Consider the following 288358-nt stretch of genomic DNA (forward strand, 5'->3'; position numbering starts at 1 on the left):
AATGAAAGATAGGTCTATGGCATATCGTAGTAGGGATGGAGTTTGAGAAATGAAGTTGCTACTTTGTGTAAATGACATGGTTTAGGTTGCAGGCTTTTAAGACATTAAATCAATATGATTTTTCTCTGCATTCTTAGTTAAGATTAAGAGTGTGTGCTAACAACTCCTTGCTGTACAGTGCGTATATAGTAATTAGATGAATTGTTTGCAGTCGGGATGGAGTTACACCAGCAGGTGGACCAATTCGTATTCTTTAGTGTTGACGGGTGCTGCTGTGTATCACCGCTACTGGCAGCACGTGTACACCTACCAGTCTCCATCAGGCCTTCTTTCCACTGTAAAAACAACCTCAAACTGTGATGATATTCTCATGAACTTTTTGGTTTCTGCTATCACAAGACGACCGCCCATCAAGCTCACCCAGCGTAAACAGTATAAGGATAATGTTTCAGAAGCAAGGTATGCACATGTTGTTTGTTGTACTAATAGGAATTTATATTAGTCTCGTACAGTTACTGAATTCTAAAAGAAGTAATTTTATGTGCATCTAATGTAGATATAATATAAGCTACATAGTACTTGATATTAAAGATTTGAATGATGTTAGGCATTAAGTATGTACAGATTGTAGGTTGGCTGATTCTTTCCTCCTGTTTGTGCATATGTAGAGGAACATTTTTGTAAATTTCTCTTGCAGTACTACTCTGGCTGCTTCATGTGCCCGGGATTATTCCTTTGACAAAATGTTGCCCTCTATCCCTCTGTCACACCTTTCTGCATGTTCAGGTCCCAAACTTTTAATGTTTCTTTCACTCCAATCTTCCAGCTTCTCAGTTTTACCCTTTTCCTAGTTCCTTCCACTTCCAACACGTAAGTCCTTTCAATTATGTCATAGATAAAAACATAATTAAATAAATGTCCTCCACTCTGACTTTTAAATCCCATATATTCAGCATTACAGAGTATGCTTCCCAAAAACTGGGAGTGATGTTTGTATACATTTCATGATTGTGTTTCTTATGACCAGGTATTTCATGTCAATTGACAAGGGTTTTAGTCGCCCAAGTGTGGAATACTGCTCACACATTTTGGATGGCTCATTATGGTATCAAAAGCCTTCCATCTCGATAATTCAACTGGCATTAACTCTCTTCAATCTTCCCTTTCCATATTGCAGTGTTGCTACTTTCTCTCTTTTCTATGGATATTATTTTAGCCTTTGCTCTTGTGGTCTTCATGTTTCCCTCCCCAAAGTTTTGAAACTGACACACATTTAGCCACAGCTTCCCTCAGTTTGTGTTGAATCTAGCCACTTAAGGATTGGCTGTTAAGGTCTGTCTATCTATATCTCAGACACTTGTTATGATTGGAACCCTCTCAGAGGGGTGGCCATGGCAACAGAATCTCTAACTAAAGAACTCCAGTAATGCTCCTACGCCTGTAGTGCCTCACCCTTAACAGGCCACTGGCAGAGGGCAAGTCTAGTGCAGTGTTTGCAGAGGCTTTACCTAATGTTCCTAAAGACTACTTCTGTATAATATTTTTACCTAGTGCTTCTGCCTAAATGTTCCTACCCCTTACTACTACCTATTGCTCATGCCATTTTGCCAAAAGGTAGGGTTAGTGCATAATGCTCACCGCAGGAAAATCTAGAGTTACAAAGTATGAGCTGCATGAATTAAGTGTTGTCAATTGTTACATATGAAAAGGAGGGATTGTATGTTTGTGGACAGAATGCCAGTAGTCCATATATTAGTGAGGCAGAGAGAAAAGACAACTAAAGTGCTGGCTCATTAAGCAAATATCACTAACCTTCCTGATACCCAGGAGGGTAGTACTGGTAACATACCAGCCTGGTCATTGGCTGCCTACCAGCTACTTACTACTGGCTGTTAAGATACTTCCTTTTTCTCTCAAATGTCTGTGTATTTCTCTTCCACTCTTCACATAACCTTTCTTCAGGAGTCTGGTTTACAAGCACCTGTGGAGCCCTGACTAATGTCAGCTTTATTTTCTATAATTTTTTCTTTTACCTGAGTTTGTGTTTTGCCCATTCCATATTAGTCTCTGTGAAAGGAAATGAATGTCTGAAATACTTATGTTGTCAGTTGGTAATGAGTAATTTTTTTGCAAGAGTTGAAGCTATGTATAATTAAGTTTCACCAGTATTTTGCCTTTTTGTATTTCAGGTGGATATGGACAGACCCCAGTCATTTCCACCAGCGGAGTGTGTGCTTAAACACATTTGTCTCGCTGATGGGTCACATGCCTCTCCGGCATTCTAACCTTCGCCTAGACCCTGTGCTTTTTAAAGATAAAGTATCAATGCAGAGGAAAAAATATCGGCAGATTGAAAAGATAGGTAGCTAACGACAGCTTACTTTTAGGTTTAATAAGCAATTAGTTTTTGGTGGTTATTTTGTTTTAACGGAGTTATTTTCACATTAAGGGTATTTCATGGGAATATAAGTAAAATAGACAAATCTTAGATTGCCTTCATCATCATTCATACCGACAACAAACAGACAGCAGTTAAACTGGGCCTTTACTTCATATTGTCTTTGCTTTGTGCATAAGTTCTAAACTAAGTTTCCATGAATTTATAGTTCACAAGTGACTTAATACATAAATTTTTTGTGCATTTCATTATTTTCCCATTAAGAAAATTATTGATACCAGTTCATAAAATAACTGGTGCATCATAAAATTAATTTGCTCTTTAAAAGAGTCATAGTCCAATTAATTTTGGATGTAATTGCAAATTCGTCTGCAACTATCAATAGTATAGAATATATCAAATGTGAGATATACTTGTATGTGTAAAATATATTGTTTTATACAAAAGAAAATACTGGTTTACATAGAATTGATTCATCATTTGGGGACAGTATAGGGATTTTCAAGCATTTCCCATGAATTGGTATTGAAATTGCATATGCTTTAGAATCATGTGTTGATCAAATTGTACAAGTCTACAAATGTAGTTCAGTGTGCAAGAGGTGTTCCAATATGTCCCAAATGATGGGTGAAGCAAGTCATTATTTATGGTGCCATTTGTTATAGCTGTGTATGTTTATAAGGCAGTCGTAGCTTATTTAAGTTTTCCCTCAGTCAGGAAGTTATGCTCAAAGATTCTTTTTATATTGTAGTCCCCTGATGAGGAACTAGAGTAGAATGATATATGGTTTGGTGAAAGATGGTAGTATTCCTTATACTTTCTGGGTGGCTTCCAGAGACCCTCTTCCTCACTATTAAACTTTAAAGCCAATGTTGTTCCCTGTCCAACACCAAACCAAATTAACATTTATGGTGTGGGAGTGTTGTGAGTTGCTGTTTTACTGCAGTCATTCCAAAGTTCCTGTAAACTCATAGATTAAGGGCTGGATGTAGGAGATAAGTTGGAGTCCAGTACTGCAGTACACACACTCTGTTCTGATCTCTTAAGTGACATAAAATGCTATTATACTTTATTTAAAAGCTAACAGTTTAAATCTGTTCACACATAATTTAATATGTCAAGTTTTCTTGGACATGAGTACATCATCACAAGCCCTAGATCGTTATTCAGTAGTGTGTGTGTTCTGATGATGTATATGAAGCTACGTTGATGCAGATACAAAAATTTGACATTTTGAATTCGTGCTATCTCAGGTGTCTGGAGAAAACATTGATTACATAATCCTAGCTTAGTATGAATAGACAATCTTGCAATATTGGAGTTTTGTGTAATATGTAGAAAGTTCATGGAGAGACTTCTGAATGTAATTCAAAAATCCAATGCTGTACAAGAAGTCAGAGAACTTCCTGAAACACAGTTTTGTGTACTAAATACTCATTTCTTGTCCAAAATTATAGTGGTGCTTCTCTATGTATATAGCCATATGAATGGCAGCATGAATGTAATTTGTATAAATGATTTGATTGAGGGTATTTGATTGTAAATTATGCTACAGTTTTAACTTTGTACAGTCATTCTTGAAAATTTCATATAGCATGTCGTAGGATGTGTGGGTTTGTCATACAGTTGGCACTTCTCATATTTCTCTTGAAGTTTTTAGGAGTGGAGTTAACTTGCACAGTTATTGGGTGAACAGTGTTTAATGTAATTAGATGCCATTGGTTGATATATAGCAGGTCCTTGCTTAACATTATGATTCTGTTCCTGAAAACTGTCACATTTACTTAAACATTAACTGAAGTTGAACCCACATGAGAAAATGAGTTAGGTTCATGGACCCTCAAGGACTCCCTCAGAAGAGCTGATATTTTCACTTGCACTTCACTAATGCACTTCCAGAAACACAGAAGTATTATGTAAATTACTTGACCCTACCAGTTATGGATGAAATGGTTAAGATGCCTGTTTATCCTACTAAGTAACCAGTTAACCTACCTTTGACAAAGAGCAGCTGGGCACATATTTTTTAACCCCTTTGATATAAGAAAATATTCTCTATCCTAGAAATGAGGAAATTCAAGATTAATAGAAAGGGGTGTGGTTATTAAAATATCAAAGATTGTTGATAGGATATAGAAAGCAGATTTAGGAATAGGTTTGGCTCAGGCTTATCAGAATAATCATGAGAATTCTGCAATATACCCATGCAGGACATTCCCTTTAAGGCTCAGTCCTCTGTTCTTAATGCTACCTCGCTACTGAGGGAAATAGTAAATGTGTATTTGAAAGTTTATTTTTTCTTAAACTATTATTCTATTTGATCACCGTTTCCTGTGTCAACAAGGTAGCTCCAGGAAATGGACAAATGGCCCATCCACCCGTATACACACACTACCTCACTAATGCGGGAAATGGTGAATAGTAGTAAAAAAAAAAAAAAAAAAAATTCAATGTCATATGTATATCTTCTTCCATACTATTCGCCATTTCCTGCATTAGCGAGGTAGCATTAAGAACAGAGGACTGGGCCTTAGAGGGAATATCCTCACCTGACCCCCTTCTCTGTTCCTTCTTTTGGAAAATTAAAAAAAACGAGAGGGAAGGATTTCCAGCCCCCCGCTCCCTTCCCTTTTAGTCGCCTTCTACGACACGCAGGGAATACGTGGGAAGTACTCTCTCTCCCCTATCCCCAGGGATAATGTCATATGTATATATATATATGTATATATATATGTATATATATATATATGTATATAAATGTGTGTTTTCTGACAATACCTCGCTGATGTGGGAAAAGGCAATCAAGTATAATAAAAGAAAATAAGAATAAATCATTAAGTAGATTGTTTTAAGTTAATTTTTTGTCATACTTTGAATATTAGTGTTTCTTTTGTTAGATACTTTAGTGCTTTTGGCCATTGACAAAAATGAAATAGCACGGCATCGTTAAGTGAGGATCTGTTGTATTTGAAACAAGAATAATATTTTCTTAATTTTGTATAACTTTACTCTTATGTTAATGTGATGGATTATAACCACATATTTAAATGATTGGACCATAAAATTCAGTGACAAAACTGTTTGGGCAATGTGCTTAGTGTATTGAAAATTGTGGAACAGCAAGACACACACCTGTAAACTGTTTAAAATCTAGGCTCTGATTATTCCATGTGATATGTTTTGTGACCTGACTGGACAATCTCAAAACTATTATGATTGCTAGCTTCTATGTAATATAAGAAGTGTCCTAAGCAAAACATTAATTAAAAGGGCACTTTATTTTGTAAAGGAAGAGTTCATTGCCTGTGAAGCATCATGATACATATTTCATTAAATATATTTGCACACTGATAAAACTCATAAAATCTGCTGCAGCAAAGTTTGAAATCTGTTGGTAATTGTCCTTATTGTTACATGTTTAATATATGGAAAGGTCAGTTTTAAGTGAACACCTCAAGACTGAATTTTGATTTTTTTTTACTCTGATGACATTGGCTGATTTTTAAGAATGTTACATGATGAGGGAAGTATGAATGTATTTTTGTTTAGTAGTTTTTAAAGTTTTTCAAATACTCCTTTAAAATATATTTTCAGTGATATTGACCACACTATTTGGAAATCTTGGGTGTATTTTTATAGCTAGAATACTTGTAAATATTGTACAGTTTATATTATTGTATAGTCCACACAGCACTTTAGGAATAATTTTTGGAGCAAATGTATAAAGTGATTTATTGCTAATTGTTTAGATTACAGCAAGTAAATGTATTTAAATATAATTTTTTATGTACATAAATTTTACCATGCCACATCTCTGCTGTGACACCAGGACTCAGGTTACGATGGGGCTACATTCCTGGACCCCTTTCTCAACTCGATCATAACTCAAATGTCCATACCAGTTTTGTGGGGGAGGGGGGTTGTATTTCTGACCAAAAATATTCTCAATCTAAATCATGGGTATGGACTGTAATGTACCTGTAGTGGCTTAATTTCTGTATACAGTACCACACTCTCATGATGTTATTTAGTGAAAACTTGCCAAAAAAGTTGCTGTACTGGAACATAATGATGAGGACTTTAGATGTTGTTAGAGGGGAATGGGGTGGAGTTAAGGGTTACGTAAAGGAAAAGGGAGGGATGCAGTTTTTCATCACCCCCTGAATTATTTTGATTCAAGGATTTTGCCATTTCTCTTAATTCAGACTATATTCTGTAATTACCATATTGTGTTTATAAGGATATATATATATATATATATATATATATATATATATATATATTATGAATATAAAGAGAAGGAATGAGTGAGACCCACACTTTATTTGTAGAAAATAGTCTAAGACATTGATAATCTTGTCACTCATACAAATTCACCATTTCCCATGTTGAGATAGCTTCAGGCAAAGACAAAGAGCCACCTTTGCTCAATTTCCCATTTTATTGAGATAGTGCCAGAAAAAGACAAAGATCCACATTTGCTCACATTGTGTTGAAAAAATAAAGGTATATATTTATTATCTTCTAATATGTTGCAAGTCAAGATATAGTTTGAAATGTTGAACAGTACTCCAATTCTTGATTGACGTATGTCTAAAGTGTTGCAACTCAGTCCTGGTGTACAGCATTTTTACTAGTTTGTTTTATCATTGATTAAATACAGCATGGGACAAGTATAAGTGGAAGCAGCTGCAGAATAATTATCTGAAATTTTGTTACAAGTATGTTTCCACTTTAAAAAAGGGAGACTGGTGCTTAGACTATCTATATATGTACTAAGTAATTCTGTTGGATGGGAAAATTTGTATAGTGGTGCATATTTCTGATATTTTAACTCTTACAGCAATGTTTAAGTTAAAAAAAAAAAAAATGCACATGAGGAAGAAAGATCTGGATTAAAATGTATTGATTTCAGGCTGTAAATTGTTATTGTGACAGACCACTTGGCAGGAAGAAAATTGGGTTTACAAGCAGACAGATGTAAAAGTGATGAGGCACTGCAAAATATGATTCATAGGCAGTTGCAAATTATGGATATTTGTATATGAAGTAGGCAAAAAAAATGGTAATAGCACTTATGTAACTAGCTAACAGAAAGAATAAGACAGGTTAATACTGAGACTGCTCGATTGGCACTTTATTTTGGAGCTTTCTCAAATGGTTTAGGTTTGATTTTTTTTTTTTTTTTTTTTTTTTTCCAAAAGAAGGAACAGAGAAGAGGGCCAGGTGAGGATATTCCCTCAAATACCCAGTCCTCTGTTCTTAACGCTACCTCACTATCGTGGGAAATGGCGAATAATATGAAAGAAAAATATGTGATGTGTAATAAGTTTGGAAATTGAAGATATGTGATGTGTAATAAGTTTGGAAATTGAATATTTAGACTTTGACAAAATTTAATTATTTTGCAGGATCCTTTCTGCTTAGGATTCAGAAAATGGTTTCTTTATATGCCTTTAAATTATGGAAAAATTTGAGATTAGTATACCTTTTGTCTGTTTTATTGATTATACTTCGTCGCTGTCTCCCTCATTAGCGAGGTCTTGCAAGGAAATGGACGAAAGAATGGCCCAACCCACCCACATATGTATATACATGCACATCCACACGCACATATACATACATATACATTTCAACATATACCTATATATACATACACAGACATGTACATATATTACATAAATACACATGTACACAATTCATACTTGCTGCCTTTATTCATTTCTGTTGCCACCCCTTCACGCTCGAAATGAGACACACAAGCACACCACGCATGCGAGGTAGTGCTAGGAAAAGACAACAAAGGCCACATTCGATGACACTTGGTCTCAAGCTGTCATTTATGATGCACTGAAACCAAAGCTCCCTATCCATATCCAGGCCCCACAAAACTTTCCATGATTTACCCCAGACGCTTCACATTCACTGGTTCAATCCATTGACATTATGTCGACCCCGGTATACCACATCGTTTCAATTCACTCTATTCCTTGCATACCTTTCACACACCTGCATGTTCAGGCTCCAATCACTCAAAATTTTTTTCACTCCATCCCTCCACCCCCAATTTGGTCTCCCACTTCTCCTCGTTCCCTACACCTCTGACACGTGCATCCTTTTTGTCAATCTTTTCTCACTCGTGACCAAACCATTTCAATACACCCTCTTCTGCTCTCTCAACTACTATTTTTATTACCACACATCTCTTACTATCTCATTACCTACTCGATCAAAGCACCTCACACCACATTGTCCTCAAACATCTCATTTTCAGCACATGCACCCTCCTCCACACAACCCTATCTATAGCCCATGCCTCACAGCCATATAACATTGTTGGAACCACTATTCCTTCAAACATACCCATTTTTGCTTTCCTAGATAATGTTCTCGCCTTGCACACATTCTTCAACGCTCCCAGAACCTTCGCCACCTCCCCCACCCTGTGCCTCGCTTCTGCTTCCATGGTTTCAACCACTGCCAAATCCACTCCCAGATATCTAAAACACTTCACTTCCTCCAGTTTTTCTTCATTCAGACTTGCCTCCCAATGACTTGTCCCTCATCCCTACTGTACCTAATAACCTTGCTCTTATTCACATTTACTCTCTGCTTTCTTCTTTTACACACTTTACCAAACTGTCACCAGCTTCTGCAGTTTCTCGCCTGAATCGGCCGCCAGCGCTGTATCATCAGTGAACAACAACTGACTCGCTTCCCAAGTTCTCTCATCCACAACAGACTGCATACTTGCCCCTCTCTCCAAAACTCTTGCATTTGCCTCCCTAACAGCCCCTTCCATTAACAGATTAAACAACCATATATATGTATATATATATATATATATATATATATATATATATAATTTTTTTTTTTTTTTTTTTTTTTTATACTTTGCCGCTGTCTCCCGCGTTTGCGAGGTAGCGCAAGGAAACACACGAAAGAAATGGCCCAACCCGCCCCCATACACATGTCTATACATACGTCCACACACGCAAATATACGTACCTACACAGCTTTCCATGGTTTACCCCAGACGCTTCACGTACCCTGATTCAATTCACTGACAGCACGCCAACCCCAGTATACCACATCGATCCAATTCACTCTATTCCTTGCCCTCCTTTCACCCTCCTGCATGTTCAGGCCCCGATCACACAAAATCTTTTTCACTCCATCTTTCCACCTCCAATTTGGTCTCCCACTTCTCCTCATTCCCTCCACCTCCGACACATATATCCTCTTGGTCAATCTTTCCTCACTCATTCTCTCCATGTGCCCAAACCATTTCAAAACACCCTCTTCTGCTCTCTCAACCACGCTCTTTTTATTTCCACACATCTCTTACCGATACGTTACTTGCTCGATCAAACCACCTCACACCACACATTGTCCTCAAACATCTCATTTCCAGCACATCCATCCTCCTGCGCACAACTCTATCCATAGCCCACGCCTCGCAACCATACAACATTGTTGGAACCAATATATATATATATATATATATATCTTTCTTTTTCTTTCGTACTATTCACCATTTCCCACATTAGCGAGGTAGCGTTAAGAACAGAGGACTGGGCCTTTGAGGAAATATCCTCACCTGGCCCCCTTCTCTGTTCCTTCTTTTGGAAAATTAAAAGAAAATGAAAGGGGAGGATTTCCAGCCCCCCGCTCCCTTCCCTTTTAGTCGCCTTCTGCGACACGCAGGGAATACGTGGGAAGTATTCTTTCTCCCCTATCCCCAGGGATATATATATATATATATATATATGTATATATATATATATATATCCCTGGGGATAGGGGAGAAAGAATACTTCCCACGTATTCCCTGCGTGTCGCAGAAGGCGACTAAAAGGGAAGGGAGCTGTAATATATATTTCTTAGCCGGTTTCCCACGTTAGCAAGTTATCGCAAGGAAACAGAAGAAAGAATGGCCCAAACCGCCAAATATACATGTATATACATAAATGCCCACACATACACATCTATAACTATACATTTCAATGTATACATGCATATACATGACGTATGCACATGTACATATTCATACTTGCTGCCTTTATCCATTCCCACCGCCACCCTGCCTCGCATGAAAAACATGGGCTATAGATAGGGTTGTGCGGAGGGGGGTGGATGTGTTGGAAATGAGATGTTTGAGGACAATATGTGGTGCGAGGTGGTTTGATCGTGTAAGTAATGAAAGATTAAGAGATGTGTGGTTATAAAAACTGTGGTTGAGAGAGCAGAAGAGGGTGTATTGAAATGGTTTGGTCACATGGAGAGAATGAGTGAAGAAACTTTGACAAAAAGGTGGAGGGAACGAAGAGAAGTGGGAGACCAAATAGGAGGTGGAAGGATGGAATGAAAAAGATTTTGGGATTGGGGCCTGAACATGCAGGAAGGTGAAAGTCATGTAAGGAATAGAGTGAATTGGAACAATGTGGGATACCGGGGTCGACGTGCTGTCAGTGGATTGAACCAGGGCATGTGAAGCATCTGGGATAAACCATGGAAAGTTTTGTGGGGCCTGGATGTGGAAAGAGAACTGTGGTTTTGGTGCATTACACATGACAGCTAGAGACTGAGTGTGAACGAATGTGGCCCTTGTTGTCTTTCCCTAGCACTACCTCACACGCACATGGGGGAGGGGGGGGTGTCATTTCATGTGGGGTGGGAGTGGGAATGGATGAAGGCAGCATGTATGATTATGTACACGTGTATATATGTATATGTCTGTGTATGTATACGTTGAAATGTATAGGTATGTATATGTGCGTGTGTGGGCATTTATGTATATACATGTATATGTGGTGGGTTGGGCCATTCTTTTGCCCGTTTCCTTGCGCTATCTTGTTAATGAGGGAGACAGCATCAAAGTATAATATACATAAAATATATGTATGTATATTCCTTTGTCCCCCCTTGGACTTGTAGGAGTATATTTGATCGCTCAAAATTGTGATCCTCTCCAATATATATATGTATCTTGAGATTTTTTTCTTTGGGAACTTCCTCAAGAGGGTGGCCACAGCAAAAGTCTCCATAACTGTTGAATTCCATTGCTGCTTAGCATTTAGTGCCTCACCCTTAGAGGGCAACTCTAGTACAATATTTCAGAGGCTGCAGCCTAATGTTCCTACCAAGCACTACAATTCCTGCCTAATGTTCCAAACTCCTACTAAACTCCAGCTAAACTTTTGGAAAATAAAAAAAATTTTTGGAATGTAAGATTCAGAAAGAGTGCTCTTCCATGAGGTCTGTTAGGAGTAAATTTATGTTCATGGACTTCCGTGGTGTTTTTTTTTTTTTTTTTGTCACATGGAGAGAATGACTGAGGAAAGATTGACCAAGAGGATATGTGTGTCAGAGGTGGAGGGAACGAGGAGAAGTGGGAGACCAAATTGGAGGTGGAAGAATGGATTGAAAAAGATTTTGAGTGATCGGGGCCTGAACATACAGGAGGGTGAAAGGCGTGCAAGGAATAGAGTGAATTGGAACGATGTGGTATACTGGGGTCAATGTGCTGTCATTGGATTGAATCAGGGCATGTGAAGTATCTGGGGTGGGTCCCGAATGTGGAAAGGAGGCTGTGGTTTTGATGCATTACAACTCTATCCATAGCCCATGCCTTGCAACCATGTAACATTGTTGGAACCACTATTCCTTCAAACATACCCATTTTTGCTTTCCGAGATAATGTTCTTGACTTCCAAACATTCTTCAAGGCTCCTAAAATTTTTGCCCCCTCCCCCACCCTATGATTATATATTGGATGTTAATGTGCTGAGAGGTGCAACTGGAGGGATGTCTGATCATTATCTTGTGGAGGCTAAGGTGAAGATTTGTATGGGTTTTCAGAAAAAAAGAGTGACTGTTGGGGTGAAGAGGGTGGTGAGAGTAAGTGAGCTTGGGAAGGAGACTTGTGTGAGGAAGTACCAGGAGAGACTGAGTACAGAATGGAAAAAGGTGAGAACAATGGAAGTAAGGGGAGTGGGGGAGGAATGGGATGTATTTAGGGAATCGGTGATGGATTGCGCAAAAGATGTTTGTGGCATGAGAAGAGTGGGAGGTGGGTTGATTAGAAAGGGTAGTGAGTGGTGGGATGAAGAAGTAAGAGTATTAGTGAAAGAGAAGAGAGAGGCATTTCGACGATTTTTGCAGGGAAAAAATGCAGTTGAGTGGGAGACGTATAAAAGAAAGAGACAGGAGGTCAAGAGAAAGGTGCAAGAGGTGAAAAAAAGGGCAAATGAGAGTTGGGGTGAGAGAGTATCATTAAATTTTAGGGAGAATAAAAAGATGTTCTGGAAGGAGGTAAATAAAGTGCGTAAGACAAGGGAGCAAATGGGAACTTCAGTGAAGGGCGCAAATGGGGAGGTGATAACAAGTAGTGGTGATGTGAGAAGGAGATGGAGTGAGTATTTTGAAGGTTTGTTGAATGTGTTTGATGATAGAGTGGCAGATATAGGGTGTTTTGGTCGAGGTGGTGTGCAAAGTGAGAGGGTTAGGGAAAATGATTTGGTAAACAGAGAAGAGGTAGTAAAAGCTTTGCGGAAGATGAAAGCCGGCAAGGCAGCAGGTTTGGATGGTATTGCAGTGGAATTTATTAAAAAAGGGGGTGACTGTATTGTTGACTGGTTGGTAAGGTTATTTAATGTATGTATGACTCACGGTGAGGTGCCTGAGGATTGGTGGAATGCGTGCATAGTGCCATTGTACAAAGGCAAAGGGGATAAGAGTGAGTGCTCAAATTACAGAGGTATAAGTTTGTTGAGTATTCCTGGTAAATTATATGGGAGGGTATTGATTGAGAGGGTGAAAGCATGTACAGAGCATCAGATTGGGGAAGAGCAGTGTGGTTTCAGAAGTGGTAGAGGATGTGTGGATCAGGTGTTTGCTTTGAAGAATGTATGTGAGAAATACTTAGAAAAGCAAATGGATTTGTATGTAGCATTTATGGATCTGGAGAAGGCATATGATAGAGTTGATAGAGATGCTCTGTGGAAGGTATTAAGAATATATGGTGTGGGAGGAAAGTTGTTAGAAGCAGTGAAAAGTTTTTATCGAGGATGTAAGGCATGTGTACGTGTAGGAAGAGAGGAAAGTGATTGGTTCTCAGTGAATGTAGGTTTGCGGCAGGGGTGTGTGATGTCTCCATGGTTGTTTAATTTGTTTATGGATGGGGTTGTTAGGGAGGTGAATGCAAGAGTTTTGGAAAGAGGGGCAAGTATGAAGTCTGTTGGGGATGAGAGAGCTTGGGAAGTGAGTCAGTTGTTGTTCGCTGATGATACAGCGCTGGTGGCTGATTCATGTGAGAAACTGCAGAAGCTGGTGACTGAGTTTGGTAAAGTGTGTGAAAGAAGAAAGTTAAGAGTAAATGTGAATAAGAGCAAGGTTATTAGGTACAGTAGGGTTGAGGGTCAAGTCAATTGGGAGGTGAGTTTGAATGGAGAAAAACTGGAGGAAGTGAAGTGTTTTAGATATCTGGGAGTGGATCTGGCAGCGGATGGAAGCGGAAGTGGATCATAGGGTGGGGGAGGGGGCGAAAATTCTGGGAGCCTTGAAGAATGTGTGGAAGTCGAGAACATTATCTCGGAAAGCAAAAATGAGTATGTTTGAAGGAATAGTGGTTCCAACAATGTTGTATGGTTGCGAGGCGTGGGCTATGGATAGAGTTGTGCGCAGGAGGATGGATGTGCTGGAAATGAGATGTTTGAGGACAATGTGTGGTGTGAGGTGGTTTGATCGAGTAAGTAACGTAAGGGTAAGAGAGATGTGTGGAAATAAAAAGAGCGTGGTTGAGAGAGCAGAAGAGGGTGTTTTGAAATGGTTTGGGCACATGGAGAGAATGAGTGAGGAAAGATTGACCAAGAGGATATATGTGTCGGAGGTGGAGGGAACGAGGAGAAGAGGGAGACCAAATTGGAGGTGGAAAGATGGAGTGAAAAAGATTTTGTGTGATCGGGGCCTGAACATGCAGGAGGGTGAAAGGAGGGTAAGGAATAGAGTGAATTGGATCGATGTGGTATACCGGGGTGACGTGCTGTCAGTGGATTGAATCGGGGCATGTGAAGCGTCTGGGGTAAACCATGGAAAGCCGTGTAGGTATGTATATTTGCGTGTGTGGACGTATGTATATACATGTGTATGGGGGTGGGTTGGGCCATTTCTTTCGTCTGTTTCCTTGCGCTACCTCGCAAACGCGGGAGACAGAAAAAAAAAAAAAATATATAATCAGTTACTCATACATACACACTTAAATATTCATATTCCCTTACCTCCATCCATTCCTGGTGCCACCCCACCCCACAGGAAACAGCATTGCCACTCCATGTCACCAAGGTAGCGGCAGGAAAATGAACAATAAAGGCTACAATCATGCACACTCGGTCTTTAGCTGTCATGTGTAATGCACTGAATTCACAACTCCCTATCCAAATGCAGGCCCCAGAGACCTTTCCAAGGTTTACCTCAGATGTTTCGCATGCCCTGATTAGAGACTTGGTTGTCCGTGCTGTCTCGCCTGAATTTAAAAAAATAGAGTTGGTAAGGTTAGGAGTATTGATTTAAAGAATTTACACTTGTAGCACGGTTAATGAAGAAACACATTGCTAGAGTTGCTATTTTCTAGTGTACTGTTAAGGATAAGGCATTGAAAGGCAAAGAAGCAAAATTGCAGTTCACCATTTATTGAGACCTGCCATGGCCACCCCTTTGAAGGCATTACAGGTAGATTAATGGAGGAGACAGCTGAAAAAGTACTAGTGCTTTTAGTAAGTGGTGAGCAAAAGAAATTTTTTTTTCTTATACAAGTCTTGGCAAAATGATTTATGTAAGGTGGCTTTAGAAAGTACACAAACTTCATGTTTCTGGAATGGAAATTTTTCAGAGGGTGATTTTTTTTTTTTTTTAGTTCTGAATTGAAATAACTATCATCTTTACAGATATGATTACAAAAGAATGTACTGCAAAGATGTTTCATAATTTGTTAAATGCTTATTGATATTTGTATTTTTGTGAATGTAATGTTTTGTTTAGCAGTTGATTTTTGCATAATAGGGTTTTGTTTTTAAATTCAAATTAATGCTCTGTGATTGGTTGCCTGTTTCCTCGTAAACTTTATGGATTATGGTATGTACAAATGTAATTTTTTTTTTTATGTAACTTTTTTCCCACTTTTGCAAGGCAGTGCTAGGAACAGATGAAGAAAGGCCACATTCACTCAAAACCATTTTCTGGCTGTAATGTGTAATACACCAAAACCCCTTTCTTTCCACAACCAGGCAACACAGATCTTTCCGTGGTATCCTCTGGCTGTTTCATATACCCTGGTTCAGTGCATTGATGGCACTTTGATCCCTGTATACCAAAATGCTTCCAATCACTCTCCCCCATGCATACCTTTCATACATGCTGACAACCCAGTCATTGAATATATTTTTCACTCCATCCTTCCATCTACCCCTAAATATCTTGCATTCCTTATCCACTACCCTGTCTTTGTTTACTTGAGATCACACTTTGCCACTCTACACTCATTGTCTCCTTGTACTTCACAGTAATAGTGATCAAGTGGGAGCCTGGGGCTGGAAATCCTCCCTTCTAGTTTTAACTTTTCCAAAAGAAGGAAAAGGGGGGCCAAGTGAGGACTTTCCATCTAAGGCTCAGTCCTCTGATCTTAATGTTACCATACTAAGGTGTGGTAGCACCAGGAATAGATGAAGGCAAACAAGGATGAATATGTACACATTTATATGTTATGTATGTGTAAGGGTGTTTTTTTAATTTTCCAGAAGAAGGAACAGAGAAGGGGGCCAGATGAGGATATATATATATATATATATATATATATATATATATATATATATATATATATATATATTTCTTTTTTTCTTTCAAACTATTCGCCATTTCCCGCGTTAGCGAGGTAGCGTTAAGAACAGAGAACTGGGCCATTGAGGGAATATCCTCACCTGGCCCCCTTCTCCGTTCCTTCTTTTGGAAAATTAAAAAAAAAAATTGAGAGGGGAGGATTTCCAGCCCCCCGCTCCCTTCCCTTTTAGTCGCCTTCTACGACATGCAGGGAATACGTGGGAAGTATTCTTTCTCCCCTATCCCCAGGGATAATATATATATATATATATATATATATATATATATATATATATATATATATATATATATATATATATTTTTTTCATAATATTCGCCATTTCCCGCGATAGCGAGGTAGCGTTAAGAACAGAGGACTGGGCCTTTGAGGGAATATCCTCACCTGGCCCTCTTCTCTGTTCCTTCTTTTGGAAAATTAAAAAAAAAAGAGAGGGGAGGATTTCCAGCCCCCCGCTCCCTTCCCTTTTAGTCGCCTTCTACGACACGCAGGGAATACGTGGGAAGTATTCTTTCTCCCCTATCCCCAGGGAAAATATATATATATATATATATATATATATATATATATATATGTATATATATATATACACACACGTCTACACACGCAAATATACATACCTATACATCTCAACATATACATACACACACAGACATATACATGTATACACATGTGCATAATTCATACTGTCTGCCCTTATTCATTCCCGTTGCCACCCCACCACACATGAAATGAAAACCCCCTCCCCCCCACGTGTGCACGAGGTAGCGCTAGGAAAAGACAACAAAGCCCACATTTGTTCACACTCAGTCTCTAGCTGTCATGTATAATGCTCCGAAACCACAGCTCCCTTTCCACATCCAGGCTCCACAAAACTTTCCATGGTTTACCCCAGATGCTTCACATGCCCTGGTTCAATCTATTGACAGTATGTCGACCCCGGTATACCACATCGTTCCAATTCCCTCTATTCCTTGCACACCTTTCACCCTCCTGCATGTTCAGGCCCCGATCATTCAAAATCCTTTTCACTCCATCTTTCCACCTCCAATTTGGTCTCCCGCTTCTCGTTCCCTCCACCTCTGACACATATATCCTCTTTGTCAGTCTTTCCTCACTCATTCTCTCGCTTATGTGACCAAACCATTTCAAAATACCCTCTTCTGCTCTCTCAACAACACTTTTTATTACCACACATCTCTCTTACCCTATTATTACTTACTCGATCAAACCACCTCACACCACATATTGTCCTCAAACATCTCATTTCCAGCACATCCACCCTCCTCTGCACAACTCTATCTATAGCCTATGCCTTGCAACCATATAACATTGTTGGAACCACTATTCATTCACACATAACCATTTTTGCTTTCCAAGGTAACGCTTTCGACTTCCACACGTTTTTCAACGCTCCCAGAACTTTTGTACCCTCCCCCACCCTATGATTCTCTTCTGCTTCCATGGTTCCATCTGTTGCCAAATCCACTCCCAGATATCTAAAACACTTCACTTCCTCCAGTTTTTCTCCATTCACACTTGCCTCCCAATTGACTTGTCCCTCAATCCTGCTGTACCTAATAACCTAATAAATACTCTCAGCTTTCTTCTTTCTCACACTTTTCCAAACTGTCACCAGCTTCTGCAGTTTCTCACTCGAATCAGCCACCAGCGCTGTATCTACAGCGAACAACAACTGACTCACTTCCCAAGCCCTCTCATCCACAACAGACTGCATATTTACCCCTCTTTCCAAAACTTTTGCATTCACCTCCCTAACAACCCCGTCCATAAACAAAGTAAACAACCATGGAGACATCACGCACCCCTGCCACAAACCAACATTGACTGAGAACCAATCGCTTTCCTCTCTTCCTACACGTACATATGCCTTACATCCTCGATAAAACCTTTTCACTGCTTCTAACTTGCCTCCCACACCATATATTATTAATACCTTCCACAGAGCATCTCTATCAAATGCCTTCTCCAGATCCATAAATGCTACAAGCAAATCCATTTACTTTTCTAAGTATTTCTCACATACATTTTTCAAAGCAAACACCTGATCCACACATCCTCTACCACTTCTGAAACCACACTGCTCTTCCCCAATCTGATGCTCTGCACATGCCTTCATACTCTCAATCATTACCCTCCCATATAATTTCCCAGGAATACTCAACAAACATACCTCTGTAATTTGAGTACTCACTCTTATCCCCTTTGTACAATGGCACTATGCAAGCATTCCGCCAGTCCTCGGGCACCTCATCATGAATCATACATACATTATAATAATGATATTTTTTTTTTTTTTTTTTTGCCGCTGTCTCCCGCATTTGCGAGGTAGCGCAAGGAAACAGACTAAAGAAATGGCCCAACCCACCCCCATACACATGTATATACATACCTACACAGCTTTCCATGGTTTACCCCAGACGCTTCACATGCCCTGATTCAATCCACTGACAGCACGTCAACCCCGGTATACCACATCGATCCAATTCACTCTATTCCTTGCCCTCCTTTCACCCTCCTGCATGTTCAGGCCCTGATCACACAAAATCTTTTTCACTCCATCTTTCCACCTCCAATTTGGTCTCCCACTTCTCCTCGTTCCCTCCACCTCCGACACATATATCCTCTTGGTCAATCTTTCCTCACTCATTCTCTCCATGTGCCCAAACCATTTCAAAACACCCTCTTCTACTCTCTCAACCACGCTCTTTTTATTTCCACACATCTCTCTTACCCTTACGTTACTTACTCGATCAAACCACCTCACACCACACATTGTCCTCAAACATCTCATTTCCAGCACATCCATCCTCCTGCGCACAACTCTATCCATAGCCCACGCCTCGCAACCATACAACATTGTTGGAACCACTATTCCTTCAAACATACCCATTTTTGCTTTCCGAGATAATGTTCTCGACTTCCACACATTCTTCAATGCTCCCAGGATTTTCACCCCCTCCCCCACCCTATGATCCACTTCTGCTTCCATGGTTCCATCCGCTGCCAGATCCACTCCCAGATATCTAAAACACTTTACTTCCTCCAGTTTTTCTTCATTCAAACTTACCTCCCAATTGACTTGACCCTCAACCCTTATTCACATTTACTCTTAACTTTCCTCTTTCACACACTTTACCAAACTCAGTCACCAGCTTCTGCAGTTTCTCAAATGAATCACCCACCAGCGCTGTATCATCAGCGAACAACTGACTCGCTTCCCAAGCTCTCTCATCCCCAACAGACTTCATACTTGCCCCTCTTTCCAAAACTCTTGCATTCACCTCCCTAACAACCTCATCCATAAACAAATTAAACAACCATGGAGACATCACACACCCCTGCCGCAAACCTACATTCACTGAGAACCAATCACTTTCCTCTCTTCCTACACGTGCACATGCCTTACATCCTCAATAATAACTTTTCACTGCTTCTAACAACTTGCCTCCCACACCATATATTCTTAATACCTTCCACAGAGCATCTTTATCAACTATATCATATGCCATCTCCAGATCCATAAATGCTACATACAAATCCATTTGCTTTTCTAAGTATTTCTCACATACATTCTTCAAAGCAAACACCTGATCCACACATCCTCTACCACTTCTGAAACCACACTGCTCTTCCCCAATCTGATGCACTGTACATGCCTTCACCCTCTCAATCAATACCCTCCCATATAATTTACCAGGAATACTCAAAAAACTTATACCTCTGTAATTTGAGCACTTAATCGGTTTTCCACATCAGTGAGGTAGCACCAGGAAACAAAGAATGACCCACCCATATATATACCTTTTTTTTTTTTTTTTTTTTTTTTTTTTTTTTTTTTTTTTTTGCTGTCTCCCGCATTTGCAAGGTAGCGCAAGGAAACAGACGAAAGAAATGGCCCAACCCACCCAAATACACATGTATATACATACGTCCACACACGCAAATATACATACCTACACAGCTTTCCATGGTTTACCCCAGACGCTTCACATGCCCCGATTCAATCCACTGACAGCACGTCAACCCCGGTATACCACATCGCTCCAATTCACTCTATTCCTTGCCCTCCTTTCACCCTCCTGCATGTTCAGGCCCCGATCACACAAAATCTTTTTCACTCCATCTTTCCACCTCCAATTTGGTCTCCCTCTTCTCCTCGTTCCCTCCACCTCCGACACATATATCCTCTTGGTCAATCTTTCGTCACTCATTCTCTCCATGTGCCCAAACCATTTCAAAACACCCTCTTTTGCTCTCTCAACCATGCTCTTTTTATTTCCACACATCTCTCTTACCCTTACGTTACTTACTCGATCAAACCACCTCACACCACACATTGTCCTCAAACATCTCATTTCCAGCACATCCATCCTCCTGCGCACAACTCTCTCCATAGCCCACGCCTCGCAACCATACAACATTGTTGGAACCACTATTCCTTCAAACATACCCATTTTTGCTTTCCGAGATAATGTTCTCGACTTCCACACATTCTTCAAGGCTCCCAGAATTTTCGCCCCCTCCCCCACCCTATGATCCACTTCCGCTTCCATGGTTCCATCCGCTGCCAGATCCACTCCCAGATATCTAAAACACTTCACTTCCTCCAGTTTTTCTCCATTCAAACTCGCCTCCCAATTGACTTGACCCTCAACCCTACTGTACCTAATAACCCTGCTCTTATTCACATTTACTCTTAACTTTCTTCTTGCACACACTTTACCAAACTCAGTTACCAGCTTCTGCAGTTTCTCGCATGAATCAGCCACCAGCGCTGTATCATCAGCGAACAACAACTGACTCACTTCCCAAGCTCTCTCATCCCCAACAGACTTCATACTTGCCCGTCTTTCCAAAACTCTTGCATTCACCTCCCTAACAACCCCATCCATAAACAAATTAAACAACCATGGAGACATCACACACCCCTGCCGCAAACCTACATTCACTGAGAACCAATCACTTTCCTCTCTTCCTACACGTACACATGCCTTACATCCTCGATAAAGAACTTTTCACTGCTTCTAACAACTTGCCTCCCACACCATATATTCTTAATACCTTCCACAGAGCATCTCTATCAACTCTATCATATGCCTTCTCCAGATCCATAAATGCTACATACAAATCCATTTGCTTTTCTAAGTATTTCTCACATACATTCTTCAAAGCAAACACCTGATCCACACATCCTCTTCCATATATATATATATATATATATATATATATATATATATATATATATATATATATATATATATACACATGTGTTCATATTTTCTTGCCTTCTTCCATTCCTGGCACTACCCTGCCCCACAGGAAACAAGCATCACTAGCCCCTGCTTCAGCAAGGTAGTGCAAGGAAAAGACAAAAAGAGGCCTCATTCGTTCACACTTGGTCTCTAGTTGTCATGTGATTCACCAAAACGACAGCTCCACAGACCTTTCCATGGTTTACCCTAGACATTTCACATGTTGGATGTGGAAAGGGACAGCTAGACTCTCACTGTGAACGAAAGTGGCCTTTGTTGTCTTTTCCTAGTGCTACCTTGCATGCACGCGGGGGGAAGGGAAGTGCCATTTCATGTGTGGCGGCGGGAATGGATGAAGGCAGCACATCTAGGCCCTGCAAAACTTAACATGGTTTACCACAGACATTTCACATGCCCTGGTTATTCCAATTCACTCTATTCCTTGCACGCCTTTCACCCTCCTGCATGGTCAGGCCCCCGATTGCTTGACATATTTTTCACTTCATCCTTCCACCTCCAATTTGGTCTCCTACTTCTCCTCATTCCCTCCTCCTCTGACACATATATCCTCTTTGTCAATCTTTCCTCGCTCCATCCTTCCACCTCCAATTTGGTCTCCCACTTCTCGTTCCCTCCTCCTCTGACACATATATCCTTTTTGTCATGGAGTGAGTAATTCTCTTCATGTGACCAAACCTCGTTTCCAATACATCCACCCTCCTCTGCACGACCCTATCAACTCTTATAACATTGTTGGAACCACTATTCCTTCAAACATACCCATTTTTGCTCCTAGATAACGTTCTCGCCTTCCACACATTCTTCAAGGCTCCCAGAATTTTCGCCCCCTCCCCCACCCTATGATTCACTTCTGCTTCCATGGTTCCATCCGCTGGTAAATCCACTCCCAGACTTACCTCCCAGTTAACTTGTCCCTCAACCCAACTGAACCTTGCTGTTATTCACATTTACTCTTTACCAAACTCAGTCACCAGCTTCTGCAGTTTCCCACCCAAATTAACACCATTGCTGTATCATCAGCGAACAACAACTGACTCGATTCCCAAGCTCTCTCATCCACAACAGACTACATACTTGCCCCTCTCTCCAAAACTCTCGCATTCACATCCCTAACCACCCCATCCATAAACAAATTAAACAACCATGGAGACATCACACACCCCTGCCGCAAACCTACATTCACTGGGAAGCAGTCACATTCCTCTCTTCCTACTCGTACACATGCCTTACATCGATAAAAAAAATTTCACTGCTTCTAGCAACTTGCCTCCTACAACATATACTCTTAATATGTATATATCAACTCTATCATATGCCTTCTCCAGATTCATAAATGATACATACAAATCCATCTGTTTTTCTAAGAATTTCTTGCATACATTCTCCATAGAAAACACCTGACCCACACAACCTCTACCATGTCTGAAACCACACTGCTCTTCCCCAATCTGATGCTCTGTACATGCCTTCACCCTCTCAGTCAATACCCTCCCATATAATTTCCCAGGAATACTCAACAAACTTATACCTCTGTAATTTGAGCACTCACCTTTGTCCCCTTTGCCTTTGTCCAGTGGCACTATGCAAGCATTCCGCCAATCCTCAGGCACTTCACCATGATCCATACATACTTTGAATACCTCACCAACCAGTCAACAACACAGTCACCACCTTTTTTAAAGAAATCCACAGCAATACCATCCGAACCCGCCGCCTTGCTGGCTTTCATCTTCTGCAAAGCTTTCCCTTCCTCTTCTCTTATCAAACCTTTCTTCACATACCACCTCGAGCAAAATGCCCTATATCTGCCACTCCCATCATCAAACACATTCAACAAACCTTCAAAATACTCACTCCATCTCCTCACTTCACCACTACCTATTATTACCTCTCCATTAGCCCCCTTCACCGATGTTCCCATTTGTTCTGTTGTCTTACGCTTTTTATTTACCTCTTTTCAAAACATCTTTTTATTCTCCCTAAAATTTAATGACACTCTCCCCAACTTTCATTTGCCCTCTTTTTCACCTCTTGTACCTTTCCCTTGACCTCCTGCCTCTTTTATACAGCTCCCAGTCATTTGCACTATTTCCCTGCAAAAATCGTCCAAATGCCTTTCTCCTCTTTCACTAACAATCTTGCTTCTTCATACCACCACTCACTACCCTTTCTAATCAGTCCACCTTTCTCATACTTTGCACAAGCCATCACTGCTTCCCTAAATACATCCCTTGCATCCTTTTCTCTCGCCTTTTTCCTTTCTGTACACAATCTCTCCTGGTACTTCTGCACACAAGTCTCCTTCCCAAGCTCACTAAGTTACTCTCACCACTCTCTTCACCCCAACATTCTTCTTTTCTTAAAATGTCTACAAACCTTCGCCTCCACAGGATAATGATCAGACATCCCTCCAGTTGCACCTCTCTGCACATTCATATCCAAAAGTCTCTTTCATGTGCTTATCAATTAACATGTAATCCAATAATGCGCTTTGGCCGTCTATCCTATGTATACTTGTGTATCTCTCTCTACCAAGTATTCCCAATTACCAGTCCTTTTTCAGCGCACAAATCTACAAGCTCTTCATTTACGTTTACCACACTGAACACATGTACACTCTGAACTGCCACATTATTCATCTTTGCATTCAAATCACCCATCACTATAACCCAGTCTCGTGCATCAAAGACTGCTAACAAACTCGCTCTTGCTTCCAAAACACTTGCTTCATGATCTTTCTTCTCGTGCCTCCATTCACTTTCGGTTTTAACCATATCAATCTAGAGTTTACTCTCTTACACTATCACAGACTCCCACCACTCCAGCTCTTCCCCTCTCACTAGCCCCTGACTTTACTCCCAAGACATTTCCAATCCACTCTTCCCATTTACTCTTGAGCTTTGTTTCACTCGCTCGGAGCCAAAACATCTAGGTACCTTTTCTCGAAGACACTACATATCTCTCCATTTTTTTTTCTCGTCTTAATTTCCCCTTATAGAAAGTTTTATATATATATATATATTATTTTTTTTTTTTTTTATTATACTTTGTCGCTGTCTCCCGCGTTTGCGAGGTAGCGCAAGGAAACAGACGAAAGAAATGGCCCAACCCCCCCCCCCCCCATACACATGTATATACATACGTCCACACACGCAAATATACATACCTACACGGCTTTCCATGGTTTACCCCAGACTCTTCACATGCCCTGATTCAATCCACTGACAGCACATCAACCCCGGTATACCACTTCGCTCCAATTCACTCTATTCCTTGCCCTCCTTTCACCCTCCTGCATGTTCAGGCCCCGATCACACACAGTCTTTTTCACTCCATCTTTCCACCTCCAATTTGGTCTCCCTCTTCTCCTCGTTCCCTCCACCTCCGACACATAGATCCTCTTGGTCAATCTTTCCTCACTCATTCTCTCCATGTGCCCAAACCATTTCAAAATACCCTCTTCTGCTCTCTCAACCACGCTTTTTTTATTTCCACACATCTCTCTTACCCTTACGTTACTTACTCGATCAAACCACCTCGCACCACACATTGTCCTCAAACATCTCATTTCCAACACATCCATCCTCCTGCGCACAACTCTATCCGTAGCCCACGCCTCGCAACCATACAACATTGTTGGAACCACTATTCCTTCAAACATACCCATTTTTGCTTTCCGAGATAATGTTCTCGACTTCCACACATTCTTCAAGGCTCCCAGAATTTTCGCCCCCTCCCCCACCCTATGATCCACATCCGCTTCCATGGTTCCACCCGCTGCCAGATCCACTCCCAGATATCTAAAACACTTCACTTCCTCCAGTTTTTCTCCATTCAAACTCGCCTCCCAATTGACTTGACCCTCAACCCTACTGTACCTAATAACCTTGCTCTTATTCCCATTTACTCTTAACTTTCTTCTTTCACACACTTTACCAAACTCAGTCACCAGCTTCTGCAGTTTCTCACATGAATCAGCCACCAGCGCTGTATCATCAGCGAACAACAACTGACTCACTTCCCAAGCTCTCTCATCCACAACAGACTTCATACTTGCCCCTCTTTCCAAAGCTCTTGCATTCACCTCCCTAACAACCCCATCCATAAACAAATTAAACAACAATGGGGACATCACACACCCCTGCCGCAAACCTACATTCACTGAGAACCAATCACTTTCCTCTCTTCCTACACATACACATGCCTTACATCCTCGATAAAAACTTTTCACTGCTTCTAACAACTTGCCTCCCACACCATATATTCTTACTACCTTCCACAGAGCATCTCTATCAACTCTATCATATGCCTTCTCCAGATCCATAAATGCTACATACAAATCCATTTGCTTTTCTAAGTATATATATATATATATATATATATATATATATATATATATATATATATATATATATATTATACAGATGGGAAAATAAACGCACTTTTATAAATATTTATTTATTATGTAGTAGTTTACATAAATGTGAACATTCGAATTATATAATTAACAGCGGCAAAGCAATATATATATATATATATATATATATATATATATATATATATATATATATATATATATATATATATATATATATATACTGGAATATACATGTATATACTGGTATATATGCTTGTATATACACGGATGTACTGGTATATACACTTATATACTCGTATATATGCTTGTATATAGACGTATATACTGGTATATACACGTATATAATGGTATATATGCATGTGTATACTGGTATATATACTGGTAAATATGCTTATATATACTGGTATATACACGTAAATACTGGTATATACACGTATAAACTGGTATATACTGGTATATATACGTATATACTGGTATATATATGCTTGTATATACACGTACATACTGGTATATATGCATGTATATACTGATAGACGCGTATATACTGGTAAATATGCTTGTATATACTGGTATATACACTATGTTTGTATATACTGGTATAGGTATATACACATACTAGTGTATATGCATGTATATACTGGTAAATATGCTTGTATGTACTGGTATATACTTGTATATACACACGTATTTACTGGTATATACACGTAAACTAGTATATACTGGTATATACACGTATATACGGGTATATACACGTATATAATGGTATATATGCATGTGTATACTGGTATATACACGTATATACTGGTAAATATGCTTGTATATGCACACGTATATACTGGTATATACACGTACATGCTGGTATATACACGTATAAACTGGTATATACACGTATATATGCATGTATATACTGGTATATATGCTTGTCTAGACACGTATTTACTGGTATATATGCTTGTCTAGACACGTATATACTGGTATATATGCATGTATATACTGATATATACACATATACTGGTATATATGCATGTATATACTGATATATACAAGTATATACTGGTAAATATGCTTGTATATACTGGTATATACACGTATATACTGGTATATACACGTATATACTGGTATATACACATATACTGGTATATGCACGTATATACTGGTATACACACGTATATACTGGTATATATGCATGTACATACTGGTATATATGCTTATATATACACCTATATACTGGTATATATGCATGTATATACCAGTATATATGCATGTATATACCAGTATATATTCATGTATATACACGTATATACTGGTGTATATATCGTATATACTAGTATATATATGCATGTATATACTGGTATATACACGTATATTCTGGTATATACTAGTAAATATGCTTGTATATACTGGTATATACACGTATATGCTGGTATATACCCGGTATATACTGGGAAATATGCTTATATATACACGTATATACTGATATTTACACACGTATATACTGTTATATACACGTATAAACTGGTATATACACGTATATACTGGTATATATGCATGTATATACTGGTATATACACGTATAAACAGGAATATACTGGTATATACACTATACAAACGTATATACTGGTATATATGCATGTATATACTGGTATATATGCTTGTATATACACATACTAGTATATACTGGTAAATATGCTTGTATATACTGTTATACACGTATATACTGGTATATACACATGTATATACTGTTAATATGCTTGTATATACTGATATATACACGTATATACTGGTATATTCACGTATAAACGAATATAGATATATACAGTGGTATATATGCATGTATTTATTGGTATATATACTTGTATATACTGGTATATACACGTATATATGCATGTATATAATGGTATATACACTATATACTGGTAAATATGCTTGTATATACACGTATATACTGATATTTAAACATTTACTGGTATATACACGTATAAACTGGTATATACTGATATATACACATATACTGGTATATACCTGTATATACTGGTATATATCTGTATACACTAGTATATATGCATGTATATACTGGTATATACCTGTATACACTAGTATATATGCATGTATATACTGGTATATATGCTTGTATATACACGTGTATCCTGTTACTGGTATTTACACGTATATAAGCATTATACTGGTATATATGCATGTATATACACATATACTAGTAAATATGCTTGTATATACTGGTATTACACATGTATATAATGGTATATACACATGTATATACACGTATATACTGGAATATATGCATGTATATATTGGTATATAAGCTTGTATATACTGGTATAGACATATATGCATGTATATACTGGTATATATGCTTGTATATACACGTATATACTGGTATATGCATGTATATACACGTATATACTGGTATGTACACGTATATACTGGTAAATATGCTTGTATATACTGGTACACGTATATACTGGTACATACACATATATACTGGTATATACACTGGTATATACTGGACTATACACGTATATACTGGTATATATGCATGTATATACTGGTATATACACGTATATCCTGGTATATACACGTATTTATGCATGTATATACTAGTTTAAACGCATATACTGGTAAATATACACGTATATACACACGTATATACTGGTATATATGCGTGTATATACACGTATATACTGGTATATATACACGTATATATGCATGTATATATTGGTATATACATGTAAATATGATTGTATATACTGGTATATACACGTATATAGTGGTATATACAAACTTATAAACTGGTATATACACACGTATATAATGGTATATATGCATTTATATACTGGTATGTACACGTACATACTGGTACACACGTATATACTGGTATATACTGGAATATATGCTTGTATATATTGGTATATACACGTATATCCTGGTATATACAAGTATGCATGTATATACTGGTATAAACACGTATATACTGGTAAATATACACGTATATACTGGTATATATACATTTATATATTGATATATACACATGTATATACTAGTATATACACATGTATATACTGGTATATACACATATACTGCTATATACACGAATATACTGGTATATACACATACTGGTGTATATCCATGTACATACTTGTATATATGCTTGTATATACACGTATATACGGGTATATACACATGTATGTATATACTGGTATATACATGTATATACTGGTATATACATGTATATGCACGTATATACTGGTATATACTGGTATATACACATACTGGTGTATATGCATGTATATAGTGATATATACACGCATATACGGGTATATAAACATATATGTATGTATATACTGGTATATACACGTATATACTGGTATACACGTACATACTAGTATATACATGTATCTACTGGTAAATATGCTTATATGTACTGGTATATACACGTATGTACTGGTATATACACGTATATACTGGTATATACACATGTATATACTGGTAAATATGCTTGTATAGACTGGTATATACACGTATAAATTGGTATATACGCGTATATAGTGGTATATACACGTATAAAGTGGTATATACTGGTATATACACATATGCTGGTTTATACACGTATATACTGGTATAAATACACGTATATATGCATGTATATATTGTTATATACATGTAAATATGCTTGTATATACTGGTATATACAACTATATAATGGTATATACACGTATAAACTGGTATATACACACATATACTGGTATATACACGTATATAATGGTATATATTCATGTATATACTGGTGAATATGCTTGTATATACTGGTATATACACGTGTATACTGGTATATACACGTATAAACTGGTATATATACGTATATACTGGTATATACACGTATATACTGGTATATATGCATGTATATACTGGTATATATGCTTGTATATACAAGTATATATGCTTGTATACACACGTATATACTGGTATATAAGCATGTATATACCCGTATATTTTGTATGTATATACTGGTAAATATGCTTGTATATCCTGGTATATACTGATAAATATGCTTATATACTGGTATAGGTATATACACATATACTGGTGTATATGCATGTATATACTGGTGTATATGCTTGTATATACACGCATATACGGGTATATAAATATATATGTATGTATATACTGGTATATACACTTATATACTGGTATACACACGTATATACTGGTATATAAATGTATATGCTTGTATGTACTGGTATATACACGTATATACTGGTATATACACATGTATATACTCATACATGTATATACTGGTAAATATGTTTGTATATGCTGGTATATACACGTATAAACTGGTGTATGCACGTATATAGTGGTATAAACTGGGTATGCTGGTATATACACGTATATACTGGTATATACACGTATATATGCATGTATATGTTGGTATATACATGTAAATATGCTTGTATGTACTGGTATATACACGTATATAATGGTATATACACACGTATAAACTTGTATATACACGTATATACTGGTATATCAATATGCTGGTATACACGTATATACTGGTATAAATACGTATATATGCATGTATATATGTATATACACATATAAATATGCTTGTATATATGTATATACAACTATATAATGGTATATACTAACTGTATATAAATGGTTATCATGTATATACAAATATCACGTATATACATGTAATATATTTGTATATTCAGGGATAATATACTGGTTGAATATCTTTATATACTGGTATATATGCATGTATATACTGGTATATACATAGCATAATAACTGGTATATCATACGTATATACTGGTATATACACGTATAAACTGGTATATATGCATGTATATATATGCTTGTATATAAGCTATGGTATATACAAGTATATATATACTTGTATACACACGTATATACTGGTATATAACATGTATATACCGTATATCTTGTATGTATGTATATACATATATACTGAATATGTTGTATATACTGGTATATACTATAAATATCGTATATACTGGTATATACAGGTATATACACATATACTGGTCTATATCATGTAATATACTTGTATATACTTGATAAGTATAAGCATATACTGGTATATAACATATATATGTATAAGTATAACTGGTAATACACTTATACTGGTATATAAACGTATATACTGTATATATGATGTATATAATGTAAATATGCTTGTATTACTGGTATATACACGTATATACTGGTATATACACAGTATATATGTATATACATGTATATACTGGTAATATCCTGTATACTGGTATATACACGTATATAAATGCTATACACGTATATATGGTATATATGGATGCTGTATATACACGTATATACTGGTATATATCATGTATATACATGTATTATGCTTGTATATACATTAATAGCTGTATGTACTAGTATATACACGGTATATAATGGCATATACACGTATAAACTTGTATATACACGTATATACTGGTATATATATATACGTATATACTGGTATATACACTGATAAATATACTTGTATATACTGGTATATACATACTGATGAATATGCTTGTATATACTGGAATATACACACGTATATACTGTTATATATGCTTGTATATACTGGAATATACACGTATATACTGGTATATATGCATGTATATACTGGTATATACGCTTGTATATGCTGGTATATATGCTTGTATATACCAATATATATGCATGTATATACCAGTATATATGCATGTATATAATGGATATATATGCATGTATATACTAATATATGCACGTATATACATGTAAATATGCTGGTATATTCAAGGTATATACACGTATATACTGGCATATACACGTATATACTGGTATATATACGTATATATGCATGTATATACTGGTATATACACATATGCATACATATACTGGTATATCATGTATATACACGTATAAACTTGTATATATGCATATATATGTATATAATGGATATATATGCATGTATATACTAATATATGCACGTATATACATGTAAATATGCTGGTATATTCAAGGTATATACACGTATATACTGGCATATACACGTATATACTGGTATATATACGTATATATGCATGTATATACTGGTATATACACATGCATACATATACTGGTATATCATGTATATACTGGTATATACACGTATAAACTTGTATATATGCATGTATATACTGGTATATATGCTTGTATATACACGCATATACTGGTATATACACGTATATACCCGGTATACTGGTATACACACGTATATACTGGTATATACATGTATATACTCGTAAATATGCTTGTATGTACTGGTATATACACGTATATACTGATTCATATGGTTGTATATACTGGTATATATACACACGTATATACTGGTATATACACACGTATATATGCATGTATATATTGGTCTATACATGTAAATATGCTTGTATATACTGGTACATACACGTATATAATTGCATATACTGGTTTATACACGTATATAATGGTATATACACACGTATAAACTGGTATATACTGGTATGTAAACGTATATAATAGTATATATGCATGTATATAATGGTAAATATGCTTGTATATACTGGTATACACGTATAAACTGGTATATACACACGTATATAGTGGTATATACACGTATATACTGGTATATACACGTATAAACTGGTGTATACACGTATATACTGCATATACACGTATATACTGGTATATATGCATGTATATACACGTATATACTAGTATATATGCATGTATATACAGATATCTATGCTTGTATATACATATATACTGGTATATACAAGTATATACCCGGTATATACTGGCATATACACGTATATACTGGTATATATGCATGTATAAACTGGTATATATGCTTGTATATACTGGTATATACATATATACTGATAAATATGCTTGTATATACACATATACTGGTATATATGCATGTATATACTGGTATATATGCATGTATATACTGGTATATATGCTTTTATATACTGGTATATATGCTTGTATATACCAATATATATGCATATATGTACTGGTATATATATGCATGTATATACTGGTATATGTATGAATGTATATACACGTATATACATATATATATATACACGTACATATATACTTGTATATACCAGTATTTATGCATGTATATACTGGTATATATATGTATATACTGGTATATGCACGTATATACATGTAAATATGCTGGTATATACATATACCGGTATATACTGCCATATACACGTATATACTGGTATATATGCATGTATAAACTGGTATATATGCTTGTATATACTGGTATATACAAGCATATATACCAGTATATACAAGCATATATACTAGTATATACACGTATATACTGATATATATGCTTGTATATACTAGTATATATGTATGTACTGGTATATATATGAATGTATATGCTGGTATATGCACGTATATACTGGGAAATATGCTTGTATATACCAGTATATATGCATGTTTATACTGGTATATATATGAATGTATATACTGGTGTATATGCTTGTATATATCAGTGTATATGCATGTATATACTGGTATTTACGTATATACTGGTATATGCCCATATATATACCAGTATATATGCATGTATATACTGGTATATTTATATGAATGTATATACTGGTATATGCACGTATATACATGTAAATATGCTATATACATATATACTGATATATACCCGGTATATACTGGCATATACACGTATATACTGGTATATAGTCATGTATATACTGGTATATACATGTATATACTGGTAAAAATGCTTGTATATACTGGTATATACACGTATATACTGGTATATGCACGTATATACTGATATATACACGTATATACTGGTATATATACACGTATAAACTGGTATATAAACGTATATACACATTGGTATATATGCATTTATATACTGGTATATATGCTTGTATATACATGTATATACTGGTATATATGCATGTACATACAGGTATATATGCTTGTATATACACATACTGGTATATATGTGTATATGGTATATCCACGTATATATGTATATAATGGTATGTACTGGTATATACACGTATATACTGGTATATACACGTATATACTGGTAAATATGCTTGTATATACTGGTATATACACGTATGTACTGGTATATGCACGTATATACTGATATATACACGTATATACTGGTATATATACGTATAAACTGGTATATAAACTTATATACACACTGGTATATATGCATCTATATACTGGTATATATGCTTGTATATACACGTATATACTGGTATATCATGTATATACAGGTATATATGCTTGTATATACACGTACTGGTATATATGTGTATATAATGGTATATCCACGTATATATGTATATAATGGTATATACACGTATATACTGGTATATACACGTATATACCGGTAAATATGCTTCTATATACTGGTATATGCACGTATATACTGATATATACACGTATATACTGGTATATATACACGTATAAACTGGTATATAAACATATATACACACTGGTATATATGCATCTATATACTGGTTTATATGCTTGTATATACACGTATATACTGGTATATATGCATGTATATACAGGTATATATGCTTGTATATACAAATACTGGTATATATGTGTATATAATGGTATATCCACGTATATATGTATATAATGGTATATACTGGTATTTACACGTATATACTGGTATATACACGTATATACTGGTAAATATGCTTGTATATACTGGTATATCCACGTATAAACTGGTATATATACGTATATGCTGGTAAATATGCTTGTATATACCAGTATATATATGCGTATATATACTGGTGTATGCACGTATATACTGGTATATATGCTTGTATATACCAGTATATATGATATATGCTGGTATATGCCCGTATATACCTGTATATATGCTTGTATATACCAGTATATATGCATGTATATACTGGTATATATGAATGTATATACTGGTATATATGAATGTATATACTTGTATATGCACGTATATACATGTAAATATACTAGTATATACATACATACTGGTATATACACGTATATACCCGTTGTATACTGGCATATACACGTATATACTGGTATATATGCATGTATAATCTGGTATATATGCTTGTATATACTGGTATATACACATATACTGATAAATATGCTTGTATATTCTGGTATATATGCTTGTATATACAAGTATATACTGGTATACATGCTTGTATATACTGATATATATGCTTGTATATACCAGTATATATGTATGTACTGGTATATATGAATGTATATACTGGTATATGCACGTATATACTGGTAAATATGCTTGTATATATCAGTATATATGCATGTTTATACTGGTATATATATGAATGTATATACTGGTATATGCACGTATATACTGGTATATATGCCTGTATATACCAGTGTATATGCATGTATATACTGGTATATATATGTATATACTAGTATATGCACGTATATATACCTGTATCTATACATGTATATACTGATATATATATGAATGTATATACTGGTATATGCACGTATATACATGTAAATATGCTAGTATATACATATATACTGGTATATACACGTATATACTGGCATGTACACGTATATACTAGTATATAGTCATGTATATACTGGAATATACATGTATATACTGGTAAATATGCTTGTATATATTGGTATATACACGTATATACTAGTATATGCACGTATATACTGATATATACACGTATATACTGGTATATATACACGTATAAACTGGTATATAAACGTATATACACTTATACATGCATGTATATACACACATGCATGTATATACTGGTATATATGCTTGTATATACACGTATATATGCATGTATATACAGGTATATATGCTTGTATATACACTGGTATATACACGTATATGTGTATATAATAGTATATACATGTATGTGTATATAATGGTATATATGCTTGTATATACACACTGGTATATACACGTATATATGTGTATATAATAGTATATACATGTATATATGTGTATGTAATGGTATATACACGTATATTTGTGTAATGGTATATACACGTATATGCTGGTATATATGCATATATTGGTATATATTTTTGTATATACACGTATATGCTGGTATATATGCATGTATATACACGTATATACTGGTATATATGCAGGTATATACTGGTATATATATATGTATATACTGGTAAATATGCTTGTATATACCAGTATATCGTATATATACTGGTATATGCACGTATATACTGGTATATATGCTTGTATATACCAGTATATATGATATATACTGGTATATGCACGTTTATACTGGTATATATGCTTGTATATACCAGTATATATGCATGTATATACTGGTATATATGAATGTATATACTGGTATATGCACGTATATACATGTAAATATGCTAGTATATACATATATACTGGTATATACACGTAAATACCCGGTATATATATACTGGCATATACACGTATATACTGGTATATATGCATGTATAAAATGGTATATATGTATATACTGGTATATATGCATGTATATATTGGTATACATGCTCGTATATACTGGTATATATGCATGTATATACTGGTATATATGCATGTATATACTGGTATATATGCATGTATATACTGGTATATATGCATGTATATACGCGTATATACTGATATATATGTATATATTGGTAAATATGCTTGTATATACCAGTATATGCGTATATATACTGGTATATGCACGTATATACTGGTATATATGCTTTTATATACACACTGGTATATACACGTATATATGTGTATATAATGGTATATACACGTATGTGTATATAATGGTATATACACGTATATACTGGTATATATGCTTGTATATACCCGTATATGCTGGTATATATGCATGTATATGTTGGTATACATGCTTGTATATACACGTATATACTGGTATATATGCATGTATATACACGTATGTATTGGTATATATGCATGTATATACGCGTATATACTGGTATATATGTATATACTGGTAAATATGCTTGTATATACTGGTATAGATGCTTGTATATACCAGTATATATACTGGTATATGCACGTATATACTAGTATATATGCTTATATATACCAGTATATATGCATGTATATACTAGTATATATGAATGTATATATTGGTATATGCACGTATATACATGTACATATGCTAGTATATACATATATACTGGTATATACACGTATATACCCGGTATATACTGGCATATACAGGTATATACTGGTATATATGCATGAATAAAAGGTATATATGCTTGTATATACTGGTATATATGCACGTATAATACTCGTATATGCAAGTATATACTGGTATATACACGTATATACCCGGTATATACTGGCATATACTGGTATATACACGTATATACTGATATATACACGTATATACTGGTATATATGCACGTATAATACTCGTATATGCAAGTATATACTGGTATATACACGTATATACTGGTATATGCACGTATATACTGATATATACACCTATATACTGGTATATATACACGTATAAACTGGTATATAAACGTATATACACACTGGTATGCATGTATATACTGGTATATCTTGTATATACACGTATATACTGGTATATATGCATGTATATATAGGTATATATGCTTGTATATACACACACTGGTATATACACGTATATGTGTATATAATGGTATATACACGTATGTGTATATAATGGTATGTACATGTATATATGTGTATATAATGGTATATACACGTATATACTGGTATATATGTACACGTATATACTGGTATATATGCTTGTATATATTGGTATATACACGTATGTACTGGTATATATGCATGTATATACACGTATATACTGGTATATATGCTTGTATATACACATATACTGGTATATATGCATGTATATATTGGTATACATGCTCGTATAAATTGGTATATATGCATGTATATACTGGTATATATGCATGTACATACTTGTATGTACTGGTATATATATATATGTATATACTGGTAAATATGCTTGTATATACCAGTATATGCGTATATACTGGTATATGCACGTATATACTGGTATATATGCTTTATATACCAGTATATATCATATATACTGGTATATGCACGTATATATACATGTAGATATGCTAGTATATACATATATACTGGTATATACACGTATATACCCGGTATATACTGGCATATATACTGGTATACATGCATGTATATACTGGTATATATGCTTGTATATACTGGTATATATTCATATATACTAGTATATACACGTATATACTGGTATATATGCACGTATAATACTCGTATATGCAAGTATATACTGGTATATACACGTATATACTGGTATATGCACGTATATACTGATATATACACGTATATACTGGTATATATACACGTATAAACTGGTATATAAACGTATATACACACTAGTATACATGCTTGTATATACTGGTATATATGCTTGTATATACTGGTATATATGCATGTATATACAGGTATATATGCTTGTATATACACATACTGGTATATACACGTATATGTGTATATAATGGTATATACACGTATATATGTGTATATAATGGTATATACACGTATATAATAGTATATACACATATACTGGTATATATGCTTGTATATACTGGTATATACACGTATGTACTGGTATATATATGCATGTATATATTGGTATACATGCTCGTATATACTGGTATAGATGCATGTATATACGCGTATATAATGGTATATATGAGTATACTGGTAAATATGCTTGTATATACCAGTATATACGTATATATACTGGTATATGCACGTATATACTGGTATATATGCTTTTATTTACCAGTATATATGATATATACTGGTATATGCACGTATATACATGTAGATAAGCTAGTATATACATATATACTGGTATATACGTATATGCTTGTATATACTGGTATATATGCATATATACTGGTATATACACATATATAGTGGTATATATGCACGTATAAAACTCGTATATGCAAGTATATACTGGTATATACACGTATATACTGGTATATATGCTTGTATATACTGGTATATACACGTATATACCCGGTATATACTGGCATATACACGTATATACTGGTATATATGCATATATACTCGTATATACACTTATATACTGGTATATACACGTATATATTGGTATATATGCACGTATATACTGGTATATACACGTATATACTGATATAAATGCATGTATATATTGGTATATATGTTCGTATATACTGGTATATATGCATGTATATACTGGTATATATGCATGTATATACACGTATATACTGGTATATATGCATGTATATACTGGTATATATATGTATATACTGGTAAATATGCTTGTATATACCAGTATATGCGTATATATACTGGTATATGCACGTATATACTGGTATATATGCTTGTATATACCAGTATATATACTGGTATATGCACGTATATACTGGTATATATGCTTGTATATACCAGTATATATGCATGTATATACTGGTATATACACGTATATACTGGCATATACACGTATATACTGGTATATATGCTGGTATGTATGATATACTGGTATATATGCTTGTATATACTGGTATATATGCATATATACTGGTATATGCTTGTATATACTGGTATATATACGTATATACTGGTATATATGCACGTATAATACTCGTATATGCAAAGTATATATTGGTATATACTGGTATATATGCATGTATATACTGGTATATATGCTTGTATATACTGGTATATATGCATATATACTGGTATATATGCTTGTATATACTGGTATATACTGGTATATATGCACGTATAATACTCGTATATGCAAAGTATATATTGGTATATACACGTATATACTGGTATATATGCTTGTATATACTGGTATATATGCTTGTATATACTGGTATATATGCTTGTATATACTGATATATATATGCCTGTATATACTGATATATATATGCATGTATACTGGTATATATGCTTGTATATACTGGTATATACACGTATATACTGGTATATATGCACGTATAATACTCATGCAAAGTATATACACGTATATACTGGTATATATGCTTGTATATACTGGTATATATGCTTGTATATACTGGTATATATGCATATATACTAGTATATATGCTTGTATATACTGGTATATACACGTATATACTGGTATATATGCACGTATAATACTCGTATATGTAAGTATATATTGGTATATATGCTTGTATATACTGGTATATATGCATATATACTGGTATATATGCTTGTATATACTGGTATATACACGTATATAGTGGTATATATGCATGTGTATACTGGTATATATGCTTGTATATACTGGTATATATGCATATATACTGGTATATATGCATATATACTGGTATATATGCATATATACTGGTATATATGCTTGTATATACTGGTATATACACGTATATACTGGTATATATGCACGTATAATACTCATATGCAAAGTATATACACGTATATACTGGTATATATGCTTGTATATACTGGTATATATGCTTGTATATGCTGGTATAAATGCTTGTATATACTGGTATATACACGTATATACTGGTATATATGCACGTATAATACTCGTATATGCAAAGTATATACACGTATATACTGGTATATATGCTTGTATATACTGGTATATATGCTTGTATATACTGGTATATATGCATATATACTAGTATATATGCTTGTATATACTGGTATATACACGTATATACTGGTATATATGCACGTATAATACTCGTATATGCAAAGTATATATTGTATATACTTGTATATACTGGTATATATGCATGTATATACTGGTATATATGCTTGTATTTACTGGTATATACACGTATATAGTGTATATTATGCATGTGTATACTGGTATATATGCTTGTATATACTGGTATATATGCATATATACTGGTATATATGCATATATACTGGTATAATATGCATATACTGGTATATATGCTTGTATATACTGGTATATACACGTAATACTGGTATATGTGCACGTATAATACTCATATGCAAAGTATATACACGTATATACTGGTTACTATGCTTGTATATACTGGTATATATGCTTGTATATGCTGGTATAAATGCTTGTATATACTGGTATATACACGTATATACTGGTATATATGCAGTATAATACTCGTATATGCAAAGTATATACACGTATATACTGGTATATATGCTTGTACTATATTGGTATATATGCTTGTATATACTGGTATATATGCATATATACTGGTATATATGCTTGTATATAACTGGTTATATACACGTATATATGGTATATATGCACGTATAATACTCGTATATGCAAATGTATATACACGATATATACTGGTATATATGCTTGTATATATGGTATATATCTTGAAAGTATATACAGTATATACTGGTATATATGCTTGTATACGTATAATGACAGTTATACTGTAATATGCAGTATATACTGTATATAGTATATATGGAACATATAACGGTATATAACTAATACTGGTAAAAATAATCAGTAATACATATATACTGGTATATGCTATAACTGGTAATATGCTTTATATACTGGTATATACAATATACTGGTATAAGCCGTATAATACGTATATGCAAATATATACACGTATATACTGGTATATATGCTTGTATATAGTATAAGCTTGTATATACTGTAATGAATACTGTATAATGCTGTATAACACGTATATATGTATATATACTATATAATCTATATACTGGTATATATGCATATACTGGTAAAGCTGAATAGTTATTACGTATAATGCACGAACTCGATATCAAGTATATTGGTATCACATTACTGGAATACATGTATATATTGCTGTTTATAATGTTTTGTTATCATATAACTGTAATGTTATACGTAATACTGTTATTGCACGTATAATACTCATGCAAAGTATATACCGTATATACGGTAATGCTTGTATAACTGTATACTATAGTATTATTGATCTGTATATACACGACTGGTAATAGCTATACGTATAGCAAGTAAATTATACTAATACGTATTATTATCTGTATATATGATAACTGCTATATACTGGATATATGCATATATACTGGTATATATGTATATACTGGTAATGCAGTATAACTGGTAAATATATAGCACGTATAATACTCGTATTGCAAAGTATATACACGTATATACTGGTATATATGCTTGTATATACTGGTATATATGTTGTATATACTGGTATATATGCTTATATACTGTATATGCTTGTATATATGGTATACTACTGTATATATCAACGTATAATACTGTATAATAAATATTATATGGTAATATATCACGTAATATATGGTATATATATGATGTATATACTGGTATAATATGATATGTATTAACTGGTATATATGCTTGTTATATACTGGTATATATGCATATATACTGGTATATATGCTGTATATACTGGTATATCAGTATATACTGGTATATATGCACGTATATACTGGAGTATATACACGTATATGGTATATATGCTGTATATACTGGTATAATGCTTGTATATACTGGTATATAACAAGCATATACTGGTATATATGCTTGTATTAATGGTATATACACGTATATACTGAGTATATGCACGTATAATACTCGTATATGCAAAGTATATATTGGTATACCGTATATACTGGTATATATGCATGTTATATACTGGTATATATGCTTGTATATACTGGTATATATGCATTATATACTGGTATATATGCATATATACTGGTATATATGCTTGTATATACTGGTATATACACGTATATACTGGTATATATGCACGTATAATACTCGTGCAAAGTATATACACGTATATACTGGTATACATACTTGTGTATACCAGTATATACACTATGTACTGGTATATGCACAGGTATATACACATGTATATACTTGTATATATATGCTTGTATATACACGTATATACTGGTATATATGCATTATGTACTGGTATATACACATACTGGTATATACTCACGTATATAGTTATATATGCTTGTCCATATTCTGGTAATATACACATGTATATGTTTAAATACTATTATATACACTGGTATATTCACGTATATACTGGTATATATGTATATACTGGCATATACTGATATATATATATATATATATATATATATATATATATATATATATACTGGTATATACACGTAAATACTTGTATATACTCATATGCACAGGTATATACACGTATATATGCATGTATATACTGGTATATATGCACGTATATACTTGTATATATGCATGTATATACTGGTATATACACGTATATACTGGTATATACACATTTGTATATATGCATGTATATACTCATATATGGTTATATATACTAGTATATGCACGTATATACTGGTATATATGCATTTTGTACTGGTATATACACATACTGGTATATACTCACGTATATAGTTATATATGCTTGTCCATATACTGTATATACATGTACTTGTATATACGTTTATATACTGGTATATTCACACGTATATACACACTGGTATATATGCTTGCATATATTGACATACTGGTATAAACTAGTATATGCCAGTATATACTGGTATATACACGTATGTACTGGTATATACACACGTATATAGCAGTATATACTGATATATATGCTTGTATATACAAACTGGTATACACGTAAATAGTTGTATATACATACTATTATGTAAACAAGTATATACTGGTATATATGCTTGTATATACACGTACATACTGATATATATACTAGTTTATACACGTATATATGCATGTCTACTGGTATATACACGTATATACTGCTATATATGCATGTATATACTAGTATATACATATGTTCTGGTATATACACGTATATACTGATATATACACACGTATATACTAGTATATGCACACTGGTATATACCAGCATATATTCTAGTATATGCTGGTATGTACACGTATATACCAGTACATAGTGGTATACACATGTATATACTGGTGTATACACGTATATACTGGTATATACCGTTATAACGTATATATTGGTATATATGTATGTATATACTGGTATATACATATATGTTGGTATAAACACGTACATACTGGTATATATGCATGTATATACTGGGATATACATATATATTGGTATATACACATCCTGATATATACACGTATATGTTGGTATATACACGTATATACTGGTATATATGCATGTATATACGTTTATACGTGTATATATATCATACTTGTATGAATATATATGCTGGTATATGTGAATACTGGTATATACTGATATATACTAATATACTAATATATATATATATATATATATATATATATATATATATATATATATATATATATAATGCATATATAGATATATATACATATACGTATATACTAGTATATATGCATGTATATACTGGAATATACATATACTGGTATACACATGTATATACTGGTGTCTATACACTTATATACTGGTATATACACGTGTATACACTTATATACTGGAATATACACAGGAATATATATACTATTTCCGTAGTTTAAAAAAATTGTCATGGGAAAATTTCAATTTTTGAAATTTGTCTGACTACTACTGTAGAGTTTTCAAAAGTGGATTGTGATCGTGATGGAAAAACTTCATTTTCTGAAATATGGCTGACTATTCCCGTAGAGTTTCGGAAATTGGATTGTCATCCTCTTGGAAATTTTCAAACATTAAAAGATTTCACGACGATGGCAATCGATTTCTTTAAACTCTTCGGGAATAGTCAGAAATATTTCAAAAAATGAAATTTTTCCATCATGACAATCCCTTTTCTAAATTTAGCTCTACCGGAATAGACAGCCATATTTCAAAAATAAATTTTCATGATGACAGTCCATTTTTTTTAAAACTCTTCGGGAATAGTCAGCCATATTACAAAATTGAAAATTTTTAAGACAATCCATTTTTGAAAACTACGGGAATACTCAGCCATATATACACATATATATTCAAATATATACATTGTGTATATATATATATATATATATATATATATATATATATAATCCCTGGGGATAGGGGAGAAAGAATACTTCCCACGTATTCCCTGCGTATATTAGGCGACTAAAAGGGATGGGGGGGGGGGGGCCCTGGAAATCCTCCCCCTTTTTTTTTTTTCCCAAAATAACGAACAGAGAAGGGGGCCAGGTGAGGATATTCCCTCAAAGGTCCAGTCCTCTGTTCTTAACGCTACCTTGCTTATGCGGGAAATGGCGAAGTTTGAATATATATATATATATATATATATATATATATATATATATATATATATATATATATATATTATTATTATTTTTTTTTTTTTTTGCTTTGTCGCTCTCTCCCGCGTTTGCGAGGTAGCGCAAGGAAACACACGAAAGAAATGGCCCAACCCACCCCCATACACATGTATATACATACGTCCACACACGCAAATATACATACCTACACAGCTTTCCATGGTTTACCCCAGACGCTTCACATGCCTTGATTCAATCCACTGACAGCACGTCAACCCCGGTATACCACATCGCTCCATTTCACTCTACTCCTTGCCCTCCTTTCACCCTCCTGCATGTTCAGGCCCCGATCACACAAAATCTTTTTCACTCCATCTTTCCACCTCCAATTTGGTCTCCCTCTTCTCCTCGTTCCCTCCACCTCCGACACATATATCCTCTTGGTCAATCTTTCCTCACTCATTCTCTCCATGTGCCCAAACCATTTCAAAACACCCTCTTCTGCTCTCTCAACCACGCTCTTTTTATTTCCACACATCCCTCTTACCCTTACGTTACTTACTCGATCAAACCACCTCACACCACACATTGTCCTTAAACATCTCATTTCCAGCACATCCATCCTCCTGCGCACAACTCTATCCATAGCCCACGCCTCGCAACCATACAACATTGTTGGAACCACTATTCCTTCAAACATACCCATTTTTGCTTTCCGAGATAATGTTCTCGACTAACACACATTCTTCAAGGCTCCCAGAATTTTTGCCCCCTCCCCCACCCTATGATCCACTTCCGCTTCCATGGTTCCATCCGCTGCCAGATCCACTCCCAGATATCTAAAACACTTCACTTCCTCCAGTTTTTCTCCATTCAAACTCACCTCCCAATTGAATTGACCCTCAACCCTACCGTACCTAATAACCTTGCTCTTATTCACATTTACTCTTAACTTTCTTCTTTCACACACTTTACCAAACTCAGTCACCAGCTTCTGCAGTTTCTCACATGAATCAGCCACCAGCGCTGTATCATCAGGGAACAACAACTGACTCACTTCCCAAGCTCTCTCATCCCCAACAGACTTCATACTTGCCCCTCTTTCCAAAACTCTTGCATTCACCTCCCTAACAACCCCATCCATAAAGAAATTAAACAACCATGGAGACATCACACACCCCTGCCGCAAACCTACATTCATTGAGAACCAATCACTTTCCTCTCTTCCTACACGTACACATGCCTTACATCCTCGATAAAAACTTTTCACTGCTTCTAACAACTTGCCTCCCACACCATATATTCTTAATACCTTCCACAGAGCATCTCTATCAACTCTATCATACGCCTTCTCCAGATCCATAAATGCTACATACAAATCCATTTGCTTTTCTAAGTATTTCTCATACATTCTTCAAAGCAAACACCTGATCCATACATCCTCTACCACTTCTGAAACCACACTGCTCTTCCCCAATCTGCTCTGTACATGCCTTCACCCTCTCAATCAATACCCTCCCATATAATTTACCAGGAATACTCAACAAACTTATACCTCTGTAATTTGAGCACTCACTCTTATCCCCTTTGCCTTTGTACAAAGGCACTATGCACGCATTCCGCCAATCCTCAGGCACCTCACCATGAGTCATACATACATTAAATAACCTTACCAACCAGTCAATAATACAGTCACCCCCTTTTTTAATAAATTCCACTGCAATACCATCCAAACCTGCTGCCTTGCCGGCTTTCATCTTCCGCAAAGCTTTTACTACCTCTTCTCTGTTTACCAAATCATTTTCCCTAACCCTCTCACTTTGCACACCACCTCGACCAAAACACCCTATATCTGCAACTCTACCATCAAACACATTCAACAAACCTTCAAAATACTCACTCCATCTCCTTCTCACATCACCACTACTTGTTATCACCTCCCCATTTGCGCCCTTCACTGAAGTTCCCATTTGCTCCCTTGTCTTACGCACTTTATTTACCTCCTTCCAGAACATCTTTTTATTCTCCCTAAAATTTAATGATACCTTCTCACCCCAACTCTCATTTGCCTTTTTTTTTCACCTCTTGCACCTTTCTCTTGACCTCCTGTCTCTTTCTTTTATACATTTCCCACTCAATTGCATTTTTTCCCTGCAAAAATCGTCGAAATGCCTCTCTCTTCTCTTTCACTAATACTCTTACTTCTTCATCCCACCACTCACTACCCTTTCTAATCAACCCACCTCCCACTCTTCTCATGCCACAGGCATCTTTTGCGAAATCCATCACTGATTCCCTAAATACATCCCATTCCTCCCCCACACACTATTCACCATTTCCCGCATTAGCGAGGTAGCGTTAAGAACAGAGGACTGGACCTTTGAGGGAATATCCTCACCTGGCCACCTTCTCTGTTCCCTCTTTTGGAAAATTAAAAAAAAAAAAAGCAAGAGGGGAGGGTTTCCAGCCCCCCTCTCCCTTCCCTTTTAGTCGCCTTCTACGACACGCAGGGAATACGTGGGAAGTATTCTTTCTCCCATATATATATATATATATATATATATATATATATATATATATATATATATATATATTGAAGATTGAATTCTATTTTCTATAGTATTTATATTACTACAAAGGGATGTGTTTTCTAGGAAATTCTTAAGTCATATTTCTTGGAAGACAAATTATTTTGGATTCCTGAACGTGGTGAAATTCTTCTTATTGTGACGGTGCTGACGACTGGTAGTATATGGCTGAATCTTCCTCTTCACATGTGATATCAGGTTATCTTCAAAATGCTTGATGAAGTTAGAGGAAGCGTCGAGTTTCATCCACTTGTGCCCAGCTCGACTCCACCGGCATTTTCACACAGGGTGTAATGTAAAGAATACACACTCAGAAAAGCCAAAGCCAGAACTCGTGGTATCCTCTACACTTCTCCTTGAAGTATCATTTACAAATTTTTTGTTTGCTCTGCTGCAACGAATGTTAATGACTGTGGAATATATGAACATAATATTGAAGCACTATCCCACTGAACTGGAAAATACAGTTTTTGTTTTTTACTAATATATTGATTGCTAGAGTATACAGTTTGGGGGAGGAGGAAAACAAGGATACATTACACAACTGGAGGAATGCCACACCCAACACAATATGTATACATCTTCACAAAACTCTTCCTTTATTCTTGACCAGGTCACTTTGAATAGACAAGTCTCTCCCAATAAAACACACACACACACACAAAAAAAATCTAGGCATCAAAAATGGCACGTACACGGCCTCGACTCTCCATACCAACCACAAACATTCAACATAACGAAACAAAAATCCTCTCAATGCAATTCCGATTCGTTGTGCTCGGCCCTCTGTTCCATACGCCAAACCACTATAACAAACCAACCCCAAAGCAGAAATAAAACTCGTCCTTGCCTCTCGCTAAGGTATCCTTAAGTCACAAAACGTGTTCACCGAAATAACCAGATAAATATGAATACATACTCTTATCTTACACACTGGATATAATTAAAATTTTAAATACCATTATATGTGTGTGGATTGGGAACTGTGGTTTTGGTGCATTACACTGAACAGACTGTGAAAGCATGTGGCCTTTATGTTTTTCTGGCTCAACCTCGCTGAAGCAGGGGTTAGCGGTGCTATCTCCTGTGGGGGCGGGCAAGCGCCAGAAATGAATGAAGGCAAGCACACACCTTATATATATATATATATATATATATATATATATATATATATATATATATATATATATATATATATATACATAAACCTGGTATTTCCAAGCACCAGTCTTTTTTCAGCACACAGATCCACAATCACTTTACCATTTCCATTTACAACACTGAATACCCCATGTGCACCAATTATAAACACTGTCCAATTATTCACCGCATTTAAATCACCCATCACTAATACTCTGTCCCGTGCATCAAAGCTGCTGACACACTCCCAAAACACTTGCCTTACGATCTTTCTTCTCAAGACTAGGTGCATAGGCATCATCCACTTTCAGCTCTACCCATATCATTCTAGAATTTACTCTTTCACTATCTCACACTCCCACAACTCCTGCTTCAGGGGTAGTGCTACTCCTTAACCCTTGTTTCGCCAACCCCTGACTTTACCCAAAACAATTGCCTTACGATCTTATGACTAGGTGCATAAGCATCATCCACTTTCAGTTCAACCCATATCAGTCTAGATTTTACTTTCTTTCACCATCACACACTCCCACAACTCCTGCTTCTGGGGTAGTGCTACTCCTTAACCCTTGTTTCGCCAACCCCTGACTTTACCTCCCAAGACTTTTCCAAACCAGTTTTCTTTACTGAAAGATACTTCCTCTCTTCTCATCTTGGTTACATTCAGACATCCAAATCCAAACCTTCAAGGAGGATGAGCACTCCCCACTTGACTCCTGTTTTCCCTTTTAGAAATTGAAAATATAAGGAGGGGAGGTCTTTCAGCTCCCGTCCCCTATAGTCACCTAGTACACGTGGGGAATATATGGCAAGTATTCTTTCTCCCGTCCCCAGGGATATATATATATATATATATATATATATATATATATATATATATATATATATATATATATATATATATATATTGCATTGCAGTTTCCCCGCGTCAGCGAGGTAGCGCCAAGAAAGCTGAAGAAAAAATGGCCCATCCACTCATTCATATATATATATATATATATATATATATATGTGTGTGTGTGTGTGTGTGTCACTCAGTACGTGTACGCCCATCTGAATTTATATTCCCATGAATAAAGTGCCACGCTTCACTTTCAGCACTCTGGACACCACCTAACGCCAGCATTACTAGCACCCATTCAACAAAATCCATATTCAAAGTTGTAACTTGTACAATGAATACTTAATCCAAACTTATCCTATGATCAGCCCATAATGACTTCACCACACTTCTTGACACATGGTCCCACCCAGTAGACATGGTTGGCTTCCTGAGCACTGCAGAAGCCCCATGGAAGTGGTTCCTGGGACAGGAAGACATATGTATAAAGGAAAAAATAGTATTAGCCTGAATTCATCATGGTTCATGTTCACTTGCAGTGCATTGCCTCAACATTTTCGTATTTTTCTAAGTTATGGGGACGTTATTTTCCGAAACACAATGCGAATAGTTTGATATTAATGTAGCATAATAGTTCTCAAGAAATTGCGTGAGTGGAAATTTGAATGATGATAATTTGCATGGGAATGTCTTTTAGAGAGGTAATGGTGGTTTACTTTTTGTACATATTTTGTACCCAAAGCTTGTACAGGTGCATTCCTCAGCAATAAACAAATGTGGATTCTTTTTTTTTTGTTTTTCCTTGAATCTCTAAAACTCCATAATTAGTTATGTATCTATTATAGCCTAGCTTTGAGTTGCCAGAATAAAAGTAGCCTACCTATCTAATGTACCTACCATTTTGCCAAAGGAAAGGCATATACATGTATGTACAGCAAGTGCCAGTGTATGAAGGCAAAGGGAACAAACTATAGAGGTACAAGTTTGTCGAGTATACCTAGGAGAACGGGAAGACTAAGTTGCAACTGGAAAAATAGAGGGAAAAAGATTTGGAGTAACAGTGTCTGAACATGCGGGTGAAAGGCATGCATGGGATAGAGTGAATTGGAACAATGTGATATACAGAGGTCATTACGTGCTGCCAATGGACTGTAAGTGAAGTGTCCAGGATAAATCATGGAAAGGTCTGTACGGAGATGTGGTATTGGTACACTGCACATGACAGCTAGAAAATGGATGTGGCCTTTGTTCCTAGCGATTGCTAATGCAAGACACCAAACACGAATGAAATTTTATTTCTTTCAAGTACACTAGGCCCTTCCCAACTCTATGTAACTAACCACCAATCTGACAGCTAGAGGATGAATACGAGTGGATGTGGCCTTTCTTTGTTCCTGGCCCCTGCTAATGCAGGACACTGAACAAGTGAAAATTTGTTTTCTTTCTTTCAATTGCACTAGACTCCTTCCAACTCCATAAATAACCACCAATCCCCATGTAGAAATAAAAAGCTTACCTCTTCCTAGCATGTCTGTGACCTATACTCACAGATCTCCCACTCCCAACGAAAATAACACTGACAAAACATATACATGCCGAAATAACTTGTCAAGCACTAAACAAATGTCCTCCCAAATCAAACTCCACTCCACTAAAGATATACCTAAACATACATCCAATTCCTCGTGCATGGCAATATACAAAACCAGCTGTCACTAACATCCTTACAATCGAATTCATTAACTATTCAGCAAATATTACACTGTAGTTGTCCATCCCACACAAAAGCTACTTGTTCTTACTTCCATTTACTTTCAAAACCTTCACCTATGGGAATTTGTAAAGAAGCCAACCTTTCTAACTCCTGTTACTAGGACAACAAATGTATCAGCATAGGAAACCTATCAAACTATTCTATTCCATGGTTCAGCAGTACATATCTTACTATAATTCTTTACCATAAAAACATCATACTCTTAACCATCCAGTTTCTTTTGTACATAAATCCAAAGTATTTATGGACATTGTATTAAAAAAAAAAAAATACCCACCAATACATATTTCATGTATTCTTTCACCACTTCCATTTTCACATGTTAATACTCACTGAATCATTCTTAAGCCATTTCTAAACCCTCCACTCATGCCACTGATTAAAATGTATCCACTTCCTTATAGAATACTTCTAGGAAGTATTCTTGACCTTTTCTTTACCACTAGATTACACATACTGTATTCTGCCAGCCCAAAGTTACAACTTCCTCACGCAACTTCAGTCATATGCAGCCAATTAACCCTAATTTCACACTCATCACTCCATCAGTCCAATGTTGTACCCTCCCTTAATCTTGACTTGTCTCTCTATATCACTATTAGTGCAATGTTCTATCATTCCTTAACCTTGACCAGTCTATTTATTTTTCTGATGCCTATTCCCGCCATGGACTCCCTCACTGGAGTGGCCACAGCAAAAGTCTCCCATAACTGGTGTACTCCGGTGCTGCTTCTTAACCTTCAGTGCCTCATCATGAACAGGCCACTAACACAATGTTTGAATTGCACACATGCAACACATCAAAATTACCCTGACAAACTTCCAATCTCTTAAAGTCGTCCAAAATAAAAAATTTTTACATTCCATTCAATCATATAAATCCATACATCTTGAAAATATAATCTCAAATTAAACGACATGAAAGACAAATTACTAAGAGTTTAAAATGGACATTCATTAAAAATGAAAAACCTTAACAAAAATGGTGACAAACTATGATCAAAACAATTAAATTAAATGAAAGAAGCTTTTGACAAAAACATAGTTACTACAACTGAATAAATTAGAACGTGCAAGTTCAGACAAAATTAATTACAATTCACATAGGTAATTCTGATTACATTTGTCTCAGGATGTGCAATGGAGGTTTGGGTAACCAACGTTTTGTAAGGATACTAAAGCACTTCCCAATATGGATCTGAAAATTAAATTAAATGACCATAACTTAATCAGTGGTCAGAGACTGAAGTAGGACATTAATACTTCACCAAATTGTAGATGCATCTGCATTAGTAAAAATAGACATGGAAGCACAGGCAAGAAGTATTCTTACTCCACTTAGTAAATGCAAACAAATTTCTCAAGTTCTATAACATTAAAAAAAGATAATCAGTAAAACTAGGAAAAGAAACATACAAGTGAATAATACATTAAATGAATAAAATATAAAACAATCATACAAATGTGTGTAAAAATCATTTGCAAGAAGTTACAGTTTAGGATGGTTGATATCTTTCACAACCACTTATCCACAAGGCCCCAAAAGGCCTTTCCATGGTTTCCCCAGCTGCTTCATACATTCTAGTCCAGTTCACCAATAGCAAATTCAACCCCTGTATACTACATGGCTCCAATTCATTCTACTAATGATAATTCTTCGCTCCAATTTTCCATCTACCTATTCAGCTATCTTGACCATGTTCTTATTACCATAACTCTCTCATATCCCGTCTTCCTCAAGCAACCCTCCTCACTTCACATGGTGTTCTAGAACATTTAATTTCCGGCACAACTACACTTTTTGTTCACCATCACATGACTGAACCACTGTGGCACACCCTGTGCTTACTGCAACTATCTATATCTCTAATGCCTATTCCCACCTGGAACTCCTTCCAGTGAGTGGCAATAGAAATAGTCTCCATAACTAAGTGAACTCCAGTGCTGCATCTCAGCCTGACATTACTACTGACTATTTCAATCTAATGTCGAAACCAACCACTACCTAACGTTTCTACTGCTACATCTCTCTTACAGCGTCATTTCATAACATGAACAGTCAACCTCACAACAGCTATTGTCAAACATTTTCATTATCAACTCAATACTTTCTTTTGCATTCAAGGCCTATCTAGCGATATCTCTGACGCCTGTTCCCAAATGGAACTCCCTCAAGGGGGTGGCCATGGTAATAGAGTTTCCATAACTCATGAACTCCAGTACCGTATCTTAGCCTTTAGTGCCTCACCATTAACAAGCCTCCAGCTGAGAAGTATGTCTAGTGCAAAGTTCCAAATGAACTACTACCTAATGCTCCTACCTAGCACTTCTACCCAATGTTTCTGCCAAATTATTCCTACCTACTACTTCTGTCAAATGCTCCTAACATTGTCAAAATGCAGGGTGAGCACCTAGCGCTCGATGTAGGAAAATCTGGTCATGAAGAAAGAGGAGTGCGAGTCAAGTGTTGTCAAGTGTTATGTATGACAACGATAGATTGTACGTGTGTGGACAGAATGCCAGAAGTCCACGTGTGGGTGAGGCAGAAAGAAAAAGACAGCTACCCAGGTCAGAGGAGTGCAACTTGACAACCACTGAAGTGCTGGCTCACTATGCAGCTGTCAATAACCCTCCTGATACCCAGGCGGGTAGTACTGGTAACATACCTCCCTGTTCATTGGCTGCCTACCAACTACTACCTTCAGTAATTAACGAATTAATACTTCCTACGAAATCCCATTTCAGGTTAGCTTCCCCTAAACCTGTTTTAAGATATTACTAATGATATATACTCTTCCATAACCTATCTTTCTAACTAACAGATGCATTACAAAAACAGTATATATGAATCATAAAATCTGTTAGAATTATGGCATCATATAAAAATAAATAATTTTGATTCAAAATACCCTGTACAGAATGCTGCCAAATTTTTCCCTGCAAGTTATCATACCGAAACTTTACAAACAGAAACTGTCGTAGAACTGTTTCACAAGATTTTCTTGATGTTCAGTATTGTATTTCAATTAATATTAATGTATATACCCCACACTTTTCCTTTGGTCAAAAAATTAAGATACCAACCCAATCACAGTAACTGGTACATATATGGTCTTAGAAAACAGGCTTCACTGCAGCAGGTACATACTATATGGTTTCAGTAATCAAAACTCCTGGACAAGAGCTTGGTAGACGAATATTATTGACAGGACTTATTGGCATCATTATTAATATTCCTATAAGACATGGTCATTTTTTCAAAATGTATGGATTGCTGTACTCAATCATGGTAGAAAGGGTAGTACAACAAAAGCAGGCTGCTGTCACTCCATCTTGACCCCACTTATTAAGCCTTGGATCAACTAGGAATATTAAGATTAGATGAATGTCCATATAGTGATGATGGGAGGTAGAGAGAATCTAGGGGCGAGGGTGCATGTGAACCACGCACATTGCCATCAAAACTCAAGATGGTGTGCGAGTATTGGGGATGGAGTAAGCAGCTATATGCATGAGGCACGAAAGCTCAAAAAGATTATCATAATACACTTCCTTAAACTCAGAAATAGCATATGCTTGTTTAAAGGATTTTTTTGAAGTTTATTGACACACACCAGAAAAGATTGTGGAGGTAGTAAATAGATATTACCAGTATCTTCGGGAAACATTTGCTCAATTTTCACCTTGCTGCAAACTGGCCAGCAGAACTAACACAAAACAAGGATGATACATATCTTTCTGTGTGTAATGATTCTCATATATCTCGTACAAAGAAACAATGAATGTCTACTTTACAATGGATGATATGTACATACAAGATGAAGATTCTTTTAAAGCTAATGCCACGTGACACTTCAACTCCTGGGAATTATTCACCTTGTTAATAAAAAAAACTTTTTAAAATGATTAGTTGCAGAAAATCCAGCTAATTCTTGAACATAAAAAATTCCAAAGTCCATGCCTACTCAAGATTTATGAACAAGTGAGAGTTTAGTGTTGTGCAGAGGGTGTTTGGCATTTGCTCTCCTAAACACAACACTCATGTTCGAATGCATAAACTGAGTATCTTGAACATTACTTTTGGCATGAACACATATGTAAACACAGCTATTACTAAACTTTCACAAAACAATCAGGAGTTAAAGCAAAATATCCTGCTACAACAAATGCCAGGCAATACAAACAGACTGTGTAAGCTTGAAAATACACACATATTGACAGCAAAATCCAGGAAAGTCCTACAATGCCGCAATCAGAAGAGAGTATGCTTTTTACTTCAAATATCAGGGAGTGGATTTAACAGTCGATGGAACTACTGAAGCCCAAGCGAGTCAAGGTGGAGGAGGGGGACAAGGTTCTGGGAGCGTTGAAGAATGTGTGGAAGGCGAGAACGTTATCTCGGAGAAAAAATGGATATGTTTGAAGGAATAGTGGTTCCAACAGTTTTATATGGTTGCAAGGCATGGGGTATAGATAGGGTTGTGCAGAGAAGGGAGAATGTGTTGGAAATGAGATGCTTGAGGACAATATGTGGCATGAGGTGGATTGATCGAGTAAGTAATGAAAGGGTAAGGGAGATGCGTGGTAATAAAAAGTGTGGTTGAGAGAGCAGAAGAGGGTGTTTTGAAATGGTTTGGTCACATGGAGAGAATGAGTGAAGAATGATTGACAAGGAGGATATACATGTCAGAGGTGGAGGGAACAAGGAGAAGTGGGAAACAAAATCAGAGGTGGAAGGATGGAGTGAAAAAGATTGAGGAATTAGAGCCTGAACATACAGAAGGGTGAAAGGTGTGCAAGGAATGGAGTGAATTGGAACGATGTGGGATAATGGGGTCGACATGCTGTTAATGGATTGAACCAGGACATGTGAAGCTTCTGGAGTAAACCATGGAAAGTTTTGTGGGGCCTGGATTTGGAAAGGGAGCTATGATTTTCTGTTCATTACACATGACAGCTAGAGACTGAGTGTGAGGAATGTGGCCTTTCTTGTCTTTTCCTAGTGCTACCTCGCACATGCACTGGGGAGGGGGGGTTGCCATTTCATGTGTGGCTGGGTGGCAACGGGAATGGATAAAGTCATCATGTATGAATATGTACGTGTATAAATGTATATGTGTATATATGTATGTATACATTGAAAGGTATAGGTAAGTGCATGTGCGCGCCTTTATGTATAGGTTGGGCCATTCTTTCAACAGTTTCCTTGCGCTACCTCACGAGACAGCGACAGCATATTTTTTTTCTTTTTAATACTTTGTCGTTGTCTCCGGCGTAGGCGATGTAGCGCAAGGAAATAGATGAAAGAATAGCCCAATCCACCCACATACATAAACACTCACACATGCACATATACATAACTATACATTTCCACAGACATATAGATATATATACACAAGTACATACATATACTTGCTGCCTTCATCCATTCCCGTCGCCACCATGCCACACAAAATGGCACTCCCTCCCCCTGCGCGCATGCAAAGTAGCACTAAGACAACACTCCCTCCTTCTGCGTGCATGCGAGGTAGCGCATGGAAAAGACAACAAAGTCCACATTTGTTCATACAGTCTCTCATGTGTAATGCACCGAAACCACAGCTCCCTTTTCACATCCTTACCCCAAAAAACTTTCTATGGTTTTCCCCAGACACTTCAAATGCCCTGGTTCAATCCATTGACAGCACGTCGACCCCAGTATACCACATTGTTCCAATTCACTCTACTCCTTGCACACCTTTCACCCTCCTGTATGTTCAGGCCCTCATCGCTTAAAATCTTTTTCATGCCATCCTTCCACTTCCAATTTGGTTCCCACTTCTCGTTCCCTCCACCTCTGACACATTGTCAATCTTCCCTCACTCATTCTCTCCAACATGACCAAACCATTTCAATACACCCTCTCCTGCTCTCTCAACCATACCCTTTTTATTACCACACATCTCTCGTACCCTTTCATTACTTACTCGATCAAACACCTCACACCACATACTGTCCTTAAACGTCTCATTTCCAACACATCCACCCTCCTCCGCACAACCATATCTATAGCCCATGCCTCGCAACCATATAACATTGCTGGAACCACTATTCTTTCAAACATACCCATTTTTGCTCTCCGAGATAACGTTCTCACCTTCCAAACATTCTTCAACGCTCCCAGAATCTTCGCCCCCTCCCCCACTATGACTCACTTCTGCTTCCATCCCCTGCTAAATCTACTCCCAGATATCTAAAACACTTCATAAAACACTTCACTTCCTTCAGTTTTTCTCCATTCAAACTTACCTCCCAATTGACTTGTCCCTCAACCCTACTGAACCTAATAACATTGCCCTTATTCACATTTACTCTGTTTTCTTCTTTCACACTTTACCAAACTCAGTCACCAGCTTCTGCAGTTTCTCACGCAAATCAGCCACCAGTGCTGTATCATCAGCAAACAACAACTGACTCACTTCTCAAGCCCTCTCATCCACAACAGTGGCCAGAGACTGAAGTAGGACATTAATACTTTACCAAAGGGTAGATGCATCTGCATTAGTAAAAATAGACATGGAAGCACAGGTTAGAAGTATTCTTACTCCACTTAGTAAATGCAAACAAATTTCTCAAGTTTTATAACATTAAAAAGATTATCAGTAAAACTAGGAAAAGAAACATACAAAAGTGAATAATACATTAAATGAATATAAAAACAATAATACATTAAATGAATAAAATATAAAACAATCATACAAATATGTGTCAAAATCATTTGCAAGAGGTTATAGTTTAGGATGGTTGATATCTTTCACAACCCCTTATCCACAACAAGGCCCCAAAAGGCCTTTCCATGGTTTCCCCAGCTGCTTCATACATTCTAGTCCAGTTTGCCAATAGCACATTCAACCCCTGTATACTACATGGCTCCAATTCATTCTAATCATGATAATTCTTCACTAATTTTCCATCTACCTATTCAGCCATCTTATTACCATAACTCTCATATCCTGTCTTCCTCAAGCAACTCTCCTCACATCACATAGTGTTCTAGAACATTTAACTTCCAGCACAACTACACTTTTTGTTGATCTTCTACACATGACTGAACCATTGTGGCACACCATGTGCTTACTGCAACTATCTACACTTCTAATGCCTATTCCCACCTGGAACTCTTTCCAGTGAGTGGCCATAGCAACAGTCACCATAACTAAGTGAACTCAAGTGCTGCTTCTCAGCCTGACATTACTACTGACTACTTCTACCTAATGTCCAAACCAACCACTACCTAACGTTTCTACTGCTACATCTCTTACAGTGTCATTTCATAACATGAACAATCAACCTCACAACATAGCTATTGTCAAACATTCATTATCAACCCAACCACCCATTACTTTCTTTTGCATTCAAGGCCTATCTAGCGATATCTCTGACACCTGTTCCCAAATGGAACTCCCTCAAGGGGATGGCCATAGTAATAGAGTTTCCATAACTCATGAACTCCAATACCGCTTCTAAGCCTTTAGTACCTCACCCTTAACAAGCCTCTGGCAGAGAGGAAAGTCTAGTGCAAAGTTCCAAATGAACTACTACCAAATGCTCCTACCTAGCACTTCTACCCAATGTTTCTACCTAATGCTCTTGCCAAATTATTCCTACATACTACTACTGTCAAATGCTCCTAACATTTTGTCAAAATGCAGGGTGAGCACCTAGTGCTCAATGTAGGAAAATCTGGTCATGAAGAGAGGTGTGCGAGTCAAGTGTTATGCATGACGACGATAGATTGTATGTTTGTCGACAGAATGCCAGAAGTCCACGTGGGTGAGGCAGAAAGAAAAAGACAGCTACTCAGGTCAGAGGAGTACAACTTGACAACCACTGAAGTGCTGGCTCACTATGCAGCTGTCAATAATCCTCCTGATACCCAGGCGGGTAGTACTGGTAATATACCTCCCTGTTCATTGGCTGCCTACCAACTACTACCTTCAGTAATTGTCCCTGATTGGCACTCTCGGTTAGACTGTGCTTACTGCAACTATCTATATCTCTAATGCCTATTCCCACTTGGAACTCCTTCCAGTGAGTGGCCATAGCAATAGTCTCCATAATTAGTGAACTCAAGTGCTGCTTCTCAGCCTGACATTACTACTGACTACTTCTACCTAATGTCCAAACCAACCACTACCTAACGTTTCTACTGCTACATCTCTTACAGTGTCATTTCATAACATGAACAATCAACCTCACAACATAGCTGTTGTCAAACATTCATTATCAACCCAACCACCCATTACTTTCTTTTGCATTCAAGGCCTATCTAGCGATATCTCTGACACCTGTTCCCAAATGGAACTCCCTCAAGGGGGTGGCCATGGTAATAGAGTTTCCATAACTCATGAACTCCAATACCGCTTCTCAGCCTTTAGTGCCTCACCCTTAACAAGCCTCTGGCAGAGAGGCAAGTCTAGAGCAAAGTTCCAAATGAACTACTTCTACCAAATGCTCCTACCTAGCACTTCTACCCAATGTTTCTACCTAATGCTCCTGCCAAATTATTCCTACCTACTACTTCTGTCAAATGCTACTAACATTTGTCAAAATGCAGGGTGAGCACCTAGTGCTCAATGTAGGAAAATCTGGTCATAAAGAAAGGGGTGTGCGAGTCAAGTGTTATGTATGACAACGACAGATTGTATGTTTGTGGACAGAATGCCAGAAGTCCACATGTGAGTGAGGCAGAAAGAAAAAGAGCTACCCAGGTCAGAGGAGTGCAACTTGACAACCACTGAAGTTTTAGCTCACTACGCTGCTGTCAATAACCCTCCCGATACCCAGGCGGGTAGTACTGGTAATATACCTCCCTGTTCAGTGGCTGCCTACCAACTACTACCTTCAGTAATTAACGAGTTAATACTTCCTACGAAATCCCATTTCAGGGTAGCTTCCCTTAAACCTGTTTTAAGATATTACTAATGATATATACTCTTCCCTAACCCATCTTTCTGACTAACATGCATTACAAAAACAGTACTATATATGAATCATAAAATCTGTTAGAATTATGGCATCATATACAAACAAATGATTTTGATTCAAAATACCCTGTACAGAATGTTGCCAAATTTTTTCCTGTAAGTTATCATACCGAAACTTTGAAAACAGTAACTGTCGTACAACTGTTTCACAAGATTTTCTCGATGTTCGGTATTGCATTTCAATTTAATATCAATGTATATACCCCACACTTTTCCTTTGGTCATAAAATTAAGATACCAACCCATTCACAGTAACTGGTACATATATGGTCTCAGAAAACTGAGGCTTCACTGCAGTAGGTACATACTTTATGGTTTCAGTATTTAAAACTCCTGGACAGGAGCTTAGCAGACATATTATTGACAGAAGGACTTACTGGCATCATTATTAATATTCCTACAAGACATGGTCATTTTTTCAAAATGTATGGGTATGTGTACTCACAATCATGGTAGAAAGGGCAATACAACAAAAGCAGGCTGCTGTCACTCCATCTTGACCCCTTATTAAGCTTACAGCCTTGGATCAACTGGGAATATTAATAAGATTAGATGAATGTCCATATAGTGATGATGGGAGGTAAAGAGAAACTAGGGGTGAGGGTACACATGATCCACGCACACTGCCATCAAAACTCAAGATGGCGTGCGAGTATTGGGGATGGAGTAGGCAGCTGTATACATGGGGCAGGAAAGTTCAAAGAGACTATTATAATACACTTCCTTAAATTCAGAAATAGCATATGCTTGTTTAAAGGACTTTTTTGAAGTTTACTAACACACATCAGAAAAGATTGTGGAGGTACTAAATAGATATTATCAGTATCTTCGGGAAACATTTGCTCAATTTTCATCTTGCTGCAAACTGGCTAGTGAAACTAACACAAAACAAGGATGAGATACATATCTTTCTATGTGTAATGATTCTCATATATCTCATACAAAGAAACAATGAATGACTACTTTACAATGGATGATATGTACATACAAGATGAAGATTCTTTCAAAGATAATGCCTAGTGACCACTTCAACTCCTATGAGTTATTCACCTTGTTAATAAGAAAAACTTTTTAAAATGCAGTTGCAGAAAATGAAGCCAATTCTTGAACATTACACTAAAAATTCCAAGGTCCATGCCTACTCAAGATCTATGAACAAGTGAGAGTTTACTGTTGTGCAGTGGGTGTTTGGCATATATTCTCCTAAACACAACACTCATGTTCAAATGCATAAACAGTATATTGAACATTACTTTTGGCATGAACACACATGTAAATACAGCTATTACTAAACATTCAAAAAACAATCAGAAGTGAAAGCAAAATATCCTGCTACAACAGATGCTTAGCGATACAAACAGACTGCGTAAGCTTGAAAATATACACATGTTGACAGCAAAATGGACAGCCAAATCCAGGCAAGTCCTACAATGCCGCCATCAGAAGAGAGTACGCTTTTTACTTCAAATATCAGGGAGTGGATTTAACAGTGGATGGAACTACGGAAGCAGAAGCGAGTCACGGTGGAGGAGGGGACCAAGGTTCTGAGGGCGTTGAAGAATGTGTGGGAGGCGAGAACATTATCTCGAAGAGCAAAAATGGGTACGTTTGAAGGAATAGTGGTTCCAACAGTGTTATATGGCTGCGAGGCATGGGGTATAGATAGGGTTGTGTGGAGGAGGGAGAATGTGTTGAAAATGAGATGTTTGAGGACAATATGTGGCATGAGGTGGTTTAAGTAAGTAATGAAAGGGTAAGGGAGATGTGTGGTAATAAAAAGAGTGTGGTTGAGAGAGCAGAAGAGAGTGTTTCGAAATGGTTTGGTCACATGGAGAGAATGAGTGAAGAGATTGACAAGGAGGATATACGTGTCAGAGGTGGAGGGAACGAGGAGAAGTGGGAAACAAAATTGGAGGTGGAAGGATGGAATGAAAAAGATTTTAAGCGATCAAGGCCTGAACATACAGGAGGGCGAAAGGTGTGCAAGGAATAGAGTGAATTGGAATGATGTGGCCTTTGTTGTCTTTTCCTAGGGCTACCTAGCACATGCACTGGGGAAGGGGGGTTGCCATTTCATGTGTGGCTGGGTAGCAATGGTAAAGGGTAAAGTCATCACATATGGGTATGTATGTGTATATATGTACATGTCTGTGTATATATGTATGTATACATTGAAATGTACAGATAAGTGCATGTGCAGGCCTTTATGTATGTATGTGTGTATAGGTTGGGCCATTCTTTCAACCATTTCCTTGCGCTACCTCACGAGACAAAGTATAATATTTTTTTCTTTTAATACTTTGTCGCTGTCTCCGACGTAAGGAAGGCAGCGCAAAGAAACGTATGAAAGAATGGCCCAATCCACCCACATACATATGTATATACATAAACACTCACACACACATACATACCTATACGTTTCCACAGACAGATAGATATATATACACAAGTACATACATATACTTGCTGCCTTCATCCATTCCCGTTGTCACCACACCACACATGATATGGCACTCGCTCCCCCTGTGCACATGTGAGGTAGCGCTAGGGAAAGACAACAAAGGCCACATTTGTTCACACTCAGCTTGTCATGTGTCATGCACCAAAACCACAGCTCCCTTTTCACATCCAAACCCCAAAAAACTTTCCTCCATGGTTTACCCCAGACGTTTCACATGCCCTGGTTCAATCCATTGACAGCATGTCAACCCCAGTATACCACATTGTCCCAATTCACTATTCCTTGCACACCTTTCACCCTCCTGTATGTTCAGGCCCTAATCACTCAATCTTTTTCACTCCATCCTTCCACCTCCAATTTGGCTCCCACTTCTCGTTCCCTCCATCTTTGACACATATGTTCTCTGTCAATCTTTCCTCACTCATTCTCTCCATGTGACCAAACCATTTCGAAACACACTCTTCTGCTCTCTCAACCACACGCTTTTTATTACCACACATCTCCCTTACCCTTTCATTACTTACTCAATCAAACCACCTCACACCATATATTGTCCTCAAACATTTTACTTACAATACATCCACTGTCCTCCGCAAAACCATATAACATTGTTGGAAGCACATTTTTGCTGTCCGAGATAACGCTCTCACCTTCCACATACTCTTCAACGCTGGCAGAACCTTCGCCGCCTCCCCCAACCTGTGACTCACTTCCACCCGCTACTAAATCCACTCCCCGACATCTAAAATACTTCATAAAACACTTCACTTCCTCCAGTTTTCTCCATTCAAACTTACCTCCCAATTGATTTGTCCCTCAACCCTACTGAACCTAATAACCTTCTCTTATTCACATTCACTCTCAGCTTTCTTCTTTCATACTTTACCAAACTCAGTTACCAGCTTCTGCTGTTTCTCACCCGAATCAGCCACCAGCGCAGTATCATCAGCGAACAACAACTGACTTCCCAAGCCCTCTCATCCACAAGAGACTGCATACTTGCCCCTCTCCAAAACTCTTGCATTCACCTCCCTAACAACCCCATCCATAAACAAATTAAACAACCATGGAGACATGATGCACCCCTGCCACACACCGACATTCACTGGGAACCAATCACTTTCTGCTCTTCCTACTCACACATATGCCTTACATCCTTGATAAAAACTTTTCACTGCTTCTAGTAACCTACCTCCCACACCATATACTCTTAATACCTTCCACAGAGCATCTATCAACTCTATCATATGCATTCTACAGATCTAAAAATGCTACATACAAATCCATCTGTTTTTCTAAGTATTTCTCACATACATTCATAGCAAACACCTGATCCACACATCCTCTAGCACTTCTGAGACCACACTGCTTTTCCCCAATCTGATGCTCTGTACATGCCTTCCTCTCAATCAGTACCCTCCCATATAATTTCCCAGGAATACTCAACAAATTTATACCTCTGTAATTTGAACACATCTTTAAACCCTTTGCCTTTATACAATGGCACAATGCATGCATTCTGCCAATCTTCAGGGACTTCATCGTGAACCATACATACATTTAATTTCTCACCAACCGGTCAACAACACAGTCACCCCTTTTTTTTTTTTTAATAAATTCCACTGCAATACCATCCAAACCTGCTGCCCTGGTAGCTTTCATCTCCCACAAAGCTTTTACTACCTCTGTTTATCAAACCATTCTCCCCGACTCTCACTTCGCACACCACCTTGACACTATCATCAAACTCATTCAACAAACCTTGAAAATACTCACTCCATCTCCTCACTTCACCACTACCTGTTATTACCTCCCCATTAGCCCTCTTCAGTAATGTTCCCATTTGTTCTCTTGTCTTATGCACTTTCTTTACCTCCTTCCATAAATCTTTTTATTCTCCCTGAAATTTAATGATACTCTCAACCTAACTCTCATATGCCCTTTTTTTCACCTCTTGCACCTCTCTCTTGACCTCCTGCCTCTTTCTTTATACATCTCCCAGTCATTTGCACTATTTCCCTGCAAAAATCATCCAAATGGCTCTCTCTTCTCTTTCACTAACATTCTTACTTCTTCATCCCACCACTCACTACCCTTTCTAATCTGCCCACCTCCCACCTTTCTCATGCCACAGGCATCTTTTGGGCAAGCCATCACTGCTTCCCTAAATACATCCCATTCCTCCCCCACTTCCCTTACATTATTTGCTCTTACCTTTTTCCATTCTGCACTCAATCTCTCCTGGTACTTCCTCACACAAGCCTTCTTTCCAAGCTCACGTACTCTCGCCACTCTCTTCACCCCAACATTTTATTTTCTGAAAACCTCTATAAATATTCATAATTACCAACACATAGGGGGATAGGCCATAAAATTAACCAGCAACAATGAATGGGTTAATAAATGAGTACTTTCTGCAATCAAAATACATAAAATGCTGAACTTTATGAATCAACTACAAAAGCAACTGTTGTGGTGTTTGCGTATCGGTTGCCTGTCCATGCAAATGCGTTTAATGACATAAGACTGTTTATTCAGTCATATACCGAGTAAGTTCTATCAATGAGTGTGAAGCCATTTCTATATCTTTGGTGATAATGTTTAGTGTATATGAGCAACAAAACAGCATGTATAAGAAAATGTTCAGAACATTCAAGAACCCATATATAACATTGTCAGGCTAAGGTAAATGCGACTTCGTTAAAAGTAGCTTCACTTACAGTATCAGTTTACAAGAGTGTACATAAATTTATCAAGGAGCTACAGTATATTTTCATGTACGACAATAAATAATTTGCTTGTTCTGTCTTGCATACACCACTACTATCATTTTTCTGTATTTTCCAAATCAAATCTTATTCTCTTTCATATTTAGAAACTTCATTTAACCATCATCATCAAAGGCCATCAAATGGAGAGTCCACTACATATCCAATTTGCAATTATATTCACATTAATGAGTAATTATATGTCAATACCACAAGGAGTTTTAGAATATCATCAGTTAAAGTTATGATTTTTATTGAACTTACATTACATAAATATTCAAATCAAGTAACATCATACTGCAAGAAGTTTTCACCTCAGTATTCCCTCATTCTTCCACAATGACAAAAAGAAAACTATCTAAAACTTCCCTTTAACAGCATACAAACTACCTACTGTACATCATATATACACAAACTGGATTAAAAAACAATGTTTGTTGTGAAGTAAAATCCATTCATGTACAAACTCCTCTACTATTTTAAATTAGCAATATACAAATGGCTTCGAAAATTATTCACGCCTTTTACAAGGTGCAAAACAGACATCAGTGTTACCTCTCCACATAGTTGGCAGCCTAAGAATGCTAGTATTGTGGTTAGAACAATGCTTATGTTTACGCCATCTCATGTTAGCACTACTTCCATATTCTTATATTCACTTTGGTACATTATATAAAAATGCACTTAAAGCCAGAAAAATACAGTGTAATAAATAGACAACAGAGTAAATGAATATAGCTAATAACACATACAACACAATACAAACTTCTGGAAAAATACAGTGTAATACACAACAGAAACTGAATACTGCAAATAGCACAGATAATACTAAAACTGTAATCTTCTTGTATCTCCCGATCACTTCTTCCTCCATTTCATGAAAAGCCCTTGGTGATTACCTGAAGTCATTATCAAGTGAAAATCAAAATCACTTAAAAATGCACTTTTCAAATTACTCATGTTTTCAAATTACTCATGTTCTGAGTTAAATAAATGATTGCGTTAAAGTGCAAGTATCTGTCCCCATGTTCATGCTAAAACAAAATCCAACGCTAATCTTAGCTGTCTGAAGACGATATGCCAAACACATAATCCAATCATCCGGTTTCTGATGCCTCTCTCACACAACTAAAAATCTGCCCGAATGAAAAGTATCAATGTCAAGAAAACTCAGAACATCAAAATGAAAAACTGATTACCACATACTGTCCCATGATGAGAGTTGCTATGTGTGATGAGAACAACAATCCTCAAAATGCAAAAGTATCTACTTTATCAGTAACAGCTTCAATATCATAAGTGAATAACATGAATGTTTTATACTAACAATGCTAGACAAATATTTATATAAAATATGGCATAATCTTAAACAGGAATCCTCACACAAACCATATCAAAAGATGACCAGGATGCAAAAGTGAAATATAAAATATCTAACAACTGTCATACCATAAACTATTCCTGAGAGTTGAACTGAATGCTCTAAAATTCTAATTCTACTTCAGCAATACCCTAATGAACACTCAATATGCATTCCTGGAGAAAAAGCTTTCAACAACGCAGTTTTCAATGGGGTAAACATAACCTATGAGATATGGAGACAAGTTCATGACAATGCCTTTTCATACTTACGAGTACTTCCCTTTTCACCACAAAAGTGATACTTTTTCTCATCATCTTTGGAGTATTTCCAGCACTATCACTTGAAAAAAAATGTCCATACATTACAGCTATAAATAATTTACAAACATCTTTAAAATGGTCAACAAAAGTGAGAAATCACACATTCATGTGTACTTTTAAAGTGAAGAGGCTAAGCTAAGAAGTGATTGGCCCAGAGTGCTCTACATACGGAGCTCATCAACAACCAAGTAAATGTAAACAAAAATGGTGGATATTACCAGTTCATCTAAATTCGTAGTTCTTCACTACATTTTAGAATTACAACAAAGCAAAGACCTCTATGGTAAATAGGCTTAACACTAGAGTTTTGCTGTGATCTGCAAATCTCATCTGCTTGAATTTGTACAATTCATTCTGCATCACTAGCAATCTTACCTATTCAGCATCTTATGCCATGTCACAAAGCACACATCATTGTTTTTTCATCAAATACATCGAAAATGCAATCACTTGGCATCTAACAGCCTTTACATGATGCATATCTAGTTGCTGACCCTAGTGGGTTGAATCTGGTCTCCATAGCTACCAACTGCATGACTTATTCCCTAATCACTGCAAGCCAGTTTCAATCCATGCAACATAGCAGGGATGCTGATCTTTTTTTTTTTTTTTTTTTTTTTTTTTTTTTGCTTCCAGGGATTACAAAATGACAACAGGTTAAAAAGACAGTTACTGCATGTGCAACCATCAGCTGAACAAAAAGGGGTCTGCTCTCCGAGAGTGGGTTGCAAGCAGAATAGGAGCCATGGGACCCTTAGTGACACATTCTATATAATAAACCTACGAAAAGTTTAATTACATAGAAAGCCTATACCTATACTGCGAATCGGTTTTCAATGGGCCAGCTCTCAAGGAAATATTCCTTTACTTACAATCTGTGCAATTTCCCAGTTTGACTTGCTCCACAATGCACTTTTATGAATGACTGATGTTGCTGTATTCATCAAAACTATAAATTTTAATGATTTCCTATGTTACCTATAAACTTATCTCTGGGGAAAGGGAGAAAGAATACTCCCCATGTGTTCTGTATGTATCACTGAAGGTGACTAAAAGGGATGGGAATGGAAGCTGGAAATCCTCTCATCGTGTTTTTAATTTCCAAAAGAGGGAATAGAGAATGGGGCTACACGAGTTTTTTTCCCTTTAAGGCTTAGCATCTGTTTTTGAAGCTACCTCACTAATGCAATAAAAGGCAAATACGTATGGTGGATGGGTTGGGGGGACCTGTTCCAGATACTGTATGATAATCTTGACCGCATTTTGGTTATGCAGACAATGACAAAATTATGACAAAAGGACAAATATACTGCAGAACAGTACTAGGGTGATTAAAGGTACCTTACACCACCACAGTAAACCTGGGTTAAGGATTGTCTACATTAGTATCAAACTACTGTTTACGACTATTACCAATTTAAATGTCTTGAACACGGCAAATACATACAACCAAACACTACAAGTATACCATGCAACTTCTAGTCCATTAGTCCAACAGCTTGGAGGACCAGGCTATTATACATGTAATTTCTTATATCTAAGTATTTTTGATGGAAAATATATCATGAACTACAAATACAAACTAAGTATTCTACTGCAACACATTCTTCAAACAGGTATCTATGTATAAATTACAAGGGGTCTTACGCCATCCTCTAAATACTAATCTACGCAAACTTTTATTGAAATCACATCAAATTTATATCAATTAGTGGTATTGCAATGATACAGTATATAATTGTAAATAATGGACAGGCTGCAAGGTGTGGCAGTAAGGCAATTACCATGGAGAATACTTGAAACAGTTTTGCTTAAACAAATCCGAGGGGTTATGACAACCAAAGGAACAAACTCAATGTGAATTTTTAAAGTAAGGCACATTACAAGGCTTTTCACTATCAGATTCAATTCATTAATCAAACATAAACATCCCATATTAAAAAATACAAAACCAAATCGACACATGCATACGTACATATCAAGCATGTGCATGCATACATGAAAGGAAACAATCAATTATGTCACTACAAATACGGTAAAGTTAGCCAGCTCATAGTAACCACAAGAGACATTGGAGCAAAAGGACATACCATGATGATTTGTAAGACAACTGCTCGGGAAATGTGAAGAAAAATGTCTTCACAAACAGTTATATACGTGTAATAAACTATGCAAAGATAAAGTGAATAGCCCCATGAATATACAGCTCCCCACCCATTTGCAAATATGAGGCTACAAACATTTATGTGTAATTACAATGACATATCCATACTCTTTCAACAGTGGAACATGAGTTTGATAACTGGGGGTGATATCTGCACTAGAAAAGGACCATGCTGAATCTACAATGGGACTGGTGAAAAAGTTGTAAAACAAAATATAGTAATTACCATCTGGAAACAAATGATATGGAAAGTATGGTCTTCCTTTTGCTGTAATTTTATTTATGTTCAGTCATAACATGTAATATCAACAAGGTCCCTTTTTGGTATATACCTCAGCACAGGGCTAGAAAAATTTTCCTTTAAAAGTGCATGTATATAGAATTTCTAAATGTACATTTCATTTAGGACTGGAGGTCAAAATACTTTCTCTACTATTTTTGGCATATACAGTGGGTTGCAAGCTGTTTATTATAAGAGAAATATTACTTGTAGACAAAAAAATCACAGACACACTGTAGAAAATAACAATTATGTATAAATACAAGGGTGTCTTGAAATAGTTTGCACAAATGGTGGGGATGAGTAAGGACAGGATGAACAAGAGTGCATAAAATGTCAAAAGTGGCAAGAACAAGGAAAAGATGGAAAACAAGGATGAGGGAAAAGGATGGAGTGAAAACTGCTTTAAAGATTTGGGGCCAGAATATACAGGAGGGTGCAAGGAATACAAGGAAAAGATCAGATATGAAACACATGGGATATGGGGAATAAAGTGCTCTTAGTGGGTTGAACCAGGGCATTTCAAGTGGTTGGGAGACCATGGAAAGGTCTTTGAAGCCTGGGTGTGGATAGGAGGATCTGGTTTCATTGCATTATACATGACAACTAGCATGCGGACGTCAGAAAATAATGCCATTTTTTCTTCTGTTCCTGGTGCTATCTCAGTGAAACAGGAAACGTATGATAGGGATTGTTTAGAAGATAGGACCTAATGAGCGAGAAACTCCCAACCTGTAAAGTAACATCAAGTGATTTGAAAAAAAGAGACACCTGCTAAACCTAATAACCATGCTTTTACTCACATTTACTACCAACTTCCTCTTTTCACACCCTTTACCAAACTCAGTCACCAGCTCATGTATTTTCTCACTTGAATCTGCCATCAGTACTATGTTATCAGTAAACGGCAACTGACTTGATTCTCGGGCCTCTTTATCCCATAGGGACTGCATACTTACCCATATCTCCCTTGTCCCTTGCATTTACCTAACAAAACCACCCCCATTCATAAGCAAATCAAACAGCTATAGATAGTGACATCACATAACTCTGCTGCTGACCAACTGTCCCTAGAACCAGCCACTCTCCATTCTTCCTGTTCATATACACATTTCTCACAGCTTCTAGTGGTCTTCCTGCCACACCATATCTTCATACAACCTTCCACAAGGAATGTCTATCAACCCTAGCATATGCTTTCTCCAGATCTAGAAAATTATGCAGTGTGATAGCATAGAAATATAATGTTTATAAAGCAAAAACACAAACAAAACAATGTATTAGCCCTCTCTTATGACAAGCTTTCATCACAGGTACTCATAAAAAGGCTGGCACCATGGAATCAATAGACAGTCAACTCTTTAAAATGACCAAAGTCATGATATCAAATATTCAAATATGTTACATGAATTTTAAATGGGTTACTGAGGGGGGGGGGGGGATGTAGATTCCCAAGAGAGGTAACCAACAGCTATGAACAGTGATCCATGTGCAAATCTGCATCACTCATCTGGTCATCAGTTAATAAAAGGCTTCATAATATCTTAGCCTTCTTGGTCAAAGATGGTTAATTTTCCTAACTTTTCCAGGACATTTTCCTTCTTATTCTAATTTTCAGGGGATTTTTTTCCATTTTCCGTGTTCAGTGGAGACACTGAGCAAGGCTTGAGAAAGCATTTGTAATGACTGAAGGAGGGGGCATGACTGTGTGAAAGAACTCCCTTGTCCTTCAGAAGGTTCACTTGTGAGCAGCCTGTTTAGAAGGGTTAGGGTGGACTTTTACTGAAAACAGATTAAATTGCTGGTCAAGGATGAGATAACAATGGATGTAAAAATGTCAAATATACTAAAATATTACCATAATATGGAGAGAATGAGCAAGGAAAGATTGACAAAGAGGATATGTGTGCGAGAGGTGGAGGGAATGAGAAGTGAGAGACCAAATTGGAGGTGGAAGGACCATGAAAAAAATTTTGAGCGATCAGGACTTGAACATACAGGAGGGTGAAAGACATGCAAGGAAAAGCGTGAATCGGAACGACGTGGTATACTGGAGTCAACGTGCTGTCAATGGATTGAACCAGGCCATGTGAAGCATCTGGGGTAAACCATGGAAATTTTATGAGGCCTGGATGTGAAAAGGGAGCTGTGGTTTCAGTGCATTACACATGACGGCTAGAGACTGTGTGAACGAATGTGGCCTTTGTTGTCTTTTCCTAATGCTACCTCGCACGGGGAGAGGGGATGCCATTTCATGTGTGGCGGGGTGGCAACAGGAATGGATGAAGGCAGCAAGTATGAATATGTACATGTGTATATATCTATATGTCTATGAATATGCATGTATACATTAAAATGTATAGGTATGTATATGTGCACATGTGGGCATTTATGTATATACATGTGTATGAGGGTGGGTTGGGCCATTCTTTCGTCTGTTTCCTTGCGCTACCTCAATAATGCAAGAGACAGCGACAAAGTATAAAATAAAATAATTACCTTCGTCATCTTCATATTCTGTAATCCTCGTCTTTCATACTAATGGTCCTACAGGTTTAAGGATCTGTATACAAAAATACTTTTTACATAAAATGCTGCTTGTTGTCACTATGATTATCATTTGAATGAGGTAACACAAAGTACAAAGACTGAAATGAAAAACTACATACTGCCTACATATTCCTTGGGTGTTGTAGGAGGCAACTAAGAGGGGCTGGAGCAGATAGCAGGACACCCTCCCTTGATGCATTGCTTTCTAAAACATGAAACAGAGCAAAAAGCCAAGCGAGGAATTTCCCCTCTAAGGCTCTGTCATCAGTTCTTGACGCTACCTTACTAAAGCAGGAAATGGGAAATGTGTAAGTGGGGGAGGGGAGATATATTAAGTATAGTAGGGATGAGGGACAAATCAATTGGGAGGCAAGTTTGAATGGAGAAAAACTGGAGGAAAAGAAGTGTTTTAGATATCTGGGAGTGGATTTGGCATTGGATGGAACCATGGAAGCGGAAGTGAATCATAGGGTGGGGGAGGGGGCAAAAGTTTTGGGAGTGTTGAAAAATGTGTGGAAGTCAAGAATGTTATGTTGGAAAGCAAAAATGGGTATGTTTGAAGGAATAGTGGTTCCAACAATTTTATATGGTTGTGGGGCATGGGCTAAAGACAGAGTTGTGTGGAGGAGGGTGGATGTGTTGGAAACGTGATGTTTGAGGACAATATGTGGTGTGAGGTGGTTTGATCGAGTAAAAAAAGGGTGAGAGATGTGTGGTAATAAAGAGAGTGGTTGTGAGAGCAGAAGAGGGTGTTTTGAAATGGTTTGGTCACATGGAGAGAATGGGTATGTATATATATATATATATATATATATACATACATACATAAAAAGAGTGCGGTTGAAAGAGCAGAAGGTGTATTGAAATGGTTTGGACACATGCAGAGAATGAGAGGAAAGACTGCCAAAGAGGATATACGTGTCAGAGGTGAAGGGAACAAGGGGAAGCAGTAGACCAAACTTGTGGTGGAAGGACTGAATGAAAAAGATTTTGAGTAATCGTGGCCTAACATACAGAAGGGTTAGAGGCATGCAAAGAATAGATTGACTCAGAACGATGTGGTATACCAGGGTCAATGTGCTGTCAATGGAATGAACCAGGGGATGTGAAGCACCATTTCCCATGTTAACAAGGTGGCGTTAAGAACACAGGACTGAGCCTAAGAGGGAATATCCTGAATTGGCCTCCTTCTCTATTCCCCATTTTGGAAAACTTAAAAATGGGAGGGAAGGATTTCCAGCCCCACACTCCCTCCCCTTTTAGTCGCCTCCTGTGACATCTGCAAGATGCAACAAGATGCAAAAATTCTTCATAAAGAAAAAACAAACTTCTGGTTTTCTATCCACACTGTCAAAAAATTAATGAAATTATAGCTAAACTGCAAGAAAATGTAACAGTTATGGCTAACAAAAAGCAACGCTCTCAGCACCTACCATTGGTTTCTCATTGTGACCTTTACCACTACTTTAGACTTTTTTGACGAACCACAATTACTATTTCACTATCTACAGTGCAAGTATAAACATTTTTATTCAGCCTGGAATAAGATCCCTGTAAAAAGTTATGGCTTGAATTACTTTTTTCTATGACATTCTAAATCTTTGTGTGTTTGTTTACCATATTTCACACTTCAACTACATACATGTGGCAACTTGGACAAGTATCATGAAAAGTACTTCAACACGAGTTAAGAGAGAAAACATATTATAGGATCTATTTACTACTGGATGAAACTGATAATGAGATGATGTGATGGTTATGAAGGAAAGTCCACCTATATTGTTAAAGATTACACCTAATCCTTAAACAAATGTTATAAGACTTTATTTTCAAAGTAGTCATGTGATTATGTAAAACTTCTGAATCAAATAATCATTTTCAGGAATATTTTCAATAATTTCCTACCTTCACATTCTAACTGGACACTGACAATTCACTTTACTCCAACTGGGGATCTTCTTCTTCTTCAGGAGTTTCTTCCTCTGGTGGTCGAGTCCATTTTATCAGGGTTTCAGGTGAACGGAAAAGGAAGACCAACTTGGCAAAGAGATCTTCCTCTAACTCTAATTCACTGCTCTCCCGCACCAAGTAAATGTCCATACAAAGCTGTTAAGAAAATTTGTCAGTTAATGTTTAGGCATATTATAACAATGTTCGATATAATTACAAAACTATATTTACTGCACAATCAGTACCAATCAGACTGGTATCATACCCCCAAAGTGAGAGAATTTGATATTGGGTGGGCAGGAGGTGTATCTATATCTCTGATGCCTGTTCCCACCAGGAACTCCCTCAAGGGAGTGGCCACAACAATGGAGTCTCGATAACTAGTGAGCTCCAATGCCACTTTTTAGCCATTAGTGCCTCACCCTTAACATGCCACTGGCAAAGGGCAACTCTCGCACAGTGTTTGCAGAGGCTCCTACTTAATGTTCCTACTGACTAATTCTAGCTAATGCTCCTGCCTAAAGGTCCTACCTACTACTACCTAATGCTCACACCTGTCTAGATGTTCCTAACCACTGCTCGCTATTGTATGTCATAACTGGTTTGACTTGCCTGCAAGATGCGGTCAACATTTGGTAAATCATCAAACATTATTTTCAATGCAGAGCCTGCAAAGTAGCCTCGAAGCATCTTGCCAGCCAACAGCACAAGCGTTGTATACATCCCTACAATCCTTGAACAAAGAAAAAATATATAAATATGTGATTTAAGAAAATATGCAATACATACATACAGCTCCCTATCCATATCCAGGCCCCACAGACCTTTCCATGGTTTACCCCAGATGCTTCACATGCTCTGGTTCAGTCCAATGACGGCACATTGACCTGGGTATACCACATCATTTCAATTCACTATTCTTTGCACACCTCTCACCCTCTAGTATGTTCAGGTCCTGATCACTCAATCTTTTTCACTCCATCCTTCCACCTCCAATTTGGTCTACCCCTTCTTGTCCCCACCACCTTTGACACATACATCCACTTTGTCAATCTTTCCTCACTTATTCTCTCCATATGTCCAAACCATTTCAACACACCCTCTTCTGCTCTCTCAACACACTTCTTATTTCCACACATCTCTCTTACCCTTTCATTACTTACTCCATCAAACCATCTTACACTACATACTGTCCTCAAACATTTCATTTCCTTCAATTAAAGAAGATATACCCATCTCTCCTCAATCATAGCAATTTCATTTTTTGACTCCAATATCCTTAAGATGTCAACTTATCATGTTTTGCTAAACTTCAACAAATGCTTCCATCAAGAGTTAAGATGACCTGATGTATACTAAGAGGAAACTGTGGGATTCAGTGTATCCCTGAATATCATTATATTCTTTTTAATGAAAATGATATTACCAGACCTTGGTTCAGAATCCCTCTAATATCTTATAGTCCTTCATGCCACATAGAAGTATCATTCTATCAGTGAACTCTGACATATAATGGAATTTCCAAAATGATCAGATGAAAATGTGCTAGGTATCTAATGCTTAAACATCAGAATCTCTCAATGAAAATGCAATGTTTCATAATAAAATGCGTTCCACCAGTATCTTAAAATGTGGGAAAACACTGTCTACCTGCTTTTTACAATTACCACTGGGACACGCTTTCATAGTTATGACATACTGATTCACAAGTGGTCTTTACCATAATGGTCTAATATGGCACCTAAAGATAATTGTTTAAGAAAATTCTCTAATCCTGGCTGGCCATGGAGATTTATGCATCAAATGTCTGAACTGATTTACCAACAGATGACTGTCTGTATATCATTGAAGAAAAATGGAATAAACATAGGTAGAGGTAAAAACTGATAAATTACCCGCCACCAGAGATGAAACTGAGACCCTTGGGGAATGCCTTGTCACTAAATGTGTATATGGTAAGGAAGTGACACTGTCTTCCTCGTGGTAACCAATTGAAGTAGTCATCTCCACAGTCTTCTTGCACCTCCCACCACTCTTGTCTTGATGAAAGTAGCTCAAATCCATCAGATTGCAATGTAAACTTAAGATCCACAAAACCTTTCTTTTTATCTGTTCAACAAGGAAAAAATATATTAGAATGAAGTGTTCACTAATCTGGAGATGAAAATTCCATGTTTTATTACAAAAGAATAAGTCGAGAAGTTGGCAAAGCAAAATAAAAAAAAAAAATATTTACAATTGCTGATGCTAAGGTATCCTAACCTTCAAGTTGAGTGACATACTCAGCATGACCTTTATTGGTGACTTTAAGAAATTTTGGGAACAGACGTGGGATGAGGAAAGGGTTCTCATTCAATTCCCCCTCTAAAATGCGCACCAACTTTTCACGGATGGGATTCCGTGTCGTGCCTGTAGGGGAAAATGAAAATCATATATAATTAATGATCCTAATCAGGATCACTTGATTAAGTAATGACAATGTAGCCAAAGGTTATAGCAAGGCTAATGACTATGATAAAAATGATAAAAGACGAAACATGTTTTATCATCCCAAAGACACTCTCCAAGCTTTAAATGGTTAACTGAAGATGTTAGCACAAGGCTCTGTTTCTCCCAGCTCTTTAAAAGAAAACCCCAGGCTCCCACTTTCAGCCAGCTCTTTTTAAAAGAAAACATCACATGGAAGGCTCTCCACAAAATGGATTATCACCAATTATTGCATACTTGCGGTTAAAACTTAATAAATTCAAATTGCTATCAATCTGACTAGTCCAATAAAGGATGGCAGGTTATTTCATCAATTATCTAATGAAGTACACACCTTAAGGATTGGTTGTTCATGAATATCAATGCATTACTGAATTCAGGGAGCAGTCATAAAAATCACCTACCTTCCTGCGACATTCTAGTTATAGTTTCAGTCAGTCCCATCAATCTAGCTACATATCTGCCACCTATTCCCTTTAGGAACTCCCTCAAGGGGGTAACCACAGCAAAACAGTCTCCATAACAGGTGAACTCCAGTGCCCCTTCTTGGGCCTTAGTGCCTAACCCTTAACATGCCACTGGTAGATGGCAACTAGTGGTGTTTTCTGAGGCTTATACTAATGTTCCTATCAACTAAATCTACCCGTTGTTCCCACCTCATGTTCCCAACTACTACTACTGCCTGATGCTGTCTAAAATTCCTACCAGCTACTTTCTATCTATTGCTCCTACAGTTTGCCAAAAAGCAGAACTAGTGCATAGCTTTCACTGCAGAAAAACTTAAGGTTAGGAAGAATGAGTTGTGCAAATTAACTGTAGTCAAGCATCATATGAAAAAAAAGGAGAGATTGTATGCTTAAGAACAAACCGCTAATGGTCCATGTGCGAGAGGGGCAGAAATAAAGACACCTACCTGGGTCAAAGTAGTGAAACTTAACAACCACTGAAGTGCTGGCTCATTATGCAACCATCACTAACCCTCCTAGTATGAAGGTGGGCAGTACCAGTAATTTTTCCCCCCTAGTCAGTGGCTGGATACCAACTACTACCTACCTCTATCAGTTCTTTATTACTCAATTTCAATTTCTTTCCAAGTTTGGTTCTCTTGCTCTCTCTGGCATTTTCTTTCATTAATCCCTTGACTGAAGTTACTAATATTTCGTGTACCCCAGTCAGCACTGTTCAATATATTAAATATATTTTTTGTCCCATTTGAAAGAGCTTTCTGGAATGAATGACACACAATATTGCAAAAACAATAACTTTGCAAGATGTGAAATGTTTTGGCTGGAACTATGTCACCTGTGCAATGTACACTTTTCTCATATCACTTATACCTCACAACCCAGTTGTCAATTTCAAAACATACATTTCATTATGTATATATACAAATCTACATACATTAGCTATATACATCTTTTTTCTATCGTCTTAGAAGTGCAAAAACTATGATCTATCCTCCAAGGTTTTGTCATAGCTCTGGGCCAGCTGAATACAAAAAAATATGGGCACAGGGTATGGATATATTATTCAAATTGCCAGCAACAGTTTTCAAACACTAAGTTATTCAGTGTACTTAAGATTTTCATATGCAGCATACCCTCATGCAAGTGTCATACATGCCCTGTATTGCATACAACTTATGAGAAGTTGATGGATAAATAACACAGTCTTTATTATCCACAGTTCCTTTTGTAAGTTTTCTTCTTCCCAGTCTCCTTGCAGAGTCTTTATACTTAAAGAATTCCTTTTGCAAATTTTCTTCTTCCCAGTCTCCTTGCAATGTGCTACCACAGCTTCCTTGTTTGGGGCTTGTGCTATCTGGGTTAGAGGGAGATGTGGTAATCATTCCCTAACGCATTACCCTAATTGGTTATATTCCGCTCAGAAATATCTGATATCTATTACAGTCAGTGGTGTAACTGGAATGGAGAGGCAGAAGGGCACTGAGCATGGAGGAGAGGATGTTGTCATAATTTCTCCATTCACCTCAACTTCTAAGTAGGAAAAAATGGTTGACTGAGTACTGCTTTATCTGAATGGCTTAAAATCTTGTATCAGTTTTTGGTATCCTAAGTAAGTTGTTTCACTTCTAGACTGCTATTGTTACCAGGATTATCTTGGTAATTTTCATCTGAAGATGCTAAGACAACACTCAGCAATATCAGTGGAGTCACAGCTCCCATAATCTAAGGCAGCTATCATTATAGCAAAACTCATCTAGGTTCATTACATGTTCACACACCAATTCAGCCTCAGTTCTATTAGTGGCCTTATTCACTCCAATGGGAGTAACAACATAATTTAAATCGAGGGATAAAGATATCCCACAACACTCAACACATCTGACAAGTTCAAAACAGTTTTACAAATATTTTAGATTTTCAGGTTCATTTAATCCCACCAAAATGGAGAGTAATTCATTGTACTATTATCATCACCATTATCATCATACTTAATCACTGTTTCCCACATCAGCGAGGTAGCATCAGGAAACAGACAAAGAATGGCCCAAACATGCACATATACATACATACAAAAATTTACTTTATTATACTTTGTTGCTGTCTCCCGCGTTAGCAAGGTAGCATAAGGAAATAGACGAAAGAATGGCCCAACACACCCACATACACATATATATAAATACACATCCACACACACACATACATACCTATATATTTCAACGTATACATATATATACCTACACACACACAAACATACACATGTACACGTCCACACACGCACATATACATACCTATACATTTCAATGTATACATATGTATCCCTACACAAACATACATATAAACACATGTACATAATTCATACTTGCTGCCCTTAGTCATTCCCTTCGCCACCCCGCCACACATGAAATAACAACCCTCTCCCCTTGCACGCGCACTAGGTAGCACTAGAAAAGACAGCAAAGGCCACATTCGTTTACACTCGGTCTCTGTCATGTATAATGTACCAAAACCACAGCTCCCTTTCCACATCCAGGCCCCAAAAAACTTTCCATGGTTTACTCCAGACGCTTCACATGCCCTGGTTCAATCCACTTACAGCACGTCGACCCAGGTATACCACATCGTTCCAATTCATTCTATTCCTTGAATACCTTTCACCCTCCTGCATGTTTAGGCTCCAATCGCTCAAAATCTTTTTTTACTCCATCCTTCCACCTCCAATTCGGTCTCCCACTTCTCCTCGCTCCCTCCACCTCTGACACATATATCCTGTCAATCTTTCCTCACTCATTCACTCCATGAGACCAAACCATTTCAATACACCCTCTTCTGTTCTCTCAACCACACTCTTTTTATTACCACACATCTCTCTTACCCTTTCAATACTTAATTGATCACCTCACACCACATATTGTCCTCAAACATCTCATTTCCAACAAATCCAACGTCCTCCGCACAACCCTATCTATAGCCCACGTCTCGCAACCATACAACATTGATGGAACCACTATTCCTTCAAACATACCCATTTTTGCCTTCCAAGATAATGTTCTCACCTTCCACACATTCTTCAACGCTCCCAGAACCTTTGCCCCTCCCCCACCCTATGACTCACTTCTGCTTTAAGCTTACCTAAAAGCTTTTTCAGTCCCTGTATTACCTACAACTCAAATGACAATACACCACTCAAATCTATGTTCAAGGATTCTTCTTGAGGCTGAATACCTTTATAAGCTTCAAGGCTGACTTCAGTCTGATCTTTACATTCTGCAGCCACATCAGGAGAATTGGACACACGCTTTACATTCCAGCTAACCTTCAACCGGATGGTATGATTACTCTGGAGGTCTTCAATCAATCTTCTCTGCAAAGAGACACTTCAGCAATAACTTTTAACTAGTATATGCAACAAGGATCATAAAGAACCAATGGATATGCTGTAAAAATGCACACTGCTATAAAACTTCACAAGACAATGCTTTGCAATTACCTTTACAAAGTGGGGCAGGGTGGCACCAGGAATGGATAATGGCAAGCATGTATGATTTTTTTTTTTTTTTTTTTTTTTTTTGTCGCTGTCTCCCGCGTTTGCGAGGTAGCGCAAGGAAACACACGAAAGAAATGGCCCAACCCACCCCCATACACATGTATATACATACGTCCACACACGCAAATATACATACCTACACAGCTTTCCATGGTTTACCCCAGACGCTTCACATGCCTTGATTCAATCCACTGACAGCACGTCAACCCCGGTATACCACATCGCTTCAATTCACTCTATTCCTTGCCCTCCTTTCACCCTCCTGCATGTTCAGGCCCCGATCACACAAAATCTTTTTACTCCATCTTTCCACCTCCAATTTGGTCTCCCTCTTCTCCTCGTTCCCTCCACCTCCGACACATATATCCTCTTGGTCAATCTTTCCTCACTCATTCTCTCCATGTGACCAAACCATTTCAAAACACCCTCTTCTGCTCCCTCAACCACGCTCTTTTTATTTCCACACATCTCTCTTACCCTTACGTTACTTACTCGATCAAACCACCTCACACCACACATTGTCCTCAAACATCTCATTTCCAGCACATCCATCCTCCTGCGCACAACTCTATCCATAGTCCACGCCTCGCAACCATACAACATTGTTGGAACCACTATTCCTTCAAACATACCCATTTTTGCTTTCCGAGATAATGTTCTCGACTTCTACACATTCTTCAAGGCTCCCAGAATTTTCGCCCCCTCCCCCACCCTATGATCCACTTCCGCTTCCATGTTTCCATCCGCTGCCAGATCCACTCCCAGATATCTAAAACACTTCACTTCCTCCAGTTTTTCTCCATTCAAACTCACCTCCCAATTGACTTGACCCTCAACCCTACTGTACCTAATAACCTTGCTCTTATTCACATTTACTCTTAACTTTCTTCTTTCACACACTTTACCAAACTCAGTCACCAGCTTCTGCAGTTTCTCACATGAATCAGCCACCAGCGCTGTATCATCAGCGAACAACAACTGACTCACTTCCCAAGCTCTCTCATCCCCAACAGACTTCATCCTTGCCCCTCTTTCCAAAACATGAGTATATATGTCTATGTATGTATATGTGCACGTATGTGCATTTATCTATATGCATGTATATACAAATACACTTGTACATACTCATGCTTGTTCATCTTCATCTGTTCCCGGCACTACCCCACCCCACAGGAAACAGTACAAATGCATGAAGGAATAGAAAAACAATCATGTATACATTCTCTTCTCTTTCTCCACACCTGATCACTGCCCCCTGCATCAGTGGGGTGGTGCCAGAAAATAGGCAAAGAAAGGCCACATTCACCATTCTTCGTCTGTTCCCTGGCACAGCCTCTCTGACGCAAGGGTTGGGATGCTGTTTCCTGTGGGTGGGGTGTTGCAGGTGAAGGTGGGCAAGTAAATGTGAATAAAAAGCAGGGTTATTAGGTTCAGTAGGGTTGAAAGACAAGTTAATTGGGATGCAAGTTTGAATGGAGAAAAATTGGAGGAAGTGAAGAGTTTTAGATATCTGGGAGTGGACTTAGCAGCAGATAGAAACTTTATCCATTCCCAGAACTACCCTGCCTACAGGAAAAAGCATTGCTACCCCTGCTTCAACTAAGCATGGGGATGGATTTCTTTTAAATATGGTTCTCCGTTCTAACTTAAAAGTGTAATAATGATGTATGAACTCATGTGAAAATCATTTTTGCATGATCATTTTTTTATGAGTCATTTACATTAAACTGTAACATCCACTATTGTTCTTTTCCTTTGAAGTAAACCAGCAGTGCTTCTTCCTTTTGTTACAGAACCACTAGTACAATATGTTCTTTATGCAACAGAACAAATAAAAATATAAATGTAAGTAGTAAACATGTGCATGATTACCTATTTGTATGTTTTACACTACTGAGGGTCCCACTGACCTCTTTCTCAACTACAGAATCCCCAGAATTTTGTTTTTCATATCCACAACTACTTGAATTAGCCTGCTCAATTTATTCACTACACTGCTACTTCAGCTGTATGTCCTAAAATCTTCAACTTAGAGTTTTTCAGTTTTCTTCATCTTCTACATAAAACATTATGCGAAAGCAGTCTTTATCATCATCATCATCCACTAACAGCTCCAAAAACCTAAGCTGCCCCTTTCTAGGAAGGCTATACTCTTTCCCCCTCAACTTTTTCCTTCCTTATTTCTGCTTGTCTTTTATATTTCATCTATCTGTCTACATCACCGATCCCTGTTCCCTCCTGCAACTCCCTCAAGGGAGTGGCCACAGGAACAGAGTTTCCATGACTAATACACCAAAGTGCAGCTTCTTATCCTTTTCTGCCTCACCCTTAACAGGCCAATGGCAGAGAGCAACTCCAGTGCAGTGCCTGCAAAAGCTACCTAATGTTCCTACTAACTACTACTACCCCCAAAGTGTGTACCTAAGCTTTTAGGAAATACTAAATGTGATTTTACTCAAGTTCAGCTTGTCTCAATTTCTGTAACATCTACCTGTGGTCTGATTTCCTAAAAAATATCTTTTGAAGTCCAGTTCCTATACACAAACTGCTTGTCCATCTACATTCAAGCAAACCAATTAAAATTCTATTTTCCAACTGAGTTATCCTTTTCTCATCCAAAGACAGTGCCAGTACCTGTTTTGAAAACATTTCCCTTGCTTTAAACAAGTTTGTTATCAATGTAATCACCAAACAATTTCGTTTCATCCATCTAAAATCTGATAAGTACAAGGTGTAGTTGGATTAGAAAGCACACACATTTAGGTCCTAAAATAATCAGTATTAAAAATTTTCAAGTTATAAAAGCAAGCACATACACAGATCTAAACTTTACATCAAAATAAGTTAATCTAAAATATTTTATAAATTTAATCACGCAAGGTAAGCCCTAAATCTTTCTATAAAGGCATTCTCTAATATGGACACTATTCTATCTATGTTTCAACTTTTTTTTTCAAGTACTCTCAGTTACTCAATCATTTAATCCCCAAGCACTGCCAACTGGGGAAAAATGCTACTATATAAATTTATCAAAGAAATCATGCTGACCTGGGCAGGTGGGGAGATTCCCCAAATAGCAGTAGAGTTACCAGTAAGCTGTGCCACAACAACATCTTGAAAGTCATAATTGCTTAAGAAAGTCTGTGCTTGACGGTCAGCCCGATAATGATAGTTGAAGGAGTCCCAGTCCTTTTGAGTGAACCTGTATAATAATGTACAATAAGAGAAAAAGCAATTCAAGCAATCCTCAACATGAAAATTATATCCATTATACTTAACCGCTGTCTCCCACGTTAGCGAGGCAGCACAAGGAAACAGACGAGGAATGGCCCAACCTACCCACATACACATGTATAAAAATATCTAATAAAATAATCCAACATTAAGTATTTCATCTTTGTGTTAACACTAACAATCTCTGGTTAAACTCCTGTGTCTACAGCATCAAACTTTTCTGTTTCATGATCATTCTTGGGATGATGGATGTATCATTACCCAAATTCAAACAGGTCACAGTGAGAGATGCAGCAAGTTGAACATCTATACTTAAGTTTCTGCAATTCTGGCACAACACATACATATGTACTCATCATGTCAGGAAAAATAACCCCTTAATCTGTCCCTAAACAGAATCTCTTCATTCAATTTTCACTTCAAAGACTATCAGAAACTCTCTACTCCATGACAACTGCAACATACACGCCTTTTCTACGGTAAAGCAACTTCATAAAAGACTCTCTTTAAATAAAATTGATGCACTTCACTTATTCACATATAAAAATTGATAACATTTTTCACTTATTCATACTATTAAGCTATCCTTTTCTTCACAACCTTTCCAAAGAATACATTGATATATTTTTCATGTGTGTGTGTGTAGATATAGTATGTTCTATCCTGTTTTCCCATCACCAAGTACTTTCCTAAAATGCACATCATGCCAAATATTCAATAAAATCAACTGGAATGTATACCATATTTTTCTTTTTACAACCATTAACTAACATGCACAAACAATTGCCCCTACTTCTGGAAGAAAAGATTTAGTCATGAGGCAGTGCCAGTATATGGTGCTATCTGCATCAACCATATCACTGCATTACCTCTTTAGAGCTAGCTGCCCAATGCACATGAAAAAAATCCATTCTTTTTCCCCTTACAGAATATATCTGCATCACATAATATTGAAGAAAATATAAAAAACAGTAGTATATTTTCCTCTATACCATACTTTTAAAGGGGAGAGCAGAATGGACAGGAGAGGGCTCATCAGTGGCACAAGTTCTCGCTATTCATATGCACGAATCCTCACTATTGATGTGATTGGATTGATAGAGATGCTTTAGTGGAAGGTCTTAAGATTATATGTTGTGGGAGGTAAGCTTCTAGAAGCAGTGAGAAGTTTTTACCAAGGATATAAGACATGTGTACAAGTAGGAAGAGAAGAGAGTGATAGGTTCCTAGTAAAGGTCGGTCTACGGCAGAGGTGTGTGATGTTGCCATGGATGATTGATCTATTTATGGATGGGATAGTTAGGGAGGTAAATGCGAGAGTTTTGGAGAGAGGTGAGAGTCTGCAGTCTGTTTGGATGAGAGGGCCTGGGAAGCGAGTATGTTGTTGTTCACCAATGATACAGGTTTGGTGGCTGATTCGAGTGAGAAACGGTTTGGAAAAGTGTGCTAAAGGAGAAAGTCAAGAATAAATGTTAATAAAAGCAATGTTATTACGTTGAAGGACAAGTTAACTGGGATACAAGTTTCAATGGAGAAAGATTGGAGGAAGTGAAATGTTTTAGATATCTGGGAGTGGACTTAGCAGCGAATGGAATCCCAGAAGTGGAAACAAGTCACAGGGTGGGGGAAGGGGCAAGGGTTCTGTAAGTGATGAAGAATGTGAGGAAGGAGAGAACATTATTTTGGAGAGCAAAAATGGGTATGCTAGAGGGATTAGTGGTTCCAACAATATTATATGGTTGCAAGGCATGGGCTATAGATAAGGTTGTATGGAGGATGTGTTGGAAATTAAAGGTCTGAGGACAATATGTGGTGTAAGGTGGTTTAAGTAAGCAATGAAAGGGTGAGAGAGAAGTGAGGAAATAAAAAGTGTGGATGCGAGAGCAGAAGAGGGTGTTTTGAATGGTTTAGATATATGGAAAAAATGACTGAAGAAAGATTAACACAGATGATATGCGTGTCGGAGGTGAAGGGAACAAGGAGAAGCGGGAGACAAACGAAGTGGAAGGATGGAGTGAAAAAGATTTTGTGCAATTGGGCCCTGAAGATACAGGAGGGTGAGAGGTATACAAGGAATAGGGTGAACTGGAACAATGTGGTATACCAAGGTTGATGTGCATACGTATACTTATTCACATATCTTTTTTTTCAGGTTTTAAGGTGTGATTTCACACATCCCATACCTATCACTTACAAGATTTATATTCTATAAATATTTTTACATTTCATACATCATGTAAATATTTACATAACTTAGAATAGTAGTTACAAAAATGAAAAAATAACCTTATTTTCATGAAAGTTTCTTTTACTGTAAAGGTGTCAGGCATAGTTGCTGCATGAATCTGCTTCCTACAAGACATATTTTCCATGTGTTGTTGATTCCACCAACTACTATACTATGGATAAGAAGTGGAATCAAATAACCTAGGGAGTCAAAATGAGTTACAAAATGCTAAAGCCACAATTGTGACACTGAACAGCATCCTATGTTGCAGATCACAAACTTTAAAATGTTGCTATTTTCTGCCAGAGAACAGTCAAATTTGAGTTCACCTTGTACCATCTGTGAATACCTGCCTTCTCTTCCCTTAAATGTTTCTGCACTCGCTCCATGCAGTCATTCATTTCTCTGGCAAGACATTACTTAGTCCCTACAACTTTTATGCTGGGCTCTTAAATATAGTTTGGTGCCATTTTGATACTTTTAAAGGTATTTATGAATGTTTAACTGTTCTTTCTACCACAATGTGATTCTTCAGTCCTAGGTCATTTTCTTTGCTCCCTCCTATTTGCTGCTACAGATAAATCAACATACACCTTTCCCCTTTCTAAGAGCAGCTACTATTTATGCTTTTCACGAGAACCTACATGCTCTCATCCCTCAATTTTGCCTATTAAGTGTATGAATTCTATATCCAATTTCAATCCTAAATATGTGTTGTTGGTTACCAAATGGCAATTTTGAATTTTGCCTCATACATCCAATGAATATTCTTTTCATTAGCTTTCTATTCTTCAAAGTCAAAAAGCCTTTCCCATACTTGCTAGCAACAGTAGTATTCCTCCAAGGTTGATATACTGAACCCCTGAGAAGGCAGGGTCTAGCTGAAGAATCATAATACATGTCACAATACATTACTCTCTGAAGAACAGGGTCAACCGAAGTTAATGTTAAAGGAAGGAAAAAAAGATATGACTGGCAAGTTTGAAAAAATTGGCTAATCTGTTAGAAAAAACTTCATTTTACATGATTTTTATGATGCTAATATCTGGGTAAGTTAAATGCATGCATGAGTGACTACTTGTCATGCATAGAAATGGGTCATAAAAGGGGGAGAAAACACAGAACCCTTACTTCCATTTAAATTACTTTTTGTGTAATGATGTAAATCATACCACCCCATTCCTTACCCATGTAGAAAACACAATTATTGTATCCTCAGAATAATTCATGGTGCAACCTTAATCTGGCTTTGATTATTATAAGAGGCCTACATATAAAAAAATTCCTAACCTTCCCTACCCTGTGACGAATAATCTTTTAGTTAATTCCCATAATCTGTCCCTTGATGCCTGAAGGCAATCATCTTTAACTTGTAATCCATTTAATACTAATCTGCTCAACAATGTATTCATATACTGTGCTGCAAAATATGAGAGTAAACTAAAAATGAGTAATGTCTAAAATTGTGGAAAAAGTAAATTAGAAGCACCTGTAAAGAGACTGCTGCTGGGCTGTCATACGAAAGATTGGTTGGTAGGCCCCAATAGTAATTTGGACTGTGACATCGTATGGTGGGTTTGGCTGACCAACAGTATTGCTGAGTGCAAACAAGACCAATGGAAACCATATTATGGCAATGACACCAAATAGTGCACAGCCACCCATGCCATACTTGATTATCTTCCGTTTACTCTCCCCACGGCCTTGTGGATACTCAATTTCTGCTCGACGTTCACACTGAACAAAACAGGAAATATTGTAAAAACAATCTTATAGCTAAGAAATCTATTGTACAGACGTTATATCTCTTTATTAGTAGCAATAATATTTATCAATATGAGGAGTCTTGGATCAAAGAATTAAGAGGAACAATATTCCAATTTGAAAAAAATACTTTTAAAAAATTATGAATATGGAACAGTAAGTATGGATTCTGAGATTACATGTAGAAATTCAAAGACAAATCAAAGCAAACCTTAATTTGGAAGATGTGAGAGAAAATATCTTCCATTTTAACCCAGTCACTTAAGCTCATGCTGGTATCTGTCCATATCCAGTCCATCAGTGTCCGTAGTTCAAATAGGAATGGCACAGTCATGAACCTGTACATGGGTTACAAGTATGTTCTTAAACAGAAAAAAGGAATATCTCTTATACAAAAAATAATCTATACACATTATGAGCTATGGGATACTACAGTTTATCAACATACAATACAAATTCATTAAGAAATCATGAATGTAAAAAGATATACATTTGACACATTTGTTAATTTTTCCCAACATGTAAACCCTACATATAAATGAAATCCAAGGGAGTGGCAACTTCCACTGTAAAGATTTTTTTTTTTTTTTTTTTTTTTTTGCTGCTTTGTTGCTGTCTCCCGCGTTTGCAAGGTAGCGCAAGGAAACTGTAAAGATATACAAGATAATTCTTGACTGGTAACCCTTGTACCTCCCTATATATCTATCTGTATCTCTGATGCCCATTCTCCCTGGGAACTCCTACAAAGGGGTGGCCACAGCATGAGAATTTTTTCCATAACAGGAGAACTCCAGGCTGCTGCTTAGCTTTCAGTGCTTCATCTTTAACAGGCAATTGGCAGAGGGCAAATTTAGCACGTTGTTTCCAGAGGCTTCTACCTAATGTTCCAACAAACTATTTCTACCTAATGCTCCCACCTAATGTTCCTACTTCCCTACTACTTCTACCTTACATTTCTACCTAATACTCTTACTTATAACTTGAAAACCACTTAAGTGCTGGCTCAATACACAGCCATCACTAACCCTCACTATACCCAGGTGGGTAGTACCGGTTATATACTTCCCTTATTGGTGGTTGTTTACCAACTAGTCCCTACTTGTACTTCCTTGTTTGGAGCAAATATGATATCTTTTTCCTTTCCAGTCTTTACTGTATAGTAAAGACTTATCTAAAAATCAATCTGCCTTACTTTGCTACTATTTGTGTTGGATACATTCAGTACACATTGTTCTCTCCTAGACCTATACCATACAAGCAACATTATGAAGGCCTAGTACTCCATCAATAGCATTAATTACATGTACATAATGATTTCACTTTGTACTGTTCTTCTTGCCAAACATGAAGCATCAATTACTCAGCTGCTGTACCCCCTTGTGTCTGTGTAAATTCTGATTATGCTTAAATGTGTGTTTTAAGGACATCAATTTTCCATGACATTATTTCTAGTATTAATGTTCACACAGATTAGAAACTATTCAAAGTTGTAATTCTCAGGGATTTCTGAAGTGCTTACAGTCGAAAAGAGAAGAGATTCACGTAGTTAAACTGTTTGCAGAGGAAGTTTCCTAGGATTCTGGTTGGGTAACCACAGCGGATCTGGTAAGCAGACAGAAGCAAGTTGAAACACTTCACCATGTACCAGATCTGTGGTGGCCGTTTAGCATTGAATTCCCTAGAAAATGAAATAAAAACTTGTAAAGATTATTACTGTTAATACAGATTTTTATCCCTAAAATATAATGGAACACAATTTGTCGATGAAAATTTGTGCAAACAAAAACTACCAAACATACTTATGAATAAACATACCTACATACGGAAACTCATGGTGAGGTGCCTGAGGATTGGCGGAATGGGTGCATAGTGCCATTGTACAAAGGCAAAGGGGATAAGAGTGAGTGCTCAAATTACAGAGGTATAAGTTTGTTGAGTATTCCTGGTAAATTATATGGGAGGGTATTGATTGAGAGGGTGAAGGCATGTACAGAGCATCAGATTGGGGAAGAGCAGTGTGGTTTCAGAAGTGGTAGAGGATGTGTGGATCAGGTGTTTGCTTTGAAGAATGTATGTGAGAAATACTTAGAAAAGCAAATGGATTTGTATGTAGCATTTATGGATCTGGAGAAGGCATATGATAGAGTTGATAGAGATGCTCTGTGGAAGGTATTAAGAATATATGGTGTGGGAGGCAAGTTGTTAGAAGCAGTGAAAAGTTTTTATCGAGGATGTAAGGCATGTGTACGTGTAGGAAGAGAGGAAAGTGATTGGTTCTCAGTGAATGTAGGTTTGCGGCAGGGGTGTGTGATGTCTCCATGGTTGTTTAATTTGTTTATGGATGGGGTTGTAAGGGAGGTAAATGCAAGAGTCCTGGAAAGAGGGGCAAGTATGAAGTCTGTTGGGGATGAGAGAGCTTGGGAAGTGAGTCAGTTGTTGTTCGCTGATGATACAGCGCTGGTGGCTGATTCATGTGAGAAACTGCAGAAGCTGGTGACTGAGTTTGGTAAAGTGTGTGGAAGAAGAAAGTTGAGAGTAAATGTGAATAAGAGCAAGGTTATTAGGTACAGTAGGGGTGAGGGTCAAGTCAATTGGGAGGTGAGTTTGAATGGAGAAAAACTGGAGGAAGTGAAGTGTTTTAGATATCTGGGAGTGGATCTGTCAGCGGATGGAACCATGGAAGCGGAAGTGGATCATAGGGTGGGGGAGGGGGCGAAAATTTTGGGAGCCTTGAAAAATGTGTGGAAGTCGAGAACATTATCTCGGAAAGCAAAAATGGGTATGTTTGAGGGAATAGTGGTTCCAACAATGTTGTATGGTTGCGAGGCGTGGGCTATGGATAGAGATGTGCGCAGGAGGATGGATGTGCTGGAAATGAGATGTTTGAGGACAATGTGTGGTGTGAGGTGGTTTGATCGAGTAAGTAACGTAAGGGTAAGGGAGATGTGTGGAAATAAAAAGAGCGTGGTTGAGAGAGCAGAAGAGGGTGTTTTGAAATGGTTTGGGCACATGGAGAGAATGAGTGAGGAGAGATTGACCAAGAGGATATATGTGTCGGAGGTGGAGGGAACGAGGAGAAGAGGGAGACCAAATTGGAGGTGGAAAGATGGAGTGAAAAAGATTTTGTGTGATCGGGGCCTGAACATGCAGGAGGGTGAAAGGAGGGCAAGGAATAGAGTGAATTGGAGTCATGTGGTATACAGGGGTTGACGTGCTGTCAGTGGATTGAATCAAGGCATGTGAAGCGTCTGGGGTAAACCATGGAAAGCTGTGTAGGTATGTATATTTGCGTGTGTGGACGTGTGTATGTACATGTGTATGAACGGAAACTTGTAACATGCACCCATGACCTTAGTATATCTATGCATATCTCAGATGCTTTTTTTTTCTCATAACTGCCCTACAGAAGGTTGAGAAGCAGGGTGAATAGTCCCCTAAAGAAACATAACCAAATACATTACATTCCTATCAAACCTTCCAGGATCGTCTTCTAAATACAGTCCCTTATATCCTTTCAGTATGCCAACTGTCTTCCTCTCACTCTTATTTCCTTCTTCCTTGCTCCTGTATGTTTTTTCAACCAATTTATCATCCTTCATCCTCGTTACATAACCTAAGCACTTCCAAGATTTCTCTTACCTAACTCTGTGATGTGAGGTCTTATGTTTTTTCATTTTTCTGACATCCTACATGTGTACATATCAAGCATTTCATATCTCATGACATCCGCTAATGCCACAAGCATCCCTCAAAAATTATCACCACTATATAACCCTAGCATCTTCTTACTGGGCTTCTTCAGCTTCAATGCTGCATTACATTAATAAGCAGGAAATAATGGACTCCTGAGTGAGAAAATCCTCAGAGAGACTGTACTCTCGTCAACAATGATGACATCACTGGATCTTGAATCTTGTTGAACGTCTTTCTAAAGGCAAAATACATAGAAATACTTTATGGGAAAGGAAGGGATATGACCACCTTGGATCCAAAACAGTTCAAACAACAGATTGTGCTTGTGCAGATATCTGGGCCATGCCAGCACAACAGCATGGCGAGTTCCACAAATGTGGAACACTGAACTATTGACATTGTTCCGATATCCCGAGTTATATCAAATCTATTTCTTGCATGTTTACATAATTTTTCTCTTGTCCCTTGATTTTACCACAGGAAGCAGAACAACTTGTTACTTGCAACTTTGGAGTATGTCTATCGCAAAATCCTGTGGATATCAATGTCTACTAACTTTTAACACTCAACCTTAATTCTCACCATTTTTCCATCTCCAATCTTCAAATTGTTCCTACTATAATTATATTTCCAATATTCTGTTACCCTTGTGGTGCAATTCTATCATACCACATCTACTTTTACTTCAACTTTATAGTATACTTATTTCAGAAAACTTATCAGTATTGCTCCATTAAGTTTTCAAGTTATCTAATAAAAATTCAGCATGGCAAAGGTGCTTCTTTACCTTTCTGTAACTGCAGGCAAAATGAAGAACATCCAAATGTGTATCCCAAATGTAAGTGCCACCTGTAATGCAAGCAGATATTAATAAAGAAGTACTTTCCTCACCTCTCATCTCAATACAAGTCAACGATAAACATCTTTTATGCAATTCCAATTATATGGGAAAAAATATCAGCAAAATATGTACAAATATAAAAGCACTTGGCATTCACATCTCCATCTAAGAAAACGAGAGTACAGGTTGAGCACCCCTTATCCGAAATGCCTGGGACCAGAAGTGTTTTGGACTTGATTTTTTTGGATTTTGGAATATTTGCATTTACATAATATCAGTTGTTGTTCGCTGATGATACAGCGCTGGTGGCTGATTCATGTGAGAAACTGCAGAAGCTGGTGACTGAGTTTGGAAAAGTGTGTGGAAGAAGAAAGTTAAGAGTAAATGTGAATAAGAGCAAGGTTATTAGGTACAGTAGGGTTGAGGGTCAAGTCAATTGGGAGGTGAGTTTGAAAGGAGAAAAACTGGAGGAAGTGAAGTGTTTTAGATATCTGGGAGTGGATCTGGCAGTGGATGGAAACATGGAAGCGGAAGTGGATCATAGGGTGGGGGAAGGGGCGAAAATCCTGGGGGCCTTGAAGAATGTGTGGAAGTCGAGAACATTATCTCGGAAAGCAAAAATGGGTATGTTTGAAGGAATAGTGGTTCCAACAATGTTGTATGGTTGCGAGGCATGGGCTATGGATAGAGTTGTGCGCAGGAGGATGGATGTGCTGGAAATGAGATGTTTGAGGACAATGTGTGGTGTGAGGTGGTTTGATCGAGTGAGTAACGTAAGGGTAAGAGAGATGTGTGGAAATAAAAAGAGCGTGGTTGAGAGAGCAGAAGAGGGTGTTTTGAAGTGGTTTGGGCACATGGAGAGGATGAGTGAGGAAAGATTGACCAAGAGGATATATGTGTCGGAGGTGGAGGGAACAAGGAGGAGAGGGAGACCAAATTGGAGGTGGAAAGATGGAGTGAAAAAGATTTTGTGTGATCGGGGCCTGAACATGCAGGAGGGTGAAAGGAGGGCAAGGAATAGAGTGAATTGGAGCGATGTGGTATACCGGTGTTGACGTGCTGTCAGTGGATTGAAGCAGGGCATGTGAAGCGTCTGGGGTAAACCATGGAAAGCTGTGTAGGTATGTATATTTGCGTGTGTGGACGTATGTATATACATGTGTATGGGGGGGGGGCCATTTCTTTCGTCTGTTTCCTTGCGCTACCTCGCAAACGCGGGAGACAGCGACAGTATATATAAAAAAAAAAAAAAAAAAAATATCTTGCAGATGGGACCAAAGTCTAAAAACAAAATCAATATACACATAGCCTGAAGGCAATTTATACAATATTCTCAATAATTTTGTACACAAAATAAAATTTGTGTAACAACCATCAGAAATTTAAGGTGTCAACCTCAGCCACTTATGTGGTCATTTTGTTGTTGTTTGGCATCACCTTCATTTCTAACTCTCAATTTATATACTACTGATAAGCAATCATTTTCTTACACTTAGTCACACAAGTACTGACAAGTAAAAAAGTATACGAAATACCATTAATACAATGAAAAAACGTGTTAGGTGTGGAATTTTCCACTTGTAACATGTCGCTCAAAAAGTTTTGTAATTTGGAGCATTTTGGATTTTCAGATTTGGGATGCTCAACCTGTATGACCATCCTTCTTACCTGAAAGATTAGCTTGCCTAAAATGAACTTCCTAAGAAAAAGGGCTCGATCCACAATGATGAGACCAAACTGCAGGATAAGCATCACAAGGAAGGGAATGGGAACTCTATTATCTTCAAGATAGGCACTTACTCCACCATCACCTTGCTGTGTCTGCAATCCCACATTGCAGGAAATTAAAATAAATTCTTTATTGACAACTATCAAGCTGTACCGTCTTTAAATTCGCTATTAATGTAGAGAGAATATTCCATCAAATCTTTATGTCCTAAGTAAAATGGTAATACTGCCTGAAGTTCTTATGATGTACAATATAGTGTAACCTAACCATTCCAATGTACATGATAAACTTTGAAGCTCAGGCTTTCTTTCTTTGTACAGATTATGAAAAAAATAATCAGACTAATATCATATGCTGGCAAGGTAGGCTCAAGTTAGCTGCGAACACATTCAAAACAATGAAAATAAATACTGCATTACGAATCAACCAGTTAAATTTCAACACAATGATTAATGTTTCTGATCAAGGTATTAAAACAAAGAAGGTAAAGCAAATTGAAATTGCAATGTAACAATTCATAAATACTACAAGCTCAGGTACAGTACTTGGGAGTTATGATTAGCCAAAATGTTAGTGGAAAAGCTGATGAGATTAAGGTGATTCCAAGAAAAATTGAAGTTCACTGAAAATTCTTTTGCATGATTAAAACAAGTTTTCAGTGCACAAGGAGCTTGCATGATTAAGCATGATATATCGATGGGACAGGATAATCGAACACTGAAAAGTAAGGATGCTCAGTATAGTTGAAATTATCATATATGAAGATGTAGAAAAGGATAAGCAATGTAAATAGATCAATATAAAGATGCACAAACAAGTTTATTACAACTATATTTCCATGTAGAATGCATGGCTGATGTGGAGCTGCTCAAGAAGATATATATGGCAGGATAGTTGAGGGCACAAAGAGAAGAGACGAGGCCACAAAAGTTATTGAAAGACCGAGTCAAGTGATTAAAGTTTTAAGTACTTCATATGAAGATGCCAGATGATAAATACATTTCAACACCATCTATACCCACATTCCTCCTCTGGAATGTCTCTCTCCAATATACCAAATTCTCTTTTCTTACTTAACTCTACTTCATCTTGAGACTTCTATTCCAACATGATCCACAACTTGTTTCTTACAATACTCTCTCCTCTTACAAAACTTCATTCTAGTATTCTCAGAGAGCTGTCTAACACACATTTTCACTCCTTGTACACACTATCTATTTTGCACTATGACAACTCCTTCCAGCATTGTTTATCATTTTATATATCCTTTCAACTGTTTCCAAAGATGCACTATGTTTTCCTTTAATTATATATACGCCACCCTTTTAACACATCCAGTCACAGTTTTATTTTTTCGATTCTTTGCCCTCCATTCGCCTTCATTTTCTGGAAAACATAGCTTCTCCTTTAAAACTCTCTAACCTACCAACGTTCTTATATTCACTTTCCAACACACTGTACCTCTTTCCATAAATTATACATGCATACTAGAAACCTCCCTGGCAGCCTCTAACAATGTAGACTTCAAAACTGCTTCCACATCATCTCAACTTGGCCCCATATTTCAGATCCTCTTAGCTTTACTAGAAACATCTGTTGGGCAAGATTCACAGTTTCATTCCTCAACTTTTTTATTCGTAATTCTCATCTTTTCTTTCATATTCAAAGTCCTACATCTCCTACATCAGAGATAATCTTTATATTACTACCATGTGATATATCTCCTCCAATAACTCTCTAAATCATATATCATGCACACAACATATACTGTATTCCTTCTACCAAAAACAAAATCAAGCTCTTGACCACCCAGTGTCTGCACAATATGCATTTGTGTATTTTCAAAATTTCAAACACCAGTAACAGTTATTAACTATGTTTAATCATGGATACCAAAAATGCTTTTATATGACTTTTTTAATTCAAAGTTTAAAAGTTCATCAAAATATAAACTATTCTTAGGGACCCTATTCCGTACTCTGTGACAAATCTGCAAACTGTTGGTTAACCTTTAGTGTAATTCATAAAAACATACCACATGTGTTTATACATCTTAAATGTAATGGATAAGACTACCATTTTGACCTATCAGCTATGGCATATCACTGCCCATTTCTGGAGATAAATGTGGTTTGTCAGTTGTTTGTGTTCTACATATGATGAAACAAGAGTAAACATGTACAGCAATCTATGTAATTCATGTAATCACAAACAGGATTCTTCACCCAGAGCTGAAAAAAAAAAAAAAAAAAAATACAAACTTCATAACTGGCTCCATAATGAAATTACCAGCCAACCTGACTATCACCCTTCTAAGCTACCACACATCAAAAAATATCTTATTTGTATGCTGTCATTTAGCATGTAACTGAATAATGCACAATGACTCAGGACCCCACTCACCCATACAAACTTTTGTGTGCACTTTTTTTTTTTAAACTAAATACTTCTAACCACCATTCCTTTCTCTGCATACATAATGGACTCTCTTCCATTGTCATTTACACTAAGGACTCCACCCACTCACACTCACATTATATCCTCAAATGCTGCATCACCCACTCTAAAATTTAAATCCCTGAACACTAAGATTCATTCTCTTGCATCAAAACTGCTGAAGCACTCATGCACCTCCTCCAAGAGGCACTCTTTTTCTTCACTCCACTCACTACCAGATAAATAAGCAGCAGTCCCCACCTCTTGCTATCAACTATTCATCCTAACCCAATGATCCTAAATTTGTTTCCTTATACTTTCAAACACTACCAAAGCTCCTCTTTCATTTTAAGTGCCACCCCTTCCCCTCTCACTAACCCCAAAAAACATTACCAAGTCAATCTTTTCCCTTCTATACAACATACATTTCACCGAGCCAAAACATCCGGGTTCCTCTCATCAAACAACACCTTTGCTTCCCTTTCATCCGGTTACATCTATACAAACACAGACAAACTAGCCTTAGACTTTGGGGAAAAGTCCTTGCTTGGCTCTTTCTTTCGTTCCTGTTTTTGGAAAGTGCAAATACAAGAGGGGAGGGTTTCTAGCTTCCAACACCTACACATCAAATATATCTGTAGAATTCTTATTTTCCCTGTCCCCATGATTACAGGAAACAAGAAAAACATATATAATACCATCCACGTAGAATCTGGTGAACATCATGTTGCCATTTTCTCAGCAGTGAAAGAAAATCATATCCATCAGGAAAGGCTGCATAAGACAGACACCAGAACAGAAAGCAAGGGACAAAATGTTGCATGCAACTGAAAAATAATCAAAATCTTCAAAAGCATTTGATGTGGCATACAAACAATTGACATGCATGATGTACTATTCCTAAGCATGGGAAACCCAAAATGTGAAGATGTTTAATGCTACTGATTGTTTCAGAATTAAGCATTAATGTGAAATCTATAGGGTAATATGTCTTTTACTGCAAACTGTTTTGACCAGCCTGAGCCTCCCTGCCTTGTCATAGTCATAAGTTAGACGACTGACTATCTTATGCTGAAAAGAACAAAATGTCTGTACATGTAAAAATAAAGCGTAATATATTTTCATGGTACGAAATTTTTTTTTGCATCATTTAGAAATTCCAACAGAATAAGCACTGAAACTTACACCAAAAGCTGAGAATCCAAATATAAGTACGAAGAAGTTAAAGAAATCACAGAAAAACATGTAGGCATAGACATCCACCGAGACCTGAGACTCTTGATGAAGGAGAGCACCCAGAAAAGAATGAACCTTATCCACAAGCCGGTGGGCCCTGGGGATGAAGAAAAAAAAAGCATTGGACTGGTTATGAGCAAGTGAATATATGTAGAAATATTCATTTATCTATTATACATAATTGCAGTTTCCTCCTTCAGTGAGGTAGTACCAGGAAACAGACGAAGAATGGCCCATCCACTCATACACATGTATAAACACCCACATACACAACATGCATAACATACATATAAGCAGACATTACATACATACACATGTACGCATTCATACTTGCTTGCTTTCATGCATTCCAGTCACTGCCCCACCCCACAGGAAAACGGCATTGCTATCCTGCTTCAGCGAGGCAGCGCCAAGAATACAGACAAAAAGGCCAGGTTAGTTCACTCTCAGTCTCTAGCTGTCATGCATAATTCACTGAAACCACAGCTCCCTTTCCACATCCACACTGCACAGGCCTTTCCATAGTTTACCCAAGATGCTTCACATGCCCTGGTACAGTCCACTGACAACACGTCAACCCCGGTATACCACATCATTCCAATTCACTAATCCTTGCACGTTTAGGCCCCAATTGCTCAATCTTTTTCACTCCATCCTTCCACCTCCAATTTGGTCTCCCGCTTCTTGTTCCCTCCACCTCTGACGCATATATTCTCTTTGTCAATCTGTCCTCACTCATGTAGAAATATACAAAAATACAATTCTCCAGTATCATCTATATGAATTCAACATTTCATAAGACCCTTCATAGAGCAACTTCCACTGAGGACACTGCACACTTCTGCAGGGAAGCAGGGATAAGGCTGTCTTCTTCCATAGTAAAAATGGTGACCAAAAATAATGCAAATGGATGCAAACTGCATTTGTTTACTAAAGCTGGCATTTCATATTTTTCTTGATCTATAAAAGTTACTCATTTCCCATATCAGCATGGCAGTGCCTGGAACAAAGAAATGGTCTCATTCACCACGTCAACTCTCTAGGTGTCACATATCCAGGAACCACAAAACTTTGTGGTTTGCCTCGACTGCTTCAATGCCATGGCTGAGCCACAAGACAGTGCATCATCCCCTGTAAACTACATGGCTCCAGCTCACTCTATCCCTTGCACACCTCACACCCTCAAGCATATTTACGTTCTGAGCCTTCATTTACCCCTTTTCATCATCTTTCCACTTTTCACGTGTATACTCAGTCATATTTTCTTCACTTGTAATCTCCAAATGTCCAAAACATTTCAGCACAACCTCTTCAGCTCTCTCATACATTATCCTCTTACTACCACAACTTTGTGTGTATTCATTCAGATTATTCCACATGTCTATTACTATCCAAAAAAAAGGTTTTCCTTATATCCTTCCCAACTCATGCCAATCTATTGTTATGCCATCTGTTGCAACAATACATTTCAAAGAACTGGTCTATGTTAAGATCACAGGGACCCCAGGATTATTTGAAGGAAGTCCTCACGTCTCATCCATCCTCCTTTTCTCAATGCAATTAGTTCAAGTTCTCTCCTCTCCCTGTACTTCATCTCTTACCTCTGAAACCATTCATCACAAATCAAAGGATTTTCTAGCAGTTATGCATTCCTTTGTTAGTAGAAAGAAAATCCAACTTCATATTTCTGAAATGCAATCTAGGCAGTGAACCTGTTAACATTATAGAGCAGCTGATGGAATACAACTGAAAACGCAACAGATCATGCAAATAAACTGTTGATAGCTTTACTTCACATAACAGATACAGAGAACTTTAGATCAAAGGAAAGAAGGCCTACGACAGAAATAAAGAAAAACAAGGAAGAAGTTATGGATATACAATAGATCACACACACACACTGGAAATTACAGACAATAGATATACAAGAAAAAGAAAAGCCCTGAGAACTGTGCATGTGCACAATGGAGGATGTAACATCAGAGAGAGTGGCTATTCTGTTAATACATCTAGAGAGAAAATCTAATCTACCTAAACTGTATATCAATACAAAAAAAAGAAAATTTTTCAGAGGCTTATGTTCCACAGCAGAGAGAGAGAATACCTGTATAGACTTTCAATGCACAACTAATAATATATATCAGAAAGACACTAGTGTATACAACACCTTAACAGTCTTCCTGGGGTAGACAAACAAGCTGACAATACATATTATTTTTGAAGTTAGCAGTCAAAACAGATTAGAAAAAATTACTTAAATCCACGTAAGAAATGAACTACAGGTTGTAAATACTTCACGTTAGCACAGATATCCACAAAATGAACATGGTAATATTGGATCAGTATATTGAATATCACAAGGAACAAGGTTCTATCAAATCTACAAAAACCCATTTTTTAAACAATGATAGTCTCAACCTCTAAATTCTGATGATTATGCAATGTTTAGCACATCTCTACAAAGACTATCATTATATAATACAACTATATGGAAAAAGTTATTGCAAATTGTTTCAAAGAAAAAGGGGATAAAGATAAACTGTCCAGACAGCACAGAGCTTACTAATCTATGTCTCTGATACCCATGTCCTCCAGGAACTCCCAAACCACAGCAAGTGTGTCTACAGTTATCCGTCCTCACATGCCTCCCTAAAATCCACCGTTCCACACATTCTTCCACCAACTCTCTCTCTCCAGTACTCTTTCACTCTGTTTTCTCATGTCACAGGTGGTCTTAATCTCCCACCAAACCCTTTAATTGTCCTATCATACACTCCCCATCTTGCATTCTTCCCACATGCCCAAACCATCTCAAAGACTTCACACAGACTCCACCACTCCAAAATTCATATCCCTTGTGTCCCTTTGCATTCCCTACCATATATTTCTCATTCTACCTAGTCATACCACGTGCTCCACAGCCTGGATTCCTGACCTCTGCGACTCATTCCATGTCCTGGCTACATAGGTCAAGGTCAGGAGAACTATGCTGTCTTAATCCTATCTTTACTTTCATACTTACACCAATACCCTTCCTAATTCTATTAAGGGAACCAATGCCCAAACCATCTCAAAGACTTCACACAGACTCCACCACTCCAAAATTCATATCCCTTGTGTCCCTTTGCATTCCCTACCATATATTTCTCATTCTACCTAGTCATACCACGTGCTCCACAGCCTGGATTCCTGACCTCTGCGACTCATTCCATGTCCTGGCTACATAGGTCAAGGTCAGGAGAACTATGCTGTCTTAATCCTATCTTTACTTTCATACACCAATACCCTTCCTAATTCTATTAAGGGAACCAATGACTCTTCTACCCTCTACAGCTCTCTCCCTTTCATATCTTTCCATATCACCTAACTCATCCAAGATAGCTTCCAAATACTAAAATTGTCAACTTTTCCAGTCTTTCTAACCCACTACACTTTCTTCTCTCATTCTGTAGACTTTACAAAATCTGTTTCTTTTCTAACACAAATACCTTATTCACATTTACCTTCACTGCACATGCTTACATACATCATAAAACATGCAAACTGTAACTCTTTTTCACTCACCAAGCAACACAATATCTTCCATAAGCAGGACTGTCACTAGCCACCATACCTCACCACCACAATCCATCTCTGCTCCCCCAATCCCTAGTTTTGCTTTCATCTCTCATCACTCCGTCTATTATATGTTAAGACACAATGACATCACACTGCCCTGCCTCACACCCACTTGAATACTGACACTTTCCCTCATCTCTCCATCCACACCTATAAACGCATTTGTTACTCTACAGAAGGCTTTTATGCCATCCAACAGTTGTCCCCCTACCTTATATATCCTTAACAAATCCCATACTGCATTCCACTCAACTCTGTCATATGCGTTCTCCAAAGCTATAAAAGCTCCATATAGCTTCAAATCTTTTGCCAGATATTTTTCCAAAGGAGCTTACACTAAAAGAAAAACAACCTATTTCTTCAACAAACAATGATACCACTATTTCTCAGCTTGCAATGGGGCTAAATATCTGAATACCCTGTTGTACAATAAGGCATCATAACTCGAGTAAATGAAGCTTGTTACAAAATAGTGGATACGTTCCTGAGCAAAACATTTATTCCAATCTAACTCAACCATGAAAAAAATATATATATTCACATTTCATATGATATTTACCAAATTCTTTCATATCAGACAAATACTTCAAGTAACAGACATCTTCCCGTTCTATGCAAAAACCTTGAAATAGTGTTTCCCCGCACATGCTAGAAGTATTTCTGAAAAATCTCCAGTGGAGTCTTGCAGACAAGAAAATCGACCCACACCATAAAACATGACAAATACAGGACTGCTGTGAATATCTTTGAACACTAACTATGAGGAATGTCAAAGCCAAATGTTTGCACTGTGGCAAACATATCAGCTAGATTTAGCCTTCACTAGACATACTAAGTACTGAAGCAGTATGATTACAATCTCTGAAAATGTTTCAAAAACTCACCCTCCTTTAGCTAGTTTAGGAAGCTGCTGGATGTTTTCTTTTACCTCCTCCATATCAGGCTTTTGAAAATCTTTAAGAGCCTGAAGATTACATGCAGCACAAGTGACGTGGACAGAGTCTGATGCTGCCGATTGTGTCACGTGTGTACAGTGAGAGGTTATTGACAGAGCTCTCTCATCAAATGAAACACGTGATCCTTCTGACAAGTGTCGGCGATGTTCAGGTCGCACCACTAGTGATGAAGTCCGAGCAGTGACTGGTGCTGCTGCTCCTCCCCCACCTGGTATCTGGGAAACCAGCGAGGAGTGACGGGCATGGTACTGGTATGGTGACCAAGTTCTCCTGTAGTCTACTTCACTACCAGATCTTTGACAGGATGCCCTGGATACATCTGTAGCAGTCTGGCCATCCTCTGACAACTGTTGGTAATGCTGAGGTGTTGATTCTGGGAGAGGTTCTGATGCTCGAGACATTAAGGAATCATCATTTGTATTTAAAAGAAGAGAGCTTTCCTGTTCCTGCCATGTTAATGAACTATCTTTCAATGTGGTTGGTAAAGAACTGTCTCTGGTATGTGAAAGCAGAGATGTGTCTTTGGTGTTAGAGAAAAAGGAGCTGTCTTTTGTATTTGATGTTAACGAAATATCTTTGAAATCTTTAGAAGTCAGTGAACTATCCTTAGTATCTCGAGAATTTAGAGAGCTTTCCCTAGTGTCTTTTGATAAGAGTGAAGTATCTTTGGTATATGAAAGAGTGGATCCATCTCCTGACTGTGAAAAATGAGAACCATCTTCCTTTGGTGTGGGTGCTGAAGTAGTAGATTCAGCAGGCTTTCTTAGTGGCTGTACAGATGACGAAGTGCGGCTGTGCGTAAATGATGATGGAGAGGAGGTAGGAGATGGAGACGAGCGGGCTGTAGCAGATGGACTTACATCAGAGGTCTCCTTCCAAAGCCCTAGACTCTTCAGCATGAACCTGTGAATTAAGTTAGAGGTTAACAGGTTTGAATATCAGCAATGACAGGAGGGGAAAAACTAATACTGAGGATTTTTTCTATCCCTTTGAACATACTTATTTCAATCACTGTCCTGATGCATCCTCCCTGAGGCATGTTGAATCTTAATCTATGCAGGAGCACGTTCTAGGTCAATAATACTCTCATGCACAAACAACCAAATGAAAATTTAATACAGATACAACCAAGCAGAAAAATCTTAAATGATCATTTGTGAAAAATATGAAATTCAAGCAATGCTAAAAATTAAGAACTACAGTTTTCACAAAAGAGCAAGAATGACCTTGCTGTCTCATACTTGCCAAAAATGGTTAAGAATCTGATATAAATACATAATCAAGCACAGCTTCAACTTTTGGTGCATGTATAAATGTATACATGGATGTACAATCTGGTTCCACCTTTAATCTGAGCCACGGTTCAATCCAGTAAAACTTGGAAATCAAAGCCGATTAAGGTCTGGCATATATAAGCATATAGTATTAATTGAAAACATAAAAGTGAAGATCCTACAAATGAAAACTCTGAATTTCTCTATTTTGGTCTCAAAAGAGTTAATGCAACACCAATTCAATGGATATGGTCTAAAAGGAAATACAGTTTTGGAATAAATAAATTATCAAAGTATCTATCCAAATACTGCAACATTTATAATACATAACTCACTCAACATGAGGATCTAAAGAATGAACAATTTCACAATCTAAATGATGGCATGTAACAAAGAACTGGTGCAATCTTGTTTGGAAACTCAGAAGTATCCATGATGTTGCATTCTGTTTGGGTAATGTGCCAGTCAGGTCTGCGCTATGAGGGGTGACTGCCGACATTTTGTAGGCTACCTCCTCCTTTCACAGTAGCTACATCATCAATAAGCATACTTACTGACCCAGAGATCCAGCCTGACCCAGATGTGACACATTAGTGCAATTATCAATATAAGGTGGTGGGGAAGAAAATACTGCTACCCATATCCATATGACATTACCATACATATCAACACATACTAAATAGCAAAGATCCCTACCATGATCTTTCCATCAAATTTCAATATGAAAGCAGTATTATTCATGTAAATTCCAATGATCCAATATCCAATTCTTATTCTCACCTGTGGAAAAAGACAACAAGCAAAAGGGCAAGATCATAGACAGCATAACGTTCCTTCTTCTCCACACCAGTAATACGGGGGGCCCAGAATGGAGCATTGAGCCGCTCCACCTGGTTCCATGGGAAAAAGTCAAACTGGAACAGGTATTTGATCACCACTATCACCTGCAAATGAAAAGTATATGTAAAATCTCACACACACATATGTATGTTGTAAAAGGCCACTAAAAGGGGAGGGAGTGGGGGCTGGAAATTCTCCCCTCCAGTTTTTACTTTTCTAAAATAGGGAGGGAGCGGGAAACAGCAATTATGTATAATGAATTAAAAAATATATAAAGGCGAGCGTTCAAACTACAGAGGTATAAGTTTGTTGAGAATTCTTGGGAAATTATATGGGAGGGTATTGACTGAGAGGGTGAAGGAATGTACAGAGCATCAGATTGGGGAAGAGCAGAGTGGTTTCAAAATCGGTAGAGGGTATGTGGATCAGGTGTTTGCTTTGAAGAATATGTGTGAGAAATACTTAGAAAAACAGATGGATTTGTATGTAGCAGTTATGGAACTGGAGATGGCATATGACAGGGTTGATAGAGATGCTTTGTCAAAGGTTTTAAGAGTATATGGTGTGGGAGGAAGTGAAGCGTTTTAGATATTTGGGAGTGGATTTAGCAGCGGATGGAACCATGGTAGCAGAAGCAAGTCACAGGGTGGGGGAGGGGGGCAAAGGATTTGGGAGCATAAAGAAGGTGCGGAAGGCAGGAAAGTTGTTTTGGAGCAAAAATTGGCATGTTTGAAGGAACAGTGGTTCCAACAATGTTATATGGTTGCGAGGCTTGGGCTATAGATAGGGTTGTGCGGAGGAGGGTGGATGCATTGAAAACGAGATGTTTGAGGACAATATGTGGTGTGAGGTGGTCTGATCGAATAAGTAATAATAGGGTAAGAGAGATGAGTGGTAATAAAAAGTGTGGTTGAGAGAGCAGAAGAGGGTGTATTGAAATGGTTTGGTCACATGGAGAGAATGAATGAGTAAATATTGACAAAGAGGATATATGTGTTAGAGGTGAAGGGAACAAGAAGAGGAAGCCCAAATTGGAGGTGGAATGATGGAGTGAAAGAGATTTCGAGACCTGAAGATACAGGAGAGTGAAATGCCCGCAAGGAATAGAGTGAATTGGAACGATGTGGTATACGGGGGTTGACTTGTTGTCAACGGAAAGAACCAGGGCATGTGAAGCATCTGGGGTAAACCATGGAAAGTTTTGTGGGGCCTGGATGTGGAAAGGGAGCTGTGGTTTCGGTGCATTACACATGACAGCTAGAGACCGAGTGTGAACGAATGTGGCCTTTGTTGTCTTTTCCTAGCATTACCTCTCACGTGCGCAGGGGGAGGGGGGGGTGCCATTTCATGTGTGACAGGGTATAAACAGGAATGGATGAGGGTAACAAGTATGAATAAGTACATGTGTTTATATGTATATGTCTATGTAAATGTATGTATACTTTGAAATGTATAGGTAAGTGTGTGTGGGCCTGTATGTATATACATGTGTATGTGGGTGGGTTGGGCAATTCTTTCGTCTGGTTCCTTGCGCTACCTCATTAACACGGTTGACAGCAACAAAGTATAAATAAATAAATATGGTGTGGGAGGTAAGTTGCTAGATGCTGTAACCAGTTTTCACCAAGGATGTAAAGAACATGTGTGAGTAGGAAGAGCGGAGAGTGATTGGTTTGTCGCAGGGGTGTATGTTGTCCCCATGGTCATTTGTTTATGGATAGGGTGGTTAGGGAGGTATTTGTTAAGAGTTTTGGAGGGAGGGGCGAGTATGCAGTCTGTTGGGGATGAGAGGGCCTGGGAAACGAGTCAGTTGTTGGTTGCCGATGATACAGCTCTCGTGGCAGATTCATGCGAGAAACTACAGAAGTTGGTGACTGAGTTTGGAAAAGTGTGTGAAAGTTGAAAGACGGGAGTAAATGAACATGTTCTTATTTGCTTGCCTTCATCCATTCCCGCCCCACAGGAAACAGCATCGCTACCCCCCATACTTCAGGTAGGTAGCGCCAGGAAGACAGACAAAAAGGCCATATTCGTTCACACTCAGTCTCTAGCTGTCATGTGTAACGCATTGAAACCACAGTTCCCTATCCCCATCGAGGTCCCACAGACCTTTCCATGCCCTGGTTCAGTTCATCGCTCCCAGAACCTTCAACCGTTCCCTCAACCTGCGACTCGCTTCCGATTCCATGGTTCCACTTGCTTCTAAGTCAACTCCCAGATATCCAAAACACTTAACTTCAATTTTTTTCTCCATTCAAACTTACATCTCAGTTAACTTGTCCCTCAATTTGTATATTTTTTTTCATATATATTCATCATTTCCCACCTAAGGGGAGAAAATCCTCACTTGGCACCCTTCTCTGTTCCTTCTTTTGGAAAAGTAAAAACTGGAGGGGAGGATTTCCAGCCTCCCATTCACTCCCCTTTTAGTCACCTTTTACGACACACAGGAAATATGTGAAAGTATTCTTTCTCTCCTATCCCTGGGGATGGGATATATACATATATCTATACGTATAAATGGAAAGGTCTGAAGAGCTGTGGTTTCAGTGCATTACACATGACAGCTTGTGTATCACTGTTAGCCGATGTGGCCTTTCTACATCCATTTCCTGGTGCTACCTCACTATTGCAGGAAACAGTGATCAAGTATTAAAAGAAAGAAATGAAGCAGGGGGTAGTGATGCTGTTTCCTGTGGGGCAGGGTAGCACCAGGAATGGAGGGCAAGCATGAGTATGTCCGTGGAGCAATGTCACGTAAAAAAGTCGGCAAAATCATTCAAGACCGCACTTAAGGGGGAGAAATTTGAGTGTTAACCTCCACATGGGAGTGGGGAAATTCACTTAATGAATTAGAAAGAACAAAGAAGAAGCAACTGCATCAGTGTGGAAGCCTACATTCACTTTAACATATTAAAAATAGGTCAAGGAAGTGTGAAAGTGGACCACGGGCCATGAGCACTTGATACACCCAAGTAAATTTAAATGGTTAAAAATAATAAACCACGAAAAAGGTAAAGTACCATACCATATACAGAATTATAAAATTTACTCAACCAAACAGTAATATGACTATCTGGGAGAGGAAAACACTTGCAAATACCTCAGTATAGGCTATGATGGTGATCCAGAAGGCCTTGGTAGGTCGTGGGACACTGAGGGATCCCCAAAGGAACACCAAAAAGGGCAAAGGCAGAGATAATACACTTGCTGACTTTATTTGGTTGACAAAGATCATTATGTAGCAGACCAGCTCTGATCGAGAGAGCATGGCATACCTGGAGAAGAGAGATTGAATGTACTCAGTTCACATGATTTCCTGATGAAGTAATACGAAACATTCCTACTATTGAGAGAAACATCATATATGGTTAAGCTGAAAAGCTATGTATACAACAACAAAAAAATTATATTCCAAGCAGAATGCCATTTGAAGATTCACAAATAATTTTTATCCCCATTTTACTTTTTCTTTTTCTTACCCATGAGTTGTTAAAACCATGAAACAATCAACTTGAAACCCAACCCAGCCACTACAAACATTCTGTGCACACAGAACAACTAAATCGATAAAGCTATGTCCATATTGTGGATGAGAAAAACTTGCCTAGGCAAACTGTGCTTTAAGCCAACCATTCTTTATTATTGCCATCGCCCCCATTGTGAGTGTTGCAGAGGGATAAAATCATTTTCAATAATCTAAATACCATCAGAGTTGCAATAACTGCTCATTAAGGGTACTGGATGCTGTATAACCCTTTGGGGAGTATCATTTACTCAAATAAGTAACTGATGGGGCATATCATTAACTCAATTAACTGATGGGGACAATTAATGTATAATCAACGTGGTTCAAACACTACCAAAACAATGCATGTAAAACAAATTAGTCATCTGGAAAAGTGCAGTTAGTAAATGGCTTTATGCAAGGGTCTTGGATAGGAGCAGGTATGTAGTCTGTGGGTGGTGGGCATGGGAGGTGTGTCTGTAAATGCTTTCTTGACATGGTGCTGGTAAAAGATTCAAGCGAGATACTGCAGAAGCTGGTTTCTGAGTTTTGGAGTGTGTATGAGAGGAAAATTTAGGAGCACATAAATAAAGAACTGCTCTTCCCCAATCTGATGCTCTGTACATGTCTTCACCCTCTCAAAAAAACATCCTCCCATATAGTTTCCCAGGAATACTCAACAAACTTGTACCTCTAATTTGAGCACTCACCTTTATGCCCTTTGCCTTTGTACAATGGCACTATGCATGCATTCTGCCAATCCTCAGGCATCTCACCCTGAGTTGTACATACATTAAGTATCCTTACCAACCAGTCAAAAACAATAGTCACCCCCTTTCTTAATACATTCGAGTGTAATACCATCCAAACCCGCTGCCTTGCCAGCTTTCATGTACGCGAGAAATACTTGGAAAAGCAAATGGATTTGTATGTAGCACTTATGGATCTGGAGAAGGCATATGATAAGTGTTGATAGAGATGGTCTGTGGAAGGCATTAAGAATATATGGTGTGGGAAGCAAGTTGTTAGAAGCAGTGAAAAGTTTTTATTGAGGATGTAAGGCAAGTGTACGTGTAGGAAGAGAGGAAAGTGATTGGTTTTCAGTGAATGTCGGTTTGCGGCAGGTGCATGATGTCTCCATGGTTGTTTAATTTGTTTATGGAAGGGGTTTTTAGGGAGATGAATGCAAGAGTTTTGAAGAGAGGGGCAAGTATGCAGTCTGTTGTGGATGAGAGAGCTTGAGAAGCGAGTCATTTGTTGTTTGCTGATGATACAGCGCTGATAGCCGATTCAGGTGAGAAACTGCAGAAGCTGGTGACTGAGTATGGTAAAGGGAGTGAAAGAAGAAATCCGAGAGTAAATGTGAATAAGAGCAAGGTTATCAGGTACAGTAGGATTGAGGGACAAGTCAATTGGGAGGAAAGTTTGAACGGAGAAAAACTGGAGGAAGTGAAGTGTTTTAGATATCTGGGAGTGGATTTGGCAGCAGATGGAACCATGGATGTGGAAGTGAATCACAGGATGAGGGAGGGGGCAAAAGTTCTGGGAGCGTTGGAAAATGTGTGGAAAGCAAAAATGGGTACGTTTGAAGGAATAGTGGTTCCAACAATGCCATATGGCTGCGAGGCATAGTTTATAGATAGAGTTGTTGGAGGACAGTGGATGAGTTGGAAATGAGGTGTTTGAGGACAATAAGTGGTGTGAGGTGGTTTGAGTGAGTAATGAAAGGTTAAGAGAGATGTGTGGTAATAAAATGAGTGTGGTTGAGAGAGCAGAAGAGGGTGTTTTGAAATGGTTTGGTCACATGGAGAGAATGAGTGAGGAAAGATTGACAAGGAGGACATACGTGTCAGAGGTGGAGGGAACAAGGAGAAGTGGGAGACCAAATTGGAGGTAGAAATATGGAGTGAAAAAGATTTTGAGAGATCAGGACCTGAACATGCAGGAGGGTGAAAGGCGTACAAGGAACAGAGTGAATTGGAACGATGTGGTATACCAAGGTCGACGGGCTGTCAATGAATTGAACCAGGGCATGTGAAGCGTCTGGGGTAAACCATGGAAAGTTTTGTGGGGCCTGGATGTGGTAAGGGAGCTGTGGTTTCAGTGCATTACACATAACAGCTAGAGACAGTGTGAACGAATGTGGCCATTGTTGTCTTTTCCTAAAGCTACCTCACACGCATGCGGGGGGAAGGGGTTGTCATTTCATGTGTGGAGGGGTGGCGACGGGAATGAATAAAGGCAGCGGACACCTTATGTATATGTGCGTGTGTGGACGTGTATGTATATACATGTTTATGTGGGTGGGTTGGGCCATTCTTTTGTCTTGTTTCCTTGCGCTACCTTGCTAATGTGGGAGACAGCGACAAAGTATAATAAATAAATAAAGCAAGGGTCTTAAATTTAGCAGTGGAGAGAGAAACACGAGCAGGAGTGAGAATCTGAATGGAGATAAACTGGAAGAATCACAATGTTTTAGATAATACGTTATGCAAATGGCAGCAGAAGTGATCCAGGGGGTATAGGGTGGATAAGGGGGTTTAGGGTTCTGAGCAAACTGAAGGCATGTGTGGAAAGACCATTGTGTGAATTCAAAAAGGGGATGTTTGGAGGTACAGTAGTCCCATACGCGTTTTATGGACGAAGAAAAAATAAGTTAATTATTGGGCGAATCACTTGGATATAAATTGTTTGAGTTCAATATGTGGTGTGAGGAGGGTTGATCAAATAGGAAATGATGGGGTAAGACAGAGGCGTGATTATAAATGAAGTATGTATGATGGGAGAATAGGGAGTGCTAAATTGGTCTGAGCATATAAAAGGTGATAATTAAAGAGGGAATACACATCAGAAGTAAGGTTACAAAGAAATGGGAGACACCAAGGAGGTAGACAGATTGAGAGAAAGAAGCAGGAGGGTATGTGGCATCCATGTGACTGATCAAACTGGAGCAATCTGGTATACAGAGGGCAACATGCTATAAATATGCCAAACATAGGCATCTGATGGGGTTAAGGGAAACCATGAAAAAGTCTGAGACCTGGTTGTCGATATGGGGCTCTAATTTCGGGTGAATTATACAAAACAAGTGGATGAATGTTAACGAGGTCATCCTCTCTGTTCCTGGTGCTATCTTGCTATCAAGGGAAAAGTTAAAAAAATACAGCTAAATATATGGTTTTATATTTCAAATACAACCTTTAAATCATCAAGATACAGCATGCATAAACAGTAGTTGAAACACTGACCAGATGGCAATTATCAGTTTGACTATGGGAGGCTGTTCTTTCTTGAAGTCCTTCTCTGCACCATCCGGGAGGTCCACAAAATCCACACTGGTAACAAACAAATATTTGCACATATATTTCATGCTGATAAAACTTCTGTTTTGTGTGTATGTGTGAGTGAGAGTGTGTGAGACTAAAATACTGGAAATATATGGAAAGTATACAAGGAATGGATGAAGGCAAGCAAGTACAAATATGTACATGTGTATATATGTGTGAATGTACATGTACATATATATGTTGATACGTATATGTATGTGTGTGTGTAAAGGCATTTACATATGTGTGTATACAAGCGGATGGGCCATTCTTTCTTCGTCCGTTTCCTGGTGCTACCTCGCTGACATGGAAAGTGTTGATCAAGTATGATAAAAATAATACTAGCATAACAGAAAATAAAGCTGCTTAAACATATAAATTGGTTAGTTAATCTATAATTATGGGCTATTATAGATCACTAATATCTATCTATCTGTATCTATGATGCTCATTCCCTTTTGGAACTCCCTCAAGAGGGTAACCATGGCAAAAAAGTCTCCCCTTAACAGGTGAAGTCCAGTGCTGCTGCTTGTTCTTTCAGTGCCTCACCCTTAGCAGGCCACTGGTAGGGGGCAACTCTAGCTTAGCGTTTCCAAAGGCTCATTCCTAATGTTCCTACTGAATTCTTCTACCTTATATTCCTATCGAATTCTTCCTTATGTTCTTACTGAATTCTTCTACCTTGTTTCTATTGTATTTTTCTGCCTTATGTTACTATTGACTCCTTTTACCTAATGTTCGAACCTACTACTTCTACCTAATGCTCCCACCTGAATGTTCCTATCCACTACTTCTTGCTAGTGCTTTGGTCTAACGTTCCTACCTACTACTGCTATCAATTGCCCCTACCATTTTGCTGAAAGGCTGGGCTAGCACACTGTGTTCACTTTAGGAAAATCTAAAGTTATGAAGAAACAATTGAGAGTTAAGTGTTTTCAAGTTTTAAGTGTGACAAAGAGCGACGGTACATCTGTGGACAGAATGCCAGCAGTCTATGTGTCGGCGAGGCAGAAAGAAAAGATAGTTACGTGGGTCAGAAAAATGCAGCTATCACTAACCCTCCTGATACTCAGGTGGGTAGTACTGGTAATATACCTCCCTTATCAGTGGCTGCCTACCAAATACTAGCTACACTATACTTACTAATGATGTATCAAAGACAAAGAAATGTCAGCATGAGTTTTGTTCAATGAATGAATAAACAAAGTAAAAGATGAGAATAAATATAAAGTGAAAACACAAACCTACATGTGAAATTTCTGCAACAGGGAAATTGAAAACCAAAAATGAGTGAGGCACGATAAAAGGATGTTTCAAGCCTAAACTCACCTGTCGTCAGTCTTGTCCTCACTAGCCTTTTCTACACGTATCTCGAGGGGCTCCTGGCCACTGTAAAAGGAAATTTGCACATCAATGACCACTGAAGGAATCCTTTAAAAAAAATTCCCCTAAAGTTAAAGGAGTTTCCCTTGCCTGCTGTAGATTCCACCCGACTCAGCCCTCATCACTGAACAGGGAAAAACAGTTAGGTAAAAGACCTCACATATAACTACGGCTGAACCAAACACAAAGGTTACTTATTTAGCTAATCAACTATGATGATCTAAGAAGGACTGGGTATGAAATTTTTTTTCTAACATTACACACAATGATGAAGTGATATATGCAAACTACCATTAATATCAGTTTGATCCAGAGATAAAAGAGATGATTATAAACTACAAGTACTAAGCTCTGTTATACATGTAAAAATGAAAAAAGCTCTTATAAATAATTTTGGTAAAAACCCTGTATGACCATCATAATACCACAAGCAAATCTCCAGTATGTAAACGACAAATTTGTACAGTAACAAATCCACTGACGATTATACCCACAACTGATTAATCATATATCCAAAATACTAAGTCTTTCCCAAACTTTCTCATCTAAGATCCATAAAATAGACAAAAATCTTTCCCTTACCCATGTGGAGTGATTGGAAGGTCTGACCAGTCCTTACTCTGTGGGCGAGGATGAGGAGTTCCTCCTGGCATAATTCTGAACCCTTCTGTTTCCTGTGTAAATCAGTACCAATTAAATAATAGTGATCTTTTAATAAAAGTATGCAATACATTCAGCATGATTTATGTATGAACAATAATATCATCAGTAAATGCTCCATGCTTGTCAGCACATCTGTTCATCCAAGCAGATCAAGAAAACATCTTCTAAATACTTTTAGTCTCTTCTTTTCCACAGACAGACAGCTGGCAACATAACGATAGTCTTTGGAAAGTCTGTTTAGCTGCTGTGTTGCTGAAATCATGAAGGACTCCAGCAATTCCCATCCAAACTTGACCCAGTGCACCACCTTCCGCAGAACTGATGCCAATCCTAGAACCATCATCAAAATCAGTTTTCCACATTCTGAACTAGAATAAAGTCAGAATACTAGTACACTAGATATTGTTGCAATGGTATGATAAAGAAAACACAAATAAAACGTTCAATATTGGTGTAAATACCCTACTTTATCAAAATATAATTGAGGTATGATAAAAGAAAAAAATTTATTTCTAATACTCCTACAATGAAAATAAATTTTTCACTCCTGTAATCAAGATCCATCTTTATCATAAATGTTCAGACCCCATCCATATTTCTCTTACCGCACTTTTCATCACTCATAATAATACACATAATATACATCAAAAAGGCAAACTTCAAACCCATGAAAATTAAATATGAAAGGCTTCCAAACATTAAGTGCCATGCATTTTGGATGGTCAGATTACAATGAATATCTAAACTAGGGTCTACAACCATTTAAAATCTTAAATATAGGGAGGGACCTCCACAGAATTCATACCTTGTGGTTCTGCAGGCTCTATCTCCGAGTAGTCATGGGCAGTGGAATCATCAGCTAAGTAACCTCCATCTAGCTGGGGAAGTGGGGGCAGAGGTGGAAGAGTGGAAGGTGGAGGAGGCCTCCCAGAGGTTAGAGGAGACCTGAAATGACAATCATTAAATTATAAAAAACAGATTCCTAAGAAGTGTAAGATGGTAATTATCTTACTTTTCAGCTGCCAACAATTTTCTTTAAGATTTACTTAATTGCATTACCTTGCTAAATCAGGAGACTGCAAACAGAGAGAGAGAGAGAGAGAGAGAGAGAGAGAGAATGATGATGCATTACAATCACAAGAAAAAGTAACATTCTTGCACAGGAAACCATGTTCAGGTCTCAAGGTATAACGTTAAATTTCCTGGCAAGATTAAAGTGTCTTTTGCTGAAAGTTGCAGGAATCATGAAAAAGATTGTGGAGTGATGGCAAACAGCTAATACTTGACTAACCTTTGTGGAGGGGGTGACAGTGGTAATGGCGGTGGTGAATGAGGAACTGCTGGAGGTGAGCGTGGACGGGGGTGAATTCTTACACTTCTGGAAGTTGTGCGTGAAGTTCGCGATGCCTGGAAAATTGCAGCAAACACTGAGCAGCTCCCCATGAAGAATCAGTGGTCAATATATGCATAAGAGAGTATGGCAAAGTGATTTGGAAGAATAAATATGATACTTACAGTATCTGTAAATACAGGAAAATACCTGGCTCATTTGGATCAAAAATAAATCTTGCATATCTAGAACAAGGAGCTGATCATAAGCACATCTAACTGTGCCAACACACCATGGATACTTGGGATCGGCCAGAAAATGTACGATGGACTGGTCTTCGGACAAAGGAAGACCTACGCGACGCTGCATCTGACTCTGACAAACGGGCAATTTTTGCCTCCTCTGCAGCTTCTACAATGTCTGTCTTCAGTGCTGAACTCAACAGCTGATAGCCCAAAACAAATAAATATGGAGTAAGATCAGTTAGTTTAGTTAGTGTCATCAAAACATATGTAGCCTTGTAAAATTGGTAGGCAAAACTGTGTGTGTTAAAACTTTTATCATACTCAAGAAAAAAACGTACTTATTACACTAATAGTGGCTCGAGTTTCACAGAACAAAAACTAAAGAAGCAAATTTCAAACGCAACTAAACACATCAAGCATACATACAAAATTAAAGGTGCATAGGATAGCTATCTACCTCTGACACAGTCATCCCCTGAGTCGTGTCATCCTGGGGAGGCTCCTCAGGAATCTCTAGTGGAGCCAAGCCCTCATAGTCACCATAATCCTCAAACATGTAATAGTCACCGGAGCGAATGGCTGGAGATAGCAACAATTTGTCAGTAACATCTAATGGCTCAAAAACACTGGTGGCAAAGTGCTAGGGCTATCACACTGCCCGACTATATCATTTGTAGCTTCATGATTTTTCTATTCATCTTTATCAAATAAACATTATATAATCAATATCTAATAATTAGTTCTGAATGCACTAATTGTTATCAAGTGAAAAAGTAAGATATTTGTCAGAAGTTTGTGTGTTCAAGTAGCCATCTGACAGCATACTATCATCTCATACTAAAACAGAAATAATCCATATCAATAAATAACTGGCATAGTATGACAAAATTTGTTGTGCTGTAGTCTGATGAAATGAACACACACTGACAGAATGGTAATACTTAAAAACTTGTCCACTAGTATTTCAGTATCAAACTAATAGTGTTTTGGTATAAAGGATCAAATTTTGATTAGAATAGCTATCTCTGCTCTATAGCATTCAGTGTAACCTTTCTTCGTAAGAACATTGAGGACTCTGAATTTTTTTTTTTAAGACATCAGTCAGTTCTGAGTTATCCTACAGAGAGTGAAAGACTGAACCAACAAGCGTAATTACACCAAAATAATTATGTTTGGAACATCAAACCACTTTTAATCAAACTGTATGCAATCATGTAATTCACTACATCTCCAGATGAACCACTAAAGTACAAAGAAAAAAAAAAAAAACTTCTCAATGCCTTAAGTTACAGATATGGTAGAAAATATTCCTCAGGCAAAATTGAGATACAGCATTATGTCAAAACTGACGTAGCCCTTAAACCTAAGGCAAAGGTGGTGTATTACAGAGTGCCTCATCTAGATCAACTGATGGGGACAAGAGATGCCCAAGGCTTCCTTACTCCATAATTATGTATATTCCTCATTTCCCCTTCAAGCTATGGCATCTGGGGGATGTTGCAGGAAACCATTAACTGCAGATGAAATAAAGAAGTATCTGCTTCATAACAATGAAGACTTATGATCCAGATGCTAATCTACATGAGGACAACATAAGTGGATCCAATATTGAAGTGGATTTTTGTTGCATTTTCATCCAAAAGAAAAACTAACACAGTACAAAGACCCAACATTGTCAACACTAACACCGAAGTTACATACACCCTTGCTCTCCACATGGGATTGGGACATAGGTCTACCATTAAATCTGGAGATATCTGATCATACTATCAGCACTGAAGTTCAAGCAAACAGAAGAATCAAGACTGGCAGTCATGAATAGGGCTTCATATACGAGTATGTATATATGTGTGGTGATGAGATGGAGTGAGTATTCTGAGGGTTTGTTGAATGTGTTTGATGACAGAGTGGCAGATACAGGGTCTTTTGGTCAAGGTGGTGCACAAAGTGAGAGGGTTAGGGAAAATGATTTGGTTAACAGAGAAGAGGTAGTAAAAGCTTTGCGGAAGATGAAAGCCAGCGGGTTTGGATGGTATTGTAGTGGAATTTATTAAAAAAGGGGGTGACAGTATTGTTGACTGGTTGGTAAGGTTATTTAATGTATGTATGATCCATGGTGAGATGCCTGAGGATTGGCGGAATGCTTGCATAGTGCCATTGTACAAATGCAAAGGAGATAAAGGCAAGTGCTCAAATTAGAGAAGATTTGTATGGGTTTTCAGAAAAGAGTGAATGTTGGGGTGAAGAGGGTGGTGAGAGTAAGTGAGCTTGGGAGGGAGACTTGTGTGAGGAAGTACCAGGAGAGACTGAGTACAGGTTGGAAAAAGGTGAGAACAATGGAAGTAAGGGGAGTGGGGGAGGAATGGGATGCATTTAGGGAATCAGTGATGGATTGCGCAAAAGATGCTTGTGGCATGAGAAGAGTGGGAGGTGGGTTGATTAGAAAGGGTAGCGAGTGGTGGGATGAAGAAGTAAGATTATTAGTGAAAGAGAAGAGAGAGGCATTTGGACGATTTTTGCAGAGAAAAAATGCAATCGAGTGGGAGATGTATAAAAGAAAAAGACAGGAGGTCAAGAGATAGGTGCAAGAGGTGAAAAGAGGGCAAATGAGAGTTGGGGTGAAAGAGTATCATTAAATTTTAGGGAGAATAAAAAGATGTTCTGGAAGGAGGTAAATAAAGTGCGTAAGACAAGGGAGCAAATGGGAACTTCAGTGAAGGGCGCAAGTGGGGAGGTGATAAGTAGTGATGATGTGAGAAGGAGATGGAGTGAGTATTTTGAAGGTTTGTTAAATGTGTTTGATGACAGAGTGGCAGATATAGGGTGTTTTGGTCGAGGTGGTGTGCAAAGTGAGAGGGTTAGGGAAAATGATTTGGTAAACAGAGAAGAGGTAGTAAAAGCTTTGCGGAAGATGAAAGCCGGCAAGGCAGCAGGTTTGGATGGTATTGCAGTGGAATTTATCAAAAAAGGGGTTGACTGTATTATTGACTGGTTGGTAAGGTTATTTAATGTATGCATGACTCATGGTGAGGTGCCTGAGGATTGGCGGAATGCATGCATAGTGCCATTGTACAAAGGCAAAGGGGATAAGAGTGAGTGCTCAAATTTCAGAGGCATAAGTTTGTTTAGTATTCCTGGTAAATTATATGGGAGGGTATTGATTGAGAGGGTGAAGGCATGTACAGAGCATCAGATTGGGGAAGAGCAGTGTGGTTTCAGAAGTGGTAGAGGATGTGTGGATCAGGTGTTTGCTTTGAAGAATGTATGTGAGAAATACTCCAGAAAAGCAAATGGATTTGTATGTAGCATTTATGGATCTGGAGAAGGCATATGATAAGAGTTGATAGAGATGCTCTGTGGAAGGTATTAAGAATATATGATGTGGGAGGCATGTTGTTAGAAGCAGTGAAAAGTTTTTATCGAGGATGTAAGGCATGTGTACGTGTAGGAAGAGAGGAAAGTGATTGGTTCTCAGCGAATGTAGGTTTGCGGCAGGGGTGCGTGATGTCTCCATGGTTGTTTAATTTGTTTATGGATGGGATTGTTAGGGAGGTGAATGCAAGAGTTTTGGAAAGGGGCAAGTATGCAGTCTGTTGCAGATGAGAGAGCTTGGGAAGTGAGTCAGTTGTTGTTCGCTGATGATACAGCGCTGGTGGCTGATTCGGGTGAGAAACTGCAGAAGCAGGCGACTGAGTATGGTAAAGTGTGTAAAATAAGAAAGAGTAAATGTGAATAAGAGCAAGGTTATTAGGTACAGTAGGGTTGAGGGGCAAGTCAATTGGGAGGTAAGTTTGAATGGGGAAAAACTGGAGGAAGTAAAGTGTTTTAGATATCTGGGAGTGGATGGAACCATGGAAGCGGAAGTGAATCATAGGGTGAAGGAGGGGGCAAAAGTTCTGGGAGCACTGAAGAATGTGTGGAAGTCGAGAACGTTATCCTGGAAAGCAAAAATGGGTACGTTTGAAGGAATACTGGTTCCAACAATGATATATGGTTGTGAGGCGTGGGCTATAGATAGAGTTGTGTGGAGGAGGACGGATGTGCCGGAAATGAGATGTTTGAGGACATTATGTGGCGCGAGGTGGTTCGATCGATTAAGAAATGAAAGGGTAAGAGATGTGTGGTAATAAAAAGAGTGTGATTGAGAGAGAAGAGGGTGTTTTGAAATGGTTTGTTCACGGAGAGAATGAGTAAGGAAAGATTAACAATGAGGATATATGTGTCAGAGGTGGAGGGAACAAGAAGACCGAGACCAAATTGGAGGTGGAAAGTTGGAGTGAAAAAGATTTTGAGTGACTGGGGCCTGAACATGCAGGAGGGTGAAAGGCATGCAAGGAATAGTGTGAATTGGAATGATGTGGTATACCGGGGTCGTTGTGCTGTCAATGGATTGAACCAGGGCATGTGAAGCGTCTGGGGTAAACCATGGAAAGTTCTGTGGGGCCTGGATGTGGAAAGGGAGCTGTGGTTTCGGTGCATTATACATGACAGCTAGAGGCCGAGCATGAACGAATGTGACCTTTGCTGTCTTTTCCTAGCGCTACCTCAAGTAAGTAATGAAAGGGTGAGATTTTTATTTTCACATTCACCACTTCCTGCATTAGCGAGGCAGCATTAAGAACATATATCTATGGACTGAGCCTTCGATAAAATCCTTACTTAGCCCCCTTCTCTGTTCCCTCTTTTGTTAAAGTAAAAACTGGAGAGGTGTGGAAATAAAAAGGGTCAGAGGTGGAGGGAACAAGGAGAAGCAGTTGACCTTGTCGAAGGTGGAAGGATGGAGTGAAAAAGATTTTGAGCGATTGGGGCCTGAACATACAGGAGGGTGAAAGGCATACAAATAATAAGAGTGAATTGGAACGATGTGGTATACTGGGGTCAACAGGTCATCAATGGACTGAACCAGGGCATGAAGTGTCTAGGGTAAACCATGGAGAGGTCTATGGGGCCTGGATGTGGATAGGAAGCTGTGATTTCAGTACATTACATATAACAGCTAGAGACAGAGTGAGCGAATGTGGCCTTTTTGTCTGTATTCCTGGGGCTACCTCACTGAAGCAGAGGATAGCTATACTGTTTTCCTGTGGGGCAGGGTAGCGACAGGAATGGATGAGGGCAAGCAAGTATGAATATGTACGTGTATGTATGAAATGTCCGTGTATGTGTATGTATATGTGCATATGTGGGCATTTATGTATACATATGTGCGAGTGGACTGGCCATTCTTTGTTTCCTGGTGCTACCTCACTTACACAGGAAAGAGCGATGATCTATAATAAAAAATATCTATATTCATGTGAATATTTGTGTACTAGAGAAGATGGGTTCTTCTTTGTTTCCTGGCACTACCTTCTTAACGTAGGAAATGGCTATCCAATATGAACACAGTAAACACGAGTGTTCTTTAATAAGTAAGGAGATAAAATATAGCTGACCCTATGCCGACCATATCACTTCCCTAACACAGGCTGTCATTCCCCCGAGAGAATCCACATGAAAATAAACCAGATGTCCCGCCATAAAATTGCACACTCCCATTGCATGCCCTCCCAAACACAGTCTCCCATTACCCACTCACAGAGAAACCTGAATAAAATGCACCTAGATGGAAGAATAATAACCAAATGATACAAAACAGAGGTATACCTAAAAGCTGTAAAGATGGAAAAACTGCAATCCAAATGGTACTTGCTAGATCACATAACAGGTAAAAATAAGAGAATGGAAGTGAAGTGCTAATCACTCTTTGGTGGCACTGGTTTTGCAAAGAGAGTATCCCTGGGGATACCAAACAGGTTAACTATGGTGGTTTGAGAAGTCTAAGAGCAAGATGTCTGTCTTAGAAACAGACAGTGGGGTAATTCACCTAACGTAAAGGGAAACAGGGTCCTATTACCTTTGTCAGAGCCAGGGTCTCTCATGATCACGTTCACCACAGAAAACCCATTCGGAAGAATGCAGGCATACTAAATAATTCACTTCCTCCTGAAATTTTATTATGTATTGTAGATGTACTTCAACTGACTAACTCTCAAAGGAATACTAATTCTGATTTCATTCCTTCTTTATACCTATATCAAACTGGTACAAAGTGGACAAGCTTTTTCCAATACAGTTACAAACAATACACTACATTTAACAGTTGATAAAAAAGCAGAAAAACTCAGGAGCTAGACATCACACACACACAAATTTTTACATACACACACACTAACACACATATATATATACAGTACATATTATATACAAAGAAAATTTTGACATACAATTCAAAGTTAACATATGTGGAGATGTAACCTTGCATACACAAGAATAGTCTCCACATTTAAACATACATAAAGGAAAATTTTGAAGACACACAACTAACAAACATTATGAGAAAGAAGTTGCAACATGAGATCCAGGAGATTCTGTAATGTCAAGTGAATAATGAAATCAAATTTGTATGTACAAAAGAAAAACATGAGTTATACATCAGTGCATTACAAAAAATCAGAAAGAGGAAAATTATATTTCTATTAGCACTCTTTAGTATCCCTTACCTGCTGCTGATATGATACTCTGAGTTTAAAATATGAAGTACAAACCTATTTAAAAAATCTTATGTTAACATTCCTTGCAGACTTCTCAGCAATACTGGATGTTCATAATTACCTCCATGATCAGCTTACTATAGCAGTAACTCCAACAACTGGAATCAAATCTACCTAACTTAAAAATACACATGCTTTGTCAAACTGCTCATCTAATCAATTGTTAAGCAAACATTTCAGTGAAGATTTCTTGTCTTTTCCTCTACCACACAAAACAAGGCAATTCCTGCATTTATAAAATTATATGTATTTGAAATGTACTTCCTCATATCAAATGCATAAATACATTGCTGTATTACACACCAAAGAGAAATAGAGCTAGAGTATATTGCTGTTGTCATATGCAATATGCCCTATGATAGTAGCAGGCTTATTATAGAGGAGTACAAAACAGTGGCCTTATCCAATGGTAAGAGCATAAACTCGGACAACATTCATATCAATGACCGTCTAAGATGGAAGGTGTTGCAAGACAATGGACACCAGGCAAGACTATCATGCACAAAACCATGAGGAAACTGCAAGATAAGGATTAGGATGGCAAAAGGATGCCAGTACAATTCCATAGGTATATATTGAAACTTCTCCAAATCATAGTTTAACTGACAATCAGGCTCTTGCCTCGTCTAGAGTGACCTTTCAACTGCAGCTGGATGAGGAAGCTTTTGTGGAGGGATGTATTACTGCCTAAATGATGATTTGCAAGGCTTACAGCAGTTGGAGGAAGTTGACAGTATCTCAGTTGGAGGAAGTTGACAGTATCTCAACTGCAATAGACCATTAGAATGTTTGGTCCATATTCTGCTTAAGGAAGCCTGCAATTCGTATGAAGTAAACACTGATAAAGCCCGTAATCAAAAGATGTACTTTTCAAACACCTCCAGCATGTTGGTAACATGCAACAGTAATTTCATGTGACATGGAAGCGAGGAGCTGTGACTGCATACGCACAGCCTAAACAAGACAAAAAATAGCACTTGGTCATATCTTCCTTTTCTGTGAGCATGATCATTTCCAAATACACCCAAAAGTCCACCAAGTCAGGCTGCTTCAATCCTTTTTCTTAAACATGGCTCACATGAACTACAGAAGTAGGTATGTAATGCTTCCTCTGTCCTTGTACATTACCTATAATGAATGGTGGCCTTCACATGAAGCAGCACTCACTCACTGCAAGAGTATCGTATATCCACAACCACTAGCAGTGGTGCTTGAAGGAAGATTAAGCCATCAGATGCCCATTCTCCCTTCAAATCACTTAAGGCATTAAACATACTCATCCCCAATTCAGCATCAAAGTTGCCTTACTCCATAGGGATACAGGTAATTTTCAACCACATTTACAAATAACCCATGAAGGGAAGAGGAAGCATTGCCAACCAAGTGAATGAGTATGCTTCATCAATACAATATACAAGAGTATACACCTTGGCCTATGCAAGATAACTTCTTTTGAAGTGATTTGAAAAGACAAACAGTACTTGTACAATAAGAAAATCGGCCCAACACACAGATGTCCAAGTGAGAAGTTTCCTCTTCACACCTACATTCAAAGAGTATGGTGAAGAGGAAGAAAATAAGTCGTTTGAAGAAATAATGGTTCATGATAAAAGTATGAACTGATGAAAACCAAGTATCTCGCCAACATACACAAGGGTAGTCCTTTCAAGCTCAAAGGTTATGTACACACAAGATTCCATTTTCCTTACGATATAAAAATAACATGAACCATTATCTTAAGCTTAGATGGGGGAATTCTTTCTATTTCTATCTACCTAATTATCTTCAATTCCATTCTCATTCAAAGTGGGAGGATTGAGAGCACATTATGTACATAACTGCCAACAACTGCTGACAAAAAGACTGTGCCACAGGGAAAGGGTGGCATGTGACATTCACCAAGTAAACCTACTTGTTCCAAAAGGCTGTTACTTTCTACTGCCAGGCATATTGCAAAGACGACTCTTGGGTTTTAGCTACATCCTTCAGTATTGAACTGTCAACCTCTGACTTTCTCCAAAACCATTTACTCAGCTAGCACTTTGTACTCTTATAAATAACCAGCCAATGAACTTTTTTGAACCTTATTCTTTCAACACCACCACTCAATTTTCTGTGTACCCGTTTGTATGGCCCCAGGTCTATGCTCCTCTCCATCAGTCTTCATGTTCTATGTCTGTTCTGCTGACAAAATAGTTCCTCATAAAATCTTCCTGCCCACTACTATAAACAGATTTTGGGAATGTTTTAGTCCTTTCCTCTAACTGAACAGCTGCCAATACTGCTCCACCTGCATCTCCCTGCCCACTATTGTCAGTAGATTCTGTATGTGCTTTGGCAAGAGACTAAGTGTGAATGAATGTGGCCTTTTTTGTCCATTTTCCTGGCACTACTTCACTGAAGCAGGTGCCTCGCCATGCCGTTTACTCTGGGGTGGGGTAGTGCTGGGATTGGATGAAGGCAAGCAAGTATGAATATGTGCATGTGTATATATGTATATGCATGTATAAGTATGCGTATGGGTGTTTACGTATATATATGGTTATGTGGGGCCATTCCTCGTCTGTTTCCTTGCGTTACCTCACTGACACAAGAGACAGTGATTAAGTAAAATAAACAAATACATATATATGAAGGGATTGGCCATTCTTCGTCCGTTTCCTGATAATACCTCGCTGACACCAGAAATGACGATCAAGTATAATGAAACAAAAATACACTATATCCATCTTTACCTCTGATGCCTGTTCCCTCCTGGAACTCCCTTAAGGGGGTAGCCACAGCAACACCTTAAAGAGGTGGTCACAGCAACAGTCTCCATAAATAGTGAATTTCTGAGCAGCAGCTTAGCTTTAAGTTCCTCATCCTTTACAGGCCACTGGCAAAGAGCAACACTAGTGCAGAATTGGCAGAGACTCGTACTAAATGATCCTACCAACTACTTCAACCTAATGCTCCTGCCTAAGTATTCCTACCTCCTACTTCTCTCTAATACTCCTAACATTTTGCCAAGAGGCAGGGTGGCACATGGTGCCCACCACAGGAAAATCTAGAACTATGAAGAATTTGTGCAAGTTAAGTATCAAGTGTTGTGTGTTAGATGATTATATGTTTGTGGACAGAATGGCTAAAGTCCACAGATGGATGAGGCAGAAACAAAAGACAGCTACCTAGGTCATACAAGGCAACCTGACAACCAATGAAGTGCTTACTTACTATGCAACTGTCAATGACCCTCCCAATACTCAGGCAGGTAGTTATATACTATATGCTATCCTTAAACAATGTCTATAATTCATCGATGAAAGAAAGTGTTTTCATATTCGTTTGTTTGGGCGTTAGCCAATTCACATCAAGAAATGGTTTGTGTGGTGGTCATCAGGAAAATTAAATGATGCAGACAATAAAGAAAAGGGCTTTCAGCATACTCATTGCCTTTCATGATTTTCTTTTAATCTAATTACAGAAAAGAATCTAAGCAAACTGACAAGGTGGATTTTTTGAAACTGCTGTAAATTACCCAATGGTAGAAGAAATGTTTGTTACTTAACTTTCAGATACAGTAACAGCAATCTAAATAATCTATCCATCATAAAGTTGATAAACGTAAAGATGAGAAGCACAGCAAGATGTCTGTATCTGATTATCATCTAGAAATTCATTCAAATACATACCATGAGCAGTTAAACTTTCTGCTAAATGGGAGATTCCTAGTCAGGTGTGCAAAATCATTAAAGATTTTTAACTTATGTACAAAGAGGTAAGTTGTACTCAAACATGATTTTAAAACAATTAAAGACATATCTATCAACATTATACAAAAAGTAATTCAAGGAACTGACAAAACACAGACAACACAATTTTTGGCCGAGATGAAGGGCTGGAAAGTACAAAGTACTGTGATCCTAATGAATGATAATGTATTGCTAGTAGATTTACAGACAATTTACATGAACAGTAGTAAAGATATAATCAAGAATTACCACACAGAAAATGTAGAGTGCAATTTGCAGGTTACACAAGATTACTATGACACGAGTGCAAAAGATGGCTTTTTATTTGCATTCTGTATCATTCTAATTGTAAGGTATTAGGATGTTTTAACATGCTAAAACAATGTAAGAGTTGGCTGAGGACATTACAGGTATGGTGGGACATGGCCGGCGATGTAGTGGAGACGGAGGGGCGATGGTACGTCAGGTGCTCTCGCAGCCAAGGGGGACCAATGTCGTGGGTGGCAGGGGCAGAAGCTCGGGTAGGGGCATGACGGTCCCGGACAGCAGGGTAAGGGGGAGGGGAGAAGAAGGGAAAAGATTCCTCTGAGGGAGATGTGATGGGTTGGTGCGAGAAGTGTGGGGTGGTCAGAGAGAGCCGCGCAGGTTCCAGGTAGCCATCCAGGGAGAAGGTCATGTTAGCTGAGGACGGGGTGGGTGCCCCTGGGGTAGCACTCAGGGCGAGGGGTCGGGGGGACGACAACCCATGCACGTCATCCACACCTGCGGAGGGGGGCAGGGGAGGGGGCGAGGTCATCTCCAAAGGTAGGGGACTACTGACATTGGAAAACTGTTCCGAGGTGTTGGCTGTAACAAGGATAAATATGGGCATTAGATACATGCACTACTAATACCACATCTTCAGATGGAAGACTGATGCACGAGTGAGCATGCATGCTTGTGTCAAGGGCACACAAAAACATCAACTACTGATCAAACAAAATGTTTGTAACATTACCAATCACAGGCAATATAAAAGCCTAAGCTCCAACTATACAGGCAAAGTGAGGAGACCAAAATATTTAGGCCATTATAAAATAAATTCCTCATCATCTTGACGAGTCCAACAGTCTTAAATGCTGGGAAATAACTTTGTTCATGCAGTTCTTCACTTTGTTCAAAACAAAGCATGTTGACATATGCAATGGCCATGTGATCCATCACCAATGAGGTAACTATCATTTCCAAGTTGAACATGAAGCTCATAAGATAGCACATGTACAGGTGGCACAAACTTTAGCAATCAAATGGTTCAACACTGAAGACAAAGCATGACATGATAATCATAACTGATCAAAACAAACAAGACATTTGTAAACTGATCATACTGTTATTACCAAGGTATAAAATATATCGTTACCCAAGACAAAAAATAAATAGTTACTGGAGGTCACAGATTAGGACAAGAAAACCTATATATTACTGAATAATCTTGAACTGACAAATGAGTGTGCATCACAGGCAAAATAAAAGATCTAGATTCTGAAAAGGAAATGTATAACATATACAATTGTATAAGCTTATTACATTTTGAGAAAACAATTTCATTTCATGAATATGCTTCATGAGAAAGCTTAGGAATCAGGCTTAGAAAAGTGGTAGCCTTTTATTATCATGATAAAAGGATATTAAGGGTAACATTAGAACCGAGAAAATAAAGACCAAAACATTGGAACAGACACATATAACAAGTACAAGATAAATGTACTTTACTGTTCAAAAATCAAAACAAGGATGATTCTGCTAGCAAAATGGGTAAAAAAGCATGTCAGTGTCTGTCTACACATATCACTGAAATTACTACGTATGTACCTGTGAAATAAACCAGTGGGGACAAGTACTGGTTCATGTTTAATAAATAATTCTAAAGAAAATTCTCAAGCATACTTTTCTCATGAGAATATAGGAAAAACTCCAATTGCTGATAGGAAGGAAAATGCAGTAATTATTCAATAGGGATCAGTGGCATGCTTTGTAGAACCTGCAGGCAGATATCTCTCCATTAACATTTTTGTCTATTAATGGTTCTAATTTAAGTCAGCAAAAACATAAACATTTCTAATACCCATATTTTTTCTTTAGATGTACATCAACTTGGATTTTAACAGACTTCTTTTTCAGAGGACATATGCAAAAGGACCATGATATTTCAGTTTTTAACCAACAGGGAATACAAGAGACATGCCATACTATATAATCAGATACAAGAAAATATAACAGGCATCTACAAGTATAATCTGATCTGCATATCTGAAAGACAAAATATTGTACCATTATGATGATCAAGGTAACACTCCATGGAGTTCACTCAGCTGTGACCAGCTAATTTGAAGAGACATAAGTTCATGTATAAAAGCAACTAACCAAGGTTATAAAATAAAAAAGTGATTCAGTACAACATGGGGAACAAATTTCCTAGGTAAATCTCATGAATAACTTACACAACAAGACATCAGGGATACAAACTATATGACACTTTGTAGCTCATATCCATGAGACATTTATATCCAAAGTCTGGGAATCATAAAACAAGATCATCCACTTATATGTGCATTTTCTAAATGTGTGATCAGTAATGTAACATCTATCACAACTTTTTTTTTTTTTTTTAATAAAATGTATGCCAAGATCAAATAAGTTGCCATTCTAATTGACTTAGAATGTTGCAACAAATGGCAAAACTCTGTATAGCACACTGAAGCCAAAACAAGATGAAGACAACTCTTTCTTATCAAATGTCTCATATGTCCAAATCAACATGTTTACTTTATAATGGCAGATGATAACCACTCTCCCTCCCTCCACACCAAAAATGTACTGATGGGGAAGTATTCCTTAGCTAATGTACTAAATTAAACCTATATGCCTTCCCTATTCATCAACTGACATGAATATCAGTTCATACATCAGGAAGTTTTACACTCATGGCATAACACTCATACCATTATTTTTCAATTGGTTTCCTTATGTTCCACATTCTCTATTACAGTACTTCTTCCTTTCATCCACTACTCCATTATGACAAAGGTATCACATTTTCTAATATTTTCTGACTTTCTTTACTTCCAGTTGTGCCCTTACTCAAAGTACCATTCTAAGCTGACAGAGGTGGTGGAGGACTGTATCAACTTAAAATGGGACCTTGACAAACTCCAAATTTGGTCTGATACATGGTTGAAGAAGTTCAGCCCAGGTATATGAAATAAGGATAGGTCACAGTGAAAGGGCTCAATATGGTTATCACATAAAAAGACAATTTGCAAGAATCTGTGCACAAGAAGGACTTTAGAGTCAACCTCGTACCTAACATGTTGCCAGAGTTCCATCTTAGGAAAATAGCTAAGGAGACAATCTGTCTGCCACCGCAAAGAATTAGCATTCAAGTTCATGCAAGCTGTTCACATCATACACAAGGCCAAAACTAGAACATACATCTCAAGAAGTATGGTCACTGCACCTATAGAAGCACAAAGATGTACTACAGGTCAAGAGGAAAGCAACAAAGGTATCAGGGTGCAGCTAAAAAAAATCTGTGAGAGTTGCTAATTCTTTCATCCAAGTTTAATTTGGAAAAATAAAAGGTCATGCTGGAGAATCAAAAGACCACCAAAGTTTCCTGAAAAGCCAAAGAGGTCCAGCGATTTTAATTTTTCGAGTGAAAAAATTCTCTCCCATTGTCTTTCTTTAAATATAAGGAACTGAACATCTAAGATTTGTTTTTTCCTACTGGCATTAGTTATAACAAAAACCCTATATTAATCTTTTAAGTAGTTTACAGTACAAAATAATGTGCTACACATGCAAGACTTATTAATCACATTTCTTATGAAACTAAAATTTACAATGTCAAGTTTGTATCCCAAAGATGTCGCTACAATAACATACTTTATGTGAAAAATATTCATCCAAATCAAAAAGGTACTAGATTCGTAACATTTCAACTCATGTGTATTCAATACTAAATGCACAACAATAAACAAGACCTTTAGAAATGTCACCAATCAGGGCTAGTACAATTAAGTGTTAAATATCTCTACCTGCTTTACTGAAATCTAAATCCCTGCAATTCAAAAGTGCATATATATAGAATGAAAATTCCATATTAAGGTAAAATTACACTAACTATTAAGTGGACCAAAAATATATATATAAATTAAAAGTACTATCTGAGAGTGATCATCTGCCATTCATAAAAGAGCCTGGAATATCTTTTACTAAACTAAGGAAACAAGGGCAAAGTATGGAGTAAACAGCCGTCACAATTCATGAACAAGTTTAATGGTATGGTGTCTACAGAGGCAATCTGTACCAAACCTAGATAGACAGTCCATTTCTAACTCCGTAGCAAATTACTTCATAATTAGACATTATCTATCTATCAATAACTATGCCATTCCCATGTATACAAAGTAGATCAACTGCATACGAGCAAGCAGGGAATGACATTACAGAACTGGGTTCCCAATGCCACAAGCTGGAAAAAGGTAAATATGCCCATTACCCATGAGTAAATATGCAACCTTGTAATATGCCAAGCAAATTCTGTAAATTTTTGTCCATTTACAACAAGCAACTCAGCTAGAGCAATCCACAGAACTGAAGTCATTAGCCAAGTATAATTCAAATTAGCTTCTGGAATAACAGCATTAACTGAAGGACTGTACTGGCCCGAACTTAGGACAGTGAGAAAAGAGCACCATCTGATTAAAGATAAAAACTCCAAAGCTAGTGAAGTTAACACAAAGTCAAAAGGCAAATAAAACACAGAAAATATACCCTTAAAGTCATATCACAAAACTGGATCACAATTACATTATAATTGACAGTTTAGCTCTAATGTCCTTGCTAGAAATTAATAACCCAGGCGGATATTACGTCTAATAAGCTAACACTGCTGACGAGTATAGACTGTTTGACTATATAACCAACAACTGCTAGGGGTTAATAGCTTTCATACATAAACTAACCCTTTACTTATATATCTGATGCCTGTTCCCTTCAGGAACTCCCTTCAAGAAGTGGCCACAGCAAGAGTGTTTCTACTTATCCCTGTCCTCACATGCCTTCTTCACTTAAAACTATGAAAAATATTTGCTCCCCATCTAATCTTACTGAAGCTGTCTTGTAAGTAATGAGACAGCAATCATGTGTAACAACAGTTAATAAGAGTGAAGCGAAATGCTAGTCATATTCTTAAACATGTTAATAAACAAAACAACAAACATCAAAGGTCTCATCAAAGGCTTTGTGTTGAGCAGTATTAAATCAACACAACAGCCACAATCCTGAGGATTACAATAATTACATATTTCATTATAAATTTTTTAGTTCAAATTAACTCGAAAAAAAAAAAATCCGAGAAATACATCTGTACCATAAGTACCTCAAATCTTACACTAACAAACAGCTATCGTACTTTTCATAGATTCTGTATAAATCAAGATGAACTCTCTAATGTCTTGGAACTTTCAGAATGTTCTCCATTTTCTTTAGTATGATACCATTCACACCAAACTTGCCAAGATATTTCTCTTGCAAAATACTTTACTCCACACTTGCATTAAACTGCTTAGTCTGTAATGTCCATGACGTCTAGGAAAGAATGCAATCAAAACTTCAATAAGATCATGACTAGATTAATATTCATCTTAACCCTATGTCATTCCAATATGAAACAAAAATTTAAAAATCATTATCACTGAGATGACCATCACTGCCCATGTCCACTTGGTGAACTTTCAATCCACATGGACACAACTCATACATTCAATGAAGCCTCACCAACTTCATCATTTAACACATTCATACAGCTATATGCAAGGAACAAGGTAGCTTTTATACAGAAAATATCACCACCACAACTGGGTGCTAGTATCAAAGCATATCATATGCAAAGGTAGGACCATCCATTGGATTACCTCTGTGCAAACTTCTGATAGGCATCCTATGAATCTCTCAATATATTGGAGCTTCAATCACCTTGACAGCCAAAGCAATGCACTAGGAGGACTACAACCAGACACCTGTTGTGTGTTGGGGCTAATAAGAAAGGTCTGCCATAGTGTTCTACGGCAATGCTTTAAAGCACATACAAAAAGAAATCTGTCTTTGGACAGAAGAGTTTAGCCCTCTGGATAGTCCACATGGGCCCATTCAGCCTCATACTGCGAGTGGTGGGCTCTTACGATTAACAGGCCTTCATGTAGGAAAGAGACATTTTCAACTTCAAAACCGAATTTCTTGTATGGCAGATGGCTCAAATTCTTTCAATCACCTTTATGAAAAATCTGCTTGATTTCATGGGTTTAATACAAACTCTCCCAGTACATGAGTGCACTTGAATCAGGATGCCAACTTTATGATGAAATTAAACTAGTTTGCTGTTATATCATACAAATGAGGCCCAGTATATGTCAAGTGCATGGCTTCAACATTACATATCCAAAATATACAGAGAACCTCCAACTACAAACTACCGTCATAATCTAGATGCTGAAAATGTTCTTTTACTGAATAATGTTCTTAGCTTTAAATGCTACATTTAGGAACATTTAGAAAGGATCATTGGATAGATACATTAGGTAGTAGTAGTAGGTAGCATTATGTAGGAGCACTAAGCAGTAGTAGTCAGTAGGAAAATTAGGAAAGAGCCTTTGCAAACACTGCACTACACTTGCCCTCTGGCAGTGGCCCATTAAGGGCAAAGCAGTAAAGGCTAAGAAGCAGCACTGGAGTTCACTAGTTATGGTGAGTATTGTGAGTGGCCACCCCCTTGAGAGAGATCCAGTTTGGAACAAGCAATAGAGATATATAGGTGTTTAGATAAATTTAAATGATACATGTAATACATTAACCGACACTGTTTTGTCGGCTCCTTCCAAAAAACAAAACTCATCATAAATTTCCTGTCCAAATATTCCACAATGTTTTTATGCCATTGTATAAATGAAAAATATGCACTTTTAGTTCTCAAGAAAATTCTTTCATATTTGCAAAATCTAAAAACAGCATAAGTAAGTAAATGAAGAAACACATTCTTTACCGAGTTAATGTAATGTGTGGTGGCCTTGATCTGGTGACATCTATTGCACACCTGAATCTTACCCTCATAATGGCTTGCTGGCTCGCGAGGTTGTTGACACTGCAAATGCTGTTGAGATGCCTTAATACGCTCCATCTTCTCCTTGATCTTGTTGAGAACCTCACGTTCTGCTGCTTGCTGCTCTGCAATCTCTTTCTGCATCAATTCTGCTATCAGCTCAGCACCCCTTGAGAAGATATGGTTACTATCATCTGACAAAAATGATGCTAAAAAAGTTTACCTTTCTAATTTCAAAATCTAACCGTAGAATAAAGGATAATCATTATGTTTCAAAACATTTGGCCTGCTGGGCTTATTCCAAAAACAATCACTACTGTACTTAGAGAGTTGAAAGTCTCAAAAGACTAAATTTCCTCATTTTAGCCTTCTTCCTTTCTTCAGTGCATAATTCTCCTGTGCCCATGTACACAAAAGTATACCACTTTCTGATATGCCATACTTTCTGAAAATATTCTTCATTTTCTATAGCCATACACTACTCTTACTTTTCAATTTCCTCATGCTTCTTTATATATATCTTTCTTTTCAATCTCTATATGCTTCTCTATTCATACATTTCTCCTGTACATAAGGTGATGTAACTTTTTAACACTATCTTAAACTAATGAAAGCAAGTAGCTCCAATTGTAAAAATCAAACAAACACAAAGATTTCCTCTACAAATATCTTAATAACCAGTGTTTGGTCTTTACTGCACAGAGGTGGCGATATGGTCTTTGACACAAACGTATATTGTCAACAAACAATGAGAAAATGATACTAAAATGCACATACGTGAATCATAACAATGCATTCATCTTAAATACACTTACATGCTGGCATCTGAACTTTATACATCCCATACAAAGGGGATTTAGACCACCATAACCAACCTTGACCTTAAGTGACCAGCAAATATTACCTGGATGCTAGTTTTGTCTGTGCCTTCATCTCTGTGACTAGGTGCTGAAAGTAAAAGGAAGTAAACAATCTGCGCTGCATCAAGAGGAACCCAAAACAGATTCCATCCCACAGAAGTCCAGCCTCTGACTTAGGAACTGCACAGTCATCAGCCAAAGCTGCAAGAATATGTAATATGAAGCTTAAAACTGTACTATCCCTCATCTCCTTACAATGCAGTTCCACATAAAATGTTAAACTTTTTAGACAGTTATAGATTTTGAGGCAGTTCCCCTAAAGGTATCAATTCCACACCTAAATATGTAACAAAGATGGAGTGAGTACTTTGAAGGACTGTAGAATATGTCTGATGATACAGTGGCAGATTTTGGGCATTTGGGTGGCATACAAGAGATACAAGTTTGTCAAGTGTATCAAGTAAGTTGAACGGAAGAATGATCATTGATAGGATGGTGGCATACCCAGAGCATCAAAATGAGGATGAATGAGGTTTCAGGAGTGACAGAATATGAGGATCAGGTATTTGCTTTGGAGAATGTGCATAAGAAATGCTTAAAAAAACCGAAATATTTGTATGTGGTGTCTATGGATCTGGAGAAAGCACCTGACAGAGCAGCTTCGTGGAAGATGTTATGAATATATGGTGTGGGAAGAAAACTGTTAAAAGCAGGGTGGTTTTTAGCAAGAGATTAAGGCATCAAAGAATATGTACAAAGGAGTGTGGGTGGTTCAAGATGAAGAAGAGACTGCAGCAGGGGTGTATGTCATTATGGATGTTTGTTTATGGATGGGGTTTCACATGAGGTAAATGCAAGGATTTTGGAGAAAGGCAGATATGCAGTCTGCTAGGGGAGGGGGCCCAGAAAGCGAGTCAATTGTTACGTGATGACATGGTGCTCATGGCAGGGTCGAGTAAGAAACTCCAGACTCTGGTGTCAGAGTTCTGGTGCATTTGCGAAAGAAGGTTGAAAATTAATGTGAATAAACACAGTTTATTAAGTTCAGGAGAGCAAAGAAACAGGTTAGTCGGGGATGAAAGTTCAAAAAGCAAAAACTTGGAGGAAGGGTCGTGCTTTACATACTTGACAGTGGACAAGGCAGCAAGAAATGGAAATATGGAAGCTGAAAATCCTCCTCCTCTCGTTTTTTTTTTTTATTTTCCAAAATAAGGAACAGAGAAAGGGGCCAGGTGAAGATATTCCCTCAAAGGCCCAGTCCTCTGTTCTTAATGCTACCTCGCTATCGCGGGAAATGACGAACAGTATGAAAGAAAAGAAAGGATTTATCCCTTGGGATAGGGGAGAAAGAATACTTCCCACGTATGTGTCGTAGAAGGCAACTGAAAGGGGAAGGAGTGGGAGGCTGGAAATCATCCCCTCCTGTTTTTCAATTTTCCAGAAGGAACAGAGAAAGGGGCCAAATGAGGATATTCCCTCTAAGGTTCAGTCCTCTGTTCTTAGCACTACCTCGCTCATGAAGGGAATGCCCAACATGAATGAAAAAAAAAAAAATCACCTAAATAAATTAACCTCTTCACAAAGTCTGCCTTAAGTGCAAATCTCATTCCATCATTTCCTAGTGATACAATATGCATCTTGCAAATTTCACCACCTCATTAGCTGATGATACTATGTACACCACTGAGAAGGGGTTTTACTATTTACTGGTTAAGGTATGGACCAAGCAAGACTTATCATACTTAAGGACAGCCACAGCAGAAAGCCTCGTGCTTACCATTTCTGAAGGCTATCTCCCCTCTTACTTAGACTGAGCATGGGTGTTTGCTAGCATGTATCATCCAGTACTGTTAGTACCTTATAGCCATCAGATTCTGGATGGTGCAATATGCATCACCAGCCAGCAACTTGGGTAAACACAGCTACAAATTTATTCAAGTAAACTACAAATAAACACAGCTACAAATTTAAGTAAACTACAAATAATGGATAAAAAACACTTGTGATACTAATGGCAAATAAACAATTGCATGTTTTGTTGTTAAATTTGAAGATTTTACGGCTTTCTTATTGTTTAACAATGAAACCATCTGAAAGCTTTTATGCACAAGACTAAACAGTTACATTAGCTTACTATTAACGTCATAAAATTTCTAAAATTCTCTAGTAATTTTGTAGGTAGTAGCTGGTATGCAGCTTATTATCTGGGAAGGACATTAACAGTGCTACCTGCCTAGGTATTAGGAGGATTAAAGATGGCTACGTAGCAAGTCAGCACTTTAGCGGTTGTCAAGTCGCACTCCTCTGACCTAGGTAGCTGTCTTTGCACCACCCACCTGTGGACTACTGACATTCTGTCCACAAACATATATCTCTGCCTTTTGACAAAATGGCAGCAGTAATGGAGAGAAGTAGGAACATTTAGGCAGGAGCATTAGGTGGAAGTAGACTGGAGCATTAGGTAGAAGTCATCTGTAGGAACATTAGGTAGGAGCCTCTGTAAGCACTGCACTAAAGTTGCCCTTTGCCAGTGGCCTGTTAAGGTTGAGGCATATAAGCTAAGAAGCTGCACTGGAGTTGACTAGCCATGGAGACTACTGCTGTGGCCATCCCTCTAAATGAGTTCCAGGAGGGAACAAGCATCAGAGACATAGATAAACAAATTGACGTAGTAACTGTGTTTCAGTTACAATTATTCTGTAGCTATATGACAGGAGCTTAACACTACAAATGACATCAGGTAGACATTCATACAAGGACACTGTTCACTTGTTTCCAATGCCGTCTTGAAGACAGAAGCAAATATTTATAAAAGATTAATGGAGATCTTGTCTGAGCTGAAGCATTAAAGTACATAAAACTGAAAATATAAGACACTTTTATATGTATAAAAGTTCACAAAAAACTTAAAACACAATTGGTACTGGTTCATTACATAAATTAAAAGTAAGAGCGAGCGATGTGGAGAATGTGTAAATGTGATCCATCCTACTGAACTGGGAATGAAATGATCATATATAGAAAAGATATTCAATTAATTCAGGGAACTACTAATCTACTATTAACATATATATTCTTTTTTGCAATCTACAGTATATCAAAAATATCTGAAATATGTTTCTAGATAAATGTGACATTTTCCCAGCCTTGCAGGATTCCATGAAACATACTAATGGTTTAAATTACATGTGGATAATGTGTGAATTGTTGGAAACAAAGCAAGTATCATGCACTGCCAAAGATCTTTTTTTTTTTTTTTTTTTTTGTCGGTCTCCCGCGTTTGCGAGGTAGCGCAAGGAAACAGACGAAAGAAATGGCCCAACCCACCCCCATACACATGTATATACATACGTCCACACACGCAAATATACATACCTACACAGCTTTCCATGGTTTACCCCAGACGCTTCACATGCCTTGATTCAATCCACTGACAGCACGTCAACCCCGGTATACCACATCGCTCCAATTCACTCTATTCCTTGCCCTCCTTTCACCCTCCTGCATGTTCAGGCCCCGATCACACAAAATCTTTTTCACTCCATCTTTCCACCTCCAATTTGGTCTCCCTCTTCTCCTCGTTCCCTCCACCTCCGACACATATATTCTCTTGGTCAATCTTTCCTCACTCATTCTCTCCATGTGCCCGAACCATTTCAAAACACCCTCTTCTGCTCTCTCAACCAAGCTCTTTTTATTTCCACACATCTCTCTTACCCTTACGTTACTTACTCGATCAAACCACCTCACACCACACATTGTCCTCAAACATCTCATTTCCAGCACATCCATCCTCCTGCGCACAACTCTATCCATAGCCCACGCCTCGCAACCATACAACATTGTTGGAACCACTATTCCTTCAAACATACCCATTTTTGCCTTCCGAAATAATGTTCTCGACTTCCACACATTCTTCAAGGCTCCCAGAATTTTCGCCCCATCCCCCACCCTATGATCCACTTCCGCTTCCATGGTTCCATCCGCTGCCAGATCCACTCCCAGATATCTAAAACACTTCACTTCCTCCAGTTTTTCTCCATTCAAACTCACCTCCCAATTGACTTGACCCTCAACCCTACTGTACCTAATAACCTTGCTCTTATTCACATTTACTCTTAACTTTCTTCTTTCACACACTTTACCAAACTCAGTCACCAGCTTCTGCAGTTTCTCACATGAATCAGCCACCAGCGCTGTATCATCAGCGAACAACAACTGACTCACTTCCCAAGCTCTCTCCTCCCCAACAGACTTCATACTTGCCCCTTTCCAAAACTCTTGCATTCACCTCCCTAACAACCCCATCCATAAACAAATTAAACAACCATGACATCACAAACCCCTGCCGCAAACCTACATTCACTGAGAACCAATCATTTTCCTCTCTTCCTACACGTACACATGCCTTACATCCTCGATAAAAACTTTTCACTGCTTCTAACAACTTGCCTCCCACACCATATATTCTTAATACCTTCCACAGAGCATCTCTATCAACTCTATCATATGCCTTCTCCAGATCCATAAATGCTACATACAAATCCATTTATCAACAGAATAACCTTTAGGAAACCTTGACTACAGAATGTGTATTTGAAACTTACACTAACAGTATGTTAATTGATAAAAAGGCTTGATGGACTTTTGCCAATATAAAACAGTTCAGTAAAATTTTCCAACCATACTCTCAATGCAATAAAAATTGTAATTTACCTGCTACAATCTCTTCATCAGATTCATCTCCAAATTTCTTGACACATGCTATACCAAAGAGCTGGACCAACCAGCATACATGGACAGAAAGAGGCTTCAAGTAAACACATCCTAGCAGCTGCAAGAAAGTCTTTACTACGATGACACCAACATTGTATCCAAGCAAGTAATTCCAGCTGTTAAGGATGAGAAATCATGATTAGCAGTATTTTGTACATGAAACCTATAAAAAAAGCCCCACCTATCTTAAAAGGTACTATATTTAGAGCAATAGTTATGAGAAGCTCTGAACATAGAGCAAAATACCTTTTTAATCATATTTTGGCAGTTTAATGTTCATGCTTGCGACGAACATATAAAAAAAAAATCACAAACTATTATTCTTAAGCTACAAGATCAGCATTTCAAGCACCAATGGAATAAGTAAAAATGCTACAAAATTTCTCATACTTGAGATTTTTTCTCATATTGCTAATTAACACCTCATAATAACCCACAATGAAGCTTTTATACACATTTCAGCATTTGCAACACTCCTTTTCTGCTTGGCATTTTAGAGAGAATTCCTGAGATTGAGAAACAGGCTCTCTTATCAGTGTGGAAATAATTGTTCCTATGCACTCAAATATCTAAGAATAAACAATGCCACAGATATATCAATATAGGACAAAAAGGCAACTTAATTCTTGCAACAAAATGTTTCTATTTTCTGTAAATCCCCCTTATTTCTCAATTATTATTACCAGACCAGTTTCTTTGAAAGAGTCCTGGTATTACTTCGGACTTTTCTCAAGGATTTTACTGCCAGAGGCAGTACTACTTCCAGCAGCAGGGAAATATAGACTCCTTTAGGGTGAGAATTTCTTGACAAGACTAAACTCCCAGTGATACATTCTTCCTTCTTTCATACTTGTTCGACATTTCCCACAGGAACAAGGTACCATCCAGAAAAGATGGACAAGCCTTTGAGGAAAAAATCTCAAATAATACCACCTGCATCAGCAAGGTAGCAACAAAAAACAAACGAAAAAAGTCCATATCCACTCACGCTTATCCTCTAGCTGTCATGTGTAAGGCACTGAAACCACAACTCCCTATCCACATTCAGACCCCACAGGCCTTTCCATGATTTATCCTGGACATTTCACATGCCCTGGTTCAGTCCACTGATGGCAAGCTGACCCCTTGTACACCAAATCCTTCCAATTTACTTTATTCTGTGCACACCTTTCACCCTCTTGCATGTTCAGTGCTCGATAACTCAAAATCTTTTTCATTCCATCCTTCCATCTCCAATTTGGTTTCCTGGTTCTCCTTATTCCCTCCACTTTTGAAACGTATATCCTCTTTGTCATCCTTTCCTCACTTATTCTCTCAAACATCTAAACCATTTCAGCACACCCTGTTCTATTCCCTCAACTACATTCTTTTTATTACCACACATCTCTCTGACCCTTTCCTTACTTACTCAATCAAACCACCTCACACCACATAACTTCTAAAAGCATTCCCAAAAATGTCCACTCTCCTCTGCATAGCCTTAACTACAGCCCACGTATTAATCACAGACATTCTCGGAAACACATCACTGAATTTTTAGTTATCACCACATTATCATTATCCACAGTTTCTCAGACAATCTTTTCAATTTTTTGGCTCCAAATTCACAAGCCTGTATCAAATGCAACCTAAAATGTTTAAAATTTCTACTTTTGCATCATTATCAATTCAATTGTTCTCAGTCCAATTAAGGCATCATTGCATCACCACAAACAAGGAGGGTAAGGGGGTAATCAGTTAAAGCAAAGCATGGGTCTTTGATCCAGGAGAATTCATTTCATGGAGAGAACTAGCAAGGAGCCCACAAGTGTGTTCTTAAACTCAGCACAGAACAACAATTTGTCTTCTGAAGAACAATGTGTACCGAGATCATCTACAATGAAATACAGCTTGAAAGTAATGTTATGCCTTTTATTGTAAAGTAGTAGTCTATCACTCCTTAACCATTCCTGGTGGACCATTTATGGAACTTTTTAAGACCAGCAGTTGGCTTGAACCAATAGTGAAAAACTAAGCAAAGTTGTGGGGTTACTGCATATTTTACCCCATTACTTGTTCATCAAAAAATATACTTTTCAGTTTTCAGGAATACTTTTGCAATCACAATTTCCTGCCTAAAGCACATATACTTTTGCCAACATATTAAAACAATGCTGAAAGAAAAGAAAATATTAACACACAAGAGGGTAATCTATTTTGGTATGTACACGAGTCTCCATAGCCAACTAAGGTTAGCCCGTCCATAAAATATCTTTTATACTCACAGTCTAAGGATTGTGGTGAGTGGTCTTATGTAGAATTCATTTCCTTGCCACAGGAAGATGAAGGCCCCTAGGACATAACCCATCGCAAAAAGGGTGACACGATTAGTGCCTCCCAGGAACATGACAGCTAGAGTGATCCAGTATGATGTGAAGAAAACCACCACCTTCACCATATCCAAGTAGTTCCTGAAGAAGATGTATGGCCTGGTAGAGATCCGAGACTTGTGTCTGTGCTTCATCTATTCAGACGTGTCAAAAGGGTCATGAATAAGGAATCATATACATGGGCAATCAAGTAATTACATGAAAACAAGTAGGACAATCATGTTTCAGTTTTTTCAATTCCCCTCTAATTGTGTCTTCATTCAACACTAACACGAATTCTAATACATCAATTCAATCAAATGAGGTAACTAATACTTGCAAAAAGTAAGATGTTTAATGCAAAAATAACAACCAGGAAGACTGCAGGTGTTCTTATTATTCTTCAAATACTTAAGCTAGAAATCAAATTAAAAAATTACAGCACTAGTCTTGAGTAGTCTTTAGAGCACAAATCACACCATTCCAACATATATATCCTTCCTCCATTGCCACCTGTTACCAATATTGAACTTACAATCTACTTTGGGCATAACAGAAAATGTGAAATGAAACATCAGGCAAGAACATTAGGGAGACATTAGGTAGTAGTAGTTCGTAGAAACCTTTGAGAACACTGCACTAGAATTGCCCTCTGCCAGTGGCCCAATAATGGTGAGGCACTTAAGGTTAAGAAGCGCCGTATGGAAACTCTTTTGCCGTGGCTACATCCTTGAAGGATTTCCCAAAGAGAACAGTCATATAGAAAGACTGAAATGAAGGCAATAACAACCACAAAACCCAACAAGACAAGAAGACACTTTCATTTTTAAATTTCTTTTCCCCCTTTTGTGCTTACCAAAAAACTAACCCGTAACCACAAGATTGTGTTATCAAGCGAGGTAACAAAAATGACAGCTATGTGGAAGAAAAATATTCTTTTCAAACACAGAACATAAAACTTTTCCTACTCATTGGAATTTTCCTGAATACAAGTAAAACATCTGTAATGTAATAAAGGTGAAAGGATGAAGTGCAATACCAAGAAATCATTGTATAGATTTGGAGTAAGGATCTTATTTCTGAAATCTATATGTTTAATGCTCAAACAAGAGATAAGATTACGAAGGAGAAAATTATCACATAAAACTTTTGGTTCATCAATAAATATCCATGTCTTTATAAGGAGGACATAGCAACATTTAATCAAACATGGTGCTTCCCAGTGAAAATAAAGATAGAACTAAGCTGTGTGAGATAGAGCAACCTTTTTTTTTTCAAACTTTATAGCCACTTCCCATGTTAGCAAGGTAGCACCAGGAACAGTCAAAGAAAGGCCACGTCCATTCATATCCATTCTCGAGCTGTCATGTGCAATGGACCAAAACAACCTATCATTCCAAAAACATGAATTCTGATTTCAAGTTAATGGGATGGTAAAAGCTGTCAGATCAAATCTAGAGGAAAGAAGCATAAAGCCAAAGCAGTGTTTAATTACACATCTACATAATGTATCTGTTGACCATTCTGTGAAAGTGACAAAGCAGTACAGTGCATGATACTAGTAACCATCTGAGAATAGCATCTATATAAAAAGGACATTTCTGAGTGGTTCCATCAGCACATCCATCCTGACTTATATCAGGGAGGGAGGTTTGATTTAAGGTAAGGGAAAAACATGGAGATATCAAAGTTGGACAAGTGGAGAAATTGAAGAAAAAATAAAAATCAGTAAGATAAGTGCAGACAGACTGGAAAAGCTAAGGAGAAATTCCTCAAGATCAAAAAGCAGAGCAAAGTTTGAGAGTATGGAGAAATGTTACGGTATTTCATATGATGAATTCTGTTAATTTGGGAATATAAATCTATGTCAATTCTCTAAGTTGCACAAGGTATGTAGTATGTTTGACACTTAAGATAAAGGGGATATGCTGACAAAAGAAAGAATTCTTAACAACTATGCTGTCAACTGCAAAACAATTGGGTATGCTCACTCAAGAGACCTTCTGTTTTATGCAAATATATGCACTGCCATGGTGGGGCTCATTACTTACTAAGCTAAAAACCATGATGTACTCACTGTGGGAAAGTGTTCTTTGTCCATACATCAACATCCAAAATAAAGACAACTAAATGAGAGAATGAAATACTAATAACATTAACTCTGCAGTGACATTCAACATCACTTCCCACAACAAGATCCATCTTTACACATCTCTTGGTCATCATGCTTATGCTGGGTTCAAGGGTACTGTCCTTGGCAGGTATCAAACATTTTGAAGTGATTCATCTCATATTCTGCCTTGCTAGGTCTTGTAGCAAGACGAACAGAAATGTGACTATAAAATTTTTTTAGGGATGATGCACATAAACTGGGTGAGCATAATCTGAAAAATTTAAGCTGTACTTACTTTTTACCACTTGCACTCCTAAAGGAAAGAATCACGAGGCAACATCAGAACTAAATGTTCATACAATGAAGGGTAAAAGGCTGTTTATAGACTGAGATCCATATTCTGATAATCCCTTTTATCTGATGGAGCTTTAGTATTTCTTCAATCAAATCTTAATACAGCTTCCCTTCCTACATTAGAGAGACTACCAAGATTAATTTTTCTTCAGCTGTCTAAGTAGAAACATTTATATGCCAATGAGCATGCCCACTTTTATGCTTCTAAAGATATTTACAGAAAAAAAAAGTTGCATAAAAATAATACCATACAAAATATCAAGTCTAATTAATGCTTAATTTTTTCAAATGTGCAGCTATATATGGACAAAAAATGTAGGCTTTAAAGGATGAAACATTATTTCTGGAATGTAGATTGAGCTCTGAGTGTCTACAAGAGCATTTCCTTGGTAGCTGGTTAAAAAAGTATTCTACACAATGATATGGGGTGCTTCACACCATAACACCCTCTTTAAGAACCATAGAGCATGAAGCCAACATTCTCCTTCAAGGAACTAACAATACAATAAACTGCCTCTGCCTAAAACATCATGGCATAGAGTAATGGTAATGCAAAGCATCAATTCACCCTCATTCATTCATTAACCGCTGATATCTATGCCCCGTAGCTATCATTAACAGGATTCAAAATATTCATTTCTGAAAAGAAAAAATGTACGCTTATGTATTATTTTTACACAACTGCCGTTTCCCATGTCAGTGAGGTAGAGCCACGAAAGAAAGAATGGATATACAAACATAACAAATGCCCATATACGCACATATACATACACAGACATATACCTATGTACATATTCATACTTTGCTTGCCTTCATCCATTCCTGTTGTTACCCTGCCCCACAGGAAACAACCTTGCTACCCCCTACTTCAATGAGGTAGCACCAGGAAAACAAAAATGCCACATTCGTTCACACTCGGTCTCTAGCTGTCACAAGAAATCGCAAGGTAGCGCCAGGAACAGACAGAAAGGCCACACCCACTTGCATCCATTCTCTAGCCTTTATGTGTAATACATCAAAACCAACACTCCCAATCCACAACAGGGCCCCTAAAACATTTCCATGGTTTAACCCAGGTGCTTCACATGCCCTGGTTCAGTCCACTAACAGCATGTTGACCCTGGTATGCCACATCATTCCAATTCACTCTATCCAATGCACACCTGTCATCCTCCTGCATGTTCAGGCCCAAATCACTCAAAATCTTTTCCCCTTCATCCTTCCATCTTCAATGTGGTCTCCCTGTTCGCCTTGTTACCTCCACTTCTGACATATATCCTCTTTGTTCAACTGTTTCTACTCATTCTTTCCATTAGCGAGGGATGAAGAACAGCTTAAAAAAAGTTTAACGCATCACAAAGACTACAAAGTTGATGTAATAAGTTATCCAGCAAAGTTCCTTAGAGTAAACGAGCAACTTCTGATCAATATGGAATTTCTACCGATGACAAACATTGAAGATTATACTTCTAAACATTTTGACCTATGGATCAGATACTTTCAGATCATGGATTCTAGTGTTCCTTGCTTTTCTATTTCTTCATTTCAGCTGAAAGTCATAATAAATCTGTCAAGTACTTTGAGAATGTACTTGATCATGAGTTGTGACATTCTTAATATACCAAACACAACTGGTAAAAGAATAAAGCATTTATAAAAATTCATCTACATTTTATAAGCACCTTCCAGTGCATAGCATACCTGGAATAAGTGACAAAGTCAGGGATGGGGTTAACCAGGGAAGCTGGGTCTTCATGTACAATCTCTCGGTTACTGCCACCTTCATACGATTCCGCCCCATCAGCAAACTCTATTTCAAAAACACGCTGCTGACACACAGCTAATATCAGCAAGCAGAAATCAGCTGTAAGAGACAGATAATGACATGAAATACGGAATGCTTTGTTTCAAACTGTATAGAAACAATGATTATAAACAGTTCTAAAATGTATAAAAACAATGGTTATAAAGTGTCTCAATGCTTAGAAAGATAAACCTAAGAGCACTAACAATGAAGTCTGCCATAAGAGAGATCAAGCACACAACACTCACAGTATATACGCACCACTTATTTCACAGCACTCCTCTGCTGCCATGTACAGTAGAGTTTTCAACCCTGGAGCCTCTGAAAACACTGCCCTAGAGCTACTCGCTGCAAGTGGCCTGTTAAGAGTGAGGCACTAAAGGGTAAGCAGCAGCACTGGAGTTCACCAGTTATGGAGACTTTTGCCATGGTCACTCCCTTGAGGGAGTTCCTGGAGAGAAAGGGCATCAGATGTAGACAGATACCGGTGGATGAACATCTGCGTTGACTGTGGACTGACTGCCGCAACCAAGACTTGAACCTAAGCGCTTTACTATGGGAAGCCTGTGAATGTGTCATGGTCTGGAACACTAACCACTGCACCCATAGAAGTTTTGAGTTTGGTTCTACCCTTGCTATGAACTTTGGTCAGCTTATTGGTAATCTAAGAAGAGAATTGTTTGACTAGTTGAGAACTATCTGTATCTACTAATACCTCTAATGCCTGTTCCCACCAGACACTCCCTTAAGGGGGTGACTATGACAATAGTTTCCAAAACTAAAGAACTCCAGTGCCTCACCCACAACAGGCTACTAGCAGAGGGTAATTTCAGGAGTGCAGCATTTGCAGAGGCTCATACCTAATGTTCTTCCTGACTACTACTACCTAAAGCTCCTGCCTAAATGTTGAGAATGTCATAAAAAAAAAAAAAAATGCTTAATTAGCAGACACATTCATGGAAACATGTATCCTCTTCGTCAACCTTTCCTCACTCATTCTCGCCATATGCCCAAACCATTTCAACACACCGTCTTCTGCTACAATATCTGGAAAAAATAAAAAAACAAAATCCTCCAGCAAAGATCAACAGTTTCTCATGCACCTGTAAATCATATTCACTTATCAATCAAGAGAATCCAGCATATACAATCATAATGAAACTGGGGTTCTTAGGACTAACCCACAAAATTACATTAGGATTCAATTTAATACGATTCACTTTAATGCATTTCATTTAAGAGAGCATTTGGAATGTAGTAAAAACTTTGCAGACTTCAATTTGCACACAACTTACTGACAATCTTGTATGGCTCTGGGGGCTTCACAAAATCTGGGAAGAAGAGCCATTCCCGAAGTTCCAAGTCCATCTCCCCAGCCCATGGGTAGTCTAGAAGATGAAAACCATAACCATGGCAGGAATTACTGTTAAGTCCTGACTTAGATTAACTATTCATGACTCATATCAAGATCACATATTCAATTAAACCAAAAAAAAATTTCATTAGGCATACCATCATGATTAATGATGTCATACTCTTAACTTCTCATTCATAATTAGGTGAGCAAAGTATGGATACTTTTTCATCTAAAAACTAAGTTTCAAAAGCTTCAGATATTTTCATATCAGCAGATATAAACCTAATGCATAATCACTTACCAATAAGATGGCAGTCACATATTAACATTAATTACATATAATGTAAATACTCCCATTCAAAGTTTAAACTCTCTAAAATCAATGTTATGATAACATCCGGCAAGAAGTGGATTGGCTAATTCAAGAGTTTCCAAAACTTACACGCCACCTGTGGAACATAATGGGCAACAAGGTGCTGTATGAAGGATTCCCCCTCCCTTTTTTTTAAGCATTACCCCTGATCCCACCCCTAAACAGAACCAACACAAGCCAGATCCAAAAAATTACTTCTTCTTACTCCCTAGTAAAAAGGGTTAGGACAAATAGTTTTTGATGCTTAAATCAGTAATTATGATTAACGACAGCTTATTACATCCCTCGAGAAGTCTTTTACTCATGTGGAAAACTAAAAACATTACTCAATGAAATTATTTAAGTCTTTACTGTGATACAGTTCTTACAGACTATGAGAAGAAATCTACCACATTAACTGATATTCAACAAAAACATTTCCACCATATATAAAAATTATCTTGGTTTTGACAACTCATTCTACCAGCAATCATAAACTTATGGTAAGCTTACATTCACACACACATTTTTCACATCCACTTATATGTATATGTGCATGCGTTTATGTATATACATGTGTATGTGGGTGGGTTGGGCCATTCTTTCGTCTGTTTCCTTGTGCTACCTTGCTAACACAGGAGACAGTGACAAAGTATAATAAATATAAACAAATAAATATACATATTATACTTAACCGGTTTCCCACATCAATGAGGTAGTGCCTGGAAACAGACGAAGAATGGACCATCCACTCATATACACATATATACATAACTAAACTTATACCTCTGTAATTTGAGCACTCACTCTTATCCCCTTTGCCTTTGTACAATGGCACTATGCACGCTTTCCGCCAATCCTCAGGCACCTCACCATGAGTCATACATACATTAAATAACCTTACCAACCAGTCAACAATACAGTCACCCCCTTTCTTAATAAATTCCACTGCAATACCATCCAAACCTGCTGCCTTGCCGGCTTTCATCTTCCGCAAAGCTTTTACTACCTCTTCTCTGTTTACCAAATCATTTTCCCTAACCCTCTCACTTTGCACACCACCTCGACCAAAACACCCTATATCTGCCACTCTGTCATCAGACACATTCAACAAACCTTCAAAATACTCATTCCATCTCCTTCTCACATCACCGCTACTTGTTATCACCTCCCCATTTACGCCCTTCACTGAAGTTCCCATTTGCTCCCTTGTCTTACGCACCCTATTTACCTCCTTCCAGAACATCTTTTTATTCTCCCTAAAATTTACTGATAGTCTCTCACCCCAACTCTCATTTGCCCTTTTTTTCACCTCTTGCACCTTTCTCTTGACCTCCTGTCTCTTTCTTTTATACTTCTCCCACTCAATTGCATTTTTTCCCTGCAAAAATCGTCCAAATGCCTCTCTCTTCTCTTTCACTAATACTCTTACTTCTTCATCCCACCACTCACTACCCTTTCTAAACAGCCCACCTCCCACTCTTCTCATGCCACAAGCATCTTTTGCACAATCCATCACTGATTCCCTAAATACATCCCATTCCTCCCCGACTCCCCTTACTTCCATTGTTCTCACCTTTTTCCATTCTGTACACAGTCTCTCCTGGTACTTCCCCACACAGGTCTCCTTCCCAAGCTCACTTACTCTCACCACCTTCTTCACCCCAACATTCACTCCTCTTTTCTGAAAACCCATACTAATCTTCACCTTAGCCTCCACAAGATAATGATCAGACATCCCTCCAGTTGCACCTCTCAGCACATTAACATCCAAAAGTCTCTCTTTCGCACGCCTGTCAATTAACACGTAATCCAATAACGCTCTCTGGCCATCTCTCCTACTTACATAAGTATACTTATGTATATCTCGCTTTTTAAACCAGGTATTCCCAATCATCAGTCCTTTTTCAGCACATAAATCTACAAGCTCTTCACCATTTCCATTTACAACACTGAACACCCCATGCATACCAATTATTCCCTCAACTGCCACATTACTCACCTTTGCATTCAAATCACCCATCACTATAACCCGGTCTCGTGCATCAAAACCGCTAACACACTCATTTAGCTGCTCCCAAAACACTTGCCTCTCATGATCTTTCTTCTCATGCCCAGGTGCATATGCACCAATAATCACCCACCTCTCTCCATCAACTTTCCTGGTAAATTATATGGGAGGGTATTGATTGAGAGGGTGAAGGCATGTACAGAGCATCAGATTGGGGAAGAGCAGTGCGGTTTCAGAAGTGGTAGAGGATGTGTGGATCAGGTGTTTGCTTTGAAGAATGTATGTGAGAAATACTTAGAAAAGCAAATGGATTTGTATGTAGCATTTATGGATCTGGAGAAGGCATATGATAGAGTTGATAGAGATGCTCTGTGGAAGGTATTAAGAATATATGGTGTGGGAGGCAAGTTGTTAGAAGCAGTGAAAAGTTTTTATCGAGGATGTAAGGCATGTGTACGTGTAGGAAGAGAGGAAAGTGATTGGTTCTCAGTGAATGTAGGTTTGCGGCAGGGGTGTGTGATGTCTCCATGGTTGTTTAATTTGTTTATGGATGGGGTTGTAAGGGAGGTAAATGCAAGAGTCCTGGAAAGAGGGGCAAGTATGAAGTCTGTTGGGGATGAGAGAGCTTGGGAAGTGAGTCAATTGTTGTTCGCTGATGATACAGCGCTGGTGGCTGATTCATGTGAGAAACTGCAGAAGCTGGTGACTGAGTTTGGTAAAGTGTGTGGAAGAAGAAAGTTGAGAGTAAATGTGAATAAGAGCAAGGTTATTAGGTACAGTAGGGGTGAGGGTCAAGTCAATTGGGAGGTGAGTTTGAATGGAGAAAAACTGGAGGAAGTGAAGTGTTTTAGATATCTGGGAGTGGATCTGTCAGCGGATGGAACCATGGAAGCGGAAGTGGATCATAGGGTGGGGGAGGGGGCGAAAATTTTGGGAGCCTTGAAAAATGTGTGGAAGTCGAGAACATTATCTCGGAAAGCAAAAATGGGTATGTTTGAGGGAATAGTGGTTCCAACAATGCTGTATGGTTGCGAGGCGTGGGCTATGGATAGAGATGTGCGCAGGAGGATGGATGTGCTGGAAATGAGATGTTTGAGGACAATGTGTGGTGTGAGGTGGTTTGATCGAGTAAGTAACGTAAGGGTAAGAGAGATGTGTGGAAATAAAAAGAGCGTGGTTGAGAGAGCAGAAGAGGGTGTTTTGAAATGGTTTGGGCACATGGAGAGAATGAGTGAGGAGAGATTGACCAAGAGGATATATGTGTCGGAGGTGGAGGGAACGAGGAGAAGAGGGAGACCAAATTGGAGATGGAAAGATGGAGTGAAAAAGATTTTGTGTGATCGGGGCCTGAACATGCAGGAGGGTGAAAGGAGGGCAAGAAATAGAGTGAATTGGAGTCATGTGGTATACAGGGCTTGACGTGCTGTCAGTGGATTGAAGCAAGGCATGTGAAGCGTCTGGGGTAAACCATGGAAAGCTGTGTAGGTATGTATATTTGCGTGTGTGGACGTGTGTATGTACATGTGTATGGGGGGGGGGGTTGGGCCATTTCTTTCGTCTGTTTCCTTGCGCTACCTCGCAAACGCGGGAGACAGCGACAAAGTATAAAAAAAAAAAAAAAAAAAAAAAAAAAAAAAAAAAAAAAAAACTAAACACCCACAAACGCACATACACATACATAACACACACATATACATAGACATATATACACATGTACATATTCACACCTGCTCGCATTCTTCCAGTTCATGAGACGCGCTCTTGCACCAATATTTTTGGAGGCCATAAGGTCAAAATTCAGACTAAATAGCAATAAAAATTATTTTTCACCTTTCAAGCCCAAATCTTTTTTAATAAAAATATCACACAGACTTTTGCAAAACCCATACACACCATGTTACATAAAACCAGATTTTTACACAGCAATCTACAATGCAGAAGCATTACATAGCTAGTTTACATATTTGAGTGTTACACTTCTTAAGTTTTATGAAAGAGCATAACAGTATTGTGTGTTCTTTGGCTACATGAACATAAAACGTTAAGCATCGAGAGTTTCAATGATCGTAATTTGTTCTACTCCCATCCCAATTTTTTTTTTTTTTTTTTTCAAACTATTCGTCATTTCCCGCGTTAGCGAGGTAGCGTTAAGAACAGAGAGCTGGGCCATTGAGGGAATATCCTCACCTGGCCCCCTTCTCTGTTCCTTCTTTTGGAAAATTAAAAAAAAAAAAATTGAGAGGGGAGGATTTCCAGCCCCCCGCTCCCTTCCCTTTTAGTCGCCTTCTACGACACGCAGGGAATACGTGGGAAGTATTCTTTCTCCCCTATCCCAAATAATTGTGTTTAATGCATCCCTGTGTTGCAAGGGACAAAATCCTATCCTACTTAAAATCCCATGGGGAACTCTGGCATGACCTAACAAAAGGGGTAAGCAGAATTCTGATACACAACAGAACATAAGACAACCAATCTGGCTGGGAACCAAATATCAGACTATCTGCTTTCATTAGAAGGAATACACAGAGAACTTAAAAGTAACTATCGTGTTGATTTGCGAAGTTACTCATTTTCAAAATGGCATGAGAGTAACATGTTTAAAGAAACAAAAGAATGAGTGCTATTAGACCTAACTTCCTTAAATAATGAACAATACCCACAAAAATAATTCAAGGATTAAAATACGATATGAGCTATTAAAAATGCAGAACTATACAGTACATAATTTAAATAGCATATTAAGAAGCTCCTTAGAAAATGCAAATGTTCAAATACCATGTAAAGTATAATAAATAATGGCCAATGAAAATCAATCTTTCCCCCAAGTCTTTCCCTCCCACCTACCTCCATTTCTTGTTCACCTCAAATGCAATTACATAAAACTGTCAACTCCTCAAGCTTGCTATCCACGAAATACTTTAGTATATCATACTCCTGTCCATGTATAAAAAACTACTGGCTGCATATAGTGAAAAATGAAGATTGCATACCCTGATCCACATTGTGCAATATAATACAACCATCATCTACGCATTTAATTTCAAAAGACCACAAACTTTAAGTAGCACAAAAGATTGGAAGCTGCCCGACATGATAACAAGGATGAAACTGAAGACAAGAAATATATGCCCTCTACACCTTGCCTGGAATGACCCTTTCACCATGGGGACAAATTTTGAATGAGATAGGCAAAACCCATTCTTAAATAATACAGAACTTACTGTACTCACTAATTCTACCAGATGATTGGGAAAACTTCTTTATTTACCGAATGATGTACATTTCATTCATCACACCCCAGACTTGGAAATATTTGTACTTTCTTCAGTTACCTAATTTGTCACAGCATCACGCTGTCTGATGACAGCAAAACAATGGAAGACCATACACACTGATTTTAGAGCATACCTTTCTTCCATGCAATATATCTAATTTCTACAAATCTAAAGCAAATACAAAACAGTATAAAAGATATATTTTGGCTGTTAAAGGAACAAAATTAAGTATTCACTTACATAAAACAGCTGGAACAAAATACCTGTACAAATGCTAGGTGGGATGCCAACACACATTAGGTACTGGATGGGTATCAACACAGTAATGAAAATGACAAAGGCTTTCCATACACGTGAAATGTCCTTCCGTTGTCGATTGTAGAAATAACAAAGCCATCCAGCATAGAAGAGCGAATAGAGGTCCAAACGGGTCCCAATCACTGCCACCAAGCTCATCAAGCACACCTTATGAACAATAACAAACTGGATATTCAATTTGTTCAATAATAAGCTTTCAAAATAATCATTATATATATGAAGTATGTGTGGAAGGAAAGAACATGATCTCAGGTAACAAAAATGGTATGTTTAAAGAAACAGTAGTTCCAACAATGTTATATGGTTGCAAGGCATGGGCTATAGATGGGGTTGTACAGAGGAGGGTGGATGTGTTGGAAAAGAAATGTTTGAGGACAATGTGTGGTGTAAGGTGGTTTGACCGAGCAAGTAATGAACGGGTGAGAGAGAGGTGTGGAAATAAAGAGTGTGGTTGAGAGAGCAGAAGTGTGTGTGTGTTGAAATTGTTTGGAAACAGAGAATGAGTGAGGAAAGATTGATAATGTGTGTGTCAGAGGTGGAGGGAACAAGGAGAAGCAGGAGACCAAATTCGAGATGGAAGGATGGAGTGAAAGATTTTGAGCAATCTGGGCCTCAACATACAGGAGGGTGAGAAGCGTGCAAGGAAGAGAGAGAACTAGAACAATGTGGTATACTGGGTCAACATGCTCTCAATGGACTGAACCAGGGCATGGGAAATATAATATATACATACATACACAGACATATACATGTATACACATGCACATATACTTTAAATTATGTCTATGCTTTTCTCCCCTCACTGAACTAATCTCTTGCCATTTGATTCCTTTGCAGTCCTTTATGAAAAGAATCCCATTATTTGTTATGTATCCTACGTAGCAAGACCAAATTAAAATGCTTTCATTCATACATCTTCAATTATCTTTTTTTTAATACTTGGATTGCTGTCTCCTGCATTAGTGAGGAAGCACCAGGAGCAGGTGAAGAAAGGCCACACCTGCTCACATCCAATCTCTACTTATATGTAATGCATTGAAACCACAGCTCCCTGTCCACAAACATGCCCCCACACACCCTTCCATAGTTTAAACCAAATGCTTCAAATGCCCTGGTTCACTGCACTGACAGCATGTTGACTCCAGTACACTACATCATACCAATTCATTCCATTCTGTGTGAACCTTTCACCCTCCAGTACATTCAGGCCCATATCGCTCAAAATATTTTTCACTCCAATCTTCCACCTCCAATTTGGTCTCTCATTCTCCTTGTTCCCTCCAATTCTGACTCGTATATCCTCTCTGTCAACCATTCGTCCCTCATTCTCACCATTTTTCCAAACCATTCCAGCACACCCTTTTCAGCTCTCACAACCATAATCTTATTACAATACCTCTCGCACTATTATTACTTAATCAAAACACCTCACACTACACACAGTCCTCAAACATTTCATTTCCAACAGATCCACCTTCCTCCACATAACCTTATCTACAGTCCATGCTTTGCATTTATATAATATTGTTGGGACTACTATACCTTCAAACATACCCATTTTGGGCCTCCCAAAGAACACTATCTTTCCACACATTCTTCACTATTATCAAAACTTTCAATCCCTCCCCCACCCTACGATTCACTTCTGCTTCCATGGTTCCATTTATTGCCATGTCCACTACAAGGTATCTAAAACACTTCACTTTCCATTTTTTCTCTCTTTCAGTTCATCCCAACTAACCTGTCTCTCCATTCTTTTACACCTAATAAACTTGCATTTATTCACATTTACACTCAACTTGCTGTTTTCACACACTCTTCCAGACTCAGTCACTAACTTCTGCAGTAAATATGGATGACTTACACAGCTTATTTGGGAATAGAAGAGCTTAACAGTAAAGAACTAAGGTATACGGATATGTGGAGTAAATAAATCATTTCTTCTGCAAAAGGTGGCAGAAGAAATAACTTGCACCACATATTCTTGCACTTTTGTTCTTTATTCGTTACCCTAGACCTAATTAAACAAAGTCATTCATTTTTACTGCTCTTATCTGTGGCCTATTTGGTTTTCATTAGACTAAGGTTTCACAATCATAAATCAATTATGAGGAGCATACAGTCATGCACATGACACTTGGAAAAAAAAAAAATCACAGCAGTAAACTAGGGTTTTCAGAATCGTTTCTGCGACTCCACAATCCTCCAACATTTTACTACCATGAAGAATTCACTATCCCAAAGAAATCATTATTTCTTGTCCCTCACTACTTTTTAAGGCTTTACATCTTGCTTGTCTCACTATCTGCACCCATAATTCTATTGAGCATGATTTCATTACTAATCCATGAACTTGCAAGCATGGAAATCAGTCACACTGGGTGGAGGAGGACTGACTTATGATCAGTTACCCAGAGTGAAGTTATAGCAATCATGTCATCATTGTAAAACCACAGCATAAAACAACTAGCAGGTTTCCTCGAGTCTCTGCTTCATTTCACTCATAATATCCAACAGATAATAATAGGAGCATTAAGGCCTAAAGTATAAAGAGACTTTCTGATACTCTTGTACAAAAGACTTCCTGGTGCGAATTCCATAAAGGACATGATAGAGCAGACTCATGCTGATGAACTTTACCCTGAAGTGATTTTGTCATCTAATAAGAAAGCAAAGAAAAATTAATTTACCATGTTGCTCATGAGGAAGAAACATGTAGCAAAGTATCCGGGATAATTTTCTGGTCAACACATGCATTCATCCATCTGACTTGCCGCCTAAAAAAGCAGGCCAACTTTATGGCAAAGGAAGACACAAAAGTTGGTCTACATTCATAGCATCCATCAAGATAAAAGTATGATGTTAACAATAAGTTTATCTTACACAGTATGAACTAAAAATCAATGTCCTTTATGAACACGTTAAGATATTCAGTTTCAGTATACAATATCACCCATTAAGATATGCATTACGAAGAGATTTGGAGCCCCATAAATATTCACAAATATTAGCAACTAATATGGGTCTAAAACCTAAATTAACCCTCACCTCTACACCAAACTTGTAGAAACCATAATTAAGAAGAAACCTGGTGCACTCTGGGATACCATCATCAGCTACTGCTCGTGTGATATTAGGGAAGAGGACACCTGGTGGTGGTGGCGGAAGTCCTGTCAGTTTACGCTGATATTGCTGTCTGATGACCACCACTGCTTGCACTGTGATCACTACAATTATCCCTGTGCAGTAAGACATCACTAGTGTAGTATCAATACTTGCATAGACAACATAAAAGGAATAATGTGACAATTTTTCCTAACAAATAACATGAACCTGTATGTGATGGGAACACGAACTGGCACCATTTCAGTTAATGCAACTTTTCGAAATGTGAAAGACATTTTCCTCAACATAAAGAGAAGCACACACACCTTTTTCTTAATGATGATAACTCCTCACTGCTTCTAAGAAACATGTGTAAAATGAGGAAGCAGAGACTAAGTGTGAAATTAATGCAGAGTAAATGTGAATAAAAATGAGGTTATGAAGTTAAGAATCAAAGAGACAGGTTAGGTGGGTTTTGAGTTAGTTCAGGGAGCTGTGGCTTTCAGACACCTGGGAGTGGTCATGGCAGCAAATGGAGCTATGAAAGCAGAGGAGAGTCACAGGGCAGGTGAGGGGGGTAAAGGTTCTGGGAGCACTGATAAATGCTTTTAAGGATATGCCTGAAGACAACATGTGGTATGGAGAGGGTGGACTGAGAAAGAAATGGTAGAGTAAGAGACGTGTGGTAATATGAAGACTATGGTTGAGAAAGCTTAAAGAGTGTGCAAAAATGTCTGGACATATGAAGATACTGAGGGAAGAAAGGTTGACAGAGGATCTGTGTATCAGAAGTGGAGGGAACAAGAAGGGGGAACCAAACTGGAAATGTAAGGATGGCATGAAAAAGGTTTTGAGAGTTCACACCCTGAACATGCAGGAGGTTGCAATGTGTACACAGGATACACTGAATTGGAATAATGTGGTGTACAGGGGTCAACGTGCTGTCAATGGGCATGAGAAGCACCTGGGTAAACCATCTTAAGGTCTGTGGGGCCTGGATAGGAAGATGTGGTTTCAGTGCATTACACATGACAACTAGAGAATGGATGTGAGCAGGTGCAGTCTCTCTTAATCTCTTAACCCAATTTATGACATCACATTCCAAGACTTTTTCCTCTCAATCTGTTATTGTAAATATCCTGTACATAAAAGCTACCTAATAACTCTCAAGTTATATGCAACTCGCTGGGTTAGCACAGTGGCACTAATCTATCTAACATCTCTAGCATTTTTGAGATTAAATAATAACGGTACAAAGGCTCTCACTGGATACTTCACTTTTTGATATCTAATAATTCTCAGCAAACAACTCAGAGGTTACAGAGAAATTGTTATTGGTATTTCTGGATTATGGAGATATTACTCAACTTTCTCAAAAAACGTATGTCCTTTTAAAACCATCTATCTCTCTGTAGCCTGTTCCATTTGAAAACTCCCTTGAAGGAGTGGCCATGATTAAGAGTCTCCATAACTGTAAACTCCACTGCCACCTTAAAACTAAACCAAATGAATTATAACCACGCATATATGGATGTCCTGCCACAATAAATTGTTTATACAGGACAATATGTGATCATCCCTGCATCTGTTCGTATGCAAGCCCATTAACACATTCTTGATATCACTAACTCAAGAACGATAAATTATTGAAACTTCATACTTACACTGCCAGGTCTTCCTGCCGAGGTGACGAGCTGATTAGATCTGAGGGCATGTAGCTGCATGAATTTCCATATCAAAAAGGAAAACTATATTTGTAAGAGCATTCAGGACAGCTGAATACTGGGATGCTTAAAATTACAACCAGAGTGTTAGGCAACGGAAAGAAAAAAAGACAGCATAAAAGTTCTGCAAAGCAACGAGTTCATTTTTCTTGTACTTAGTTTGTGTTATTTTTCTCATACCTACTTTGTGTTGGGACATTAAACAATAGGAGCCTCTTGTTCCTCACGTAAAACTTTGATTGCTAAAACCACTTTCAAACGTATCTCCCTGGGATATCTACCAAACTGATCTTGTTCAACTATAAAGTTTAGCACTGGGAAAATGTGTAGTGTTTTGTGTGTGTAAATAACCCTGTATGTTACTCCTGAAAAGAATTAGTCAAGTTGCAGCTCAAGCAATATTAGCAGGAATAGTTCCCAAGGAATGCTGAAAGTGTAAGAGTGAGGTGCTGTAATGGATTAATGCATACAAAATGGAGTAATCAGGAGGCACACAGGATACATATGCAATCATTCTAGAAAAATGCTGGCAAGACAATACATCCTTCTCGAAAATGCAGTTCTACGACAATAAACCCTCATAATAAACAATAGTCTGAAAAGTTTAGATGTCCACTGCATACACAGAATAATGATGTTCACATACATCCCTATAAGCTACTTGATCTTAAAGGGGCTTGAACACTTGTATGTCTGGAGCTTTACCATTAAGAAAGCCATCCTCATATCCAATAATTCAAAAAATGTAATGTTATTCTCCTTCACTGGTTCCCTGGCATTTTTCTATGAACTCTGGGCATTCTACATGAATATTTCTGGACTGGATTCGCAATACCATTAAAAAATTCCCTCTATAGTAACCTTACACAAGTTAGGAATGAATCCTCAAGCCATCAGCTTTTAGCCGAGCTCTTGTGAACAGTACTAGCATGGTTGTGGCAAAAGTGAGAGGAAGGTAGCCTCGCCATGCGAAGTAAAAATATGTTCTGGGAGATCCATCAAAATGTGTCATAAGACTGAGTGATTAAATAAATACTGAATTGACCCTGAAAGAAAGAAACTTCAAAGAAAATTCTTGTTTTTGCCTGGAATCTGTCCATTAGCAAAGCAAGTAATATAGCAATGAATAATCTGCAAATAAAGTGCCATCCTGTGCTAGTTTAGCCTCTAATTGCTGGATTTCGCTCTGAGAATGAGTATATATATATATATATATATAATCATAAAAACGGGTCTTTGAACCAATGTAGAACTGTAAGGTGGAGTGATGAAAACACTTACAGCGACAGTAAACAGGTCTTGGAAAGTGTCAGGAAAATCACCAGGAATCCGGTAACAGAGAAGTACACTCCTTTAGGTCTGAAATGTCAAAGAGGGAAGTTTAGTGGACACCACAGTGTGGCCACAGTAAAGACAGCATCACCAGAAGCACATATAATCAAGTCCCTTCAAAACTGAGCATCTTTTAGAACCGTATGTGAACATCAGAATTGTGTGTGTGTGTGTAATGAAAAACTTCTGCATCTCACCGACAAATTATAACATCCCCTGCATAATACACAAAAACAATACATTTCTGGGTAACCACAAACACATTCAACCAATCAACTTTCATGTCAAGCAATTTGTGATTTATATGTATATGAGCAATCATGTAATCAAGATACGATAAGTTAATTGAATAAATTTTATGTGCCAATGAATGAAAAATCTGGAAGCCACAAGAAAAAATTGCTCATCCACAGATAAAAGCAACAAATGGTGAAGAGAGAGTAAGCAACCTGAAAATCTCAAGCCCTTGAACATAGGATATTTCAAGAATTAGCCATGAAATACTAGTAAAATTATCTAACTTCCAAATGCTATTTCAACTCCCTGGTATAATGCTCTGCCGATACCCACGTAATGAGTGATAATTTTCAGGTGTACTCAAGGCATCAGCTCCAAAAGTACATTTATTTTGTTAGTTTTACTAAACATCTGTGGTACATAAACTCAGTAACTATAAGTAAGATTTTAACTTACCTATGTAACCCTTAAGATATTTTGGGAGGTTGGGAGCCTTGCTGAGGCCAAGCCAGGCAGCATTGTTGGCTGTACCATTCAGTGGATAAGGTGTCCATGTCAGGTTATCGTACAGCTGACATATTAGATTAAGGCATGAAAATTAGATTCAGTGAAATGCAGCCCTCAACAAACAATATTACGTGACTAGTTTTTGCAGCTTCTGGACATGTCATAATGCTCAATAACCAAATGCATAAGAAATTACCATCAACAAAATTCTTTCATCACAGAATTACTTGCTTATACTGAATAAGAATTAGGACAAATGGCAAGAACTGGTAAAGATGTTATGAACTTTGGCTAACTTCTGGACAGACAAGAAATACGAATATTCAATAAGAGTGAAACACAAAAGTTTATCAATGTTAGGGGAACAAAGAATGCTGGGGAAGTGCACTGCCCTTACCATTAACACATCAGATTTAAAGACTACCAAAGGATATATATGGCACTAACATTCAGCACGAGTTTCATTAACTGGACACTAGGTTGCTCAAAGCACTGGGCTAGCGAGCACCTTTTTGCCTTAGGGGATACCTTGGGGAAACAAACTATATCCTGATGTCTTCAGTCTATGCACAACTGCTAAATCATTACCAAGGTACAAACACAAATTACAACTTACCGAACAATTAGCAGCCCATCCCTCTGGGTCTATGTAATCAATCTGGTAAATCATCCTGACAATGAGGAGAAGGGAAGACAAGACAACACAGGTGCGACATATGGCAGTCTGGATCCTTTCTGGGCAAGGTACTGCAACCGTGGCCAGCATAGCAAATGCCCAGTGGAGGGCACATACCTGTAGATGTATTGTTATTAACTAATCAGAATCTTTTTTTTATAATTGTTTGTGGTTTCCCATTATACTGAGGTAGTGCCAGGAGCACTTGAAGAATGACTTCATTTGCTAGCATCTACTCTTTTTGTCATGTATAATGCACTGAAAACATAACACCTATCCACAACTCAACCCTACAATCCCTTCCATGGCCTACCCTCGCTGCTTCATATGGTCTGGTTTAGCCCACTGACAGTATGTTGCCACCTGTCTACTATATCTTACTTGCAAGCTGCACTCTTCTTGTTCAGGCCCTAAACACACAAAAGTCCTTTCACTTCATCCTTCTATCTCCTCTTCAGTTCCACCTTTTACCTTGATCCCTCTACACAAGACATGTAAGCACATTAAAGACACTGAAATGTTACGATCTTTGTTTCACTGAGGAGACAATAAATGCTTGTGACTGCTGGGAAGTCAATGATTGTTTTGGGTTCTGTTTTGCATGTTTTTATGCAGCCCTCTTACATCTGTTTTTGAGAGGGTGGATGACCAGGGAGGTGAGGCATAGTTTAAGGTGGAGCAAATAAATTGTATATAAAAGATACTTTGGAATTCTATATCTTCTCCAAATAAGGTACAAAGTATTCTGATAGCAATAATTCTACTTGCAGCCTTTGCGTTGTCATATATGGAATGGGAAGTAAATATCTTCAACTCTTTTGCTTTCAAGATTGTAAGGGGTTGTGTCATGATATTCTGACACCTAAAACTGGTAGCTACTACTTTTCATGTGGAAATCATATTAAAACTGTAGGTTAGTTTCTCTGTAACCCTTGGCAACTTTCCTCTTAAGCTGGACAAGGATACTTTACTTTCATCGATGGTTACCAAAGGAAAGATTTAATTGTGTGGTATTGATGGATCTCCAATAATAAGACATGAGCCCTCACATTAAACCACAAAAGCTCCATGGAGTCAAGAGACAGACTGGCCTCAGTTCCATATGAAGATAGCTCCCAGACCAGGTGATGCACGACCCTGGAAGGCCTACAGTCAGACACGTAACATTTTCCATATGTTAGTTGCTTTCGTTATGGGTCATGCATAACCAACTTCCATTAAGCTGACAAACCCAGTAATTCTAATCTTCCTTTTACACCTTGTCTATGCTTAAGACAAATAATCTTTCAAATTCCCACAATTATGTCATCCATACAATTCAAACTAACTCTTCCATCTTAACATTTCTTGACAAATACCTCAGTATCAATTCTAACCATCTCACTTTTTCCATTTTACATCTAATCAATAATGTCCTTGACATGAATAGCCTGAGTTTTCACACACTGCCACACCTTTCATCCAATCCTTTCTTTTGTCGTCTACCTTACTACTGTCCCTTTTCTTCTCTCTCCTTCCTGTTTTAGTAGTATTCACATCATTCACAATCCTCACTAAATGGTTTCCAACATTCTCTCAACATTCTTTTATTCATGATCCTTACTCTATGTACTATAAATGTTTTGAACACCACTGCCTTCATACAAATATCATAACTATATACATTCAATTTTTTACTCTACCTTAATTCAATGTATATATCCAATTCTTTGGCATACTACCCTCATTTCAAGCCTTCACATTATCACAAAGAATTCTGCATCACTTCAGTTTTATCAAGTTCTAGGATATTTTGCGAGCAGCAATATCCTCAATATTACAATGTTTTCAGACTACAAAAACTATCCTATTTTCAATGTCACAATCTACTCACAAATTTTGCTAGGTTTTCTTGATTAAAGTACACTTAAATGTTACAGGATATTGCAGCCATAAGTATCAAATTAATCCTAAAACCAAAAGTCAGTTAAATCATACTTATCAATCTAAACAAAATCATTCTCTTCTTGTGTACTAACATCATAGCAGGCAAGCATCATGACAGACGCCAAGACGATCTTCATCAAGTGTAGCTCCAAGAAACGCCAACCCAATTCCACAGCAGCCACCATGGTGCTTTGTATCCATGCCAGTACCTTCTGTCCATAAAATTCCATCACAGCTGATGGAATGTATGCAAAATTTAATTAACTTCAAGAATCACTAAATGCTTACGATTCAAAAATATTTTAGGTCAAGGGTTTAATCAGATACAGCAAAATATTACACACAATTTACAAGTAATATTTCTGTATTTCTAAATGGCAAAAAGGCTGCAGAAGAACCCTCTACAGCCAATCAGTCCAGTATCTGGAAACCAAACTTCCCATAGAGAGTAACTACACCATTGTAGGATTTTATAGTTTCAAAAAAGCTCTACTGATGAAAAGCCATCACAAATAAATCTACCTACCACTCATAGTAACACTGCAGTTTATTAATCCTCTTACCAAATTGTACAATCTAGATCAGTTCTCTACTTGAAAAGTAAAAAAAGACAAAAAACAGAGCTGTTAAATGTCTTTGCACCCCAGTTAGCATTGAAGTAAAGATACCTTTCTAAGAGTAAAGTCACCTCCTATGACTGAAAAAGCTGCAGAGAAACTTGCTCATATCAAGTAACAAACTATCCTACACAATGTGGAGGAAGCCAGTAATCAAACATGCTTAACCAACATAAATGGAACAAAGTAAAAGCACTAGGACGATAATGAGACAATGCTCAACAGACCACATCTATCAAACAGCCAGTATGATCCACATAAGGTATAAAGACCCTCTTGGCAGAATAAAAATTTTTGCATGATGTAGGAAAGCAACACACTTCCTGAACAATAAAGTTCAATCTATGCATCAATAATAATTGACTCCAGTACATACTACCTCCAAAAATGCTCACACAATTCCTCAATGTGCCAAAGTGGAACAAATATCACTGTGCTGATAATGCTTTTTACTTAAGCTTGAACACGAAATTAATATGTCAAGCAAGACTATCATCTCCCTTCACATCAATTACACAAAAAAATGCTTCCACAGCATTTGCTCCTGAGCATCTTAAATACTTCTAGGCATCTATCTATATATTTGATGCCTATTCCCATTGGGCACTCCCTCAAAGGGTGTGGCCAAGGGAAAAGGGTCTCCATAATGCTGCTTCTTATCCTTTAGTGCCTCACCCTTAACAGGCCACTTGCATAGGTCAACTCTAGTGCAGTGTTTTCAGAGGCTCCTACCTAATGCTCCTGCAACCTACTACTACCTAATGTGCCTAACTAATATTCCTGCCTTATGCTCCAACCTACTACTTCTACCTAATGCTCCTACCTACTGCTTCTACCTAAAGTTCCTAACCACTACAATCAATTACTCATATCATTTCGCCATAAGACAGGGCTAGAGCAAAGCACTCACCAGAGGAAAATCTAGAATGGCAAAGAATGAGTCGTGCAAGTTAAGTGTTGTCAAGTGTTATGTGTAACGAGAAATTTTGTTTTTGCACAAAATGCCAGCAATCCATGTATAGGTAGGGCATAAAGAAAAGACTGGTACCTGGGTAAAACGAGTCCAACTTGACATCTGAAGTGCTGGCTCACTATGCAGCCATCACTAACCCTCCCAGTACTCGAGCAGGTAGTACCAGAAAAATACCTCCGAAGTTGGTGGCTGCCTACCAACTACTACCTACCTACTATGTACGACACTTTAAATGTGGATTCGAATGAATGCATCCCTATCCCTTGTCAATTATCACTGCATCTATCACTTTTCTGCATTCTACTTCTTATCTTGGTACCTGTGATAATTTACTATCAATCTTAAGTAACCTACCATTTGCTAAAAATCCTTCATGACCATACCAAACTAAACTATTCTATTCTATGTACCTTTCCAATTATTTCTTCAATGCACATATAATCATCCTTATTCTTCACTATCAATTTTCCTAATTTTAACTATATCCTGCAAGTTACCCATCTGTTATTATTTTCTGCCTATCCTGAACTACACAAACTTGGGTTTCACATCCTCACATTATGAGCTGGGAAAAGTACACCATCATGCAAATGTTTTCTTCACATCTATGTATCTATATTTCTCGTGCCTGTTCCCTTTGGGAGCTTCCATAAGGGGGAGGACACCATAACAGTCTCTCCATAACTGTTGAATTCCAGTGCCAATTCTTTAGTGCCTTGCCACTGGCAGAGGGCATCTTCGCACACTGTTTTCAGAGGCTTGTACCTGAGGATCCTTCCAACTACTTCTACCTAATGTCTATCTAATGTTCCAACCTACCACTTCTACCTAATGCTCTAACCTACAATTTTCACCTGGTAGGTAGTAGTTGCTAGGCAGCCAACAACCAGGAGGGTATATCACCAGTACTACCCACCTGGGTATTGGGAGTGTTAGTGATGGCTGTCTAGTAAGCCAGCACTTTAGTGGTTGTCATACTGTACCCCTCTGGCCCAGGCAGCTGTCTTTTCTTTCTGCCTTATCCATGCATGGACTTTTGGCATTCTGTCAAACATACAATCTCTCATCACACATAAGCTCATTCTTCATGGCTCTAGACTTTCCTTCAGTGAGCAATATGCATTAGCCCTGGCGTTTAGTAAAATAGTAGGAGCATTAGGTAGAACATCATGTAGAAATAGTAGGTAGGTAGGTAGGAAGATTAGGTATAAGTCAGGTAAGTAGGAAGATTAGGTAGAAGTCACAGGTAGGAATACTAGGTAGAAGTAGTCAGTACGAACATTTAGCAGAAGCCTATACGAACGCTACACAAGAGTTGCTCTCTGCTAGTAGCATGTTGAGGATGAGGCACTAAAGGATAAAAAGCAGCACTGGAGTTCACTAGTTATGGAGACTACCATGGCCACCCCTCGGGGAGATCCAGATAGGAATAGGTGTCAAAGATATATAAAGAGACTTACTTTTACCTAATATTTCAACCTATTGCTAGTGTCTAACATTTCTACCAACTACTTTTATCTGCTGCTACCATTCTGCCAAAGACCTGGGCTAGCAAATAGCTCACTACAAGAAAAACTAGAGTTATGAAGAATGAGTTATGAGTTAAGTGAAGTCTTGTAAAGTGTTATGTGTGACAAGGAGAGATTATACATTTGTGGACAATGCCAGCAGTCAACAACCAGGTGAGGCAGAAAGATAAGACAGCAAACAGGGTCAAAGAAGTGCAACCTGACAACCACTGAAGAGCTGGCTCACTATGCAGCTGTCACTAACCCTTCCAATACCCAGGTAGGTACCTCCCTTTGGTTGATGGCTGCGTATTAACAACGATGTCTCCCACATACTTCAAAAGTATTTTTCACTTACAAGAGCTTTCACTGCATCTTAACTTTTCTTCCTTGCATTATTTCTTTCAACTTCAGATTTCCTGCTATCATCGTTGCTGAACTTACTCTCAAATACCTAAACTCTCCTACAAGTTCCAATTCTTCACTATACAAAGTGATGTTACACTTAGCTCCTTCCCTTTCAAAAACTAGCATCACATTCTTTTTCTTTCCTTTTCAGCATCCTCCAGTTATAGACATATATATCCAGTTCTCCATCTGATTTAGCTAAAAGTGTTGCAACAACTGCATGCAACAACTGTAGCAGCTTCCATTCTTTGCTCCAAGATTGAGTATTACACCATAGTCATATACAAAAGTGCCTCAAAATCAAAATTAATTCGTCATGCCTGGAATATCCGACACAAATTCTAACACATAAATATTAGCCTAGTCATTAGTCGAAATCATAACTTATCAAACCAATCATAATACTTCTCTTTTCCTCATATCTATAATTGGCCTGGTAAAACACAAAAACAGTTAAAGGTACAATGGTATAAGTAAAAAATCTCATACTTTTCACATGTACTACTAAAAGAATGTAAATGGACACCAACAAATCACATGGCAGTACTCAAATCTAAATTCCTAAATGACTTCTATCAAAATTCACTTTACTGGCTAATGAGCCCAAAATATCCCAAAATATTGAACTTCACAGTTCTGAGAATGATGCATAAATCAAGAAAACTTTAATTGTGTAATCATAAAATTTTCTGCATTCAAGATTTCTAAGATTAAGATTGCAAGATGACAAAAGGATAACTTACCTTTGACATCATCCAGAGTACAGGACTCTAGTAGATTTGGTTTGTTTGAGGTGGGTATCTTTGTTTCCTTCTTCACAGTCTCCTTAATCACAGGCTGATCAGGTCTATAAAATCCAAAAAAGTTAAATAACAGTTTATTTGGATATATCTGGGGTAAAAATTACTCTCTACTAGTGAGGCATTATGCCAGTCCAAGCCAACTACAGATTGCATCTTCTGTACTCATTAAGGTTGCAAAGCACTACTGTTACTCTTCAAACTATTCTCATACATACATGACAATTTTTCAACATCAGACACTAAAGTCTGGTTCTACAGCCAAGAACAATGTCTGGTCACTGAAAAACTTGTGCTAGCTTCTTCATATGGAAATTAAGTTAAAAAAGAACAGTCACATATTGTACAGTTTAATGCTTATGATCCAGTCACTGTAGGTGGGAAATATATAAACTCTTATTTTCCCTGTTCACTGCAGTAAGGATATGCATGTTAATAATGCATGAATAAAAAATTACAAATTATTCATCAAGGTTTAACACCAGCAGGTTCAGCAGAAAAAAAAAATAAGTTTCAAAATAAAAGTATTCTTCAACCTCCATAAAAATCCATGGTCATTAATGGCAAATCTTACATTTTCTCTATATCCGAGAGCTCAAGGAAGTCCTTGTGAAAGTAGTGGACTTGGATGATTGTAACAATCACAAAGAAGGTGGGTGTCATGAGCTTCACAAAGAGTCGGCCAGTGTCATAAACCTGAGAAAGAACCATTAAAATGTTACAAAAAAAATACCAGTACCAATATCTCAATCAGCATTCCATATGTTTCTTGTAATAAAGTACCCGCTTTTAATCGTGAACATTCCCACTTGTTCAGTTTATGTCCATACTAACTTAGTTTGCCATCTTTTAGCAGCAATTCCTTTTCCAATACCATCCTTCCTTCAAAATTCAAGATTTCATCGTATCAAATGATCAAACTTATTATCCATTTCTTAAAGTAAATTCTAAATGTGTGTAATGCGAGACATTCTATTACAAAAGATCTACATTTACAATACAACAGAATGGACTAAGGGGTGGCATTATCATTGCTGCATCAAAATTCAGTGTCTTCAATCAAATAATAGTCATAATACAAACTATTACATGTTAGTATAAAAATCTTTCAATAACTTGCATTATCTGATCATATTTTAGTTATGAAGGAAATTAATAGTGAAATCATCAATTCAGTACTTACATGTCCACATGTACAACTTTTTACACACATTTTTACCATGATAAGCTGGACACTCACTCTACTGAGAAGGGAAGTTGAGTGCTTAAAGTTCCTGGGGGTATACATGGCAGTGGATGGAATCCTGGGTGCCAAAGTGAGTTGGACAATGGAAGAGGGGATTAAGGATGAGTGTGTTTAAAGAGATTGAGGATGGAGTGATCATCGGCCATAAGACAAAGATAGTTACATTATGATACAGCAGTCCTGATAGTAATGGATGCAAATCAAAGGCCATGAAATGGCCATGTGTCATCTGTGAAGATGACACATGGTTTATATAAGGCAGGTGTATTGCATTAAAAAAGACCCTAAGCATCATTTCAAGCCATGTAGATCCTTAATGCTACTAACTTGACCGATTGCATCATATAGCAAAGACTTTAGTCTATGTCGTCGTCTTGTTTTTCTGAACCCCACTTCACTTTGAGCAGAAAATGAGGAAGCTATCATTTGTCCTTAGTTATATCATATGGACCTACCTCAAGTCCCATGTCATTCTGAAGCTGGATGGGGATGCCTGTGTAGTTCTGCCAATAATCTGGAAAGTTGTCAAACTGATATGTGTAGGTAAGAACCAACACCAACATCTGGTACACAATAACAGTAAGCCAGAATCCATAGAGGAAGTTGCGCCATGCAGAATATGACAACTGTAAAAAAAACGTAAATTTAAAAGAAAAAATGACACCTGCATGTACACACAAGATATTATGAATAAATATGAGTACAAAATTATGTAACAAACATTTCTTTCCGTTTCAAACTATCAAAGGCACTAAAACTCACTTGAAAAGTGATGGTGAAGATGAGGAATAGAACCATGTACATGATTCTGAAAATGACTACCTCGGAACCCTGGATACCAAAGACAAAAAGCATGATAGCAACAACCCATATCCAAAATTTGACCAAGAGGCTGCGCACCCACTGTCCAAGACGCTGCATTACAGGGGACGTTGTTGTTTCATCTGTTTGGGATAAACAAAGGTACGGTATAGTGCTTTAAATGAAAAATGTAGAATTCCCGGGGTCACCTATTTCAGTCAAATGGGGACTGGCTAACGGAACTCAACTCTATAATTTGATATTTTATATGTCTTAAATCAGGAGGTGGAAGAATGGAGTGAAAAAGATTTTGAGCAATCTTGGCCTGAACATACAGGAGAGTGAGAGGCATGCAAGGAATAGAGTAAATTGTATACTGGGGTCGAAGTGCCATCAAGGGACTAAATCAGGGAAGGTGAAGCATCTGAGGTAAACCATGGAAAGGTCTGTATGTGGATTAAGGAGCTGTGGTCTTTGTGCATTACACATGACAACTAGAGACACTGTGTGAATGAATGTGACCTTTTTGTCCGTTTTCCTGGTTTGTTTTCCTTTCCTAGGAATTTAGTTTCTAACAAATATCACACTTGTAGATGGTCTGTCCCTACAGAGGGAGCCATGCATCATCAACTAAGTCACACATCCTCAGCTAACTATAAGAAAGTCTGTCCCTGGGAGACTCGTGTTAAAGCCTAAACTGATCATGCCAAGGATAGTTATCAATCCACTGACACCTTACAATAAAATGCATGGCTATGATTTCTATCAGTATCCAGGCAGTGACAGTGGAAAATATCATTGGACCATCTGTTAGTTCCTTTAAAAATGGTATATCTTAGTTTAAACTATTTGATGATGTCCATCCTCTAATGCATAGTTATTAATGGTGATATAAGTGAGTGATGTACTCGGACTAGGCAAGAATGCCCAATCTCTCATCCACATTTATCAATGGTAGTTTAGGTTGTACTGATGAGCATAAGGGAAATGTTTTTCACCACACATTGAAATAATACTGTACAGAGAACTCTGAAGGTAATATAACGTTAACGCACTGTGTAGGTTGACAATTCTGCGTCCAAAATCCACAATTCTCTTGGTGTCCAAAATCCATTTTTTTTGGAGGAAATTTTACTCTTAACCTTTCACACTGAAATTCATAATACATTTGGGTAAAGATCATAACCTCCATCAGATTCGAGTAACAACTTACCATGGGAGGAAGTGACAAGTGTGGTGACAGGCTGGCCAGTTGTGGTAGTACTAACAGCAACTGTAAATGGCTGTAGGGCTGCAGCAGTGGACATCTCACGCTTGGTGGCTTCAATCACCTCCTGTATGTACTGGCGAAGTGTGATCCAAAACATGGTTGTATACAATACCTGCAGAAAATAAAGTTATAAAAAAAAATCTGTTCCTTGAAAAAAGTCTTGCTTCTGTGATAATGAATATACAGTTAACTGCACAGCTAGATTGGACTTATGAAATTCACAAACCACGTTTTGACTGGACTATCAGTGTTAATCGACCACCTGCTCACGGATACACCGAGTGAAAAGTTCCCTTTGGTAGGGCTGTATCATTGGGAGTATATTATGGTTACAAAACATTTCACTCCAAAGGACACTACATTTCCTTATTATGGAAAGTAGAGCAGCCTCGGGTTAGAGTACCTTTTAAAAAAGTCCAGGGTAACACCATTTCTCTCAATGATAAAAAAAACAAGACTATCCAAGACTATCCCTTATTTGACTTAGTGCTGGTTTTCCTTTCTCTACTATGAGGTAGCTACTTTCTCTGCCTTATGTTTACATAGTAACTCCCCTAAAACTTTCCATTCGCTACTCAGGACGGACAAGGAGAAAGACGACTAGATGGAAAAATAAGGGGAATATTAGGAAGAAGTGGCAGGAGAATTACGTATCAGGTCAAAGGGGCAGGAAAAATTAACACCATTAGAAGCAGTATTACTGAAAGCATGATAATGACATTAGTTGTCGTGGCAGCAAACACTCGAGACAATGATAAAGAGACAGCCACAGAGAAACAAATTGCAACATTTTTGTTGTGTAATTGTGTATGTTCCCATCTTTTAGCATCAAGCTCAACTCCATCTTTTTCTTTAAATAGAACCTTTCACTGTTACATAATGAATAACAGCAAGGAAGCTACACATCTATAAACATAAATGCTTGACAATATCACCGTGGCATCCACAGAAAAGAATGATGGCATCATACCAATGACAGCGATTGCTAAAATAACTTTCTTTTGAAGAACCCAATCTTCTCCCTACAAAGGATATCATCTGAATCAGCTCAGAAATCATATAGGGAAGGTAAATTATAAGGGAAAAGAGTGCCAACTTCCTACATTCAGTGTAGTCAGATAATACTACACATGACAAGAGAACTCTTGTTAGCATTCCAGTTCTCTCAAGTCCAACACTTAGTTTCTCCTTCCCTCTTGGTTTCATTACCGAATCTATGTATAAATTTTATCAAAATAATCTATAGCCCAGTAAATTTTCTTTAATTCTATCAGGAAATACAATAAGTCAACATGGTTATAACCAAAGCATACACCTGACAAAATATAAACTTTATGAAATGAATTTTCAGCTCAGTGGAAAGGTGATACATCTGACATTTCAGTATATCAGCCTTTTCACAAACTAAGTTATTTAGGATTCTCAAAGTTCACCAATGTATCTTAAGTCATTCAAAATTTACAACAGTGATAGGAATATTCAAAGCACAACTTTTAACAATCTCATGTCAATGACCAATGACTTACATAGGTAGTTTAGATCCAACAGACATCCAAAACTTAAAAATTCATGAAATCCAATTCTGTGTCGAGATGCATTTCATAGTTTGAAATGCACATCAACCTTTCCCACTAATCATATGCACATACCACACTTCTTGACTTCAGAAGAGCTCCCTCCCCACAACACACCAGTATCCACTGTGATCTCACACATGGCACTACACATCATGATGTTTCTTAGATAACTTGCTCTAATGGTGACACAGGTACAAGATTTTTTTATTGGTGTACCTCAATTAGCAATAAACTCGTGTAAAAATATAAGCCAAAGAAAGAACATCAAATATCTATAATCATGGCAAACATTTACACAATAGTGGTAGCAAGCATCTCAAAAACCTTGCTGTAATGGTGATGGTACAAAATTTACTATATAATGTATATAGCACTAAAGAAAAATAATTCAGACAAAGTCCTGTAAAAAGAAAATTGCAGCTTGTCACAAATTAATAATTATCATTAATACATGCAGCTGACAGCTGGGTATATATACCTTGTTCACCTCAGGAATGCCAGGAAGGCTCACCCCATTGCAAAGACGTCAAGATACAACGATGTTGGAATTGCCTTTTTCTGCACAAACAATTTCATACCAGTCCTTGATAATACAAGCTTAAAACAAAAATTAGAAAAAAATGAATAAAAAACTTAGGGATCTTAATTATAACTGGTTCATGCTGAAGTGTGTGAGGCATGCAAGGAACATAGGAAACTGAAGTGATGTGCTTTACAGGACACATGCTGTCAATGGTCTGAAACAGGGTATGTGAAGAGGTTAGGAGAAACCACGGAAAGGTCTATGAAACCTGGTTGTGGATAGGGTACTCTGGTTTTGGTGCAATATTCATGACAGAGACGATGTGAGAGAATGAGACCATTTCTTTGTTCTTCACAAACATTCATGAAAAAACTAATTTCTTGATCATTAACATGTCTTATAATAGTTGGGCATATTTGTCAATACCAAAAAAATCAGTTCACAAGATCATATGAAGGCAAACATTTCCAAATGTGAAAGTTTACAAAATAACCATGATAATGCAAGACAGGGAGCAGATCAGGAGGAGATTTAAAGTGGTCACAGGTAGGTACAAGACTGCCAACTAGTAAAGAAATGTACTCCTACATGTTCACATCAGCAAAGTCCACAGGTAAATACTACCTTTCACATGGTGCTGTTCTCACCTTGACCAACAGGGGCTTGCACGGCAAGTAGGTGTACTTCACAAGGCCAATCTGACCAAGATTCACCGTTTTCACCTGGCTAGGCAGTTCATCTTCAGTCAAATCCATGCAGTAAATGTACTGAACAACCAACAGAAGCTGCAAAAATCACAAAATTTTGTCAAAATAACTACCAAAGCTCTATTAATATAAAAATTTGGTAAATCAACCTTAACTAAAAACATTATTTTGGGTACAGATACCTCAGAATTTGGACAAGGTTTTGGGCTACCACATGACCTTGAAGGCCTTTTTAATTATTTGTACATCTATTTGCACTTTTTCATGGCCAAACCATAATACCTGGATGTTTATGTACTTCAAAATTTATGCTATGCAAGTAGGTAAAGAGAGCAGATAAAGCAAGATCCAAGAATTTATTCATTTTTCTCCGAACACCACGTTGAAAACTAGGATACAATTCTGGCTCTTGCCTTCAGCTTTTCCTGCAGCCTTTTACCCATCTGTCACCATGCATAACATCAATCTGGGAAAGGTACGTCTGTCTTTTAATCTTTCACAGGTGAAGCAGTGTACCTTAAGGCCTCTAACTTGCATGTAGGTACTTCAGAACCTTGGCAAAATTTTAAGTTGCTATACGTAGGCCTTGAAGGTCATTTTCAAGCGCATTTGTTACTATTCCATGGTCGAACCATAATATCAAGAGGTCCCAGATTTTGGGTGTAGGTACCCCAGATTCGGGGAAAGATTCTCTGCTACAGTACACTAGTCTTGAAAGTCATCTTGACAAATGTTATTTTGAGGCCAACAAAGACTGCTTTTCAAAAGCCTTAAAGATTACACTAAATTCACTGCACTCATTCAAAATAGATGACTTAGCAGCCTTACATTATAATGAAGGTACCTCAAGATCAAAGACAAGAGCAGTGATACAGAGCCTGGTTTTAAAGGCTAACAAAGGCCACCCTTCAAGGCTCAGAGTTACTACAACCATTTCTTCTCGTGCAGGGTTCAGTATCCAAGCTAATATCAGTTAATATGAACTTTTAAAACATACCAGTCATCTTCAGAGAATCTCCCATTTATCGTAGAGCATCTATTATAAATCTAAGAAATGTATATATGTAAATGTACATTTGTGATATAACAATATACAAGTTCTTTTACTTCAAAGATTATTATGCTTTATAGATAAGTGATACAAGTATGACACACCTCAGCATATACTACGAGAAAAGGAGAACAGCGGAGCATAGCAGCACGTTGGTTGGGGATCATCCAAAGGACACAAGCCCATAAAAGTAGTGCAAAAGTTAGCCAGCTGTGATAAGTTATGCTCCAGGCCTGTGGGAGAATAAAACATACCAACCATTTTCAAATGCCTCGTGTATCTACACAGGATATGGTGATTTGGGGTTTCTTTACTACATCACCATTCTTAATATAAAATAAAGGTAAAATTCTTCGTTTTCTAAAGTTACAGTATCAGCATAGTACTGTGAATATTTAGATCAATATTCTCTACCCTGAGAGATAAAACAATTATGAAAATTTTTATCATTAATTACCACACAATAACAAGACACCTGATGTTTTCATTGTAAGTAATATAATACGATGAAACAAGTCTGACCATCATAACAATGTTGGTGGCTATGTAGGAAGAGCGGATGATCAACTGGAACACACTGATGAGTGGAGCAATTAGCCTCTGGAGAGGGTTTTCCTCACCTCCCTCCTCCTCCCCACCACCCTCAACATCCCCAACTCCCCCATTTCCGTCACCACTGTCCTGCTGTGTCCCCACTGTGCTGGGAAGCTGGCTGCTATTTTCACTCTTCTCCATCACCTGCAACAAGTTTTAGTATTATGACAAAATGCTTGGACAGCAAGTGTGAAACACAGAACAGACTAATGAGGATGTTACTTGGAGAAACAGAGATGATGGGGATGTTTGGGAGGAGGTAACAGGGATATGCTAAGAAAATATGACGGGGTGAAAGGAACAGAGTACCTATGGATAAGTGACCAAATGTTTAGGGACAGTCTGATAATGAAATGTTAATGGTCAAAAGGAAGTTAAATACTTCCAGATGGCACAAAGTTATGTATATGTATATTAGGGCTTATAGTTGGGTGTTTGGGACTAAAATTGATGGTATGTTATCTTAAGTTAATAAATGTAGGATGATGGGATATCTGATGTTATGTAGGATAAGAAGTTGTCTATGGATATTAGAGCAGCCGATAAGATTTGAGGTTATGAACGATGTTTGGGGACCCAAGGGCTAACATTGGGATAATGTGGGTCTAATGGCAATAGGAATATTTGGGGACCCAAACTGGGAAATGTCTTGCACTCAGATGGCTGGTAGGGAATCGGTAAGATTGTAAGGACATCTAACGGAGTTTATGTCAGAGCATGAGGGATTATAGGTTGATATCTGTGAATGAAAAGATGAATGATAGGCAAGAAGTTCAAGGCCATATGATATGGAAATGTCAATAGCAAGGGAAGAGTTTGAAAACAACAGGTTCATACACAAAACATTTCAGGAAATTTGGAGAGCCACCATGCAGAAGCTCTAGTCATAAAACAATGCAGTTGTGAACCTTAGGTATATGGACACTTATATTTTCTCAAAAAAAAAAAAAAAAAAAAAAAAAAAAAAAAAAAAAAAAAAATTCCACAATAACATGACAAAACGGTAAGTTCCCATTCAAATTTTCACATTTGTAGTGGAAATCTTCAAAACATAAAAAGACAGGGTGAAGAACTAAAGAGATCAACACGTTTTGACATTAGAATCAAAGTAATCACACGAAACAATCCACCGTGTTCAAAATAAGGAAACCAAATCGGAACTACCACACATCAACATACATAAAACTTCAGAGATCACAAGAACAATATCACAATAAGAAGTGGATGAAAACAGCAAGTTAGGTAGTATCTCAAAAAGAAAATTCACACATCCATCAACATTTGCACCTCAAAACAAAGTTCACAGGTTTATCAACAGTACACTTGAACACATAATATTCATCAAATACAATAGTTTATTTCACTGGTCACTCACTACAGAACAGCCACAATAACAAACGCATAAAATCAGTAAGTCACCCACAGTATAACAAAAATGACAAAGGGAATTTTTAGCATGGAAGGTAGTCACAACTAGACAAATGAACATAATATCTGGACAAGACAGACTGATGTTATATTAAGAATACTTATAATATGAACAGGAGATAAGGAGACATTCTGGGGAGAATATACAGTACTTACAATATTAAGGAGCTATGAGATGACTTTGGAGGAAACTACTTACAGTGCCTGGTGAATGCAGGGTTGAATTTGGAGGATAGCTTCATATATCAAAGGAAGGTATAGGTAGTCTGGAGGAAGGCTGACCACAGTACCTAGAGGATGTTTGTAAAGTAGGCAGATGAAAATTTTTGCAGAAAGGCCTTGCAAATTACCTAAAATGGAAGGAACGCAAGGTTGGTGTAAGGTTACCCAAATATCTTTGGGTAAACCATGAGATACAGCCGAATATTCATTTACAATACCCTTAAAGAGGAACTGAAATCAGGGGCTACTACGGAATCCAGATCTGGAAAAAAAAATCTTTTAAAGGGATGGAGGTGGTGGGGTCAGTGTTTTCAGTTTTATCACATACAGAACCTGACAGCAGAGGAGACTGTTTCAGGATTTGAACTAGGAAGGACCAGGGACTGACTATCAAAAGCTGCAATAGAAAAATAGGGCAACAGTGGTCACCATGTAAAGTAACTGGAGGGAAAATGGATTGACTATGGAGGGTTTACTGTGAACAATACCTGGAAAAGGCGGGGACTTAGTTTGGAGGGTAGGGAGCCATTGGGACCTCCTGAGGATCTGATGCTGCGGGCAGAGGTGCTGTTGCTCATCATAGAGGTGTTGCTCCAGGCAGAGTCACGGACAGAGGCATTGCGGCTGCGGGCTGAAGCAAGTGGTGTATCCCAGCCTGTATCTGAATCCCGGCCCAAGCCCTTGCCTGTGCTGCCCAACACACCCTCCTGCCCAGCATGAGGGACACCAATCACCTAACTACCTCAGCTTCATACACTAAGATCATCTACTGAATCAACTACAAATCATATTCCCTGCAAAATGTGATAACATGCACAAGAATTTCTAAGGTGAAAACAAGATAGTGTCAGAACCATTTCCCAGCTACAACAAGGTTATCTAAAGAATATATGATTCAATCATCATATCAAATATTCAACACACAGTAATGCAAACAGAAAATTAATAAAAACCTAACATTCTTTCAACAAAAGATGAGACACTAGGCAAAGACACTGTTTACTACGTTACCTGCTAGTCACAGGTCTTTATGCTGCAATTATCCTACAAAAAAAACTCTGGACAGACTATCTACAACTGAAAGGCTACTCATGTTCATCTTTGCCATACACATCAGAGATGCTAATGGAACATAGCTTTATGAAAACAAAATACATATTTCTTTGCAAGTAAATAATACTGCATACAGCCGTTTTTGTATGGTCTCATAAAGGGCCAAAACAAATATAAAGTATCAAATTTAAGAATGAAGGATTCTCAAATTTTTCACTATCCCTGGATTGTGCACATAACAGTTACTCTGTCTCAGACTTATGTTTTATTTCTTTTATCATCTGCAGTCTGTTTCCATCTACTAACAGTCTTTCTTGGTGCCTTAGCCATCTACCTTAATCCCCTGGAACAAATACTAATTGAGAGTTTCGAACACCATTGTGATATTCATCATAGTGGGCCTAAAAATCAGGTCATGAAATCTCTACCAGCCAAGTACATCCTCTCGGCTGTCTGGCCACATCTGCCCTCAACAAAGACCTATAACCATGCAATACTAAACACAGAAACAATCATCAAACATAAGCAAATGTGGGTGATGATGCAGAATAAATCTAAGGAGAGTTGATCTCTGGGATGTACAGTATACGAGATCAATTAAGAAATTATAAAACAAAGCAACAATAAAAGGGGTAAAACAACGACTTTGTAAAAAAAAAATTGCAAAAAGTAACAACTTTTGACACCATATACACATCATAAAGGCTACATTTATGGTACAGACAAAACAGCTACCAATATGGATGGACAAGAAAGTTCCTGAAGGCAACAAAACAAGTCAAGCACAGTAAGTGCATAAAATTGTTTTACGAGAAATCTCTAAAGCGCTGACGAACATTGTGTTACAGTGGGGATAGCAATGGTATGCGGGGACAGCAGTGGTATGTGAACAAAGACGAGTGAAAATGCCTCATTAAGTGTGATAGTATGTTATTAAGCATGATGGTACAAAAAAAAAAAAAGGTGAGCATATTAGTAAAGTGTCTGTCAACCATGACAGTTAATCATCTAGACTGCATCATCAAAAACGACTAAGTGTGATAATGTATAAAGTGTTATCTGTCAATAAATATGATAGCCTACTGTTAAGTGCCCATATCAATAGGTGTGATGGCTTATCATGGTGTAACAATGTATCACTGATGGTGCCAAGTGACAACATTTCATTAGTGATAAGTGTGCCATTTAATGCAATAGTGTGACAAGGCAAGAGTGCCATAAAGTGTGATAAATGTGGGAATGGCATTAAAAGTGGAAGTATGTCAATGTGGTCAAATTATCAAAAGCAACAATGTCATGACAGCCATTCATCAAGTACGAGTATGTCACTGTGTAATAGCACAATAAATCTGACTCATTAAGTGTTGTTGCAAGATGATTTTTTCCATGTAACTGGGGTTGACAACACAGAGATAGTGTGATAATGTGTAAACTTTATTAACCCATTTGCACTCTATAGAGAGGGAGTTTTACATTTGAAAATCCTCTAATATCCTGAAACCTCTCGAGTTGATGTATGCTGTCTGCATTAACCATGTCCTCAGTCTATCTGTTCATCATCCACCCATCTTACCAAGTCTATCTGTTCCCATCATCCAACAATCTTACTTAAATTGTACTTCTTTACATCCTGATTCACATGTTTCTTAACTTCATGTTATGTCCTGTGGTTCTTCTATTCCTGCCTCTCTCAAAGAACTGTCCACTTTATCAAATTTTTAAACTTTCAAGGTTGTGATCAGGTCATCCATCATTCTTTCATCTTCCAGACTTTCCCTGCAGCTTAGCTCTCTTTACTCTGGTTCTATCTGTGTTGTAATCCACTGTACTTTCTCAACGAGTTCTTTACGCTTCTTCAGGTGCAAAGACCAAACCAGAGAAGTATATTCTAGTTGTGGTCTTGTGTAGAATACCAATAGCTTCTTAATATTTTATTTATATATTTTGTTCCCTTAGCTATTCTCCAGATATGGGACTCTGGTTACAGGATAAGGATGATGACTACTCCCAGGTCTCTCTGGCACACAGAATCATGGGACTTACTTCCTGCTAGGCACTTATCATAACGAGGCCATCTGTTGCTTTGTCCCATCCTTATTACTTTACACATGCTACAGGTAACTATGTAATCATGTGATAGCAGGACAGTGCAACAAAGTGTGAGAGAGTAACTGTGATAAGACATTCAGTGCAAGTGTCATTCATTGTGAAAGCATGATATGTTAGCACATCATTAAGTTTGGTAGTGTGTCAATACAATAGTATGAAAAGAAGGACATTAAGTGTAAGAGCATTCATTCAAGCATGACATGTTAGACACCATGTCAATAAGTATGATACAAAGTCACTGACAGCATGCTATTAATTGACAGTATGTCAAAATGATAGCATGATGAAGTGACAGCATGGCATCAACAGAGACATTGTAAAAGTGAGCGAGACATTCACCAAGTGTGACTGAAGGCATAATAGCAAGTCACTGTGACACTTAGAAAGTGTGATAACATGTTATAAAGAGTGACAGCATGTCACTAGTAGTTCATTAGTGTGACTGCTGAGAATGAAAATGTCAGTATGTCCACATATCAACTGCGAGAGCAAGTGTAACATCATATATGACAGCATAATAAAAAGCATCACATGAGGAATGACTGCATGTCAAAGTGTAACATTAAGTTGTTAGGTGTGATAGCATGTTATTAAAGAGTGACAGCATATCATTACGTTCAATATAGAACTGCAAGGGTTTCTGACGAGTCAGAGCATGATAAGGTAGTAAATATGTGCTTAACATGTTCAAAACGTGGCAATACATGGGGATTTCTGAAACATTTAACCTTTGTGGGAAACATGAGTGAGGGCCAGATAAACCAGTGAGGTATTGTACAGTGGAAGATGAACACGCCACACAGGTAGTGTGTGCAATGTGGCACCTGGTGAGAGGATGGGTCATCATAAACACATGGAGATGTGGCATGTTACAAGAAAAAGGTGATCCATGAAGACATGAAAATGGAGAAATGAAGGAGTGTGCACATTCCAAAAGCCTGCCATGACACTAAAGGTGAAGAGGCCATCAGGTTGGCCACGATGCTACGGCTGAGGGGAGCTTCATTAGGCTGCCCATAACTTCAAAGGGAGAACAAGCTGTCAGACCTCCCAAAACACCAAGGTGGAGGGTAGCCCCATTAGAATAATCATGACACCCATGAGGGAGCTCCATCAGGCTGCTTCAGCTATGATCTCCAAGCCCTTAGAGCACTGGGCATCTGCAAAAATTTTGTGCCAATGCTGAAGGGATATGGAGAAATACTTACACTTGAAAACAACTTACACAAAGTGGGGTGGGTTTATAATTTGTTTTCCTGAAGACCTGAACAGCTACTCATAACAGGTCAATGGTGAACAATTAAAATAACTGTTTAAGCTGATAATCCAACAAAGCGCTAAAGGACATCAGTCTGTCATCTTATGATGAGGCAAAATCCCAAGTTACTATTAAAGTATAAAGAGGACGAGTGTGAGACACTGGCATGATTATCATAAGAGTGTAACCACTATCGGCCCCCAAACAAGTGCTAGAGATGCACTGGTTCTAATGAACGGTGCAAAATATAAACCAAAGTAGCTAGGTGATGATAGGATTCCTAAGAGGCAGGAAAACATTTGATGCCCCACAATACAGCACTGGAGCAGGCTGTATTTGGTAAAACACCCGAGAATCACAAAACATGTAGACTAGGAGAGACAACATATGAGGGAATGAGGTTTGTAGGGTTGTAGTTACTACAGCCAGAGGCAACAAAAGACATGGTGCACAAAGACAAGGGGCAATAAGCACTGTTGGCTGATATTTCTAGTGTACAAAGACAGTGCTCTGAATGTGGCCCATTTAAGATGTCTACTTTACAGTGATCATGGGCAGTGCTGTCCTGAGAAGTAATGGCTAAGGATGGCCAAGAGAGGTGTAAGGTGCATCTGATTACTTGTGTGTCATGAGGGATGCGGCGGCGAGGGTGGTGGCTGAGGGAGGTACGTCGAGACCGAATCTCTGACGCCGAGGACCTGCCAGACTTCATGGAGCGACTCCTGACGGTGCTACGCCGGATAAGATACCGTACACTGGACCCCATCGGGGACAGTAGCGCCGCCTGCAGAAGGGAAGAGCAAGGGAGGCATGGGGGTCAGGGAGGGGAACTCTGGGATAAGGATAGTGTGTTGTCAGGAGACATGATGGTGTTGCAGTGTGGGGTGATATATGTCCCACTGTTAAATGCCAGTCACTAGTGGTGGACTAACATCAGTGATCATCCTTCCCTAGCTGGTTCTGCTGGTAAACAAGAGTATTACAAACCCTTGAACAAATGCCATTTGCAGGACAACACAGAGGGTGTCAGTCGACCCCTGCAACCACACTTAACACCTCACTCAACAAACCACTCAAAACACCTTATCCTTACAGTAAAAAGGATAGAATTAAAACCGAAAAATAACTAAAGAGTGAATTTTGATTACCTTGTTGGAGAGGAGGAACTGAGATTCGAATGCGAGGACATAGTACAGAGCGAGGAGGATGATGGGGTTGACAAACCTGGACCACTCGCCAGTGGCAAGAGGTGCCGACCGAGGCTCCTGACAGTTTGTTTCTACCACTGCTGTGAAGCCAAAAACCCTGCCAAAGGCCAGGAAGATGGGGAAAGTTATTCTAGCAAATGATTCATTAACCACTTGAGCACAACAATAAAGCCCTTGTAAATAAAGGCACGATCTTTCACCTAATCCTAGTCAGTTCAAGGATCATACCGTCATGCTCAAGGGCTTATACTACAACGTAAGGTTGTTAAAACTATATATATTTGTCTGGCTGATGAGAACCACACATTTTCATACACAAGCATACACAATATCTTCATTAAGCTATGTTGCATGTTACAGTATTCGTTAATAACTTGAAACAAGGATCCGATCCACTTGAAGACAAGACATGTTGAAAAGTGAAGCTGCAGATATACCTGGCACAAAGGGAGTCAGGGGGAAAGTAGTACTGGAACCACTGGGCCTGGTACACGTACAACATAACAACGTGCACCCCAGCGAAGACCATCACCCCTCGACACACGTACCTGCCAGACACAACAATATCATCACTATCCTATTCACTGTTCATCATTGTTAATACTCTCTCCGACTTGACCCTTAACTTCCCATAACCATACCGACCACAACACAATTTCTACCACCATAACCATACACCAACATCTCACCACTAACACCATAACGCACACCAACCACAAATAATGCATGCACACCAACACTTGACAACAATAACCATAAAGCACACACACTAACATCACCATCGCAGCCACACACCAATGCCTTACTATACCCATTCCCTATCAACTCTCACTAGCACCACGACCATCTACCAGCAACCTTACACCAGTAGTCAAGAGGTTAAGCCTTTTAACTTAAGGTTTAAAGTTGTCATAAAAGGTAAATTCTTCATGCAAGGCTTTAAGTCATAACATCTACAGGCCTCTGATACTGGAGTTTCAAGCACACACACCAAATTCTCATACTAAACATTCCCAATCACTGAGCACCATGAATTGTAATTCATCTCTAATGCATATACAATGTATAGTTTTTAAGCCATCTTCAGAGTCTAGCGTCTCTCCTCTGGGGTTACATTCCTCTTACCCAAGTATGAGCAAGTGTTTGTAATCAAGAGCCCAAGTAACAAACATGAGTCTCAGTATTCAATAGTTCATGTCCTCTTGCTTAATGACAAAGATGCTTGTGTACTTCAGAGCTCCAGTGCAATCAAGAGTTCAAGTTTTCATTCTCAAATCTAATCATGAGGTCACACCTTACATAGGCTATCTCCATTTTATACAACACACAAAAAAAGTGGACTGTGGGCTATCTCCAAAAAAAAAAAAATCACTCGATTGTCTTTTTCCAAGCTAGCGTGATAGAACCAAGAATAGACAAACACAGGCTACATCCATTCAAATTCATTTTCAAGCTGTTATGTGTAACGTGCCAAAACCACAGCTCCCTATCTACAACCAAGCCCCACAGACCTTTACATGCTTACCTCTGATGCTTCACATGCCCTGGCTCAGTCCATTGACAGCAAGTCGACCCAGAATACTATATTGTTCCAATCCACCCTATCCCCTGCATGCCTTTCCCTCTTCTGCATATTCAGGCCCTGATCACTCAAAATTCTTTTTTTCACTATCCCTCCATTTCCAATTTGATCTCCCTGTTCTCCTTATTCCATCCACTTCTGAAACATATGTGCGCCTTGCTAACCTGTCCTCACTCATTCTCTCCGTACCTCAAAACCATTTCAGGGCGTCCTTTCAGTTCTCTAAACCAAACACTTTTTATCACCACACCTGTCTCTCTTAAGCTTTCATTACTTCACAAAACCACCTTACATCACATAAGCATCTCACCTTAATCATTATTCTTACCTCAATTTAACAGCAGTGACTGATATATGCTAGCCTTGCCTAATGGCAAAACCTCATTACGGGTAAAGAAAGTTGAAAATATGGGACACCAAAAAAACTGAGCTCTTTCCCAATAATGAATAAATACTAGTGTGATGAGGACCATAAATGTGATAAATGTCATACCCAAAACGCCGTCCTAGTGAGTTGTTGAGGCTCCAGTACGTGGCACTAGCCATGAAAATGACAAAGTACACGGCAGAAGTGACCGAGGGCACCATGACAGCTGCGCCTCCAATCATTGCCATAGCCATATAAGTGCCTGAAGACAACAAACACATGTTATTCATTCACCTTTCATATCCTGAAATTTCAGTATTCCTCTACAAAAGGAAGAACAGGGACAGCCTATATTTCAGTATTCCTCTGCAAAAGGAAGAACAGGGACAGCCTGTCAAAATATCTTAAACACTAAAGTTCCCTAAAGTTAGTTTCATTAAAGTATCTACTAGGCCACATGATACTGTATGGGTAAAACATTACAGGCACTAGGTATACTTGAATGTACAGAATTACATATATAGATGAATATAAGTTACTGAAAAGGATTAAGGGCCTCATATATTCTATATATAGATTCATACACTACAAAGTGTCAGTACCAGTGTAAAGACAGGAAATATGTCAAATAACAAGGAAGAGACCATGGAACTTGTGTATTCAGTATACAGACATAGGTTGGGTCAGTTCCTATATATGGACAGTCGAATTACACAGATGGGATAAGGGGCCCATACTGAGCTGCTTAAAGAAGAGATGCCCAGAGTGGTTTTCTCTAATGATGTCACTAGAAAGGATGACAAGATGTAAAATGTCATTCAAGCGTGTGAACATTTTCTGTTCAATAAGAAAAGTACTGAACTCCAAAGAAGATAAAAATACCCAAGCTATGTGGCCCTTTTACTTTAAGCCTTGAGGACAATGGTACAATCCATGAGCATGACTGCAATCTTTAAGCCCAGGGGTAAACTTACTGAGCATAACCACACTATCCTTTAGCACACCAGTACTATCCCTCAGCATGACAGTACGACTATCAAGTATAATTAATATAATTCTTGTGCATGATGGCCTGACATTCAACTTGAATCATAAGGGTCAAGTCAAATGCCAGGCCACTGTACCTAAGGATCATACTATCGTGTTCAATTACTTTATCATGGGTCACACAATCATTTGGGGGGGGGGGGGGGGGGGGGGGTTAAATCTATTCTCTCTCCTAACAAGGATATTGACAGGCAATACCAATACAGGAATCCCTCTTATAAACAACTAGGAATTAAACCATGCAAGGGAGAAGATGCAAATAAGAGGTTAGGAAAAAAAGAAGAAAAGATAAACCACATCTGGCTGATGTATGCATAAAGCAAATATAATGAAGTCAATTGGGAGGCGAGTTTGAATGGAGAAAAACTGGAGGAAGTGAAGTGTTTTAGATATCTGGGAGTGGATCTGGCTGCGGATGGAACAATGGAAGCGGAAGTGGATCATAGGGTGGGGGAGGGGGCAAAAATTCTGGGAGCCTTGAAGAATGTGTGGAAGTCAAGAACATTATCTCGGAAAGCAAAAATGGGTATGTTTGAAGGAATAGTAGTTCCAACAATGTTGTATGGTTGTGAGGCGTGGGCTATGGATAGAGTGGTGCGCAGGAGGATGGATGTGCTGGAAATGAGACGTTTGAGGACAATGTGTGGTGTGAGGTGGTTTGATCGAGTAAGTAATGTAAGGGTAAGACAGATGTGTGGAAATAAAAAGAGCGTGGTTGAGAGAGCAGAAGAGGGTGTTTTGAAATGGTTTGGGCACATGGAGAGAATGAGTGAGGAAAGATTGACCAAGAGGATATATGTGTCGGAGGTGGAGGGAACGAGGAGAAGAGGGAGACCAAATTGAAGGTGGAAAGATGGAGTGAAAAAGATTTTGTGTGATCGGGGCCTAAACATGCAGGAGGGTGAAAGGAGGGCAAGGAACAGAGTGAATTGGAGCGATGTGGTATACCGGGGTTGACGTGCTGTCAGTGGATTGAATCAGGGCATGTGAAGCGTCTAGGGTAAACCATGGAAAGCTGTGTAGGTATGTATATTTGCGTGTGTGGACGTATATATATACATGTGTATGGGGGTGGGTTGGGCCATTTCTTTCGTCTGTTTCCTTGCGCTACCTCGCAAACGCAGGAGAGAGCGACAAAGCAAAAAAAAAAAAAATGCAAAGAAACCATTAAAGCAAAGATACTCACTCACAAAGATCTAATTGTAACATGTAGAAGAATAATCTACAACAAAGAGAACTGTAAAGAACTGATAAAACACACACATGCAAAACATATACACAAGTGGAGACTATACCAGACCAAAAAAGAGAAATGCCGATATCCAGACATAACGGAAAATAGAACAGAAACGTCAGGAAGCAACCATGCAAAGTGGCAAATAATGGTATCCCTCATATCATGCAATAGGGTGGGTATCAAACACTAGTTCAAATTCAAACAAGTTAACTATCCAAAACCTACTATTAAATCCAAAGACCTCTGATGACATAGCTAATAACCTCCCTCAGATGATCCCTTTGATCATGACCCGTCCCATTAACAAAATCCTGATAATGACCGCACTTGTCATTCATTTTGAAGATGATCCCACTATCAACATTCCCTCTGATAACACTAATAACCTCCCTTCTGATGGCCCCCAGTGACACCCCTCTAGTCCTCATGATCCTAATAATGATCTTTCCTGTCCTCTTCATGATCTACAATAACAACCTCCCTTTTGACAACCTGTTATCTTCATGAACCCAACTAAAAACCTTCTCTCTAATGACCTGTCCTGATCAATACCAACTACTTCCTTCTAACGATCTACTAACAACCTATCCTTTTCTCCTGATGATCCCCATGATGACCTCTCCTTCTTGAAGACCCAACTAACAAGGTAAAGATATGATACACAGATCAACAAGATGAAAATGGCAGCTGTTATCAGTCGATATAAATTTTTCTCATTCCATTGTAGGGGTTCACTTAAGTATGCTTAACTGTGAGCTAAATTTAAAGATGAATGGGTAAACAGCTGAGGAAATGGGAAAAGTAGATGCCAAACTATAAAAAGAGGACAGTTGGGAAAGCAATAGGGCAGGTAACACGAAAAAAAAATGCATTTTGGTAGTATGAATAATGATGGAGCATTGGTGGTAGCACAGACTGATGACATTATGTAAGAGAAATGGGAAAGCGAGTGATGAGAAGGCGATGAAAGACCATAACATAATGGTGCAGGGAGAAAGGACAGCATTGGATGGGTGGGTGCGGCAGTGGTGCTGGAACCACTGACGAGGTTGACCCAAGTAATGAGGGTCAGACTCGGATACCAGCACCAACCCTCACCATCTGTCTCTTTACTGACCATCCTGATAGGGTGGGGCACAGACAACTGCACGAGAAGAGGCTCAAGGGCGGGGCAGAAGAAGGAAAAGAAAGAACAGAGGAGAGGAATGGAATGGGGAATGAATGGGAAGAATAACAGCAAGTTGGATGGTCACGGTGACAACAGAAAATTCCTCTCCTATGTACAGACACTTCCCTCAGGAGCTGCACCTCACTTCAATTGACCAACTCACTTAAGACCCCAAGACCCACCTGACCCATTCACCTACAGTACTTACAACCCTGAGACCCATCTGACCCACTAATCTAAGGTACTGACAAACATGAGACCTACTTACCTTCTCTATTAAGGACCCTGATACCCACTCACCTACAGCATTGAGGATCCTAAGACCAATATTCTTCTCAGCAGAGGAGATAGTGCCATGGGCAGGCAGGTGGAGATCTGTGGTAGTTTGAACAGTCAGCTTGAGACATGCCACATATACCCCAGGGGAGAACACCACCAGTATACACTCCGGCAAAAGCCATCGGGTCCCATCCACTTCGCTGATGCCATCCAGCCGTACGAACCCCAAGTGTCGTAGCAGCTTCTCCAGGAACTCACCTGCAACAGGAAGGGTCAAGCCCCTGACTCGGGTTACATGGAAATAAACACATAAAACCCAGGCACTTTATTCTCCACGAGCAATTTATCAATACACACCATCTACTTAAAGATATCACCAAGTAGTAGGAATAAAGTTTACTTCATAAAGTGCACAAAAAGTGATAGTGCACTTACTGAAGTGAGCAAATAGTGTACTTGATAAAGTGCACACTATCCAATTAAGTATTACAAAGTGTACACAAAAAGTGTATTTATAAGTGTAGAATAAGGTGATAACATAGTGTGTACATAAAGAGTACCTCAAAGTGATCAAGCGAGTGTACTTGAAGACCAATCAAAAGTGTACCAAAGTGGAGACACAGTGGAATATGTAAACACAAGTAGACTACTGAACAGTGGAGGAGAGACAGACCAAAGGCCATCACAGTACTTTTACTCCAGACCTGATACAACATCTCCCATCAATTTCCTTTAACAGGCAGAGGGCAACCCTAAAGCACCATGGTACAATCCTTGAGCTCAACGTAACAATCCTTAGGCATGATGGCCTGGCCTTTGACCCAAACCTTAAAAGTCAACTTAAGACCAATGCTACCAACATTTATGACAAAAGCCCTGCCACTATCATTTGCATGGGGCACCATTAAATCACCAATACAAATACCACCATAACCACCACTATAATATGCAGGTAGTATACCACTTACCTTTATCCCTGGGGATAGGGGAGAAAGAATACTTCCCATGTACTCCATGTAAGACAGCTTTGCCTAATAACCAGAACAAGTCCCTAATTCTTGCTTCCTATGCACTTACCAGATTACTTACCAGGTAGATATCCCTTAAATATATCCTCCTCCATCTTAGAGCTGGAGTAAGGGAGATAGGAAGTACAAGACACTGAAGGGAAAATATGAAAAAGGAACTACTCGGATTGCTGGAGGAAATAAGCATAGGGCAAGAGGAAAAAAAACTGTGGCAATACACACACTTCTAGTGAAATTATCTATATTTTCTATGGAAATGGGCAAGACAGAAGAGAGAAGCATCAGATAAGTACACAGAAGCAACAGTAGAACATACTTACAGTCCTTGAGGCAGGAGGCACAGAACGGAGGAGAAGGAAGTACCAAGTACAAAGAAGTTGTGACATTTCTTACATTCCTTGAGAAAGTAGGCGTACGGTGGTAGTGACAGGAGGACGATCTGGAAGGTGAACTGAAGAAGGAAGTTGACCAGACTCAGCCCCAAGACTGCTTTCAAGTACCGGCCCGTATGTCCTGCATGCACACACACACAAACACTAAGTATACCCAAATTAAACATATATGAGATAACAAAATATTTCATTACAGGAGTATCAACCCCTTCAGAACCATGGTGTGACCCTTGAGCATGAAAGCGTGACTCAAGCAAAAGGATATGACTCTTGGGTATGAAGTCCAGGTCATCATATCCTAGGAACATACTCTAGTGCTCAAAGTCTGCACTCTCTGACTCAAGGATCATACTGTCATGCTCAAAAGGTGAAAGATTTCCTTTTTGTACACAACTGATTACCTTGATTACATATACACTAAATTTATGTTATCTAAAGATTAATCATAGTATATGATAAATGGTATGTACATCACACATTGTGAAAGCACTACTTACAAATGCACAATACTTGTAAGAACACAAAATCTACAGGTGCAGGAGTCTTCTGCTTCAATGTCCATCTATACAGATAAGGAAAGTAGCACACTGCTACTGTCCTTAAGCAGATAACCTCATCATAGACCAACTGGAAGAAATGATGGGGATGGGAGGAGCCTCCTGCTTTACTATCCTGTTTCGTTTATATACATTAGTAATGTGGGATACTAATACTGTCCTCAAGCAGATAACCTCATCAGAGACCACCAGGAGGGAGTGGTAGGTGGGGGACCTCATCAGAGACCATCAGGAGGGAGTGGTCGGTGGAGGGAGCCTCCTGCTGTGAGTGGGAGTTGTGGCGAGTGGGTAAAATGAGTAGGGATGTGCCGAGTGTGGGTGCATCAAGTGGGGTTATGGCATGTGGGGGGTACACTAACTGGAATTGTTGTGAACAGACACACACTAAAATGAGTGGGCTTAAGGGAGTGTAGGTACAACGAGTAGGATTATGGCAACTGTAGGGTACAATGAGTGGGGATATAGCAAGAGTGGGTACAATGAGTGGGGGTCATGGCATATGTGAGGTTATAAGTGTGGGCAAGAGTAGGGTTAAGGCACGTGTACGTAAAAGGATTGGGGTTATGGCGAGTGTTGGTACAACCAGTGATGTTTTTACAGAGTGCTGGTACTAGGAGTTGGGGATACAACTAGTGAGGGTGAGGCAAGTGTAGGTGCCATGAGCAGCGTTAAGTGTGGGTACAAGGAGCCTGGGATGTAAATGTCCCGAAGAAAGAGAAACAAGGCTAAATAGGACTAAGAGCTCTCCAGAAAACACCAAGAGTGAAGATTCAAGTATAGTCAGCAATGAGGTTTCCACCATCGCCTGGTGTTCTAGTGTGATTCTGAAAGATCTATGACAAGCAGAAAGATGCTGAGATTGAGGACAAAGCACACAGTACGGGGAAACACTGTACAAGGACAAACAGGGGATACAGACTATCCAATGGAGATAAGGCGAGAAGAAACAAGAGAGCACAAACCTCGCATAGTGTGGAAGGTTGGGCCGGGCAAAAGGGGATTGGCCAGCACCAACATCAGATACACCAACGACAGAAGGCTGAACCGCAACACCGCGCCTGTAATAGAGTAACGTTATACATTTTATACAATCAATTGTATTGAACTACCATAGGACCGTAACTGTCTTACAGCAGCAACTTCTTACTCTTAATATACCCTTACATTTTACACCCGTCCTTTGAGCATGATTCGATCCCTTGAGCGCGAGGCCCCGATCCCTTGAACGCTACCTGAAGGATCAGGTCAAAGGTGAGGTCGCACCATCATGCTCAAGGGTCGTGCCATTTTACCGAAGGATCGGACCGCAATGCTTACGAACAAGTTTATACTTTATGCATCAGTCATGATCACCAAACATTTATTCAAAAATTCACAATATTACACAGCTGAAGAACATATCTGCAGCTTTAAGAACGTTGTATATCCCCAGAACACTATGTTAACATTTACACTAAACACTTGGGCACTTTGTAGTAACGCATAAACAAAAACAAAGCGAACACATGGTACGTATAAACTACATTCTCTATAAACATAGCAAGACTCACAAGAAACAGAAACCTTAAAAAACAAAATATATATACTTTCAAAGCACTTACATTACAGAAATAAAACGCACTTACAATACAGTCACGAAAGATGAGAAAAAAATGCAGTTTGCAATAATATATATATATATGAATGGACGGGGCCATTCTTCGTCTGTTTCCTGGCGCTACCTACCTACGTATTCCCTGCGTGTCGTAGGCGACTAAAAGGGGAGGGAGCGGAGGGTTTGGAAATCCTCCCCTCTCGTTTCTTTTTTAATTTTCCAAAAGAAGGAACAGAGAACGAGGCCAGGTGAGGATATTCCCTCAGAGGCCCAGTCCTCTGTTCTTAACGCTACCTTGCTAACGCGGGAAATGGCGAAGTTTGAAAAAAATATAAATATATATATATATATATATATATATATATATATATATATATATATATATATATATATATATATATATATATATATATATATATATATTCCTATGAGTCCACGGGGAAAATGAAACACGAAAAGTTCCCAAGTGCACTTTCGTGTAATAATCACATCATCAGGGGAGACACAAGAGAGGAATATAACAGTCAGTTGATATACATCGAAGAGACGAAGCTAGGACGCCATTTGGTAAACATGTGATTGTCCAAAACATACAACGAGTGTTCATAAACTTACCATTTTACAAATCTTAACAATAAAGTTATCTAATTTGTACAGACCATCACTAATATTAAGATTATAATTCTTTGTGTATTTAATGATAGAAGATTCAATGATATTTCTCTTGGTAATAGAGTTAGAGTTAACAACTGAGATGGCGTTACTCCAGTCAATACAATGATCATAGTTTTTAACATGATTAAACAAGGCATTTGATTCCTGTCCCGTTCTTATACTATATTTATGTTGCTTAAGTCTAACAGAAAGATCCTTACCAGTCTTACCAACATAAAACTTATCACAGTTTCCACAAGGAACTTTATAGATGCAACCAAGAGAATTTTCTGGTGAATTCCTGATTAAGATATTCTTTATATTATTATTGTTGCTAAAGGCAACATTTACATTAAAGGATTTAAGCAACATGGGAAGCAAAGTGAAATTATTATTAAAAGGGAGAACTAAAAGATTCTTGGTGTTAATGGGAGGTGTGGGCTCAACTCTATAAAATGCTTTCTTTGCTAACTTAAGGGATTTATCAATGAAAGATCTAGGGTACTTTAACTCAGATGCAATAGAATATATCTTCTCAAACTCATCATCAATATACGTAATGCCCTTAGGAACATAGATTGAAATGATGATGATTTAACTCTGTCATGTTGAGATGAGTAATAATGGATATATGAGCATACATTGGTGGGTTTTCTGTATATGCTAAACTTAAACTTGTTTCCTTGTCTATGGATCACGCAAACTAAAAATGGTAACATACCATTATTTTCATTTTCTACAGTAAATTTGATGGAAGGTACTAAAATTGTTAAGTAAGGGGAGAAATATTTGTAAATTTTCATCTGTTGGCCAAACACAAAGAACATCATCTACATACCTAAACCAAATTGCATTAGAAGGTAAGATATCCTTTAGTAATTTTGTTTCAAAAAATTCCATATAAAGATCACTAAGTACAGGTGAAAGAGGGTAAGGTATCAAATTCTAATATCATGAACAATGTAGATTTAGTCAACAAGCTAAACAATATCAACATTAACTTTGATTTCAAACTAGTTAGCTTTGATATTTCCTCACTTTTCACTAAAGTTCCAGTTGATGACCTTTTAGAATATTTATTTGATGTCTTGGATGATATTCAATTACCTGTTTCAAAGTCTAATTTTATTGAACTGATAAAATTGTGTATAAAAGACTGTGTATTTCAATTTAATGGAGATTATTATGCTCAAAAATTTGGTATGGCAATGGGTAACCCTCTTTCACCTGTACTTAGTAATCTTTATATGGAATTTTTTGAAACAAAATTACTAAAGGATATCTTACCTTCTAATGCAATTTGGTTTAGGTATTTAGATGATGTTCTTTGTGTTTGGCCAACAGATGAAAATTTACAAATATTTCTCCCCTTACTTAATTTAGTACCTTCCATCAAATTTACTGTAGAAAATGAAAATAATGGTATGTTACCATTTTTAGATTGCATGATCCATAGACAAGGAAACAAGTTTAAGTTTAGCATATACAGAAAACCCACCAATGTATGCTCATATATCCATTATTACTAGTCTCAACATGACAGAGTTAAATCATCATCATTTCAATCTATGTTCCTAAGGGCATTACGTATTTGCAGTCCAGAGTTTATTGATGATGAGTTTGAGAAGATATATTCTATTGCATCTGAGTTAAAGTACCCTAGATCTTTCATTGATAAATCCCTTAAGTTAGCAAAGAAATCATTTTATAGAGTTGAGCCCACACCTCCCATTAACACCAAGAATCTTTTAGTTCTCCCTTTTAATAATAATTTCACTTTGCTTCCCATGTTGCTTAAATCCTTTAATGTAAATGTTGCCTTTAGCAACAATACTATAAAGAATATCTTAATCAGGAATTCACCAGAAAATTCTCTTGGTTGCATCTATAAAGTTCCTTGTGGAAACTGTGATAAGTTTTATGTTGGTAAGACTGGTAAGGATCTTTCTGTTAGACTTAAGCAACATAAATATAGTATAAGAACGGGACAGGAATCAAATGCCTTGTTTAATCATGTTAAAATCTATGATCATTGTATTGACTGGAGTAACGCCATCTCAGTTGTTAACTCTAACTCTATTACCAAGAAAAATATCATTGGATCTTCTATCATTAAATACACAAAGAATTATAATCTTAATATTAGTGATGGTCTGTACAAATTAGATAACTTTGTTAATAAGATTTGTAAAATGATAAGTTTATGAACGCTCGTTGTATGTTGTATGTTTACCAAATGGCGTCCTAGCTTCGTCTCTTCGATGTATATCAACTGACTGTTATATTCTTCTCTTGTGTCTCCCCTGATGATGTGATTATTACACGAAAGTGCACTTGGGAACTTTTCGTGTTTCATTTTCCCCGTGGACTCATAGGAATATCTTGATCACGCGCAAAATTGTGATCCTTTCCAATATATATATATATATATATTTTTTTTTTTTTTTTTTTTTTTTTTTTATACTTTGTCGCTGTCTCCCGCGTCTGCGAGGTAGCGCAAGGAAACAGACGAAAGAAATGGCCCAACCCCCCCCCCCCCATACACATGTACATACACATGTCCACACACGTGTATACATACCTACACAGCTTTCCATGGTCCACCCCAGACGCCTCACATGCCTTGATTCACTCCACTGACAGCACGTCAACCCCTGTATACCACATCGCTCCAATTCACTCTATTCCTTGCCCTCCTTACACCCTCCTGCATGTTCAGGCCCCGATCACACAAAATCTTTTTCACTCCATCTTTCCACCTCCAATTTGGTCTCCCTCTTCTCCTCGTTCCCTCCACCTCCGACACATATATCCTCTTGGTCAATCTTTCCTCACTCATTCTCTCCATGTGCCCAAACCATTTCAAAACACCCTCTTCTGCTCTCTCAACCACGCTCTTTTTATTTCCACACATCTCTCTTACCCTTACGTTACTTACTCGATCAAACCACCTCACACCACACATTGTCCTCAAACATCTCATTTCCAGCACATCCATCCTCCTGCGCACAACTCTATCCATAGCCCACGCCTCGCAACCATACAACATTGTTGGAACCACTATTCCTTCAAACATACCCATTTTTGCTTTCCGAGATAATGTTCTCGACTTCCACACATTTTTCAAGGCTCCCAAAATTTTCGCCCCCTCCCCCACCCTATGATCCACTTCCGCTTCCATGGTTCCATCCGCTGACAGATCCACTCCCAGATATCTAAAACACTTCACTTCCTCCAGTTTTTCTCCATTCAAACTTACCTCCCAATTGACTTGACCCTCAACCCTACTGTACCTAATAACCTTGCTCTTATTCACATTTACTCTTAACTTTCTTCTTCCACACACTTTACCAAACTCAGTCACCAGCTTCTGCAGTTTCTCACATGAATCAGCCACCAGCGCTGTATCATCAGCGAACAACAACTGACTCACTTCCCAGGCTCTCTCATCCCCAACAGACTTCATACTTGCCCCTCTTTCCAGGACTCTTGCATTCACCTCCCTAACAACCCCATCCATAAACAAATTAAACAACCATGGAGACATCACACACCCCTGCCGCAAACCTACATTCACTGAGAACCATATATATATATATATATATATATATATATATATATATATATATATATATATATTCTATCGAAATAGAATAGTATAATATATATATACATATATATATATATACTTTTCTTTTCTTTTAAACTATTCGCCATTTCCCGCATTAGCGAGGTAGCGTTAGGAACATAGGACTGGGCCTTTTTTGGAATATCCTCTCCTGGCCCCCTCTGTTCCTTCTTTTGGAAAATTAAAAAAAAAAAAAAACCAAAACGAGAGGGGAGGATTTCCAGCCCCCGCTCCCTCCCCTTTTAGTCGCCTTCTACGACACGCAGGGAATGCGTGGGAAGTTTTCTTAATCCCCTATCCCCAGGGATAATATATATATCATATATATATATATATATATATATATATATATATATATATATATATATATATATATATATAATGAGCTGTCACAATAACACCGCCCCAGACACTGAGCAACGTCTCATACGGTCACGTACAGCTTGGCAACAACCACCAATGAGGGAAGTTTCGTGAGAGCCGATGCCACACAGCGAACCCAAGACTATCCAGCAGTGTGCACCAACGTGCCACAACGGCCAATGGCACAATTTGTGAAGGCCAGCAACGTCTTACGAGGCCCATCAAATGCCTAACTACTTTCTGCAGCGTACAGAGAGTCTCCCAGGAACATCCACCTTTCGCCTAATAGCCTGAAGTTGCCCACAAATGCCTAGCGACGTCTACCAACACACCAACGCATTCGAAACGTTCCACGTCAAGCACGAACGTATGGGACAGACGTCAAACCATCACACTACCACTACGTAAAAACAGTTTCCTGTGCAGAACCCTCTCTCAAACCCAGCAGCACAACCGGAGTACCTCCACACACACACGCACAAGGACTACGCACGGGAGTACCTTGTCCTTCATCGCTACAATCACAGGAGAGGTCAGCGTGTCCCCCAAGCCAGGCGGGGCGAAGGGTGGAGTCGCCGTGTTATTGATCATCCTCTCGACCATGCCATCCTAAAGCCAGAGATCCTACCCCGGTACTCATGTCTGCCTCGGGGCATACTGCCACGGTTAACCCAGAGGTACCCTTACCCTGCACTGAGTGATCACCCGGAGAGGCCCGTGGCCAAACTTGTCAAGAATGATAAGTATAAACACGAAATTGGAAGCTTACTGTCCCTCATTGATTCTATATATCCTATCAGATATTTACGTAAACTAACTAGGAATTCGAAATATCCACCAATACGAAAAATATTTTCGTCTTTTGACACAGTTCTACAAAAAAAATACATGGCTTTCCCTTTTCTTTTTCATCGAAAAAGTCTATTTCTTTATGAGGTATTCCCAGAGGCCCTCAGCTGGGCACCGCTGGTGGAAGATTACACAGGCCAGACAGACGTGTGTGACCCACGTAGGAAGTTCAACACGACGTAACCACCTCGAGCGAGGTAATGGCACAATCCTTTGCTCCTGATAACCCGACCTTTGACCTAATCATTATGGGTCAGGTTGGGGACCAAGCCATCATATAACCCTTGGCCAAAAAAATAATGGGCTTTGAACTTACAGATTATGTGAGGCCATTGGAGGAGCTGATAACGCCAGGCCAACCCACACTATCCCCCGCTATGGTGCTAAGGACACGAGCCTCAACTGCCCTCGCCCGCCTCGATAAGCCTTATCAGTACAGGCATCCCCCTGCCCCAGGGGGAGAGACTCCTGATTCCAGCTAAGCCAAGACGGGCAGCACCTACCGAGTGAACTGCAAGCAAGGGAACTTCGTAATGAATTAATCGACCGAAAAGGTTCATCTGGATCACATACCACTACAACCCGTCCTTAAAAGTGATACATAAGTATGGCGTATTTCCCCCTCTGTCGTGCTATTAAATTACTTTATGAAGGATATCTTGTTGCACCAGTATCTTTCCCGCCTTCCGGACCGTCTGACCGGAGGGGTGTGGGCGTGGTTCTGCAGGCCTCCTCCTCCTCCTGCTGGTGGTGAGGACCGTGTGGGCGTTGTGATGGTGATAACGTTGGCGTGAGTGCTGCTGCTGGTGGTGTAGGGCTGCGCCTCTCCCCTGCCTTAAGCCTCTTTCCATCAACACAACGACCATCAGGTAGTAAGTATTAAAACTACGGCCAGTCAATCGATAGTTCACGAGAACAGAGACAACAATGACGAGCCCAGCACACTATTGCTACCCAGGGGTCACCTCACTATCGCTACCCAGGGGTCACCTCACTATCGCTACCCAGGGGTCACCTCACTATCGCTACCAACAGGGGTCACCTCACTATCGCTACCCAGGGGTCACCTCACTATCGCTACCAACAGGGGTCACCTCACTATCGCTACCAACAGGGGTTACCTCACTATCGCTACCAACAGGGGTTACCTCACTATCGCTACCAACAGGGGTTACCTCACTATCGCTACCAACAGGGGTTACCTCACTATCGCTACCAACAGGGGTCACCTCACTATCGCTACCAACAGGGGTCACCTCACTATCGCTACCAACAGGGGTCACCTCACTATCGCTACCAACAGGGGTCACCTCACTATCGCTACCAACAGGGGTCACCTCACTATCGCTACCAACAGGGGTTACCTCACTATCGCTACCAACAGGGGTCACCTCACTATCGCTACCAACAGGGGTCACCTCACTATCGCTACCAACAGGGGTCACCTCACTATCGCTACCAACAGGGGTCACCTCACTATCGCTACCAACAGGGGTCACCTCACTATCGCTACCAACAGGGGTCACCTCACTATCGCTACCAACAGGTGTCACCTCACTATCGCTACCAACAGGTGTCACCTCACTATCGCTACCAACAGGGGTCACCTCACTATCGCTACCAACAGGGGTCACCTCACTATCGCTACCAACAGGGGTCACCTCACTATCGCTACCCAGGGGTCACCTCACTATCGGACCAATAGGGGTCACCTCACTATCGCTACCAATAGGGGTCACCTCACTATCGCTACCAACAGGGGTCACCTCACTATCGCTACCCAGGGGTCACCTCACTATCGCTACCAACAGGGGTCACCTCACTATCGCTACCAACAGGGGTCACCTCACTATCGCTACCCAGGGGTCACCTCACTATCGCTACCAACAGGGGTCACCTCACTATCGCTACCAACAGGGGTCACCTCACTATCGCTACCAACAGGGGTCACCTCACTATCGCTACCAACAGGGGTCACCTCACTATCGCTACCAACAGGGGTCACCTCACTATCGCTACCAACAGGGGTCACCTCACTATCGCTACCAATAGGGGTCACCTCACTATCGCTACCAATAGGGGTCACCTCACTATCGCTACCAATAGGGGTCACCTCACTATCGCTACCAATAGGGGTCACCTCACTATCGCTACCCAGGGGTCACCTCACTATCGCTACCAACAGGGGTCACCTCACTATCGCTACCAACAGGGGTCACCTCACTATCGCTACCCAGGGGTCACCTCACTATCGCTACCAATAGGGGTCACCTCACTATCGCTACCAACAGGGGTCACCTCACTATCGCTACCAACAGGGGTCACCTCACTATCGCTACCAACAGGGGTCACCTCACTATCGCTACCAACAGGGGTCACCTCACTATCGCTACCAACAGGGGTCACCTCACTATCGCTACCAACAGGGGTCACCTCACTATCGCTACCAACAGGGGTCACCTCACTATCGCTACCCAGGGGTCACCTCACTATCGCTACCAACAGGGGTCACCTCACTATCGCTACCAACAGGGGTCACCTCACTATCGCTACCAACAGGGGTCACCTCACTATCGCTACCAACAGGGGTCACCTCACTATCGCTACCAACAGGGGTCACCTCACTATCGCTACCAACAGGGGTCACCTCACTATCGCTACCAACAGGGGTCACCTCACTATCGCTACCAACAGGGGTCACCTCACTATCGCTACCAACAGGGGTCACCTCACTATCGCTACCAACAGGGGTCACCTCACTATCGCTACCAACAGGGGTCACCTCACTATCGCTACCAACAGGGGTCACCTCACTATCGCTACCAACAGGGGTCACCTCACTATCGCTACCAACAGGGGTCACCTCACTATCGCTACCAACAGGGGTCACCTCACTATCGCTACCAACAGGGGTCACCTCACTATCGCTACCAACAGGGGTCACCTCACTATCGCTACCAACAGGGGTCACCTCACTATCGCTACCAACAGGGGTCACCTCACTATCGCTACCAACAGGGGTCACCTCACTATCGCTACCAACAGGGGTCACCTCACTATCGCTACCAACAGGGGTTACCTCACTATCGCTACCCAGGGGTTACCTCACTATCGCTACCAACAGGGGTCACCTCACTATCGCTACCAACAGGGGTCATCTCACTATCGCTACCAACAGGGGTTACCTCACTATCGCTACCCAGGGGTTACCTCACTATCGCTACCCAGGGGTCACCTCACTATCGCTACCCAGGGGTTACCTCACTATCGCTACCAACAGGTGTCACCTCACTATCGCTGCGCCCCCTCAGCTCTTCCCTCCAACCACACCCGCCCACCAAAACCATCCCCAATTACCAACCACTCTCCACTGTACCTCCCAATTCCATCCCATTTTCTTCCCTATTTCCAACTCCTCTTCCACCAGCCATCCCCTCCCTAATCACCCCACTGTCTTTGGCCAACGTCTCCCCCCCCCCCCTCCATTTCAGTCCCACGAGCCAACAACCATTATCCGCAACGACCCTTCCCCATTGGTCCACCCAGCGATATTAACGACCACTAACCCTGCCAGGGAAGGGGGGGGGGTCACCTAAGGGAAGGGTGCCCTCTGAACGAAGCGTCGAGTGACTGGGATGATGAAGGGAGTCAGTCACCTGGATAATGAGGGGAGTCATCTGGATAAGAAGAGTCACCTAGAATACGAGGAGAGTCACCTGGATGATGAGGCGAGTCACCTAACTAACGAGAGATGGGCGTCACCTGAATAATGAGGGGTCACCCGGATAATCAGGGGAGTCGCCTAAATAATGAGGGAAGTCGCCTGAATAATGAGGGGTCATCTGAGGGGAGTCACCTGAATAATAAGGGGAGTCACCTGAATAATGAGGGGTCATCTGGATAATCAGGGAAGTCAACTAAATAATGAAGTAGAGGAGTCACCTGGATAACGAAGGGAGGCACCTGGATAACGAAGGGAGTCACATGGATAACGAAGGGAGTCACATGGATAACGAAGGAAGTCACATGGATAACGAAGGGAGTCACCTGGATAACGAAGGGAGTCACCTGGATAACGAAGGGAGTCACCTGGATAACGAAGGGAGTCACCTGGATAACGAAGGGAGTCACCTGGATAACGAAGGGAGGCACATGGATAACGAAGGGAGTCACATGGATAACGAAGGAAGTCACATGGATAACGAAGGGAGTCACCTGGATAACGAAGGGAGTCACCTGGATAACGAAGGGAGTCACCTGGATAACGAAGGGAGTCACCTGGATAACGAAGGGAGGCACATGGATAACGAAGGGAGTCACATGGATAACGAAGGGAGTCACATGGATAACGAAGGAAGTCACATGGATAACGAAGGGAGTCACCTGGATAACGAAGGGAGTCACCTGGATAACGAAGGGAGTCACCTGGATAACGAAGGGAGTCACCTGGATAACGAAGGGAGGCACATGGATAACGAAGGGAGGCACCTGGATAACGAAGGGAGGCACCTGGAAGGGAGTCACCTGGATAACGAAGGGAGGCACCTGGAAGGGAGTCACCTGGATAACGAAGGGAGGCACCTGGAAGGGAGTCACCTGGATAACGAAGGGAGGCACCTGGACGGGAGTCACCTGAACAACGAAGGGAGGCACCTGGACGGGAGTCACCTGAACGAGTTACAGATCAGGGTAGGTTAAGCTGTCTGGTGGTGGGAGGGGACACGGGAACGAGGCCATTACGACTGGGGAGGAGAACAGTCTGATGAGAGGCTGTTATCAAGGCCACAGGGGAGGTCCTGGCGAAGCGCAGCGACCCCGTGGAGAACTACGAGGCCCGAGGGGGTAGAGACAAGGGTGTTGCTGGGGGACCTAACACCAGGAAAAGGATCCTTGTGCATGTGGGGGAAAAAAAGAGGCAATGGACAGGAACGCCCGAGTATACACACATCCACACCATGACGGGAGCTACACACCCACACACACACCATGACGGGAGCTACACACCCACACACACACCATGACGGGAGCTACACACCCACACCATGACGGGAGCTACACACACACACACACACCATGACGGGAGCTACACACCCACACACACACCATGACGGGAGCTACACACACACACACACACCATGACGGGAGCTACACACCCACACACACACCATGACGGGAGCTACACACCCACACACACACCATGACGGGAGCTACACACACACACCATGACGGGAGATACACACACACACCATGACGGGAGATACACACACACACCATGACGGGAGATACACACACACACCATGACGGGAGATACACACACACACCATGACGGGAGCTACACACACACACCATGACGGGAGCTACACACACACACACACACCATGACGGGAGCTACACACACACACACCATGACGGGAGATACACACACACACCATGACGGGAGATACACACACACACCATGACGGGAGATACACACACACACCATGACGGGAGATACACACACACACATACACACAATGACGAGAGAGAGACACACACACACAATGACGGGAGATACACACACACACACACCATGACGGGAGATACACACACATACACACACACACACCATGGCGGGAGCCACACACACACACACACACAATGACGAGAGACACACACACAATGACGGGAGATACACACACACACACACCATGACGGGAGCTACACACACACCAAGACGGGAGCTTTACATGTCTGACAGGCGGGACAACGTAAGTACATATACACGTACGAGAAGAACTGTGGGCAGGAGAGTAACGCCAGGTCAAGGAAGAAAGAAGACGAGGAGGCTAAGGGTGCAAAGAAACACCCAAAATATTAAAAACTTTTCCAGGAAAAACTCGGCAAACGTGTGACGAACTCTGGGGCTCTCCGTACGTGCACATGTAGCCTCTCTCGTGGCTAACAGACCCACGGTAATGTTTACATGTGTGGAGGCGGATGGAGTGGCGGGGGCGAGCGGTACTCGACCCAGGGCAGAGGTCCATTTAAGCTGATGACGTTGCAACCATAAACCGTTGTCTATCGCTGGCAATAAGTAATCTATCTATATATATCATATATCTATATTCATGAGGTGTTAAGGTGATGAAATATCTACCGTAAACGAGCAACCAACGGGCAATTTGACGGAACAAAATTTCATTTAACCCATTTTCTTTTTTGAGCCGTGAAATCACATAGGCGCTTTGGCTGACAAGAGTCAAAAGACGATGTGTATCCTGTGATGAATGACTGCGAGTCCTCAGTGTATGTGGTCCTCCGAACAAGACACTTTAGCTAAACATCAGAGAGAAAAGTGAAAAAAGATCCTTCGAGAGTAGGTCATGAATGATACAGGGAGAACGACTGTCACAGCAGGTTCCCAGGTGTGTTGCGTTACACAGACAAGACAGCCATGCAACAGACCACAGGTAAAGACAGCCATGCAACAGACCACAGGTAAAGACAGCCATGCAACAGACCACAGGTAAAGACAGCCATGCAACAGACCACAGGTAAAGACAGCCATGCAACAGACCACAGGTAAAGACAGCCATGCAACAGACCACAGGTAAAGACAGCCATGCAACAGACCACAGGTAAAGACAGCCATGCAACAGACCACAGGTAAAGACAGCCATGCAACAGACCACAGGTAAAGACAGCCATGCAACAGACCACAGGTAAAGACAGCCATGCAACAGACCACAGGTAAAGACAGCCATGCAACAGACCACAGACAGGTAGAGAGAGACAACCATGTAACAGACCACAGACAGGTAAAGACAGAGCCATGCAACAGACCACAGACAGCCAAACGAGCAAGCATCTCTACAGTGGCTCAATGCTATCTGTACTGCTGTCGTGAGAAGCCTTACGCTGTAGCCCCTGGGTCAGCTACAGGACCAAGTTGGCCAAGGGGAAACACAGGTCCCTACTACTGATGATGTCATCACGAGGGTCGTCACGGGTCGTTACCGGGACTACCTGCCTCGTCCACAATGGTTACGACGACGCTCCGGGACACACACACACACACACACACACACACACAGGCACTGGGTTCGACCCCCCCCCCAACCCACGATATTACCCGTTCAACCTATACCTCCGCCTTGTGGCCCATTAATCCAGCCATTACCATGGTAATAGTGTCACGACCCTTGTCTGGGTGCGAGGCAACGTAATCTTGATCTTGTCCCCTCTATGACCTCGCGTTTAAGACTACCTGCTCGCAGGAACCTTGCCTCTAGCCAATGCAGGAGGGTGTCCAACACAGATACCCCTTCTTGGATACCTCCTCCGTCAGCGTGTGCGCGCGTCACAGGAAGGGAGATCTAAACCCACGAGGTTCCCTTTCGATAAAAGGACCACACCGGACATACGGACTCCGTCCCTCATACCCGTGGTGGGGTGAGTGGAGTCACAGAATGTCAGCCTCTGGTATTTGTGTGTCCTGTGGAGTGGCGAGGGAGGGAGCGAGGAAACCAGAGGAGAGGCACGAGGGTATGAATCATACACCACACACACTTCTCTCTCCCCTCCGGCCCACCGTGTCACACAGACAATTGACTGCCGACTGAAATGACTGAGTTAAGGCGGATCGAATCCCTTTATCAAGCGTGGCATCGTCTGCCTCTCACGACTCTGTCATGTGCTATAAAGGATCGGATGATCCTCTCCCAGGAAGGTGGTTCCTAACACGCCTGCTCACCGTGGACCACGGGCCTCCCGCGCTCAACCGCCCCCCCCCCTACACTTCACTACGAGTATATCACCACCTCCCCACACCTTTTTGTCTTCCGTCTCCCCACTGAACCTTTCCCGTCAAACCTCTTCCACGAACAATATAAATAGAAGAAAAAAAAAGTACTTCAAGCATCTTTATTCTCTACCATCATGTCAAACTACTCCTTCCCCCTCCTAATACTGGCCAGACACAAGTCGTACTTCAAGCGTCTTTATTCTCAATCATCTGTCAAACTCCTCCTTCCCCTCCTAATATTGCCCAAACATGAGTACTATATCCTACTATATATGTGATAATAAAGGTCATAGCTCTCTCGCTCTCACACACACACACACGTCTGATAGTCACAGCGATTACGCAGCTAGCTACACATACAGACAGGTCATGTTAAAGTGCAAACACGCTGGTGTAAAAAAAAACAACACAGTTCCGAAATAAAGACAGCAAACAAGAAAATTTTAGGAACTTACAAATACAGACAACTTGGCAGAAAAATACGTAAAGCAGCAAACAAGCAAACTCTGAAAAAAACGCCAGAAATCAGGCTCAAAAATACGTAAGCAAACAAGCACACGCGTAAATACAAAACAAATAACTGGGTTCAGAAATAGACAGCAAAGAAAACCGATTCAGAAATAAACACAGTCGAACGCAAACAATGATACAGGCGACCGTTGGACAAGCAGTAACAGTTAGCTGAAGCAAACAGTTCTCCCCTGTTGTTGAGAGAGAGAGAGAGAGAGAGAGAGAGAGAGAGAGAGAGAGAGAGAGAGAGAGAGAGAGAGATATTCCAGCTGGCTACCGGCCAACCAATGCGTCACATATTCCGACCGACATCAAACACACTTGAGGCTAACATAGAAGGGAGCACTCAAGGGGTCAGCATACCAAGCACTCAAGGGTCAGCACACCTACCGCTCAAGAGGAGACAGGAACCAGGGCAGATGCAGTCACGCAGATTACTCGAGTAATGGCAGGGAGCATGTGGTAAAATATTACCAGCTGTTTAGCTATCATGTGTCAATATGTTTACAACCAACAGCTGATTCCAACCCCTCCCCCAGGTGGGGATCAACCATGTGTGTGTGTGTGTGTGTGTGTGTGTGTGTGTGTGTGTGTGTGTGTGTGTGTATTTCAATGGTAACTTCCGGGTTCAGGTTTCCCGGAAGAGATGGTCGAGAGAGACGCAGGCATAGCCTCTGACCCGCCCCCGTACGAGGTCAAAGAGGTCGTACCGTCCTACCCAAACGTCGTCCTACAGCACTCAAGGGGTCGTACTATCATGCTCGAGGGTCGTGCTAAAAAGCCGTATCACCCTGGTGGGCAGTCGTCTCCTAGTGTTCAAGTGGTAAGCATCTGCGAAATAGTGTGGGCCGTGCAGAGAGGGACGAAACGTTTCGAGAACGTTCCCCTAACGTTATAAACGTTCAGTAAATAAGGACCAGCAGCAAAACGCCCTATAAATGAAGAATAAATGGGGCTTCCTACAGCCACTACTATATCAGTTCGTGACCAACGTTCAAGACAGCTCCCTACCTAATACACGAGAACCTACAATCATCCACACACACGTACCAGTCTACTACATCTTGATACGCGACGAGTATCAGATGTAGGACTTGAAACTACACGGGACCCGAAAAACGTTAGGCGTGTGGTGCCACAAAAAAAAAAAAAAAAAAAAAAAAACGTGAAAATGGGAAACGTTTGGGGATAATTAACCAGAAAATTACAGATCTTCAGACGTCTACCACAATGAGTAAATTATGGGGAGACTACGCCAGGCAAATGTGGAATCTTACACCTCTGAGGCAAAGAACAAATGGTAAAACTTCAAAAAAATATATAAATATGACACTCAAACGTCTACGACAGTGAAATGGCACTGGAAGCTTCCTGAACACTGTGTCCACAGGTCAACGAACGCCGCCCCACCTGCAGGTCACGGCAGGATAATGTAAACGAATGTCTGCCAGCCCACAGGAGGCACACAGGAGATTTCTATACACACGCAAGTGTCCTGACTTCTCGAAACTTCCCTCCATAATGGCAAGGAATTCCCAACTGGCACGATCCTAAGGCATGCAAATACCGCGAGGCTTCACAGACAGGCTTCTAAATTGTACGAGGCTTCCCTCAAAGGCTTCTAAATTGTACGAGGTTTCCCTCAAAGGCTTCTAAATTGTACGAGGCTTCCCTCAAAGCCTTCTAAATTGTACGAGGCTTCCCTCAAAGGCTTTTAATTTTACAAGGCTTCCCTCAAAGGCTTCTAATTGTACGAGGCTTCCCTCAAAAGCTAATTCTAAAAGGCTTCCCTCAAAGGCCTCGTAATTTGGGCCTGGATCAATAAGAATTAGGATTGTTTCAGGCAAGACGGCTCGTGGCATACCGCCCGGCCAAAACCAACACCCACATTCCTCATTCACGTCATCAACCGACAGAAAAATGAAATCGAACTAAGTGAACAAGATGGATCATTTACTTTCATATGGCCTGACCTTTGACCTGACCTTCGTGGAGTCTGGTCAAAAACAGAGGGCATCGTCCCCTTGGGCCGTAGACTCGTGCACAAGAACTTAATAAACATGAAGTAGAAAAGAACTGATCTCTCCCGTAGTGACTCTGACTCTACCTTTGTTTACACACGGGCTATTTACGTCAACACCAACAGCTGCTGGACCAGACAGAAATTGGACTATAATGATATTCCTTACGGCTTATTTATGTACCTTTTTCTAAGTACCATCGCCTTCGCTGACACGTGCCAGACCCTAATAAATAAAACGTTGAAAAAATATATATATACATCTTAGTTCAATATTTTTTCTTTTCATATATTTCTTCATTCCATATACCTTGCCGCACCTTCACCATATAAACACATCAGATTCTGAACTAAAGTAACTTGCATCTATCCCCCTTTCCACCTCCACTGGTAATCCATTGTGGCGCCCCGTTCATTACCGGCCTTGGCCATTACGACGATCAAATCGTGTCCTTTCCTGGCCTCTCCCTACGTCAGATACCGCCCTCTTCGCCACCCGCTTCAAAATAACTACCAGTTCCTGGTGTGGTGTCAACTGACCACAGTAAGTCAAGTCACTCCCACTACAATGTCCTTCCTGTCAGTCGTTGTGTGTGTGTACCGAGGACAGCTCTGCTGTAGCGCCAGCGGTACAGTCCTCTGTAAACCTACGTTTACGTAAACATACGTTTCGTCTCAGAACATCAGGATGGAAAACAAAAGACTAAGAACTCGTACATGTGAGGTCTTACACCACCCTCCAAATGGTGGCGTCTTTCCTTACATAATGCCTGCGTTGTGACCCTTCCTGAAAGGGGATTGTAGACCCAAAATTCGGGAGACCGCTTCAGCAGGTGTTGCAATTCTGAACCCAATGCGTCTAATTCTTTTCAAATGAACCACGATCACTTTCCGTGTCCCACGAATACGCCTACAGGACCAGGCTAGGATATGGTCCAAATTTCCCCCCCCTAGTGCCTGGTCCAGTACACAGGCGACTCGGTCCAGTGCAACACTGCGCCCGCTCCCCCCTCCACAGTACCTGTAGGAGGTGGCATTTACGACACGAGAGCTTCTGCTGGGGGATAGAGAAGGTTAAGGCAAGGGTTCATCAGGTGGGGTAGGACGAGGGGGAAGGGCGAGCTAACGGGGGCTCCATTAGACCGCCATAACTCTGGCTCGCGTATCTCTTACTTCGCCACCTTTTCCCCCCTACCCCCCCTCTGAACACCCACACCCAACTCACCCCTCCCGTTTTCTTAACCCCCCCCCCCCCCTCCTGATCATCTAATGAAAATGGGGTGGGGGAAGGGGAATTCCCAGAAGGACGGTAACGAGGCACAAAGGAAAGACTGGGTCAACGAGGAAGACAGAGAGGAGCTAGCGAGGAAGACGACCATTAGAGGGAGGGAGGGAGGGAATGAGGTGGGAGAAGGGCGTGGCCCCGCTGGTAGGAAGGACGTTTTGGAGCCACCGTCACCATGGCTGCTTAATATCCACCACCACCACCACACTTCCTCAGCACACTAATGAACAAATCTGATCCTAATGTCCATTCAATCTCTTCCAGCAGCTGGTCTCCACTGTGCCTTTTCAAGCCTCTACGAGTCGATATGGTGCTGATGGGTCACTTATCTTTGTTGAGAGCGAAGGTCTTCGTGGTGGGGCCAAATGGTCTTCGTAAGGGGTGGGAACAAGGTCTTTCTGTGGGACTGGGGTTGCGACGTGGCCCTTTGCTATGCCTCGGGTCGTTACGTCTATGTAAATACCCGTATCATCCAACTGTTCTCAAGTCTTCGTCATGCAGGTCTTCGTGAGTCATTGGTCTTCTGCCAGCTACAGACGCCTGTTAATCTTCAGTAATCTTGGGGGATGACTGGCCTTCGTGGACTGCCAGTCTTTCACAGTCACCGGTCCGAGCCAGAAGTCTTGGCCAAGTCCCCGACGTCCATGAGACACAGGTCATAAACCTCTCCTCCAAGTCCCCTTTCGCCGAGTCACGACTCGCTGGCATGTACAGGTCTTCCGTCTCTGTTGGTTCCCTGGTCTCTGGGGGAGAGTGGTCACCCGTCCTCTGTAAATCGAAGTCTCAGTGGGTCACGAGCGCCTGTAGGTCACACGTCTCCATCGGTTATTAGGTCGCTAACCTCCGTGACCCCGCTGGTCACGCGGTGGAGGACGAAGTCATTAGGGGGGGGACCTTCGTGGGTCACTAACCTTCCCGGGTCATCAGCATTTACAGGTCATCAGCGGCCATGGATAACCGATTTTTGCAAGAAATTATCATGTTTCTCTTATTCGCCCGGCGCTCCACTCACCGGAGGAAGTCCTTCTCCTCGAAGCAAGACCTTAAACGTAATAAAAGCGCCAGCAAGAGAAATGTGGAGACATGATGACGGAGGCCAAGAAAGTGGCAAACCTGCCTTTCAAAAAATGGGGGTAGCAGGCTCTATCTACTGGGAAAGACATATGGAAGAGTATACGTAAGGTCAGAGATCCATGCAACTCCCGAAGTCCTCCCCCCCCACAAGCCGTCGAAGTCCTGAAGAGGTGACCCCGCGCGCCGGGGTGTGTGTGTGTGTGTGTGTGTGTGTGTGTGTGTGTGTGTGTGTGTGTGTGTGTGTGTGTGTGTGGAGAGGCAGCATTACAACACGAACGGCGAGTTGTGCTGTAACGGTAAACGGGCGTCGAGGTACACAAGACTTGAACACCGCTGCAGAACGGGTTCAGCTACACTTGGGCTACAAGGCGCGTGGGAAGACGAGCTGCCAAGGAAAATGAGGAGGGGTGCAGAAGGACCCCCGTCATCGCGGAGCCTCGCGACTTAAATGTCACGACCGATGCCACATTAACCTGCATAAGAGGCTCGTCTCACTGGAGGCCGAACGCACCCCCAGCTCCAGTGAAGCCCCACTGTCCCTGGCCGTCGCACACTACACACCATCTCAACGACCCCACCGTCAGCCTCACGACCCCAGCTCGTCTAGCCTACGACCCCACCATAACCTCCCCACCACACAGGCACAGACGTTCCAGCAAAACCCAACGCCCCAGGGATTGTGATGGTCTTAAGGTGTGGTCTGCAGCCGCAATACACCACCTTTCCCTTTGTGCACGTCCCACCATCATTCTATCCATGCCATCTAATCAATGGCTCATCAGAGCTCAAACTGCACGGCAGGTGCTTTGGCAGGGGCGTGGCCGTTGCGTGGTAGGGGATGTATTAAGCCGGAGCCTGCGACAGTTAAAAAGTGTGAAGTGTGGGTGGGGAAGGGAGGGGAAAAGGGGCAAACTTAAACAGGTGCAAGACAGAAGTGTGATACATGTAGACGTTTACAAATTTTGTCAATGACGGAACCTCACCAAGAGCCACACAACGAAAACTATAGCAGGTTCCCACCCTGGTGTCTCCATCACCAAAGAGCACCAAGAGCTAACTCTACAAGTATACTTCTCGTAATAATCAAGTGACAGTGAATATAATCTTGATCTTATTTTCTATACTTCATCTAATAACGATAATGTGTGTGTGTGTGTGTGTGTGTGTTTTTATGATCAAAAGTCTTATAGTAAAAATTATTCATTGGCACAAATGCTTTTCTTGCAACTGTATCGCCCACGCCGTCATAGACGGAACTGTCCGAGACGGAAGAAAAATGTAGCCACTTGCAACAATGACGACCTCTGCAGATCAATATATTACAAGTCCTGAACACAATGATAAGACCGTTGGATATAACGGTATACGACTTTTGACCTGACCCTTTTCAAGATCAGGTTAAACAAGGGTCGTGCTCACGAGTCCCACACACAAATTCTGTGTCGGGAGTTCGTTGCCCGTAAAACCACTCTCCTCGCCTGACCCGATGGTAAGAGGTAGTTCGAACTTCCACAACCTATTCTCACAAACCATCTTTGGGAAGACTAATGTCTCTTCTTTTTCCCTTGCACAATCCTTTCTATAGTTCACTTAAGGCCCGGCCTTGATGAGGACTTTAGAAAACTGTCCGTGACTGGAGCCTTCAACGTGGAAGAAAAACAAAGTCATACAAGACGCCAAGTTCCACCAAGACGAAGTTCAGTCGGGTACAAGTAAACAAACCGCTGGTGGTGGCGGGCACCTGCATCACCGCCCACATGAGGTTGTTTCCCGGGGGAAACTAAAGGTTAGAATTCTTGAACAACTTCCTCACACTGTTGATAAAATCATAGATATTCTTACAATGGAATTTTGATCTCATTTATTTCTCATGATGATGCCTTAGTTACACATACCTCTAGCACAAAATCCATGACGTAAACGAACATTCTATTTATTTCTCATCATGACTTGGTTACACATGCCTCGTACAAAAACCATGACGTAAATCAACATTCTATTTCTCATGATGCTTTAGTTACCCATGCCTCTAGCACATAAACCATGACGTAAATTAACATTTATTTCTGATCATGATGCCTTAGATACACATGCCTCTAGCACAAAAACCATGACGTAAATGAACATTCTATTCATTTCTCATCATGATGCCTTAGTTACACATGCCTCGTACAAAAACCATGACGTAAATTAACATTCTATTTATCTATCATGATGCCTTAGTTACACATGCCTCTAGCACAAAACCGATGACGTAAATTAACATTTTAAGTGCGAACGCACGACCCTCAACCCTCGGGTACACGATACAACCCTTGGATAATTGGTACGACCCTTAGAGTACTATGGCGTGACCCTTAATGTCTAAGGTCACGTCATCATGCCCAAGGGTCGTAGGGTCGTGCCCAAGGGTTTATGTACAGCGAGAATGCACCGCTTACATAAACAAGTATGAACGTGTCCCACGCAGTAACTGAGAATGACAGTCTCACTCATCCACAAGTGGCACAGGAGTTAAGGTTTAAATGTAGGACAAGATTTCAAGTTTTGGGCAAAGGCCCAAAAGCTGGGTAATGGTTAAAATGTAAGGTAAAGGCCTCAGTGCTAGGGAAAAGATAAATGTAAGGTAAAGGCCCAAGTGCTAAGTAATGGTTAAAATGTAAGGCAAAGGCCCAAGGGCTAGGTAAAGGTTAAATGTAAGGCAAAGACCCAAGGATTAAATATTCAAATGGAAGACAAATGTTCAAGCTTTAGGGGAAGGTTCAAGTGGATATTCAAATGAGAGGCGAAAGTTCAGGTGTTAGATAAACAGCGTCAGAAGGTTATGCAGGTGTAGACGGGTGCAGTACTTACATATGCCGAGGACGAGGGGCAGCAAGAGCCGGAAGATGAGTGTGGCAACTAACTGGTGGGCAGCCATGATTGTAGCCTAGCTGATTTATATCCACTGGACGGGGGTTAGCTGGAGACAGTAGCTGGGGTAAATGGTCGGTAAGTAATGGTCGCGACTCGCAGGTGTGATGAGAGACAGCGACCCCAGCGACTGAGGCAACTCCACTGCAGTATCGCAGCCCGACACACACTCGTCGACGAGATGGCTATGGCAACAAACCCTGTTCGGACCCCAGGGGCGCGGCTGGTGGAGTGTAGTCGTCGGAAGAGGAGCACGTGATTTGGGGCGTAGCTGGCGACGGTGTTGTCAGCGGTGGTCGTGCGAGGCCAGGCGCTGACGAGAGGCCACCACCAGAGGGGAGGGCCTCCTGCAAGAGGCCCCGCAGGAGCCGTTGGGGAGCGGCCGGCCGTGTGGCGTCACTCCCCCCTCAACGCAGGACCTGTGGAGGAAGAACACAAACATCAGACCACACGTCATATCTCAGTAGCATCAACAAATAAACTTCGTTTGCAACGACCCCTCGCTACCAGCTCCTGACTTCAAACATAACAGAGGTGAACGCGAGAAGACTCAAACATTTGCTTCAAGCAAAGAAAATTAAAAAAAAACATCTCTGCTCGGTGATTTCGAACGAAACATTTGATTATCAAAAACATACACGGATAGAGATGAAAAGAAAATCTTACAAACATCTATGGATACGCGAGTTAGCTGAAGAAAGTGTTCAGCCATAACAGCAGCGGCGAAAAGCGATACATATCAAAATTTATCTTAACAGTACCGAGCTCTGCTCACACAATTCACATTCAAAACTCTGAACATCTGTACAAACTAATATCAATAACCAAGCCTCAACAACGAAAAGATAAAAAAAAAAAAAACATTCGAACGCATGAAATGTTTACATCAAACGTTCATACACAATGGACGCTAAATTGTAATTATTTAAAACGTTCATACACAACGGAAAATAAATCAATCATCTAAAACGTTCACACACAACGGACGCCAAATTGCAATCATTTAAAAAATAAAAGATTTTCGTTCAGTTCGATGTATGTTCTTATGTAGCACTTCAACCCCCTAACCCACTCTGGTCCCTTAATTGTGATGGCCCGGCCTCTTAAAAAAGACAAAAGCCAGGCCACCATACCCACGGCTCATGCTATGGGGTAGCGATGTCATGTTGTGATAAGCCAGTGTGAGGCACCGGTCGAAAGAGCACACACACACACACACACCCAACAAATGAAACCAGCCAACACAGATGTCCTACACACCTGGGTCGTCACCCGCAAGTGTGACACCTAAACCAGCATATGCTTAAGTACATATACACACACACACATATATATATATATATATATATATATATATATATATATATATATATATATATATCTTATTTTGCATTGTCGCTGTCTCACGCGTTAGCGAGGTAGCGCAAGGAAAGACGAAAGAATGGCCCAACTCACCCACATACACATGTATATACATACAAGTCCACACATGCACATACCTATACATCTCAACGTACACACACACATATATATATATATATATATATATATATATATATATATATATATGCAGGTCTGTGCCCCAAGGTCGAGTGTTTACCGATCAGGGGCCCCACACATCGTACCTCAGGTGGGCTGGTCACTTGAAGGTGCATTTGGCCTATCTCAGTCGCCGGGTTATTACCTCCGGTGCCATATGCCTTGCACTTGTGGTGACCATACCTTCAATTCTTTTTATATTATTAATACACTTGAAGATGGGGCTTCCATTTTCGTTCGCCACTCAAAACGAAGTAATACACTTCCCTATATCCAAGAGATACATGGCCTTCGACCTGACCTTCTCAAGTTAAAGGCCAAGCCATCATACCCAAATGGCCGTACTATCGTGCGCACGGGCAAGATCCCTTCTGGCACGCAACCACATGCAGGTCTCCGGGACGCACCCTATCAGCCTCCTACGTCTCCTAAAAGGTTCATCAGCCGAGCCTCCCACCTCAATCAACCACTCCCAACTGGCGCACATCACCACACTAATGAAGCCCAGGCCCACTCCCTGACGCCCACACCCAACCCAGGTGGCGGCGGCGTGTTCGGCAGGAGGTCTCCCCATGGGTAAGCGAACTCCAGCGAAGACGGGGAATTTCTCCGAGAAGCAAAAGTACACGAGAGTCGACGCAGCTGAGGACAGCGTAGACAACATACCTGTAAATGTAAACAAGTGGAGTATGTACTTTCAAGATGCGCGATAAACAAGATACAACTTAAGGTATGAAATCGTTCTCATAAAGACTTGAAAAATTATCTGAAAATAGTAAGAGAGAGAGAGAGAAAGCGAGCTAACTTGAGGAAGAGGAGCCCTTACTGTGCAGACCCAACTGGCCAGAGGTTCAACCTCCTGGAGGAGGAGGTCAAAGACCAGGCAATCATACCCATCGTACTCACGAGGTCACAATCAAGCCACACTCCCACCGAACGCTCGTTCCTGACTCAGACACACCCGGGCACGCAAGGTCACCGACCCCTGACGGTCATGGTCGATCACAACATTTTACAACCCCTGGCGACCATGACTTACACCCGCACCACATACAATTATCTTTAACCAAAGCTAATAAACAGACCTCCTGTGTCATTACACACACACCTCACGCTGACCGAGATAACAATGAAAATCCGCATGCAACTTAATTCCAAGATTATGAATGAATGAATCGTTAAATTCAGATATGCATTCCTGCTCTGACGGTATGCATGCACACGAGGGATTAAAAATAAGCATAAACGGGATCTAAAACAGGCAGACAGGAGATGACAGTGGGCACAGACGCATATAAAAAGACAGACACACGGGAGTGGAACAGGCACGGGCCAATCACCGTGGTCCGCGGAGTGGCAGGGACCACATGGATACACCCTAACCCCAACGGCCGGGGAAAGTCACTCTTGCCAGGAAGAAATATTGGGAGTCCCTCCCCAACATGACTGATCTCGGGACATTACTTCCTTCAGATACGTCTGGGTCGCTCTGATATAACATGTCAGCTTTGGCGAAGCTGGATCACTGCAAGTCCAGTCCCGCGGGAGAAGTCTACATTCCCCTGCTACTGGATGGAAAGCAGCCTCAGGGTGGAGGAGCTTTGAGGGGGTGGTTCTGGGTCACACCAGGACCCATAGAAACTGCTGCTGGGGTAATTATATATAGCCTACAACACTGTGGGTTGTGGGGGGGGGGGGGAGTTTTGGGGCGAGCGGGCGCGCCCTGCACTGCGGGGATTGATTTACGAAGGAAGAGGCGCGTGCGGCCGCGAGGGTCTAATACAACCTTGCCTCCGCCACCTGCGCCACGCAACAAGCACCGTCACTGCACTGTGGTACGCGTCGTGCACTCCCTCGTGCACACCAGCGGCTTGGCTCTTTCCCTTCAGCGATCGCTTCTCAACAGATCTTTACTGGTAACCACAAACTCGAAGACCTAAGGACTTTGGACGGTCATTTGCTAGGCAATTCATTCGTTCAGTGTCGACGTCACGGGCTACCAGTATCCAAGGAAGTACACTGCCCAGCAACGTTACGGAGTTAATCATGTTAACAACCATGACCACGAGGGAAGGAACTCTGAGCAGGGCGACACGTGCACAACGGCCTGGACTCTGCCCTCACCCCCACGAGCGAGATTAAAAGGGCGAGGCAGGCCATCAATACGCGAGGGAAGTATACCTTCGTGCTCAAGGGTCGTCGTGCCGTCGAACGTCGTGCTCAAGGGTCGTCGTACCGTCGTCGTACTCAAGGGTCGTCGTGCCGTCGACGTCGTACTCAAGGGTCGTCGTACCGTCGTCGTACTCAAGGGTCGTGCCGTCGAACGTCGTGCTCAAGGGTCGTCGTACCGTCGTCGTCGTACTCGAGGGTCGTCGTGCCGTCGTCGTACTCAAGGGTCGTACCGTCGACGTCGTACTCAAGGGTCGCCAGCCGTCGTCGTACTCAAGGGTCGTACCATAATGTTCCTCCGTCTGGGGCCAACCACCAACATTCCCCAACACTGGACCGCCATCTCCGATCTCCCTTCAAGACAACAGCAACTTCTCTCCCTACGTCCTGGGGTGCTGGTGGTCCTCCTGACCCCAATGTGTGCGCCTTACGTGTCGGGCTTAGATTATCGCACACTCCTCAGGTTACCTTAACCAGTTCCGGGCAGAAAGCAGCCTCTCGAACTCTAGTATCCATAACGTACTTACCTTCTGTATATACATACACAGGTTCATGGGCTCATCTGGCCCTATGTATCACGTACAATCATTACATTGCCCTATGTATCACGTACAATCATTACATTCAAAGTTTTTAAAAGACAACTTCTTAATCAGAGTTGAATATTGTATAATAACCTCACTCAGATGATCAGGGCAATCAACCTATCCAGAGGAGACTACGTTTCAGTAACTAACGTTCTAATTAGTGTCAATCTACGTTCAGCTGTCACACTTTACGACAACACATGCGTCCCTTCCACTAAAATGTTGCTGCTAAGACTCGCATACATGTACCAAAAACGTGAAACTTCAAAACAAATATTTTCACAGTAATACTTATTCTTTTAAAATACTTATGAAATTTTTTATTATGATCTAGAATATATATATATATATATATATATATATATATATATATATATATATATATATATTCACATACATAATCGCCGTTTCCCGCGTCAGCAAGGTAGCGACGGGCAACAGACGAGGAATTGCCCATCCAATCATATATATACATAAACGCCCATACACGCATGTATACACAAGCACACACCCACACGTGCTCGCCTTCATCCATTCCCGTCGCCAACCTACCCCACAGATATATATATATATATATATATATATATATATATATATATATATATATATATATATATATATATATATATATATTCCTATAAAGAAATACAAGGACTGACCCCTTTGTGCACTATGACACGACCCTTGAGGATGACGGTACGACCATTAATCACGGCTGCCAACACACCTGAGGTACGACGTCACTTCACTAATTGCACCGTTAGCGTCACAGTCCCCGCGTGTCTGTCGGACATTCCACTTCGTCAGGGTAACATGCCTGCACTGCCCCTCGTACTGCACTACCGTCGTCAGGAGAGGTTGGTGGGCCGGAGGAGAGGGAAAACCTCCCGCTGGCTGCCTGGCTTACTTGAGTCCACCAGCCAGGGGTGTGTGTGTGTGTGTGTGTGTGCCGCTGGTGTCCGCTCCCCCAAACTCGATACCGGCCGTGTGTGGACCATGTGGAGGAAGGGGGCGTGGCTCATTGTATAAGCTGGTGCATGTGTGGGGGGAAGGGGGCGTGGCTCACTTTACTAGCTAGCCTATGTGGGAGAAGGGGGCGTGGTTCACTATACAAGTTGGTCTATGTCGGTGAAGGGGGCGTGGCTCACTTTACTAGCTGGTCCATGAAGGGAATGGGGGCGTGGCTCACTGCACCATTTGGTCCATGTGAGCAATGGGGGCGTGGCGCACTGTACCAACTGGTCCATGAGGGAGAAGAGGCCGTGGCTCCCTGTACCAGTTGATCCATGTGGGGGAAGGGGGGCGTGGCAAGCTGTAATCCGCTGGTCCACCATCTGGGGGCGTGGCTAAACCACAATCTATACATGATTAAACGGCTCTTCCACAACCACAACATGTCGCTCGTGTGACCGATACCGCAAGCTTAAACGTACCCTCTGCTGGGGGGATCCCACACATACACGGCTCGGCCCATACCATCCTCCCTAAGGCCTGACGGTGCGAGAGATCCGACGCCTGTAGATGCTCGTCCGTCCTCCCCTACCTGACGGCGGCGCTGCCGGCGATGTGTCTAGACCCTGGCGCCAACCAGACGGTCCTCGCCGCGTGGCTCCCTCCCTCAGCTGCAGGGGATACTACCAAGCCACGTGCTTTTTCGGGCAAACACGTAGAGCAACAAGCACATCAATAACGAACACGCGCTGTTGCAGCAGCTGGGTGGATGGTGTTGCCTGCTACACCTGCGTCCGCTGCTGCTGCTGGGTGGATGGTGTTGCCTGCTACACCTGCGTCCTCTGCTGCTGGGTGGATGGTGCTGCCTGCTACACCTGCGTCCTCTGCTGCTGCTGGGTGGATGGTGTTGCTTGCTACACCTGCGTCCGCTGCTGCTGGGTGGATGGTGTTGCCTGCTACACCTGCTTGGACATGTTGCTTGCTACACCTGACTCCGCTTCTGAATGACCTGGTTAACAACGGCGGTGGACGATGTCGACGAACACGAACATTAATACCAGTTGTTACTCTTATTAGGACGTGTGCATTGAGGAGGGACAAAAAATGATGGAATGACCCTTTTAACACAACGGCACGATCCTACTACACGAGCATACGACCCGTCGGAAGGACCCCGCATGAAAACGTGGTGACGACCCTTCTAGAAACGACCAGAGCGTACCTCACCCTCCCCCCACCCACCCTTGGCTACAGCACCTCCCTTGCCGGCTTTTACAGAGGGGGGGGGGTTACAATCTTCTTCCAGGAATGTTTATATAACAGCTTATGTCCCTTTCCCCTGCGCGCGCGCGCGCACGTGTGTGTGTGTGTGTGTGCTTCATTCATCACTCAAGTCCATCTTCCAGTGACAATCCAGACTCCACGAACACCACACAGAGACATCAAACAATAATAATACTAATAATATAATAATCCAGACTTGTATAAGCTTCCAAAATGACAAGTTCCCTGAAAGGCATCCGGACAACCTTCCCTGGTGTGTCTCCCTCCTCAGGAATAAATAGTCTAGTGTGAGGGGGAGGAGGAGGGGGTTCTAACCACGCAACACCAGAGGTGATAATGCAAGAACAACGGTCTTGATCGTGTTAATGGCCACAATAAGATCCCATGTCATCAACGGTCGGAGAGGGGATAATTAATTACACCGCTGTCATCACTATAATTCTAGATACAATTATTACTGTCATTACAATACTAAGACTGCTTTATTCTTTTACAATACTCCTCTTACAACTGCTGTATCTACTACTATACTACTGAAACTACAAATACTATACTACATCTACTACAATACTACAGCTACTATACAACTATAACTACTACCCTACAGCTGCTACTATAACGAGGCCATCACAGCACTATTCTACAAACATGCTACTACAATGCACTACGACTGAAACAAACACACACAACACATACGTCCGGGGAGGTTTTCAAGCTGCACGAACGTGCCTGATGGAACAACCTCAGGACTTAAGCGTTGCTGACCACTAATAACCATCATCTCTGCACGTAAAACAAGTGCCCTGCGAAAGGCAATGCCACTTGCATGTTTGGTGATGATGTCGAAACTATGGATGCAGTTGGAAGCACCAAGGGTTAGAGAAATATCATGGACACCCTTGATAATATCTAACCCTGAAGGAAAGGCACCGAGGTAAAGTTTTGACACACAAGATCGAAATTCGACCAAATCTGGAGTTTGTGTCGCAAAAGTCTCTCTTCTCACCAACTATTCAACTCTGCAAACCAGAACTGTCAGATACATCTAACTGCAACAACCTACAAAAAAAAAAAACCTAAATATGAACACAAGACTGCAGGAGCCATCTGCCTACGACATTTGGTGTATCGTGAAAGCCAAGGGTCTTGTGCCCCTCCTGGAATTTAACAACCTGTCCATGAAGAAACGTCTGAGGACCGCCAAGACCCATCCTTGGGATAGGGTAATCCTGCAAGGTTTTGCCACCACCGCCGTACATGACTTGTTGGGAAGTCCGGCCACCGTCGTCTGGGAACGAGATTTTCCTCGAAGACTCCACCAACCACCCATTACGTCACAGAACGCAGGGTTAAGTCACATCAAACCTGGGGAACAAATACGGTAACGTTCGCCATTTCTATGAACGTGAGAACACAACGAAACCACCTTATAACCTTGGCGATAAAGAACTCTTTACCATTAATTCTATTAATTCAATGAAATCAATATCAATGACACTGAAATGTTCAGCTCCCATGTATAACTCTGCCCACCTAATTCCCCTAGACAAAGTGGCACCAGATGATAGTTTCGCGTGTTCAGAGGTGACTGAACTGTTCGGTGAACACCATTACGTCCTCCCACCGTGAGTGAGGACATATGCGAGGTGTCCCGCGTCAGCCATCACCAGCGGAGCGATGCAAGGGGTAGGCTGGAGCTACAGGTCGTGCCTGGCTATGAATTTACATTACACTGGGGCCGTTCTGAACACTACGATAACCGGATCTGAACGGACGGACGATAGCAAACGATACTAGTGCTCGTTGACAGCAGTTTCTGTGCCCATTTTACGCGATACAATCGACATTAGTTTTTGTCTGTGACCTCAAACATGAAGGGAGGCAAGTGACAGCCCTGGGAGAATTCACTGAATGCAGCGCCTTCAATACCAACACCCGCAGTTTTAGATTGGGTAATACGTGAACGTTGGAACTTCGACACAAGTGTTCTATTACGACAGCGTGAGGCACACTGGCACCGTCCGTAGACATAAAACTCGTATGAAATGACGACCTCAAACTAAACTATGATTTCAGTGCCATTCATCCTCGAGTGATGACATCACGAAAGCATCAACCAGTGGTTCACACTCGCGTGACTACTTACGTCATCGTCTATACACCGATTCTTTCAAGCTAAATGTCGTCCCAGGGATACGCCTTAGAAGGATTAGCTTTTGCTACCATATATTTCAACTCGAAGTTTGATGACAGCCCTTTTTAAAGCAGACTGTCAATGATCAATTCCCAAGATACATGGAGGAAAAAAACGAACTAGAACCATCCAATTTATCACTACGAACAACAACAACGTCCACCACAGTTCGTGCGTCCGGCGAAGCACCCCAATTTGGTGATCACTTTTCAAAGTAATCGCCGGCCTTTGGCCTAATATCCACACCAATACCGGTCACTCGATAGCCTCCCCCCCCTCACCGGGCAACACACCGCATCATGTTCGTTAGAGCGTTTGCTGAGCACATTACCCGCTGGTAAGAATCCACACTTCCTTCATTCGCTGGCTATAAGAGCGATCCATTTCGTCGTGCACTTCTAATACCATCCATCGGAAAGGTATGTAGATTAATATCGGGTGGTCAAGTCAAAAACAAAAATAAAAATTTTCGCTGGCTAACTACGTGAAGCCAAGCCAGGCTTGAAAAGTATTTTATCTAAATCGGTGTCGTAATATCCGTCAGGCTAGATACAAACCCCATACCCCCACCTCCCGCACAAGCTGGCCACATCCTGCAGGGAGGATATTGTAAGCGAGCCCCCTCCTGAGCAGCCAGGTGTGGGCGGGTACATGCCTGACCACACGATACCCACCCAACGGCAGCTTCGCCCACTGCCACTTCGCTCAACACGGCGCTGACCAGATCTGAAGAACACTGGCTGTGGAAAAGGTAGCAAATACGTCGCTAAACACACGGACAATCCTCGTTTGAAAGTACATTCAAGCTAATACCTATGGCGTCGTTTTAGCAATCCCGTTCTGCAGCGGATCCAGCAACGGCCAGGAGGCCAACCACGTCCACTGGAGGGAAACCACAGATCAAGAGATGGGGGTCAGTCGCGTTACGACTTCGTCGGGAAACGGCAGGAGAACCCAGGGAGGGACTGTGTGTGTGTGTGTGTGTAACGTGTGGCTTCAGTGTCGACCTGCAACACTGTCAAGGTTTAGAGCATTTTTGGAAAGGTGTGATCAGTAATGCTATGGGGGGGGGGGGGGTCTTGCAAAATGCTTTGACGAGGCAGTTAAAGCCTGGAGGGAGACAATGTATGCTGGCTGTTTATCACAATCTACATGGATGTGACGACGTCAGTTGAAATATGGAGGTGTTCCTCCAGTGAAGACGTGTGTGGCTGGGGCGCGCCCCCCCAACTGAGAAAACCCTTTTAAATTACCTGGTGAAGGTTTAAGACTGCGTTCGGGGGTGGGTTCGGGGGTAGCGATAGTTTAGCTCCTGCTTGGAGTCGTTTTGGCGTTGCCACGGTCGTGGTAGGATCTGAAAATACAGGTGACCGAAGTGTGAAGTAGAGAAGATGGGTTTTTATCATCTCCCTTGGCCTGGTGGGAGGGGAGTGGTAGCCTCTGGAACGGACGAACTTACGCTATACTGGGGGAGGAAATTAATAGCCCCACTTCGGTCTTTCGCGCGTTCTTTCCGAAGGTACTGGCGCATGGGAAGGATTTCCAGCCCCCCCGCTCCCCTTAATCGTTTCCTACGAGAGAGAGAGAGAAGAGAGAGAGAGGTAAACATACCAGGAAATTACTTCCCCTTGAACGCAAGACCCAACCTTGGATGTTTGCTCCAAAAGGAAGTAGGCTTCCCGCCTCTTTACGACCCCCGCAATGCACCATCCGGGGAAACCTCCTCTCCCTGTCTACTAGGAAACCCACACAAGTATGGTCGAGGTCTACCGCGCTCCCAGCACAAACTTCGGCAAAAGCAGCACGACAGTTTCCCCCAACTTGTCATACCTTGCAGGACACCACAAGCCAACCTCAGCCCGATGTTTCTATTGCCGACCCAGCATTTCCACGCAAGCCTCTCTGCTTGCGTCGTAAAATTAACGCAAAGTTGTTGATCATTCGAAAAAAACAAAAACACACACACTTTCTCCGTGATCCACACATGCTATGAAAGTCCACTTACCTCGAACTACGCTGATGTGCCAGCCAAAGGCTACAGTAGGCCCACCGCAAACAGTTTCAACCCCCATACATACACGAAGGTACAAATTCCTCTCTCTCTCTCTCTCTCTCTCTCTCTCTCTCTCTCTCTCTCTCTCTCTCTCTCTCTCTCTCTCTCTCTCTGAGCATGACGGTACGTTCCCTGAGCACTGAGCATCGTATAATTCATCTCGCACATGTATCTAAATCTATCCTGAACTTCCAGAAACAAAGTAGTAACACTAATTAACATAAAAGGGGCATGCACGTGGCTCGGCAGGTGGTTTTAATCACACGTGAGTCAGCCACTCACAAATTGCCTTGCAACACGCCACCGGTCAACGCATCCTTATATTCAATAAAGGACATGGAAGTAGGACTCTAATATGCTTCTTAGGTTGGGTCACCGAAAAATAAAAAGGATCTTTTTTCATTATTTTGTATGCAACAACTTGTTGCCAGTACGTTAAGAGTTCGTAACTATACATACAAGGCAGACACAACCTAACCTTAACCTGACATTGTCTACACCAAACAACCCAACATTAACCAGACATTGTCTACACCAGACACAACCTAACCCTACCCTGACATAGTCTACCTTACATAGTCTAAACCAGACACAACCTAACCTTAACCTGACAGTCTAAACCAGACACAACCTAACCTTAACCTGACATAGTATAAACCAGACATAACCTAACCTTAACCTGACATAGTATAAACCAGACACAACCTAACCTTAACCTGACATAGTCTAAACCAGACACAACCTAACCTTAACCTGACATAGTATAAACCAGACATAACCTAACCTTAACCTGACATAGTATAAACCAGACACAACCTAACCTTAGCCTGACAGTCTACACCAGACACAACTTAACCTGACATGGTCTAAACTAGACACAACCTAACCTTAACCTGACATTTAGATGTCTAAATGAGGTTAATGTTGCCAGTCTCTAAGATAAACGCGTCAAAAGCACCAAACTCAACATAAGCTGATGATTCTTAGATGCAGAAATATAATAGCAATTCTGGAGGTACAAAAGCCAGATCTAAACTAGTTTAAACCATTTCCTTCCCTCGCCCTCCACTCATCACCTCTGTCCTATCCCCATAACCCGATGCACGCTGGGTTGAGCCCTGGCTCTTTTCCTTCTAAAACTCACTTCCTCTAACATAACACTTGCTCTTTCCCCCACTCCTCTCCTCCCTTTGAAGAAACTTTATCATTCAACTAGTTCCAATAACCCTTGGTCAGATCAACGGCTTCGACAGTACAATCACCCACGGAGCCGGAAACCTTTCCTTAACACACTAGGCTATCCAGCCCAACACCCTTAACACCACAGTGTCCACGGACCACCAACATTCGGATATCCCCTCTTGGCTCAACACTAAGGTCAAGAACCAGAGTAACACTGAAGCAATCAAAGACAAAACCACTACTACTACCCTGATGTGTCTACACTTTTTCCCATCTACCATCAACACTGCTTTCCCATCTACCATCAACACTGCTTTCCCATCTACCATCAACACTGCTTTCCCATCTACCATCAACACTGCTTTCCCATCTACCATCAACACTGCTTTCCCATCTACCATCAACACTGCTTTCCCATCTACCATCAACACTGCTTTCCCATCTACCATCAACACTGCTTTCCCATCTACCATCAACACTGCTTTCCCATCTACCATCAACACTGCTTTCCCATCTACCATCAACACTGCTTTCCCATCTACCATCAATCAAACCACCTCAGCTGTAGGAGAAGGTAATCCAGATGAGCACAGTACCCGCGAGATCTTGGAACAATACCACACTCGACCCTTGCACGCACGGCGGAGTCTTCGTCTCAGGAAGCTGCAAGCTTGCTTATTTATATCGCACTAGAGCATCTGTCCTGCAGCCGCCCGCTGCACCTGTCCTCCAGCCGCCCGCTGCACCTGTCCTGCAGCCGCCCGCTGCACCTGTCCTGCAGCCACCTGCTACGTACATCTGCCGTCGTGACATCTCTGTAAACTTCAAGTCTGCGTCGGGGGGTTATGCTCAAAACACCAAACACTGTATTCTGACCCTTGGGGATGGCGGTATAGCGCTTAAACATGACCCCTTTGTCTTCTCTGTATAGAGGTTATTATACCCCAAAGGTCTTATGGCCACGTTCAAGGGCCATACTGTCGTATTCTTGATATTACGTTTTCCTGAAGATCGCAGCCCAAAGTCCATTACCAAACTCCAACATGTTTGCGTGGAACATCACGCAAGACAAACGATCCAAGAACACAAGTCCTCAAATCCTTGTATAAACAAAATAAGTCTTGTGTATCAAACACAAACACACCACATGAGAGACCAGTTAATCTCACCTCCATAACTCCCTCAGAGATAATGGTTTGCTTTTAATGGGCAAATGGCTCTTTCGTAAGTCAATTACACTGTAACCTCTCCTTATTTATTCAGGAGACTAATCAATCTTAAAACTACACGACCCCACACTAATCACCACAAAGAACCACTAAACAAGCCCTAGTTACCCTCTCCATATCAGAGCAACAGTAATTAAGGACGATCCTGTCCGCTAAATGGCCTTATATACTGTTAATTACAGGCATTAATTACTTTACAAGTTCTGCCTCAGTTTTCCACGTTACCTAACGAACCTGCATGTATTTCGTCACCTCTCCCTTGGCGGATGAATAATTAACGACGCTAATACCCAATCAAACAAAGACAAATATAAATGAGTTCTGCACACGCCACTGCCAAAGACTGGATGACGTCTTTGCTGGAGCATGAAAACTTCACCTCTACTGACGGGAAAGGCGAGGAGCTGGTCAAGACAACCATGGCATGTGTGGATGTACTGTGGCCACAGCTCAGAGCACGACCAACAATGGGCGACACTCGCTGGTCTTGTAAACCCTCGCCTCATTAAGGCCCGTCTCACCCAGTGTGGGTAGGCCGACTCCAGACCATTCTGGTTGAACACCTTTCTCCTCCCCTCACCCTAAACTCCAAATGTCTTAGCACTAGATTGCGTTCTGTGGACGGCTGCGTGGAATAAAGATACCGGTCTTAATACGCCAGATGGTGTACGCACGTACGCTTACCCTGACGCCATCATCAGTTCTTGAACCAAACTCAACCTGTCCGAGCGAACGCCATGTACGTTTACCCTGACGCCATGATCAGTTCTTGAACCAAGCTCAACCCACAAAAAGGTATACAAAAAGCTGTGTATATATCAAATCCTGTGTACATACGGCATAGTTCATCTCAACCTTAATCCATGGACGCGTGTCCACGCGAACGCCCTGTGTCCGTACACATGCACACGTGCCGATCACAAACAAGGCGTCTCGTGTACTGTCGTTTCAGCGTGTCGCCGGCAGCCAGTAACGTGTCCCTGCCCTGGGGAATAGCACCCGCCAGTGTTCTGGCGCCTAGTAATTACAATGGCATGTGGCGACGCGCGGGGTGAGGGCGAAGCCGGTGGGCTACACGAGTGGGGGTGTTAGCGAGTGAGAGTCGGTGGGCGAGAAGGGATATGACAGGAGGTAGGTGTGTAGGTGTGTGTGTTACATCCTGCTAGACTTTCTCTAACGGTGTTCATCCATTTTCTTTCTAGAAAGACTTGTCGGTCAGTCTCGCTGACAATCTACGAGACAACGAATTACCAGACCACTACAGACAGACAGCACTTGTTTTTTTTTCCCCTATGAAATGAAGTACCTTTACATCTAGATAGATTACCACAAAAAAAATTCCTTAACCTTACTCCTTAAGAGTTAATCGTTCTGAAATACCAAACGTAAACACGAGAAACGCATCACGACCCATGAAAAACGAAAAAGTAAAATACTTGTAAACAAATCAACGCCTATTTTCCTATTTACACAATAAAAGTAGGTCATGCTATGAAACACCAGACGTAAACACGAGAAACGTATCACGACCCATGAAAAACGAAAAAGTAAACACGTGTAAACAAATCAACGCCTATTTTCCTATTTACAGAATAAAAGTAGGTCATGCTATATGGACGGGTTATGCAACGGCACTCGGCAAGATTAGCATAATTACCAGTTGCAGTAACGACCGGTCAGTCCCTCCCGCGCACGACCTGGCCAAGTTGGCCAGGGATTACAGGCCTTTGAGAGCGACGGTTGTAACCCCTGGTTAAGCTGACCTGGCCTCTTGCAATTTCCCTCCGTCGAAGGTCAAGCCTTCATATAACCAAGAGCGGTGCCGCCGTGCTCAACAGGTCAAGCTTATTGGCCTTGACACCTAACCACCCTGTATCACAACCATCAATCACACAGTCATCTGTGTGACCCTAACCAACTCGACCCTTCCGTAACCACAACTACCCCTACCTACGCAGTGACCACGCAATTCTACAACATTTATCACAAAATTCCCCCCCCCCCCACCTTTTTTTAAGGCTACGGTCACGCACAGATGTCCCCCTTCTAACATACCTTAAATGAATTCCTAACACAGGCGCAAGATAAAAAAAAAAAAATTAGATGTTGCAAGATAAATAGTGGATGTTATAACATGTGGATGTTATAATACATAAAACGTGGATGTTATAAAATAAAAAGTGGATGTAATAAAAAGTGGGAGATAAAAAGTGGATGTTTTAAGATAAAAGTGGATGCTGCAAGATAAAAGTGGTTATAAAATAAGTGGGTAAGATAAAAAGCGAGTGTTACAATAGATATTAAGTGGATGTTGTAGATAAAAAAGTGGATGTTATAAGATAAAGTGGATGTTACAAGATAAAGAGGGAAGGGAAGGAATCTGGAGAGGGCGAGAGCAGAATCTGTATTGCGCTCAATATTTCAAGTTTGCAATACACACATTAACGAACCACCCTGACAAGGGGTTAGACTGTTCCCACCATCACTAACATTCTCCAAGTCGTTGAAGGTTGTAGATGCCAGAGCGGCTCTGGTGTCCACAACCTACTAACGATAGTTAAAGCGGTCAGTCCTTCCCGAGCGGATGGCGAAGGCGTAACATGGCTCCGCGCACCACTTTAAACGTTCCCAAATCCGGACTGGGCCTTAGCATACCACTATGCCTAGCTACCTCCACCTAAAACTGAGCGACCTTTCTCTGGGGGACAATATACAGTTGCCAAATAACCGATCAGAAACCTAAAACCTAGAGGTATTAGCCTTTCTCTGGGGGACAATATACAGTAACCAAATAACCAATCAGAAACCTAAAAACCTAGAGAGGTTATCGTAGGCTGCGCGCATTGCTCAACCACCCGTGTCTTCACCTACTGATGAAGCAGCTGTGTTTAGGTACGTCTGTTGGTGGGGATACGGGGAAAGATTTGTGGACGTCTTGCTCACGGGGGTAGAACGTGTTCAGCGATTAAAGCACAACGGTACGACCCACGAACAAGAGCTTTACATTTCTTGTGAACTCTACAGGTGGAATTTGTCACTCAAAGGAACTCCATCGTCCACAATACATACACACACACACAAAAAAAAAAAAAAATAATATATATATATATATATATATATATATATATATATATATATATATAATATTCCATGTGTGGCGAGGTGACGATGGGAATGAATAAAGGCAGACAGTATGAATCCTGTACATGTGTATATATGTATATGTCTGTATATATATGTATACATTGAGATGTATAGGTATGTATATTTGAGTGTTTCCTTGCGCTACCTCGCTAACGCGGGAGACAAAGCAAAATAATATATATATATATATATATATATATATATATATATATATATATATATATATATATATATTACAGAGGTATAAGTTTGTTGAGTATTCCTGGTAAATTATATGGGAGGGTATTGATTGAGAGGGTGAAGGCATGTACAGAGCATCAGATTGGGGAAGAGCAGTGTGGTTTCAGAAGTGGTAGAGGATGTGTGGATCAGGTGTTTGCTTTGAAGAATGTATGTGAGAAATACTTAGAAAAGCAAATGGATTTGTATGTAGCATTTATGGATCTGGAGAAGGCATATGATAGAGTTGATAGAGATGCTCTGTGGAAGGTATTAAGAATATATGGTGTGGGAGGCAAGTTGTTAGAAGCAGTGAAAAGTTTTTATCGAGGATGTAAGGCATGTGTACGTGTAGGAAGAGAGGAAAGTGATTGGTTCTCAGTGAATGTAGGTTTGCGGCAGGGGTGTGTGATGTCTCCATGGTTGTTTAATTTGTTTATGGATGGGGTTGTTAGGGAGGTAAATGCAAGAGTCTTGGAAAGAGGGGCAAGTATGAAGTCTGTTGGGGATGAGAGAGCTTGGGAAGTGAGTCAGTTGTTGTTCGCTGATGATACAGCGCTGGTGGCGGATTCATGTGAGAAACTGCAGAAGCTGGTGACGGAGTTTGGTAAAGTGTGTGGAAGAAGAAAGTTAAGAGTAAATGTGAATAAGAGCAAGGTTATTAGGTACAGTAGGGTTGAGGGTCAAGTCAATTGGGAGGTGAGTTTGAATGGAGAAAAACTGGAGGAAGTGAAGTGTTTTAGATATCTGGGAGTGGATCTGTCAGCGGATGGAACCATGGAAGCGGAAGTGGATCATAGGGTGGGGGAGGGGGCAAAAATTTTGGGAGCCTTGAAAAATGTGTGGAAGTCGAGAACATTATCCCGGAAAGCAAAAATGGGTATGTTTGAAGGAATAGTGGTTCCAACAATGTTGTATGGTTGCGAGGCGTGGGCTATGGATAGAGTTGTGCGCAGGAGGATGGATGTGCTGGAAATGAGATGTTTGAGGACAATGTGTGGTGTGAGGTGGTTTGATCGAGTAAGTAACGTAAGGGTAAGAGAGATGTGTGGAAATAAAAAGAGCGTGGTTGAGAGAGCAGAAGAGGGTGTTTTGAAGTGGTTTGGGCACATGGAGAGAATGAGTGAGGAAAGATTGACCAAGAGGATATATTTGTCGGAGGTGGAGGGAACAAGGAGAAGAGGGAGACCAAATTGGAGGTGGAAAGATGGAGTGAAAAGGATTTTGTGTGATCGGGGCCTGAACATGCAGGAGGGTGAAAGGAGGGCAAGGAATAGAGTGAATTGGAGCGATGTGGTATACAGGGGTTGACGTGCTGTCAGTGGATTGAATCAAGGCATGTGAAGCGTCCGGGGTAAACCATGGAAAGCTGTGTAGGTATGTATATTTGCGTGTGTGGACGTATGTATGTACATGTGTATGGGGGGGGTTGGGCCATTTCTTTCGTCTGTTTCCTTGCGCTACCTCGCAAACGCGGGAGACAGCGACGAGGTATAAAAAAAAAAAAAAAAAAAAAAAAATATATATATATATATATATATATATATATATATATATATATATATATATATACTCGTGTCTAATGCTTTAATTTTCAGAGTTGTCACCAATCTAATCACTATGGCAAAGACTAATTAATTTGCTTTGTCCGACTGGCAGGATAACAGCAGTCTGCAACCGAACACTTCACAGCCAAAATATCGTTGGTGTCCTCGCCTACCAACAAGCAAACGCGACATGGCATCTTATCAATCCCTCCATCTCTAAACACGTCAATACTCGTGGGACTTATGCATCACCCTGACGTGCCAGTAATGATGCAGTTTAATGGGAACACACATACAGATTTTCTGATAAAGTCACATTGGAGAGTTTCTTGTCCCCCCTCCCCCTCAAAAAAAAAAAAAAGTATAGAACAATGTCCCGCTACGGTAACAATGACAACAGACTATTAAAATACCGCCACAATGACACATTCATTACCAACGGCGCCTATTCTTTACACACATCTGAACCACTGTGCAAGAAACTTGTTCGTCTTTCAAGGCCATAACCTAATTTTGACGGTGTTCGTCTTTTACGTCCGTAACCAAATTTTTAGGAACTTCACGTTGGTTACATAAGTTAACGATAAGTTTGTCAACCATAACCTTAGGCAGCTCATTCGAACAACATTTATCCACAGAAACGCAAATGACAACGTACTAACTTCTCGACATATAAAATATAAAATTTCAGGGACAAACGTTCACCCACCTTCCTTCATCTGTATACTGGTGTAACATATGCTGTCAGAATAATTCACGGTAATTACAAACGATAAGCTAAAGGGTGGCAGAAAAAAAATGCAGTGGGCCACGCAAACCATGAATGCCGAATAACGACTCTCCAGGATGAGTGTCACATGGGTGTACAAGTCCCTCACTGTACAGTACAAACAGGTAATCATAAACCATCAACGGTCAAGACAGTCGGCTGCTCCCAAGGCCAAACTTAAGGGCACGAAATTTCCGTATGGGATGGTCATACACTTGACAAAAATGCAGCTGGGTTCTAAGGTTTGAATTCTGTATACTATGCAGCGTCAAAATCTTGAATGGACCTGAAAGACAAGAACATACTGTCCCCTTACTATCGTTCTTCACTTAACCACTGTCAGAGTGATTCTCCACTGGCCGCCACTTCTAATGAAACAACCTGGAGATATGAGCACCTGTTACAGGACGCAGCCTAAGTTCATATGGTTCTACTAACACCATCAGGTGAACAACTCGACCACTGGAGAACAACCTATTTTGCAGACACCCTTGTCTCATTTCAAATTGGTGGGTAGCTTTTGACGTGCATGTTTCTACTGTAACAACGATAATAACACTAAATAGGCAACAACAGAGCCAAGTTTGCATAATTTCTAATAATTTAATTAAGTTTCTCCTAACCATATGTAAGCTTTATTCACAAACGTTCTAAATTCAAGGTTCACGCTATCATACCCACAGATCGAACCTTCGTGTTCATAGATCCTATCGTTGTAACAATGGGGTTAATCCTCCTGATTGCCAATAAATTTTATTACTTCCAAATCATACACGGTTCACGCTATCATACCCACAGATCGCATACCCTCGTGTTCATAGATCCTATCGTTGTGACAGAGGGGTTAATCATTGCCAATAAATTTTATTCTAAATCATACGAGTTAATTAAATGATCAATACCGTACCCTTCTGGTCAATTACACACGTAATACTTGTCACTTGCGTCCGGTACTTTCCTATCGCCTGCAATGCGACAGACCACCACTCGTAACCTGAGAAATATGCCCGACTTAAAATACCCCGCCGCCACCGGAATAACCAAGTATTGACATTTTTTTGTTCACAGTCAGGCAAATCGCCATGTACAGTCAACCCCCCCTCCCCCTCACCTCTGAGGCAAGAGATCTTATCGCCAACTACGATCACCTGGCCGTTAAATTAAAATCTAAATGGCGAAGCGTGTCTCACACCCCACCTATCAAGCCATTTATAATCATTTGTAATCTCATGGTACAAATTAGCAAATGCCTGTTATAACTCGCAGCCACACCTCAATAAAAGTAGAGTCGATGTTCAAATAACGAATATAAAACGCGATCCTATAGGACATAACGATCACACGCTACAGTAGATAGTAAATTGCACGAAATAATTACTTAAATATCGACAACTTACCTAGGTTGCTAAGCAGTCACTTGATAGGAAACAATTCAAGAGTCTAACGAAAACGGAACCGCGAATATCCAACTCCCCCCCCCCCCCCATATCAAACTATTGCTGCTGCCCTTTTTAAGCAAACTGCTACGACCAAAATTGCCACACGATTCCCTTAATAACGTTGCGATAAAGCTTGTAAACGTAACGTTAACAAGGGCTTGGTCAGTACCTTACCACAATCCTCACAAATCATCTTGAGGTCAAAAATGTCATACCACAAACAGCCATTAAACATGAAAAGCTTTCACCAAATTCTTCCAATTTTCTGTATATAAAAAAAAAAACGTGCCACAAGGCCCATTTCATGATAGTCAACGTCAATCACAGCTTTATCTACACAAGCCAGCAGTACATACATGGCGACGAGCAGACTTCAACAAAGGCTAGTCACATGTACTGAGCAAACCTCAAACTTACGGACATAGTTTTCCTACTTATAAAATAGTTCACTTACAATTCCACTTAACAAATCCTACGTTAAGAATACAAGTAACCTGTATACACGAGTGAACAAGGTGATGGGAGGGTGAAAAAAATAAATCAAAAATGCCGTTTGAAAAATCTACGCTACTTAAAAACACCCCATCCAACACACTTCTTCCACTACGGTCTAGACCGACAAGTTTCAGCAATACTTATACCACACTTACAAAGATCTGAATATTAATTATCAAAGGATGGTTCTTACCTACAGATATGGCCACATGTAGAACGAAATTCACAAATTTTCGACTCCAATTTCTACGTCACGTCCACCTCGTCTTCCGCGCCATTTGCAAAGGTTCCAATAACGTTTCAAACCATTATTCAGCGACCACGAAATGAATCTCATAGACTTTCTACATTGATTAACAACTTCTATGGACGAATATAATTTTGTTGCACCTTAACGTATTGCATTATTCAATATTTCTGCGTTAACAGATTATTTTAACTTAAATTTGTCTACGTTGAAGACTAAGGTTCTCCGAAAATTCCGGTCTCCAACCTACGTACCAAACTTCCTGCACCATTTCAAAACACTAACTTCATAATCTGTCAAAGGCTTTGTCTAAAAAAAAAAAAATCTCGTTATCAAAATTGAGACATGTCAAGAATAATCGAGTTTACAAATGTAAAACATTTTTGCAGTCATTACTCTCAACTTCAGAATTAAGTTTACAAACGTAAAACACATTATTGCAGTCATATTTCTCTCAGCTTTCGAAACATTAATTACGGTATAAGCAAAACTATCAAAACCTACTAGTGACAAGCACATAACAGCTATCCTTTGTCTAACTAGCTTTCTTTCAATTACAGTACTATAAAAACATTTTACAACAATTACTGACACTATGTTTATCATATTCCTCTAACGGCAAAATATTTGGCTTAAAATAGCTTCGTGCTGCTCTAACTAAACTAAACAAAGCCTATTCCATTACGACTACTTATCGATATTCTATTACACATATGAAGACAAACTGCGACATAATCACGTCGAAATATTCTTTTAAAGGTGGACATGTCGACACAGCGAGTACCGCAAAGCAAACTCGGTTGTAAGAAAACACGTAAACTTACAACGCAGCTCCTGTGAATGGGTTTACCTCTGGCAGTCCAGCCAGCCAGTCTATCAGTCGCTCTATAATGGCAGCTGACCCAGAAATAAGGTCAAGTGGCTGCAATTCTTTAAGTAACACCCATTAACAGGACCGCAGGCCGACGCAATGTTCTAGAAAACACAGACGTTCACCTCACCTGATCTGAGTAGCAGAACCTAATCTAACTAAAGAAACCCACAGGTTTTTAAAGTTTATAAATAAAAGTCATTTCAAAGTAGCCAATTAGGTCAACGTCTCGTATGTAATTTAAATTCACCCCGTGAAGCTAATATTACCATCTAGCGATGTTTATGTTTACGAAACTACTTTCCTAAAGCTTGGTAAGTAACTAGTCACTTCTGTTAATACATTACTTATATTTCACGTGCATCACACTCCGAAACCTCACGTACTTTATAACTACTTATTAACAAGGTGCATATTTTGATACAACAAATGGGGAAGTACTACAATAAATACATCAACTACCTAACTACCTATTAGTCACGAGAAGCAATTTCAAGTACAAGCTGCGTACGAAAATGCCTTTCCTTTGTGTGTGTGTGTGTATATATATATATATATATATATATATATATATATATATATATATATATATATACCAAACTTGACCGATCCTGGTACTGGGAAATACGCGAGAAAAGGTACACCAAATAATGCATCTGCTCACCTCAAAAAAAAAAAAAATATAAAAAAAATGAAATTCCTACGTTTTAATGTCTACTGAAAGCTAATACAACCCAGGCACTTACAACTGTAACGAAATAGGCAATCACTCAAGTTTAGAATAAATCTAGTTAAGGATACATTATAATTACAGTTACAAAAAGCCTGCAAATTTTACTTAGGTTTTTAAGTTTAAATTCGAAAGAGACACATCCCGTTCTGTCCTTAAGTATCTATCAATATCCACGATATACAATTAAAAGCTTCGAAAAACCTCTACATTTGTAAACTATTACAATTCTTATCCCCTTCTTTCAGTTTCATTTACCAACTTTATGGTGGCCAGTCCCACAATCAATAATATGATCTGCAAACGACAGTAACGGTCTTAATTTGGGACACCGTCGTCGTCTTAAAAGGGCCATCAACCACTTGCAACCATTCAAAGTGGCAGCCAAACAACTTAACCACTCATTGGCCAACAGCACTAATATCTCATATGGAACAAAAGCAAAAATATGAATCTATCAAACGCTTAAATCAGTAATTTGTCAGCATGTCAAAAAAAAAAAAAAAAAAACACACCAAAGCACTCATTCTAAGTAGCCCTTGTAAGTCCCGATGCCTAAAAGATATTTAGTTTACGACGTATATATAAATTCTTGTCAGCAAGATACACCGGACAAAGTCACACATACAATTTTTTCCAGTGTCAGTTATATGTTAAAATAATAATGAACTGCGAATGTCACATGTTCCACTACCGCGAGGTTAACCAACGCTTCGTAAAACGGCAATGGTTTCTAAGAGTCACAGAACATGGGAGGGCAACATACACTTGGATAAAAGGCGACACAACACACAGAAGATCCTGGTCAGCAGTCTTGCCGGTGGAGGAATGAAGGAGTAAGAGATCCACTGTGACAGCCGGCCCGGCACCTACTACCGTACCGCTCAGTTTTCGCCCTCGACACACCATACACGTCTGGCAGCCAAGACACCGCCGGCTTAGGGAAAAATTGTTTTACATATACTCCAATGATCAATTGCCCAGTTTACCCTTCATCAATACGCATATATTCACTTTCTTTTGCATTCGACCCACTAATTTCAGTCATTTTCTCTTGTCCAGGGTATTTTTTCTTATATCAGGAGATAAAATCAAATGTTGAGTCGTTCAAATGGTCAACTGCCCAGTTTATCCTTCACCAATACGCATCCACTCCATTTCTTTTGCATTCAACCCACTAATTTCAGTCAGTTCCTCTTGTCGAGGGTATTTTTTTTATATCACGTGATAAAATCAAATGTTAAGTCATTGCGTACAATAAGTTGGCTTACGTATTTTGTTGAAAGACTTCACTATTCCTGGAAACATACTGAATGTTATAATGGTATATGTCTCGACTGCTCATCATGAATAGCGACAGAGTTCAAATTATCATTTCTATACGCAATACAGACAATGGATAGAAGGTATTCAGACCTTACACAACTTATGCTAAGTTTTGCATATATATGCCAGTAGTTTCCCAATAATATCGTCACACATTCACTACACCAATCACCCAAAACACAATTTCATATTAAAACAGCTTCTGTAACATTACGAATACGTAAAACTCTAGACATGTGAAAACCTCGTATCACTGTTTGTATCATACGACATTATTCATTGTCCTGTACCCATAAGGCGCAAAAATATTGGGAAATGTTTCCAATAGACCATCAATGCCATATTTATATTAACAATGCAACAGTATTAACTTAGTTACACCACTTTTAAACAAAAAGTCTGCCCACAACTCTGGGAATTCTAGTCAGCGCACAAAACATTACATTACATGAACTGTAACGTATAATCAAAAATACAGAGGTTAGCTACATTAACTATGACGCCCTTCAATTATACTGGTAGAAATATGTAACAAAAAAGCCCTTGGATTTAACCAATAAGGTACTGTCATCTCACAGGTGTATAACCTGAAATCATCTCTAATTTACAAACAATTGTATTCAAATTAGCATACAATAAACTTAACCTTTTTAAACAGGGAGGTTACTAATAGGTTTCACCAAATTCCAACTCTTCCTTCGTTAGCACTACTTTATAAGCCCCTCATAAAATTGTGTCAAGTTGATAAACTTATTCGTGTGTGTGTGTATATATATATATATATATATATATATATATATATATATATATATATATATATATATATATATATATATATATATATATGTATTTCTTTCACACTATTCGCCATTTCCCGCTTTAGCAAGGTAGCGTTAAGAACAGAGGACTGGGCCTCTGAGGGAATATCCTCACCTGGCCCCCTTCTCTGTTCCTTCTTTTGGATAATTAAAAAAAAAATGTCATAGTGTGACAGAATGATAAATCCAAGGTTGTCTCGCTGCAAACGCAGAGAATCAAAATTGCAGCCTTAGAAAATTTAAAGCGAACTGAAGGAGCAAAAATGATGGTATTTTAAGAACAGTGATTCCATCTTTCGTGGTTGCGAGCGTGGCATGATAGGCTTGTGCGCAGGGTTGATGTGCTGAATAATTTGTTTTGGTGTATGATCGAGAAAGTTTGGTAAGATTGCTTGGAAATAGAAGTGATTTGGAGAACGAAAAAATAAATGTGTATTGGGCAAGGAATATAGATTGAGGAAAGATTGACCAAAGTGATAATGTTGAGGAGGGAATCAAAGAACCAAAACCTGATCAGCTTCCTAAAAGCATTTTTTTTTTTTGTTTGCAGAATAACATGCCAAGGTAAGCAGCAGGGCAGGAATAAGTATTGGACATTTTACAGGTTATTGCACTGTGTCATGATTGATCAAGGCATGTGGCGTTCTGGTAACCATGGAAAGCTTGTTAGATTAATTTGATGTGGAGGGTAATTTAATTATTTGAGATTCTTTTTCGTATCGATCCGAACCTCGCCAGCGAACGCTTTATGTAAATAAACAAACCAGACCAAAGCCCCGTTCACTGGTTTCGACCCAGGCGATAATAATACCCTGTAATCAACTTAGGCGCAACACTATGTCAAAATCAGCCTTAGGAAGAATTATAAAGCGAACTGAAGTGCCCATACCAAGAATGGTATTGATGACAGGTATTCCATCTTCGTGGTTCTCTTTCGATCATATGGCTTGGGGTCGGTTAAGCTCCGATATTTGTTTTGGGTATGACTGAGACGTTTGTAAATTCCTTGTACCTAGAAGTGATTTGGAGCAACGATACAATAATAAATGTGATATTGGGGAAGGATATATAGATATGGGAAAGTAGGGTTAAACAAAGTGAAATGCTTGAACAAATCAACAGAACCCATACAACCTCACTCAGCTTCCTCAAACGCATATTTTTTTTTTTTTTTTTGCAGAAATATACCAATGCCAACGTAAGTCAGCTTTCAGGGTCCATGTGGAATTATTCATTATATCTATTTACATTTATTGCCAACATGTGCGATGCTAAGTCATGGGTGTATCTTGGTACTTCTCGAATAGCATTTTACGATACAATTTGGATGCTGGAGGAAATAAAATTTTTAGATTCTTTTTATTTCTACATTTCTCCTTCGTTCGTGTTAACCCCACGTTTTTCCTAATTTTCTTGGCCCTCCCTACTCGTACTTATCCATAAATGAAGGGGGAGGGATCTAAGTCATGCATAGCCTGTATCATCCCTTTTGTTGGAATATATAGACAGATTTGTGGGACTAAACATACTTTTACCTATATTTAAAATGGTTAATCATTTGCTTCCTTCCGCCATATTTTTGAGGTTAGGCATCTTACCCTACAGAAGAAAAGTGGTAATTAACATGTACTTTTCCTTCATGACTTACTACTGGATGTAATTCAATGCTGCAACCCCCAAAATACACCTTTTATGTACCTGTTTTCTAATCTTACATTATTTAGTAAATATGCATCCTTAAAGAATAATAAACCACAAATTTCCTCAACTAACTTCAGACATTGTATTAAACGTTTAATTGAAAAAATGATATCCAACTATCTGTTTCACCAACTAGAACACTTGTAGACATGCTGGTTTTAGTTTCATTAATAATCGTCAATTAAAAAAAAAAGTAAAACCTGTGCCCATAACTGTTCTATGATGTGAAACAAATTATTTGTTGTTTAACAATAATATTACAATACATGAATGTGCATCCTTAATTCATATTTCTACCAAAATATTTTTGCAATCATAGGTTAGATTATACTGGGTTATGATGGGAAGCTACCCGAGACATAGAATTAAAAACCTCACCTAGCTTTTCTTTCGTTCACTTTTACTTCAACACTAGATATCTATGAATCTTGAATATAAAATTTTCATTCTATGGAGTTAGAGGACTGACCAAGAGATAAGGGGGTACCATACAAGGAAAGTAAAGAACAAGTGATAATTGATTAGTTTTCAGCATAGGCTAAAAGCATGCAAATCATTAACTTTTTTCACAACATTCGAGTTCCTTGATAAATAAATATGTATGGAACTGAACATGTGGATATTGCAAAAAAAACATGAGGTCATCTTAAAAGTTTTTTGGAACTGGTATAAATACAAACAATAAATGACAAGTGCTTCTATGGTTTGTAAACTTACCATGGCCTACAAGATCCCTTGTTTTTTGGTCAGTCCTTGTACTTCAGCTTGAAATAGGGGTGAAAAAACAAAAAGATCAAACAAACTAAGGTAGATGCAGGATACCATAATTACTAACATATTCTGGGATCAGGAAAAAGTTACCTGTGTTACATCAAGACCAAAAATTGTTAGTGAAATTGAGTGAAACCTGACCTAATCTAGTTTTGGGTTTAGGAATGGCAAAGTTGAACTAAAAAAAAATTCTTGTCATACATGCTTGCAATTCTAGGTATTGTAAGGATAATGGAAATTAAATTAGGTTCATCTGATTTACTTCCTTATTAAGGAAACCTTTCCAGTTTCAATTTAGCTGCAGTTCCATACTTTCCCGTGATTCGTATTATCTACGGTATTTTGACTTTTCTTGGTATACAAAAGTCCATTTGTGAAATGAAGAAGTGGAACAAGAAACAAAGAAAATGAAAGATGAAAATGCATTGGAATTCCGATTGTCTCGCCAATATGAACTACTAGCACCTGCTTGTCCCTGTGTGTCTTTATGCTGATGATGCTCACATACATCAATGCCAGTATTAAGTTGTGAGTGATGGTGATACGTTATTAAAGGCCAGATTTTTCCTTTTAATTTCATTATTGAGAGTGTACAGTCTGACAGACAGCTAACCAAATGTGCTGAAATGGCTTGAAATTATGAGGATTAAAAAAGGATATATGTCTCAGAAGTGGAGGGAGCAAGGGGAACTGCCTTCCTGCAAATACCAACAAAAAGAATTTGTATCCAACCTGTTTGCTGGACATCGTTGTTTCCGTTAAGTACCACTCCGTTCATCATAAATCTCAGTTAGTTGACATTTTTGGCGGCTACCTCCCTGGGGAAGATCAAGAAGGACATTGAAAGATAGAGTGAATGATGCTCTGGGGTACTGAGGCCTCAACATTCATGGGATTCAGGCATGAATAAGAAAAAAACTGAATTGATGTGGTATGTAGGGGGCATGGTCCTGTAATGTTGAGTTAAGGATGCTATGGGGTAACAGAGTCTAAACATTCATGGGACTCTGAGGCATGCATCAGATAAATAGATTGGGATGGATATGATATATAGGGAGAACTGTCCTGTCAATGAACTAAACAGAGCATGTGAAGAAAGTATGTTTATGCACCAAATAGTTTGTGAGGTTTAGCTGTGTATGGCAGGTGCTAGTTTAGTACAATATACATAACAGCAAGAGTGTGCATGTGTACAAATGAGACCACTGTTTGTTCCTGAGGCTGCTACATTTATGTAGGAAAGGCATGGAAAAAAATGTTACTTATAGTACATTGAAAGTAAATTGCAGTATTTTTGAAATTTCAGATACGGCTGAAGTATGTGGTCGTGGACTCCTGTATGCACTTGTACGTTCCCATCTTTGCTGTGGTACTGATGTTTTCTACCTCACCACTTCCCATTCACCCGGCTACATAAAAGATTTTGTAAAAGATGAAGGTTAGTTATTTTTTATTTTGCTTTGTCGCTGTCTCCCGCATTTGCGAGGTAGCGCAAGGAAACAGACGAAAGAAATGGCCCAACCCACCCCCATACACATGTATATACACACACGTCCACACACGCAAATATACATACCTATACATCTCAATGTACACATATATATACACACACAGACACATACATATATACCCATGCACACAATTCACACTGTCTGCCTTTATTCATTCCCATCGCCACCTCGCCACACATGGAATACCATCCCCCTCCCCCCTCATGTGTGCGAGGTAGCGCTAGGAAAAGACAACAAAGGCCCCATTCGTTTACACTCAGTCTCCAGCTGTCATGCAATAATGCCCGAAACCACAGCTCCCTTTCCACATCCAGGCCCCACACAACCTTCCATGGTTTACCCCAGACGCTTCACATGCCCTGGCTCAATCCATTGACAGCACGTCAACCCCGGTATACCACATCGTTCCAGTTCACTCTATTCCTTGCACGCCTTTCACCCTCCTGCATGTTCAGGCCCCGATCACTCAAAATCTTTTTCACACCATCCTTCCACCTCCAATTTGGTCTCCCACTTCTCCTCGTTCCCTCCACCTCCGACACATATATCCTCTTGGTCGATCTTTCCTCACTCAATCTCTCCATGTGACCAAACCATTTCAATACACCCTCTTCTGCTCTCACAACCACACTCTTTTTATTACAACACATCTCTCTTACCCTTACATTACTTACTCGATCAAACCACCTCACACCACATATTGTCCTCAAACATCTCATTTCCAGCACATCCACCCTCCTGCGCACAACTCTATCCATAGCCCACGCCTCACAACCATACAACATTGTTGGAACCACTATTCCTTCAAACATACCCATTTTTGTTTTCCGAGATAATGTTCTCAACTTCCAAACATTCTTCAAGGCTCCCAGAATTTTTGCCCCCTCCCCCACCCTATGATTCACTTCCGCTTCCATGGCTCCATCCACTGCCAAATCCACTCCCAGATATCTAAAACACTTTACTTCCTCCAGTTTTTCTCCATTCAAACTTACCTCCCAATTGACTTGACCCTCAACCCTACTGTGCCTAATAACCTTGCTCTTATTCACATTTACTCTTAACTTTCTTCTTTCACACACTTTACCAAACTCAGTCACCAGCTTCTACAGTTTCTCACATGAATCAGCCACCAGCGCTGTATCATCAGCGAACAACAACTGACTCACTTCCCAAGCTCTCTCATCCACAACAGACTGCATACTTGCCCCTCTTTCCAAAACTCTTGCATTCACCTCCCTAACAACCCCATCCATAAACAAATTAAACAACCATGGAGACATCACACACCCCTGCCGCAAACCCACATTCACCGAGAACCAGTCACTTTCCTCTCTTCCTACACGTACACATGCCTTACATCCTCGATAAAAACTTTTCACTGCTTCTAACAACTTGCCTCCCACACCATATATTCTTAATACCTTCCACAGAGCATCTCTATCAACTCTATCATATACCTTCTCCAGATCCATAAATGCCATATATATATATATATATATATATATATATATATATATATATATATATATATATATAGGAATAGTGGTTCCAACATTGTTGTATGGTTGCGAGGCGTGGGCTATGGATAGAGTGGTGCGCAGGAGGATGGATGTGCTGGAAATGAGATGTTTGAGGACAATGTGTGGTGTGAGGTGGTTTGATCGAGTAAGTAACGTAAGGGTAAGAGAGATGTGTGGAAATAAAAAGAGCGTGGTTGAGAGAGCAGAAGAGGGTGTTTTGAAATGGTTTGGGCACATGGAGAGAATGAGTGAGGAAAGGTTGACCAAGAGGATATATGTGTCGGAGGTGGAGGGAACGAGGAGAAGAGGGAGACCAAATTGGAGGTGGAAAGATGGAGTGAAAAAGATTTTGTGTGATCGGGGCCTGAACATGCAGGAGGGTGAAAGGAGGGCAAGGAATAGAGTGAATTGGAGCGATGTGGTATACCGGGGTTGACGTGCTGTCAGTGGATTGAATCAGGGCATGTGAAGCGTCTGGGGTAAACCATGGAAAGCTGTGTAGGTATGTATATTTGCGTGTGTGGACGTATGTATATACATGTGTATGGGGGTGGGTTGGGCCATTTCTTTCGTCTGTTTCCTTGCGCTACCTCGCAAACGCGGGAGACAGCGGGGAAAAAAAAATATATATAATATATATATATTTTTTTTTTTTTTTTTTTTATAATATATATATATATATATATATATATATATATATATATATATATATATATATATATATATTCTGTCTTTCATACTATTCGCCATTTCCCGCATTAGCGAGGTAGCGTTGAGAACAGAGGACTGGCCCCGGGCCCTTGAGGGAATATCCTCACCTGGGCCCCTTCTCTGTTCCCTCTTTTGGAAAATTAAAAAAAAAAAGTGAGAGGGGAGGATTTCCAGCCCCCCGCTCCCTCCCCTTTTAGTCGCCTTCTACGACACGCAGGGAATACGTGGGAAGTATTCTTTCTCCCTTATCCCCAGGGATATATATATATATATATATATATATTCCTCACCTCGCAAACGCAGGAGACAGCGACAAAGTATGATAAAAAATAAAATAATATATATATTGTTTATGTATATATATAAGTGTGTATGAGTGGATGGGCCATTCTTCATCTGTTTCCTGGCGCCATCTTGCTGATGCAGGAAACAGCGATAATGTGTAACAAAAAGGATTTCATACATATTCACCATTTCCCGCATTAGCGAGGTGGCGTTAAGAACAGAGGACTGAGCCTTAGAGGTAATATCCTCAGTTGCTGGAAGGGAGGTCTATGAGAGAATCTGGTAAGGTTATCAAACCATGTAATAGTAACATTTTTCTTAGCCTTTTCTTTAAAAGGAATAGAAATGCAAACAAACAAGGAAAATAAATTTAGGAGGGAAATGAAAAAACCTAACTTCCAAGAGAAAGTAATCAAGAAGTGGAGCAGTGTCTAACAATGCTAAAGTTCAGGATATCATTGGGTAGAGATTGACATGGTGAAGGAGAAGAACTTGTAAGTTGAATGTGTATGGCAGCTTAAAACGGTTGTTATATTCCTAAAGACTGGATGAGGGCAGTGATCACGTGTCTGCATAGAGGCAACTTAAACAAATATGTTTCCCTTTCAATTCTGAGGTTTAACTAATTTTACTCTTATCATTCATTTGTGTTAGCAGTCTCATCAATACCATGGTTCTAGATTATCCTTATATCCTGCAAATTTTCTCTGTATATGTTAGTGGTCTGGGGTAATTCTTTAAGCAGGAATGGGTACCCAAGTTCTTTATAAGAGTTTTTACATATTCAGAATAGGTTATTCTTATATCCTACTTTTGTCATTATTTAGTCAAGCATTGAAATTTCTTTAAACAGTACTGGGTATCTTATACTGAACACCTTTTTGTTAATGTTTTTTAAAATACCATATAATACTTCATTCAAAAGCTTTTGTGATGTTATTTTTCAGATACACCAGGGAAAGTGGAATTCTTGGATGGTGCTAGCGATCCTTGTGGGTGGGATGAAAACAAAACAGCATTGTCCCTTAATGAACCATTGCATGACATCTTCAAAAATAGATACAGCAGTGCTGCAATTAGAAAAGGAAAAGCAACATTTGTAGTGGACAGGCTTGAAGATGTCACACACCATCAAGACTCTTCACAGCTTGTAAGGGGTTTGCATGCATTATCTGCAGGTAAATTAATTCAGTGCCTACCTGTTTACTTTGAATGTTCACATCATAAAGCAAGAATGCTTGTTACAGGTATATTGTGCTGGTTTGCTTAAATAAATTAGTTTAATCTTGAATTTATACTGGACATTTTCAAATCATTAGACTTTTTATAAATGGCCAACAGCTGTTCTTCAGAAATACATGCAGTCACATTGAGGGAGAGGGAAAAGACTGTTGTGAACGACCAAAATTACAGTAGGCTTTGAAAGGTTCATTAATTTCTTGGTCTTGTAGTTTTGAAACTAGGCTGAACTTTTGCCACAACAATTTACTCATCCTCTGTCATGTCCATCAACAAAACTTTTCACAACCTGTTCGTCATAAACTTTGTATCTTCATAGTTTTAGGAAATTTACTAGTGCACTCCATAAGTGCTCAAACACATTAATTGTCTTTGTATAGAAAAAAATACAAATAGTGCAACTTGCTTATTTGTGTGACTGCATTATAGCAAGTTTTTCTAAGGAAATTGGGCAAGTCAGCCCTTTTGCCACCAAGCAGAGTTGGAGATGGGAATAGGACTAAGTATATCATGGAATATGTCCCCAAGACAAGTTTAGGTCTCTAGAATATGAGATCATGGAGTTTATCCAGTTCAGTAGAATTAAATGACAGATTTACTTTTGAAAAATCGTGAAAATGTAAATTTATTCTTAACTGTAACTCTTGCGTGTCATTTGGAGACCAAAAGTGGGTTCAAAAGCACATTATTTCACTATTCTAAAATACATGGCTTCTGAATTCTGATTGGCATGGAGCCTATTGGGGGCTAAATCTGGCCTTGAATGGGGACTTTGGAGCAGTGCTTAACAGCGAGTTCATCAAAGGCGGATGTTGCCTCACTCTGATAACTTGCCTTCAGGGTGGAGATTTGTATGGCAAAAATCTTATACAACTGAAGGTGTTAACTGATGACTATAAGCAGATTTTTGTAAAGGTATTTTAGGTATGTGTATGTACATGTGTATATGTTGATATGTATGGGTATGGGAATGTATATATATATATATATATTTTTCTTTCTTCTTTCTTTTAAACTATTTGCCATTTCCCGCGTTAGCGAGGTAGCGTTAAGAACAGAGGCCTGGGCCTTTTTTGGAATATCCTCACCTGGCCCCCTCTGTTCCTTCTTTTGGAAAATTAAAAAAAAAAAAAAAAAACGAGAGGGGAGGATTTCCAGCCCCCCCCTTTTAGTCGCCTTCTACGACACGCAGGGAATACGTGGGAAGTATTCTTAATCCCCTATCCCCAGGGATAATATATATTTATTTATATTTATTTTGTTTTGTCGCTGTCTCCCGTGTTAGTGAGGTAGCGCAAGGAAACAGACGAAAGAATGGCCCAACCCACCCACATACACATGTATATACATACACGTCCACACATGCAAATATACATACCTATACATCTCAACGTATACATATATATACACACACAGACATATACATATATACACGTACATAATTCATACTGTCTGCCTTTATTGATTCCCATCACCACCCTGCCACACATGTAATATGTGTGTGCATATGAGTGGATGGGTCTTTCTTCGTGTGTTTCCTGATGCTACCTCAATGAAGCAGGAAAGGGCAATCAGGCATAATAGATAAATAGTTTAGGTAGGTGTGTGAGAAAGAATCAGAGGAACTTGAACATATAGCTGGAATGAAGAGAGTTTTCTGAGGCCAGCTTTGTTCAATGGTGCAGCTGGCTGGCTTTGTAAATGAAGGTATGAAATGAAAGCCAATTAAAATACAGAGGCTTTTGGTTACTAGTAGCCAAATTCATTTAGGACTATGTAGACTTAAAAGGTGATGAAAAACGCTTAAACTTTAATTACTGGTTACAAAAGTTCAAATGTGATAGATTTAGTGTTATATGGACTTCAACAGCAGCATGTGCAATGTGCAATGATACTGAAGAGGAGGTTACAGGTGCTTTTTGAAAAGATTTTGAAAGAATACAAAGTGGAACCAGGGAAGAATCTCATCATGAAGGGTGATACGAACAGTTTGAAATTTACCAGTGAAAGGATACTAGAAATGTTTGCTCCAGTGTGTATGAGTGTTCCCGTTACATACAAATACTTTCAATACATGGCTGTTTAAAAATATACTTTGTATGAGTCAAGAGAAAACTTAGTAGGCAAGAGTATGACTGATATGTCCGTAGTAAAAAATAAGAACAGTTAACTGTGCCTATTACATGGGGCTTACCTGATCACTTGTTGGGTTTTGTGGTATTTTTCATGGTCCATGACTACAAAGTAAAGGGAAATGCCAGGAAGATGAAATATGAAAATTTTTCTATTGTATTAATAATAACAAAATGGACGGTCATAGATAAACCCTGGGGACCCACCTTCTGATTTAGCCGAGATATGTTTCACTTGTAGAATTAGAAGTATTTTCTTATACTCCATGATTCACAGTTAAGTAGCACATGCCTCTTTGTGATATATATTATGATACATCGGTAGTTCAGTAGTCTGACGTCTTATTTTACTTTTTTACAGAGGATTACGTCGAACAGTTAATTGTCTTTTGTGGACGGGACATTGTGGCAGAGAGTATGTTATCTGCAGTTTGTCACATTGCTCGGGCAACTGTTCATCTAATGCCAACAAAGCCATGCAGCTGCAGAGTTGTCCTTAGGAAACCTTCAGGGAAAGTAATAAAAGCTGTAAGTTAACACAGATGCTATGATCTCTTCACTGATTAGTTGGATGTGAAGCCAATATCGATATTTCATCTCAATCATTCTTACATTGTTGTTGTCTAAAGAGTAACCCACATACCATTTCAGCACGAAGAGTTTTCTTTAACTTCGGAGTTACAAGTACAAGATATTCATCCAGTTCATGTTAAAGAAGTTCCTTGTGTTGCTGAAAGTTCAGACACAGATGCCATCTTAGCTGCACAAACAACCTTCAATCTATCCCTCACAGATGATCAACGGATAGAAAAGAATAAATTACTGCTTCCTCATACAAGGTAAATGATGATAAGGATATATGAGAATGATAATAGATGAGACAGTTTTGTAGAAATGGAACACATAATCAATGAGCCAATTTGAGTCAGGAGGGTGTAAAATCCATCTCCATTTACATGAGGGTAATAAAGTGCATATGTCCTTTTGGTTCACTTAAGCATATCCTCATCTATATTTCATTTTCATAAGGGAATATAAGCTTCCATATTAACCCACACTATCATAAAAGCACATTTTTTCTACTTTGCCCTCAGTTTATCAAACAAGGATAAAGTCTCCTTTCACACCTCTGCTTTTACACACACATCTCCACTGCTCAAATTAAAAAGTAATTCTTTTGTAAATGAGCAAGAGCAGAGGATGTCGACAAGATTCATACAAAATAGATTAATAGAAATTTTGTTTGGGGAAATAACAATTCACTATATTTTGATAACTGAGGGAGTTCCAATTGGAACAGGCATCAGAGATACAGATAGATAGTTACAATAATAATCATTCAGATATGTCATTCTAACACACTAAAAGTATGCATTTCTTTACATACAGAAATGTAATCTATTCATAGTTCTTATCCAATAAATCATATCCCATATTCATAGTATGAAGCTACACACAGGGTTGATTCTACACCTTTCAAAATATTCCACTTCTTCCAACTCTTAGTTCTTAAAAGTATAGGATTGTCAAGGAAAAAATTCATGTCTGATGATCTACTTTTTCCAAATGTATACTTTGTGTGTAACTAGAACTTGCTTTTAAGCTACCAATAATCTTAAAGCACTACTTTCTTTCAGGGTTCAGTCACTTGGAGGACAAATCCTGTACACCCCTGATGATGCTGATGACTGGGATGAGGATGATCCTGATGATGACCTTGACATATAGCTCGAGTCAAAATTTGAATAACAAAAATATGATGTAAAGGTTATGTTTCTATGGCATGAACCATGCTGAAGTTGAAATGCACAAGTAAAAATCATTATAACTTCAAACTGGTAATCATGCCTCTTAGTCACATAGCAGGTTTAAGTCTGCCAGGTTCTGAGACAAAAGAAACTGAAAATGTTGGAACCTTCTTGTCATGAAATTATGAACATGTTTTTGTACGGAATGCAGAATATATGACTGTCTTATTACTTTAATCTTTTTCTTCAAAGTCCCTCAAAGTTGAGGAAACATCAGAGAAATCTAAAAATTACATGCTTCATTAGTGACCTGGAAGGGGAACGATGTGGTATGCTGGGATTAACATGCTGACAGTGGACTTTAGCAGAGAATGCAAAGTGTCATATGGACAAAGTGTCATGGATGGTCAGTGGGGCCTGGTTGTCAGTTTCAATCTTGACAATCAGGTGTGGGGGAAAAGAAGAGAATGTATATGTTATCTTTTTTTCTTTTCCTTCATGCATTTGCACTGTTTCCTTAGGGGTGGGGTGGTGTTGGGAATGGATGAGGGCAAGCAAGATGAATATGTACACATGAATATGCACATGTGTATATATGTATATGCATGTATGTATACATATATATGCATATATGTACATATGTGTGTATGAGGGGATGTGTTTTTATTCGTCTGTTTCCTGGTGCTAGCTCGCTAACATGGGAAACGGCAATCATGGAAAAATCCGGGAAACACTCCACCAGTATATATTATATATCATACTATATTATACATAATGTTTGTTCCGGCATCAGCGAGGTAGTGCCAGGAAACATACATGTCAAGACATACATACACATATGCAGACATTACATGCATACACATGTATATATTCATACTTGCTTCCCTTCATCCATTCCTGTCACTACCCCGCCCCACAGGAAAACAGCATTGCTATACCCTGCGATATACATACACATATATTTCAACATACACATACATATACATACACAGACATATAAATATATACACATGCACATATTCATACTTACTGCCTTCATCCATTCATGTCGCCACCCCGCTACACATGAAATAGCATTCCCCCCACCCCCCTACTGATAGGTAGCACCAGGAAAAAAAAGCCACTCGTTCACACTCAGTCTCTAGCTGTCATGTGAAATGCACCAAAACCACAGCTCCCTTTCCACATCCAGGCCTCACAGACCTTTCCATAGTTTACCCCAGACACTTCACATGCCCTGGTTCAATCCACTGACAGCACGTCCACCCCAATATACCACATCGTTCCAATTTACTCTATTCCTCTATTCCTTGCACGCTTTTCACCCTACTGTATGTTCAGGCCCCGATCACTCAAAATCTTTTTCATTCTATCCTTCCACTTCCAATTTGGTCTCCCGCTTCTTGTTTCCTTCACCTCTGACATATATATCCTCTCTGTCAATCTTTCCTCACTCATTCTCCCATGTGTCCAAACCATTTCAACACACCCTTTTCAGCTCTCTCAACCACACTCTTTTTATTACCACACATCTCTCTTACCCTTTCATTACTTACTTGATCAAACCACCTCACACCACTTATTGTCCTCAAACATTTCATTTCCAACACATTGACCCTCCTATTCACAACCCTATCTATAGCCCATGCCTTGCAACCATATAACATTGGTGGAACCACAATTCCTTTAAATATACCCATTTTTGCTCTCTGAGATAATGCTCTTGCCTTCCAAACATTCTTCAACGCTCCCAGAACCTTCGCCCTGTCCCCTACCGTGTAACACACTTCCGCTTCCATGGTTCCATCTGCTGCCAAGTCCACTCCCAGATATCTAAAACACTTCACTTCTTCCAGTTTTTCTCCATTCAAGCTTACCTCCCAATTAACTTGGCCTTCAACCCTGCTGAACCTAATAACCTTGCTCTTATTCACATTTTATCTCAACATTCTTCTTTTGCACAAAGATTTCCATCTTTAATTTCAAGGCTTAGTTCTGGATAGGGGTGCAGGGGTATGGGTGCTGAATGCCTTGATAAGGCATAGCTCAGTTACCCTGAGGACTATGGAGAAAGGGGTACCGTATTACCCATCCGATGTTACTGCCATGCCAACAAATTCTCTGTTTCCGCAGACATACAGTATATATATATATCTGTATAAATGGTGCCAATAAACTTTATGTATACATTATATTGATTGATTGATTTATTTATTTTGCTTTGTCGCTGTCTCCCGTGTTAGCGAGGTAAAGCAAGGAAACAGACGAAAGAATGGCCCAACCCACCCACATACACATGTATATACATACACATCCACACACGCAAATATACATACCTATACATCTCAATGTATACATATATATATACACAAAGACATATACATATATACACATGTACATAATTCATAATGTCTGCCTTTATTCACTCCCATCGCCACCTCGCCACAATGAAATAACAACCACCTCCCCCCTCGTGTATGCGAGGTAGCGCTAGGAAAAGACAACAAAGGCCACATTCGTTCACACTCAGTCTCTAGCTGTCATATAATAATGCACCAAAACCACAGCTCCCTTTCCACATCCAGGCCCCACAGAACTTTCCATGGTTTACCCCAAACGCTTCACATGCCCTGGTTCAATCCATTGACAGCACGTCGACCCGGGTATACCACATTGTTCCAATTCACTCTATTCCTTGCCCGCCTTTCACCCTCCTGCATGTTCAGGCCCCGATCACTCAAAATCTTTTTCACTCCATCTTTCCACCTCCAATTTGGTCTCCCACTTCTCGTTCCCTCCACCTCTGACACATATATCCTCTTGGTCAATCTTTCCTCACTCATTCTCTCCATGTGACCAAACCATTTCAAAACACCCTCTTCTGCTCTCTCAACCACACTCTTTTTATTACCACACATCTCTCTTACCCTTACATTACTTACTCGATCAAACCACCTCACACAACACACTATCCTCAAACATCTCATTTCCAGCACATCCACCCTCCTATGCACAACTCTATCCATAGCCCACGCCTCGCAACCATATAACATTGTTGGAACCACTATTCCTTCAAACATACCCATTTTTGCTTTCCGAGATAATGTTCTCGACTTCCACACATTCTTCAACGCTCCCAGAATTTTCTCCCCCTCCCCCACCCTATGATTCACTTCCGCTTCCATGGTTCCATCCGCTGCCAGATCCACTCCCAGATATCTAAAACACTTTACTTCCTCCAGTTTTTCTCCATTCAAACTTACCTCCCAATTGACTTGACCCTCACCCCTACTGTACCTAATAACCCTGCTCTTATTCACATTTACTCTCAGCTTTCTTCTTTCACACACTTTACCAAACTCCATCACCAGCTTCTGCAGTTTCTCACATGAATCAGCCATCAGCACTGTATCATCAGCGAACAACAACTGACTCACTTCCCAAGCTCTCTCATCCACAACAGACTGCATACTTGCCCCTCTTTCCAAAACTCTTGCATTCACCTCCCTAACAACCCCATCCACAAACAAATTAAACAACCATAAAGACATCGCACACCCCTGCCGCAAACCTACATTCACTGAGAACCAATCACTTTCCTCTCTTCCAACACGTACACATGCCTTACATCCTAGATGAAAACTTTTCACTGCTTCTAACAACTTGCCTCTCACACCATATATTCTTAATACCTTCTACAGAGCATCTCTATCAACTCTATCATATGCCTTCTCCAGATCCATAAATGCTACATACAAATCCATTTGCTTTTCTAAGTATTTTTCACATACATTCTTCAAAGCAAACACCTGATCCACACATCCTCTACCACTTCTGAAACCACACTGCTCTTCCCCAATCTGATGCTCTGTACATGCCTTCACCCTCTCAATCAATACCCTCCCATATAATTTACCAGGAATACTCAACAAACTTATACCTCTGTAATTTGAGCACTCACTTTTATCCCCTTTGTTTTTGTACAATGGCACTATGTAAGCATTCCGCCAATCCTCAGCCACCTCACCATGAGTCATACATACATACATAAAATAACCTTACCAACCAGTCAACAATACAGTCACACCCTTTTTTAAATTCCACTGCAATACCATCCAAACCCGCTGCCTTGCCGGTTTTCATCTTCCGCACAGCTTTTACTTCCTCTTCTCTGTTTACCAAATCATTTTCCCTAACTCTCTCACTTTACACACCACCTCGACCAAAACACCCTATATCTGCCACTCTATCATCAAACACATTCAACAGACCTTCAAAATACTCACTCCATCTCCTTCTCATCTCACCACTACTTGTTATCACCTCCCCACTAGCCCCCTTCACTGAAGTTCCCATTTGTTCCCTCGTCTTACGCACTTTATTTACCTCCTTCGAAAACATCTTTTTATTCTCCCTAAAATTTAATGATACTCTCTCACCCCAACTCTCATTTGCCATCTTTTTCACCTCTTGCACCTTTCTCTTGACCTCCTGCCTCATTCTTTTATACATCTCCCACTCATTTGCACTTTTTCCCTGCAAAAATCGTCCAAATGCTTCTCTCTTCTCTTTCACTAATAATCTTAGTTCTTCATCCCACCACTTACTGCCCTTTCTAAGCTGCCCACCTCCCACGCTTCTCATGCCACAAGCATCTTTTGCGCAAGCCATCACTGCTTCCCTAAATACATCCCATTCCTCCCCCACTCCCCTTACCTCCTTTGTTCTCACTTTTTTCCATTCTGTACTGTCTCTCCTGGTACTTCCTCACACAAGTCTCCTTCCCAAGCTCACTTACCCTCACCACTCTTTTCACCCCAACATTCTCTCTTCTTTTCTGAAAACCTCTACAAATCTTCACCTTCGCCTCCACAAGATAATGATCAGACATCCCTCCAGTTGCACCTCTCAGCACATTAACATCCAAAAGTCTCTCTTTCGCGTGCCTATCAATTAACACATAATCCAATAACGCTCTCTGGCCATCTCTCCTACTTTTTTTTCTTTCTTTCATACTATTCGCCATTTCCCGCGTTAGTGAGGTAGCACTAAGAACAGAGGACTGGGCCTCCGAGGGAACATCCTCACCCCCCCGTTCCTTCTTTTGGAGAATATAAAAAAAAAACGAGAGGGGAGGATTTCCAGCCTCCCTGCTCCCTTCCCTTTTAGTCACCTTCTACGACACGCAGGGAATACGTGGGAAGTATTCTTTCTCCCCTATCCCCAGATATATATAAATATATATATATATATATTTATTTTTTATTTATTATACTTTGTCGCTGTCTCCCGCGTTTGCGAGGTAGCGCAAGGAAACAGACGAAAGAAATGGCCCAACCCCCCCCCCATACACATGTATATACATACGTCCACACACGCAAATATACATACCTACACAGCTTTCCATGGTCCACCCCAGACGCTTCACATGCCTTGATTCAATCCACTGACAGCACGTCAACCCCGGTATACCACATCGCTCCAATTCACTCTATTCCTTGCCCTCCTTTCACCCTCCTGCATGTTCAGGCCCCGATCACACAAAATCTTTTTCACTCCATCTTTCCACCTCCAATTTGGTCTCCCTCTTCTCCTCGTTCCCTCCACCTCCGACACATATATCCTCTTGGTCAATCTTTCCTCACTCATTCTCTCCATGTGCCCAAACCACTTCAAAACACCCTCTTCTGCTCTCTCAACCACGCTCTTTTTATTTCCACACATCTCTCTTACCCTTACGTTACTCACTCGATCAAACCACCTCACACCACACATTGTCCTCAAACATCTCACTTCCAGCACATCCATCCTCCTGCGCACAACTCTATCCATAGCCCACGCCTCGCAACCATACAACATTGTTGGAACCACTATTCCTTCAAACATACCCATTTTTGCTTTCCGAGATAATGTTCTCGACTTCCACACATTCTTCAAGGCCCCCAGAATTTTTTTTTTTCTTTTAAACTATTCGCCATTTCCCGCGCCAGTGAGGTAGCGTTAAGATCAGAGGACCGGGCCCCTGAGGGAACATCCTCACCTAGCCCCTTTCTCTGTTCCTTTTAGTCGCCAGGGATGAGAGAGCTTGAGACGTGAGTCAGTTGTTGTTCGCTGATGATACAGCGCTGGTGGCTGATTCATGTGAGCTGCAGAAGCTGGTGACTGAGTTTGGTAAAGTGTGTGAAAGAAGAAAGTTAAGAGTAAATGTGAATAAGAGCAAGGTTATTAGGTACAGTAGGGTCGAGGGTCAAGTCAATTGGGAGGTAAGTTTGAATGGAGAAAAACTGGAGGGAGTAAAGTGTTTTAGATATCTGGGAGTGGATCTGGCAGCGGATGGAACCATGGAAGCGGAAGTGGATCATAGGGTGGGGGAGGGGGCGAAAATCCTGGGAGCCTTGAAGAATGTGTGGAAGTTGAGAACATTATCTCGGAAAGCAAAAATGGCTATGTTTGAAGGAATAGTGGTTCCAACAATGTTGTATGGTTGCGAGGCATGGGCTATGGATAGAGTTGTGCGCAGGAGGGTGGATGTGCTGGAAATGAGATGTTTGAGGACAGTGTGTTGTGTGAGGTGGTTTGATTGAATAAGTAATGTAAGGGTAAGAGAGATGTGTGGAAATAAAAAGAGCGTGGTTGAGAGAGCAGAAGAGGGTGTTTTGAAATGGTTTGGGCACATGGAGAGAATGAGTGAGGAAAGATTGACTAAGAGGATATATGTGTCGGAGGTGGAGGGAACGAGGAGAAGTGGGAGACCAAATTGGAGGTGAAAAGATGGAGTGAAAAAGATTCTGAGTGATCGGGGCCTGAACATGCAGGAGGGTGAAAGGCGGGCAAGGAATAGAGTGAATTGGATCGATGTGGTATACCGGGGTTGACGTCTGTCAGTGGATTGAATCATGGCATGTGAAGAGTCTGGGGTAAACCATGGAAAGTTGCGTGGGGCCTGGATGTGGAAAGGGAGCTGTGGTTTCGGGCATTATTGCATGACAGCTAGAGACTGAGTGTGAACGAATGAGGCCTTTGTTGTCTTTTCCTAGCACTACCTCGCACACATGAGGGGGGGAGGGGGATGGTTTTCCATGTGTGGCGAGGTGGCGATGGGAATGAATAAAGGCAGACAGTGTGAATTGTGTGCATGGGTATATATGTGTGTGTCTGTGTGTGTATATATATGCGTACATTGAGATGTATAGGTATGTATATTTGCGTGTGTGGACGTGTGTGTAGATACATGTGTATGGGGGTGGGGTGGGCCATTTCTTTCGTCTGTTTCCTTGCGCTACCTCGCAAACGCGGGAGACAGCGACAAAGCAAAATAAATAAATATATATATATATATATATATATATATATATATATATATATATATATATACATATAGGCGACTAAATGGGGAGGGAGCAGGGGGCTGGAAATCCTCCCCTCTTTCTTTTTTTTAATTTTCCAAAAGAATGAACAGAGAAGGGGGCCAGGTGAGGATATTCCCTCAGAGGCCCAGTCCTTTGTTCTTAACGCTACCTTGCTAACGCGGGAAATGGCGAATAGTTTGAAAGAAGAAAAAGAAATATATATATATATATATATATATATATATATATATATATATATATATATATATATATATACAGTTAGGATATTGGGCATATAGAATGTAGTTAACTCATTAATGAAGAGGCAATGCTTAATCCCGGAATGTCTAAGATATAAACATAGGAAGGGGATATTTAGGGTTTACACTATTATCACTGATGTATATCTCTCTTTTTAAACCAGGTATTCCTAATCACTAGTCCTTTTTCAGGACAAAAATCTACAAGCTCTTCACCATTTCCATTTACAACATTGAACACCCCATGTACACCAATCATTCCCTCAACTGCCATATTACTCACCTTTGCATTCAGATCACCCATCACTATACCCCGGTCTCGAGCATCAAAACTACTAACACACTCACTCAGCTGCTCCCAAAACACTTGCTTCTCATGATCTTTCTTCTCATGCCCAGGTGCATATGCACCAATAATCACCCATCTCTCTCCATCAACTTTCAGTTTTACCCATATCAATCTAGAGTTTACTTTCTTACACTCTATCACATACTCCCACCACTCCTGTTTCAGGAGTAGTGCTACTCCTTCCCTTGCTCTTGTCCTCTCACTAACCCCTGACTTTACTCCCAAGACATTCCCAAACCACTCTTCCCCTTTACCCTTGAGCTTCATTTCACTCAGAGCCAAAACATCCATGTTCCTTTCCTCAAACATACTACGTATCTCTCCTTTTTTCTCATCTCAGTTACATCCACACACATTTAGACACCCTAATCTGAGCCTTCGAGGAGGATGAGCACTCCCCGCATGACTCCTTCTTCTGTTTCCCCTTTTAGAAAGTTAAAATACAAGGAGGGGAGGGTTTCCAGCCCCCCACTCCCGTCCCCTTTAGTCGCCTTCTACGACACATGAGGAATGCATGGGAAGTATTCTTTCTCCCCTATCCCCCTATCAAAATAATAAACACTCCATCAATATCTTTTTTATACCTAACTGCCTTTCCCAACTTACTAAGGATCAGGAACATACAAATGACCTCTCCTGCACACATCCAAAGCCAAACCCAACAGATTACTGCCTAAATTTCCAACCAACTACTTCTACCCATATTTGCCATCACAAAAGCAAACCTCTCCTTCCACATGCTGTTGAGAGCATCTGGGTCCTTAGGCCCCTCTTCCACCCAATAACTAACTTCTTCCATAAATTTCTAACACATCTTGACCCATCAAAAATAAGATTTCACATCTATATGTTAGTATTACTAATTTTCACATTATTATTATTACTTTTTTTCCCTCTAATAGACCTAGTTAGGTACTACAAGAACTTTGCATGGGGGTTAGTTATATATGGCCTACTATCTGTACAGAAACTGGCAAAGTACTGAAAGAAAAACATTACTCATTACAATGAGTTATTTTTTCACCTGTTGGTTGAGACGGTATCACATGAAATTCAATTCTGAGCCAAGAATTTCCTAGACTGATGTAATTGCTGCTGGCAGCTAGGAGTTGAGATCAAGAAGAAACAGATTCAATGTTCACTCGTGTTCTTCAGGGAAACACAAGTCAGCTTCGGCAATAATGCCTGCCATCTTAAGTCAACAAGTATGACACTCCTGGAGAACATAGTGTTACCCAGAAACACATGCAGTAAAAGATGTGAGGTGGAGCAAGAACTATGAACCATTTTCCAGACAACTGCAGAACAAGCATCCTTGATGACAAAGACTGTATATGTCTAACCATCTTGCCAGTCATTTGTCCCTGCCTGAAAATTAATAAAAACTTAAGTCAGCATAGTCAAGGATATCATCTCCATAAGATCAATAAGGTTTTAAAGAAAGTTACTCAGAGTCATTTTATATAAACAAAAATAAATCACACTCCATTCTTTTCATGTTGGTATCAAAAGAGGTCACTAGCCTCATAGTTCCAACTGTGTGAAACTGTGAAATACAACTTCAAAGGCAAAAGCAGTTTGAAATGAATGCACTGCCATCTATTAGTAGCTCTAAGAACAAGAATAATGCAATGACTGCTGCTTAGTTCAACAACAACAGGGTGTTCCTTCGCTACAGCTTTTATGTTGTAGTTTACACAAATTCCAATTTGAGAGCCAACACCTCAAGCATACTCCTGTCCCTAAAGTTGCTTGTCAGGAGCAGAGGAATATACAAGTTATTCGGTTCCATCTTAAGGAAGTAAATATCAAAAGTTAAAACACTGACATAAAAGGAAAATAACAAATTCTTATAAAATAATCCTATATTTTACACTGTACACATTATGGTAGACACATTTTCATGCAATGTACATTAATCATCATTAAAGCTTGTCACATCTTTTAGGATGATCATTATATCACAATTCAGTGATGAAGAATGTCTTGAATATTCTTAAAAATATAAATGCATTTTTTGGATAATCAAAATATACACGACAAATACCAGTTATAACCTACAGGAATAAAAAATCAACATCATAACGAGGAACTTTCTCCAGGTATCATACTGAACTACAAGTTATCTCAAAAATATCTAATGTTAACATGATTAACATTCTTGGTAATTTTTACATTGATGAACTATTTACAAAAAAAATATTTAACATTCTTGTGCACTTTTAAAGTTTTATACTAAATGCTGTACAGTTGAACCTATGATTGATCTGTACTCTATGAAACTTGTATCTCATATGTTTTTAAAATGGGAAGTTGTACAACCACGATTAACTCCAATAACTCCTGGTCATTACATAAATCTCAACACTGGTGAGGAAGTATACTCTTGGGCTGAGGAAACTGTAACATGTCTTAGATGAGGTAGTGTATTTAAAGTTCACAAAGGCAAAGAACCTTGAGAGTGAACTACATCACAAAAATAATAGTGAAAAATTTACAAGTTTCCTCTCTACAGTTTATAATTACCAAAGGTAAGGGATATACTAATGAGGGCACACTTATTATATAGAATGAAATAACAGTGCCATAAGTGAGAACATTAACCTAAATGTGTAGAGCTGATACATGTAAATGAATACTGGGAAAGGAGTGAGAATCTTGTCTTTCGTTTGCAAATGAATGACAAGAAATATGAAAAATGAGGAGAAGAATGTGACATGAGGGAAATGGTGACCATATACAATGAAATTACAGTTGTGGTGTTGTAGATAGCCACTGATGAGAAAGTAGCTGGATCATGCAAGAATCGAGAAATTAGGAGGTGAGGGAGGAAGAAAAATTCATGGTAAATTCCCACTGCAGGAATAACATGAAATTAAAATCTTCAACCACATGAAAATGTACTATTTTTTGGAATCAATCTTCATGTTTCATAAGTGACCTGGAAAGACTTTAAACCTCAATTTGTGAGGCTCCATTACACAAGCTCCAACAGAAAAAAACTACAGATTAATCACTTTGGTAACAAAACAATCACCAACAGGCATTATCTAGGCAGAGATCAGCCTTTCAAACTACCAACACAATCCTAAGCTATAATGCCACTAACAAACCTTGTCTGTTCAAATTCTTTATCATCACTTGACTGGATATGCATTTGGCATGCAATGTCCTAAAGAAAAAGTTCAGGCCAAGTTGCTCTTCATGGAAATGTGGTTATTTACTACAGTTCTGAAAGAAACACCATAGTTCCAACATGACTTTTTATAATTCAGCTGCTCAGCATCAAGTTGTGAAAGGACTCACTCAATTGGCAGTTAGTCCAGAATTCTAAGCTGTTACTTCTGTGACTACTTCAGGAGTTAAGAGCAGTACCTTTGCAAAAGACTATTGCACATTCAGGCCATTTTTGGTTGGAGAGTATCAAATAACATGACTGCACATTTCCTTGAGTTTTATCGTTTTCTGAAAAATTAAAAACGGCTTATTTCAAACCAGACCACACAATGAATCTCCTCCCCATCTAAAAAGACTTCAACTGATTCTCTGGACGGAGGCTCAAATTAGCACATTGCAACTTAGAAAACAAAAAGTCTTCCTGAGGAAAACAGTCTTGAGTGCTGATTCTTCCACTACTTTTCAGACAGCTGTATGTTTTTAGTGGGTATCTTAATTTTTCGGCCATCAACCCACACTCTAACAAACTAAAATTTACCATATCTATTCTCTGCATGAATTCCAAAGTAAACTAGGTTCTTTCATGTTTACCTGGACAGCAAAAACTTACCACAGACTTTTCTTGATTAATTTCCAAAATAAGCCATGGTAATAGATTCTCCAGTCTAAAAGTATTAGGCTAATTCAAACAAACCATACTTTCTTGGCTGGAAGATCACTGCAACATATGATTTGTCCTCGTAAACCCTATCCCAAATTTTCACTATATAATGGATGAAACTGGGAAGGAATTGATATCTCAGTCCAACAGATGAGTTACACAGCTGTTTTGGACTTAATATCAGATTTCTGTTTAAATATCACATTCCAAGAAAATGCACTTATGTGTGCTTTACTAACTGACTTCCTACACATCATTTCAATTTAAACTATTTTGCTGTTCAATAGTGACCACTGTCTGCAGCTGTGTTGTATGGGACGAATGTACACTGCTATAGGACTCACTTCCACGCTTTGATAAAGACCAGCTACAAAGACACAGTTGCTATCCCAAGAGTGGCTGTGAATGTCTGTTTCGATTAGACATAACTAATGTGATGATGATTTGGGGTATAGTATTAAAGTTTGTGTGTGTGGTGTGTGTGTGTGTGTGTGTGTGTGTGTGTGTGTGTGTGTGTGTGTGTGTGTGTGTGTGTGTGTGTGTGTGTGTGTGGGGGGGGGGGGGGGGGGGGGTTTAAGCTAGTATTTGAAGTGTAATCCAAATTCCTGACTAGCTGACTTTGTTTACATTAAGTTTCTTATAAGACCTACCCTATTAAAATATCAACTGGCTAAAATGCAGAAGCTAGTCATCTGGACAGTGTTTGCCAGAGCAAGCATCTGTGCAACTAGTCTTTGTCAGTTCTAAAATCAGCTTCAGACTGATTGCTGATGGAAATGCATAAGTGTTTACTCCAATAACAATTTGATCCCTATACTTAAGAACTTTAGGGGTTTTGGAGAGTAGCTGTCACTAGCAGAATGAAATGGCAACCATTCCTGCTCATCCTTACATGTACTTATACAGTTGAGGTCCTCTCATCTGCACAACCAAGAGAGGCAAGTTGTTTTGATTAAAACAGGTTTCTAAGTAATGGCATGCTTCCCATCTAACCCCTTCTGATCCACTGTGCCATGCATGGCAATTTGAAGACGTGATGGAATGTAAACAAATATGAGGCTGAATGGACAAAGGTTGAGATGGCACTTTGATATCCCAGCCACTTGAATGATAAACTCCTGCAGAGTAGTTTGATGTTTACTGAACTGTAGTAAATTTATCAATTTGGGGGCTTTTGTTGGCACTCATTTTCTAGCAAGGCCTCTTTTAGCCAAACTGAAGCTTAAAATCATAGATCACACATCATCACAGCATGAAAAGCAGCATCTTTTCACCAAAATTTCTTTTTGTTACACTCACAGTTGATGTTTAAGCATCAATCAGGAACTCCTACCTCCTCCACTAAACACTCTACTCCAATACCCTCATCAATGCTGATCTGCCTACAGGCACGTGTTTTGACTATCTCACCATTGTCTACACTTCCCCTCCCAGAGTCTGGAATCTCAGGACACTCCAGAATGCCACTGTCCTCAGGAATTGCCATCACTTTAAGCACTGATACGGACCCTTTCCTTTTTTGCACCCTTTCACAGGAGGAGGAAGCATTAAAATGCGTTTCTCTTACAACTGGTGGGAGGGAAAGTTTTTTACGCAAGGATTTTGTAGTTATCTTATCATTAAGCAATATGTCTCTCTGAACTTTGCTATCAAAACTGGTCAGCTTCTCTAGACTGTGTGAGCGGGGTAGAGATGAGTTCATTGTGGGACCAGCACCAAGGAGCTGTGCAGAGAGAGGAATGATGGGTAATTTCTTCAGCTGGGTTGGTGATCTGCTACCACTGCTATCTTGGACCGTTACAGATGATGCATGTGGATCCTCACGGACAGTATCAAGAATGCTGGGGGCAGACACCCTACGTGTGGGCTGGTGGTGGTTTAGGAGTAATGCTGGAATTTCCATATCAGAATCAGGGTCATCACTGCTGCCCATCACTGCTCCTGGAAAGTAGAAATCACACTTATATGCCAACAATTTAGAGTGGTACATTATTCAAATTACTTATACTTAAAATCAGTTATATGTTAAGCCAATACTCACCAATGTTATCAACCTGGATCAACTGATGGAAGTAAATCAGAAGGTATAAGTCAACCTTAAATGTTCTACTGTGGGAAATATAAAGGTCCTTTCCTTTCTCCATCTTGGGTCATTTCTTAGTGAAAATACCTTGCTGCTTATTCACTCTTGAAGTATGTAAACCAATGTAAAATTCCTCAGCAAAAGTATAAGAAATGCTGTTGAATTCTTTACCAGAAAATGTGGTAACTGATAAAGCTCTGAGAATGTGAAAGTGCCATCTTGCCCTGAATACGGTTAATGACATTTGATATCAAGATGGGATGGTTGACTCTAGGCATAAGAAAAGCAACTTTTTGAGCTAAAACCATCACGATCACTTAGACCTCTAAGGTGTCTAATTCAGTTGGTGACGGAGACAAAAAATGCCCAATCATATCAAATGCACGCAAAAAGCACAACTATGACATGTCCTGGAGGAGCTGCATGATATAGTCTCCTCAAAAACAATGCTACAATCATTTGCTATGCTATAACTCCTATTTTCCCACCAATTATGTCATATTGGCCCTTGTTCCTTTGTGTAACAGCCAGGCAACCTGTCTTGAGTATCAATGGTCACTGTGAGAAAAACCAAACCCTATTGGAGAAGGTGGGCTGGATAATGAAAAGCTGGTAATGGTTCTTAATTAAAAACATACTTTTCCCAAGCTTAAAGCCAAACTACTACCTGCCTTCCTAACATGTAGTATTACCAGAGAAAAGGATAAATCAAATTTACTTGATGGAAAAGAACCTTAAGGTGCCACCACTAAGCGAAGACAGCTCCATGGCACTCATCTTCTGGTAATGATGACCCAGAAGACTTTTCTCTTGACGATGTCTTCACATGGCTTAATCTTCCTAAGGCCATATATCTTTGTAATTCCTAATCTATACAGTATGGGGAGGGAGTTTCACATTCAAGGAACCCCCTTGGGACTCTTGAACATTTTCTAATATACAACTTAAATTCATGTATCCTGTATGCATTAAACATGTCCTCATTCACTGTATTGTGTGCTGCTTGGCATGCCACAAGATGAAAAATTGAAGTCAAACATGTCAGCAAGTGCTGTGTCTCACATATTTTAAGAGAAGACATTGTATAAATCAAGATGTCATTGCATGTACTGTGATGCTGCTAAACATATAGGAGAGGACACTGTATGGACCAAAACATGATGTGTTGTGAATGAACAAATTTATGAATAAACAAGTCTAGCTGACAACCTGAGTTACTCCCCTCACAAGGTGATGAGGTGGGGAGACTACTGTCATCAGGCAGTTACACACACAAGCAAAAGTTATCATGACATCACTGGTATGAAGATAGGAAGAACAATTTAGCATATGATTAAAGTATTACTTTCAAGAGGTTTTCAACTCAGCTCTCCAAGAAACATTATAGTTTTGCTTTTCGTGTGCATTTAACATGACTACGGAATTATCTATCACGGGTTTATCTACCTGACCAACTAAACTGGATAGCCCAGCTAAAGAACTGCACAACAAGAGGAGAGGTGATGGGTTGGCTTAAAATAACAATTTATTCAAAAAGCTAAAGTTCCAAACAGATATGTATACTCTTAAAACTTCCTGTGTATCAAATCAGTAAAAGACTTGGACATACAAAAATATAAATTTCCTTCCAGAATTATCTAACTATAAGTCTGAATTCAATAATGAAAATGTACAATAAATCCTATGAAATAATAGTTGCCCATGATATAATTATGGTGGATCAAAACAGTAATGCAAAGTAGCTCTGGCGTAAGAATCATAAAGAAACTATACCTTTCGTGACAAAATTACCTGTGGGATACTAGGATGCATGTCTTGGTAGTGCTTCATTCAGCCTTAAAAGAGCAAAGCTAAGCTCAACAATTCACACTTGCATCGAATACACAAAAATCAGTCAAAATGAAGAGCAATTTTCTTTGCACGTAGTTTAGTACAAACATGTAAAAAGCACAACCATGACCTACAGAATGATGAAAAATGCTGCTATAACTATCTTATAACATGACATTCTTCTTCAAAAAGTAATCAAACTCATTACACCTTTAACTTTACATAAACTAGATTTTTCATGCTAATTCTAATCCCTGTTAAAACTGCATCATTACAATGATCTAAGACGTAACACAATAGATGTACTGACCTTGGCTATATATAACAGTGTTTACTGGCAATCAATTCAACAATGGATAACAAAGCAGCATACTAAAGAAACTCTGGGTAACAAAGATAGCATAGTAACACAATCAGAAAGAACACTTCTGTTATCATCAAGCTTACCAAATGAAAACATGCTTTTTTTATGTTCCCAGTCTTAGATAATATTAAAGCACCTCCAGGTGTGAAGAATGGCAGGTAATAAGGTGGCTGTAAAAATGGTGATAAGAGACAGTTGAAAATATCCAGCACATGAAAGCATCACAGATAAAAGATTTATAGAGCAACAAGTTATTGAAAAGATCAGTGAACATGCAATATAATGAACAATGCATCATGCGGTATAAGAAGACACGTCAAATTGGTTATGGAAAAATATATGGAAGACATAAAAGCGTTACGGCTAAATATAAGCAACATCAGCAGTTAAAACATAAAAAAAGAACACCACAAGATCTGAGACTTAATAAAAGACATGGGTGCATTATAACATAACATAGGACACACCAGGTGGGATACAACACACCTGACATACCTGGTTGCCCATCTCGCTTAGTAAGTGCTGCAGAGAGTTCGTACAAGCAGCAATCTGGAAGAAGATGCTAGCTCTGAACCCTCTCCAAATTGGCACCTACATGCTCAGGTGGCTCACTAAAGCCTCCTGCACCACACTACTAACCCAAAATAAGTTACCATTCAGAGTCTAGCCCCATCTTAGTTCTCAGGGTATATACAAATCAAAAGACAGTTCTCTCCTTGAATAAATGTAGAAAGCAGGAAAAATTGCCCACGTGCATGCATATAAAATTCCATTATATGCCAAGATTTATGGATTATAATTTGCTGACAAGATGCTGAATCCTACAGGTGTGGGAGAAAAGCATAGAAAGGACAAATATTAGGCCACTATGTACTTAACACTGGAGACTCATTGTTCCATCTACTGAAAGTTATAAACACTATCTATCTATATCTCTAATACATATTCCCTTCGAGAACTCCCTCAAGGGGGTGACCACAGCAAAAGAGTATCTATAACCGGTGAATTCCAGTGCCACTTCTTAGCCTTTCAGTGCCTTGCCCTTAACAGGCCACTAGCAGAGAGTAACCCTAATGCAGTATTTCCTTGGGCCCCTACCTAATCCTCCTACCTACTACTACTACTTAATGCTCCCACTTTAATGTTCCTACCAACTACTTCTACCTAATACACCTGTCTAACGTTCCTATCTACTACTTCTATCTATTGCTCCTATCATTTTGCCAAAGGGAAGGGATAGCGAATAGTGCTCATGCAAGATAGTCTACAGTTATAATGAAGGAGTTCTGTGAGTTATGTGTTATCAAGCATTATGTTTAAGAAGAGATTGTATCTTTGTGGACAGAATGCCAGCAGTCCACTTGCGGGTGAGGCAAAAAGACAAGACTGCTACCTGGGTTAGAGGAGTGCAACTTGACAAGCATTGAAGTGCTGGCTCACTACGTAGCTGTCATTAGCACTCCTAATACCCAGGCAGGCAGTACCAGTAATATACTTCATTTCATGTATGGTTAAGTCACAGGTTAAAGCAAAGTAAAATTCATGTATGATACTATATGATCTCAATGATACTATATGATCTCTCTTTCAATATCTACCTATGCTACCTTGTGAAGAAGAAGCATCCTCATTCCTTCTAAGTCTTTACTTATGCATGAAAACACATATGTTCCATATGCATTACAGCTACTTCAATTTATATGATTCTAATTTTCCATATGATGTCTTGATCTTTAGCAATCTAAAGAAAAAACACTACATCTAAAGATATAAAAGAATATTTTTTCATATGTCCCATGATCTAAATGCAAAGAAATACTTTACCTTATCAATTCAGTGTACGTATATGAAATAAAATCCTCAACGCATAAGTTTACTTATGATGTCAAATTACCTTTCACTAAAATTTTTCAATACAAATATTCTTCTACAAATTCTTTGTTTAATTCAGGCTGTCTTACTGGCTTTAATGTTGCATCTATTTATGTAAATGTTTATGTGGATGTGTATGATGACCATTATATTCAAGTATGCTCATATATTCAGTTTCTCTTCTCTAAAAACACAGTATCATCTGTAGCTTTAAGTAAGTACAGTAGCCAATATTTGCATACATATTAAATAAGCAGAAGCAATTGCAGTTTTTTATTTGCATATAAATAGAAAAATCTTTGTAGTAACCTTACCTTAAAGACAAGCAAATTCTTCGCATGGCAATAAATTTGGATCCTATTATCATTTAACCCAATTTGGAATCACAATATACACTGAATAAAACTAATCCTCCTATTTACATTTACAAATAACTATATGATATAATGTATGGTAAAGTGGCTTATACTAACTCTGATCAACACTGTGTATGTTCTGCATTATGCCTACCCCTCTAAATAGGATCTTTTTCAAAAACTTTCATTTCAAGTCTATTTCTCTGCCATGTGATGATCTGCATGTGTCAGATATATAAGATGAAAAGATCATAAAAATGATGTATTTTCACCAAGTTCTTCCTGCAACTAAGATATTAATGGGTAAAGTCATATCAAAACTGACCAACATCGAGTTTATCATGTAAAGAGTACAGAGCAGAATGATTGTTTGCAAACAAAGTTTATTAATCAATTATAATTCTTTTTGAATGGCACTGTGCCAGAGGACCAGATTAATGCAAAGAGCCATTCTGTACAGGAAAGTGTTATTCCTCGTTATGAATTATCAAGTTCACTTCTTCTTGTGAGATTATAGTAAATTAATCATATCAAAAGCTCTTGGTGAAAAATGTATGCAGCTAGGCACTGTAGGGAGGGATTAACAGAGTATAGTCTATAAACACAAGAATGGAGACCATATGCTGTATTAAAAAAGTGGACACCAATACATGATGGTAAATTTCATAGTTATGATGATTTGATTGCTCTCAAACTGTTATTCCTTACATGATCAACTTGCCTCACACCATTTATAATCCTTCAGCATTTCATCTCCAACATTTCCATTTCTTTTTTTGCATTCAAGATTCAAGACATCCATGGATCACTATCAGAACTTCTACACCTTCAAATATAGCCATATTTACTCTAGCATACAGAGTTCTCATCTACCATTTCCCATATCAGCGAGATAGCCCCAAGAGCAGAAGATGAAAGGCTGAATTTACTCATTCTCTAGCTATCACCTGCAAGTAATACTCATGTATGCACCTTTTCAATAACCCACCTGCTTTCAATCATTATTCCTCCTGCAGCATATAAGGCAAAAAGTTATTCTTCCTCAATTTCACCCTTAATTACCACAGCTACCACATCAGGTCCTTGAATCAAAACTGCAGAAGCACTAACTCTTCCAAAAAAGCAATTTTTTCCTCACTCTTTTCACTAAGTGCATAAACAATATCAAACACCTACCTCCTGCAGTTTACTTTCAAAGTACTCTTACCCACATTAGTCTTCAATTCTTCAACAGAAGAGCCACCCCCCTTTGTTTTTCTCTTACCCTCTTAACATTCATGAATAATTCTACCCTTTCCCCTTCAACTTAGTTTCACTTAGAGTAGGAGCAATCAGATTTTTCTTAGCAAACAAAAAGCCAATGTATATTATGGATTAGTTCAAAGTAAGTCATGAGAAACTGGAATTTACCAGAGTCTTGTGATTGTTTTCTGGCATTAAAGTTGTAACCTCGTGAGGGAAGGGCATCATTTTCCGCTAGAAGCAACAGAGGTGAGAGGGTAGTCACAGCACGGTTGGCAAGAGTACCAGAGATGGTCTTGATTGGAACTGTTAGTAGACCTGGGCTGATGGTCATTAATGACTCTTGCTGCTGCTCCTCATTTTCACGGTGTCGCAAGGAGGAGAAGTCCAGGACACTACCTGCTGGAAAAAGAACCATTAGTGTGTGTTTTCTGTACTTCTTTTGCTTCTTCTATATCACTTATATGCCTTTCCTGCTTTTGCGAGCTAGTTTCAGAAAAAACAAAGAATGGTCTCATTTACAAATATCCAGTCCCTACGTGATTCTTATGCAGCTTTAGAGCTGGAAGAGCCTAAGAAAGGGGTCTCAAGCTTACATAATTAAAAAACATTTTTCATTTTCATACCTGATCACCATTTCCCACATTAGTGAGGTAGCACCAGAAACAGACAAAGGCCACATCCAATCACACCCATTCTCTAGCTGTCACGTGTAATGTACTGAAACCATAGCTCCCTATCTATCTATCTATTCTTTTTCATACATATTCACTACTTCCCACATTAGCAATGTAGCAACAGGAACAGGTGAAGACGAGGCATCACATGCTCACATCCACTCTCTAGCTGTCATGTGAAAAGTACTGATACCAGAGCCCCTTGTCCATAACCAGAACCCACAGCTTTCCTTCCCTAGTTTCTCCTGACTGATCCATATGACCTGGTTCAATTCAGTGACATGTCAACCCCTGTATACCATACCACTCCATTCACTCTATCCCTTCCATACCTCACACCTTCCTGCATGTTCAAGGCCCAAACACTCAACCTTTTGGTCCATCCTGCCACCTCCTTCTTAGTTTTTCATATTTTCCTCTCCCCTCCATTTTCAACATGAATACCTTCTTAGTCAGCCTCTCCTCACTCATCCTCTCCATATGTCCAACAAACCTTGATCAGCTCTCTCATTCATACTCCCCATAATACACATCTCTATTACCCTATTACTTCTTATTCGATAAACCATCCTCACAACACGTCCTTAAAAAATTTTGTTTCCAATACATTCACCCACTTCTGTACTTTGTCATCAGTGGCCCACACCTCACAACCATACAACATCAATGGGATGACCATACCATCAAACATACCCATCTTTGCACTCATATACAGCAACCTCTCTTCCATGCATTCCCCAATTTGCTCAGGACCTTCACCCCATCACCCATCTTATGGCTTACTTCAATCCCATGGGTCCATTTGCTACCATGTCCACTAACAGGTATCTCAAACACTCCACCTCCAATAAGTTCTCTCCATTAAAATTCACAGCCCAAATTAACCTTCCTGTCTCCACTGCTAAACCAAATAACCTTGCTTTTATTCACATGTACTCTCAAGTTTCTACTTTCACACTCTCCAAACTCAGAAACTAGCATCTTTAGCTTTCCAATTAAATCTGCTACCTGTGCCTTCTCATCAGCAAACAGTAACTGACTCACCCCTGCCTCCACTCCTGACAGGCTGCAGACCTACCCCTCCATCCAAACCCTCTCATTCAACTCCTTAGTCATTCAATCGACAAATAAATCAAATAGCCATAGCGACATGACACAACTCTGCTGCAGACTCACTTTCACTTGGAACCACTTACCCTGCTGTTAAAGACTGGAACTGGACATCAGTATTTTGCAAGATTATCACACTTATTTGACTGGAAACTAAGAAAAGCTGATGCTAAGCCAAAGCCAGCTCATTCTCTCAACAATTAGCTTATAAATAATCAGTGCTATAAGCATCTCAAATTAGAAAAATGTCTAAGCTTATCATCGCTTATAAATAATCAGTGCTATAAGCATCTCAAATTAGAAAAATGTCTAAGCTTATCATCTTTTCTCACTACATAAATACAGATTACCAAGGATTCACACTTCTTCATGAGTAAGAGCTCCTTAAACATGTACTCAGTAGCCTAAACAAATATGTTCTAGATAGTTACTGGCATGATGTGGACTTGAAACATTTTGACCAGTGCGGAAGCAATAAATTTGTCGGTCATTACTAAATACTCAAATGCAACTGTCAGCTACTAAGGCACTACTAAACTCTGTTATGGCATGGTTCATCACCTGTGTTTGAGTGTAGTGTGGAGGCATGGCGGTGGCAACTTCCTCTCCGTCGATCCCGACTGCTACTAGGACACATGCATGCCAGTACCTCCTTCCTAATACTTCGGTTATAGAGCCCATAAACGATGGGGTAGAATACACTTGCCATGAACAGCAGCAATGTTGATGTTACCTGTCCATTATTGTAACAAGTGAAATTATATAGCAAATATCATCTACTTACAAAAATAATTTTTAAGAACAACACTCTTACATGAACTAATGTAAATGAAATTGGGAAGATACCAGATTTCCATCTTATAACATTGTTCATCAAAATGAGAATTAGTTTCTCTTTAATAAAACAGGAATTGTCTTAACTCTATTCTCGTTCACACAAAGCAGATCAAATGGACATATGCACCTATTGTGGGAATCATTTTGCAAAACTGGGATTCCCTGCCCCAGCTACAACCCTGCAGGATATACGAAATAGTATTATTCTAATAATATTCCATTAAATTAAAAAGTAATCCATTCACACACAAAGGATGAAGAGACATGAAAGAAAATATTTCCATCTTCTTTCAAACCAATCCACCACTTCCCGCATTAGCAAGCTAGCATCGGGATCATACAAAGCAATAGCCTCATTTCCTCACATACATCTCTAGCTGTCACCTACAGTGCATGAATTAAACTCAATGAGAACATGCACCCAAAGTATGGACTCTCAAAATGAAAAAACACTTAAATCTGATGGAGACAGTTCAAGAGAGTGTAATGAAGATATCTGACATGAAAAAGCAACATTAGAGGTTTATCTATATCTCTGATGCCTATTCCAACTAGAACTGCCTGAAAGGGGTGGCCAAAGCAATAGAATCTCTATAAATAAAGAACTCCAGTGCTGCTTCTTAACCTTTAGTGCCTTGCCCTTAACAAGCCACTGGTAGAGGGCAAGTCTAACATAGTGTTTGCAAAGACTCCTACTTAGAGAGGTTATTAAAAAAAATTTTGCCCACACTTGAAGGGAGAAGGAAGAGGAAGGCATAATTGTAAGTCTCACATTTCTATGAAGCTAACAATTTCAAGAGAGAATAGTTTTTCAAACTAGCAAAGAAAGATTAATGAGAAGTTATAGCAAGAAACTAAGTACGATGAAAGATGGTAAGAAAACTTTCTAGAGTAAGAGAGTGATGGTGAAAGGAATAAGCTATGCACAGACACTCTCAATGCAGAAAGCAAACAGCAATATCAAAATAGTTGAATAATGCTAAAGTTTGAGGGATGGGGTACCACAAGTGAAGAACACCCTCTCTGTACTGAAAGATTAGGTAACCACAACAATAAATGAAAAGTCATAAAGAGCAGGAAAATATTTCAAGCAAGCTGCAATATGATGCAGGCCCATTAACAGATGTAAAAACAGGAAAATGGATCTTTCATTTCAAGATTCAGGAGAAAAAGATAGGGTAAGATGGAAGAATGTTAAAGGAACTATGTGAAGAAAATGACGACTGAACTGTTAAGTTGTGGGAAAGCAAGGTAAGATTTTATAAAACCAAGTAAAACTGACTGAATAGTGTAAAAAAAAAAAGTCACTTATGATTAAAGCAAAGGTACAGGAAAACAAAACAGCCCTATCTGAGAAAAGGACCGACAGGTAAGCCTCAAGCAATGTCTGGAGCGATACATATGAAAGAGCAATGACAAAAGTAAAGCAAGCAGTTTGTAAAGGAGGGGGTACATTCCTTTAGAAGGGGGAAGGAGCACTGAGAACATCAGAGGAATGAGTAGACCTAAAGAATTATATTACAATGTAAAAACTAACAAAATACAAAACACTTTCATGCAGAAGACTATAGTACTAAACAAAGTAAAGAGTCTGAAAAATGCAAACCATCAAGAAAAGCTTATAAAAAGAGGAAATGTTAGACAAGACAGACCCAAAAAGAAGAATGATAACAGATAGAAGGTGACAGTATGCAATAAACTGCAAAACAGTACAATATAAAAAAAAAAAAAAGAGATGTGAAATGGAATGACTATGGACATTCTGAAAGTTTTAGGGACAACGATGAACAGAAACTGAAGAATCAAATCAAGGGGGAATCCAAAGACATGTCTAAAAAATATTTGGGAAAAAATCGACATACTGTTTATGAAAAATGTGAAAGAAATGACACAGAAAATCTCAGGGAAAAATAGGAAAAGAAGGGAAAAGTCAGGATCAAGAGACAAAGCTGCCTTTGGCACTACAAAAAACAAAGGAAACAACAATACAAGGTCCATACCAAAGTATGTCTACAAATGTTGATGGCCTGGTAGAAATAGTAAGGAACTCAAATCTAATGATCAAGTAGGTGAGATTAAGCCACAAATCATGAGCACAGATGATAGTAAACTCTGCAAAGAAACTCATCTCAATATACATTTCCCTTTGGGATGTAAAGCAACAAGAAAAAAAAAAAGCACATAAAATGATGGGGTGGTCCAGCAATTCTAGTAAGAGAGACTATCTTTCTGACTGTATATTCTGAATTCCTGGTGGCCAAGATGAAATTAACATCTAACATTTTTCTGAAATTATGTGGTATTCCAGAATAAGATATGAAAAGCAGACTAGATAAGTGTCACAAAGGAAACCACATTTCTAAAAAGTAGCGGACATCTAGAATAAGCTCAGCTGGGTTAGTGTGAGTAGCATTGGGATATTATAACTTTATATGCCAAAATATGAGGTTAAGAGATAGTGTCCTACAAGTGTAAAGATACCTCCCATATGAAAAAATAAGTAATTTCTTTTTCTCACACACATACAACAGTGTTAAGGTTAATCAATTACTACTGACCCTGGCCCAATGGGGGACAAGAGATGGAAGTTCCTGACCCAGCACAGCCTCTGCTACAGCTAAGGCAGAATATGGGGCCCAGGTGAATACATGAGTTCCCACCACCACACAAACCGTCCTGTGCAAAAATACCAACAAAGGTCAATTCCTCATCATGTACACTGACTAGAGGTATTGGATTACAAAATTATACTGCCCTTCTTGTAATTAACCCAAGAAGTGATATGAATATGAAATGAGTATTGGTTAACTAATATAAATACTATCTAAATGAGCTTTAAGTTAAGATGTGGTCTTTTCTTGTTCTAAGGACATTCACTCCCAAACAATTGCTACCCTTAGTTTCCACTTACCACAGGGGGAACCTACACACCAATTGTGAACATCTGAAAACAAATTCCAGGATAATCGCCCTCTCTACCTATACGATGACCCTCTTTAAATATGTCCATGAAATACAACTTGTTAAAACAGCTACACTAAAAGGCTGGTTTGCCAAATACAGATGCACTAAAAGACAAAGATGCTCAGGTGGAAAGGCTATGATAAGCTTAAACCATACTATCATTCTAAAGAGTAAAGGTGTGATTTGAGAGTGTACACCCAGTATGAAGGCTCAAGAGCTGAAAATCTAATGAATCACACCAGTTAGCTATGAATCTATCTAAATGTTGATATACAAATGAAAATATATAAATAAAGAGTACTAAAGTTGAGAAACTGAAGCACAAAGGTAATGTCTGGATTATATACACTTATGATACACCTTCAACTCCGTTAAAATATGTTTTTCTTGATCTGTGTACCTGCATGTGCCAAAAAATCTGTCATGACCTGGTTTGAAAACCTAAAATGACAAAAAAAAAAATTTCAAAGTTCATTTTCTCCTGGATCTATTGACAAAAACATAAGTGTCACATGACAAAATTTCCCTTAATCAAGAAACACTATGAAGAGGATACCTTATTCTTACATAAAACTCTCTGGAGATAAAAGTTAAGGATTTACTTTAGTCGATGAAGCAAATCAAATACTTCACAAATAAACAGTTCCAAAGGGAACAATGCACCATCTAAATTGAGAATTAATATCAAAGAAAAACAATTCATTTTGCTTAATAATCTATGAGCATCATATTCTACCTACAATCCCAGTAACATATCATTAAATTTTGCCCTTTTCTCTCTGCTTAATCTCACTCTAGTCTATTATGTCCTAATAGATCTTACTGGATATTTCCAAAGATTGAGCCTCCTTACTTTCACCAATCCAGCTTTCAACACCTCATGCAACAATTCTTAAAAGCATAATTTACATTTTTTGTCTTTCTTTAATTATCAACAAAGTTAAAATAAATTTTTCACTACGTCTCTTACCCGCACAACCTGCAGGCAATGACTTTCTGAGTTAAGTGCACTATCTTTAACCACAAGTAGATTCTATAACTCTTGATTTAGATCCAACATACTCTGTAAGCAACATGAATCTTAATATATATAAAAAATAATCAATCTTTTTACATATTTTCCTTTCCTGCTTTCACAAAATAGTGTCAAATATATAAAAAATAATCTATCTTTTTATATAACTTCCTTTCCTGCTTTCACAAAGTAGTGTCAAAAAGAGAAGACAATGGATTGTATGCAGACATCAAGTCTCTAGATGACTTGTATCATGTGCTAAAACCTGAGTCTACCGTAGTGTCAAAAAGAGAAGACAATGGATTGTATGCAGACATCAAGTCTCTAGATGACTTGTATCATGTGCTAAAACCTGAGTCTACCAACCACATAATGCACATCAGATATTTCCTAGGTTTACCTTGAACCACTTCATATTTCCTGGTTAAAACCAATAACAGCATATCAACCAGATATCTCACATTACTCCAATGTTCATCCCCTTATAAAGCCTTCTTCACTCTATCCTTCCATCTCCCCCTCCTCTCAACTCCCTATGCTTCTGACACATACATCCTCTATGTCGATCTCTCTTCACCTACATTCTTTATATGCCTAAACTATTTTAGTGCACCTGGTTGGCTCTCTCAGCCAGACTACACTTACCATAAAACCTCTCTCTGACAACAATGTAATTTCTCACATGAATGCCACAAAGCATTTCAGCAGCTCAAGTCTAAAAACTAACTCTTTACATGTATTCCATATGCCTGACTGTCACTGACTTTGGTGGATCTACGAAGTATATTGTAAAGGTAACCAGCTGACAGTCAGCATATTCATCGATATTTGCCATTTCCTGCATTAGCTAGGTAGCATTAAGAACAAAGGACTGAGCCTTAGAGGGAATATCCTCACAAATACACTGGTACAGCTACTTAGTATATCACCTTGCATATACATATGTTTACACATACATATATATTTTACATATTCTTACACAATGTACAAATATGTCATTCATATCAACAAACTTTATAAAGTGCACTGTCCTCTAAGACCACTATTTTCTTTATCATCATAAACTCACCTAAAACCTTTGGCTGGAGATGCCTCCCAGCTCCATGAAGGTTTGCGGCCTCCTATACTAAATTTCTTCCTTACTGTTGACGGTCGCATTGAGATGCTGCTCTGTGCCCGTCGTAAACAGGGCCGAACTGGCTGTGGATGCTGTTACAATAAGGAGATATTAGAGTTCCCATGTACATGAATCTTTGCTATCTACGCTGTTAACAGATGCACTAACGAGAAATATCGGTATACCAAATGTAATATGGTATATACTTCTCAAGTACCAGGAGAGACTGTGTACAGAATGGAAAAAGGTGAGAACAATGGAAGTAAGGGGAGTGGGGGAGGAATGGGATGTATTTAGGGAATCAGTGATGGATTGCGCAAAAGATGCTTGTGGCATGAGAAGAGTGGGAGGTGGGCTGTTTAGAAAGGGTAGTGAGTGGTGGGATGAAGAAGTAAGAGTATTAGTGAAAGAGAAGAGAGAGGCATTTGGACGATTTTTGCAGGGAAAAAATGCAATTGAGTGGGAGAAGTATAAAAGAAAGAGACAGGAGGTCAAGAGAAAGGTGCAAGAGGTGAAAAAGAGGGCAAATGAGAGTTGGGGTGAGAGACTATCAGTAAATTTTAGGGAGAATAAAAAGATGTTCTGGAAGGAGGTAAATAGGGTGCGTAAGACAAGGGAGCAAATGGGAACTTCAGTGAAGGGCGTAAATGGGGAGGTGATAACAAGTAGCGGTGATGTGAGAAGGAGATGGAATGAGTATTTTGAAGGTTTGTTGAATGTGTCTGATGACAGAGTGGCAGATATAGGGTGTTTTGGTCGAGGTGGTGTGCAAAGTGAGAGGGTTAGGGAAAATGATTTGGTAAACAGAGAAGAGGTAGTAAAAGCTTTGCGGAAGATGAAAGCCGGCAAGGCAGCAGGTTTGGATGGTATTGCAGTGGAATTTATTAAGAAAGGGGGTGACTGTATTGTTGACTGGTTGGTAAGGTTATTTAATGTATGTATGACTCATGGTGAGGTGCCTGAGGATTGGCGTAGTGCGTGCATAGTGCCATTGTACAAAGGCAAAGGGGATAAGAGTGAGTGCTCAAATTACAGAGGTATAAGTTTGTTGAGTATTCCTGGTAAATTATATGGGAGGGTATTGATTGAGAGGGTGAAGGCACGTACAGAGCATCAGATTGGGGAAGAGCAGTGCGGTTTCAGAAGTGGTAGAGGATGTGTGGATCAGGTGTTTGCTTTGAAGAATGTATGTGAGAAATACTTAGAAAAGCAAATGGATTTGTATGTAGCATTTATGGATCTGGAGAAGGCATATGATAGAGTTGATAGAGATGCTCTGTGGAAGGTATTAAGAATATATGGTGTGGGAGGCAAGTTGTTAGAAGCAGTGAAAAGTTTTTATCGAGGATGTAAGGCATGTGTACGTGTAGGAAGAGAGGAAAGTGATTGGTTCTCAGTGAATGTAGGTTTGCGGCAGGGGTGTGTGATGTCTCCATGGTTGTTTAATTTGTTTATGGATGGGGTTGTAAGGGAGGTAAATGCAAGAGTCCTGGAAAGAGGGGCAAGTATGAAGTCTGTTGGGGATGAGAGAGCTTGGGAAGTGAGTCAGTTGTTGTTCGCTGATGATACAGCGCTGGTGGCTGATTCATGTGAGAAACTGCAGAAGCTGGTGACTGAGTTTGGTAAAGTGTGTGGAAGAAGAAAGTTGAGAGTAAATGTGAATAAGAGCAAGGTTATTAGGTACAGTAGGGTTGAGGGTCAAGTCAATTGGGAGGTGAGTTTGAATGGAGAAAAACTGGAGGAAGTGAAGTGTTTTAGATATCTGGGAGTGGATCTGTCAGCGGATGGAACCATGGAAGCGGAAGTGGATCATAGGGTGGGGGAGGGGGCGAAAATTTTGGGAGCCTTGAAAAATGTGTGGAAGTCGAGAACATTATCTCGGAAAGCAAAAATGGGTATGTTTGAGGGAATAGTGGTTCCAACAATGTTGTATGGTTGCGAGGCGTGGGCTATGGATAGAGATGTGCGCAGGAGGATGGATGTGCTGGAAATGAGATGTTTGAGGACAATGTGTGGTGTGAGGTGGTTTGATCGAGTAAGTAACGTAAGGGTAAGAGAGATGTGTGGAAATAAAAAGAGCGTGGTTGAGAGAGCAGAAGAGGGTGTTTTGAAATGGTTTGGGCACATGGAGAGAATGAGTGAGGAGAGATTGACCAAGAGGATATATGTGTCGGAGGTGGAGGGAACGAGGAGAAGAGGGAGACCAAATTGGAGGTGGAAAGATGGAGTGAAAAAGATTTTGTGTGATCGGGGCCTGAACATGCAGGAGGGTGAAAGGAGGGCAAGAAATAGAGTGAATTGGAGTCATGTGGTATACAGGGGTTGACGTGCTGTCAGTGGATTGAAGCAAGGCATGTGAAGCGTCTGGGGTAAACCATGGAAAGCTGTGTAGGTATGTATATTTGCGTGTGTGGACGTGTGTATGTACATGTGTATGGGGGGGGGGGGTTGGGCCATTTCTTTCGTCTGTTTCCTTGCGCTACCTCGCAGACGCGGGAGACAGCGACAAAGTATAAAAAAAAAAAAAAAAAAAAAAAACTTCTCATGTCTGGCATGATTAAGCAAGAGCAATAAATCATTATATCACATTATACAGAGTATGCACCATAAAGCAAAATTCTCACAGCAAAGAAGGACACTTGAATAATACAGAATATACTTTCCATATTACGCAAAAAGAAAATGAACACTAAAAGATAAGAGAAAAATACCATAAGACATAAAAAACAAAGCTAATAATGTACTTCAAATTATAAACACTGCATTATATGATAAACTTCAATTTAGGAACAGGATGAGTTACAGCACAAGCATATATACATGCCAAGCCTGATAGCAAGGTGAAAGCATTATACCTTAAATGTCTTGCCAAGATATTGCTTTGGAATAAGCAATTAAAACCATAAAAAACTGCGACCCTTAAATCCACAATACTTGAAAGAGCAGTGGATATTTACCATTTAAAGGAAAGTGGGAGAAAGACTGATCAAAACAATAGGTTTATCTGGTATGAGTATCAACTTGTCTATTACTAGAGAAATAAAGAACTCTTTAGTGTAGGCGAAAAAAGAAAATACATTCTTATCTGCTTCTAGCTTTACAGACTGCAGCCTGGAGATGGACACAAGCTATGTCTATTCTCTTGACAGTACTATCAGTTGCTCCAACTGTATTAGCTATACTTAAAGTTTTACTAATCAAGCAAAATCAGCAGACTTTTGGGAAGTTTCAAATGTTAAGTCAATCAACAAGTGAAATGGATTTTACTTCAAGTCAGCATTCCTTGGATGGCAACAGTAAATTAGCCAATCCATACTGACACACTCAGAAGTAAAGAACACAGTGCAGTCAAACTTTTATGGTTTTTGCTTTTCTGTTCCAAGGGGAGATCCACTGAGATATTCACTCATGGACAGCTCTCTGGGTTTCCTTAGGGTTGGCAAGGATAACAACAGGTATTTAGTCAAAGAAATGCATGAGAGGATATCCTCATCTGGATAATATCCCAATTCCAAACATGAGCAAAAATTTAAAGGTGCATTAATTCAAGTTTGCTTAATGTCACTGAACGTCTTAGTTTTCAGCAAACATCAAGTCTTGATTGTCCTATCAGATGATCACACTCTCAGAAGCAATTTTTTAACCTTGCACAAATGCTTCACCGCTTCTCTAATTAATGAGCAAATAACATAAAATCAAGTGTTAATGTTCTGTCCAGGAACTTGCCTCTAAAACTAAAGTCCACTGAATAAGATCTAAATCTTTTATATTTCAATACTTCATATTTCCCACTGCTTTTATATATAAATCAAAGGTTTTCATCAGATTTCATATTACCAGACTGATACATTAAAAAAGCACAACTAAAGTATATTATGGCAATTTCAAATATATACATATCCTTAATTCAATGCAAATGTGAAACCCCCAAACTTCATACTATCATCTATCATGAATACTTGTTATGACTGCTGAGGTGTTGTCCTCAGCTTAACAGCTTTGGCCATTCCAAGTATCATGATACAAGAAATATAAATTTTCAGAGCAGTAACATTTTGCTCCTACTCTAGAATACAATGCTACTCAGATTCTATCTGGCATCTTGATAGCATCATTGCATCTTAAAAGACAACGATAAATGACAACTCGTGCCGTCAACAAGATACTTTGATGTAAAATCATTTCCCGGACCTGAACCTCATTCCAACTTTGCTAATGAGGTCACCAGCCAGACTCTCATTTTCAAATCTCCTTTTCCTGATCACTGGGCTACAGCAGTGGATGCATTTTACCTAAGCTTCAGTTATTAAGCACATATGTATGTACTAACATTGTATTTTCTTTACCTAAGCTTCAGTTATTAAGCACATATGTATGTACTAACACTGTATTTTCTTTTAGAGTCCATTATTACCCTTGCAGTTTTGGCAATCATACTGTCTAATAAAATGTTTTGTGGAGATTATCATTTATGTTATGGGGTCTCATGTAGCATTTTATCCTCGTCCACACAAAATTTACAGCTTTATACCAGGGCTCTTTGATGTCCTTGTTAAGGCCAGAGAAAAGATCTAATATTTGTATTATATGAATTGTTAATTCATTCTTCTTTGATGAACATGGTAATAATATCTTAATACTTCAAATATCTGAGGCTCCACCAAACTGAGGGGTCTGATATAATAATCTCTTCAATTCATTGTATCTTGCAACCATTACCTTCACGTGAAAGTTTGGGACATCAGCAAAGTACAAAGTAGCCTTGGTTATACCTTTGAAGCTCGTAAGTAATGATACTACATCCAAGCAATGCCATCGCATGAGAGATAAGTGCAAAAATAGTGAATCCTTATTTCTATGGTCTGTGAATTATTGATTACTAATGATCAGTGGTTTGCAGTGGCTTTCATGGCCACCATATAATAATATTCTGGGCTTAAAATGCACTTTAAAGTCCAAAACAATGTCTGAGCAGAACATCAGTTCGTTTCATCAAGGCTTAGAAAGCGAATCTCAAATCACAACCGATTTTATGTTATACTAAAGGAATGTATATATTTGTGAGTATGCACAACTAAGAATGTGTGCAAATGAAATAACTGTTCATTTGTTCCTAGTGCTACCTTGCTAAAGTGGGAATCATAGCAATATATACATAAAGTAAAAAATTAGGAGCATTTATAAGAGGATTAACAAATAAGCTAAGTAACATGCCAGCTGAAAATCTGTTTTCAAATTACATAATTTGGCTTACTTGGCAAAAAGACAGTGATCTCCCACACTCAGCTAGTTTCCTCTTGGGAGCAAGTGTTGTGGCACCAGCATCACTGACCTGCAACACATGCCACATTCCCTCAGCTCTTACCACATACCAAACAAAAAAACTAACAACTAGTGGCTCCCACATACAAGAAAACATGTAAAACAAAGGTTCACTGGTGAAATAATTACCTTGTTCATACCATTGATGCTGCGGCTACGACATGGGATGCCCTGACCTACAAGGGGATCTACAGTCTGTGTAACTGTTGTCGTCTGTCCAGTGGGAGGCCCTGAACCATTGCCATTGGACTGACTGTATCTATTCTCCTGGGTAGGCCCTGATCCATTTTCCACAAGATGACTTGATCCATTCTCTAGTTGATGATTCAGTACACTCTCCATAGTTAGACCAGACCCATCCTCAATTGGAGGCTCCAAAATGTTTGGAAGTGCAGGGCCATCAAGACAGACAGAGGAGGGGTCCGGAGTGACAGGAGACATGGCCGAACCCAATACTGTCCCAACATGGATCCGTCTGCATTTATTACGTGCCACCTATAGTAAGATTATAAATCACAAACATATCACGAAAAAAATTACCACACTCTAAGAAATATTTTGGGATGTCTTTAATATGCAAAGATACTTTGCTAAGGCTACAAGGAAAGGGAAAAATAGCTCATGCCCTGTATGGTATCATAAAAGTTTCATGTGTTCAAAAAGTCAAATATGGAAGTAAACCCTATATACAGATGAGATATTTACTTAGCAACAATGATGGCTTCACCACTACTTTAAAACTTATAACTACAATGTCAAGGATAACATGGTGACGAGACTAACCTGGAGAATAAAATAGTAGCATACAAGCATAATAATGACTGGGATGAGAAAAACACTGATAACCCACACAGCAGTGTATGAGGGAGAACTCGCCCAGCCTACCCCACAGTGTCCTTCTGGTCCTCGGTGCTCATACCTGTTGATGCAAATGAGGAAATAATTGCATCTGAAATATTATGCCAATGCTGCTCAATCCTCAAGTCATAATCTAACAAAAATCAAGCATAAAAGCTAACACTTCTTAAATTATAAAGTCAGTGCTTTCTCTTTATGTGGCAAAAAGGCTCCTGTATATCAAAACTTTGACCTGGACTAAGGTGATATTACCTATACAATATGTGGGATTTTGCCTTTGGTGGAAAATGCTACAATCATGTAATACATGTATGTAATAGTAACTATAAGATAATATACAAATACATTTCATTCTACAAACTATACATGATGGCTATCAAAAAGTTACTAACACTGAGACCTATACATTACACACTTCATATTGGACAGACTTACACATAAACTAGCTATTGTGTATTCTAATTTCTATCAAAACTAATCATAGTGGGGTTATATTCATATACGGCAAGTTAGCTAAGGTATGATTAAGAGATATGGGAATGAATGACATAATGGATTTCAGTTGCTCTTACTAACAGTCACCAGAATATTAAGTTACAATTATAAACCAATTAAAAATTTGGTCAAAGGAGAGTGCCAATTTAAAGCCTCATATTTGCTGGGAGACAGTGACATACCTGGCCCATCCTAAAAGTGGTGGGAGAGCAGTGAACAAAGCCTGGACCCAACACCACGCTAACATCAACAGACAACGATTGCCAGTCACCATTAAACCATACACCATGGGTCGAACAATGGCCAGGTACCTGAAAAAAAACAAAAAAATATCGGTCAAAACTAAAAGGCTGTAGAGAAAATTCTGTATTGCAACAGTTTATCACAAAACATTTCTTCAGTGTCCATATGAGCTAATGGTGTCTTAATCTCATATTCTATGAAGTATAATATAAGGATTTGTAATAAGCTTCATTACCTAAAATTCAATATACCATTTACTATGTGGCACCAAATACTTATAACGCGATCAGTGTCATCATCATCTCAAAAACGTCCTTAGCCTCAAAGAAAATACTGTACCTGAAGGCACCTACATGGTATGCTATACTATGTTTATTAATGTAGAGAAAGCTTCTTTCACATACATATACAATTTGTAAGCTTTGCTGATTTGCGTTACTGCAATTACTAAATGAATGAACATTGACACCACCTCTAGCAGGCAACAGACACTTCTGGACATCAGACATCACAACTCACACGGTGTAATGTCTAGTCATGTATTTAGCAAACAGCCTTTCACAAGATACTAATAAGATGACAGCTCTTCTTATCATACATCATTGTCGAGTGCTTTACAGTCACATGAAAATATGCCTTAAAGAAGGAAAAATTATTCTAAAGTAAGGATTAAAGCCAAAAATGATGCAGAGACAATAAATGCAAGGGCTGACTAACATAGTAACCACGATCATATACCAAAGTAAACATAAATTAATGTCATAACCCAATCAAGAAAGTAATTTTATGATGGAAAATGGGCATTTTCTTCTGTTTCTTAGAGACCTAATAGTCTTTTTTCTCATAAAGAGCTTGAAATCCAGGACTAGTCAGAGACATTCTCCTCCGAATCCACTCTTGGGAATTGTCCCTGCATTTCATTTGAATTTCAGACCCCTGGCTAAGGACTGAAGGATTTTGACCCTAAATTCTTTACTGAAAAACAAACATCTCTGAATTTCTTAGTTCACAGTTAGTGCAACTTCATATGCTCTCTGTACACAACCTAAACAATTCTGCAATCTTTCTTCATGCGCTGTGTTTCACAAAGCAGGTGGTATATGCAATACCTAACATGAATCTCAGTCCCTGCAATTTCTTTCTACTGTATCATCAGAAAAGGAAAAACAATATATGAAACTCTCAAAATTCACTGTATGCACATTAGCTTAAATGAATCTACTGAGCTAATACCTTCTGTTTTTAACAAAAGAAAGAAATTTACTCATGAAAAAATGTAAACCCCATAGCAATGCAATACATAAGAAAACAAAACAAGGCACTTATGTTCCCTTATGTCCTTCCATATATCAACGGTAAGAAAAAACTTATAAGCTCATCTATTTGCAAAAAATGTGTTTCATGTTTTTCTCAAAATATCTATGCAATTATGTGCTCCAAAACGTAATCATTTTGTAATCTCCAGGTGTAAGTGTGTGTATGTGCATTTTTTTCCTAACCTATGGTATGAGTGTGAATTTCTATGGTATTTTGTTCTTGAGTTATTATGCAAACAAGAATGTGTCCACAGACTGACAAACAGACAGATATACTACAAAATAATGTCCCACATACACTATGAAGAAGCATAGTTAATATATAGATGGAAAATGCAGCTAGGTTTTTTAACACAGCAGGTACCTTAAGTGCATTAAATCTGCTGTTTTTAAAGAAAGCAGGTACCTTAAGTGTCTTAAATTTGCTAGGTTTTAATAAAATATAGCAGGTGCCTTTAATCTATCTTAAAAAAATCTACAGGCACTCTACTTGCATCACATTCACAATATAACCAATAAAAACATGACAAAAAAAAACTGCTTACCTGTCTAAAGCAATGACAGCCACAGTGATAGCTGAAGCAGTAGTCACAAAGTTGGTGAAGAAGGCTGCCATCTTACACAATATGCCTGAACCAATCCACTGGCCTGCCTCCAACCCTTCCTCCACTTTGCCCTGTAAAGAGTGAACCTCCTCCCTCATGCTGGCATTTTCCCACGGATCTTTCATTCTCAATTGCTCATCCTTTGTTTGAGGAACATCATCTTGTGACTTCTTGTTCTGACTACCCTGCTTCTTGAAATCAACATCATAGGACACATCTTTCTTGTGCTCTTGATGTCTGTGTCCATCCACTTGCTGTTCTTGCAGCTGATAGTCACTGAAGGTGTACAGCTGGTGCTCATGTAATATTTCAGGGGTGGTAAGGACAGAAAGGTCTACATCAAGAGACTGGTTCTGCTGCAGAGTAAGGGATGGCAGAGGCTGAGGAACTGTGATGTTGCCCGAGGAGCCCATCATCAGAGATGCCACCATCCCAGGAAGAACAACCACTGCAAGCACCAGGTTACTTGCCGTTAAGCTCAGCACAAGCCTGCAAAACAAAATTTCTCGTAAATACATAAGATAATCATTATTATCACTATTACATGTTACAACGACATCATATTACAGAGATGCCTTATAGAAGTCATTAAAAATCTATGGGGTTATAAAATGAAAAGTTGCTACACGTAGTTGAGTATTACTGGAAGGATAAATTCTGCATGGAAGCAGGGAGATGGGAGTGTGGTTCGAGGGGAAGATGTATCTAGGGCAATAATGTGTGATGTTACTATGGTTGTTTAATCTGTTTATGCAGAGTGCAGGTGAGAGAGGTATATGCAGGTCTGCAATATGATGGAGGTAGGGGTGTGAAAGATAAGTCAATTGGTGTTTGTGGATGACACAATTCTGGTGGAAGACTCCATGGAGAAGCTCCAGGGGCTGGTAACAAAACTGGATATTTTCTTCATATACAGAAGCTGACTTGATGGGCAAAAGTAGAAACAGTAAAACAAATAATTTATCAAGAGCTGAAGATTGAAAATATGGCTACACTTAGTCTGAGGTCCATAGGTGCCTGTAAACCAGAATCTTGTGCAATGGTTACATGGAAAGGGAAGAGGAGAGGAGTAGAACCTTAAAAGCTTAACAACGAGAGGAAAGGAGGTATCATCATAAGAGTCACTCCTCGTGTGGATAATGTCCACACAAACACTGGGGGTAAGAGGTAACCAGCAGCCCACTGTACCTATGCCTTATAGGTCTGGTCAAAAGTCGTGCCATGACACACTTACATTATGCCTTGGTGCTTCAACTGTCTTATCGCTATGTCGAAGATGCTAAAGTATACATACTTAAACATATACTCAACGTTAATGCAAAGGGATACGAATAAATGGGAATACTGCGACGGTGTACTTCAAACGCAAACTAAAGTCTATCTAGCCGTATTGGCAATTTACTTGGATGGATGGATCATGTAAATATAGCAACCCCCCCAACCCCCACGTCACACATACACGTCCTTAACCCATGTCCTAAGAGTTAAAATTTTAGCAAAGGCTTCCCACAAGTATAAAGGTACAAACTTTTCTTTTAATATTCACGGGTGATTCAAATGCGATCACTGTCTCCAATCAAATCATCTTCGGCATTCAAAATGCTTCTGCTGGATCTAAATTCCTCTAGTAACTTCGCCTAAAATAACGCTGTTCCTAGTCAGTTCTCCCACTACATCATCCCTGTCTACTTTCCTCCCTTCTTACCTCCAGTGGTAAGTCGTCGAAAAAAAAAAATCATTAACATTCATCATACCTAAATGTTTCCTACCATCCGTCTAGTTGCTCCCAATATTCCCCATGTAGTGGTCTACATACCTACCCTTTTACTTAAGAACACACAGATGTAAAGAAAAACACCCCAACGGTCAAATATACATTTCTCGTGGCAGCATAATGCCCCGGTATTCATCTCCGAGGGACATAAACTGTGGTGGGGTGATGTGAGGAGCCGAGCTGCAGCCAAGACTTGGTCGTTTATCAAAAAGGAAAGGAAAAGTTGTGTATAAATGGTCCTCATAATCTGAGAAATATTACACGGAACTCTACATATAACTGATGACGCTTATTATTATTATTATCATTATTATTATTATTATTATTATTATTATTATTATTATTATTATCATTATTATTATCATTATCATTATATATATATATATATATATATATATATATATATATATATATATATATTATATTATATTATATTATTTTTTATTATTATACTTTGTCGCTGTCTCCCGCGTTTGCGAGGTAGCGCTAGGAAACAGACGAAAGAAATGGCCCAACCCCCCCCCCCCCATACACATGTATATACATACGTCCACACACGCAAATATACATACCTACACAGCTTTCCATGGTTTACCCCAGACGCTTCACATGCCTTGATTCAATCCACTGACAGCACATCAACCCCGGTATACCACATCGCTCCAATTCACTCTATTCCTTGCCCTCCTTTCACCCTCCTGCATGTTCAGGCCCCGATCACACAAAATCTTTTTCACTCCATCTTTCCACCTCCAATTTGGTCTCCCTCTTCTCCTCGTTCCCTCCACCTCCGACACATATATCCTCTTGGTCAATCTTTCCTCACTCATTCTCTCCATGTGCCCAAACCACTTCAAAACACCCTCTTCTGCTCTCTCAACCACGCTCTTTTTATTTCCACACATCTCTCTTACCCTTACGTTACTCACTCGATCAAACCACCTCACACCACACATTGTCCTCAAACATCTCATTTCCAGCACATCCATCCTCCTGCGCACAACTCTATCCATAGCCCACGCCTCGCAACCATACAACATTGTTGGAACCACTATTCCTTCAAACATACCCATTTTTGCTTTCCGAGATAATGTTCTCGACTTCCACACATTCTTCAAGGCCCCCAGCTGTTTCCCGCGTCAGCGAGGTAGCGCAAGGAAACAGACGAAGAATGGCCTAACCACTCATACACACACACACACACACACACACATATAATTTTGTGGGGAAGTTCTAGGGAGCTATTGATATGCAAGGTTCGCTCCAATTATTCCATTCTGACGATTCATCCGTGGCCAAAGTTTGGCCATGTATTAAGAGTTTTATTGGCATCGTCGCCACATTTCTGCCTTCGCGCCGACATAACGAGAGAAGGTGCTAGTTTATCTAAAGCGAGGGCAACCCCGGGTAAAATCACATTTCCTTGCGTTACATCTAATATATTATCATCATCATCATGGTATCAGATGATAATGTACATGTGAAAAGTATATATTGGTAAAATTTTTCACGGCACGATACCCTTGGAGGTAATCTTTGACTTTTTTTGACCTGATGATGGTCATGTGGCTTTCATACCCAGAAGTGCAACGTTCAATTGTTTGTCAAATGATTAAACATTATTCACTTATCTTTATCACTTTATCAAAAATCCCTATTTACTCATATAAGTCTCGTACTTCCATATCTGAGACGGTAACTTACAATAGGTAGGTACTGACCTAATGGTGACACAATCACTATATTCATGAATTTGGCGGCATTAGAATACGTGTCAGAAATACCCAAAGTATTGACACACCAGCTTGAGAAAATCTTTCTTGACAGACTCTGTGTTAAACCGATCTTCGACTCGGTGATACTGAACTTGGTCCTATCGATTGTGAAATGACCTACAAATATAATATATATATATATATATATATATATATATATATATATATATATATATATATATATATATATATATATATATATATATATATATTCCTATAAGTCCGCGAGGAAAATGAAACACGAAAAGTTCCCAAGTGCACTTTCGTGTAATAATCACATCATCAGGGGAGACACAAGAGAGAAATATAACAGTCAGTTGATATACATCGAAGAGACGAAGCTAGGACGCCATTTGGTAAACATGTGATTGTCCAAAACATATATATATATATATATATATATATATATATATATATATATATATATATATATATATATATATATATTTTCCATACTATTCGCCATTTCCCGCGATAGCGAGGTAGCGTCAAGAACAGAGGACTGGGCCTTTTTTGGAACATCCTCACCTGGCCCCCTCTGTTCCTTCTTTTGGAAAATTAAAAAAGAAAAAAAAGAGAGGGGAGGATTTCCAGCCCCCCGCTCCCTCCCCTTTTAGTCGCCTTCTACGACACGCAGGGAATACGTGGGAAGTATTCTTAATCCCTTATCCCCAGGGA

At 39.3% G+C, this 288358-nt stretch overlaps 4 protein-coding genes across 15 annotated transcripts in view; 2 read left to right on the plus strand and 2 right to left on the minus strand.

Annotated features, from left to right (window-relative positions):
- Positions 1-4990, plus strand: part of ttv (exostosin glycosyltransferase 1 ttv) — a 355264-nt gene extending 350274 nt beyond the window's left edge. For both annotated transcript variants that reach the window (XM_071684917.1, XM_071684916.1), the window contains exons 7-8: positions 212-459; positions 2190-4990. In XM_071684917.1, the coding sequence (XP_071541018.1) occupies positions 212-459; positions 2190-2370 (429 nt within the window). In that variant the 3' untranslated portion in view covers positions 2371-4990. The remainder of the gene's footprint in view (positions 1-211; positions 460-2189) is intronic.
- Positions 4991-66200: 61210 nt separating this feature from the next.
- Positions 66201-235152, minus strand: Piezo (piezo type mechanosensitive ion channel component). 7 transcript variants are annotated; one of them, XM_071684921.1, is made up of 51 exons: positions 235031-235152; positions 211556-212034; positions 189905-190000; positions 188387-188506; positions 186987-187223; positions 183361-183496; positions 181723-181833; positions 181226-181382; positions 173936-174151; positions 173518-173646; positions 172303-172440; positions 169499-169667; positions 168247-168428; positions 167940-168110; positions 166813-166934; positions 166182-166285; positions 162025-162167; positions 159947-160123; positions 159280-159394; positions 155474-155664; positions 152371-152572; positions 146408-146500; positions 145010-145172; positions 140758-140943; positions 138434-138609; positions 133762-133918; positions 132863-133026; positions 126128-126481; positions 115850-115971; positions 115440-115592; positions 115109-115224; positions 114623-114762; positions 113990-114147; positions 113737-113828; positions 113101-113160; positions 111694-111780; positions 108041-108215; positions 104878-105041; positions 102752-103726; positions 98199-98346; positions 94517-94669; positions 92795-92856; positions 89834-89992; positions 88526-88652; positions 88040-88287; positions 84138-84291; positions 80768-80906; positions 76854-77000; positions 76487-76700; positions 75204-75324; positions 66201-74747 (listed from the first exon to the last, which is right to left on the minus strand). In XM_071684921.1, exons 2-51 carry the CDS (start codon positions 211620-211622, stop codon positions 74580-74582), a joined length of 8358 nt encoding a protein of 2785 aa, XP_071541022.1. In that variant the 5' UTR covers positions 211623-212034; positions 235031-235152; the 3' UTR covers positions 66201-74579. The 7 variants fall into 7 exon arrangements, 6 of the variants coding, with proteins under 6 accessions (XP_071541022.1, XP_071541020.1, XP_071541021.1 ...); XM_071684919.1 differs by having other exon boundaries at positions 126128-126565; XM_071684920.1 differs by lacking the exon at positions 235031-235152 and adding an exon at positions 232610-232708 and having other exon boundaries at positions 126128-126565.
- A 2005-nt stretch (positions 235153-237157) lies between these two features.
- Elp5 (Elongator complex protein 5) lies at positions 237158-248260 on the plus strand. The gene is made up of 6 exons (XM_071684925.1): positions 237158-237318; positions 240187-240318; positions 243858-244088; positions 246643-246809; positions 246933-247120; positions 247919-248260. Exons 1-6 carry the CDS (start codon positions 237246-237248, stop codon positions 248007-248009), a joined length of 882 nt encoding a protein of 293 aa, XP_071541026.1. The 5' UTR covers positions 237158-237245; the 3' UTR covers positions 248010-248260.
- Positions 248261-260443: 12183 nt separating this feature from the next.
- LOC139761083 (uncharacterized) overlaps positions 260444-288358 on the minus strand; it is a 160926-nt gene continuing 133011 nt past the window's right edge. For 2 of the 5 annotated variants that reach the window (XM_071684926.1, XM_071684931.1), the window contains 11 exons: positions 284072-284620; positions 282150-282278; positions 281398-281533; positions 280744-281109; positions 280547-280624; positions 275245-275384; positions 272755-272872; positions 269921-270092; positions 267741-267971; positions 264598-264651; positions 260444-261766 (listed from right to left, as the gene is read on the minus strand). In XM_071684926.1, the coding sequence (XP_071541027.1) occupies positions 261141-261766; positions 264598-264651; positions 267741-267971; positions 269921-270092; positions 272755-272872; positions 275245-275384; positions 280547-280624; positions 280744-281109; positions 281398-281533; positions 282150-282278; positions 284072-284620 (2599 nt within the window). In that variant the 3' untranslated portion in view covers positions 260444-261140. Of the gene's footprint in view, positions 261767-264597; positions 264652-267740; positions 267972-269920; positions 270093-272754; positions 272873-275244; positions 275385-280546; positions 280625-280743; positions 281110-281397; positions 281534-282149; positions 282279-284071; positions 284621-285951; positions 286092-288358 lie in introns of those variants that run through there. The other 3 variants (XM_071684930.1, XM_071684929.1, XM_071684927.1) reach the window with 3 other exon arrangements.

The sequence above is a fragment of the Panulirus ornatus genome, chromosome 39, assembly GCF_036320965.1.
Source record: "Panulirus ornatus isolate Po-2019 chromosome 39, ASM3632096v1, whole genome shotgun sequence".
NCBI lineage: Eukaryota > Metazoa > Arthropoda > Malacostraca > Decapoda > Palinuridae > Panulirus > Panulirus ornatus.

Coding starts and splice junctions, on each gene's coding strand:
- Piezo (XM_071684919.1), bottom strand. CDS start 211,622: ATGGCTGCCCACCAGTTAGTTGCCACACTCATCTTCCGGCTCTTGCTG. Junction 133,027..133,761: donor CAGACAAAACTAGCATCCAG/GTAATATTTGCT, acceptor TATCTTCTCAAG/GGGTGCTGAGCTGATAGCAG. Junction 108,216..111,693: donor AAACTGATAATTGCCATCTG/GTCAGTGTTTCA, acceptor TCTCTTCTCCAG/GTATGCCATGCTCTCTCGAT.
- Elp5 (XM_071684925.1), top strand. CDS start 237,246: ATGTCAAAATCAGCCTTAGGAAGAATTATAAAGCGAACTGAAGTGCCC. Junction 244,089..246,642: donor TTTGCATGCATTATCTGCAG/GTAAATTAATTC, acceptor ACTTTTTTACAG/AGGATTACGTCGAACAGTTA. Junction 246,810..246,932: donor CAGGGAAAGTAATAAAAGCT/GTAAGTTAACAC, acceptor ATACCATTTCAG/CACGAAGAGTTTTCTTTAAC.